This window comes from Ursus maritimus, unplaced genomic scaffold (genome assembly GCF_017311325.1).
Source record: "Ursus maritimus isolate PB19 unplaced genomic scaffold, ASM1731132v1 scaffold_11, whole genome shotgun sequence".
NCBI lineage: Eukaryota > Metazoa > Chordata > Mammalia > Carnivora > Ursidae > Ursus > Ursus maritimus.
The window spans coordinates 15,694,308-15,942,530 of record NW_024423453.1 but is presented as its reverse complement, the minus strand read 5'-3'; the positions used below and the strand labels follow the sequence as shown (position 1 = coordinate 15,942,530).

The 248,223-nt window shown below is 35.2% G+C and overlaps 1 protein-coding gene and 1 pseudogene across 1 annotated transcript; both read right to left on the bottom strand.

Moving 5' to 3' along the window:
* Window positions 1-11,343: 11,343 nt before the first annotated feature.
* KIAA1109 (KIAA1109 ortholog) lies at window positions 11,344-209,513 on the bottom strand. The gene is made up of 86 exons (XM_040626286.1): window positions 209,248-209,513; window positions 207,458-207,542; window positions 191,983-192,112; window positions 188,923-189,039; window positions 187,852-187,930; window positions 186,693-186,757; window positions 174,702-174,888; window positions 171,767-171,848; window positions 171,202-171,395; window positions 168,831-168,910; window positions 167,103-167,253; window positions 163,876-164,032; window positions 163,407-163,485; window positions 161,039-161,130; window positions 159,667-159,784; window positions 152,495-152,650; window positions 152,144-152,241; window positions 149,739-149,917; window positions 149,469-149,575; window positions 148,011-148,219; window positions 141,426-141,653; window positions 140,491-140,628; window positions 137,125-137,304; window positions 134,900-135,028; window positions 131,892-132,011; window positions 130,710-130,990; window positions 120,765-121,015; window positions 117,858-118,116; window positions 115,360-116,197; window positions 113,854-113,924; window positions 111,597-111,770; window positions 111,003-111,123; window positions 109,842-109,988; window positions 109,321-109,448; window positions 108,788-108,987; window positions 106,180-106,377; window positions 105,268-105,479; window positions 102,395-102,546; window positions 101,902-102,052; window positions 101,580-101,732; window positions 99,483-99,723; window positions 98,179-98,321; window positions 95,709-95,928; window positions 95,095-95,253; window positions 93,422-93,597; window positions 90,526-90,701; window positions 85,919-86,625; window positions 85,255-85,500; window positions 84,562-84,655; window positions 79,182-79,388; window positions 77,493-77,731; window positions 72,542-72,786; window positions 69,708-69,813; window positions 63,689-63,786; window positions 62,779-62,964; window positions 61,267-61,435; window positions 59,517-59,728; window positions 57,523-57,721; window positions 53,838-53,897; window positions 51,646-51,872; window positions 50,385-50,515; window positions 48,862-48,985; window positions 46,876-46,985; window positions 46,113-46,203; window positions 45,496-45,558; window positions 42,969-43,222; window positions 42,203-42,418; window positions 40,602-40,782; window positions 39,924-40,125; window positions 38,086-38,247; window positions 36,739-36,878; window positions 35,378-35,579; window positions 30,745-30,945; window positions 29,595-29,774; window positions 27,238-27,375; window positions 26,033-26,290; window positions 24,936-25,086; window positions 24,398-24,555; window positions 24,101-24,293; window positions 23,654-23,871; window positions 20,917-21,168; window positions 20,021-20,224; window positions 18,423-18,617; window positions 17,881-18,015; window positions 14,922-15,087; window positions 11,344-12,233 (listed from the first exon to the last, which is right to left on the bottom strand). Exons 3-86 carry the CDS (start codon window positions 192,077-192,079, stop codon window positions 12,017-12,019), a joined length of 15,030 nt encoding a protein of 5,009 aa, XP_040482220.1. The 5' UTR covers window positions 192,080-192,112; window positions 207,458-207,542; window positions 209,248-209,513; the 3' UTR covers window positions 11,344-12,016.
* An 11,336-nt stretch (window positions 209,514-220,849) lies between these two features.
* LOC103661801 lies at window positions 220,850-221,870 on the bottom strand (annotated as a pseudogene).
* Between the last annotated feature and the right edge of the window lie 26,353 nt (window positions 221,871-248,223).

The window sequence follows — 248,223 nt, the reverse complement described above, 5'->3', positions numbered from 1 at the left end:
AGATCTCTATATGTGGTAGGTCAATCTCGACCTTAGCCCAAATCCAAGGGAGCAATTTTTATTAAACAAAATAACCTCATCACTTACGGGTGTGTAAAGTAAATCACTTCGTAAAGACTCAAGCCCTCCCCTCCTCCTCAAGGAGAATGTTAAAACAAGACCGCACTACACCTATGACTAATTAATTACCTTCTGGCTAATGCCTGGCTCAGTTTCTCTTTAGTAAATTACCGATCAAGTTTGGCTTGTAACCCAGAAGGAATTCAAGGAAGTGAGTGATAGTAGTGTAACAATATATAAATGCCCCCCTCCCTACTTTTTTATATAGATAAGATTTCTCAGGGGTTAAATTGTTTTAAAGGAAAAAGAAAAAGAAAACAATAGAATTGATAGTATTCTACCTCATTAAAGCAAGAAGTAATATCCATGCACAAACACAAATGTTAACTGGAAGAAAAACAGCTTCATTCCTCTCATCAAGTAATGCATTTTCAATAAAAGCTTGCTTTTCTTTAGTGGTTACTGAAATGTATCGATATGTTGCTTTGACCAAATGCCCATTAATAATTGTAATAAAGCAGAATTTTTTCTCCTTAACATTTGGAGATTTTTGTTTACAGGAAATTAAAAAATTCAAATATTGTTGCCAAGAAGTGTGGCAGGGATGATGAATAAGACTTCTGAGTACAGGGAATAGAGGGCAATCTGAAGGGGGAGAAATCAGAGAGGAAGATGAACCATGAGAGACTATGGACCCTGGGAAAATAACTGAAGGTCTCAGGAGGTAGGGGGGTGGGATGAGGGGGTAACAGGGTGATGGGTATTAAGGAGGGCATATGTTATGAGTGCACTGGGTGTTATACCTAACTAGTGAATCATTGAACACTACATCATAAACTAATGATGTACTACACAGTGGCTAACTGAATGTAACAATAAAAAATACAAAAAAAATACAAAAATAAAACCTGAGTACAAAAATATACAATTACATTAGGATCAAATTTGAAGAGGGACGTGTAATGGAAATAGAAGTTCAAGAAGTAAAAGGAATGGGTAAAAATTACTCTTAAAGATAAAGTGGGTATATACACAATGCTTTCTTTTGAAATAATTTTAGATTTACAGAAGAACTGTAAAAATAACACACAAATCTCCCCTATACCCTTCCATCAGTTTTCCCTAATGTTAATATCATACATAACCATTGCACAATTACCAAAACTAAGAAATTGGCATAGTACAACATTACTAACTATACTATACACTTCATTTGGATTTCACCAGTTTTTTAAATTAATGTCCATTTTCTGTTTTATGATTCAGTCCAGGATATAGCATTGCATTTAGTGGCCACGTCTTAGTCATCTGTCTCATATAATAGTTTTTCAGTCTTTCCTAGTGTTCATGACCTTGCCACTTTTGAAGAGTAATGGTTGGATATTTTGTAACATAGCCCTCGGTTTGGGTTTGCCTGATGTTTTCTCATGGTTATACAAGAGTTAAGGGTATTGGGGAGACAACTAACAGATGAAGTATACTTATCTCCCTGCATATCAGGGAGTACGTTATGTCAGCCACTATTGGTAATATTAATCTTGATGACTTGGTTAAGGCTGTCAGGTTTCTCCACTGTAAAGTTACTGGTTTTTTTTTTTTTTCCTTTTCTGTACTGTTTCTGTTAGAAGGATTCCATCCTACACAGAAGGGGAGGGAAATAGAGATCTACCTCCTGGAGAGAGGAGTATCACAGAATTTGTGGACATATATTAAAGCCACCATATTAACAAATATTTTAAGGAAGATAATTTGAGCTTACGCAAACACCCTGCTTCACCCTGGAGTTTCACTAATTTTCATTCATCTTTGAATCTTGCCTGAAACAGTTATTACTGTGCTTTTTTCAAAATATGCTTTCTGAGTTAAATTTCTTTTTTATTGAGATATGACTGACATAAATTAGTTTCAGGTATACAGTGTAGTGATTTGTTAACTGTATATACTGTGAATTGATCATAATAAGTTTAGTTGCGTCTATCCCACAATTTTTTTCTTTTTTGTGATAAAAACTTTGAAGATATACTTTCTTAGCAACTTGTAAATACAGGCATATTTCAGAGGCATTGTGGTTCTAGATCACTACAAGAACGTGAATATCAAAATAAAGCAAGCCAAATGAATTTTTTGATTTCCAGTGCATATAAAAGTAATGTTTGCACTCTAATCTATTAAGTGTGCAATAGCATTATGTCTAAAAACACAATGTACATACCTTAATTTAAAAAATACTTTGTTGCTAAAAAATGCTACCACCCTCTGAGTAATAATCTTTTGGCTGGTGGAGAGTTTTGCCTTAATGTTGATGGCTGCTGACTCAACAGTATGGTGTCACTGAAGGTTGTGTGACTGTGGGAGTTTCTTTAAGGCAACAGTGAAGTTCCTTGCATCAGTACTTTTCCTTTCCCTAATGTTTCTGGAGCACACAGTGCTACTCGAAACCATTTTACTAACACAACTTCTTTCGGGTTTGGAGTCAATTCTCCAAACCTGGGTGCTGCTTCATCAACTTAGTTTATGTAACATTGTAAGTCTTTTGTCGTCATTTCAACACTCTTGACAACATCTTGACTAGGTGTAGGTTCCTTCTCAAGAAAATACTTTCTTTGTTCACCCTTAGGAAGCAACTCCTCATTCATCCAAGCTTTATCAATGAGATTGCAGCAATTCAGTCCCATCTTCAGTCTCCACTTCTAATTCTAATTCTTTTGTTATTTCCACCACATCTGCAATTACTTCTTCCAACTCCTGTTAATATTGATGTTTTGACCTCTTCCCATGAATCATGGATATCCTTAATGACATCTAGAATGGTAAATCCTTTCCAGGGGGGTTTCCATTTATTTTGTCCGGATCCGTCAGAAGAATCTTATCTATGCCAGCTCTAGCCTTACAAATGGATTTCTTAATAAGACTTGAAAGTTGAAATTAATCTTTGATCCATGAGCTGCAAAATGGATGTTGTGTTAGCAAAAATAGCATTAATTTTATTATATATCTCCATCAGAACTCTTGGGTGATCAAATGCATTGTCAATGAGCAGTCCTATTTTGAAAGGATCATCTTTCTGAGCAGTAATTCTTCATAATGAGCTTAAAACATTCAGTAAACCATTTTATAAACAGATGTGCTGTCATCCAGGCTTTGCTGTTCCATTGATAGAGCACAGGCAGAGTAGAGTTGGGACAGTTCTTAAGGGCTCTAGGATTTTCAAAATAACAAATGAGCACTGGTTTCAGTTTAAAGTCACCAGCTGCAGTAGCCCCTAACAAGAGAGTCAGCCTATCCTCTGAAGCTGTGAAGCCAGGCATTGACTTCTCTCTAGCTCTGAAAGTCCTGAATGGCATCTTCTTCCAATAGAAGGCTGTTTTGTTTACAATTGAAAATCTGTTCGGTGTAGCCATCTTCATGAATTATCTGATCTAGATCTCCTGGAAAACTTGCTGTAGCTTCCACATCAGCACTTGCTGCTTCATCTTGTACTTTTATGTGATGAAGATGGCTTCTTTCTTTAAACTTTATGAACCACCTCTGCTGGCTTCAAACTTTTCTTCTGCAGCTTCCTCAATTCTCACAACCTTTGTAAAATCAGAGAATTAGGGTTTTGCTCTGGGTTAGGCTTTGCCTTAAGGGAATGTTGTGGTTTGATTTTCTATCCAGACCACTAAAACTTTCTCCATATCAGCAACAGGCAGTTCTGCTTTCTTAACGTTGGTGTATTCACTGGAATAGCACTTTTAAGTTCCTTCAAGAACTTCTCCTTTGCATTCACAACTTGTGTCTTAAGGTACCAGAAGGTCTAAGGAGAGGGAGAGAGATGGTGGAACGGCTAGTCAATGATGCAGTCAGAATACACACATTTATCAATTAAGTTTGCCATCTTATATGGGTACAGTTTTTGGCACCCTGAAACAATTATAATAGTAACATCAAAGATTGCTGATCAGAGATCACCATGATAAATATAATAATAATGAAAAAGTTTGGAATACTGTGAGAATTATCAAAATGAAATATGAGACACAAAGTGAGCAAATGCTGTTGGAAAAATGGTGCCAATAGACTTGCTTGATGCAGGGTTGCCACAAACCATCAATTTGTAAAAAACACATTATCTGCAAAGCACAATAAAGTGAAGTGCAGTATAATGAAGTATATCTATATCAGAAGTTGGGAAGCATTTTTGGAGTAAGACGCTATTAAAAAGCACAGAAAGAGAGCAAGTGCTATCAAGAGTGACAGCAAGTAGACACTTGCCAGGTCATTAGGCGCATATGCAGTGGTCTGGATATGCGGAGTGATGTCAGGAGGTTGAGGACAACAAAGCTTGGGCTCTCAGAATAAATACAGGTTGACTGGTCAGGTCATCAAGTCAAATGGCAAGTGAAACGGTGTGGGTATGGCGTAGACAAAAATCAGTACACGAATTGTCTTTGATAAGCTCCTTTCCCCCGGCTTCATGTTTCCATTATGAGGAGATTCCACTAGAACAATAACCTTGGTTTTCTCCCAACACTTTGTTTACTTCTCCCCAGAAGCTACTTAACCTGTTTTATGCTCTGGAGACAAGAAAATAAACTCAGCCCCTTCCTCTCTTGTCGCCTTTTGAAGCTAGCCCGCCTGCAAGGAGGATTCAAATCTGATTCCCTCTGTTGTGCATGCTGTGAGGGGAAAGCTGAATCTGTCCAGCTTGCATTAATAGAATAAGCTTGTGTATTTAGGGAGCATTAGCAACCCCATTTGGCCACATCGCTAGCCACATTTTCCCATTTAGATTCTTTTTTTGTTTTTTAAAGATTTTATTTATTCGACAGAGATAGAGACAGCCAGCGAGAGAGGGAACACAAGCAGGGGAAGTGGGAGAGGAAGAAGCAGGCTCATAGCGGAGGAGCCTGATGTGGGGCTTGATCCCATAACGCCGGGATCACACCCTGAGCCTAAGGCAGACGCTTAACCGCTGTGCCACCCAGGCGCCACCCCCCGCCCATTTAGATTCTTTAAGCAATAAAGCTGACTTTTTTTAAACCTCCATATCTCTGATATCTGTGTGTCTCAATGAATTCCAGCCTTTGGAAAGGAGAAAGTAGATATTTATTAATCTTAAGCATCAAACATGAATAATAATAGTTTTCTGTTTAAATATTTTTTCTTTATTATTATGGTCTCCTGTTAACAAAATGAAAATTAACCTACCTTACAATGAAAAAAAGTTGATGCCCATGGGTTTCACTAGTTTTATCACTACCCAGAAGCAGCTGTACTTATACCAGTAGGATAGATTACTGAAGATTCAGTGATTCCTTTTTCCGGGAAAGATAGAGCTGGGGTGTTGCCTATAGGATGTAGTAGATATTCTAAGCTAGTGATCAGTATCTCATACTATACCTCCCATAAACAGAATACATGAGTCCAATAACTGTTCCTGGGTAACAGGTACTATGCTGTTTATCAATTTTCCTCCCAATGAAGTAGATGATAATATGCCTATTTTGCAGATGAAGAAATAAATTGAAACTCAGGGGCCAGGTAACTTGACCAAGGTTAATTTTCATCAGGGCTTAGAAGTAGTCTTCTTAGGTATTCCTTAAATATCTTAGCTGATATTTTAATCCCTTTCTCTATAAATATTATATGTCTCCCTTCTCTGCATTATCATCTTTTTTTTTTCCTTTTTCTTTTAAGCTTTTAAATTCCAGTTAGCACAGTGCAATATTAGTTTCAGTTGTACAATATAGTGATTCAACACTTCCACGTGACACCCGGTGCTCATCACAAGAAGGACACTCCTTAATACCCATCCCCTATTCAAACCATCCTCCCACCTACCTCCCCTCTGGTAACCATCAGTTCTCTCTAGTTAAGAGTTTGTTTCTCGGGGCGCCTGGGTGGCACAGCCGTTAAGCGTCTGCCTTCGGCTCAGGGTGTGATCCTGGCGTTATGGGATCGAGCCCCACATCAGGCTCCTCTGCTATGAGCCTGCTTCTTCCTCTCCCACTCCCTCTGCTTATGTTCCCTCTCTCGCTGGCTGTCTCTATCTCTGTCAAATAAATAAATAAAATCTTAAAAAAAAAAAAGTTTGTTTCTTGCGTTGCCTCGTTTTTCCCCTTTGCTCATTTGTTTCTTAAGCAAACTGATATCCTGTGTATTTGTCTTTCTCTGACTTATTTTGTTTAACATAGTACTCTCTGGCTCCATCCACATTACTGAAAATGGCAAGATTCCATTATTTTTATGGCTGATTAATATTCCATTGTTTGTATATACCACATCTTCTTTATCCATTCATCAGTTGATGGACACGTGGGCTGTTTCTGTAATTTTGCTATTGTGGATAATGTTGCTATAAATATCAGGGTGCATGTATCCCTTTGAATCAGGAATTTTGTATTCTTTGGGTAAACACCTAGTAGTGCAATTGCTGAATCAAAGGATAGCTCTATTTTTAACTTTTTGAAGAACCTCCATACTGTTTTCCACAATGGCTGCACCAGTTTGCATTCCCACCCAACAGTGCAAGAGGGTTCTCCTTTTTCCATATCCTCACTAACATCTGTTGTTTCCTGAGTTGTTCATTTCAACCACTGTGACCAGTGTGAGGTGGTATCTCATTGTGGTTTTGATTTGTATTTCCCTGACGAGTCGTGTTGAGTATTTTTCATGTGTCTGTTAGCCATTTGTATGTCTTCTTTGGAGAAATGTCCGTTCATGTTTTCTGCCCAGGCTCTGATTGGCTAACATCTTGTTGAGATTTTTTTCATCCATGTTCATCAGGGATCTTGGTCTATAATTCTTTTTAGTGGGGTCTTTGTCTGGTTTTGGGATCAAGGTAATGCTGGCCTCATAGAAAGAGTTTGGAAGTTTTCTTTCCATTTCTTTTTGAAACAGTTTAAGAAGAATACCTATTAATTCTTCTTTAAATGTTTGGTAGAATTCTCCTGGGAAGTCATCCAGGCCTAGACTCTTGTTTTTTTGGGAGATTTTTTATTATTGCTTCAATTTTTGATTACTGATTCAATTTTTGATTATTAATTCAGTTTCTTTCCTGGCTATGGGTCTTCCTGTTTCAGTTTTGGTAGTTTATATTTTTCTAGGAATTGATCCATTTCTTTCAGATTGCCTAATTTTTTGGCATATAATTGTTCATAATATTCTCTTATAATTGTATTTCTTTGGTGTTGGTTGTGATCGCTCCTCTTTCAATCATGTTTTTATTTATTTGGTTTTCTTTCTTTCTTTCTTTCTTTCTTTCTTTCTTTCTTTCTTTCTTTTTCTTTCTTCTTTCTATCTTTCTTTCTTTCTTGTCTGGCTAGGGGTTTATTAATCTTGTTAATTCTTTCAAAGAACCAGCTCCTAGTTTCATTGGTCTGTTCTACTACTGTTTTTTTTTTTTTAATTTTTATATCATTGATTTCTGCTCTAATCTTTATTATTTCCCTTCTCCTGTTGGATTTAGGCTTATTTGCTTTTCTTTTTCCACCTCCTTTAGGTGTAAGGTTAGGTTGTGTATTTGAGACTTTTCTTGCTTCTTTAGAAAGGCCTGTATTGCAATATACTTCCCTGTATACTTCCCTGACTGCCTTCACTGCATCCCAAAAGTTTTGGACTGTCAGGTTTTGATTTCATTTGCTTCCATGTTTTGGTTTTTTTTTTTTAATTCTTTAATTTCCTGGTTTACCCAGTCATTCTTTAGTAGGATGTTTTTTAACCTCCATGTATTTGTGGTCCTTCCAAATTTTTTCTAGTGATTGACTTCAGGATTCATAGCACTGTGGTCTGAAAATATGCATGGCATGATCTAAGTCTTTTTTTCTTTTTTTTTTTTGCCAGATGAGACATGATTTGTGACCCAGTATGTGATCTATTCTGGAGAATGTTCCATGTGCACTCGAGAAGAATGTGTATTCTGCTGCTTTAGGATAAAATGCTCTGAATGTATCTGTTAAGTCCATCTGGTCCAGCGTGTATTTCAAAGTCCTTGTTTTCTTGTTGATCTGCTTAGATGATCTGCCCATTGCTGTGAGTGCAGTGTTAAAGTCCCCTACTATTATTATATTATCAATGAGTTTCTTTAAGTTTGTTATTGATTTATATATTTGGCTGCTCCCAGGTTAGGGGCATAAGTATTTATAACTGTTAAGTCTTCTTGTTGGATACTTTTATTATGATATAGTGTACTTCTTCATCTCTTACTACAGCCTTTGGTTTTAAATCTAGTTTGTCTGATACAAGTATGGTTATTCCAGCTTTCTTTTGATGTCCATTAGCATGACAAATTGTTCTCCAGCCCCCCACTTTCAATCTGGAGGTGACTTAGCATCTAAAATGAGTCTCTTGTAGGCAACGTATCAATGGGTCTTTTTTTCTTTTTAAATCCATTCTGATACCATGTCTTTTGATCGGACCATTTAGTCCATTTACACTGAGTAATTACTGAAAGATATGAATTAAGTTCCATCGTATTATCTGTAAAGTTGCTGTTCCTATAGATTTTCTCTGTTCCTTTCTAGTCTTTATTACTTTTGGTTTTTCTTTCCCACTCAAAGGGACCCCTTTTAATATTTCTTGCAGAGCTGGTGTAGTGTTCACGTACTCCTTTAGTTGTCTTGGAAACTCCTCATTTCTCCTTCTATCCTGAATGACAGCCTTACTGGATAAAGTATTCTTGGTTGCATATTTTTCCCATCTAGCATGCTGAATATATCATGCCAGTCCTTTCTGGCCTGCCAGGTCTCTGTGGACAGGTCTGCTGCCAGCCTTATGTTTCTACCATTGTAGATTAAGGACCTTTTTTCCCTAGCTGCTTTCAGAATTCTTTTATATCTTTGTATTTTGCAAGTTTCACTATGATATGTCATGGTGTTGACCTGTTTTTGTTGATTTTGAGGGAAGTTCTCTGTGCCTCTTGGACTTGAATGTCTGGTTTCCCCTAGATTAGGGAAGTTCTCAACTATAATTTGTTCAAATAAGCCTTCTGCCCCCTTTCCCCACTCTTCTTCGTCCATGACTCCTATGATATGGATATTATTTTTCTTTGTGAAATCACTGAGTTCCCTGAATCTACCTTTGTGATCTAATAGTTTTCTTTCCCTCTTCTTTTCAGCTTCATTATTTTCCATAATTTTATCCTCTATATCACCTATTCTCTGCTCTGCCTCTTCAATCCTCATTGTGATTATATTCAGTGTTTTGCATCTCAGTTATAACACTTCTTATTTCAGCCTAGTTTTTAGGTCTTTTACCTCTGCAACCAGGGTTTCTCTGGTGTCTTCTATGCTTCTTTCAAGCCCAGCTAGTAGCCTTATGACATTTGATCTAAATTCTTCTGCAGATATATTGCTTATATCTGTTTTGAACAAGTTCCTAGCAATGATATCTTCCTAACCTTTCTTTTGGGGAGAATTCCTCCATCTTGTCACTTTGGTTAAGTTTCTTTTGTGTGTTATGAAAGCTTGTTATGTTTCCTGCACCTCAGAGAAATGCTATATTAAAAAGAAGTCCTACACTGTCCAGGGCCTGGCATTTCAGGAGTGTTTCTGGTGTATGCTGTGTGCACTCTGCTATTGGGTTTTGGCTGCTCTTTCCCACTGGTCCGTCCTCTGAATAGTGCCTCCTTGCCTGTAGTGGGGAGTGTTTGGACCTTTATCTAGGTGTGCTTTGATTTGTTTGAAAAGCATGGAAAAAAAGACAGACAAAAAAAAAAAAAAAAAGAGGGGGGGGAAAAAGGCCTGATTCAAAAAGAGAGAGAGAGAGAAGGAAAAAGAACAACAAAAAAAACCAAGCAATAAAAAAAACCAACTATAAGTCTGATTCCAAAGAAAAAGAAAGGAAAAAAAAAAAGAAAAAAAAGAAGCCTGAGAAAGAAGAAAGTAAGAAAGAAAGAAAGAAAGAAAGAAAGAAAGAGAAAAAGGAAAAAACAAAAACCTATAAGCCAGATTCCAAAGGGGGAAAAAAAAAGAGTAAGGAAAAAAAAAAAATACAGCTTAGTGCTATTTTCACCAGAAGCGAAGGGGACACTGTGAGGCACTGTATGATCAGTAGACCCGGTGCAGGCATGTGCTGCCTGTGTTGCTGTCCTGAGGGAGAAGCGCCCTGCACCGGCTGAGTCAATCCTGCCCAGCTGAAAAACCACTTGCCAGGCAAAGGGGGGCAGGGTTTGGTGTAAGCGGTTCCCACCGCTACTGGGGGCTGCAGTGTTGCTCTCTGAGGTCCGTGTAGTAGCAAGGGTAATACGGTGCCACCCCACTCTTACCCACAGACGGGGAATTTTACACCCCCTGCTGTTCAGAAGCCCTCACAGAAAAGTAAAGGCCTTCAGCATGTCTGGTGCCACAACTCTCCTGCCTTTTATCTTCAGTGTGGCTGGGATTCAAAATTCCAAATATTGAAGGAGCCGGCACCACTCGGATCTGCTCCATCGTCTGGATTAGAGTCCTGCTGCTCTCTGACTGGTGCCCTTTCTCCCACAAAGAGTCCCACGCCTGCATGGTGGATGGATTCTATGCTGTGGCACCATGAAAACCAGTGCCTGGATTATCCAGCCTCTTCACGCACCTTCGTCCCCTGCCCATGAAAGGCCATTTGTTGGAGCCTGCAGGATCTTCTGTCCTTTGAGAGGCAATATACCCTCTTTCCAAATGTACTCCAGGAATGGGAATGATCTCTCAGCGGAACCCAGGAGATCCCTGCACCACTTTGTGCATGCTCTGAACCAGGGCTCTCCTCCCCAGGAGTGCAGGCTACGGCTCTGCCTCGGTGAAAGTCACACACTTCCAAAACCTGAGTTTTGCAAAAAAAACCTGTGTACTCAGTTCCCATCTCCCCAGTCTGTGGTCTGAGCTTTCTTCTTGTGTGAACCCAATGCCACACACTCTCAAAACCCCCCCTCCTTTTTTCCCTAGAGGAAAAGTTTCCTTCCCTGCACGTCTCTGAAGTTTTTGTCTCCCCCAATTCACTTCCATGCACCTTGCACCTGCCACACTGTCTCCCTCCAACCACGGAGATCCTATTTTCAATCCTCAGATGGATTTCCTGGATGTTCCAAGTGATCTGATCTCAATACAGCTGTGTTTGAGGGATGGGATGAGGAAAGCCCAGGCTCCGCCTACTTGTCTGTCTTAACTCCACCCCCAAAGATTTTTTAAAAGATTATTTATTTATCTATTTTAGAGACAGAGCGAGTGCAGGGGGGAGGAGGGGAGAGAGGGACATGCAGACTCCATGCTGAGCACAGAGCCTGATATGGGGCTGGATCCCATGACATGAACTGAAATCAAGAGTCTGATGCTTAGCTGACTAAGGCACCCAGGTGCCCCATGATTTATTTTTTGTAAGTATTAATCATCTTCGATGAAAACATTAACAGGACAGGCATCTATTACAAAAATAAGCTATCAGAAAAAGAAAAGACTCAAAAGTAACTACAGAGTGAAACCAATTATTGTGACTTTATTACAATAGTTACAAACAATATTTTAATGGTAATCATATCACAATTACTCAAACTATATACAAATAGGTATTTATACAAGACTACATTTTAAAAAAAGAAAAAGCAATTAATGACAAAAAAAAATCACATTATCAACAAGATTTTTTCTAAAAGTTATGGCCAATAACAAAAATTCACAGTTACTCTGAAAATATTTTAAAGATGCAGGAATCATATTGCACATAATACAGTATAAACCCTACAATTATAAATCCTACTGAGCAGATTTATATATTTGAATCTAGTTTTTCACAAAATGTACATTATCATGCAATACTTCACTGTATACAGAATGGTGGAACTAGAATAAACAGGTTAACTTACAAACTTTCAATATAATGGCCACAAAATTAGAGTTATCTTAAGTTATACTGAAAATAATTTTACTACACAAAAAGAAAAAAAAACCACTCCAGTGTAATAAAACTTAACGGACACAATCATAATTTGTTCACAGATCAAGTTACTTTTTTAGTGTTCTTCTTTGTCTTTTCCTTTCTTTTCCTTTTCATCCTGTAGTGCAGTACCAAGTTTTTTGATAAGAACTGACAGAACCTTGTCAAGTGGGTCCATGACTCCTCTTTGAAGCCATTTAGGAATAGTAGTCCTGGCATGATGAAAGCCCAGTTTTTGAAGGATATAATCAACACCTACTGGATCAATCTTTCTTCCAGTCCAAGAAATTAATCTAAAATTATAAATAATGGTATTAAGGAGTACAGTGCCATAACTCAGTCCTGAAGGCAGGTTCAAGAACATCACTAAGCTTCCATAACATGCTCAAGACAGACTCTTCTCTGGAGGTGCACCTGAATAAGCTACAATTCCTGGGTTTACTATAACGGCATTAAAAAATGTGATTATAAGTATTCATGAGAGCCTACATTCAGCAGTGGAGTTAACTGAATTTCATTTTGATTATTGTATTTTAGGCCTCTTAAAGTTACAGGGTCATCTTGACATTTAAATAACATCTGGTTCATTCTAAAAGACGTTAAGTTGATGGGAGGAATTCTTTTACAATGTGTACATATATCAAATTATGACACCATGCACTTAAAATATCTTACATGTTTTGTCAGTTATACCTCAATAAAGCTGAGAAAAAAAAGAGTTCAACATATATGTGGCATAATGGTGGGGAAAAAAGGCTAAGATTTCCTGAGTGTGCTATGTGCTAAACATGTTTGAAGGAGAACCATTTTCTCCCTATTCCTGGTATTTCCTTCTATACAGAGGAACCGCCATTAGTGCAATACTCTTGGCCTTTCTCTGCTCCTGTGTTAATGTCCTATATTAATGATGTATCTGATTGGCAAGTTAACTGAGGAACTGGGTTGTGCAGTTCAGTATCCTCTTCCCTACCTCCTCTTAAGAGCCACTCATTTTGGTCTATTGCTCCATGTAATAGGTTTCTCAAGGACAGGCGCCTAAGTAAGTTAGCTCCAGACTGTTCATGGCTGCCTGTGGCTAGATGAGTTCACAGGGATGCCGACTGCAGAACTCAAGGTGAGAGAGGGGCTGGCACACAACTCTGGTGTTCTGCGTGATGAAGACCCTGTAGGTAAGTCCAAACCTGGATTTTGCAGTAGAAGGTCACTGTTGCCAGAATCCAAACCACATTCTCTGTTATGAGCTTTATCACTATTATAACTGTCATTTTGATTTCCAGCTGCCTCTCTCCCACTGTTTCAACAATTGCTTCTGAACTTGGGTAGAGAAAAGGGGGTACGAAACACTGATCTGCTAAGACTCTAATGGTTATAAGCATTTTTCATTAATTAACTCATTTAACCATTGTAACAACCCTACAAGGTAGGTAAAACTGTTCACCAAATTTCTTATGAGGCGACAGAGGCAGAAATAGGTTAGGTCCTCTGGCCAAGACCATTTAGTTTACTATGCTATCTAGACCACTGGACTTAGAGCTAGAGCCCTTCAACATGCTCTCACCACTACACCATATTAACTAGTCTCTTGATGGTATGGGGGAGGAGGGAGAGGAAAGGGGGAAGGGGAGGAGGGAGAGGAGGGGGAGGAGGAGAAGAAGAATGGCAAATTAAACTTTCTTCACTCATTTGAAATTAAATGACAATTTCATCACATATTTACAAATACAAAACAAATTTCCTAAGTAGTTTTCTGCATTAGGATCTTTGCAATATTTTAATTTTGTTCTGCACTGACACTGTTTTGTTTTTTAAAGATTTGATTTATTTATTTGAAAGAGACAGTGAGAGAGGGAACACAAACAAGGAGAGTGTGAGAGGGAGAAGCAGGCTTCTCGCTGAGCAGGGAGCCCGATGCGGGGCTCCATCCCAGCACCTGAGCCGAAAGCAGACACTTAACCAACTGAGCCACCCAGGTGCCCCTGAGTATTGACACTGTTAATTCTTCTCATGAGTATATGTACTGTTAATTAATACCAAATTTTATTACATACAAATTATTAACACAAAGTCACTACTTTCTGCTTATATAGGAGTCCACTGTATAACGGATATTTTGTTGCTATGGAATTATTTTGTGGCATGTCTGAAATAATAACCTAAATGAAACCTGTATTGTTCTGCAGAAATGTTGTGCCAGAGTGTGATGGACTTTTTTTTGACACTGTTATTCCATGACTGAGACAGTCAAAAGCAGATGAGAGGAAATGGGGGAATGAAAGGAAGGCTGTGAATAGTAGCAATAAACAAGGACATACAATGCAAGCAAGTACTGCTAGTTACTGCAGCCATTATAAACGTGATTAAGTCGAGAGAATATTTTGAAATTTTAATATGAAAATAAGTTGATATAATTGGGATGAGGACTGTAGTAGAACATGTCTCTATAAACGAACCTGAATCTGACAGCATGAAATTCAACAATTCCGGGATGGTCCTATACCGCTTCGCACGCAGACAGAACCACCCTGTGCCATTGCAGGTTCTATTACACGGTCATGACATAGGTGAGAAGTGTAATGATTTCTTAATGATGATGTATGGCTGTTACTGTATCTTCCCAAACTAAGAAACACAAAAGTTTACTGCAGGTACCTCAAACACCTGAAAATAATATCCTGGTAAAAAAAGATGGTAAAAAAAATAACAGCAATGGTGGAAGCGGGGTTATTCTCGTATTTTAGTGATTAACTGACAGAACGTCACACAGTGGAGAGTGCCGAGCTAGTTGTGGTGTTTGTGCTTCTCCTGCCTTGGCACTAGAAGCACTTAAAAAGGCAGAAAGGAGCAGAAAATACAGCCAGAAGTTAGTGATGTTATAAGTAGCTAATTTCTAAAAAAGGTTTTTGGTAAACCACATTTAATTTGCCACGTTATTTATGACTTTTTTCTCATGATAATCCCAAATATATACACCCGCTACTTACCTGAGAGTGGGTTCTAGATGCCACGTGTTGCACATAAAATCTCTCCAGTCCACAGTAGTATAAGTGATGCCGTCCTCTCTGTCTTTGTCAGAGGAATTGTCATCATGTATAATAATTGGACTTTTCTGTCCTGGTCGAGTAGATAAAATCCGAGGTGGAAAAATGGCTATAATGAAAATGATAGATTAATATTACAAATATATATCTTATAAAGTTATTTTAAATCACCATATGAACAGTATTAATTGGCTCCATTTATCATTTTACTTATGAACCGGCCGAAGCCTCATTTAATTACCTTTCTGAAAAACTAGTATTTTTTTAAAAAAATAAGCCATAAATAACTGCCAGTAACATGTCATTTTTTTTTTGAGGAATAGCATATATTTTACATATATCTGTGTGCTTAAAACTAATGGTAAAGAATGCCAAGATTTATTTGATAGCAAGCATAGGGCACTGAAATTAAGACTTCCTAAAGACTGGCCACAGGTGGACATTTTTTAACAGCTTTATTGAAATACGATTCACATATCATACACTTCACTCACTTAAAGTGTACTGCTCCATAGTTTCAGGATGTCAATGTGTCTCTCCGTATATTTGAACACTGATACTAATTTAGGAGCTTTTTATGTAAGCAGTCTTTCATTCTTTATAGTGAATACTCAAATGTTTTATGAAAGAAATTCTTTTTAAGTTGGTGATCATAATATATATAAAATTAAAATAAAATCTGAGACAAAGGTAGCTTTCATTTGGCAAACTTCAGTATACGTAGCATTTCTCTTAGAGCATAGGTTTTCAAGACACAAACTGGATACAAAATAACTGATAAATTAGGTAAGATGATAGGCATTATGTAACTCTGGTTTTAACTTTATTGTGAATTAGCAGTAGGGATAACATATTGATTGGGAATGAGGCTAGGAATAAACCTGCCCTTACGTTCACAGTACAGAAGAAAATAGATGTCTTCAGTTACTGCCTGTTCACAGTCACTCTGTTTTTATTACTGGTAGTCATTACAGTTCTACAATTTATCTTGATGTTCTAGAAATATGTTGATTCTGGTCTAGCCTTACATGCTATTAAAGATTATTCTCAGGCATGTTTATGCTTATTTTGGTCAAAACTAATTGCTTTTAGTTTTTAATTACAAAATATACTTATAGCTATTAAAATATTTTTATTTATAACTGAAATCCCCAAAAATAATAACACTTGGTTATTGTAAGTCTGATAATCAAGTCCCCATTTCCTTCTTCCCATTGAAAGAATGTTATACAAGTTTGCTTTTCTACTTTTAAATATAATTTATATATATTAAATTAATTTCAGGTGTACAACATAGTCACTTAGCAATTATATATATTTTGAAATGCTTGCCATGGCAAGTGTATTACAACATTACTGACTATATTCCTTATGCTTTACTTTTCACCCCCGTGACTAATTTTATAACTGCAAGTTTGTAGCTCTTCATCCCCTTTATCCAGTTCTCCTATTTTCCCCACTCCTCTCCCCTTTAGCAACCACCACTTTGTTCTCATTGAGTCTGTTTCTTTTTTGTTGTTGCGCAACAATTTGTATTTAAAAAGAAAGTGGTTGTTTTTGTTTTTTTTTAACATGCACGGGTCATGGCGACCAAGACCAACACAGTATTTCATAAGATGACAAAGATTTCACATAATAACTACAAGAAAGAAATCTGGCAGGCTTTTATATAGACATAGACTAGAAAAGAATTTTCTGAACTTCACAGGTTTACTTAGAGGCTGGTTTTTTTCCACATTAAGTTTAAATATTAAGGCAGAGAGAAAAACAAGAGGATTACCAGGAACTGGTATATGTTGGTGCTCTAAGTGAAGACTGGATCTACTTATATATAATATTTCCTATTATACGGTTTCGGTCATTTAAGTTTCAACTGATGTCTCCTAAATTTCTTCCAGCCATCATTACTGATTTTACTCTCACTGCATTTTTGGCACATCTGGATTGAATAGTAATGGAGCAGCAATTCGATCTATGCTATGCTACTTTTGCATTGTTTTTTGATTGTCTGTTGAAATACCTGCTAGATAAATTTTATGTTTGCTCATTAGGAAAATGAAGTATTATAGGGTGACCTAAACAAATAGCATGTATTCCAAGCAATTAAAAAAAATCACATCTGTCATTTTACTACTACATATTCATATGTTTGTGCAATAAATACTTATTGGGTAAATAAAGACCATATATTTGGAGACCATTCCATATCATTATATTTCTGACCACCTCATTCTTTTAAACAGCTACAGAGTATTCCATTCCACTATATGGACACCATAATATAGTCAACCAATTCTATATGGATATTAAGGTCACCATATGTTTCCTAATGGACAAACATGTAACTTTCCAGGGGGTTAAACCAATGTTAGCTAGCTCATAAAAACAAAACACCACCACTGAAGTCTAAATTATTTATTTATAAAAAGATAATGTTCTCTGCATTCTAAACAGATTTATCTACTTATTTGATTAAGTTTTCCTAACAATGTATATAATTCATACTATTTTATTATGTAGTTGTTTCTTTAGCTATTTCACTTTGACTAGCAGTATTTTCTCAAAGAGATTTTCTTTCTCTTCCTCCTTTGTGAGATTCTCCTACAAGGCCTGATAATGTACATAACATATATGGAAGCATTTGTAAAGTATAAAACACCATTCAGTGTGAGGTATGTTTAGAAAAAGTGTCATGGACCGAGGAGATACTCAGAAAGTCTGTCACGTAGTTTTACTAATATATTATTTATATTAATTTCATTGATTGATATTTACAACTCAAAGGAAGGAGACACATTCCACTCATTTTATCATTAGACCAGACCATAAAAATCCATATAAATGGCACTGACAACTGCCTTTTCCGAAATTGGAAAGGAAAAAAAAAGAATATGCTACCCACCTTTTTCTTTTTCTTTAAGATAAGCTGACACTAAATCATGAAGAAACATGATGAGCTCAGCATCCATAGTCACACAAATGTGGTCAGTGAACTCTGTCACCACACTACATTCTACCTTCGGCTTCAGGCTGGCATCTGCAATGGCAAAGTTCTATAGTAAAAGATTTAATGAGATAAGTCCCTTTCTCTTCCTGGTAATAAGGGATTTACATGGGTTCATGCAAATGCATCCATTTAAATGCAACTATAGAGAACTGAGTGGTTTCTGTATGTGACTTACAAAAGATGTACAAAAGTACATGCCATTTATTCCTCATAAAAACCCTCTGAATGAAATCCTATTATTGTCCCCCATTTTACTGAGGAGAAAGAGGCACAAATGGATTAAATTATTTACCAGAAGTCAAATAGTTGGGAAGAAAATTTAGCAAATCAATTTCATCAGACTATATTACTATTACACAAATAACTTGTGAGAAAACAGCAATTCGAAGTTCCTTTAGAATTTTCTTAGTAACTTTGGGAACTGTTTTTCCACATACCCTGTAATGAAGGTTCCTGCGGTTCTTGAACATGAATGGATTTAAATTCAAGCTGCATCCTTGGTAATGCAAAGATAGTCTCTGTTTCATGATTATAGCTAGAACCTCCTCTGAATCCACTCAACAAACTAGAATTCTTCACTGTAGTGCTATTCTCAGTGTTATTAGCGTCAACATTACGAAGTAGGTTTAGCTCTATATGGAAAATAATAAAGACAAGAAGAATCAAATTAAACCAATAGGCATTGATAAGCTATAGCTTTCATGACACTATCATACACAGAAGTTTTATCATTTTAGAAGCTGAAAAATAATGACTCACATTTTTTAAAACAGAGCCATATAAAACTTTGGTCTTGAGAATAGTTACCTATATATATTTATCTATTTATATATGTTTATAAATAAATATAGTGATACATTTACATATATATGTAGTGTTTTACTTATATATATAGTGATGTATATCACTATTCTCAAGACTGAAGCTTTAAAACATGATTTTGGATAAATCTAATACATTTTGCTTTTCTTCCTCAAACTTTAAAATGAATACTATTTTTAACTAAATTTATGTCTAAATTTAAGAGTTTCATTTGGCTCAGAGTTCTCCGTAGATTGAAAACTTTACTCTTATATAGAATTTACAATTAAATATGTTCCTGACTTTGAAATAACGTAGAAGTCCTGATTTTCCCCAACATAAGTGCTATGGTTTTATTATAAAAATTAGTAGTTTTCAGGTACATGGGTAGCAGTGCAGTGTGCTAAGAGCCCTTCCATGGTATCCCAGCCAAAAAGAACCCCTCCTCTAAAATCTCTCTTTGGATGGTAGAATAGTCAGTACAGAATAGTCAATACATGCATAATCTTCTAATTTACTTCCTTATCCTCCTTTGTTCTTAGTACATTTTTAACAGTCTCTAATCCCTGGTGTTGCCTATGCCATAGTAACTATGTTTTCAGTGGGGCCCAAGTCATCTTTCCCATTTTGAAAGGTGGTTAGTTTTAAGTAAAACATTCAAGTCTTAGCAGGTCTCAATGTAGTCACCTTTCCAATACAGATGACATGATTGGTAAAATCAGTAGTATAAACTTGAACACAAAAAGAGCCACAAAATAAGAATTTCCCTGGCCACATTAATACAAGACTGGTGATTCTAATCAAATGGAAAAACTCATCAAAAGCACTCTTTTTAAACTTATTTCATAGGAATATTATTTAGTTTCATTTTATCCCAACCACCCCAAACCTTAAAGTTTGTGGCATTCTATTACTTAGTTGTGTAGTAACTTTACCAAACTTCTCATGTTTAGCATCACTACACAATGACTCTTTCTAACTATAATAAACTTCACTTATTTAAATCAACTTTATTTTCAATGTTTTCAGTTACATCTAAAATAACTCTTGGTCTATGAGATGTTGCACTACCAGGGTGGTGAATCAGGTACTAATATTGTTATTTATGTCATCATGAGTAAAATGAAATAGTTTAATTAAAGAAATGAAAATTCTCCCTCCACTTAAATTCTAAACACAGGCAACAGAGCCCCAAATACAGAAAACAAATCTCTCCAAAGAAATAAACTTTAACCTTCATTCCTTGTGGCTGTCACATAGTTGAACCATTCTTTTACACTCGCTACTCCATGGGGTGGGTTTTCATGGCGACGCCTTGTTATCTTGGTTATTGTTGCCATAGGACTTTCCAAAGCACCACATGGTTTGGTAACCATGGTATTATGGCCCAGATGAAAATCCAACGTTTGTACAATATACGTAGAATGATCACTAGAGCCTAGAAGAAAAAAAAGTTTATCGATGTTAACAAACTATATTTAGATGCAAGAAAATAGTTGCGGCTCTAGAGCAATGGACTTAGTTAACTCATACATAGATAAGGGAGGGTGTAAAAAAAGTGAGAAGAAAAAATTAAAAAATAGTTTTTCTTTTAGTTTTAACTGCATTTATCCCTGGTGATGAGCATCTTCATTTTTTAAGATGATGAGCATCAGCCATTTTTTTCCTTCATCATTAAGCAACCACAGATTAGGAAATTATAACTAAAAGGAAGGAGGTTCATCACTGTAAATAGAGGTAAAAGCACAGCCTTACTGATAAAACATTTTATAATTTAATCTTGACTATTTCCTTAAACTACCACCATGGGTCTTTTATGTTTTTATAATATTTATAATAACGATTATTATGACTGTGGCCAGCCACAGCAGCAGAAACTTTCATCGCCTAAGTAAGGAACAGAATAAGACGGGAGTTCAGAACTCAGTCTTTTAACATGGTCCAGACTTTATAGATACTGACTTACTGGCAATGAACTCCCTGACATGTCAAGTACATGAGAACAAATAGAGTTGGACTTCAGAAATATAACAGAAACATACAAAAGATACGAGAAAGGAAAATTACTCTGTCATTTATAATCACATCAGAAGATAAGAAAAGGTAAAAGTTACAAATGTGTCCATTTACCGTCTTCCCAGATTTTCTGAGCTTCAGTCCAAAAAGCAATATTTGGTTCTTCCAAGTGAAAAAGGGCCCAGGATTTTGAACGGAAATTTGGACCATGAAAACAAGCTAGTGTCATATGATTTCCATGTAAGCTCATTGATCCTCCAAACTGCATTCCATTTTCTGGTAATGGGATCTGAAATAAGGATATGTGGCATCCTGATACCACCTTCAGTACTCCTGGCCAATGTCGATGATGAGCTGCATCGAGCACTGCAAGAAAACCAGAACCACTTATCCTCAAGCGCCTCACAAACACCCTGAAGGGCCAGTAGGAAGGCAGCACGTGGCTATTTTCTGTAGCTGAAGTGATGTAGGTAAGGGATGAAAACAATTCAATACCTGCTTAACATTAAGCAGAAGCTAATAAAAATAGTCTGGGAAAAGATGCTGTGTAAGGACGGATAGAATTAATGAAAGTAGTAACTTGCTAATAATAATAATTACAACCAACACTTCTGTAATGATTCATGATTTACAAAGTGCTTGCATGAAATTTTACACAATTCTCACAATATTTCTGTAAATTAGGGATTTGATCTAGATTCCTTTCAGGTGAAACAGAAGAGGGGTTAAATGAACCAGTGACTTAAAGATCTAGAAATCAAATGGAGATCTCCTGGGTTGTTGTGGTTTTTTTTTTGGTTTTTTTGTTTTTTTACTCACTTATACCCTTGCTACTGAAAAGTGAAGTCTGAGGACCAGCAGCAGCATCACCTGGCAGCTTGGTAGACAGAAAGAGAGACTCTTAAGTCCACCCTATACCTACTGTATCAGAATCTGCATTTTAATGAGATCTCCACGTGTTTCAGATACACATTAAAATTTCAGAAGCACTAATCAGATGTACGATTCATATTTATACTTCTCACTTATCCCAATAATGTCCTTTTTGGCTGTTTTCCACAACTCTTATTCCAGATCCAACCAAGGATCACACATTATATTTAATTAGCATGTCTCTTTACTTTCTTTTAATCTAAAACAGTTCCCTAAGCCTGGTTTGTTTTTCAAGACAAGGCCTTTTTTTAAGAATCTAGGCCAGGAGTTTTGGGGAACATCTCTCTAATTTGTATACACCTGACACCAATTCTAGTTTAAAGGAAATATAGCAACTAGAGGAACAAGATAAATGAACCTACAAGCAAACAACAGAAAAAGAAAGTTTAGAAGGTAGGACATTCTGCAAGTCAATTGTCTAAGTCTCTTCAACAAGTCAGGTCATTAAAAAAAGGACTATGCTGAATTAAAAGAGAGTAAAAGAACATTGCCAGATTTAACCTGTGATCTTGAATCTGGTATATTGGTTTGGACAAACCAGTTGTAAGAATAATCTTAGGTCAATTGTAGAATGTGACCAGAAGGCCAGAGGAGATAAATACTTAGCAAAATGGAAAACTGGATACTGTTCACTAGAAAAGGTTACGAAACAGTATGAACAATATTTTGGTAAAAAGTACATGGTTATATAGGTTTACAGAAAATTATCTGAAAGTGTATACTCTAAATTGTTCAGAGTGATGATTTCTGGGGTAATGTGTTATTTCTATTTTTGCTTATATGTATTTTCTAGGCTTTTCCAATGCACATGTACTGCCTCTGTGATTATAAAGAGTTATTTAAAATGATCCTGATTCTGACTACTTTTCACCACTTTTACCTCTCTCTGGTTAAAGCTGCCATCATTTGCTGCCTGGACTCTTCCNNNNCTCCTTACTATAACTATGTGAGCAACAAAAGTAATCGAAATTACTGCAGCAGTCTCTACTTCCACCCTTCACCACTTGTAGTCTATTCTTCACACAGCAGCCAGAGTGATGCTTCAAAAAGGAGTACTTTAAGAAAAAGTAAATCAAACATGAAACCTGTTCAGAACTCTCAAACACCTAGCCATTATATTCAAAATCTTATCTGTGCCCATTCATGTCCAGCACTTTCCTACTTGCTCACTCTGTTCCACCAAAGTAGCCACCTTAATGATTCTCAAATAAGCCAAGTTTCTTCTACTAGAGGAGCTTTGCACTTTTCAATAGGCCCCTATACCCAGAACTCTCTTCCCCAGTAGAGATCTTTCTAGCCTAGAACTTTAAAAGGCTTCTCTGACACCTTTTCTGAACTAGCTAGCCTCACACACTATTATTCTTATCTCCTTTCCCTGCCTTTTTTGCACGTCCTTCTATCTGAAATTATCTGACATATTTAGTTAGTAAATTAATTATGGTCTATCTCTCCCATTAGAACAAAGGTTTTTGTAGGTACGAACTTTGTCTACTAGTAGATCTCCTATGCCTAAAACAGTGCTTAAGAATATAGTTGGTTTGCTGATTGAATTACTGAGTGAAATTAATAATCTGCCTAATATGACACAGCTGATAAATCCAAACTCAGACATTCTGATTCCACAGCCCATGCTCTAAGCCAGAACATGACATTGTCATAATTAGTATTCAAGAGCATGGAGTGAGTATGGTTAAAGGTGAGTTATGGCAGGGGAAGGAGGTAATACACAATGACTTCCCAAATGATGGCCTTTAATTCCAGTGGTGGGTAGGAAATCAGGTACTTTGCTGAGTGAATAGAATAAAGAGCATGTGGTTTACTTTGTAAGTATGGTACATAGATATTATTTTAAATGAAGACTGTAACAAACATTTAGTGAAAGATAAAGTATATATAAAGGCTTAGTTCTAATTCTTACATTGTTCTTGTGAACTTCTCTCTAGGTTATTAGTCATTGTCTTAGGTGGAAGATATGGAACAGGTCCCCAGGTAGACAGAGCTCGTTTGCTGGTGTCAAACTGTTGTGTGAAAAATTCCTGGAGCTTCATTCCTATTTTTATCAGGTCTGGTGTTGTTGATCTTGATATCATTACTTGGAAAATATCCCACTTCAAATCTCCATGGACAAATATTTCACTAAAGCATAAAACAGAGTTATCATCTATTTTATAGAAGATAGCTTAAAACAACAACAACAACAACAAGGAAAATTCCCTTCTCCACCCAGCTTTTTTATTCGTATTAGTTGCATAATATAAAATCTTTTGCAAGAAAAATGAATCATTTGTGTTTTCTCACTGTATGAGAGAAAACATATTAAGAGCAATCATACAAAGTATCCAGAAAGTAACATTTTACTAAATACCTTTTATCAGTCATGCTTGAATCCAGTGTATTATACAGATTTACTTTCCATTCATCCTGAAGCTTGAGATCAGCATTACTGAAGATACCCATGAGGATACTCGAGCCCATGTAATCAACACGGGCTTCAGTAGAACCCATAGTAATCTGAATTTTGTGACTAGGTTGCTGATTTGGATGTTCAGAAATATGAGCTAAAATAGAAAAAATAATTACTTTTCATAGAAATGCCTAATGGGGAAAACTTATCAAAATTAATTTTCAAATACTTGTTTTCAGGTATAAAATTTCAACATACCAACCATCTCCAAAGCATTGACATCTATGGTCCCTCCAACTACTCCTCCTTTAGAATCCAACTGGGATCTTCCCAGACCAACGGACATGCTTATCTCTCGATCTCGATTACTTCCTACCGACAGACGGCCTTGGCTCTTCAAACCACTAGTTGTCCAACTGGAGAAAAAAAAAAAAGTGCTGTTAATTAGACATATAGCTTTCAATGTCATGAATTAAAACAGGAGTTAGAGGATTTTTAGAAAGTCTGACAAAACAATACATTTCTTAAAAAGCTGTGGTAAATGTTTGAATATTGATAATAAAAGCTTTCTACTTAGCTAGCAAATTACACTGTTTTCCTTATAATCTTCTCTTTTTCGAGTACATATTCCATGTTGTTTTATATTTAGGATAAAACCATTTTCAAGAGAAAGCAATTTATAGCTTTTTTCTACGGTCTCAAACATTTCAGTATTAAAAAGGTTTTAAATTGCTTTACTACAATATAAGAAAAATTACAACTAATGATTAATTTTCCTTGTATCTGAATAGCTTACGTTGTATTTCCCATTACATTACTCATATTCATTTGAACATTTAATTGCTTCAAGTTGATGGCAAACACGACCAATGTTTCCCATGGGGTCCCTTGTTGGCTTGCTGCTTTGTTCGATTTGTTAAAAGGAGTTGATGTTTTTGAAAGTGAATCTAAAAACAAAAAAATCAAATGCACATTCACTCACAAAGATGTTCAGACAATGAAAAGTTACCACTCTTAACACTATAGTCCCAAAAGTAAAAAGATGGTATTCTTAATTAAAGCCTAATATTTGATAGCTGTCATATTGCCTCTAAAATACTAGCTACCCTTTACTGAATGTTCAGTAAGGGCTGGCAGTCTTCTTGTAAGCTCATAAAGTTCTGTATGATCTCCATTTTGTGTGAGGAAATTCTGGTGTGCGTGGGGTACAGCGGCACAGATCATCACTCTGGGACTTTCTTAACAAATGAGAGAACCATAAGTCGCTGCTGCCGAATAGGTTTGATTTTGAAAAAGTTAATCTTTTTTTTTTTTTTTCTGAATGTCAGACTCATTTATGAAAAAGTTAATCTTTGGTATTTATCCATTCAGTCATTCTTTTATTCAGCCAGTGTTTTCTGAACTCTTTTATGTGCTCAGCACTCTACTTGTATCTGAACATATAAAAATGATATAGTTTGTATCACAAGCTGAGAGTATAATGAGTAAATGCAAGATTCAAGATACACGCTGAGCCCACAGGAACGCGGTAGACGGGTGCCTCAGCCGGCGTCTGCATTTCAGAACCGTCCCTACCTTCAAAATCAAACATCTTTCACAACATCGTAGGTTTGTTTTACTTCTAAAAATAACTACCATTTGGCACAAAGTAATAATACGCTCATTCCTCTCTTCTTTTCCCTTTTTCAAAGCTACTAGCCATCCAGCTATCTCTTCTGGCAAATACTTTGAAGCGTTTGTTGTTTGGTTTGGGGTACTCCCACCCTCCTATCTTCCATAAAAATCTGCAAGAGTATATTGCCCTACAGCTGAGGCAGAAACTGGGAGTAACTAATTAAGATTTTTATCTTGGGGGCATTGGAAGGATACTGATAACAAAGAGAGCAGTGTTACCTCTTCGGGGAACTGAAGAATCAGACACACTCCTTGATCTTATGGAAGCTGGGGATTTTAGGCTCTGTGCTGCTGTCCCTGGTGACATGGTGCTGTTTGTCATATGCTCATTGAATACATTAGGTGACTGAGGCATGTGGGTGAAAGAGGCTGACTGACTAGGCTGCTCCCAGGTCCTGCAGTAAGCTTTTCTTGACGATTCAGGGGAAAGATGCTGGCTTACCCCTTCAATGGAATCAGGTGTCCCTGGGCCAGATGCTATTAGAAAAGTAGAAACAAGATTAACAGAAACAAAATTAATCAGGGTACAATCTCCATGTTACAAAATAATAAATTTCAGCACTCCACCTTTTCTAATCATAGATTCCTTCTAGTTCTCTATTTGAGAACTGTACAGCAATTTATGGTTTGCAAAGAACATTCCAGCATGTTATTTTATTTAATTCTCATGGGAATTCATGAGTAGGGCAATACACGTGCTCGTTTTCCATTTTACAAATAAGGGAATAGAGGGGCGCCTAGCTGGCTCAGTCGGTTAAGCATATGACTCTTGAAATTGGCTCAGGTCATGATCTCAGGGTTGTGAATCCGGCCCTGTGTCAGCATCCAAGTTGGGTGGGAGCCTGCTTGGGATTCTCTCTCTTCCTCTCCCTCTGCCCCTCCCGCCCCCCCCCCAACCAGGCCTTGCAAGTGTGCACTCTCACTCTCTCAAAAAGAAAAAAAAAAGAGAGAGACAGACTCAAACCTGGATTTCTAATATTTTCTACTGTATCATGTTATCTCTTTCACTTACACAGTATACTACTACAACATCTAAGTCCAGGAGAAAAAATGCAGGCAATGTGATAGCATATCCCCAACATTTTCTGTTTTTCATGCTTAATTAACCATGATTAACTTGGATGATTAGATGGTATTTCTGCATTTCCAGATTTTGTAGATTACAGAATCATCAATACAGAATATAAACCAGCTGAATGTAATCTCTAAGAGGGCAGGCTTTTTGTAATCTCCAATACTAATGTATCCCCCAGTGGTTAGCATGTTAGAGGCACTCAGCAGACATTTGCTGAATGAGTGAATGAATTACATGCTACAACTTACCAAGTAAGACAAAGTTTGTGGTATCAATCATTGATTCCTATTACTACTATAACCAAAATTAAAAGCAACCTAATATAATTACAATTACACAACAAACTTACTCGGCAAATTTATAGTTTGGTCTCCAAGGAATAGACGTCTTGCAATACTTCTCCTATACCAGGCTCTTGGAAATGCCAGAATTTCACTGAGTCGACGCATATCATATTTAAAGGAGGCAGACCCTATATCACATACAGCTGATACACAAATAAATCATATCTGTTAGAACAGATTTCCAAAACCTTTAATATTGTCACATGGTAGGTATGACACACACACAACTGAATTATAATAATGTTATAATTAATGAAATATCGAAATAAGTTACATGGTATGATTACTAAGTAATAATATTGGTTTCTTCCACAAATGATAAAAATGGCATATTTTTACACTATTCCCATTTCCTTTTTTGAGGTGAGGGCAACTTGGAATTCTGTTGTCATGAAATTCTGAGAGGTTCTAAAGATCAGACTTACTGACAGCTTTCAACTTTAACATACGGCTCTTCTCAAACATAGAAACTGAACAATCAGGATGGGCAGGACACAAACTTCTCAAAAGTAGTTGCAAACCAAATAGTGTGTGGCAAGAGCTACTATTTTCCTTTTAGACAGACAGCGGGGACTTGTCAGTCTGAAGGCATTGTGATGGCCACTTCTGGGGTTCTGCCCTGCTTTACATGCTCTTCTGTTCCTCCACCAGAGCTTCTGTAAGGAATCACACACCAGTGTACCCCAAATCTAACATTTCTGTTTCAGCCTGAGTCCATACCCACATAGCCCATCAGCCAATTATCTATCTACCAGACTCTCCCACCTAAGCACCCTATTAGGCACTTCCTTATTTTCGATCTAAGTTAATGACGGTCCACTGTCCCTTCAGTCACCTAAGCTAAAAATGTGAGGCATCCTTGTTTCCTCTACTCCTTACGCAGCTTGTCCTCAAGCTTGTGGGTTCTATTTCTCTTAAAACCATCCTTTTTTGTTGTCACAGCTCAGGGCTTCACTCCCTATTGCCTGGTCTATTTCAATAGGCTTTTCAAGCATCTCTCCCATTTTACATGCTGCCATCAACTCTTTCTAAAACACCAATCTGAAATATCATCCCATTTCTTTTTTTTTTTAATGCAAACATGTTATTTTATAATCCAATACAAATTTATTGTGTGTGGTAAGAACACTTATGATGAGATTACTATCTTCATAGGGTTTTTTTTTGTTTTTGTTTTTTTATGTCTTCACAGATTTTAAAGTGTAGAATACAGTACTGTCATCTTTAAGCACAGTGCTGTCATCACATTTCTTAAAAACCTCTAATGGCTTTTCACTGACCAAAGGATCAGAACTCTGTTCTTTAGCCTAGCATAAAAGTCTCCCAACAATCTAGTCCTGGTCTGTTTTACCAGCTTTGCCTCTAGCCATTTCCTCTCTCCCCTGGGACATTTAACTATACAACCAGTTAAATGTTCAGTTATACCTATGCTTTGCTTCAGTGAACCGAAGTATGATCCAAAAGCAGACTTTTTGATGCTTCTGTACCATTAAAGACCATGTTGCTATAGCCAAGAATTTTTTTACGTAGTTCTGAAGATCTGGTCCAAATATCATTTCTTTTGTGAAGCCTTCCCTGATATCTTGAATAAAACAATTTGTTTCTTCCTCTTTATATAAACCTCCATTACAGCGTTAATCCCACTGCATTGTCATTTATTTGTCTACTCGTTAAGACCTTGCCTTATTCATGCTGGCACCCTGAATTATCTAGCAGAGTGTTGGCACAAGTTCACCATAAAATATAGGCTCAGTGTATGTTTGCTGAATATTAGCTTTAAGTGTACTTACTATATTTGTGCAACTAATAACTTTAAAAGTTTTCACTTCCATAGTACTCCAAATTCTTCAAAATGTTCCATATGCATTTAATTTTAAACAGTCAAGTCGCAACATAAAGAAAATGAGCAAGTGATTTGCCCATAGGTACATGGCTAGTTACAAAGCTAGTAATACACATGTACACAGCTTAAGATCTTATGACACTAAGTAAAAAATTTTTAACCATCATCCCTCATTAGTGTTTTAAGAATTTACAATTAGTAAACTAAGCTAATGAAAAATCAGAAATTTTACAAATTCATGGTAGAGAAGCAAAGAAGCAGTTTTCAGTGATTTAACTAGGCATATTTTGGCCTTTGGATGACATTTCTAAGCATTTATCTAGAAATCATATTCCTAACATTGCTTACTTCGACTGAGATACTACATTGGCCTAGACTGTTATTCCTCTCATTTAAATCATTCATCACTAAAAGCTTAATATTATTAAATGTATTTAATATTTAAACACTGTTAAAAAGGAAGCCCTTAATTAATTCTGAAAAACAGCATTTTAATTAAGAAACTATACGATTAAGTACCAGATATATTGATTAGTGTAGTGTCCATTTTGCTTGCAGACTTGCTTACAGACTGACTTTCAAAAAATGAGGCACCTCCTGAGCGCCTTATCCGAGACAAACTCACTTTTACAAATTCAAGGTTTATACTGAGTGAGTCTTTTCGACCAGTGACTGAAGTGGGTTCTTCATCCACATTCCCTTTAAAACAGAAACAAAAACAAAAACACAACACACATACACACACACATATATATATACATGTATGCATATATACATACATATATGCAACTAAGTTACATGAAATTATCTAATACACTGGAATATGCCATCAATTATAATCACTTCAAGTGAGGTTAAAAACTTAAGAAGAATGATCTAATGAGCATTAGCATTCTTAACAATAGTTTAATAGTTTCAAGCCCATAAACAATAGTAATGATTTTCACAACACTTCTCCAACAAAAACTAGCACTGACATGGAGTATTTGTTTTTGTTACTTCTCTAAGTAAATCAAGAGACATTCACTAATACCAACATCTCATACATTTTTAGTGGTAAATCTGCATTTTAAAATGACAGTGTGGGGCGCCTCGGTGGCACAGCGGTTGGCTGTCTGCCTTGGGCTCAGGGCGTGATCCCCTATCCTATCTCTGTCGAATAAATAAATAAAATCTTTAAAAAAATAAAATAAAATAAAATAAAATAAAATAAAATAAAATAAAATAAAATGACAGTGAAATTTAAGTTGGTGAAATAATGACAAGAAGGAGAAGTAGTAGCAGCAGCAGAAGGTGGTTTCATTTTAAATTGACAAATGTGATGCACAAACTTTAAAAATTTACTACTTGTAGAATACAATTTCTTATACAAATAATGATTTGGTAGAATATTTAAACCTTTAAGTATCATAAATATCCTTTTAAATCCAAAGATTATTGTGCTGCATATGTCACTTGTAAAATACTGTTTTAAAAGTCTTCTATAATTAATTCACCTGAATTACTTATTTCATATTTCTACTTATGTAGAGACAGAATATTGTTAAGAAGAAAAATAAAGTTTCTAATCTTGTTTTATATCCATCATTAAAGGTATTATGATTTCTGAAAAGATCAAAACTTGAAAAGGTGCTATAAATTCAAAAAGACGGAAACACTTTAAGTATACCTAGTCCTCCTGATCCAGGTGTGAGCCCAGAAACAGCAGTTTTTTGTTTCCCTGCTCCATATGGATGAAACACATAAAGGGAAAAGTCAGACATGCATGCAGTGAAGCTCAAACCAGATGAACTGCTGCTAGAACTCGTCAGATCCGACTGACTGCTACTATGTCGACTTCTGCCAAGAGGGCTGCCTAGGCCTGATGAACCTACAGTGGACACAAGAAATCCAAAATATTCATAAGTCACAGAAAATTTTAAAAGCCTGTCACTTAATACATTCTTAAGAATGGAAATACTCAAACATTAACTGATCAATAGATTTAAAACCTTGGAATCAAAATAAAGACTTAGATGTACTTTTCAATTAATTTATTCTCTTAACTAGGGTTGAACACCCTGTTCATCTTTGAAACAATTATTTAAACATATGACTGGGAAACTCCATGGTTTCCTGTTTCTTTTCTCCTTTGCTCCACTGGAAGCAGGCAGTGGAAGAGACATGAAACAGCTGCGGCTTAGTCAAAGGGGGAGAACAAACTATAAAAAATCCAAATCATATAACTGGAGTTCACATTTCAGTAGCAAGCACTGGCAATAGAGCAAGGTACACAAATGCAGAAAGTTAAAGATCTCTTTCTCTGAGAAGAAACAAATGTCTCCATTGGCAACACTTACCACAGGTGTATAGGCTGATTCAAAATATGCTTTAAATGTAAAAAATATGAATAAAGCATTCAATAGAACATTACATGATTTTGCAGATAATTCCAAAATATGTATATCCAAAAAACATAGACCTTCTTTGGATTCATATTGCAACTGGTTACTTGACATCCTACTAGAATGTTTCACAAGCATTTAAAGCTTGCCTGGTCCAAAACTGAACTCTTTATCTTTACCCTCAATCTGTTTTTCTTCCAGTGTTTCCCATCTCCAGTGAGTCAACATTTCCAAGTAAATAGCTCAGCCAGAAACTTGGGAGTTATTTGTCATCCTTCCTACTTCTAATCTCTATCATGCAATTTATCACTATATCATTTCAACGTCTAAGAACATATATGAAATCTGTCCATTTTCCTGGTCTCACTGTTGTTACTCTAGTCTAAGCAATTACCAATTCTGGGCTGCTGAAATGGCCAACTGTTCTCCCTGCTTCCTTCTACTCTTGTTCTCTTCCTTTTTTTTTTTTTTCCATAATAATATTTTTATTATATTATGTTATTCACCATACGGTACATCCCTGGTTTTTGATGTAAAGTTCGATGATTCATTAGTTGCGTATAACACCCAGTGCACCGTGCAATACGTGCCCTCCTTACTTCCCATCACCGGTCTATCCCATTCCCCCACCCCCCTCCCCTCTGAGGCCCTCAGTTTGTTTCTCATAGTCCATAGTCTCTCATGGTTCATTCCCCCTTCTGATTACCCCCCCATCTTTATCCCTTTCTTCTCCTACCAATCTTCCTAGTTCTTATGTTCCATGTTTCTCTCTAGTGAGAGAAACCATATGATAATTGTCTTTCTCTGCTTGACTTATTTCACTTAGCATTATCTCCTCCAGTGCCATCCATGTTGCAGCAAACGTTAAGAAATCATTCTTTTTTTTTTTTTTTTAAGATTTTATTTATTTATTTGACAGAGATAGAGACAGCCAGCGAGAGAGGGAACACAAGCAGGGGGAGTGGGAGAGGAAGAAGCAGGCTCATAGCGGAGGAGCCTGACATGGGGCTCAATCCCATAACGCCGGGATCACGCCCTGAGCCAAAGGCAGATGCTTAACCGCTGTGCCACCCAGGCGCCCCTAAGAAATCATTCTTTTTGATAGCTGAGTAATATTCCATTGTATATATGGACCACATACTCTTGTTCTCTTCCAATCAACTACCACACCGCAGCTGGACTGGTGGTGTTCTAAAGGTGTAAATCAGAATCTCACATTTACCTTCCCGTTTATCCTTCAGTGGCTTCCCCACATAATCTCTTTCCCATCTCTCTAAATCTTTTTCATACCAATCTACCTTCTGTTTGCCACATTCCACTTAAACTAGTTCTCTGTTTTTGTTTAAACTTGCCAAATTCTTTCTTGCTTCATGGATTTTTATATTCTTTTTTTTTTTTTTAAAGATTTTTTAATTTATTTATTCAACAGAGATAGAGACAGCCAGCGAGAGAGGGAACACAAGCAGGGGGAGTGGGAGAGGAAGAAGCAGGCTCCTAGCGGAGGAGCCTGATGTGGGGCTCGATCCCATAACGCCGGGATCACGCCCTGAGCCAAAGGCAGACGCTTAACCGCTGTGCCACCCAGGCACCCCGGATTTTTATATTCTATACCTAGGGCGTTCATCATCCCAACTCTCTGCTTGGCTAACTCATACTTGCCTACTTCACATTTCCACTTAAAATATGCTTGTTTGCTTATTATCTGTTTTTCCAAATTCAACTTAGGTTCCACATATTAGGGACACATCTGCTAGCTAGGTTCACTACCATCTATTCAATCCCTGGCACTGACCTGGACCCCAGTAAAGTTCAATAAAGATCCTTTGAAAGAATGGATACTGTTGGAGCATGTGGGTGGCTTAGTCGGTTAAGTGTCTGCCTTCAGCTCAGGTCATGATTTCAGGATCCTAGGATTGAGCCCCAAGTCTGGCTCCCTGCTTAGCTTCTCCCTTTCCCTCTGCCCCTCCCCCTACTTGTGCTGTCTCTCAAATAAATATTCTTAAAAAAAAATAATGGATACCATTATAACCTATACTTCTTATACATTTATTCTCATTATTCTTCCTGCATGTTTTATGATGATTAAAATGAGGGATGCTATATCATTTTTTTTATTTTCTAAAGAATCAAAATGTGGACATAAAAAATAGTCACTGATTTCATATTCCTTTCACTACATATACTTAGTATGGTACATATATACACTACTATAATAATTTAAGTGTCAGTAATTTGTGGCATTTTGTCATTAAGAAAAAATGTGAATATCCCAACACAGAAATGGACATGGGCATATTTATCTCTCTCCCTCATTAGCCAATGAAGTAATAACACATAAAATAAAACCCCATTTTAGCCCATTACATTAATAATGATTAAAAATAAATTTAAAGCATAATGTTGAGAAGAATACAGTGAACCTGGTGTCTACATACACTGTGGTGAGGATGCAGAAATCTTAGATTTACTAGAAGAGTAAAACATATAAAACAGTTTAAAAATGTTCACTCTCTCTGACTCAGGAATTCCACTTTTAAGAATTTATCCTAAGGATGTTGATTTATATACAAAGATATTCATCTCAATATTATTTACAAAATAGAAAACAAAAAGCCCAGGGAGTCTCAAATGTAGGATCAAAATGATGGAATCTCATGCAATCATTAAAGTAATTTTAGAGATGAATACTTAATAATTTGGGGAAAACTTATATTTTAAGTTTTTAAAAGATACATAGCAGAAGAGATTAAATTGTGCCTGGGAAGAAGGCTGTATCTACAAAAGTGCTAGAGAGTAGAAAGGAAGTGATAATACTGGTTATCCATGATAAAAGGATATTATTTTCATTTTCAGTACTCATGTTTTCCATATTCTCTCTAATGAACAACGAGGTAATTTTACAATAAAAAAACAGGTTCCCCAAACCTGACACTACCACTCCAATACTTTATAGACTACAACACAATTCCAACAGCAATATTTTGGAGCTAAGTGTGAGAGGCAACTGCATTAGCAAAAATTTATTTCTAAAATATCGACTTTTTGTTTTCCTATTTTACAATGAAAACTTTCAAAGATTCACACAGCAAAGCAATATTTTACTTTAGCCATTTTTTCAGTGTCTTCTGACATTGAAAAATATACCTGGGGGCTTTTTTTACCCCTGGTTATGAACCACTGTTTTAATAATAGTTCTCTTATTAATAATTATCAATTTTCATTCATTCTAGTCTCTTTAAGAATGGTCAATAAAATCTTTATCATTTGCATATGCTATCTTTCTATTATTTTTAGGGCAGAAATGACACTGAGATTTAATATAGTGAACAGTGACTATCTCACTAGGAAATCATCAGTTGTGTGTTAAAAACAAAATCTTTCATGAAATGGACATTTGAGTTATAAATATATATATCCCTATATCCCTATATCTATCTATCTATCTATCTATCTATCTATCTATCTATCTATCTATCTATCCATCCTACGATTAAATACACACACACATACATCTCTACTACCCCTCATACAATTTTAATTCACTGTGATAAATTCTTGCAAGATAATACTATATCTTTCATTTTCCATTTGCAACACTGTTACTCTTAAATGTAAAAATAGAGAATAAAATAAAACATTCAAAGTACTTAAACATGTAATATGACAATTACTTCATAGTGCTTGTAGTGTGTACATTCAAGACAACCAAAAAATGCTATCCAACTGCCATTCATTTGTACCGAAATATACTTGAAAAATTCTGATCTCTATATATTTTTCTATAAATACTCTAATTCTCAAATATTCTCTCCTTTTCCAAATTTATTTTTTTAGAAATATGTACTAATTACTATTAAAATATTTATTTGAAAATAGTACTTGGCTTTCTACCAGCGGAATAAGAGAGTATTTCTATACCCGGTATTCCAGTTTTGCTTGCAGAGGTCTTTGTTGCACTCTGAGTAGCATTAGCTCCAGGGGATAAAGTCTCTGTGGGATACGTAGTCCCTAAAGTCTCCAGTTCGCCTCGATTTGAAGAAAACACCAAGTCCAGGGATGGCAGCTTTAGCATGCATTCTACTCTTGATACTGGTAAACAGCTAAACTTGATCTGTGAGGGCTAAAAAGTGCAGAAAGCCAAAAAAAAATTAAAAATAAAAAAAAAAAGTTTCTAGGTACTAGTTAAAAAATTTCACACTGGATTCCAAAAAATACAATTAATTTCCATTCCAATCCATATATAGCAAATTATTTGACACTTTAAAGGACTTTGTGTTTCATGTCCCAGCTTTTTCAAACAGATATTTATTAATCAAATATTTATTATTAATATTAATATTTATTATTAATCTGATTTATTAATCAGATATTTATTAATCAAAATTTATTAACAAAATGGTATTTTAGGAATCACCTGAAACATATTTAGACATTTAGATAATTCAGAACATTAACAATGTCTATGTTCATATCATACTTGTTCATAATCAAGTTTTTAAAGGAAATAATTCCTCTATACTAAAATTTTTAAAAAGCTATTATAATAATAGAAGTTTTATAAACTCTCAAGCCCTCCCCCATTAATGTGATCATCATATCTTCAAACGGCTAATGCAAAACTCCATCCTGAAGCCCTTTTGGCCAAACTGCTACTGTAGAAAATAGTTTGAACAGATGACCATTAGTGTTTCTTTTATTCTTGAGATTATCAGATTTTAGTTGAAGGTAAACTGAAACCTGAAGTTTGGTTACAGGTAGTTTTCAAATATTCTTTAATAAATGGACTCAATCAGATGCTAATACACTCCCAAAGGGCTATGGATAAGGCTGCATTTTACAATAAATATTAAATAAAAATTCCATAACTTAGCAAAAATCTAACAAAGGTACTGTGTGATTTACATCTCAATAACATTTTATATTTGCCCAAAAAAGATCTTAATGGCAAGAAATATAGGTGCCATAATAAAAAACGGCATAAAATTCTAAAAAAAAGGGGGGGGGTTTAACTTACACATTTTTATTTTTGCCAAAAAAGTATAGGATCTAAATTTTGAAAGCCCAAGGATCTACGAACCTCCTCAGCAGAAAAGTAAATACACACATAAAATTGTACATATACTTCCCAAAGGTTCAGGTGATCTCTAAGCCATTATAGTTATACTAAAGGTTCATGAATCCAAGGTTAAAGAAACTTTAAGGGAAATAATGTTGGAAATACTCAAACCTAAGAAAAACATTTTTCTTTAAAACAAAAAGTTAAAAATGAAGTATATCACCTGAACTCGTACATAAACCACAACATCTACAGGGAAGGAAGAGTAAGCAGATGTTGAAGATGATACTAATGATGTTGTAGATTCCTCCATAGGATCTGGTATTTCAAAATGTCCCATATCTTCATCTTGTGAACTGACGGCTGTTAAAATATTTAGTTTTATTATTAGGGCAAGGGCAAAATATTTATTTGTCCCATATCTTCATCTTGTGAACTGACAGTTGTCAAAATAGTTTTATTATTAGGGCAAGGGCAAACTATTTATTTTTTTAGATTTATTTATTTATTTGAGAGAGAGAGAAAGAGAGGACGTGCATATGGGAACACATGATGGGGGAGGGGCAGAGAGAGAGAGAATCTTAAGCAGACTCCACCATCAGTGTGGAGCCCAATGGGAGACTCCATATCATGACTCTGAGATCATGACCTGAGCCAAAATCAATACTTGGACGCTTAACCAACTGCCGGACATTCTGGGCAATCCTTTCTTGGGGCACCTGGGTGGCTCAGTCGGTTAAGCGTCTGCTTTCGGCCTCAGGTCATAGTCCCAGGGGCCTGGGATCAAGTCCCACACTGGGCTCCCTGCTCAGGGGGAGCCTGCTTCTCCCTCTCCCTCTGCCATTCCCCCTGCTTGTGCTCTCTGGCTCTCTCTCCATCAAATAAATAAATAAAATCTTAAAAAGAAAAAAAAGATCCTTTCTCTTATGCTAGTACTAAGATCAGGGATATGAACACACAAAAACGTGCTTCTGTAGCCCATCATTCTACACAACTTTTCCTATTCAAACTTCTTGCTCACTTCTCCAAATTCCAATTCCCCTCCTATTATAACAAACACTGTACAAAGAAAATTAAGCTTTTCCCTCAAGAAGTTTCCAGTCTAGGAGGGAAGTTAATGTAGGAATTAAGGATGTTAATTTTGTCATTAACTAGCTGTGGCCATGGGAAAATTGTATGACCTCACCAAGACTTAATTTATTTGTAAATGAGGACTAGATGATTTCTCAAGTTCTTTTTCAGTTCTATAATTCTTGATCACTGAGTATATTATATAATAATATATAACAGTATTAAAAATCCTTCTAAGTAATAGAATTTCAAAATATTTGTCATGCAGGGGCACCTGGATGGCTCAGTCAGTTGAGCATCTGACTCTTGATTTTGGATCAGTTCATGATCTCAGGATCCTGAGATCAAGCTCCACACTGGGTTCTAGGCTGGGCATGGAGCCTGCTTAAGGTTCTCTCTCCCATTCCCTCGGCAAGCCCCCTCCCCAACTCTGTGCTTGTGCTCTAAAAAGAAAAAAAAAATTGTGATGGGGAAGTAAATATATAAGGAGGATACTTACTTGTATAATTCCTTTCAATTGGTGTAATTGGGATAGTTTCCAGGGCTTTTTCCAGAAAATCTAATAGGCAGGGACTAATTACCATTTCTTCTGGCAATGACTGAAGTGCTACCCAGGCATATAATTTGGCTGTTTTTACTCCTCCACTTCCTTTTCCTTTGGCTAGAACATTTACAAATGTGAGGTGAATTTATAGTTCCCATACAACATATAATAATTTTGTGAGAAATTAGAACTATATATGACACTTTAATCAGGACACTTATACTTAAACCATACAACAATGCAATAAAAATAGCAGATTGATAGAAATGATATATTAATATTAGAATATAAAGATAATTAATGATACATATAATAGTTATTCCTACTTGCTCTAAGTCGCAAATGTTGCTTCAATTTTTCAAGTTTATAATTTGCTTAGCATCTCATTTAGCATTATTTTGTCTACTTAAGGAGATAGAAATTTTACTAACAATATTTTGTGTTAAGTGAGGAAAAATATTTTCAGGCTTTCCTATGTTCCTGCTGTTCTTAGCTTGTAGATCTTTATAATGCCTCCCTACATGGACTGCCATCCCTCTTTCTTTCTACATAACAAATATTTCTGTGTGAGTAGAATGAATATAATAGCTAAGACTTAGCTAACTTTGGCTTAGGTTTCCACCCCCAACATATATTAGCTTTGTAAACCTAGTAAAGCAGCTCAACTTCTATGAGCCTGAACTTTCCTCATGTATAAAATGGGGATAATAATATCTGTCCAGCACTTAATGGGCATAGACGTCAATTCAAAAGTGATATAAAAATATTATGCATTATTATCACATTTATTAGCTATTTTAAAAGATTTATATATCAAATTCCATCTCTCAAATGAAACATTTTAACTAATTCTTGTCCAGTCTGATATTCCCTTTTTTTGGAAATTCTACTATATATATAAGGTATCATTCATGTGGTGTGGTAGCCAGATTCCAAAATAGCTTCCAGTGGCCCTTGGTATTCATGCCCTTGTGTAGTTTTCTCCTGCACTGAATAGAGCTGACCTGTATGCTCACTAAGATATTGTGGAAGTGATGGTTTGTGACTTCTGAGGCTAAGCCGTAAGAGATACTGCAACTTCAGCTATGTTCTCTTTTGGATCACTCCTTTTGAGGGAAGTCAGCTTCCTTGTTATGAGAACATTCAAGGAGCCCAGTGGACAGGCCCACGTGGGGAGGAACTAAAGCATCAGTTTGCCCACCATGTGAACGGGATGTGATGGAAGTAGATTATCCAGACCCAGTTGAGCATTCTGATGACTGCAGCGTTAGTCAACATCTTGACTACAATGTCATGAGAGACTGTCAAGTTAGATTCACTAGCCAAACTGCTCCTGAATTTCTGATCCACACAAACTGTGTTTGAGGTTATAAGCCACCAGGTTTGGAATCACTTGTTATGCAATAATAGATAATTAATAAATGTGGTTAAGACCAATGCACTTTGTCTTGAAAGCGTAAGTTTGATGTTTCCATCTAGATCATAAGCTCCCAAATATGAACTACATAAAAATTTTCCAAAATATATACAGATTTAAAAAGTTAAGTAAATAAACTATCTAGCATATTAAGTTTCTTTTCACACTGACATTCTAAGGTAGTATCAGTTTGAAAAATAGCAAAAAGTCAGTCCACACTTCCATATGCTATTTTTATACAGTTGTTATTGACACGTCTATGTGATTTTTTTCTTTAACATATGAATTTGCAAGAAATTCTCAATAGAGCAAGTAGGTGATGACTAATAAGTTAACAAAAAATAAATTAAAAATAAAGTATATTTTCCTGAAATACCTGAGGGAATAGGTGGGGGTTGGGGAGGAAGTAAGGTGTTAGTCTTGCTCTGGACAGTGCAAGGTAAAGGAGGAGAAGGAGGAGATGGTGCACTATCTTTCATACCATACAGCTTGGACTCTTTAGAGAGGGTTCTTGGCAAGGAAGATCCTCTGGAGGCATTGGGTGATTCGGTCTTTAGTGTCTTGGAATTGTAATGCAGCTGTATTAAGACAAATAAACTTCCAAAATTAAAATAATGAAGATGAGAAAAACATATGTAGAAAAGTGTGAAAGAAAGTACACCAATCCAGGAGTCAGAAGACCCAGTTTCAGTTTTTACAAGTTAATGCTGTGATGCTAGCAAGATTCTTCAGTCATCCCAGATAATAAGTTCCTTCTAGCTTTAATTCTAAAATCTAAAAAATAGGCGTTTAATTAAGTTGGACTAGGAAAGGTTCGGGAAATGTAATGAGTATCAACGCAAAAAAAAGTAACTTCTTACTGACAAATTTTAATGGAAAAGCTGTATAAAAGAAGTGGCACTTGCAATTTGGATATTCTTATGTTCAGAATATAGCTGTATCAGAGAAAACTGTTGGAACATCTCACTTTAATATAATCAGTAAAGGAAGAACATGTATGATAGAAAATAAACACTGCTAAGAATAATCTAATCCTAGACTTTAAGGTTTTTACCTTTACATCAACTCCAGGAATGTAAAATACTGTGGTTTCTAAGTCACTAGACTTTGTCTGTAGAGATGATGGCACTTTCTTGCCAGTCATTAAATGGGTGGTAGAAGCATAATTAGTTTGAAACTTCTTCTTTTTTGAAGGAGAATCTTGGTCTAAACTCCTGGAACTTCTATCATAACTCCTATAAATAGAAAAATGATTTTTATCTTTTTTAAAAAAAGGCATTTATCTCCTTTTGTTTAAAATCAAACTTTTACTTATACAGTAAGCGGAAAGTAAGCCTTCATTAATCAAGTTGAAAAAGGAAAGCTCATTAGTGCCTGGAGCTACACTGGCTAACACCATGCAGGATGATGTTCATGTTGTATGCTCTGTAACTACAGAGAGCAGCCACCTTTAATCTTTCCTGAGGTCGCAGGTGTTTCACATGAACATATTAGGTTGAGCCAAATGAATTTGCCTTTTACACATAGGTAAAACCAGCTGAATATCAGCAATTTATTGTAATGAATTAACATGCTTTTTTTATTATTATTATGTTATGTTAGTCACCATACAGTATATCATTAGTTTTTGATGTAGTGTTCCATGATTCATTGTTTGCATATAACACCCAGTGCTCCATGCAATAGGTGCCCTCCTTAATACCCTTCACCCGGCTGGCCCATCCCCCCTACCCCTCTTCCCCTCTAATCCTTACTACTACACTTGTAGGAATTTAACTGTTTAAGTGCCTTTTTATCTTCTCATTTTATAACATCCCCCTTAGACAAAAAGACCATTTAAAAATCGTTTTTTTTCTTAAATGTAATTTCTATACCCAACACTGGGCTCGAACTCACAACCCTGAGGATCAAGAGTTGCATGATTTACCGACTGAGCCTGCTAGGTGCCCGTAAAAGTCTTTTATTATGAAAGATTTCAAACATGCAAAAAGTAAACAGAACGATGAACTGTGAACCCCAACGGCTCCATCTCCCAGATTCAACAACTGTCAGCATTCTGTCCCTTTTTTTTAATCGACATTTCCGCCCACTCCCCATCTATCCGATCTATCAATTATTATTTTCTTTAGCTCTTTTTTAGATTAGGAAAGAAAAGCAAAAATTCAAAGAAAAAATAATCTAATCTTAAGCCTATTTATACCACCACTTTTTCAATGCTGGAGACAAATGCTAAAGCTGCAGGGTGTCCTGAACCGCGTTCTGGTAACACTGAGACCTCTGTCCCCTGTCTCCCAATCTTGCTTTTTCTCTGAATTCATCAAAACTCTGAATAACCAAGATATCTTTGAGTACTGCACTGTTCTTTAAAACAGAAATGTGCACAATACAAGAACAGAGACTGAGAAATTCAGGCTTATTTAAAGGGGAATTACAAAGATACAACTCTTTTAATTAAATTGCTATAATCTAAAGCAGAAATGCATTTCTAGTTGCCAGAAAATTTTATACACTTGTTTAAAGAAATAGTATGTTATACAAAAAACCACTCAAACTTATTTGGGACATGGGTGAAAAAGCTGTTTGTAATTCAGTGATACATCAGTAGTATTTCTAACAAATGAAGTTATATGTACCCTTTTCTGACCAATTTCTTACCTTCTTAAGCTTATATCGTCATGTTCTTGTAGAAGGGTAGTTGGGTGAAGCACACATTTTCCACTATCAATTTCCACCCGTATATCAAGTTCAAAGTCAATGTTTCTCTCTGTAGCTGTGCCACTAAGACTTCGGTTGACTGGAGCTGTGGGCCAGCGTTCTGTAAATAGCTGATGAACAGCAGCAAAGCCTGTTGCTTTTTTACGAGATGTGTGTCTAGAGAAAGAACAACTGATCGTTACATTGTATTAAATTGGAAGAATTTTCAACAAATTATTTCCCAATATGTTATGAGCAATAGTCTGTAAATAAATTTTACTGTTTTATAAATTCATACATATGACTCAACTAGCTCATACTAATTGAAGCTTTTCCTAAGTTTGATGGAGTCACATTTTATCCAACAACCATGCATTCAGTAACTACTGTATGCCAGGCAACATGCTAGGTGCTGAGGACACAGGCATAATCACTGCTATTAAGGAGTCTCAGTATCAGTGTATGAACCATATTCCATTTGAGGAGATTCCATTTCTGCAAAAAGTAAAATGCTATTTTCCTGATCTTATTAAAGGGAAAGAAAAAAATAATGTCATATGGAGCTAAATTACATTAGTAAACCATGGCTATGCCTCTTAGTGTGACTCTGGCCAGGCACATTAAAATTTTTTTCTGTAAAATTTAATAGTTACACATAGTGCTTTAACGGTCAGTGCTAGACTCTGAAATACTACCTATGGGTCTCAAAACAAAAAAGGCCACTTACGAGGGTTTCCTGTAAATATAAAATCTTTCCCTCTCATGGTCTTCATCCTTTTCATCCTTCTCAGAATCTTCACTAGTAGAAGACAAACTGTCATCCCGTCGGCCCTCTTCAGGTTGGAAAGGAATGCCTGATGAATACCCTCCTGGAGTTTTGGGAGAACTGAACACGGAATATGATCCTTCACTATTTGAGGAGTAATGGGATGGACCTTCAATGGTTACTGACAAAAGGTCCAGTTCTGTCTCTTCTGGAAACTGAATGTAAAAAGAGAAGACATGAATCAGGTTCATATTATATGTCTCTTCTTAATTAAAAAAAAAAAAGAAAAAATATATGTTTAAACATTTAAAGTTCTCTCAGAGTTGAATTTCCTCACTCTGAACTGAAAGAAAGTCATATGAAATGGCACACCAAGGAAGGAAGCAGGTCTTACCACAGACAGTCACACTACTGACATATTAAAAATCAGAATGAAATTTTATGTTACATAAGCTTATATCATCCTGCTAATTAGTACATATTGTGTAATTCCATAAGCATAAGTTAAACATGCTGTGGAGACAAAGCAAACAGTGTGATCAACTGTAAATCAGAAGGGAAAAGAGCAATTAGCGACGGAAGAGCATGCAGTGTCGGTACAGAAAGTACTTCATGGTTCTAGATGCTTTTTATAGATAGCTTTTAAAAATGAGTCCTAGATCGATGTGCCAGTCATTATGTAATTAAAGATGTCAATCAAACTTAAGAATACTATTTTTTAAGGTGAATGGTTTATTCACCTTATTCACAGTTTATTATAAACACTGTGTCACTGAGAATTGCACCAGGAGACCACTGTATTGAAAGTAGATCAAAAAAACAAAACAAAACAAAACAACAAAACTTCCTATGATCTAATTTGTATTCTTAATTTTAAGAGTTGCTGAAATATCCTTTGAAAATGTGATAAGCCTTTGTAAAGTGTTATGTGCAAGGTAATGTAACTTATTGATGCTATTAGATACAACAAACTCAGATACACGAAAATAGAGTACTATAATAAAAATTTCAAACATGCAGAATTCTGCTTTCCTCACTTTTTATATTATACATGTTATTTAGTAAATAAGTAAAACAGATTTTACCAGAACATCTTCAATTTTTAAAAGAATCTGTGTAAATATCCCTTTGTTTTATATTTATTTTACATTTAACCATGCCTTAATGATCTATTTTATAATTTGTGATTTTTATATACTATTTTTTACAAATAGCATACACTACTATTTAAAAATAGGACTTGAACCAATTCAAATATTAATGCCTTTAAGAATTACTTAATCATTTCAAAATATACACATAAATCAAATCATTAGTTTTACATCTGAAACTGATATAATGTTATATGTCTCAAAAAAAAATTGGATGGGGAAAAATCAATTAGGAGAACCCCTCAATTCAATTCTGTAAATGATTATTTCCAAATTCATTTTTAGAAAAAAAGGACATGTTTATCAAGCTCCCTATAATCTCATAGTTGTAAAACAAAATTCAGGGGCGCCTGGGTGGCACAGTGGTTAAGCGTCTGCCTTCGGCTCAGGGCGTGATCCTGGCGTTATGGGATCGAGCCCCACATCAGGCTCCTCCGCTATGAGCCTGCTTCTTCCTCCCCCACTCCCTCTGCTTGTGTTCCCTCTCTCGCTGGCTGTCTCTATCTCTGTCAAATAAATAAATAAAATCTTTAAAAAATAAAAAAAAATAAAAAAAAAATAAAACAAAATTCAGTTTGACTAAATTCAGTGTAACTACAGGATACGTACTAAAACTATAGCTTAAGAGGGCAGGGAAACAAAATATATGTGGAGTAAGTGCCAGTTTTTAATGTAACTTGACAGAAAATTCCTAGACAAAGATTTATATACCTAGTGTACAGATATACTTTTAAAATTTAATTTTACTTTCATGACTTACATTTAGGGAAAATTAAGGTTCATAAAAATGTTAAATTAACTTGTAAGTCCTTGTGTAGCACATTTTCCATACTGTTTTGAATATAATTTTTAAATGGATTGTTTTTATAAATGTATGCTTTTTATGCATATACGGAGACTCCAAAGAAATAACATTCATTGATTAATTTGTTGTTCTGAGAGAAGTTTGATTCTAGTTTCAATTAGTTAAAAATTTTTTTAAAGAAATGATTCATTTTGTGGTTGAATGTAGTGAAAAGAGATTCACTTAGGGATTAGCAAAGAACTAATAAATAGCAGCTTTTGATTTACGATTTGGTTAATTTGGTAAGCTGATTTAGTCTTTAATTTTGGAGATTCAGTAATTAATATTATACAAAGAAATACAAAACTAAAATATATTCATGCAAGATCTTATAAAACATACATGATGAAAAAGAATTCAAACAATCTTAGAGCTTTATGTAAAATATTTTTGAGGTCTGAGTTTAGTATAAAATGAGAGGAAGACGTTTTGAAAGCAGATTTTCAGGGTGGTTTATTAGTTTTAAAGCAAAATTTATGTTGTTCTTAAGTACCTGAAAATACCCTTCCCCAGGACAGCTGGATTGTGGCGTACTTCCCCATATTGTTTTTTTCAACTTAATTAAAATAATAAGAAAATATATAAAAACTCATGAAAAATAATAAAACAATGGTTTAAAAGCAAACATTCAAAAAACAAAAAAAACATGTTAACATAAATTTTAATACATATAAAATTAAATACAACTTTTAAAGCTGACCTTCTGACTTCTAGGTTTCTGCTATTACCTCTATATATTCTGAACTAAAATACATAATGAGATAAATACATAGAGTATAAACATTTCACATTTACACTTGTGTAAAAGACCTAGTTTAATGTGGATTTCAACTTGAAAGTAAAATTATTCAACAAAGTCTTTCTACCTAAGAGCAAGCAGTATGGAATCTTTATTCTAGGTGCAAAACACTAACATAAGCAGCATGGCTCTCAAACAATAGCACAGAGGCAGTGCCCTGCTGTCTAGTAAAGACACTTCATCCATCACAATCCACACTTTCAAAATTGTAGGTAGGAATTCATATTTTGAAACTGTGTAACTACTATAATTTCGTAATTACTAAAAATTATTTGGCACTGTGTATCTCTACCAAATACTATTTCTCTTACTGTATCTTGGATATTGAAAGTTACTCTGGGTCCAGGAGAGGCTGCATCCACACGGATTTCAGGGAGCTCCTCAGTTTCTCCTATTCGAGAACTGGAAGTAAAATATAAAGTTACAAAACATTAATATTCTTTTTTTAATAAGTCCCTGGACTTTATAAAAGTCTAACAAATGACAGTAACATTTTAAATATTTCTAAATATTTACCTTATCCAAGGATTAAATTTTTGGTATCCCATTTCTTAATCCTTAGCATCCCATAAAAAAAAAACAACACTGCATGTTTTGATTAACATGAGATTTTCTGAAACTGAATCATATAAAAAATTTATACTTCTTACTTTAAGTGCTCATTCATTAGTAAGACAGTATTTTTCTTTAATATGTAGAATTTTCATTTTTTTCGTATGCTAAATATGTATGTAGTCACACCTTTTATAAAATGGCCAACATGCGGCAGCAGCTACTAATCTGCACATACCCATTTCTTTGAATAGTCTGTAAGTTTATCCATAAGCTTGTCTAAATAACAATGTATTTCTTTACTAAAAAGCACACAGTGATTGCGGTATAAATACAATAGAGGAATTCCTCAAACTTTTTAGTTTGACAGTATCCATTATTACTGGTATTTGCCTAATAAGGTTCATTTTTGCTCCCTTAATTATGTAATTTCCCCAATGAGAACATAATAAATTAGTAGTGGACCTTCGTAAAGGAGTCAGCAATTTTATTACTGGTTTCAGTGGTGGAAATATATATTACCTTGCCCTTTCCATTCGTTTAAGAGGAGGTCTTCCAGAAGCAGAAATGCTTTTTGAACGGCTATAACTTGGTTTGTAACCCAAACCCCACTTATCCTTTAGAGAAGCAGCCTAATGAAATGGGAGAGGAAGAGTAACTTTAGACAGTTGCTTATTGTCATAATATCTGACTACAGATAAAATATTCTATTTAACAAAATAGTATGTTTCCCCCAGGTCAATCACATGTTACTTTAAATTTGACTTTAAATGTCACTCAACAGTATAGATGGATCAAAGCAGAGTAGGACTCAGCTACTCTTTAGGCCTAATGTCAATTAGAACAGCTGTACAACGGAAATATGATTTACCATCTGGCCTGAGAAAAGAAAAAGATTGGGAGCAGGCATGAGGGGGTACAGAAATAAGGTGAGAAGAAACAATTAAAAAGAAGAGAAAGGCAAAAGAAAATGAGAATAAAAGGAAAGATTCTGGAAGAAAGCTGGGTGGGGGGAGGAGATGAAAGGGAGATCAGAGGAGAGCAGAAGGGGAGAGACAGAGAGGCTGGGGAGGCGGGACCATCAATCATCTCAAGGAGCACCCACGGGCACTCCTGCCATGGCAATCCATTATAGGAAAGAAAAGAAAGGGATGACCTCAACACTTTACTTGTCTCCAAATCCCTCTTCTCCAAATGTGTAGTTGGGGGCTAGATATTGAAAAGATGCCAAGACAACGGAGATGTGGAATGCAAGAGGACTGAGGAGGAAGTGAGGTGAGATACATACTAAGAACACTGCTAAAACTTTGAGAATTTCCCCAATTTTCTCTACCTAGTTTTATATTTAACAGTCAATTACCAAGTATAAACTACCTTATAAATAGTACATAAGCAGTATTTTAATTCTATTGTATGACTGTTAGGTATATAGAAGCAAAAATTTTAAACACAGACTTATGCATTACAGATTATCACTATCCATTTTTTGCCATCAGAAGACAGTGATGAATAGCTTAAATTGGATTTTATCTGCAATTTGAATAAACAATTTAGAACAGTATTCAAACTAGGGTGTCTGGGAGTTTGGGCTGATCAAGAAAGTTCAAGCCAATGAACCCTGGATCCCTGCAACCTTTCCCCACTTCCTCTGGCCCTAGAAGCTCTGATTTAATGTTTTTTATGTATTAGGGTGCCACCAAAAAAGTAGAGGGTTCTGCTGATTATTTAAAAAAAAAAAAAAAGTTAAGAACCTACCTTTTTTTAAAAAATTAGTTTTTCCACTAACAAGACCACCTTGAACCAAGGCAACCTACCTCCATTTGAATACATTTGAGAACTTTATTTCCTTAGAACTATATGTGTATAGTATATCTATCCACATATTTATTTCACTTGTTCAGCAATTGGACTAAATCCCAAAAAATGTGGTAGGACATGGGGTCAAAGATAAATAACTTGTTGTTTCAGAGACTCAAATTCTAGTTAGGACAACCAAACGTGCAAAGAAAAGAGAATGAAGTGCTGAGAGTACGTAGTGGCTGAGAGGTAAAGTCAGCTGTGGAAAATGGGACAGGAGTAGAATGGACATCTCAAAAGACTCATATTTGAGTTAGAGACTAAAAAGAAAGTATGGTTTTATGAAAGGGGGACAAAAGATGGTGTCTAAGGACAGACTGTAGAGTTCCACTGTTTGGGTTTAATATTGGCTCCACCGAGATTAATGGCTATATAACCTTGGTCAAATTTCTTGACTTCTCTCTGTCTCAGTTTCCTCATTTTTAAAATGGGGAAAATAATACAAGCTACCTTATATGGCTATTGTAAAGATTTAATGGGTTGTTAAATGTAAAGTGCTTTAAACAGTGTCTAGTACATAGTACATATGAGATGTATAAATCAAGTAAATGGAGAAAGAAAGAACTTAAGCATGGTCACAAAGTTTCATAAAGTAAAAAATAAAAGAATGGTCTACTCGAATAATAAAATTCTTTTTAAATGTTTACTCACTCGCATACTGGACCTCCGTAATTTCTTACGAACGTCTCTTCGAATATCATTCACTGCAACAGATTCTAACTGTTGATAACGTTGAATTTCCTGGTTTATGGTTCCTTCACTTGCACCTAATTTTCTGGATGCAAAACAAATATGACTATTAGTGTAAAGAGGTAACAGAGTAAGACTGAGTTTTATTTGCTCCTTTTTTCATTCTTTCACTTATTAGAATATCAAAGATTATATATGGATAGGCCAAAATCCTCCATAAAGTTAACACTCATACCTAGTAAACCATAAAAAAAAGCTCTCTAATATTTTAGGAAATGTCTCTTTCCCACTTCTGCATTAAAAGCCTCTATGACAATCTCATGAAACCTATAGACCCACTCTACAGAATAATGTCTACATGTAAAATTCTACATAAATTTAAGCCTCAGGTAAAATTTAAAGGGAAGAAGTATATTTTGCTTCAAGTCATTTTTAACCTGAGAGCAAAACTCAAACTGTAATGTAAGTCAACAGGAAAATGTGAATCACTGTACTATAATTAATTTACAGACCAATTTTTAGACAATACTTTTCACTGTACAAAATGCACATACTTGTCTAGAGTCCCCGAATGCAAAAACCACACACACAGGTGGTGTATGAAGATTAGAAAAGATGAGGCATGACTATCACCTTTTGGGAAAACAAAAATTTCAAAGTTTGACAAGAAGGATATTTAGTCTTCTAGAGCAAGTATTATTTAATCTATGCAGCAGCAAAAGAAAAAAATTACCACCACCTGCTGCCCCCTCTCTACTCACCCTGTATGCATTTAGTTCTAGAGAACTGCTAATACAAGCAGGCAAAAAAAAGCATGAACTTTGAATTCAAACACACCCAAGTTCAAATTCCACTTTTTTAATCTCCTGAGCCAGTTTTCTCATCTATGAAGTTTGGATAATACCATCTAATCTCACAGAAATCTTGTGAGGATTACACTGAAATAACATGTCAGATTCACAATTGGTACTTAACAAGTGCTAAATTTGTTTCCTGCCTTAAAAATCTACATTTCACACATGTGTTGTAATGAGCACTGGGTGTTATACGCAACTAATGAATCGTTGAACATTACATCAAAAACTAATGATGTACTATATGTTGGCTAACTGAACAACAAAAAAATTACATTCCAGAAATATCAATGTTAGCATTGTTAACATACATTAACTCATATGTTAACATACACATGTGAAGGTATGTGTAGGTGTATATACACGTGCAGAGATATGTATATGTGATACACAGTAAGTCATAAACTGCCCAGAAATGGGGAATTGTGATGAGTGCTGGACCAGAACTTCATGCCTAACTTCATCACTAATGGATGTATGATCTCAGGAAAGTTATCAAACTTTATTGGACCTTGGTGATCTCACTTATAAATTAAAGAGGTTGTACTGGCCCAAATCCAGTTTTCTCCATATTTAAAATTCTATGATTCTATTATTTAAAAATATTACATTAAAAATCATTACACATACTTAAGATCATCTATTACTTTGGCCTGTTCATTCAGTTCTCTGATATCCACTATACGCTTCATAATTTTTCTTCCTCTAAGTTCTCCTGGCTGGCTGCAAGATGCTCCTTGTCTTCGATAATCTACAGCTTCCTGAAAAATCAAAAGCATGTCTGTCAATACCACCCTCAGGTCACACAGCAAATCTATACTATCACAAAAATAACACCTTAAATCAAAGGAAGCATGCAAGAATCAAAGCCATCTATATCAAGTAAGATGATTGGAATTCTCTAGTGATTCAAATCCCTTCATTTTCACAAGGAATCTACATGGTTGCTACCTACGTTTCCCCATGAGTGAGCTCTGCATGCTTTCAAATGGGACTGGCTAGACTCAGGGGAGCCCCACATCTCTGGGTCACAAAGATACTCTGCAGGAACAGAATAGCGCTGATTTGGGGGCGTCAGGCCTAGCAGGTGATTTACAAGTCGCTGCCCAAAGGTGAGCTTGTGGCCATCTCCACTTACTGAACTTCCATCTGAACTCTAAATGATAAACAGTAACATTAATTTTTTGAAAATTTCTTTTCAAGAACAAGACTATTTCATGAAACGATAGTTAAAAGATACTTTAAAATTTTTAAACCAATACCAGAACAAAAGCAGACCTACCAAATAATTTATACTATAAAATATACAATATAGAGGGAAACACATCTTTTTAAATGTATACTTTATTTTGTGCGCATGCACTTTGCTTTTGAGATGCATTTTTTAACACCTTTATTGAGATCTAATCCATCCGCCATAAAATTCACCCATTTAAAATGTACAATTCAATGGTTTTGAGAATATTCACAAAGTTGTACGACTGTCACCACAATCTGTTTAGAACGTTTTCACCACTCCCCACACCCAAATGAAACCTCATAACTAACATCAGTCTCTCTCCATTCCCCATCCCCAACTCTTCCAGCCCTCAGCAACCACTAATATACTGTCGGTCTCTACAGGTTTGCTGGCACTTTGCTTTTAACATTAGTACATTACCTGTAGGTTAAGGTGCAAATTTGTTGACAGTTATTATGAAAACTATCAATGATAAAGACAATATTATAAAATTAAAAAACAACATCATAAAATATAGACACAGGGAACCACCACTCTCTTCCTTCCTCTACAATTATCAACTACAATATAATAAATAACGTTAAGTCAATCTTTTTCCCTGTCTCAGGGTAAAGGCCAGTCCAGGAAAGTCTAACAGTTGAGTTTACTTACAGTGTGGATAGTGGGAGACATAGTATCAACTTCATCCTCATCTGACAGGTCAGCTATGTTCACTGAATTTAGATCGGCAATGTCATCTATGTCCTCCTCTCCTGTCAGTGTCGTAAGGGTATTGCCCAGAGCATTAAGTCTTTTGCCAATGTTAGGATCCATGTGGACATCGATCCCACACATTTTCCACAAAACATTGAGTGTCCATGTTCCAGCACTACTACTTTCTGTTTAAATAAAGAAGTGGCATTTTTGGTAAGTCTTGAGTACAGAAATTTAAATCAATCTATATTTAAGGAATAAAAAGAATGATGATGGCCTTGTGTAACAACTAATCTCTCTCACAGCTAGGTCTGGGATTGATTTCCCTTTGCAGAGTGTGCATCTCTTGTTTCCTCTGTGCAGCACCCTTCTTTCTCCTGTGTACTATGGATTCCCTCTTCTCCCCACTCCCAAATTCCCATGGCTGTAGTGAGAATTGCCATGACCCTCACTCATTAGCCAGAATCAGATAAGTAGGCCAGGTTAGGGTCAAAGTTCGAAAACTAAAAACCTTCCCTGGACTTCAGAAAATAATGGTCCCTCTCTAATGACTGAGGGTGAGGGAATGAGGCTCATGAGCTGTTGGCAGCCGTATTTCCTGCCATGTGTAAGGAGGAGGTCAGCAGTATGAAGAAAATGAAGCAGCCAGAGAGGAGCAAAGAAAAAAGCCCTGATGGTGGCTGAAATCCTGGATCCAGGAGTTTCTGAGGGCCCCTGAATTGACGTGGTTCCTTAACTTCACTGAGCTAGCCATTCCTAAGTTTAACTGTGATCTGCATATATCCTTTTAATAAACTCCCCCTTTTGGTTTTGAGTGCGTTGTCGTCACTTATAAACCAAAGTCCTGACAAAGACTTTTATGTGACCTTTCTCCAAATATGTATGTTTACTTAACTCAGTCATCACCCTTTCCTTCTAACATTACTCCTGGAAATTTCCTAACCTTTTCAGTTCTCTGTCAGTCGGACCAATGGCCTTGCTACTTTCTGAGACAATTTACTTAGGATGAGCACCAAGGCTAGGCTTGGGGAGGGTAACAGGAAATAGTAAGGAGAGAAAGGAAATCTACTAACTTTAATCAGCCTCTACTCCCACTGACATTTTAAGAGCCCTTAAATAAATATCTCCCTTTAGCTTACCCTTACTTTATACCAAGTAAAATCAATGAAAATTTACATTGTGCTATCATCTTAGTTAAGACAGGTTATTATAACTTTTAGAGTTATCTTGTAACCAGTTTCCTAAGACTTTTATCCTCACTAATCCTTGACTTTCTTGCTCACAAAAATTCAATGGCTTTCCCACTGTCCACCAAATTAAGTCCAGACTCCTTAATTTGAGATTTAATATTTTTCCCATATTATTTTTCACATAACTCTGTTCCACCCAGTCTGGACAATTTTAACTAGACACTGTTTTCATAGATAACTAATATTCTGTCTGCCCAAATTTTCTGACACATACCCATCCAGTTTTTGCTTCAAAAACAATTTTATCTGTCAAGTCCCTGTTCAAATGCTTGTTAAATATTAAAAGAAGCTATCTCAGAGGCACCTGGGTGGCTCAGTCGGTTAAGCATCTGCCTTTGGCTCAGGTCCTGATCCCGGGGTCCTGGGATTGAGACCACCATCGGCTCCCTGCTCTGCGGGGAGCCTGCTTCTCCCTCTGCCTCTCTCTCTTTCATGAATAAATAAATACAGTCTTTAAAAAAAAAAAAAAAGAAGCTTTCTCTGATCCTAGTATCCCTCCAAATTTGAAATTTTCTTCTCCCCTCAGATTTAAGTAGCAATCAGAATTTTATATTTTATTGAACTTACCACTTATTATAGCTGAGTCATACTATAGAGCCTTAACTACTTTAGAGTTTAAATAAATACAGAAAGTATATCTTATTTGTCTTTGTCTTTCCCAAAACTTTTTGCAGTATATCAGCAGGTGTCTAATAAATAATTGTTAAATGAATAAAAATATGCTAATATTATTACAAAAATAGTTTTTAAAATCAGGGAATACCAGAATTAAAGACTCTCTTAATGTTAACATAAAGCTTATACATATGTGTGCATATACATGTATTTATATATGTATGTATAAAAAGGCAGAATTCTAATTCATATATGTAAAAAAGGTAATATTAGTCACGAACTTACCAGCAGCTGCTTGTCCTGTAGTCCTAGAACATACTTCATAGGTGCCATCTGGAACTACACCTGCACAAAAATCACCCCAAAAATAGTTTTCAATAAAATTATGCTTGTGATTAAATACTGTACTATAATGTTTCACCCAAAGATTATTATCTAAATGTAAATAGAATCACTAGCCTCTTTAGGCTTCACTCCCTAATCTGCAGAATGAAATAGCTACCTTAGATGACTAGTAATATTCCATATCTCAACATTTTCTATTTTATGCTTTTAAAAATTTAACTGCAGCTTCACCTTTACATTCCTCCCATGACAATACCTGGCCAACTCTGAAACTAGTTTCTCGATGTGATGACAATTTGTGCCACCATGTGAATGGCACTTTGAGAATGCATATGATTTAAAAATAATTTTCTGTTAATAAGAACTTTCTCATTTAGGTGACAGACATGATTTATCAGCCCTGTCTTTTCATGGATCATTTTATGAGAAAAAAAATGACTGACTGCTATGATGTCAGTCTCATACAATTCATCTCCCAAGGTCATGGACCTATCCCTAGAACATATCTAACTTTGATTCTGAAATACTTAGTACCACTTAATTTTAATCTGCTAACTTCAACTTCAAAGAAAGAGGTGAACTAAATCAACAATTTTAAACAGTAAAGGGACATACCATCTTTGAAACAACTTTTCAAAAAGTAAAGTCTAATGATGTGATTAAGAACTTTCTCAGTAATCCTTCATAGAAACCAAATTTCAATCTAAACCTGACAGTACATGAATCTTAAATGAAATGTCCTTTTGCAATTCATTCTGTATCCTAGGTTGGTAGTCAAATGTTACTCCAACCTGAGTTGCAGAAATACTTTAACTTATTTTAGGAGAAAGAGTCTAGTAAGTGACAATATGGTTATGTGGTTTTTAAAAGATAATGCCAATAACTTCAAAATCTAAATTATATTTTTGAACCATATGGTACCTGTGCTTCACATAGAAATTACAGAACATGAGAGAACTGGATCTTGTCTTAGGGTAGAAGATTGCCCAATTCACCTTTACAGTCATGGTTATAAATCAGAACAAAAGGAACTTAGATAACTCTTTCAAATCTAAGAATGCTAGAATGAAAAGCCCTGGGTGTTATACGTAACTAATGAACCACTGAACACTACATCAAAAACTAATGATGTACTATACAGTGGCTAACTGAACATAATAAAAAAAAATGTGAAAGTCTAAAAAAGAAAAGAAAAGAAAACCCTCTGAAATTTGAGTAACATAATGGAGGCCAAACGAAAGCTAGTAAATAAAAAAAAAAGGATAGAAAATTTTTAGGACTTTTAATCCCAAGAAGTGTCAGAGAATTTTTAAAAATTAAGCTTAAAAATTATATAAATTCATATATTACAGAGCCATGATAAATTAAAAAGGAATATTAAGATTTTTAGGAGTAGATCCAAATCCTCCAAGTGAGGAGAAGGGAATCAACCAGGCTCTTCCCTGTTGTGCCTATGGTCTCTGAGTCAGAAACAGAAGGCTGAGTTGGATCAACTGTTAGTCTGAACCCAGGACAGCAATTTTCCTGCTCTTTTGACCTAATGTTACCCACGTGTTAACAGAGAGCTTGGAGGCTTTCAAACTTCTCCTTCTTCTTTTTTTTCCCCCTTGCTACATTTTCAAGCTTTTAATGGTTTATATAATTTTTACAAATAAATGTTAGTAAAGAGTCTGATCTTTTCTATCTACTTATATGGTCCTTTGAATTCTACTTACAGATTGTCCTTTCTAATTTTCACTGCATTTCCTAGAAAACATTATCACCCTATAGAGGCAATTCCACTGGGCCATCTTTTTTCTAGGGCCTGATTTTAAAATGATCTGTAAAAAAAAAAAAAAATCCTAGAGCATAACTCTACTGTTCCTTGTTTCTCTACCCTAATTCAAACCTTTTTGTCAAAAACATTTAATGTCATTTATATTCTATTTATTATTACTAATAAAAACTAATCTGCCCCTGTTATAATTTAGAATTCTTATATCAATAAAACAACTATTCAACTCCTCTGCTTCCTTTTCAAGACACGAAACAAAAAGCATGTCCTAAAAACAAGTCGTTTAGTGTCCTACAAAACCTAAAATAAACCATGATTAGCACGATTATCAGCATGTTAGTATTCTACTTAGTTGGAATAATATACACTGAGGTGCTGAGTTATTGTTCATATATATATATTTTTAAGATTTTATTTATTCATTCGACAGAGAGAGAGACAGCCAGCGGGAGAGGGAAAACAAGCAGGGGGAGTGGGAGAGGAAGAAGCAGGCTCCCAGTGGAAGAACCTGACGTGGGGCTCGATCCCAGAGCACTGGGATCACGCCCTGAGCCGAAGGCAGACGCTTAACGACTGCGCCACCCAGGCGCCCCTGTTCATATATTTTTAATATATGTTTTGATTTTGATTCAGAGGCATATTTCTCATGCATTTTCCCTTTATAATAAACTGTTAAAGAAATGGTATTCTCCCTTTGCTTCCAAGTATATTTATCCATTTTAATGATAATAAAAAAGGCAAAGATGTCATCTTACTACAAATTAGTAGATTGAAATTTATTTTAAGAAAAAAACAGACAAAAGAGTTATAATGACTTTTAAAAATATATATAACAATAGTATAAAAGATTGTTTGTAAAGATTTCTGATGAAGGCTATTTTTGCTCTTGTGGATATTAGGCATAAGTACTTTGATATCAAGTCTTCTTAGTAACCCGAAGTATTTCACAGAAATCCCAGTATTTTACCTATGAATTATCTAAATGAGAAGCAGTCAAAACCAGAATTTCACCTATAATCTTATCTAAGTTTTAATCAAAATGGAATGCCAAAACTTCAATTTTTGATATAAAAATAATGAAAAGTTTTCTTGTTCTTTAAAGAAGACCCAGAATTGGAAAGAAGATTTTCTTCCAGTGGAGAAGGGAAAAAACTGCTTAAACAACAGCATACCACCTTTTGTAAAGTAAGTATTAATTTTGGTTTAGAGATTGGCTGAGGAATTTTAGCTCAAAACCTTTAATTCCACAAATATAGTTTTCCTTTATCAGAAGATTAATGATGATTTACTAACTCTGCTATAATATTTAATATATTAAAATAAAAATAAACCCATATACCTTCAAAACTGTATATAAACAGAGCTTTAGTTACGCCCAACCTTGAGTATTATAGAATCAGAGGAATTCACACAAGTTACACACTGTAACTTATAAATTTAGATACGTGAATATATTCATATCAATATTATTTTTTGGCTGGAATTCCTGTTCCTGGTTGTTCTGTCATACGATGAACTGGATCTTGCACATTTATTTCTTTGAAGATCCCCACAGAGCAAAGATGCTTTATCTGGTCATTCAGGAATCAATTACAGGAAAAAAATCAGGTAGTAAACGAATCTTCAACTGTTATACTATCAAGAAGAATGCCTACTTGGTTCACTTACCCAAACTATTAAAAGCTGCAGTTTTCCACAAATGTGACCTACCTTTAACTAGAAATAGCCCTTATTTCACAAATTCCAATAACATTCCTACAGCTAAGCATCCTTTGATTTTACAAATGAAGACACCTTTTTTTTTTAATTAAAAAACTTCTAAACCTCATGAAGAAAATAAAAGACACTCACAGGCATTCATCACCAGATCACCACGAATTTCTGGTTTCCAGTCATCCCACGACGTCTCAAAGCCATCAGCAAAACGAATACAAAAGTTTTTGAAATGCCCTTTACTAACCAGAGATTCTGAAGAACAAGCAGTGATGAGAGTACTTTCAATGGTCAATACTAAAGCAGAACCAATGTCAAGGTCTCCAGTGTGATTAGACTGCAAAATATATTAAAAATAAGACAAAAGATAGAACGTTTTAAATTTGGAAATTCTCACAGGATGCATAGGAACAAAAATTTAGAAAAAGTCAAGACTAGAAATCATTAAAAAGCAGCTTAGAAAGATGCCTACTTTTAAAAATTAAATTGTTGAAGTGAATACATTTGCCATGTTCGTCTTTTTTTTTTGTTATATTCAATTAGCCAACATATAGTACATCATCAGTTTTTGATGTAGTGTTCAACGATTCATTAGTTGTGTATAATACCCAGTGCTTACCACAACACATGCCCTCCTTAATACCCATCACCCCCCTCCCTTCCGTAACCCTCAGTTTGTTTCCCAGAGTCCAGTTTGTCTCCCTCTCTGATTTCTTCCCATTCAGTTTTCCCTCCCTTCCCCTGTGGTCCTCTGCACTATTCCTTATGTTCCATATATGAGTGAAACCATATGATAATTGTCTTCATCTTTTCTTTTTTAACTCACAAAAGGTAGGGGTGCCTGGGTGGCTGAATCGTTTAAGTGTCCGACTCTTGATTCCGGCGCAGGTCATGATCTCAGGGTCGTGGGATCGAGCCCCAGATGGAGCTCGGAGCTCAGTGGGGAGTGTGCTTGAGTTTCTCTTCCTCTCCCTTTGCTCCTTCCCGATGCATCTGCATGTGTTCTCTCTCTCAAATAAATAAATCTTGAAAAAAGCCCACAAAAGGTTAATTATCTAGTTTTTGGGGGGTTTTTTGTTTGTTTTGTTTTTAGAGAGAGAGAGAGCATGAGCAGGTGAGGTGGAGAGGGAGAGAATCTTAAGTGGGCTCTCCATTCAGTGTAGAGGCCCGGCAGGGATCCATATGAGGCTCCATGTGGGGTTTGATCTCACTACCCTGAGATCATGACCTTAGCTGAAAGCAACAGTCAGACACTTAACTGACTGAGCCACCCAGGTGCCCCTCATTATCTAGTTTTCTATCTCAAGCTTCTGTTTTAGCGGTGGCGAACATTCTCATTATGACAATCACCTATGATGTACATGGTTTTCCTAAGCTCTGTCCATAATGCCATTAAAAAATTACCATTCTTCAACTCCTGAGGCATAAATATACTACATGTTGGCAATCCTTGGCCCAGAGCTTTTCCTCACAATGTCTTGCTAAACAAATACCAAAAGATAAATTCATTTGACAACTGGTTACAGGTTAAGGTAAATTTTAACAGTAAAATAGACCCCTGCATTTGATATAATTGTAACTTCTTAGGCCTGATAGGGGTTTAGAGCCCTTTTTTGTCTCATACGCATGTTCATAAATTATGAAAATTCTTGCTTTATCTGGTATACATAACTTGGAAGTTTCATTACCATCAAATATTGCAGCTTAAATGCATTTTGAAATTCCCTACCCTATTTTAGATGAGGTTACTAAACATTATTAAACAGTATTCTTAAATGTTCTTTTGCTTCTATTTTGTTAAGTGTATGCCAAAGACTTACTTGCTAAAAAACAAAACAATAAGATTCTGAAAACTAAGCTGCTTATTTTTCAAGGTAGAAATAAATACTTATCAGATGGGTATCAATCTCAACACAATTCTGCAGCAGAGTGCTTCAGAGTAAAGTCTCATGAGATTCATATGTAATACACTGTGGATGAATAATGGCTGAAGGAATCCAATCTTACTTGCTGTTTACTAAACTCAAGTTATAAACTGTTAATCTGAAAAAATATTATATTCTATATACACAGAAATGGTTAGTAGAATGTTGTGCTCTTGATCTTGGACTATGATCTGATTTTTTTTGTACCTGTGCTGTATTTGTGATGGGCAGGCATATTCCCAGATCATTCACAGTGAGCTGGAGGAAGAGAGTCCCAAAGGCCTGGGCTGATGTTTGCTGGATACCCGGTAGCATATCTACTACTTCCTTTGTAGCCATATGAATATCTTTATGTAAAGCCATTCGTTGTTCATTCCAGTTGTCATAGGCAGCCTTATAATTCAGCCAAAACAGCACAGCTTTTTATAATTAAGGCGGGGTGGAAAGAAAATTAAAATCAAAGCTGTAAAGCTAGAAGGCAAGTAAAACTCAGTAGCTGCAAAATCTGGTTGATTAATAAAAATTACTCCCACGAGAAAATAATAGCATTAGAATTAGAAAGGGTCTAAGAGGATATAGTCGATTTGACAAATGAAAGCAGGCAACTGCATAATGGCTGAAAGAAGGAAATAATCCAGGTCCATTTGTTCATTTAACAAATTATTTGTGAAATGTCTATTAGATGCTATGCACTAAGATTCAATAGAAATGAAATGAAAACAGAACATGGTTCCTGACCTTATACAGCTTACTGTTACTACTGTTAAAAATTCTTGAAGGAGAGGTACCTAACAGTAGGAGTATACACTAAAAAGATATGACCTAAAAGAGAAGCCAAGACATCTGAGTCTGTAACAAGAATGGAACCTTAAGGAAAACCTTCATTTAAAGCAGTGTACAGAAGAGGAGCCTAAAGAGGAGATAAAGATGACAGGCCTAGGGAAACAGAAGGAAAAGCAAGTGTCATTGACACAAAGAGTAGAAAGTACTTTAAGGAGCTGTTGAAAGCTGATGAGAGGTTAGTAAGACATGAAATGAAAAAAGTGCACAGAATTTAGCAAAAAAAAAAAAGAAACCCACGTTATTCATAACACTGCCAAAAGAATAGTTTTCTAACGGACTTATCACCAGCCAATGCCTACCACCAATTTAAATCTTAAATGGCTTCATAAATGGTTCTTCATTACTTCTACAATTCCAACATATATGTCCAATATACATTAATTAGACCCTATCTATCTGTTCAGCCTTATTTCCCATTATTTTCTTTTATGAAAGCTGCTACATGTTTTAGACCTCTGCGTTAATATATATTGATTCATATTCTCTCTCATTTGGTAATTATTTATTTAGTTCTTACTATAACCTAGGGACTGTTCCAGACCTTCAGGCACAAGGGTAAATAAGACTAGCCTCATTTCCTTGTCTCCCTGGTGAACTCTCAACTCCAAGTCAAATCTGAAGAATTAGTTTCGCCTCTAAGAAGCACAGGCGAAGTTAGAAGGTTCCTTCAGATATGAGAACAGGTATCTCTAGCTCCTCTCTGTCGTGTACTTTGCTTTCTCCCACTGGACTGAGAGGTCCTTGAGCGCAGGGATCCTGTTTCCTATATTTGTATTCCACTTCCAGATGGTAAATGTTTATAGAATAAATGCATAAAGACAGTGTCAAAACAAATGGGTGCAGTAGTTTTTGAAACCAAAAATTTAGTATTAGAATTAAAATTCTGAATCAGACATTCTATATATCCACGTAGAAAGCAAATGACTTTAAAAAGTAAAGTAACTTTAAAAACTGAAAGGAATAAGCAAAACACTATTCTTGGATGCTCACATTTCAGATTTAGGAGACATTTAGCTGTCAAGCACTTACACTGGTAAACTAGAGATGATTTTTATCCAACATTGCCAAAACATTTCTAAATCCAACAAGATAGTGTTGATGCACTTTATCTTACCTCTATCAAAGGCCACAGGCTGTGCATAAACAATTGGTCTATTCAAGGTAATAAGTACAGCTTCCCTATCTGAAGAACCACTGATTTCTTCTCGGAGGGCATTTCTTAATCCGATTCTGGTTTTAAAATAGGCAACTTGATGAAAATCAGAACCAGCTTCCTCATAAACCTAAAATAGAATTAAAAGCTCAATAAAATCAGGGGCGCCTGGGTGGCACAGCGGTTAAGCATCTGCCTTCGGCTCAGGGCGTGATCCCGGCATTATGGGATCGAGCCCCACATCAGGCTCCTCCGAAATGAGCCTGCTTCTTCCTCTCCCACTCCCCCTGCTTGTGTTCCCTCTCTCGCTGGCTGTCTCTATCTCTGTCGAATAAATAAATAAAATATCTTAAAAAAAAAAGCTTAATAAAATCAAATAATGGAAAATGTCTTGATAAAAAACCTAAAAGTTTTAACCCCATTAATGGTATTATTCACCAAAAGAACTACCGTATATTTTTCTCAATTTTATTTGTCAATGATATATTCCTTATATTCTATACCATAAACACCTGAAATCAATATATAACATGAATGGGTAAACAGGAAGTAAATATGAAGTCATATGTAAAGTCTGTAGAAAAGCTAGGATGAGGTTCATATTCTTAATGTCAACATATTAACTGTTTCAAGATAGTTAGATTCTTTCTCTTCTCAACATGTGTTTCCATGTGGAAAAAATTACTGTTTTTTTAAAGATGGCAAGAAACTTTCCCTCATTTATTCCCCCATGTAACATTTAATATAGCCATTCTATTTAGAAAGTATGACTGGTATTCCTTTAATCAGTTCTTGAAATAAAGGAAGGAAAAAGGTTAAAATTTACATAATAATTTCTAGCAAAATAAAAACAATAACAAAAAATGCCCCAATGAGCTGTGAAAATTATATTTTTATAAAATAGAATCTGATTTATTGCTGTGTGTATAGATGTGTATATATGTGTAAAACTTTCTATACATATATTTATGTATAGACACATATACTTATAGACATATATACACATACACATATATATGTGTAACATATACACACACATGTAAAACCTGACATATGTAAAACTTTCCATGTTTAACATTACGGTATGCAAAACTTGCCAATATTAAACAGGACAGCTAAGAAACTTAGTTAACATTGTAAGAACTGACCAATGTTAGTACAGAGTACTGAAATAAAAAATAATTCTAAACAAAATCAAGAGCAATTATAAACAAGTATTTATGAAGATGCTGAATTAAGCTTCATGTGATTGCATTTGTACTAAACTATAGCAATATACCACCCAAAAACACTCAATGAAATGCCAAACTAAAATTGTAAAGCCCTTCTTAAATGAGGTTTCACTCTAATTTACAATTAGAAATTTTAGGAATGTTAAAATACTTTTTAAAGTATAGTAATATTTAAAGTAGTTTAAATTGATATACAAAATTTAAAAGCCAAAATTCTAATATCAGCATATTCTGTACTCACTTGATGTTTGACAATTTGTCCCAATGCCAGATTTAAATCCACTTGGCATTTACCAAACAGTTTCAGATAGCTGCTACTCCCTGGTGAAGCTTTGGTTTGAAGTCGGTTTGAAAGTTCCAGCTCTATCAATCCAGTTTCAAATCTCACAGCTCTCATTGATGGAGTAGTGGCTGTTACTTGAATACCCTAGCAGATTATACGTTAGAAGGAAAAAAACAATCTTAAATCGAAAATACACACTCACTCAAATGAAATCTTTCAATATGATAAAATAGCCATGTTTTAAAACACATATTGGCTAATCAGCTGATAAAACTGGCAACATTCTTTAATTTCTCATATTAGTAGGGAATTTTTTAGCTATTAAATTTCATTTTAATATTTTGTACTTACCATCTGAACTGTTCATGAGTTAAATACATTAATTATAATTAGTTGCTTGGTAATAGTATTTTTAACACTGAAATCTTAAGTACTGGAAATATTAAGGTTTCTATTAAGGTATTATTGTTAATTGGACAAATGTACAAAATATTTCTTACAGAGTAATTTACAACATAATAATTAGAAAAAAAATCAAAATATTTACCAGAAGGGGGTAGTTAAATAAATTGTTACAACTGTATAATAAATATTACAGCTATTAAGGAAGATAAAGTTGATTTATATGCTCTGACATGGAAAGGTATCCAAGGCTTTTAAAATGCATAAATATATGCATATATAAAAATACAAATAGAAAAAAGTCCTAAAGGACATTCGATTGCTAAAGCTTTTTCTCGAGTGGATGGGGTCATACTTCATTTTTATTTTCTACTTGCATATTTATGTATGATATAAATTTTCTATAACTAGAATACATTAAATACTTAGAAAAATACTTTGAAAAATGTAATTACTTATACGTTACCTTAAACTGCAAGTTCAGGGAATAGAGTAGAATTTTAGGCTTATCTCCATCTGCTGTTCCATCATGTTCATTCCAAAGAGGAATAGGCTGCTCCCCACCTAAAGAGATTAAATAATTAAGGGTCTGGGGCAATCACTTTAAGAGGAAAATAATAATTATTTTGTGCATTTAAAAAAAATAAAAGTTATTTTCTTTTTTCTGATCATTAACTCAATCTTTAATAGGGAACTGTAGCCATGTCACATTTCACTGACACAGATATATATATTAGGGATAACACTGCATATATAGGCATTTATTAAGAACATTTTATAAGGACTAAAAACATTATGTATATAATTAACCACATGTAATTATATATCTCAGAAAACGTATTTGATGGGGAAAAAAGCAAACTGGATTAATTTCTTCAATCAAAAATGTGAACTTTGTTGTTTACATTTAGATGTGCTACAAACAAAAAAGAATAAAAGAAAAAATAAAAGGTGGTTAAATTTTAAAAATGAGGTAAAAGGTGCTAATAATAAAGAGTGTGACAGCAAAGGTTTGTCCTACAAATTAAAAAAATGGGGTAGGGGACCTGGGGTAGAGTCCTACATTTATTGCCCAGGCAATGCGGCATCCATGAAATAATATTCTAATATTTTAATGTGTAACTTTTATTTCTACTTTTTGTCCCCTTGATGAAAAAAATTTATCTTTTAAATTTTCCATCTTAAAATGATTAATCTTTTTGTATGTATGTTGAGTTTAGCATCATCCCAGGAAGCATATATACATGGGATGGGAAGTTTCCTCCTATTAGGGAACCAAATTAATGCAATCCATCACAATCCTTGTGAAAATCACATGATCCTATCAAGAGATTAAAAAAAAAAAGGGGGCACCTGGATGGTTCAGTTGGAAGAGCATGTAACTGTTGATCTTGGGGTGGTGAGTCTGTGACCCACGTTGGGTGTAGAGATTACTTAAATAAAAGATAGACTTAAAAAAAAAAAGAAAGAGGGGCTCCTGGGTGGCACAGCGGTTAAGCGTCTGCCTTCAGCTCAGGGCGTGATCCCAGCATTGTGGGATCGAGCCCCACATCAGGCTCCTCCGCTATGAGCCTGCTTCTTCCTCTCCCACTCCCCCTGCTTGTGTTCCCTCTCTCGCTGGCTGTCTCTATCTCTGTTGAATAAATAAATAAAATCTTTAAAAAAAAAAAAAAAAAGAAAGAGATGCAGAAAAATCATTTCACAAAATCCAACACCCATTCATAATAAAAACTCTCAGTAAAAAGGAATAGAGGAAAATTTCCTCAATTTGATAATATCTACAAATCTGCAGTTAAAATCATATGGTCAATGGTGAAAAGCTTGAAACTTTCCTACTTGGATAATAAAGTACACGGCAAGGAGGACTCCTCTTACCATTCCTGTTCAACATCATATGGGAAGTCCTAGCTAATGCAATAATACAAGAAAAGGAAATAAAAGTGATAGAAATTGGGAATGAGAAAATAAAATTGTCTTTGCTAACAAATGACAAGATTATGTATGTGGAAAATCTGAAAGAACTAACAAAAAAACTGCTGGAACCAATAAGGGATTATTGCAAGATTGCAGGATGCAAGGTTAATAATATATAAAGGTCAATCACTTTCCTATATACCAGCAATGAAGAGTGGAATTTGAAATTAAAAACATAATGCCATTTACATTAGCACCACAAAAAATTAAGTTAATCGGGTATAAATTAACAATATATGTACAAGATCTACATGAGGAAAACTACAAAATTCTGAGGAAAGAATCAAAGAAGAACTAAATAAATGGAGAGGTATCTCATGTTCATAGACAGGAAAACTCAATATTGTCAAGATATCAGTTCTTCCCAATTTCAGTTTTTAAAAAATTTTTTTTTAATTTTTAATTTTTTAATAAAGATTTTATTTATTTGACAGAGAGAGAGACAGCAAGAGATGGAACACAAGCAGGGGGAGTGGGAGAGGGAGAAGCAGGCTTCCCTCTGAGCAGGGAGCCCGATGCGGGGCTTGATCCCAGGACCCTGGCATCATGACCTGAGCTGAAGGCAGACGCTTAATGACTGAGCCACCCAGGCGCCCCCCAATTTCAGTTTTAAATTCAATGCAATCCCAATCAAAATCCTGGCAAGTTATTTTGTGGCTATCAACAAAGTGATTCTAAAGTGTGTATGGAGAGACAAAAGATCCAGAATAGCCAACATAGTATTGAAGGAGAAGAACAAAGCTAGAGCACTGACACTATCTGACTTCAAGACTACAGGCTACAGTAATCAAGGCAGTGTGGGACTGGTGAAAGAACAGACAAATAATACATCACTGGAACAAAATGGAAAGCCCAGAAATAGACCCATTCAGTGAACTGATCTTTTGACAAAAAACAAAGGCAATACAATAAAGGAAAGAGTCTTTTCGATAGATGGTACTGGAATAACAGGATATCCACATGCAAAAAAAATAAATCAAGACATAGACCTTATACCCTTCACAAAAATTAACTCAAAATGGATCACAGACCTACATGTAAAATGCAAAACTATAAAAATCCTATAAAACAACATGGGAGAAAACCTAAATAACCTGCCATATGGTGATGACTTTTTAGATACAACACCAAAGGCATGATCCATAAAGAAAGAATTGAAAAACTGTACTTAACCAAAATTAAGAACTTCTGCTCTGCAAAAGACAACGTCAAGAGAATGAGAAGACAAGCCATAACTGAGAGAAAACATTTCCAAAAGATACATTTGATAAAGGACTGTTGTCTAAAATATGCGAAGAGCTCTTAAAACTCAACAAGAAAACAAACAACCTGATTAAAAAATGGGCCAAAGACCTTAACAGACATCTCACCAAAGAAGATACACAGATGGCAAATAAGTACAAGATAAGATCCTTTACAGAGTATCATCATATCATCAGGAAATGAAAATTAAAACAATACTAAGACACCACTACGAACCCATTAGAATAGCCTAAATTTGGAACACTGACAACACCAAATGCTGATGAGGATACAGAGCAGCAAGATTCCTCATCCATTCCTGGTGAGAATGCAAAATGGTACAGTCACTTTGGAAGACTTTTTGTAGTTTCCTATGAAATTAAACACATTCTTACCATATAATAATCCAGCAATCATACTCCTTGGTTATGATCCAAAGGAGATGAAAATGTAGGGTCCACACAAAAACCTGCATACAGATGTTTACAGCAGCTTTATTCATAATTGCCAAAATGTGGAAGCGACCAAGGGAGGGATAATTAGGTGGAGCACTGAGAAGTTTTAGGGCAGTGAAACTACTCTGTAGGATACTACAATGGTAGGTACATGTCATTGTACATCTGTCTAAACCCACAGAGTGTACAACACCAAGAGTGAGCCCTAATGTAAACAACGGACTTTGGGTGATAATGCTGTGCCAATGCAGATTCATTAGTTGTAACTCATGTGCCACTCTGATGGGGGACATTGATTATGGGGGAGGCTATACAGAACTGGGGGCAGGAGATATTTGGGAAATCTCTGTAACTTTCCCTCAATTTGCTGTGGACCAAAAATTGCTCTAATAAGTTTATTTTTTAAAAAGCCTATTTGTTTTGTTGATCTATCATTGCCTTGAATATCTTTTATCTAGTCATAGAAAATTTTTTTCTTAAAATTTAAAAGAGCTCTGCCTCTTACAAATTATACTAAACAATTTAAGCTTATAGAAATATCAGAGACACTATTAGTCATATTAACTCTGCAGTTTTTTTACCTCATTATGAATTAAATATATAACTGGCCCAATTCGCAGAAGGTAACTTCCTTATATGTTTCTAAGATGGCTGTCCATATTCAAAACTAAATCTCTTCTGTTTACTAGGTCAATGCATACCTACATCTTTCTAAAACCCAGGGAGTCCAAGGAAAATAAGATTATAAGAATTGATTCCTCAAAAAAATAATTTTACTAACAACTTAATGATTGCTGTAAATGAGTATTTCTATACAATAGAAAATGTCCTAGAGCTAAACGTAATATTAAGGAAAAGCATGAGGAAAAGTTGTAAGAAATAAAGAAAAAGGACAATAACTATGAAGATTATGGGAGAGTAGGGAAGCAATACAGAGATTAGAATACTAAGAAACTTGGCTACAAGGTTTCAAAGTATTCCCTCTCAATAAAATGTTACATTCTCTGGTTTTGTAAAATCTCTGCTCCATGAGGTCCTGGGGCTAGCTAGATGATAAATGACTTACTTCCAGCTATTTTCCTAGAGTTCACTCTATAGTCATGAAGGAATGGTTCAGGGATCAGACCTAGCCACTAAATGACTTTAGTATCAGAATTCTGCCTCTGAATTCTTCACAGTGATTAGGAAATCTTCATGGTTAGAATATTAATTTCTAGTCTTCTTTTCCAGTTCATTCTTCATAGACCTAGGGATATACGTGGTACTCCTCACTGACTGCAATTTGACGATTAAGAAAAGCCTTTCTTTCTCTTTCATCAAAACCACTTTAAGGGCAACTTACAGTGCGAGTCTGATACTAGAACTCTACAATGCTAGCTTTTTAACCATGAAAGATACAAAATTAGTTACTTTAAGAGTCTACATATTTTTTCATTATACACATTCAGCAATAACAGACTTGAAAATATACTTTAGAACTCATAAAAATTTACCAGCTTAAAATATTCTTTACTTCCGTATCTTAATGTTCTAATGTGATTTTGATGTGGTCCCGATAAATGGGCCACATCAAAACTTCTGTATATTCCCCAAACAGAGGCACCTTCAGTGGCAGAAAGGGCTTTGCTATTTATTTTTTTTCTTCCTTAATGGTTTGTCATCAACCATTTTCAGAAAAATTCCAAGGCTACCAATTGATCTGATTTTTTACAACCTAACTTGTGAAATTCTATAGCTCTACTGAGCTTCAGTATAATCACTTAGTAGTTTCCTGACTTCAGATAAAATCAGAAGCAGCCCATGAGAATCAGGAAAATCTGTTGTTCATATGTGTACTACATAACTTAATTCCCTACTGCAATAAGTTTTGTCCCCCTCTGGGACCTTATTGAATACTTGTCCATAAGCTCTGCCTGCATCTTCTCTACCTCTCCTTTCTTGCCAAACAGATTTCATTTATGAGGTTTTGGGAATATGGCTTCCTCTGTATAGCCTTTTCTGATTTCTTAAACTAGATTAGCGTCTCCTCTGACACCGACACAGCACCTTGTTCTTATCATTCACAGAATTCATTAAAATTATAATTGAATACCCAGACACTTACTCAGTAAATCAGTTAAATGAATGAATTTATTCATCAACATGGAGGAATCTCCTCTTGATGGCAACTTACAGATGTGGTTTCAGTATTATTTTAACATGATTACATCCATACTGGAAATATTTAGCCTTGAGAATTCTTATGCAGAGTCAACTTATTTTCCATCCTAATACCTCTTAATACTTTATCTTGTGAATTAAAGGTCAGTTAAACATTTTTTAAATCAAACATATATTTCCTGTTTAAATGTAAAACTGTGATTAAAACGCTCATTTATAATCTACTCTTGGTGCATAGCAAAAACATGATAAGGGTTGCTACAGATGATTTACCAGAGAGCAAGCAGAGTCACCATATGGTATAAAGTCAAAATCTTATATTGATCTAAATCTTGTTCCCAAATGAGTAAGATTAGTTTGGCTAATAGACATACACTATTGGCTCTTTTCGTGGGGGTGGGGGAGGAAGCATAAAGGAGCTTTGTGAAGTTTATAAATCATGAATGTATATATTACACATGACAAAGTAATAAGCAAAAGAATCTGTAGGTGGAAAAGCCAGAAAAGGAATGCAGAGTTTTTAGGGAATTACTCAACAACTATATCTAAATGATAGGATCAATATTCATACCACAGATAAATGGAACATCATGTAGCCGATGAGAATAAAAATCTGCTATATATTCTATATTACAAGGTACCAGATTATCTTACCAGAAACTTTCTGTATTACTTCATTAACTTCCTTCATGAACACTTTCTGTACAAATACCAAGTGGTTTAGAAGATCGGTTGTGAGATTATGTTCAAAGGAACCAACCTGCCAAACAAAGTCAGCATATTAGATTAACAATACTGACTGTATTTGTTGTAAATACATCTTTTGCTCACATAGGTCATCCAAAAGTCTGAAGAAAAACAATGAATTATCTACATATTATTTGAAAAAAGGTTAGAAAATATTCAGATTGCCCAACATTTACTGGTCTGACATTACTATGGGCCATTTTTTAATTTTTTTTAATAACAGTAGCCAATAAGTATCTTTTTTTTTTTAAAAGATTTTATTTATTTATTTGACAGAGATAGAGACAGCCAGCGAGAGAGGGAACACAAGCAGGGGGAGTGGGAGAGGAAGAAGCAGGCTCATAGCGGAGGAGCCTGATGTGGGGTCGATCCCACAACGCCAGGATCACGCCCTGAGCCAAAGGCAGATGCTTAACCGCTGTGCCACCCAGGCACCCCAATAAGTATCTTTTTTCTATCTTTCAATGAAATTTATACTTTATATAACCGGTTAACTTCAAAACTGTAATTTTGTCTAGAGTAGTATTTATTTTCAATGACTACTATCGTAGTGTTAGAACCATGGACAAATATCATTACATATGAAAGTAAACTTATTTGCACATTCAAATATTTATTGACCATCTACGTTGGGTACTAATTAGATGCTAAGGATATAGCTGTGGATAAAAACAAAATCATGACTCTCATGAGGATTACTTCGCATGAAACAGCAAATCAGATATACTCAATCAGCTCTAATAAATGCCCTATAATTAGTATAAAGCATAAGATTTCTGGGAAGAATAGATTAAATAGAAAGCAGCCCCTAATTGAAGTTGAGTATTATAGTATAGACAGACTGAAACACACTTACGAGTAAGGCAAATGCTTCAAAATTGCCACTTTGTTAGCATTCATATTTTGATCAAAAATTAAGAGAGCAAAATAGATTTATGAGAAATCACATAAAGTCTAAGTTGCACCGGCCACTTTTTATTTTGTATAGAGTAGTACAGAATGGGCTAAGATGATTTTCATGTGTATTTATTTCAAGCCATAGTAAAATAGGCAACTGTCTGAGGAATGCAACCTTAGATTCTTTCAAGAGTTTGTAATTAACTGCATTCTTAGCAAATCTGGGATTGTGTTCTTCCCCAATTACCAACTTTATACCTTTCTAATAGCTAATATTAGTAAGGAATTATGCAATATACTACATCAGATTTGTTTTATTTTCTGCCAAATGAGACATTAAGAATAGTATTGCTAAACTAGAGTTTGAAGCACTTCTTTTTAAGAATAGAAAGCACAGGGGTGCCTGGGTGGCACAGCGGTTAAGCGTCTGCCTTCGGCTCAGGGCATGATCCCGGCGTTATGGGATCGAGCCCCACATCGGGCTCCTCCGCTATGAGCCTGCTTCTTCCTCTCCCACTCCCCCTGCTTGTGTTCCCTCTCTCGCTGGCTGTCTCTATCTCTGTCGAATAAATAAATAAAATCTTAAAAAAAAAAAAAAAAGGAATAGAAAGCACAAATGAAATATGCTTTATAATCTACCTTTTAAATAAATATCTGACTTCTAGAATCATGTACACTTTTTTTTGTATACTCATTTTCACATAAAGAAATCTCAACTTTTAGAAAGGTGCTAGGGTAAGCGAGGTCAAAAGAAGGTAAACCAGACTTAAATATCTCCCATAGCTGTAATATTTCTAGCAAAGAACTCAAAGAGCATTCTCATAGATGCTTCACATTCTAGAGAATAAAACTGATAAAATAAATAGTTAGAAAACTGCTTTTTGATAAAGTTTCAATTGTTTCTGACAAACTGACAAAGTAAGCTGAGAGACAGCGCTGTGTATGAATCCACGTTGCACACCTGATAGTGGAAAGATTTAGGAAAAGTTATTTAATTTCTCTCAGCTTCAATTTTCTACGGTATTAAATTAGTATAACAACAGATGACCTGCTTAACACAAATCAAGTAAAAAATATACATTAGAAGGTTTTTTAAACTTATGACAGTTGTACCAATATAAAGTGAAAAAATGATAGAATCAGGTATGCTGGTTTTCAACTTTCCTTAGTAAAGAAGTTAGTCTGAATTTAACTGTAATTATTTTATTTGTATGACCTTTAGATTGTTAATAATTATGTATTCCTGATGAATCATGTAACCAACTTCCTGAAGGTTCAGTTTTTTCACTTACAAAATGAGAACAAATATACCAGCCTCTTAGGACTGATTTAAGTATTATACAAGTCAAGGCATATAAAGGCTACCAGCTTTTTTATAATCAAATGAACCATAAAGTATTAAAGAGATGGATATGAAACCTAATGTAAGAAATACAAATTCAAAGATAACTAATTTTAAAAAAGCATATTTCAATGAAACTATAGAGCTTACAAAATGAGAACAAATATACCAGCCTCTTAGGACTGATTTAAGTATTATACAAGTCAAGGCATATAAAGGCTACCAGCTTTTTTATAATCAAATGAACCATAAAGTATTAAAGAGATGGATATGAAACCTAATGTAAGAAATACAAATTCAAAGATAACTAATTTTAAAAAAGCATATTTCAATGAAACTATAGAGAGACAGATATATACATACACACGTACATACACACACCCCAGATTTGGTATAAAATTCTGTAAGAATAAATGATTTAATGATTTGTTTAAAAGTTTGGTACACCTAAAGCTTAAAGACTCCTAAATGACAACATAAGAAAATTAAAAAGTAGACTTACTTCTGCCACACAACGTAGATAATTTCCCTGTAAATAGTACCCTTGTTTAGAAGGTAGTTCGTCAATACTCCACACCTGATCTGAGTAACTATCATGTTCTTCCATTATATATTTCCCTGACATAGTAACGGGAGGAAGGTTGAGACTGGCAGAAGGAGGAATGGTTGACATATCCGTGGCAGAAACTTTCGAAGTAAAACGTAATCTATGATTTGGCAGCTCAAATGTAAACCTGGTCTGTGCACCTGTAAGAAATAAGAAATATTACTGTTTGTTTGTTCAGGTGCTCATTACTCCTTTGTTGAAAAAATGGTTTCTAAAAAAAATGCATACATATCCCAAATAAAATATATCCTTATAAATATATATGGGTACTATAAAGAGTGAGTCAGTATTATGAAGCCAGCAAGTATTATTTATTAAGCCTACTAGGTGCCAGAGAAACACCTACAAATGTTCTTTATTTCACAGAAAGAACAGAAAGAAACTGCCTTTATCACAGACTTATAACAAGAGAAATTAAGTGTAAAAAATTATATTCCATATTCACATTCATTCTGCTTTATTAACAGAGAAGTGAGCACCCAACAACTAGCCACCTGATCCTGATTTAGAATGGAAGGACATAGTGAAAATTGTCAAATCATTGTACTCACTGAAAACATTCATCAGGTATAAAATTATAAAAACACATGAATTTTTGACCTTAACAATAATTTTTAATGGGACCATATACCAAATAAGGATATGGCATGAGTTTTAGTTTACTAAAACTACTCGTGGTTCTAAACACTTATATCAACAATTTGGCATGCAGTTGTTCGAACAATTATAAATATACAACCTTTAATGTTATTCAAGCCATATTTCTCCAGCTATTTATGAAGGCATTAAAGACTAGAAGAAACCTTATTAAAATCAAGATCTATTATTGCCCATTGTATATACTGTGTAATGTATACACGTGCACTCCTTTCCAACCAAGTCTTAGACTGTTCTGTACATTACCAATTCTCTCCATTCAAACATCATTAAATAGCCTATTTTGCCTACATGCATATTATAATTTAATAAATATTCCAAGTGTTCTCAATTGTGCCAGAAATAATTCCCTTTTTTCAAAATACTAGTAAAAGATCACTCCTGTATGTTACGTTCGCTATATTCACTAATTATACAATAATGTTTATACTTGGAATGAGTTAGGCATAAATAGAAAAAAAAAAGCTCTTTCACCAAGCGCTGTGTGCAACTGTGAATGGCCAGAAAGATCATGACTGCTCTGATCTTCTCTTCCTAACGCCAATCAGGCAGACTCAGGGACCATCAGTTGCAGGATGCCAAGGGTGGGGGCTACCACAGTAATTACCATTTCTACTACTACCACCAGCATTACCAAATAAAAACATCAAGACTAAAGTAATCCTAGGCCTCAGGTCAATCCATATCACTGGTACAGTCATTCTTTTACTATTTTTGTCCCTTTCCTTCATTCCAAGAACTATGTGTTCTTATCTGTCTAGATAATTGATAGTACATTTACTTTGCTCCTAAATATTCCTATCTTCCCAGTTCCAGACTGCCTATTTGGCTTTTGACTTACTGTCTCTGTTGAGTCTTATATTTCGTAGATGCCCTGAATAAATGGCCAAGATGAGTCTAATTTCTTGTCAGGCCAATATCTGAAGGCCTAATACTTCTGAGACTGCCAAATCTGGAAACTCCCTTCATAGTGCTTCTCTTTCTAGTAATAAAAAGATCTAGATGTTCAGAAAAATCCCTCTCGGGGCTCAGTCGTTAAGCGGCTGCCTTCGGCTCAGGGCATGATACCGGCGTTGTGGAATCGAGCCCTACATCAGACTCCTCCTCTATGAGCCTGCTTCTTCCTCTCCCACTCCCCCTGCTTGTGTTCCCTCTCTCGCTGGCTGTCTCTCTCTCTGTCAAATGAATAAATAAAAATCTTTAAAAAAAAAAAGAAAAGAAAAATCCCTCTCGATAAAGAAAACTCAAAATGCTAGGCGTAGGAATAGACATACATGTAAATATATATAAATACACATGTGTATATTTATATATGTGTATGTATGCACATTTTTAAACTAGTAATACAACGTATATTAATGGCATAAAGGAGAATAACCATTTTAATTTCAATAGATGTAGAAAAAAGCATCTGGTAATATTCACCAATTTTTCTTCATGGAAACTCTGCACACTAGGAATAGAAGTCAATTTTCTTAACCTGATAAAGGTATCTAGCAAATCCTTACAGCAAACATCACATTCACTGATGAAATATTCTCTTAAGAAATAAGAGTAAGACAAGGATGCCCACAGTACCCCCTTTTCTGAACTTTGTAGCAGAAGCACACTAAAAAAAAGAAATAAAAATTCTTAAGGACTGGAAAGGAAACAAAAGTATCATTTGTACATGGTACAAGTATTTACTTAGGAAACTCCAAAGAATCTTATTAGCAATAAAAAAAAGTTTACTATGGTGGTGAGTATAAAATTAACATAAAAGGATTAAGCCCATTTGTACATCTCACCACCAGTTTAGAAAATGCCATTTTACGAAATATCCCATTTGTAGTAACTAAACAACAACAACAGCATAAGGTACCTAGGAATCTATACAAATAAATACGTTTTGTAACAGAGGCACAAAAACCTTAGGTTGAAAGATTTTAAACCTTATAGAAAAACATTGAGGAAGACCTAAAGAGACAAAGAAGTACATATGCAAGAATAGAAGGGTTAAATGTTGCATTAATCAATATTGTCAATTTTCTGCCTTGGTGGCTCAGTTGGTTAAGCATCTTGCCTTTGGCTCAGGTCATGATCCCAGCATACTGGGATCAAGCCCCACATCGGGCTCCCTGCTCAGCAGGGAGCCTGTTTCTCTCTCTCTCTCTGCCTGCCGCTCCCCCTGCTTGTGCTCTCTCTCTCTCTCTGCCAAGTAAATAAACAAAATCTTTTAAAAAAATAAAAACAAAAACACAAAAAAATATTGTAAATTCTCCCCAAGTAAATCTACAGGTTTAATTAAATTTGTCTAAGAATCCAAATAGGCTTTTTCAGAGAACTTGACAGCTGATTTCTAAAATGCATATGAAGGAGCGAGTAATTAAGAATAACCAAGATAACTCCTTAAAAAGGAAATGTCAGGTAGCAACAGACTGTAAATAGGTGGTGCAAATAGGTCAATGAAGCATAATAAAGAACTCTGAAACAGACCCCACATATATCAGCACTTAAGAAATGACAAAAGTGGACTATGTATCAACTGAAAAAAAGTACAGATCAGTCAGTAAGTAATGCTGCAGTAAATGATTAGACAAATCCACACTAAAGAAAAAAATAATTCCATATAGATTAAGAACTTAAAAAGCAAAATTTAAAAACACTTAACAGAAAATGTAAGAGAAGATAAAGATTTAAGATATAAAAATACACATCACATAAGAAAATACTGGTAAATTCAGTTACTTTAAAATTAAGAACATCTGTTGTGAAAAGACAACAAAGTGAAATAAACCTCTAATGAGAAGACAAGGTATGTTAAACTTATAATATTAAAAGCTTAACATATAAAACATATTGAGAATTCCTATGAACAAAAAAAATACAAATAACTCAATGGTAAAATGGGCAAAAAACAATAAACATCAAGAGGCACTTCATATAAGAAAACATAGAAAGGATATCTTAATAACAAAAAAAAAATTAGCTCAATTACAGAAATATAAATTAACACCACAGTGAGATACCATTCCACATTTACCAGACAAAGCAAAAATTTAAAAGTCAGAATATACCAAATGTTGACAAGGATGTGGAATAATGGGAAATCTCATCTAATACTGGAGGGACAGTAAATACTGGTGAACACAAGTACTTTGGAAAAAAGTTTTGTACTTTCTAATAAAACTGAAGATGCATTTACCCTACAGTCTAGCTGTATCACTCCTAAGTAAATATCCTTGAGAAACTCGTGCACATGTGCACCAAGAGATGTGCGTGAGAACAACTGTAATAGCAAAAATATAAAATGAGCCAAAGGTCCATCGATTATAGAGTAGATAAACTGTAATATAATCACTTAATGGACTATTAGGTCTCACTGAAAAATGAATGAACCACAGATACATGAATGAAAAGATGAATCTCAGACAAATGTACAGCAAAAAATTTTCCCATTAAAAAATACAGTAGTGGGAGTCCATACAAATAAAGTTAAAAATATAAGCCATTTATGAGTATATACACATGTGGTAAAACTATAATGGAAAGCAAAGGACTGGGTAACACAAAATTCATGTTAGTGGTTATTCCATGAGCAGTCATGAAGAAAATCTGGTAGTGATAATTGAAGGAACCTTCACAGTACTGGTAATGTTTTCATTCTTAGTTTGTGTAATAGGCTGGTAAGGTCACAGTTCTTTATTATTCTTGAAACTGTGTGTATATAATTTACACATTTTCGTATATATGATAAGTTTCAGAATAAAAATACAGCAGCAAAAATTTTCTGGAGAGACTAAACAAAGATCCCAATACCTTATAGAAGTAGCTATTTTGAAGAAGACAAATAACCTCTGATTTGTGCTAACTTCACCCAATGAGAAGATAAACCAAGTTACTCAGACTATAAAGAAACTAACAGATGGGGAAATTTGTTTAACTTAAGTTTGATCAGAAATGGCCTCAATAGTTGAACAGCTCTGAAGAGTTCAAATAAAAGCCAGGTGTGGTCATTCAAGGAAGGTATAACTGGTATTTTTTACCTGACTGAAGAACATCATAAATGAAATTTAAAAGTGGTCTGATTAAAATTATTTAAATTTTCATCTAATATCTTCAAAACCAAATGCACTTTTTCATCAAAATATTAGTAATTTCTCAAACCAATCATAAATTTTAAGAGACTGAATTCAAAATTCAATGTTACCTGTCATTCCATGACTTCTCATTCTTCCCATTTTGTATTCTGCTTTCAGAGATGGTAAAAGTGCTGCTCCAATGGCGATACCATCTAACATGGCACTGAATTTAAGAACAATAGGCTTTTTTTCTAAACCTTCAGGTAGCTGAGGAAATTCGTTTGTTTCAATAGGAGTTTGATTAACACTTGTTGGAGTTTTTTCGGAAGGTAGGGGTGTTGCAATATCTTCTTTCATGGGCTGTGGGCTATAAAGCAAAAAAATAACTTAAAAAAGATACAATTAGTACAGCTACCATTTTATTGTAGGAAAGTATTAGAATTCTCAATGAAAAATAGCAAAATTTAACTGTGAACAGAGGTTTTCTAATACCAGACCACTGAAGACTTCCTTAAAAAAGCCATAGAAAAATGATGATCTAAGAAAGTAAATAAGAAGTAATAATACAAACAAATGTTATACTGTCAAGGCCATTCATATCATTAATGTGAAACTAGAGTTAAAACTCATGTTTGTCTGATTCCAAATTCTATGACTTAAGCATTGTACACTCTACTACTGATAGTAATATTACTACTGTTGCCACTACTGTCATTACTACTATTAATAACAACATCAACAATAACAATAATTATTTGAGTATTTACTATGTGCCAGGTAATATTCTTAGTGCTCTGTGTCTTTTATATCATTTATTCATTTATCTCAAAAAAACCTTTGAGTAGGTACGATTATCTGCTTTGCAAATGAGGAAGCATAGCTAGAAAATGGTGAAACCATGATTTTAACTCGCTCTGACAAGTCTGATTTTTTTTAACTATTACATTCTGCTGCCAATACATTATAATAAGGAAAAGTTCCCTAGCATATTTTTAAACTAAGTCTTATGTATACATTTTGGATTCCATATTCCACTGACAGGAGAAACATATTTAAATTATTACTACTTACTCAACCAGAGATGAATATTATGTCAGAATTAAAGATCTATATAGAACAATTAGAAATATCACTGCCTTAGGACACTGTAAAAAGACACTAATGTTTTTCTACCTTATAGGTTAGGCAAGAGGATCATAATAAGACAGCATTTTTACCTTTTATCATATTTTTATTAATTATTCATTAGTTATATAGCTTTAAGGACCAGGAATAACGCTTAACAATGCAGACCCATGAATAAGGGCTATAGACACAGGGAATAGAAGCCAATGTACAAAGGTCTAGTTTTCTGCCCTCTAAAATATTTATGTGGCATGGTCATATCCTGCCTTGAACCATGTACAACAATTTCATAGGACAACACAAAACCATGCAGGGGACATAACTGGCCACTGTAATTTTTAAACCTATGCAGTCATAAATTTCAATGAGTTTCAAGTAAATGAGAATTGATACAGTCCCAGAATTTGTCAATTTGCTTTTTTTTTAGTACCTCTTATGATGCCCACAAATCTCCAGGATCTCTTAAGCTTTATTGATGCAATAGAGAACGATGATAATTGCATTTGTGACAAAGTACTTTATACCCAATATGATTCTCCCACAAACACATGTGGCTACTTTCCACCTGCATCGTAGTTCATATTGGTCAATATCTGGATGAAACCCTCTGTCTTTCTCCGAACTACTGCTAACACACCAAAGACCAATTTAAAGTATTACACAGAACCACAGAACTTGAAGAAATAACTTACGCTGTAGAAGGCTGCCTGATAAGATCTGAGATTTGCTTAGATAGTTGGTGGGAACTTCGAACCATCATGCTATGTAAGGTGGCAGGGTGCTGGGGAATGTTGATGCTGATAGCTCCTACTTTGAACACCGCAGCATTGTTAGTCTTCAACCCTCTCTGGGCGCTGTAGAGGGCTTGTGACTTGGCAATACTACATTTCACTACAGTTCTATTAATAAAGAAGGAGGACCATTAAAATATAGCCAAATAAAGCGGAATGTTGAAAAAGTATTTTAAGAGTAAGACAATGCTTTTAAATCATTCAATGAACTAAATGACTTAAGATTTTTCATGCATTTAAATCACATATTGAGGGAATGTCTTATAAAAACATTGAAATATATTTATTTTACATTGTTTGCACTGAAAATCATTCTATATCTTTAATAGAGTTTATGGAAGAAAACATATATGGGCTAATAAGTAAAAGAATGAACACTGACATATTACATGTGTACAGCACACAAAATTCCATTTTTATTTTTCCTCCATTCAGAACTCCTCTTTTTGCCCCCAGTTTATTTTAGGGATATGTGTAACCACTAAGAAAGCATAAATGCTGAATATACAATTAAATACTCACTATACTTCTTAGAATCTAATCAAAGGAATTCATTAATCATCTAGGTTCGAAGAAATTAACAAGGAAGAAATTTAACTGTTTTCCATTTTTTTAAATTTTCAACAAGTGTCCAAGAAATGATAGAAGTCCAATTCATAATAAGTAACTACTACTTAGTTAAAATTAGTAAGCTTTACTGATACAGACATAAAGCAGATATACTATCTTTTTTGATTTCTTGTTCTCTCTTACGATGCCTACAACAGTACCTTGAGCATGGTAGCACTCACTGAATTTTGTGAAATTAATGAGCAGAAAGAAGTACAGCAGAGGAATGACTCCCAACATTATAGCTGTGGAATTCCACAGATTACATGTGATAAATCATGTATGTAGAAGCCATGATAAAGTAGTTTTGACATTTAGAATGGAGAGGTTCACATCAATGAACTGCACCATTAAAGGCCCAGTTAGTAAAAGAATAGCTTTAAACATAAATACTGTCTTTCAAATGGGCAAAGGATTCTTGACAATAAATAGATTTAGCAAAACAACACATAAAATGCAAATTTCATATTAACTACAGGTAAGTTCACATACATTTATCTCTACTTAGGCTGTAGAGGATTTGCTGAGAATTTATTTACAGTCTCAAGGATCTAAACAATTTATCACATTTAACTTCTATTAAAATAAACCTTGAGAAACAACAATGGCTCTATCAGAGGTGTTGATTATTTACACTGAAATCCAAGTATTATATAAAATGTAAAAAATGATTACTGGACAACTATATGGCTTTCTTCTACAAAGGCAACTATTTTTCAGAGACTATCACTGACTAGGAAAAAAAAGTAATCTATGAAATTGGTCTAGCCAGCATGAGAGTAGATTCTGGGACACTGAGTAGTTACTGAATTTGGAATCTCTTCTTAAATATTATAATAAAGCTACTTTATCATCAATGAAATTTCATTTTAAATTCAATTTCAACATAAGCCAAAACACTCAGATGGTGCTAAAATGCAAATGACTTTCACTTGTGAACAGCATCCATCTACAGAATGAAAATAAACATACAAAGAAGTCTTGTTATCATGACAGTGAAATTCTATACTTCTCTCACTGTTTTTTACCTTTACAATCTATAGAAGTTGGCTTAAATATTACCTGTGATTATATAAGCACGACTACAATACTGGAATTTCACGTATATAGCAAAAGTAAGAATGGAAAGCTAACACGGCTGATAGCTCTCCTATTGTGGATCTTACTATGATAGCTCCAGTGAAAATTCTGATGTTAAGGCCTTCGGGTGCTCTGTGCTGTCCATTCACACTGTAGTCTATGTAAACGATGCCTACCACTACAATGTGAGCGGTGTTCTTCTGAGCTGAACAACATGATAGACCTATCTTGATCAAACTGAGCCAGAAACTACAGAGGATGTCTGATTAACATTAACTCCTGTCAAACTGCGTGTTTTAAAGGCACAAGGAGACCCATAATGAAGAATTAGTTTACAAGCTGCTAGGTGAGTTATCTATTCATAATTTTATTTTAATTCTTGAAGAGAGTTTTCACTTAATCTAGGTCCTACAGTAATATAGTATATATAAGACTTTTACACCAGAAAGAAGTGGTCAAAATCTCTCTGAAGAGAAGACTATAACAACTTGTAGCACCCTAGGCATGCCTCAGGTAAAAAGTTCATGGCAAGTGACCAAACAATCTTGTTAAAGAATTCATTGACAGTGGTGGTCCACCCTCACAAGGTTCTGATAGATCCACTGTGATCGGCTACAATTGCCCACAGTGCCTAATGAGGCAAGTACTTTTTCCCCATCTTCTTTCACTTCCTGAGTCCAGGCTATAGGGTCTTAAATGCAGGCTCCGTCCTTCTCTATCCAACAGGCTGAGTGAATAATTTGAGGATTTACTCTGGGGCTTCATTATCTCTACTCTATCTCCATCCCCATGTAGGACTTAGGTAACGAATACTTAAATATTCGTTAGTATAGCTCACCACCACAAAATATCAGATATACCCGGGTCAAATCAAGCCACTCAAAATATAAAAGCACATACAGTAAAAGCCATACATAAAATCTGTCAACAGATTAGTAAACTCTCCTCATCTTATTTTTTTAACTCTCCTCAACTTAAAAACAAAATTATGAAGTTGAGATGTATCAATGTTTTCATATATTAATGTTTTAATTATCTTTGTAATTAGTGAAAACTCATACACAAGTGAAACTTTTTAGTTTCTATTATCACATCAAACCTTAAGGATTTATGATGATATAAATGTTAACAGTGACATGTCTTAAAAAAGCACAAGCAACACACAACTACAGTGTTAAAATCTTTCAACAACAAAACAAAGTGTGAATTACCAAAAGGTAGCCCTTACCTCTGTGTGTTCCTTGAATGTCAGTAAGCTTTAATCTATAAAAGGATCTACATTAAAGCTACAAAATAACAACTACATACATTCACAGTCATGCAGATATCTAAATATTTCTTTAAAACTACTCAATACTATGTTAATCACAAAGCCCATGGGGAAAAAAAAATATGACATACAGAAACTCTTGTTTGGCTGTGCTTGTAGGAGATGTAGGAAAATCCTCCAGTCTACAGATGAAGATTCAAGAGAAAGCAGGAAAACAAAAAGGAAGCAAATAAACATTCATACATAAATTAGTTACAGTATGACCAATCATCTGGAATGCTTTTCTTATTTCTCACTCTCAAAATTTTCCCTCAAAGAAAATTTTCAACTTTTTTTTAGTTTCATTTCCTTTTAATTGAAATCAGAAATGAAAAACAAAAGAATAAATCCAGAAAGTCTTAACACTACTAGAGTTTGGCAGTGAATAATTAGTAACCTTTATTTTTCAAAAAAAAAAAAAAAAGTTAAGGGATCTTCACTTGTTTTTTTCCAAAGGCAAGAAATATAACTATATAATACTTCTTTAAAAATCTGTTTTATAAATACTGTTTTGCAAGTCTAGAGACTATTTGAAGCCCTTAAGAGATAACAGATAATAGAGATAAAAGGTTCAAGAGGATAGAATAACTGAGACATCTGAGACAACGAAAGAAATTTGTTTCACTTGCTGCATAGGTTAAAGTAGCCATGGTTCTTTCAATTTAGAGCCAGCAAAGAACCATAGAACTGAAGGTCTGTGGTGATGTTTAGCAGAAGCACAGGTTCAGACAACAATTCTGACTGCAGGGTTTTAGGTATTTTAGGCACACGCTTTCATCTTTCTGAATCTCAATTTATTGTTTTGTAAAGTGGGATCAAACACCCCAGTTCACAGGATTCGGATTAGGATTAAATAAAATAATCTATGTGAGGCTCTTGGTTCACAAGTAGGTACTTGTTAAGACTGCAATGACTATATCATAATCCCCCTTCTCCCACATTGAATGATCAGAAAAGATCTTGTCTATCATAACTACTGTAATTTCCTGGTATTTCCAGACTGCTCAGGAAATGTGATCTAGACTACGTAGGCAGCTATAATGAAATATACTCTTTGGTTCTAGGTTTATAGGTCCAAACTACCCCAGAAAGCCTTAACTATCCATTCCAAGGAAATGTTCTCCAAGAGTTATCACATCACCCATGTTTAAAATACGAAATGAACTATCACTAGTCAATATATGATTAATACTTAATTTTTATGCAGCTGAACAAAATCCTCTAGTATTTAGTATAACAGATTCACTATATGATAGAACATTAACTAGTTATGAAACCAGTTAAGAAACAGAAAATTCTCAAAATCTGACTTAAATCATCAAAGCATATTTTGTAGTTACAACATAAAGCTGCTCCAATGAAAGGAAGTTAGGAATTAAGATACATACTTCCAAGCGTATGAACAAAGTCAATGGTTAAATATACTCATAGTAGGTTAATGATCTGAATGTACTGAAAGGTAATTATTATCAGAACAACTCAGAATAGCTCTAAGAGTAGGACTTATAAAGAAGAGGTTAAGAGCAAAGAATCAAAAGAAAAGTGATATGGTACGGTATACTCACTATAAAAAGTTTACCTATTTATCAGAAGAGTCTCATAGGCTTTATTGTTAAATTCTTTAAATGAAAAATGGGAAGATGTTTTAAAACCCAGCATGAATTTAAGTCATGATTACTTAACATAAAATCAAGAGACAGTCTGTATTCTTTGACTAAAATTTTAACTATTTGAATTATGTAAGCTTCTGCATGTTGTACGTTTAACTGAAGTTTGCACTGTAATCATTTTTTCTTGTTCTACAATCTTAACAGTGTACCTAGACTCAGTTTTTTGGAGGTGTTGGGAAGGTAGTAAACCAATTGTAAAAAGGGAAAAAATTATTTTTCTGAAAACATTTTATTTGGTGATACCTTTTTTTTTTTTTTAAGATTTTATTTATTTACTTGAGACAACGAGCAGTGGGGAGGAGCAAAGGGGGGGGGGGAGAGAGAGAGAGAGAGAGAGAGAGAGAAGCAGACTCCCCTGCTGAGCAGGGAGCCCAATGCAGGGCTCGATCCCAGGACCTGGAGATTATGACCTGAGCTGAAGGTAGACACTTAACCAACTGAGCCACCCAGGCGCCCCTGGTGATATTTTTAATGACAGAACTATAGTATCTAGTAACATAATGTATACACATCTCAAAACTCAGCATGTATGGGATTCATCCAGTGAATTTTAAGTTTCCTATAAAACTGTAATGAACAAGCTTAAGAAAATAATAAAAATTGACAGACTTACTGTATATTTGGTGTAATCCCTTCAAGCAGCACAATATTAACCCCACCAATATGAGCAGTGGCACACGTTTCAGTCATCTTTTGATGTAAAACATCTTAAATGTAAGAAAAAAGAATTATACGAAATCTGGAAATAAAATAATTGTACTTTGTATTAAAGTTGCATTTTATCCATAATACATTCATTGACAAAAGATAACTTAAAGTTTTATTTATAATAAAATTTAAATTATTTCAGAACTACTTTAAAAATTTTTTCTTATTTCTATGTATTCTCATATATATACGTATATATACATATGTCAATATATATACATATATATTTTGTATGTCTATATGACACTCTATATGTCAAATATATATATATTATATATCAAAATTGGAATAATACCAAATATACTGTTTAATATGCCATTCATGTATTAAATAGCTTAATAGCATTAAATAGCCTAATGACATTTTAAATCTCAGATTTAAAGTGTGCAGAAGGTGCAGAAACCTTGGAAACCTTCCAAGGTGCAGAAACCTTGGAAAATTTAAAAAAATAGGAAAAGAAACTATATAAAGTGGCACTCTTGATCCATATAAATGGGAAAGTTCATTTTTTGAAGAAAAACTGCCAAGTAGGAATTTTAGAGACATGGCATTGGCTTTTTCAGAAAAGTTGCACTACAGTGTTAGAAAATCATCCCACCTTTCATTTTTTCCTTAAGTGTAAAGCTGCCATGGATCCTCTTCAGTTCTGATTCCATTGTTAGCCCCCCAATGTCTGCCTCCAGGTGTGTGCGGTTCACCATGCCAATCCCAAACACTATTAGAGTAACATGCTGAGGTTCAGAAGTCACCAAGCTACGTTTCCTCTGTGTCTTTGTCAAACTATTACTGTCTTGTTCATTCTCAAATACAACTTTACATGTCGGTTCTGTAGGGCTCCGAACTCCTTTATAACGAAACAAAACAACAAGACACAGAGATTTACATAGGAAATGTGAAATCAGAGGACACTCCAAATGCCATCTTAGCTTTCTTCATATTCCAAACCAGCCTTCTTCCTCACCAAAATGATTTTTTAAGTTTTTCAACATTTTCCCATGATCATACTGACAGTAAATAATAGTCAGATATTTGAAAGTAGGTATGTCTGAATCTTTCAGACCATACTGTGTATGGAAGGACAGGAAATAGGGTGGCAAATTATCTGACTGCCATTACTATTTTCTCTCCATGGGTGACTGGCAATTTTCTTGGCATTTCAATTATCTACTTATAACATTAAGAAAACATGATCGACAACCTGTCTCTTTTAGTATTATTGCTGTTTCAAAAAGAAATTTTTCAAATATAAAGATATCCATTACCTGCTGGTCCAAATGTTTCTGAAGATTTTTCCAATATTCCTGTTGGATCAGAGATAAGTGAATAGAAGTTAAGTAATTTATACATATTCTGCCAGCACTCAGCTGAAGGCTCACTTTGTTCTGACACTGTAATTGAATCAGAGTCATCCATATGAATAGTCATATGGTCCACCACATCTTTTGAACCTTTTCTAGACACTTTTGAAGTTCTTCTTTCAGATCTTCCTAACGAATTTTTGTTTCGAGATTCCTTTTTGTTATTTTCATTGTTGGTCCGTTTGTTCTTTGCGTTGTTTACTCTATTGCCACCATTCAGACTTCCTCTAGAACTGCGGCTAAAATCAGATGAGCGAAAATCCCGATGTTTTCTGGTTTTGAAGGTAGGTGTTGGGGAAGCCGATCCAGCTGTATATCTGCTGAGTTTAATGTCAGTCTGAGTCGCTTTGATGTCATCTATCATTGTACTAAATTGATGAATAAGACGAACCAAAGCCATGTCTACATGCTGGCTTATTGACTGACAAGAAATAGTAAAGTTACAGTGAAAAGTATTATAATACCGTTTGTTGAGATCATGAAAAGAAAGAGCACTGGTAGAGTTCTGAGGGGTGCACACTGACTTTTCCATTACAACAGCACTGATGCTGAAGGTTTCCAACATTAATGCTGGTTTGAACTCAAGTGGAGGAAGATTCACATGACCTTGCCTAAAAATGCAGAAAAAAGAAAATAAGAAGATTTTATTTCCTTTTTTCCAGAACTGCACAATCTTTATTAGTTCATTAGCAAAAAAGGCGAAACATATTATAAACTATTTAGATAGTTTTAAGCAAGAGATTAAGTATAATATGCTTTTTCATGAGGCCAACCTTTTATATGTTGGAAACTAGGCCTTAAATCTTCCCTCTTGATCTTATTCCATAACTGCCTAGTTAAAATCAGATTTATGTCAATTATTTCAGTGAGGTAATAAAACATTTTTTTCTTGCCAATATGGTGGCATACTCCATTGGTAATGGAATTTAAAGTCAATTATAGGTCAATTATGGTACCTCCCTTAACCATCTTCTCCCTCTCTGTTAAATATACTGTTTATATATTTAATCTCATCATATTTATACAATTTGCTATTTGAATTGAAACCCTGCTGGCTTACTTTGCCAAGATGTAAGTGGGGAGGAAGGCAACTGGAAACAAGAAATGAAAAATGCACACCAAAAAACTATGAAAATTATTTGGGCAAATCCTCCTGCTTATCTGAAAACTTTCATGTATGGATATTATAGTCAATTTTAATATTTAAAAGCCAAAACTGTCTCAGATATCTGTAAACCAGCTACCAATAACAATAAACCTCAGGCACCAAAATTGTAAAAAAAAAAAAGGTATTTTTTTCCCTCTTCTTCCATGTACAATATGAATGTGTAGTCATATAGGTCAAAGTTTTCTAATAGAAAAAAGAAACAGAAGCTGCTCTGATGTTCTCAATTTAACTTAAAGATTTTATAGAGAATAATTCTTTAATGAATATTATTTTAAGAAAAACCCCACTTTGGAGTATAATCCATGAAAATGTACAAGCTCATAGTAAGACTACAATCAATGCTAAGTGTGTAGTCAAAGAAGGAAAGACTGGATTTTGAGAAGTAGAATGGACAGGAGAGAGAAGACTCAAAAGAAATTAAAATAATCTGCAAATACAAAAACAAGAATTGAAATCATATAAGGGAGGCAAGAAAGTCTTGAAGAGAGAAGATTTAAGTAAAAGGGGGAAAAACATTGGTATATAATGAAGCAGTCACTTAAGACAAAAGTAGCCAGACAGATAAAGAGCTGGCATGTAGACTGCAAAGCCAAAGTTAAAATTAAATTTTAAAATTATTTAAGTCCCTAATATGTTCAACTATCTTGTCTGGAGACAGCAAAGATATGAGGAAACTAATGTTTATAGGAACTTCTACATGCCAGAACCTATGCTAAATGATTTAATAGCTGTCCTGGATTTACAGGATGGGATATATATGTTTATACAAGAAACTATAACCCAATAATAATGTACAGTAACTAACAGAATGAATAACATTCCAAATGTTGGGAAAAAACCAAACAAACAAACTGAAATTAATGGCCAGAAAAAGTGTACTGTGACAAAGATCTCCAAATTAATAGAGTTTAAGGTGGACTTATAGGAGATCTGAGAAATAAAAGCTAACCATGGGCTAGTAATAAGAATGTAGAGTATTCAGAGATGATGTGATAGTAGGAAAATGAAAAGGAGTGTTAGGTTCAGCTAGATCAAACACAGCTAAGTTCAAAGTCACTCAAAGAACCTCTCTGTGAACATAAGAAAGTATGGTCAGATGAAGGTCTAGTCTGTGGCAGGCAGTATTATATAGCATTTAGTAAGCCAATAAGTAGGCAGTAACTATAATTATTCATATACAGATATAATCTAATTATGAATAACCTAATTATATCTACAGATGATATATACACTGTGTGTGTGTACTGTATGTGTATGTATATATATACATACATATACACACATTATTGCAAATGAAATACAAGTTTAACACAGAGCTTTTAACTGTAATTAGGGAGCGTAAGTTGGTATTAATGCTTTGGTGTCTGAATTTGATGATTCCAATGTGAATGGATTTCAGTTACCATGGTTTAGTTATATAACACCAGTTCCCTAACAACATGGGTAAACTAAAATTTACTGTGAATAACTGCATAGAGTACAAAGTTGCTGCTAGCTCTTCAGTACACAAATCACTATGTAATATAACAGATGTACACCATGATCATTAACCAATCACATTATGTATGTCAGTGACTGGTCAATGTACATTTGTTATTCATTTCATGCACAGACAGTAAAGCACGTAGTTGTGTTGCCTCCTCATGATAAACCCACATGACATTTTACAAAAATCAATAATCTAGAGAGAGCGTTGGACAGCAAAGATAAAAATGCAGTAACAAAACAAAAAAATGATAATGCTGGTGGTGAAATTAAAAGTAAATGGAGTTATAGAAGAAAGAGCTGACTGTAGAAATGTTGATACTCTACTGTTCTAGAAACTATAGATATGCAGCCAATGGAACTCAGTGAAGGCAAACTTACTGGCATAAAGAGGAAAGTGGTTGTAACAAAAAGGATGACAATATCCCAGAGGAAATGATGCTGGCAAAAAACTTCATAGTAACAGGAACTCGTGATGGTATTTCATGACATTAAAAGTGCAAGGGAAAAGTGTTGGAACCTCATCAATACTTGCAATGGAGTATAGCATTATGCCAAGGTACGGAATAGATGCTCTTTCGTATTGCAAGTTTGTATTGCAAGTTATATGATGATAAGATGGCAAGGGCTATTCAAACTATAATGGGATTTTTAGAATGAAGTGAGATACTTTAATTCTCAGTGTTTCTAATGTTTTAAAGTATAATGTACTAAATATTAGTTTTACTATACTTTTCATTTCCCTACACATTTATAATAAACAGTAATAGAGTTTTTAATGTTTTAACAAACATTTTTTTCCAGGTCACAAAACAAAGGTAATTTTCCTCACTAATCTTGATAATCATTAAGGTCACTTTGTGGTGCTTCGGCTTGTCAGTCATTTTTATGGTATGATACTACTGTGAAAAGCAGTGACTGTCTTATATTTAATAGAAAAGACAATGCAATTTCAATGTTCCTGTCTCATTAGAAAAATCCTCAGAAATCTAGACTTGAAACAAAATTTGAGAAAGCTGTATTTTTCTATTAATAATTGCCATAAAAATGTTTAAACTGATTTTGTCAAATCATTTAAATTTTTAAATAGAATATTTCAAATGGAAAACATATTTCACCTAGTTATATGTGTGATATGTGTGCATTTTGCTTTTACTCTACCACCTTGCAAAAACATAAATTGGATGAAACCAAGAATGTTGCAAAACCTCTTGTCATAACTGCCATCTATATCCATATTCTACTATTCCTATCTACATCAGCAAGACCCATGCAAAATAAATTTAATGTTCACAAAAAGATTAATCAAATATTATTAGTGGGCATAATATTTCCTATTCAAGCAGTAAAGAAACTAAAGAACTATCCCTGATAATAATGACAGTAAAAGGTGGTTCTTAACTTTCACCATGCTACATTTAGCATTCCTATGTACTTGTTTCTCATGGCCATACTCTCAATATGACTTCTACCCTGTCTCTAATAGAAAACACTGCAAGTCAACTCAGAAAGGAAGTTAGGAATAATTCTAAGTAAAATATATAAAATTACAATGCATAAGATCATAAAAATTCAGCTACTGCAACAGTAAACAAATTCTGAGGATACAGACAACAAATGTACTTTGGCTAACGCACATACACATGCTAAAATGGCACAAAACGAAGCCTCAGCATAGACCTCATCACCTATAAAATTAACAAGTTATTAAAAAGAGGTTATTTTTGATAAATGGAAGTTACCTTCTGATTAAGATATTAAAATTACTCTCATTAGCATTAGAGGAAAACAAAGCTAAAAAAAGATATTATAACCTGTGTACAACATTTTACACAAAAAGAACAGAAACACAAGACACCTTCTTGCTCTTTTGCCTTTTCTCTCTTTGGCTGTGTCTGAATCCACAATATCTGCTCTAAGGCAGTCCAAAGTCCCTGAAAATGAAAGGTGTTCTCCAAAGTACATTCGGTAGCAGAGTGGCATTGCATCCTGTGACTGAATCCCTGTATGACTGAGAAGAGGTTTGAAAACAACCTAAAAGACATAACACATTCATTAATTAGCTTAACTTATGATTCATCATTTACTATGGCTTTTTTCTTACCCTACCTCAATACATATATCAATACTGTAGTGTGACGAAAAACAAAAAGGACTTGTGTAATAAATATCACTCTAATTTTACTTAAAACTTAACAGTATTTTTCAGCACCTACTATGTGCCACTCATCTTCAAATTAATCACAAGGACAAAGATTCCTCCATCCTTCCTGAGTGTCTGAAACTACAAGCAAAATAAAACAGTGAACTAATTTAAATCATTGTACTTGCTTTTAAAAAGGGCATGAATATATACTGTGCTTCCATAAAAATTTGGTATATTAGAATAGTTTATCACCTTCCTATGTTAATATAAAAACATTTCATATGTAATACTATGAATATCTGACTTTTTAAATGGTATCACTTGGTTGTAACAGTCATTTAACATTTATTTTGTGACAAAAATACTTCCTTTACATTTTAAGTATCATACAAGCTTACGGAAATACAACACCATGGTTACATCTCTTACTAACTGATTTTGTAGTCATGAAGAGCTAACCCAAACAGAAGCAACCATGTGTTCAGTAGTTGATCACTATAATCACTCTGCTTATTCTTTGCTGCATGGTTCCTTTTCCTCCTTCCACATCCAAAATATAGGTGCTATCCAGTACTTTCCATGGCCCTCTTGTAACCCTTTCGCTGTACATCTTCCTTAGTGATCTCTTCCTGAAAGCTAAATGATACTATTAAAATGGACAAGAGCCATTTATGTATTAAGACCTAAGTCTACATGTTCAATTATCTTTAGGTCATCTCCTTTATTTGTGCTTGGGCAAACAGGCTACTCTTGTGAAGGTCTAAAGGCCTACAACAGAGAATTCCAACAATTGTACACTAGACTGGAACCTTGGGGAGAAATTCCCTCTCCCTTATATACTTGCTTGGGATATTCTTTCTTGGGTTTTAACTCTTTCATTCTAATGGAAAAACTCTTCCCTCTTCAAGGTTCGAATCCTCCTCCTTCTTTTCTAACGTTTGTCATTTATTTATCCCCTACCTTGTTAATCCTCCATACCTATCAGAAACTTTGATTCCTGATTTACTTTCCTCTTTTTCTTTTCAATCCCAATTTATCATCCTGAATGACTTCTCTGACCATAACTCAACCAACACTTCAGTTCCAAAGTTATATGACTTCTTCCCCCATAATCTTGGCTTAAACTCCATTTCCGCAACTTCCTAGATTGTTTATATCTTTCACCTCATTTTTCTTGCTACATCTGCTTTGGATCAATCCTCTTATACTCCTATAGCTGAGCTGCTAGGAATAATGAAAGGAAATAATATAATTGCATTCATTGGTACCCCAACACTAACCTAAACTCTTACTAGGCCCTCAGCACTATTTGGCAATCCTTTTAGGGAGTCTATGGTAAGCTCTCTTTCATATTTGCTCCAACCTGTACACATATCTAAATCACCTTACAGAGTTTTTTTACTGTATTAATATTCATGTTTCTAGTGGACTTTAGAATCTTATATGTAAAACAGTATAACTATCCTTAAAAATATGTGTTGAATGCTAATAAATACAATTAACGTATTTTGTAGGCCAAAACAACAACAAAGGTTATTTATTTTCCCACTCCCCTTTAATAAAAAAAATGAAGTCCCTAAAAACTATGCTAATGAATTGGAGAAGTAAATCTCAAGAAAATTTAAAAGTGCCTGACACATTTCTTAACATAAATTACCTTCTATTATAAGAGAAAATTGAAGCTACCAATTTGCAAACTTAACCTGTATAATTGTGAACTATCCTTATTCCTTTCTTAGTTCCTCAGAGGAAAAAAGTAATTTTTTATGTCTAAAACATCTCTATTGAATGACTCTAAATTCCAACACTCCTCATCCCTCTCTGAATCTTGCTCTATCATTTTACCCTTCTTTTTTCTTTTTCTGATCTGGACCTTCCTCATTCCTCCTAAGTATGTATGCTGGAGTCTCTCTCACCCTGAAAAAATAACACCTCTCAATACCACTGGTCCCGCTCACCCACTTGCCTTTTGATCATTCAGACTAAAATACACATTTCAAAGGATTTTGCTCTCCACTCTTATATTTGATCAATTGAATAAGACCTCCACATTATTTTGCCTTTACTTTCTCAAAGCCACAACCATCTAAGTTGTGTCATTTAGCACTTACATGAACTATTACAATAACTCATCTTTTCATCTACTGTGTCTCTACTTCAATCCATTTAACACATTGCTACCCATATAATATTTCTACATGTATCGTTCTAGTTAGGTAATTCCTCTGCTCTAAAATCTTCAGGGCCTCCCAACTGCTCACTCAGTAAAGTCTTAACACAGCGTTCTAAAGGACAGGATTAAATTTAGCTTTCTAGTTATGTTATTTAGCCAATTTGTATCTCCACATAACAAAAATGTTACTATAGAGACAACTAACTATATACCACTCTTCTGTTTAATGCATATCTACAAATGCTACATTTGCATTTGTAATTAACCCATGTACTTTTAAAAGGCTCCTCCATTTTTGCATGAAGACTTTAGACAGACAAGAACAGAAAAAAGATTTTCGCTAGAATTCCAAGGTGCATATGACTGGATGGTTCCAACTGCTAAGAATTACCTAATGAGGGGTAACTATTATTATGGAAAAACAGACTGGCTTACCTGTGCATCAGCAAGCTGCACAGCAGGAAACCCTTGGTTGGCTTCTTCTACACCTGCCACATCATCCTGACTAGTGCTATGCTGAGAATGTGTTCCATCCAAAGTATTCTGGTCACTAGATAAGACGGTGTTGAAATCTGAGGCTGAGGGTATTGTAGGAAGATTGGGTGCAACACCTAAGAGAGTAAATGTTCAAGAGTAAAATCTGTATTATGAGGAAATAAAAACAACATAAAAGGGCACAGCAAAGTAAACTTACAAAGCCCACATTACAGCAGTATTACCAGACCATTTCAAATGAATGAAGGAAAAAAACCCACCACCAGCATTTTTTGGTCATTTTACAGACACGATTTAATAATAAAAATGAAATTAAACTAAAACTTCAGGAAATATCAGTCATCCTCATACATGAAGTCTGTATTACAGAGCCAGTAGGTCCAAAATATAGAATTTTATGGCTGGAAGATCTTTGAAAAGCATCTGATATCCCCTCAGCTTTGCACTGAGGAGCAGAGTTACAGACAGCAGCAGGGCAAAAGCCACAGATGTCACAGAGTCCCACATATAAATTTCTTCCCAAATATGCTTTCCCAAGGCAGAATAAAAGTAAAATGGCGCTATTTCTTTCCTCTGTATTCCCTTTATCCTCTAACTCCCCAGGCAAAGGATCCATGATAAAGAGGAAATGTTCTTTTCTGGTTTTCTCGAAATTTAAACTGTGTAGTAGTGAGAACAATGCTAGAACAGTGCTGAAGCTGGCAGAAACACTGTCCTTCTATCTTCTTCAACTAAGAGCCAATGCTAAGAATGGTAATGTAGTCATAATTAGAATCAGTTCCAGACTCAAGAGTGATCCACATACCAGCAAAACAAAGGACTGAGTGAGTAGTCACTTATCAACCACATTTCATAGTATCATATTTTTTATATGACTAGAATTTGCTAGCAATGCAAATAGCTGTTACATGGATTAATTTCAGCTGCCTGCAGTACCTAAGATCAAAGTCTACTTCACATATTCTTTAAAAAAAAAATTTTTTTTACAAGAATACATGCATCTAATAAATTTGGAAAAATACCCCAAAAAAGAAAAAATAGAAAATGAAGGATGGTGCCACTTATGCTTCTGGAGATAGCCACCAACATTTCTTGGTGAATTCCCTGCTAGCATTCTTTATACGTATTCTTTTAAAATTAATAAATTGTCCTCATTTCCTCCTCAAAAGCAAAATCTTATTCTATTCTCTCCTCTTAGTACCCCTTTAGGTTTAATTATTTAAGTAACTTTAAAAGAATGTTAGCTAGTATTTCTCAGAGGAACCCGAATAAATTAAAGTATTTTCTGTATCATAGGTACATTGTGCCATATTCTTTGCATTTTTTCATTTACCTCCTTTTGGTATTTTGAAAATTAAACCGGCCACATTAATTGGACGTTTTAAACTCTTTAAATTATATATGATCTCACATTTGACATATTTGTCTTCCCACAAGAACACCAACTGATTGCTTACAATTCTCTCAATTCAGTTTTAACAAAGGCATTTCATAAATAGGTGAATTTCAACTAAACAGTATTAAACATGTGAGATTCTGTGAAAAATAGAATTTTGTTAAAATTTACATATGTCCCTTAGGCAGTTAAGCAAAATAACATGATAACTCAATACCTGATGGAAGACTATTCTGTGCAGATTTTGTTACAGGAGATTCTTGTACCACACTTCCACGATTACCCACAGCATTTGACATCCAATTATAGAAACTCACAGATGATGGCTCAGATAGCAAGGGATGTTCAGATAATATATCAGTGGCCATTGTATTTCCTGAAAATAAAATTTTATTGAGTATAGTATTACTTATGTAATAAGCAGAAAATGTGATTTATGTAATTATTTTTTAAAAGTCAGACTAAATTGTCTTTTGTAGATGTTTTCAAACTCACTGCATGATATTGGTATTTGGATATTAAGGTACTAACAAATAACTTATTTTTAATATAACAAGAAGAAATTCACTGTTGGATGGTTTAGACATCATCCCATACCATGACTAGGTTGATAGTAATATCAAATGCTGCAATTTAGAAATGCAAACTAAGGGCATGAACACCAAGTTACAAACGGAACAGTTTCCCAAAATACTTTTTCAAAGATAAGGTGTAATACATAGATTAGTTATGCAACCAAAGTATAAAGCAAAATAAACTTAAGTCCTGTTTGTTTGTTTTTTTAATTCTCACATAGAAGTAAACTTGTAATTGTCAAAACCAGGGATGTACCCGTTCTCGTTAGGGAGCTGCTTTTTACAGCTGCACTACTTCTTTGAGGAGTCCCTTCTAGGAGATTGTGCAAGCTTGGGAAGCTTCCAGTCAGGTAGCTGAGTAGGCTCTCCTTCCTTGGACTCTCCTTAACTGGCATCCCAGCACGTCCAACATGCACCGGAGAATCTGTGGCAGTGTCTCCACTGGTATAGCTCAAAGAATGATAAGGGTGAATACCCTACAAAAGAAACAAAACAGGGGTCTTTTTATGCATATAAAAATGACTGCTAAAAACTACCACTACTATTACTGTTGCTAGTTACTATTCACCAAAACAGATTGTGCCTACTAGGATTGTGGTGAATCTCAAATGTACATAAAAATGTTTTAAAACTTACAGTACAATACAAAGGACAGCATTTATTATCATTCACTTATTTTAACAATGAATTATTAATTCCCTTTGAAATCTGAAGAGTGTGTCTGGTGGCAAGATTTCTATCCCAAAATTCTTAATACTATACTACTCTCGTTGGTACCCTGATAATGAAAATCTGTAAGAGATTCTCTGTAGAGTTCTAATATGCCAAAAACAATTTCCAGCAATTCTCTGAGGAAAATTAAAAAATTACAGAATTGCCCATCTCTAACTGTTCCGTCACATCTAAGGTTAGAATTTCAGATCAGTTTAAAATAGCACAAGAAAAGACTATACAGACAGAAAGATCCTAAAAAGAAGAGATCTGAAACAAAGCATTGCAATTCAATTTTTTGGAGGACTTTTATAATCCATAAACAAAGGAATGTTTGTGGGGTTAGGAAAAACCATCAAACAGGAAAAAAATCTGAGACTGATTAAGGAGTTGAGAATTTAAAAGTATCCTGGCTTCAAACCATACTATAGAAAAAGAATAAGCCTAATAGTTCAAACTTTTAAAAAATGTATATTAAACTATCATTGAATGTTTTAATTAAAAGAGCAATACTTACACAGAATAAAAACTTTAAAAGCACAAAGACAATTCAATAAATCATATCCCCTGAGCTCCAGTCTACTAGATCCCTTCCCCCAGAAGTACTCTTAACTGTTTCTTATCCTCCTTAAATAATTTATAACTATATAAGCACATGTACATATTTATCCTTTTTTAACACACAGATACTTATTGTCCCATATTTTGTTTTTACTTTAATCCAGGCACTTTGGTGACCATTCCATATCCACTTAGAGATCTACTTCATCTTTCTGTAGTCTTCACGGTATGCTCTCTGAATCAGGGTACACTAGTTTATTAGTCCTCAAATGGTTAGTCATTTATGTTCCTTCCATTATTTTCCTATTATAAACAGTGTTGTGAAGAACATTATTGCACATGTGTCTTTAAGCATTTATAAGCATTCATTTCTTTAGAATGAATTCCTGGACATGAACATACTGGGTGAAAGAATATTTTAAATTTTGATACAAACTGCCAAACTGGTCTTCAAAGAGTTTGTGCCAATTTACACTCCCACCGGTACTATATGAGAGTGTCTGTTTTCCCTTATCTTTACCAACATACACCATTCAAATATATTAGTGTTTTCAATCTGATTGGTGGAAATGGAAATTTTATTTTAACTTACATTTCTTTAATTATAAGAGGATACATTTTCATATTTGTGTATGTAATTCTCTGTGAACTGCCCATTAACAATTTTCTATTTGATTGTGTTCTTCTTCTTAGTTATTACAAAAAGATCTTTATATATGAGGAAATTAGCACTTTGTCATATGTCTTTCTATTTTGCTTATAATACATTATTTTTTCTGTGTAGAAATTTTATATTTTAATATGGTAAAATTGTTAGTAATTTACCTTATGGATTCTGAGTATTAAAGTAAGTCTACCCAAACTTTCAAAGAAAGTTAAAATACTGTCATTTTCATTGCTCAGAAAAGGAAACTAACAAAACATAAATAACCCATGACAACAACAAATAACTTACATGCTTATTATGTGCCAGGTATTGTTCTAGGCATTTTTCATGTACTAACATTAATTTCTTAACATCCGCATTGTGAAAAAGTTATTACCGTAATCTCCATCTTACAGATAAGGAAACTGACACACAGCACAATTAAACATTTGTTCAGTCACAAAACAACTAAGTGGCAGAGGCAGAACTGAAACCAAGGCTCTCTGGCTCCCAAGGTGGTAGTCAACCACCTTGGTATATACATGTCTTACCAAGCACTGGTTAAGTTTCTTAAAACAGTGTAATTAAAATCATAAAACAGCCTAACTCAAACTGCATATCAAGTTGCTAATCATGTTCATGTTCAACATCAAAGTATTTATTATTACTCAATTATTAAATTAATAATTCTTGAATATAAAATACTCCTTGAATATTTAAATTTAAATACCTAATATTTGAATTTCAGATATCAGAAATTTAGGTCTTCTCTGGAAGTCTACTATAAACAGGAACAGCAACAATGTACCTTTATTTTTAATGCAGAGTCACTATGCGTATGAGTCTTAGAAAGTTTCCTCATTATCTCAGCTCCTGTTACAGGTCCAGAGCTACCAGGTGGAGGACGGTTGGCTGTTCCTTCTAGTAGCATTGTGTGTTCACTGACCGTGGCTGAAACAGTTCAAAAGAATAAGTGGGCTATAGATTATCATTTGCTTGAAACATCAATCCCAGTGTTCCTGATGGTGTAACTACGCTCAACTTTACATATTCCTTGAGTAAATAAAGTAAATTAATTAAATTTCCTTGAAATTAATTGTGGAATCTGCTGTAATATCATTTTTTGTCTTTCTTTTACTCTCTCAACCCCAATATTCTCACTCAGTCTCAAGAAAGGAACAAACAGCTTGTATTCAGTTCTTCCACATCCCAGCCAAAAGGTTTAGAGAGAAAAAAAACCAAGTAAGCTCAAAGTACAGAACTTTCAGATTAACCCAGGAATTTGAAGATAGCTAATTAGAAGGGAGCCAACATGGGGCCTGATATTACAACCCTAAGACAGGACCTGAGCTGAAATCAGGAGTCAGATGCTTAAGCAACTGAACCCAGGCACCCTTCCTCATAGCATATTCACTTTTAAGTATCAAGTTTTTTTTAAAAGACGATTAAAAAAAACCTGGGTAAAGTATTATATATCAGTGTTTTGAAAGCTCTAATTTTAAGGCTACTGTCCTTTTTCATGGTACTTTTAACACTTTTTTCCAAAATATCATAATTCAATATTATTAAATATTACATGTTGTGATAACAAAAGTTTACCTCTGAAAAAGCATTAAAATTTGCACATATATTTCTGAAATGCATATTTACTGTCTGTGTTCTGTGTTCTGGCACAGTCATGATGCTGACAGAATTACAGGATGAATGCATGACTCTAAACATTAGGTAAATGCAGAATGAACCAGGCACCAGGTAAAATTCAAAGACTCCTTTAAGTGGCTTAGGAAAGATGATGAACAAATATAAATATGAATTTTATTTTTTTCAAATGTAAATGTTAAAGTTAACATGCTTCACTCAAATATTCTAGCTATGCAAAGATGTCTGTTATTGTACAAGACAGACTCAAAGAAGTCTACCATATTTCATGAAATTAAATGTAAAAATCAAAAGTCAGTATAAAGATTCCAACATTATTATCATTTATTTGGATGAATACAAGTCATACTTGTATAATTAAGCCACAACGTTTTCAAATCTGGGACACAAATGATTAAAATGATCACATATGTTACCAAGGTATAATATTTGACTAAAATATTTACAAATTACCTGCATCAAATTCAAATTCTGCTCCATCAGCACTGGTGTCACTTTGAAGACCACCTCCATTGTCTAGCCCAAGTCCGTCTTCATGTTCATGGTCCACAGCTGATTGAGGTTTCAGTGGCTGAGCTGGTCTGTGTAAGCTAACTCCTTTAAAGGCTGGTGTCACCACAATAAACTTCATCCACTGTCTTGCCAGTGCAACTAAACCTTTCTTTAAAGTTACCAAAGCAGGAAGTCCATCACTCTGTAACAACAATGATTAGTAATGTTACTATTTAAAGTGCTTTGCATACATTTATTTATTTAAATCTTATAATCCCCATTTAGAGATGAAGAAACTAGAATTTATGTGTTATAATTTGTCCAAGGTCACAAAAGAGAGTATTTCAAGCTGATAATAGAACTCAATCTCTAAACACAACATTGCGTCTTTCTGTCATAAACAATGCAGTACCAGGTGAATAAGAGGCTAAACATGGGGTGAAAAATTGGGATTCTCCTCAAGAAGCATTCAATCCACTTTACCTTTTTTGTTCTAGTGAGGAAATCAAATGTATTTTGAGTTACCAAGAATATTCATTAAACAAAGAGGAAATGAAATTACTCCCTTCAAAGATTAGGTAACCACCATTATCTTAAAATTAGAAAAAATAAATTACTATGATTAAATGCTGGACACAGATGGATTTGAAAGTTAAATGTATTATCAGTAACAATTACATAATTTAGAATATACTTTATTCCACGTGGTGATGATTATAAGAAAGAAAATTTGGCTATTTTTCCAACTGGAGCCTTAGCCTAGAAGGAAAATATCCAGTTCCTCTCCATCCCCTTTCCTATAATTCCTTGTGTTAAGAGAAATGGCTCTAATTGAAGAGAGCCATTTATTAAATAGCAGAAATCACCTCATTCACTTTCTGAGGAACATCAGCTCCCTTAGAGCCTGTCCTTTCATTCTTAGACTCAAGAGCCATCTTGTGTTTCTTCCTCTTACATGAAAAGCTTATCTCAGCAGAGCATCCATCCATGGGAAATGCCTGCCATTCTTTCTGTTTCTGAGTCTCTGCCTAGGACTAGATAGGCAAGTTAGCCTTGCACTGTGGACCTCCAGTCTTCGTGTCACAGGGTCGGAGTAGAAAGCACTACAGTAGTCTCAGGTCTAAGTACTTTTTTCAAATCCACCATTTCCTCTTATTGGAGGTTATCAGAAGTTTGGCCATTAATAATACTGATACATACTGATCCCTAATTTGGCTAAACCCCTTATATATTTTCTATTGACCAAAAGCTTGGAGAGAAGAGAAATTCTCAAGTTCTAAATCCCTAATGATGAAGTGTTATCTTCTATAGTGCTTTTCTAGAGGCAGACATATATTGTATGCATTTTGTATTATTAAATATTCTCCCCTCAACCATTAATTAGCCCTTATTAAACATTTCTGTGAAATTTCATGCTGGTGACTTTTGCTTGAAATTCTTTATACTTTTGGCTTCTAAGACATTTTTTCCTGATTCTCCTACCTCTTCTTTTCCCTACTCAGCATTCTGTGTAGCTCTACCTACCTTCTTTTCACCCTCCCCCCTTTAATTTTGGTGTTCTTCAGATATCCACTCTCGACCAGTTTCTCCCTCAACACACCATCATTCCTAGAAGTCTCATCCATATCCACAGCTTCTAATACCTTCATGTTGGCAATTCCCCAATCATTCATCTGAGCCCATTGCTGTCTATAAGCTTGTATTTTTAACCATATTTTTCCTTTGGACTTCCCATCTGCATCTCAAACCCTGCAGGCCGATAAATGGCTCCTCAAAAGGACAAGAGCTTCTTTTTTTTTTTTTTTTTTTTAAGATTTATTTATTTATTTTAGAGAAAGAGAGAGATTGTGACCATGAGCAGAGGGAGGGACAGAGAGAGGGGGGATGGAAAATATCCCAAGCAGACTCCACATGGAGCCCAACACAGGGCTTGATCTCACAACCCTGAGATCATGATCTGAGCTGAAACCAAGAGTGGGACACTTAACCAACTGAGCCACCCAGGCATCCCAAGAATAGGGGCTTCTTTAAAGCTAACATACAGTTTCAATAACTCACCATTGTAGCATCATCAATGATGGAGTAATTTGCCTGGTGCAGGTAGTGATGTAGTATATTGCACAGTAAACATGAAGGATTTTCTTGGAGAAAACGGGCAACTTTTGTAAGTCTGTTGTATTTACTTCTTAAGGGAAAATGTACACTTTTATTCTGAAAGCAGAAACAACATTTTAGAATGATGTGTCAAAGACACTGCAAATAGAAGATCTCCAGTAATCAAGAACTTTGCAGGTCTGATGTTTTCCAACAATGATGAACAATTAGAGATTATGTTCAACAATAAACTAGGTAGGATACCCTGTATTGTTGCTAGACATACCTCTAATGCTTCCGTCATTATGCATCCCATAACAGCACAAATTCTCAGGGTGCCCTCAGTTTCTAATTTGTTTAAGGATGATTTGAGTTGATCGATGGGAACAAGCCATGCACCAACAGCTGGAGTTGCAGTGCTTAAAAGGTTCAGCTGCCTACTTAGTGGCTATTTTACTTAGGTAAAATTACTTTTCATTTTAGCTACCAGATAAATTATGAACATATAAGTAGAAAATGATAGAATAGATAATAGAAAAGAAGGAAAAATATTAAAACCTATTAGAGGTAAGGGTAAGAAGTTCATGGCAGGGTGACATAATAGTAAAACAGGAAAGAAAAAGAGTCAAACAAGGTAAGAATGTCTACAGAAGAAAGATGGTAAGAAGGTGGCAACCCTAATGCTAGATAGATCCGAAGAGTAATTTAAAAAACAGAATTGTATGTTATTTAAATGAAGAACAATCAAAGAACAGTATTACATGTTTCAAACTTTTTACCTAGAAAATGCATGTGTAGGAGATCTCACATTGGTGGGAGCTGCAAAACTAAACCAAATTTCCTTGATGGTCAACTTCATGCTACATGAATCTGGAGGTGGAGGCATTAGAGGTAGATCTTTTTTCAAATCATCAGATTCAACTCCTTCATCCTACATAAAATAAAAAACCAAAAACTTATAATGTATAGCTGCTTAAAACCACTAGTGCCAAGGTTAATGTTTTAAGCACAAAATCATCCCATCAAATCAAGTTCTACAGATGACACCTTTATATGAACAGGTAACACAACCGTGCTCAGCCTAACCCTGATTCTGAGAAATACCTATAGATCCTTGAAGCTCCAAGGAGCACCGTCTGAAAAACCAGCGCATTGTAGTAAGCCATAAATCACAGATCTTAGAACTGAATGTTTTTCCTGATCACATCATTCAGTTACATTTGTTTAGGGATGTTTAAGCATTACTTTTTCCAGATGAAGAAAGTGAGAGAAAGAGGTTTTGTGACTTGTCCAAGGTCATACAACTATTAAGGAGAATGAGTGATAGAATCAGTCTTCTGCTTCTTACTACAATCTGGTTTCCATTCCATTTTAACAACATATTTCAAATTCCCAAAAAAAGTGCCATAAAAATACTAGTGTAGTCCATGTTCAAAGAAATAACACTCTACAATAAAAAAATTATTAGTTATATTATTATACTAGCAATCTGAATCAGTATTAAGAAATAGTATTTTTTTTTTAATGTATAATCACCACTCTAGAATGCAGGGAGGTAAGCATAATATTAAAGAAACAAAGAAAAAAGTCTACTGCCTGTTATGTCTCCTCACAGCTCTCTAATTCACTTTTAGCTATTACTGGTCAAGATGAAGAAAAGACTGGCATTTTCTTGTGGGATGATTAAGGAATGAAGAGTATCCACAAAACAGCTTTGAATCCTAAGTGCTACAAAACAATGTGAACTATAGGCAATAGGAATTTCGAAGCTAGCAGATACCAACTGTAAGTCCACATTCTTTATCTGCAGCTCTAAACTCAGAACATTCTGAGAACTCTAAATATTTTTGTGTACATGTGGCATTAAAACCTGATCTGAATTTGATGAGAGGCTATTTATTCCACTCGGAATTTTTATGAATGTTGTGCTGCAAAAGTATTTAAATATTTCAAGATGGAGCGCTGTCTCAGATTCCACTAGGAGTTTATGTAACATACAAAACACACACCATATTACCTTTCTGTTAGAGGTAAAATCTGCATTCTCAAATACATATGACCTGTGGGTTTCAGACAAAGCTGTGAGCTAGGCACTAAGGTATATAAAAGACAGAGAAGACAGTCTTTAAGAACTCAAAATTTTAAAGAGAGAAGGGGGCTTATAGATAATAAGCAACTAATTATAATAATATATGAAGCAAAGCAATAATAAAGTTGGATTTAGGTTGACTGAATTTTTGGTACCTATGGCACGTGTAAATGATGATAGCTAAAAGGCCACTCACTGCATACACTTCTGGACCTCAGTTGAAATGTTGGTGTTAAAAACATAACTGATGGGAAAGAGTTAGTGTCATCAAATTATGGAGGACTATAAAATGACAAAATCAAATAAATCAGGGAGTGGACATACAGCAAAAAAAAAAAGAAAGAAAAGAAAAGAAGGTAGCCAAGAACAGAACATGGAGGGAACACCCACATTTAAGGACAAAGAACTGAATTAGGACATGGACCAGGAAAAGTCAGAGAATCCAAGGAAAGCAATGTTACAAAATTAAGGGACATTCAGCAAAAACAGGAGGATCAGAGAGATCAAGGAAGACACCTGAGTTTCTGTCAAGTATTTCAGGGGGATAGAAGGAGAAAGAAACAACAGCTGGGCTTTTCCCAGCTCTTTTGGTGAGTAGCTACTGTATTTTTTAATTTCCTTAATTAAAGTGCTAATCCCCAACCACCACTCAAATACATCCGAAGACCTCACAAGAAAATTGTGATTAAACTCTTGAACTATACGTCAAACAAAAATAAATATTTCAAAAAATAAATTACCAGAAACCTGAAGTTCAGAGGTGATTATGCCAATGAATGGTGGATATCGATGACATTTCTTAATTAAAAGAAAGATGGTCTTCAATTGGTCTAATTTCCAAATGATCAGAAGTGTATGTATGTGTTTAAAAACAACATTTACCAAATTCTTACTATGTGCTAGACACTGAGTTAAGCCTTTCAGATGTATTATCTCCTTCAACCCTCATAAGTCTAGAAGGTCAGTATCCTTATAATGCTATTATAGACAAAGAAACTTTGAAGAAGAAAAAACTTGCACCCATCAGTTAGTGGTACAACTCTTCCGTAATCTAGAATTCTGAATATTCTTATTATTGCTATTTATTAATCATCATGACATTCTACCATAATAAAGATAATAAATGAGTTACATATAAGGTATCCTTCAGGACTCTAGCTGAAATGGGTGAATATTGACAAAAACATCTAGAACTTACATGAAATACTACCAGTGACAAAACTAAGTATTTACATGAATTCTGCTATACTCCTTGAAACAACATAAAACAATGCCTACTTTTCTGAAATTCTATTAATTAATTCAACAAATATTATTAAGTGCCCAATATGAGCAAGGTGTTAAAGCAAGGTACCATGATAGATATAAATATATCTATGGTATGGTACCTATGCTTCAGAAATTATATTCTAGTAATAGTATAATCACCAAAATATCTTGACTACGATTTAAGTAAAATTCCAAATATTGAAAGAAGCAAATATATTCCAGAAATTAACTTTGAACTGTGTATGTAGTTTTGTTATTTTTTCAAAGCACTATTATCATTAAAAATTCACCAACTTGTTCATCTGAAACAGAATTTCCATTTAAGTCTGAAGAAGGGCTTATTCTATCACAAGGAAGATTATCATCAGAGACATCAGTATTATAGCCACTGCCAGTTGGAGAATCAGAAGAATTGTTGGATGTCAGCACTCCACCTCTTTCTGTGACACTAGCTTTACCCATATTTCCAAAAGTATTATATAAAACAGCACCAGACTGTCTTCCTCCTATAAGAATGAAAGAATATATTTATTAAAAACAGTAGGTACCTCAAAACTGTACTCACGGTACCCATAAAGATAAAAAATAAAAATAAAAATTCATAAAGATCTTTTTTTCTCATCAAAACTTGGCCCTTATCAATGAAAGTTATGTCAGAATGGATTATCAGGTAAAGAATCACAGACATACTCAATTACTATTATATATATGACTAAACCTAAAAGTCTTATATACACCTCAGCCTTCCTTTTTTTAATATATTAATAATGTAAAAGAAAACTGTATATAACTGTAAGTTAGACAACTGTAAGTCAGTTTGTCTCACTGAATAAAGGATTTACGGTATTTTCATCCTGCAAAGCTCTACTAATCAAAAATCCAGTTTCCAAAGACACAAACTTTCAAAAGCTGGGTGGCTCTATATTTTATTCAAAATTTTTTTTCTGAACCACAGATTTTTTTGTTCAGGCAGTGATGTTTTGTATATCTATATGCTCTGTTAGTTTTGAATCACACATTGAAGGGAAAGTCCCACTCACACAATTGGGATGGGGCATCCACCCTGGTAAATAATCCCAGGTCCCAACTTTCTGCTTAAATATGCTGATTCAGGTTATTCAAAGTCACAATTATTCAAAACATTTCAGCAACATGGGGCCAATTCATCCCTCACTTAAGCAGAAATGAAAAAAAAAAAATGCTTACCTTTTATGGTTAAATTTTCAAGTCCACATTCAAACATTATCCAACCCCATTTTTCTTGGCTGGGACCTATTCGAGTTACATCTGGAACAGCTTGCTGATCAGTTTCATCCACAAAAGTAAACTCATCCAACTCTTCAAGAGTAAATAAAACTTTGGACTTCTCAAAAGGAATAGCAGTGATGGCACAGGTACCAATATCTATTATCGAAAGAGAAGAAAATGACCATTTTTAAAGACAGAGAGGTTTCTGTTTAAAAAAAAAAGAGAGAAAGTAAACATTTGGCACAGTGTCTGTCTTAAAAAGATAACTTAATACTCTGTCAAAAAGAAAAGTAAATGAAGCAACCAATTTCTAAAATAATGCCTAAAGTCCAACAATTTAAAAAGTGCCAGAATCACATTGACATAAAAGGGAGAAAAAAAAGATTCCAAAATTAAGAAATAATTGCTCAGAGGCAGAATCAATTCATTTCTGAAAGATTATAGGGTACTCTAAAAATCTAAAGTAAAAAAAGCTCCTGAATAATTCAGCTTCATGGTAAACTATTTTTAAATACTTTCTCATCATCTTACAAAATAAAAAATCATTTTAATTAATTACCCAGCTACAGGAAAAACATTAGAAAATAAGAAAATTATAGCTTTTACTAAAGGATTGCTTTATGCTAACACATTTTATATAATTACAATTCATAGCAGACATTGCCATAACTCCACCACTTACAACATGCAATATGGAAACTAACATCCTGCATGTCTGAAAAGTTTGTATTTTATTTACTTTTTTTCATTTCTTTCTCTGATTTCAGCTAATAAATACAGAAAAGCAAAAAAAAGATTTAAAAAAATGTAAATTTACCACCCAGAGATAACTTGTTTACATTCAAATTAAATTTCCTTCTAGCTTTTTAGAGATTATTTTACAAACAAACCAGCTTTGGTTCCCATATTTCAAGAAACAGTAAACCATGATAATTTCCTGAGGGCATTAAAAATTCTTCAAAGATATTAAGTTTTATAATACACCATCATATGAAAATACTATATTTCACATTTATGATTAAAAAATCTTCCTGATCAGAGAGTAAATATTCACTTACATTTTTCTATGATTTTCTCATTATTTATTTTTTATATTTGCCTTTAATTCCATGAACTTATTCTGATGTATGATATAAGGTGAGGATTAAACTTAAATTTTTTTTTTTTTTAAGATTTTATTTATTTGACAGAGATAGAGACAGCCAGCGAGAGAGGGAGCACAAGCAGGGGGAGTGGGAGAGGAAGAAGCAGGCTCATAGCGGAGGAGCCTGATGTGGGGCTCGATCCCATAACGCCGGGATCACGCCCTGAGCCGAAGGCAGACGCTTAACCGCTGTGCCACCCAGGCGCCCCTAAACTTAAATTTTATTTGAACTTTTTGATTAAGTAATACACCTGCATAGATCAAAGATCCAAAATGTGTGAAAGGTATACAATGAAAAGCCTCTGACACCACACCCAGGAATCCACTTCCTCTCCCTATAGGTAACAAACGTCATTAGATTGAGAATCCTTTCACAGACAGCTTATGAACATATAAGCAAAGATAATTACATATTTCCCTGCATTTTTATACAATGTTTTGTCTTTGATGACTTTTTTCTGCTTGGTGTGCCTTTCAAAATTTTATTTAGTTACTTCTTATGCTCTTATGCAAGTGCAAACTGGTTACCAGTGCAAACTACAGAGCTGAGAAAAGTCTTTTTATATTCAAGCCACTGTATTTTATACCAGCTTTAGGACGATAATCTCAGGTAGCCAAGAAAAGTCTCTTTATTTGGAATCCTCAAGTCAAATGCTTTGCTCTCAAACACAAGGATGGTAAAATAAGCTTTGAGAAAGCCACGACAGTTATACAGACCCAGAATACAGACAAGAATCATGGAATCTTCAGAGCCTACAGGATACAATGAGCAAATTCAAGGTAATCATTTGTTCATTCAGGATTGGTCACCTGTCCCACATGTAGATTTTAGCATAGCAATTGTCTCAAATAAGACTAACGAACTCAATGTTTTCTAGATTGAATTTCTGACAGTCTGAGATCATTTAAGCTTCTAAATGCACTGAATTACATCAAAAATATTGAAAGGATATGTGACATCTCTAGTTTTCTCTTTCACCTCACCAGGGACTTTTAAGAGGCATAGCCGGATCTATCATTCTAACTGCTACTACATTTTGGAGACTTGACTATCTGCTTTTGATACTGCAATTAATTCTTTTTAATGAAGTTGTGCCAACAGAACAATTTTAAAAAGCAAGAAAGACAATAAAGATCATACTCTCTCTTCTATAATAAGCAAGCAGATACCACAAAGAAAACTGGAGATAGAAGCAGTTCCTAATTTGGGCCATACCACTTACTTTCCTCCCAAAGTTTACCTTCCATTCTCATAGAATGTGAGTAAATAAATAAATACCATGTGTTCAATATATGAAAAAATACCTTTCTCTTATGAAATACTCAAATTGCAGCAATACTTGAAAAAAAAATGTTTCCTTTTGCAAAATCCTCTTACATTTATCCATGTCAAAGAAAAAAATATTTGTTGTAGAATCCTACCTGTTGTATCAAGACCCCTAAGTTGCCCATGAACTCGATGAATATTTAACTTGGCTGCAATTTCTTTGCCTTTTTCTGCTCCAGCATTCGATCTGAGAGATCCAGATGACTGAGGCTGCATCTTAGTGGCATGGACATACCTATCAAAATTTGATGTTCTACCAGGTTCTGTATTATTTGAAGTCTCTTCAACCACACCTCTTTATGAAAAAGAAAAAAAAAAAGTATGATGGTTAACATTTAAATAATATAGTTCAGTAAAAACATTTAATAAGCAGTTTTATTAAAAAATTCCACTGTTTAAATTAAACCAATATTAATAAATTTTTCAGTGTTTACTGAAAAATGGTATGAGTAAAAACAGTACAAACTTTTAAAAACCTACTTTGTTAATATTCTATAGCGATATTTGAAATTCCAATACCAATTTTGAGTTTTAACATTAGAATTTTCAGAAATGTATTTAAATGGTTATGGCTTGCTTTTACATCCAACAAGAAAATTATGGTTCAAATTAATAAAATCCTTCTTACCTGTTCATACGAACTTGCGTAGCAATTCTGTCAAAACACAATGCGACTAGAGACACATGAGTCACGCTTTTACTAGGAGCTGTACTTGGAGATTCTTCCACTGAGGCTTGTAACAAACATAAGTTTACCTAACACACAAAACATCATAAATTTCAGAGATAAAAAGTGAAATATTATCACTTAAACATAAGATATACAGGAAAATGAAAAACTACTGTTAGGAATGGTATATCTAAGTGTCTAAGAGTAATAAAGATAAAGCTTATAAACATAGACTCATAAAGTAATCGTAATTCAATTGTTACCGGATGGATGTGGAATATTTTACTAAATACTACCTAATATTCTACTTATATATACTATTTATATTACTTTTTACATTAGATCATCAAAGGAATAAGATTTATACTTTTGATATTATAATCTATTCTACCTCCATTCAGTTTAGTAAATACAAAGGATAAAAACCCCCAAAATGTTCTCCTCTGTCAAGAAAACTTTTTAAAATATTAAATTGTTACCTTTGGTATGCTAACATTAGCCTGAAGACCTTTAATTGTTACATTATCCTGCTTCATTACAAGATTTGTCTGTGCTTGTCCTTGGTTAGTCGTTCCTATGGTAGCATGTTCAGTTTTTGTTCCTCTGACATCTTGTTTGGAAGATAGCTGAAGAGATTAAAGCTGAATTGTTATTTCACAGAACTTTCATAATTTCCACATCATCCAACAGCAACTTGCTTATTCACTGTGCTCCCTTATGCCCATCTATATGCCTGCTGCCATCCAGTTTAGCACCCAGACTCTTCAAGTCCAAACCTTGAAAAGCTAGGAAAAATTCAGGGCTGAGAGAAGTGATATAAAATAAAGTGAAACCAGTCTATAGAGAAACAGAAAAAAATGGCAATAGGTATTATTTTAGAATCACTAAAATATATTTATTTGACGGCATATTTTGGATTTGATAATTGGCTCCTTGTTGACTGGGAATATTTTCAAACTTCTTTTGATGTGTACTCATCTACCTTGGCTAGCTATATCACATGAAATGCCAATGTTTTGAATAGTTGGATCATTAAAAATAGTCAGCCTAACTTTACCTTGCCTCTGGTCTCTAGCCCAAACATGACCCAGATAAATTTCAAAGTCAAATGGAGAATCACCAGAAGAGCACCAGGGTATGATTGCTAAGAAACCGGCTCCATAGCTAGAACTACAGCATAAGTAGACTATCACACACCAGGAGATGGTGACTTGATTCATTGAGATGAACAAAAATAATCTCAAAAATATTAAGATACAAATTATCTAATCACAGAGAAAAGTCAAAATAATATGCAGCTTTGCTTTCTTAGAAAATGAATGTACCAGCCTGAAGAATGCTCATTCATTTAGGACCAAAGCTCTTTAGGAAATGCTTACAATTAAGCAACTTATGAAATAAAAGAAAAAAAATAAAGCTATAAATTTAATAAATATTTTATTGCTATTTAATCCATAGTATAGTTATACATGGTATCTCTTAAGGAGCCAATAACATATAAAGACTATTTAGAAATGTCCATGTATTCCAATTTAAATGGCTAATAAAATTTTAATACCTCAGTATTTTTTCAAGTTCAGATATCATGTATACATGAAGAGTACTCAATTTGCTAAACTCATTGAATAAAAAGTTCTTACATTTTCTGAGAAGGTAGTCTTGCTATTTTGGACAGCCTCCCTGAGAACTTTGGCATGGAGATCATCTACAATTGCAGCTGGATGGCGAGTACTAGCACAATGAACCATTGCTTCAATATACCTGAGGGAAGAAAAACAGTAAATGAAAAACTTCAGTATCACTTAATACTATGGCTTAGTTTATCTAAACTGTTCGGTTATGTTCCATTCTAGATTTCATTCATGGTAGTTTTGTCTCCCTTGCAGGACAGAAAAATCTATTATTTCCCCTTTATTCCTTCATTAAGTAGTAGTAAGAATATCAAAAATAATAATTAGTTCCTGGGTATTTGATCATTTTATGCTCATCAGCCCAAAGCAAAAAATGGAAAATATAATGCAATATAATTATTATAATATTGCAATTATTTATCCTGAAAAAGTAACAAATGATAACAGGCCTTTTTAAACATACTTTCATCTTTGTTCAACCAAAAGAGCCATCATCAACCTTCTTCTTCATGAACACATATCACATACACTAATCATATCACATATACTGAATCATTTTATAAAATCGTAGTTACAAACCATATTTTTCAACAAAATTAATACCTGTCTAACGCTTCAGCCACCAGGGGAGTCAGAACAATATCAACAGTCCCTTTTACTTCAACTATGGCTGTGGTCCTGGTCTGAGAGACTGGCTGATCCAGGGTCCACTCTTCTGTCAATGTTTCATCATCTGTGTTATCAACAGTTTTCTTTTCCAGAGGAGTATATGGTGTACTATAAAATTGAATAAGCAAAATCCATATTAAAAAGACCATGAAGAAGACCAGAAGTTAGAGTTTCCTTGAGATGAATGACCAAACATTTATTTCAGCTAAAATTTTCATGAAATCAGACTAGATATTTTATGTCCCAAATCCTTTGCAGAGACAAATGAGTTGCAAAAATGCAAGCTGATCGAAGATGGTTAATACAAGTAAGGAAAGTAAGAAAAGAAAAAAGTAAGAAAAAAAAAGTTGATATATTTACTTGATGGGGCTTTTCCAAAATATGAAAACTACAATACTGGATTCATGTTAGTTCCCAATTTCAATATGCCAAGCTATGGTTTGCACGTTATGTCCAACAGAAATGCTAGTGGCTGCTTATGAATGTTGGCAAAACCATGACAGACAACAGAGTTGAATTATTTATGGTAATTATTTCATTTTTTAAAGATGTTCCAGGGTACTTGGGTGGCTCAGTGGGTTGAGCGTCTGCCCTTGGCTCAGGTCATGATCCCAGGGACTGAGGCCCGTATCAAGCTCCCTGCTCGGTGCAGAGCCTGTTTCTCCCTCTCCCTCTGCCAGCCGCACCCCCTGCTTGTGTGCTCCCGCACTGTCAAATAAATAAATAAAATCTTTAAAAAAAAAAAGTGTTCCAGAACTAATCTTATTTTTCTTTCATTTTCCCAAGGCCCTAGACAATTCTTGCCACACGAGGGCCAATGAAATATTATTTGTTGGGGCGCCTGGGTGGCTCAGTCATTAAGCGTCTGTCTTCGGCTCAGGGCGTGATCCCAGAGTCCTAGGATCGAGCCCCACATCAGCCTCCTCTGCTGGGAGCCTGCTTCTTCCTCTCCCACTCCCCCTGCTTGTGTTCCCTCTCTCTCTGGCTGTCTCTCTCTCTGTCAAATAAACAAATTTTAAAAATCTTAAAAAAAAAAAAAAAGAAATGTTATTTGTTAAGAATGAATAAATAAAAATGAGAAGCTGTAAGAAAAAAAAGTGAAATAAAATGCAAAGCCAACTAGTTACTGTTTATAAGAAATGCATTTAAAGTGTAAATATTATAGACAGGTTGAAAGTAAAAATAATAAATAATAATGGAAAAAGATACTCCATGAATACATATGTATCACTAAGCCTAAGGAAGCTGAAGTGGCTAGATATCAAAGTGGACGTAAAAGAATTACGACATGAGCTAAAGAGCAAATCTGAGTAATGATAAAAGGATATAAGCAGACACAACATTGTGTAAAAACCACTAAGAGTTTCAAAATATGTTAAGAAAAACTGATAGGGGCACCTGGGTGGCTCAGTTGGTTAAGCATCTGCCTTCAGCTCAAGTCCCTGATCCCTGGGTCCTGGGATCGAGCCCCACATTGGTTCCCTGTTCAGTGGGGAGTCTGCTTCTCCCTCTCCCTCTGACCCTCCACCCTGCTCATGCTCTTTCTCTCTCTAATGAACAAATTTAAAAATCTTTTTAAAAAAATTTTTAAAAACCTGATAGAACTGAAGCCAGAAATAGATAAATTAACAACTTCAATTAAACTTAACTACTTTCCCAGCAACTGATAGAAATGGTGAACAACAAACCAGTAAGCTTAGGGGAGATTTGATAACACCACCCACCAACTCTGCCATGTGTAGAACACTATTCCATCCAACAACTGCAGGAAACACTTTCCTTTCTCCTGCTCGTGGAACACTCACCAATACCAACTACAAGCTGGGGTACAAAACAAGTCTCAACAAATGTAAAGATCAAAATCATAAAGAACATACTATGTGATTACAAAATGAAATTATAAATTAGAAACAAATGATAACTTTTAAAATTCTCAAATATGGGGAAATTAAATACTGCATTTCTAAATAAGCCATGGGTCAAAGAATTAAATTAGAAGGGAAAATTTTTAAATAAATAAATAATAAAGTTTATAGTCAAGTAAAGAATGGTTATTTCTCAGAATAAACTCTACATACCTAATAATCAAGAAAGACTGACTTTAAATTTCAAAAGTGTATCAAAAACTAATGATGTGTTGTATGGTGACTAACATAACATTAAAAAAAAAAAGTATGTAACTTCTACTTACTTTGAAGTTGATCCTGAAAGTTGCATTCCTCTGTCTAGTAAAGAATTAGCTGTGAGCCCCTGTTTGATAACCTAAAATAATATAAAACATTACAGTCTAGAATCTTAATGTTATTTGTTCTCTAATTTTATGCTATCAACTGGTATTTGTGAATATCCAGATTACCTTGTTAATATGACTTTGATATGTACAATAAAAATACTCAAAAGATAGAGGTGCCTGGGTGGCTCAATTAGTTGAGTGCCCAACTCTGGTTTCAGCTCAGGTCATGACAGCTCAATTCTACTCGGTAGCCAAAGTACATGAGATCACATTTCCTTAAAGCTCTCACAAGTTTCCTAATGAAATTTCAACGAAATTTTAACTATTGATACCATGGTCTGTAAGTCCTTAATGATCTGGCCCTTATTTAGGTCTCTAGCCTCAAAATGAGCAGTCTCCCTGCTAACTTACTTATGTGCACTGACTTCTTTCCCACCTTAGAATTTTAGCAAGGCTCCTGCTTGTACCTAGGTCTTCCCATCATCAATTTCTTCTCATACTTTAAGTTTCAGTTTAAATATTACCTCCTCAGATAGACCTTTCTTATCAATACAAATAGGTAGCTCCACCCCTCATTATTCTCTATCCTAGCATCTTTGGATTATCTTCCTAAGACTCTTCTCAACTTGTAATCATATACTTATCTGTTTTACCTATTAACTGTCTGTCTCCCACACCTAAACTCTAAATCCTATGTCCGTTTTCCTCATCACTGTATATCAAATGCCTGGCACACAATAGTATATAATAAATATCTGAATTAAGAATGAATAAATTAACATTTAAGACACTTTAAATAAGTGTGTATGTTTAAGTAAGGATATACCATATAAGATTCCCACACACAGTTATTCAGTTCCATAAGATTTTACCTGCTTAATTTTGTTCTTTAAAATCATAAAAAATTCTCTTATAAATGTATAATTTTATAAAAATAGCTTTCGTATTTAGGCTATTATCACTAAATTTATTTTGATGTATTTTCAGTTTTCCTTTAAAAAGCTATTTACAGAATTCATTACAGAAATGGACAATAACCAATTCCTGCTAAATTATAAGATCTCAAATGTCAAGTGCATGAAATTGGATTTGCACAGTAGCAGTTACAGATTAAGAAGAAAGAACACCAGCTACTAAAAACAATTTCAAAATTTTATTTTTAAGACACACAAAAATTTGAATTCAGAGACTGGACCTTAATCTTAGAGCATAATGTAGACAGAGACTATATGTTAATTGATTAACACTGTGACACTCAAGTCTGAAACTATTCCTCAATTTGAGATGTTTAAATATAATACTCATTAATAACCCTGAGATTTATTGTCACACAAGAAGGTATAACTTCAGAAATTCTTTCTTTCAGAGGTAGTTAAAATGACTGAGAGAATAATTTTGGAAACATCTTAAAAATGGATTTATCTAAGTAAACATGTCAGTGGAAACTAATGATTTGGTTTATACCTTAAAAGTTGGAACAGAAAGCTGTTCAAATGATGATGAACTTTCTTCACTGGTTGGAGTATCCAGATCCAGGGGACGATGCAATGAGGACTTAGAGGTTCTTTTGTTAGTAGGGTGCTTCACTGACCAATTAATTACCTGGAACTGAGTAAGGTAAGTCTGATAACAATTCATCACAGGTTGTTGAGAAGTAATCTGTTCACTCTCTACTGTTTTCTCAACCTCTACAACATATGGATGTTCTATAACGTCATCTTCTCCACCTAATGCAGAAACGAATGAAGCCTGGGAAGGATGAGTTTTGAATGGCAGAGTTCGGGGATCCTGAATGCTTTCTCCATGGCCAGTAAGTGGTCCCTCCACACTGTGATATATGGAACCCCTACTGTAGTCAATCTGCTGTGCTTGCTTTTTCTTCTTTTTTCTACCTGGATAAGTTCCAGGACCTTCATCACTGCTAATGGGCTCAAATTCTTCAGCTGCAGAAAAGTAGGCTTCACTATCAGCCATTGACATGCTGGAATCCATTGACCGATATTGATGAAATGAATTGGAGTCTGCTGATGGTGTGTATGGGAATGAACCAAAACTTCTTCTCTGCTTTGGTGAGTCTAATACATTCTCATCACTTCGGGAGACATCACTACTAAACTGGACTCCAACTGTAACAGGCTGCTTGTCTCCATAAAAAGCAGCAGTAAGGCTCTTGGTACTCCCAAGTCGAGTAGAACATACAGAGGCTTGTCGTTTCAAGGGAGATCTCAAAGGAGATTGACCTACTGACTTTTCCTGAGTATTAGGAGACACGGGGCTGTTTCCTGAAATTTCTGTGGGAATACTAAAATGGAAAGCAAAGTTATTACCATTTACTGTACACCGTATAATTTAAGCATAAATAGAAGTACTTATAAAATCTTTATAGTTTTAATCATTTATTTCACAAAGGAAAAATCTAAATTTTACAATGAAATATCTAAACAAAGTAACAAAACTGCACAATATGTGTTCATACCCCATGTAGTTCCAAAAAAAATTAAGGAAGTTTACAACATAATAAAAACTGAAACCCAAAGTATAATCTTCTGTCCATAATTTGTGGACACTAATGTATTTATAACTTTTTTTTTTATATCCTTTAAAAGTTTGTCCAACAAAATATACCAGGGCATTGATCAAATGAGAGGGATTGAAGGAGAGGAAGAAGTTATAGATAGCCCCACTATCATGACCTTCAGCAACTGATGCTAGTGCCATTTACTGAAGCAGAACAAGTTGAGCATGAGAGGTACAAGGTCACTATTTATAGGCTGAGTTTGAGGTCTCCATGAAACATACAAGTAGAAATATCAAAAAGGTAGCTGCCTATAGGGATGAAAGTTTTGGCTAGAGTTTTACATTTAAAAGATGTTGCCTACAGATCATAATTGAAGCCAAACAGTTATTGAGATTGTCTAGGGAAACAGTAGAGAGTAAGTGGGGATAAAGGTACAGAACAGAGTCCTGAGCATCCAGAACATCTAACAAATAGCAGGCTGTAAGAGGAAGAAAAAGAAGAAATGGACCCCAAAGATACAGACGTAGTGAAGAAAAGGGCCATATGCACCCCAATGTTCATAGCAGCATTGTCCACAATAGCTAAATCATGGAAGGAGCCGAGATGCCCTTCAACAGATGACTGGATTAAGAAGTTGTGGTCCATATATACAATGGAATATTACTCAGCTATCAGAAAGAACGAGTTCTCAACATTTGCTGCAACATGGACGGCACTGGAGGAGATAATGCTAAGTGAAATAAGTCAAGCAGAGAAAGACAGCTATCATATGATTTCTCTCATCTATGGAACGTAAGAACTAGGATGATCAGTAGGGGAAGAAAGGGATAAAGAAAGGGGGGGTAATCAGAAGGGGGAATGAAACATGAGAGACTATGGACTATGAGAAACAAACTGAGGGCCTCAGAGGGGAGGGGGGGGGGGGAATGGGATAGGCTGGTGATGGGTAGTAAGGAGGGCACGTATTGCATGGTGCACTGGGTGTTATACACAACTAATGAATCATCGAGCCTTACATCGGAAACTGGGGATGTACTGTATGGTGACTAACATAATATAATAAAAAATCATTAAAAAAAAAAAAAAGGAAAAAGAAGAAATGGAGGGAAGAAAATGGAGGGCATGGAAATAAGGAATAAGAAGGAACAGCCAAGGAGGTTGGAGGAAAATCTAAAATTTTCGTATCTGTGGGATGGCAAGAAATATTTATTTTCACTATATTTTTCTGTATTTTCTTATTTCTGGAACGAATATATATGTGTTAATTTTGTAATTAGCAAGACAACAGCAAATGGACATTTAAAAATATGTTCAGGAGGAGAAAAGAATTTTCTATAGTGGGTGAGTTGAGAGGAAAAAGGTTTTTTTACCAAAATTTTAAGTAATTATAATCTTATTATAATTTCTAATCTAATCTAGTTTCTAAATGTAATTGAATACTGACCTTACTTGGCCATCATCTCGTTTTGCACTATGCAAGAATTCTTTTTGTACCAAATGGTCATCAGCAACAGAAGAGGGACTTTCCTTCTCTCCGGCCAATAAAGGCTGTGCCGCACTAGAACTACTGTTCTCTTCTGAGGAAGAGGATGAGCTATGAGATCGTAATGGTACTTGAAGACTAAGGTGCTGAGTTTTTCTTTCTACTTCTATTCCCACTGATTTGTTTTCCCATTCTTTCCTCTTCATGCCATTCGCATTACCTGAATAAACAAACAAAAAAGTAGGTTACATGAACATAATAATTTCAAAAGCAATTTATCAAAAATAAGAGCACTTAATCCAATTCCCTATTTTTATAAATATAATCATTTTCTAAAAGCACAAATATCCAATTTCACATAGCAATATGCCAAACACTATAGAAAGATATCTACATTACGTATGAATCCAGAGTCCATAGACAGGGAATTTTTTCTTATTTTTTTAAACTTCATTTCAAAATTTTCAAACTTACAGAAAACTTTAAAGAATAATACAAAGCCACCATATATCTTTTACTTAGAATTACCTATTTTAAACATTTTGCCACATTTGCTCTAATATGTATAATATATACATATTATTTTTTGAATTGAGAGTAATTTGCAGACATAGTGACCTTTTATCCTAGATCATTAAGTGTTTATTTCTGAAGAATAATATATAATCACTATATAATTATCGACCTGGTAAATTTAGTATTTATACAAAACTGTTATCCAATCTACCATGTGCTTTCCAATTTCCTCAATTGACCCAATAATGTCCTTTAAAGCACCTGTGCCCCTTCCAGTACAAGATTCAATCTAGGATCATATATTATTGCATTCAGTTGTCATATATTCTTCAACGTGGAACATTACCTTAGCCTTTTATAAGAGCCCTATGACATGTTATATAAATTGGGGGTGAGGAAAATGACAGTCTTAAATTGCTTAGATTTAAAAGAACAAACAAACAAACAAACAAAACTCCTGCTCAGTTTCTATTCTCCTCCAGACATCACTGTGTTACCCAAGAAAGAGGAACCTGTTAGTAGGAGAAAACACCTCTCCGAGCAGATTGCAGTTCTAGATGGAATTTAAGTGGTAAGAAGACTTAAGAACTTACAATATAAGTAATATTATTCGCTTCTATTACTACAAATGGAAAAATCAGAACAATAAATGTCAGAAGAAAAATGGGTTTCATTCACATCTAAGTGGTAGGAAACCAGTAGTCACTGACCTTCCAAGGAAATCCTGTGTTCTACCATGTGCTCTCCTTGATTCTATTCTAACGCTGTGTAACTATACTTGGCTCCTAGAAACCTCAACAATCAGAAGTCAGATACTTATATAGGGGTTAATTCTATAGCAAACTCATAGTGATTTGGGAATTACAGCTCACTCCTGAAAGAATCAATACAAGATACAATCTCTATTATATATTATAAGAGTTATAAAGAGCTTTGCTTTGTTCAGTTAGAGAATTTGCTCTCTTCCCTCTTTTACACCATGTGTAAATTCCCTGTAGATTTTCTTCCTTCCCTTTGTGATGGTTAAACTTTGATCTGCAGATCAGAAAATCGAGCAGTGTTTATAATTAGTGCCAGCTGTAGTACAGTAGAAAGAACACTGAAGTGGCTCTGATGGCCCTGACTCTAGCTTCTGCTTAGCCATCTGATTTTGTGCAACTCCATCTCAGTGATGAGCCTCACTTTCTTCACTATAAACAAGGAAAATATAGAACTCACATGGTAGCTTAAAGATTAAATGAGAAAATGCCTGTGAAAACCTTTAAAAATAAACTTATTCAAATGTAAGCGTAATATTGTAAGAAAAATGATCAATTTTATTTAGCATCTTTCCTATCCTTTAAAACTCAAGAACTTTTGATGTTTGCAGATTTTATAGGATAATCTGCTCTTATTCTAGGCAAAACTGCTGAAGTCAAACAACCTTAAATAAGATTTACATACTTATGTATTAATATTTAGTGAAAAATCATTAAAGCAAGAATTTGGTATATGTAGTCCAGCTCTTTCTTCTAAGAGCTCCTTACACATGGGAAATCAATGAACTTTTAAAGTTAAAACTTCTTCTTTCCTCCCTTTTTGTCTATGGACAAAAGGCAGTGTTATTAATGTTTTCGAATAGATCAAGGGAAAAAGGCTAACATTAGTAAAATATCAAGACTTTTCCACATTTCACTTCTTGACAGCATGACAACTTCAGCAGTAAATGCTGCACTTAATTGTAGGACCATACAACTAAAAAACCCAAAGGAAAATACACTTCTGAATCTTCAGAGAAAAGACACTAGAAAATCTAAATCTAGTATACTTAAAGCCACCATTTACTGCTCATACCACACTTGTGTATAGCAAAGTTATCCTACAGGGTCTAAGGAAAGGTAACATTTCTCTTCTTGAATGTTCAATTTTAGTGATAAGAATATCCTGCAAAATAGTTGGTAATACGAGGGCCAACAGTATAAATATTACTATTGATAAGTTTTCCTATAAAAGTAAACTGGTAAAACAACTGTTACCTTGAAGCATAGCTATTCTTAAGTAAATCTCTGGAAGCTGAGGTCTAGGAAAATAAAGATATATAAAGAAATCTCAGAATAAGCTTGGCTAGGAAAATCACCAATGTCAATAGATCTGAAGGATAGACCTGCTTTTGCCTTGTGTAACTGTAAAAAACTCACTAGTCTTCTCTGGCTTTAGTTAAATCACCTGCAAAACAAAGGAAGATTATACTGAATCCTACCTATGAGTCCGCTCAAAAAATTGAGTTGAACAAAGTTAACACTGAACTTCTCTCACAATGGCATAAGAATAAAGACAAAAAAGATTAGTACAAGTAACAAAATAACACATTACCATCTACAATTTTGGGAATTTCTTTAGTAATAATCCATTCTCCAGGCTGGAGCAGAGACTGTCCATAATACATATCAGACTCTGCACTCGTGCTTGAAAATGCAGAACTACTGGAAGGTGTCAACTCTTCAAGTTTGAAGAAATCTAGGCCAGTTACTGTGCCACCAAAGAATCTGCAGCCACCGAGACAACCACACTTGTTCCTACACCTCTTATTCTTCAGGGTATCATCTGGCCACAAAAACCACAACCTAAACAGAACCCAAAACAAAACAAAAGCAACAACATAACAAAAACTCATTAGGAAATAAACTTTTTGGCAGGTAATTAATTAAAAATAAGTTAATTGTTAATATTTTTAAAAGACAACGTAAACACAAAAGCTTATTTTACTGTGGAATGTCTAACCATTTTGTGTTTCTTAAAAAAAAATAGTCTCACCATGGTGAGATGAAAATAAGTAGGAATAGAGAGAGAGATACAGCATACATAAAAAAAAAAGAACTAAAAAGCAGCAAATATAAAGATCAGGCATTTAAATCCGATTTAAAAACAGTAATAAACATTCTCAAAAGGACTAAAAATTTTAAACATTAATGTAAAAAATGGATAAAACTATTGGTACAGATACTAAATAGATAATTTATCACCGTTAGCATTTGAGAGCCTATTTCATATGGCAAATGCACCAAAATACTATAAATGTGGCGCGAATAAGAAATTTATTTCTCAATAAAACGAAAATAATGCATTCTATATATATTAGAGGAAAAAACTGTAATAATTTTGTAATAAGGACTCTGAACGAAGTATTAAGAATTAGGACAATGGGAGAAAATGTGTGTAAAATTCTTTAGGTTCTGTGAATGATCCACACAAAAGCCTGTCAGTATATATTTACTCTCCTACTTTCTTAAAAAAATATTATATAATACAAATATGGGAGATATGTCTTTATTCCTCTTTTTTTAACCTTAAATAATAAAATCACCTTCTATTAATAGTATGTTTTTCTAAGTATTTTTACATGCATTATCTCATTGGATCCTTAGGGCCCCCAAGGAAAACAGAACAGGTATTATCATTTTCATTTTACATTCACTCATTTATATTTCTTACATATATTTATATGTGCCTATTATTGTGCTAGGTGAAACCAACAGACATAGTCTTATCCATATGAAGTTCAGAGTACAGAGGCAAAGACAAGCCACAAACAAAATATCTAATGATAGATTATACAGAGTGCTATGATGTAAAAACAAAACAAAACAAAAGAAAAAAATCAAGGTGTTGTGACAAGGGAAACAGAAGGAATCTTTCAAAAAGTAATATTTGAGATGTGAAAGATGAGATGAAATGTATCAAGGCAGAAGTGAAACATCAGTCTAGAGAACAAAAGGAAAAATATGTGAGAAAACCTTAGGATTAGTGAGAATCTGACATATTATTTCAGTTAAATGTTATCAAATTCAAATCACTTCTCTATTTTAAAGTATTCAGATTCAGTCACTCAGCAAACTATTGTAAGCGCGATCAAAATAAAAGACCTTGTACATTCCACACGCTTTTTTAGCTCATTTGTGTAGCAAAAAGCTTAGTAAAATGCATGGGCTTGCATTCATCTAGACATGGGTTCAAATTCCAGCTGTGCCACTTAATAACTCTAGGACCCTGGTCAAGTTAGTTAACATTTCTGAGCTTCAGTTTCCTCAACTGTAAAAGTGCTCTGATAAACCTACTAAGACTGTTTTGAAGATTAAATGTAAAGCACCTGATATAAAATCTAGAATATAGAAGTTGTACAACAAATGTAAGCTCCCTTCCCTACCTTCATTACAATCCAATGCACTAGTTCTCAACTTTAGCTTGCATTAGAATCACCTAGAGGGCTTATTACACTATGGAGAGCAGGGCTGCACCCCCAGAGCTTCTGACTGAGGTCTAGTAAGACCTGACTATGTAAATTTCTAACAAGTTCCAAGGAGGGTGGAAAAAAACTCACCACTGGTGGTGGTGGTTTGGGAACCATACTTTTCAAAAACACTAATCTAAAGAAACTAATGACCTGTGTGTCCAGTAACTTTTCCAGTTATATATATATAAACTCCTGGGAATCAAATATGCACAAAGGCAACCAAAGCTAAAGGTCAATGAGTTCCCACATTGGGAGAGGCAATTCCCAATATGCCCTAAACATCCCTACCTGTTCTTGCTGGGTGTGCCAAGAATGCAAAGTCCTGACCAGGCCACTGCTTGGGATTGTATTGGCAGTAAACAACCTAAAGAGACGAGGTAATGTCTCACCCTGGAAAAGCGTAGGTTTGCTTCCACTTACTCTAAAAGTGGTAGGATCCTTAAGTTCAATATTCCTCTTCTATAATGCATCCCACTGTGCGTAGACATCCCTTCGTGGACTTTTTGTGTCACCTCCAAAGGATTCATGAATAGGGGTACCAGATATAGCAAATAAAAATAAGTTTGTCCTATGCAATGTATGGGACAATATGACACACCTATACTAGAAAGTTATTTGTTGTTTATCTGAAATTTAAATTTAACTAGGCATCCTATATTGCATCTGGCAACCCTACTTGGAGGGCACAGGGAACCAATACAAACACATATGACTCTGGTTTGTGCTTTTGTTGTAATAAAGTCCCTTGTCTTTATTGGAGTCTTGTGTCTTCCAGCAGCACCCATGAAACTGTGGCAGGCTAACTTGTTAGCTTGCAAGTAGGATAAAATCCCACTCTTCACAATTATTAACAAAACGGAGCACTGAAACCAATCTAAATGTTTGGATTTACTTGAACACCTGGAACTTGAATCATGTGGTGCCATTTCCTTCACTTCATTAGCACCTTGTTCTACCATCTGACCAATTAACTGGACCCAGACACTTTGTTCATAGTAACTGGCTTCCTGAACAATAATTAACAAAGAAACCAAAGTTTTTTTTAAAACATCATTCTCCACACACCCGCTTCCATACTCAGATTTACAAGATGTCAGGATCTTAAAGTAACTTAAAAGATTAATGTAATCTCAGTAAAAAAAACTCAGAATTTTTAAAAACTAGAATAATAGTTCTTTTGGGAAATTAACAGATAAAAATACCTGAACGTTTGTGATGAAATGGAAAAATAAATGTGTATTAGGTACAAATTTTTACCTCTGTATTTGAATACATATTTGCAAAAAATCTATTTACACGTTTGGCTGGATTTATACAAACACACTATACAAAATCCAGATAGTGGGGCACCTGGGTGGCTCAATCGGTTAAGCATCCGACTCTTGATTTCAGCTTAGGTCACGATCTTAGGGTCATAAGATCAAGCTCCCCATTGGGCTCTGTGCTGAGCATGGAGCCTGCTTAAGATTCTCTGCCCCTGCCCCCCCCCATGTGTGCACATGCATGCACTCTCTCGTTCTCTCTCTAAAAAACCATAAAAAAACAAAAAAGCAAGAGTTTTATGTAAAGAAAAAAAAGGGAATAGAAAAAGAAATAAGAAAATACAGATGCTATGTGATTACTACCAAAAGAAATATTTTCTCACTTAGTACAAGAAATTACAAAGGTTAAAAACTGATATATTTGAATACACAAAAATTAAAGTCTGTACATAAGACTAAAAAAAATTTAAAAATGAAACAAATTGTAAAATATTAGCAACAGGGACTACTAAAAGGATGTAATCTATATAGAGCTCTTAAGAATTGGTAAGAAATACACCAATATGCCAATAAATAAATATACATAGAATAATAATATGCAAATTACAAATGAGGAAATAAAAACCACCAGTAAATACATGAAAAAAACTATTAATCCCAGAAATAAAGAAATGCAAAATAAAACAGAAATATCATCTTTCAGTTATATAAAACACATAAAGGGTAGCAAAGATGCAGTGAGACACAGACTCTCCTAAAAAGCCATTGGGCATATAAAGTGAAATAATGTTTCTGGGAATTTGGGAATGCATATCAAAAGGCTCAGTTTTTAGCACAGTCACACCCCCCCCTTCTAAGGAAACTACTTAAAGGGAATTTAAAGAACATGTAGGAAAAGATTTTCTGTGCAAAAAATGTTCCTCTTCCATTACTTATAATGAGAAATTTAGAAACACTTATCTACGTGTTTAATACATAAGGGCAATGGCTAAATAAAGTAAAATATCTCTTTTTGATGGTGTATTATCATTTGTTTGAAAGGAACTTTATAAAATTTTCAGTCATATGGGCAGATGCTTAGGATATTAAGTTTAACACAAACATGCAGAATTTATAAATACACAATGATTTCAAGTATAAGAAAGATACATTAAAAATATGGGGAAGAAATATGACAAATTCAGTGTGGTAAGGTTATGGTAATTATTTTCCTTTATTTCATAATAGTTTTCTCTACTTTTAAAATAAGCTCATATTTACTTTATAATGGGGTAGATGGGGATGGAAAAAGTATACTGGCATTTTAAAAGGACATGATTCAGTAAGAGGCTTTGGCAACTTTTTAAATGGCAGATACAATTATTTCTTAATGATCGTTTCTTGAGGATTAGATTCCCTTAGTTTCCCCTGCAGTTGTAAGAGCCCACAAAAGGAAGAGTTTTGTAGAGTACATGGTGATAGCAATGATGTTTTCTAGAAATGATGAAATGGAAGTAGAAGGCTCTGGTGAGAGAGAAAGGGGGTAGTGCTCCATAAAATGTTATTTGGGATCTAGTAATTTAAACTCATTTCACTGCTAATACACATTGTATGGGCTTAGAAACACATTAAAAAACAGTGTTATTTCCATCAACCACACCATTACCAGAGATGAGATAAACAACATATTTACTTAAATATCAGGTTCTTATACAGTCACGGAGGTGTACCTAACACAATCATATTTAGTCTTTATGTAAAACGTTCCTATTCCTAACAGTAGAATTTCTTCTATAATAAAAGGTAATTTTCATCTGAACTTGGGACTATTAACTTCCTTAAATTTCACTTACCTCTTAGTTCTGACATCATGAGTTTCTAAGAAATGTCTTTGAGCCTCATGTTTAGAATGATGATCAGCAGCTAATGCAATATCAACAGTAATGAGTCCTAAGTTGGCTGACCCTGCCTCAAGCCAATAGGCCCTCCGTAGTACTGCAGGCTGAAGTCCAACTCTGGAATTATTTAATTGTTCAATGTACTGTCTCACTTGAAAATCCTGAATTGCAGCACTTATTCCTTCCCCAACCGACTGATTGTGGAGATTACAGTTTGCAACTCGAACTGCACCCATCTAAATAGAATGAAGAAAAGGAAATAAAACTGTAGTTTCTGTATTCTTAAGCAACTTAAATTAAACGACAGAATAGATATTTATTTCAAATTGCATGAAAGAAGAAGGGAAAAGAGAAAAAAGGGAAATAGAAAAGATAAATGCAACAGAATAAAAGTAGACATTCAATTAATAAAAAAGAGGATAAAAGGAAAAGAACACAAGTCGAAAAGAAAACAAGAGGAGGAGGAAAGAAATGATGGTAGTAAGTAATAAAATCACAGACTCTTAACAAGGCTTAATTTTAAGCAGTAACCCACAAAGCACAGGTGGCAAACAAATGTTTTCAGGAGCCAGGCAGGATATAAATGTACAAAACCTAAAGGCATTCACAATCAAATCTTTTAAGAACACTACCAATTTAATCCCTGCCATAAAAGCAACCTCCAAGTTTACATCCCTGCCATAAAGCAAAGTTAATGATAATTCACTTAGAGTAAAATAGTAGTGAAAGCATGCCTTAAGAAACAGACTAGAAGACAACATGGCCGAGCCAAAAACAGAAAGCCATCTCCTGGAATTCTGTAATATTCTGTGAGATAGCAAACTATAAATGTGTGTTCTATCTCAAGAAATGGAGGTTTTGGGGCGCCTGGATGGCTCAGTCAGTTAAGCAAATGACTCTTGATTTCAGCTCAGGTCATGATCTCAGAGTCCTGAGACAGAGCTCCATGTCTGGCTCCATGCTCAGCGGGGAGTCTGCTTCTCTCCTGCTCTCCCTCTGCCCCTCCCCCCTGTCCCGGCTCACGGTGGTCTCTCTAAAATAAATAAATCTTAAAAAAAAGAGAAAGAAAGAAATGGAAGTTTGGTGTGGTAGAAAGGAAAAAGAACTACACTGGCCAAGAAACAGACAAAAGTGTACCTTTAGATTTGTAGCACAGCCATGCTCCACAATATAAATATCTGCTCCATCTACTGCTAAACGAGTCATAGTATATTTCAAATCATCTGAAGTTGGACAAGGCCCAGGAATACAACTCAACTAAAAAGAAAAATAATTGAACATTTAATTCCTCACCATCAATTCACCATTTTGATACTTAACGTCTGCTGATTTAAATACAAATTTGGTTACATGCGTGTTTTTTTAAAAAGCCAATTTAATCTCATTTTTTATAATGAAAAATGAAATTATCAGTAAATGAAGTCTTCCTGATTAGAAACTAATCATAAGTAAGGATGTACCATTTTCATTCAAAAGGGGAAAGAAGCAAGTCTAAATTGATAGAATATATAACTTGTTACTAAAACTCACAAAGAATAGTCAAAGTAAACTGGTAAGTAAAGAGTGTCACAGGATTATTAGGAACTATACAGGAGTTTAAAGTTGTAAGATTTTCTTATGAGTACTCTATAATACACAAACACACACACTTGTTTTTACAAATATAGCAACTATAAATTTTATCATGATAGCTAAGGACAATCCATACAAATTTAATATTGTTTTATTCCTGAAACAGATTTGGTTATGGTTAGGTTGGAAGAAAACACACTTCACCTACTTCGATGAACTTCTTGGGGAAATGGCAGCCCTGAGTATAAATTATTGGCTCAATAGCATGCAATTGTTCATTAGTGGCGCAGCCAGGACTAGACACAGGTGTCTTGCATTATACTCAGTGTTCTATAATAATAGGCATACCATGGAGATATTGCGGGTTCCATTCCAGACCACCCGCAATAAACCAAATATCACAATAAAGCAAGTCAAAAGAATTTTTTCTGGCTAAAATCCAAAACACAAGAAACAAGAAGTGTTGGTGAGGATGTGGAAAAAAAGGAACCCTTGTGTACTGTTGATGGGAATGCAAACTGGTGGGGCCATGGTGGAAGACAGTAAGGAGGTTGCTGAAAAAAAATTAGAAATAGAACTACCCTATGATCCAGTAATTGGACTACTGGGTATTTGCCCAAAGAATATGAAAACGCTAATTCAAAAGAATATATATACTTCTATGTTTACTGCAGCATTATTTACAATAGCCAAATTATGAAAGCAGCCCAAGTGTCCCTTGATAGGAAAGACACATATATACACAATGGAATATTACTCAGCCATAAAAAAGAACGAAATCTTGCCATCTCTGACAACATTCATGGATCTAGAGACTATGATGCTATGCAAAATAAGCCAAAGAAAGACAAATACCATATATCTCACTCATATGTGGAATTTAAGAAACAAATGAACAAAGGGAAAAAAGAGAGACAAATCAAAAAATAGATCTTTAATTATAGAGAGCAGATGGTTACTATAGGGAAGTGGGCTGGGGGATGGGTGAATCTTCCAGCAGCACCCATGAAACTGTGGCAGGCTAACTTGTTAGCTTGCAAGTAGGATAAAATCCCACTCTTCACAATTATTAACAAAACGGAGCACTGAAACCAATCTAAATGTTTGGATTTACTTGAACACCTGGAACTTGAATCATGTGGTGCCATTTCCTTCACTTCATTAGCACCTTGTTCTACCATCTGACCAATTAACTGGACCCAGACACTTTGTTCATAGTAACTGGCTTCCTGAACAATAATTAACAAAGAAACCAAAGTTTTTTTTAAAACATCATTCTCCACACACCCGCTTCCATACTCAGATTTACAAGATGTCAGGATCTTAAAGTAACTTAAAAGATTAATGTAATCTCAGTAAAAAAAACTCAGAATTTTTAAAAACTAGAATAATAGTTCTTTTGGGAAATTAACAGATAAAAATACCTGAACGTTTGTGATGAAATGGAAAAATAAATGTGTATTAGGTACAAATTTTTACCTCTGTATTTGAATACATATTTGCAAAAAATCTATTTACACGTTTGGCTGGATTTATACAAACACACTATACAAAATCCAGATAGTGGGGCACCTGGGTGGCTCAATCGGTTAAGCATCCGACTCTTGATTTCAGCTTAGGTCACGATCTTAGGGTCATAAGATCAAGCTCCCCATTGGGCTCTGTGCTGAGCATGGAGCCTGCTTAAGATTCTCTGCCCCTGCCCCCCCCCATGTGTGCACATGCATGCACTCTCTCGTTCTCTCTCTAAAAAACCATAAAAAAACAAAAAAGCAAGAGTTTTATGTAAAGAAAAAAAAGGGAATAGAAAAAGAAATAAGAAAATACAGATGCTATGTGATTACTACCAAAAGAAATATTTTCTCACTTAGTACAAGAAATTACAAAGGTTAAAAACTGATATATTTGAATACACAAAAATTAAAGTCTGTACATAAGACTAAAAAAAATTTAAAAATGAAACAAATTGTAAAATATTAGCAACAGGGACTACTAAAAGGATGTAATCTATATAGAGCTCTTAAGAATTGGTAAGAAATACACCAATATGCCAATAAATAAATATACATAGAATAATAATATGCAAATTACAAATGAGGAAATAAAAACCACCAGTAAATACATGAAAAAAACTATTAATCCCAGAAATAAAGAAATGCAAAATAAAACAGAAATATCATCTTTCAGTTATATAAAACACATAAAGGGTAGCAAAGATGCAGTGAGACACAGACTCTCCTAAAAAGCCATTGGGCATATAAAGTGAAATAATGTTTCTGGGAATTTGGGAATGCATATCAAAAGGCTCAGTTTTTAGCACAGTCACACCCCCCCCTTCTAAGGAAACTACTTAAAGGGAATTTAAAGAACATGTAGGAAAAGATTTTCTGTGCAAAAAATGTTCCTCTTCCATTACTTATAATGAGAAATTTAGAAACACTTATCTACGTGTTTAATACATAAGGGCAATGGCTAAATAAAGTAAAATATCTCTTTTTGATGGTGTATTATCATTTGTTTGAAAGGAACTTTATAAAATTTTCAGTCATATGGGCAGATGCTTAGGATATTAAGTTTAACACAAACATGCAGAATTTATAAATACACAATGATTTCAAGTATAAGAAAGATACATTAAAAATATGGGGAAGAAATATGACAAATTCAGTGTGGTAAGGTTATGGTAATTATTTTCCTTTATTTCATAATAGTTTTCTCTACTTTTAAAATAAGCTCATATTTACTTTATAATGGGGTAGATGGGGATGGAAAAAGTATACTGGCATTTTAAAAGGACATGATTCAGTAAGAGGCTTTGGCAACTTTTTAAATGGCAGATACAATTATTTCTTAATGATCGTTTCTTGAGGATTAGATTCCCTTAGTTTCCCCTGCAGTTGTAAGAGCCCACAAAAGGAAGAGTTTTGTAGAGTACATGGTGATAGCAATGATGTTTTCTAGAAATGATGAAATGGAAGTAGAAGGCTCTGGTGAGAGAGAAAGGGGGTAGTGCTCCATAAAATGTTATTTGGGATCTAGTAATTTAAACTCATTTCACTGCTAATACACATTGTATGGGCTTAGAAACACATTAAAAAACAGTGTTATTTCCATCAACCACACCATTACCAGAGATGAGATAAACAACATATTTACTTAAATATCAGGTTCTTATACAGTCACGGAGGTGTACCTAACACAATCATATTTAGTCTTTATGTAAAACGTTCCTATTCCTAACAGTAGAATTTCTTCTATAATAAAAGGTAATTTTCATCTGAACTTGGGACTATTAACTTCCTTAAATTTCACTTACCTCTTAGTTCTGACATCATGAGTTTCTAAGAAATGTCTTTGAGCCTCATGTTTAGAATGATGATCAGCAGCTAATGCAATATCAACAGTAATGAGTCCTAAGTTGGCTGACCCTGCCTCAAGCCAATAGGCCCTCCGTAGTACTGCAGGCTGAAGTCCAACTCTGGAATTATTTAATTGTTCAATGTACTGTCTCACTTGAAAATCCTGAATTGCAGCACTTATTCCTTCCCCAACCGACTGATTGTGGAGATTACAGTTTGCAACTCGAACTGCACCCATCTAAATAGAATGAAGAAAAGGAAATAAAACTGTAGTTTCTGTATTCTTAAGCAACTTAAATTAAACGACAGAATAGATATTTATTTCAAATTGCATGAAAGAAGAAGGGAAAAGAGAAAAAAGGGAAATAGAAAAGATAAATGCAACAGAATAAAAGTAGACATTCAATTAATAAAAAAGAGGATAAAAGGAAAAGAACACAAGTCGAAAAGAAAACAAGAGGAGGAGGAAAGAAATGATGGTAGTAAGTAATAAAATCACAGACTCTTAACAAGGCTTAATTTTAAGCAGTAACCCACAAAGCACAGGTGGCAAACAAATGTTTTCAGGAGCCAGGCAGGATATAAATGTACAAAACCTAAAGGCATTCACAATCAAATCTTTTAAGAACACTACCAATTTAATCCCTGCCATAAAAGCAACCTCCAAGTTTACATCCCTGCCATAAAGCAAAGTTAATGATAATTCACTTAGAGTAAAATAGTAGTGAAAGCATGCCTTAAGAAACAGACTAGAAGACAACATGGCCGAGCCAAAAACAGAAAGCCATCTCCTGGAATTCTGTAATATTCTGTGAGATAGCAAACTATAAATGTGTGTTCTATCTCAAGAAATGGAGGTTTTGGGGCGCCTGGATGGCTCAGTCAGTTAAGCAAATGACTCTTGATTTCAGCTCAGGTCATGATCTCAGAGTCCTGAGACAGAGCTCCATGTCTGGCTCCATGCTCAGCGGGGAGTCTGCTTCTCTCCTGCTCTCCCTCTGCCCCTCCCCCCTGTCCCGGCTCACGGTGGTCTCTCTAAAATAAATAAATCTTAAAAAAAAGAGAAAGAAAGAAATGGAAGTTTGGTGTGGTAGAAAGGAAAAAGAACTACACTGGCCAAGAAACAGACAAAAGTGTACCTTTAGATTTGTAGCACAGCCATGCTCCACAATATAAATATCTGCTCCATCTACTGCTAAACGAGTCATAGTATATTTCAAATCATCTGAAGTTGGACAAGGCCCAGGAATACAACTCAACTAAAAAGAAAAATAATTGAACATTTAATTCCTCACCATCAATTCACCATTTTGATACTTAACGTCTGCTGATTTAAATACAAATTTGGTTACATGCGTGTTTTTTTAAAAAGCCAATTTAATCTCATTTTTTATAATGAAAAATGAAATTATCAGTAAATGAAGTCTTCCTGATTAGAAACTAATCATAAGTAAGGATGTACCATTTTCATTCAAAAGGGGAAAGAAGCAAGTCTAAATTGATAGAATATATAACTTGTTACTAAAACTCACAAAGAATAGTCAAAGTAAACTGGTAAGTAAAGAGTGTCACAGGATTATTAGGAACTATACAGGAGTTTAAAGTTGTAAGATTTTCTTATGAGTACTCTATAATACACAAACACACACACTTGTTTTTACAAATATAGCAACTATAAATTTTATCATGATAGCTAAGGACAATCCATACAAATTTAATATTGTTTTATTCCTGAAACAGATTTGGTTATGGTTAGGTTGGAAGAAAACACACTTCACCTACTTCGATGAACTTCTTGGGGAAATGGCAGCCCTGAGTATAAATTATTGGCTCAATAGCATGCAATTGTTCATTAGTGGCGCAGCCAGGACTAGACACAGGTGTCTTGCATTATACTCAGTGTTCTATAATAATAGGCATACCATGGAGATATTGCGGGTTCCATTCCAGACCACCCGCAATAAACCAAATATCACAATAAAGCAAGTCAAAAGAATTTTTTCTGGCTAAAATCCAAAACACAAGAAACAAGAAGTGTTGGTGAGGATGTGGAAAAAAAGGAACCCTTGTGTACTGTTGATGGGAATGCAAACTGGTGGGGCCATGGTGGAAGACAGTAAGGAGGTTGCTGAAAAAAAATTAGAAATAGAACTACCCTATGATCCAGTAATTGGACTACTGGGTATTTGCCCAAAGAATATGAAAACGCTAATTCAAAAGAATATATATACTTCTATGTTTACTGCAGCATTATTTACAATAGCCAAATTATGAAAGCAGCCCAAGTGTCCCTTGATAGGTGAATGGATAAAGATGTAGTGTGTGTGTGTGTGTGTGTGTATACACACATACACATATATACACAATGGAATATTACTCAGCCATAAAAAAGAACGAAATCTTGCCATCTCTGACAACATTCATGGATCTAGAGACTATGATGCTATGCAAAATAAGCCAAAGAAAGACAAATACCATATATCTCACTCATATGTGGAATTTAAGAAACAAATGAACAAAGGGAAAAAAGAGAGACAAATCAAAAAATAGATCTTTAATTATAGAGAGCAGATGGTTACTATAGGGAAGTGGGCTGGGGGATGGGTGAAATAGGTGAAAGGGATTAAAAGTACACTTGATAAGCACAGAGTAATACATGGAATTTTTGAATCATTACATTGTACACCTGAAATTAACATAATACTATATGTCAACTACACTGGAATTAAAATAAAAATTAAATAAAAAATAAAGAAATACTGTTAAAGATGAAAAAATGAATTTTTTAGTTTCTCAGTGCATATAAAAGTTATGTTTACACTTTATACTATAAGTGTGCAACAGCATATGTCTAGGAAAAATGTATATGCCTTTATTGCTAAAAAATGCTAACCATCATCTGAGCTTTCAGCAAGTCATAATCACTATTCATAGATCATTATAACAAATTATAATAATGACCAAGTTTGAAATATTGCAAGAATTACCAAATGTGACATAGAGACATAAAGTAAGCAAATGCTGTTGGAAAAATGGTGCTGATAGATTTGTTTGATGCAGCGTTGCCACAACCTCCAACTTGTTAAAAAACAAACAAAAAACCCCACAGTATCTGAAAAGTACAATAAGACAAGGTATGTCTGTGTATTTCCCCCACACAAAAGAGACCTAAAAAACCCTGATCTAAAATGACAGAGGCACCTCAATGATTGAACTTCATGAATGGCTGACTGCAAAGGGACACAAAGTAATTTTCTAAGGTGATAAAAGTGTTCAATTTTTAAAAATTTTAATACAACATAAACTTTGAATCTTTAAAAAAAAAAAAAAAGGAAGGAGGAGACACCTACAAGTGTGTGTGAATTATCCATAAGGAACTAATTGGTTGACATATAACTAAGGATTCCCTAGACCCTGGCGATATGTTTATAACAAGAAAGAAATAATTTTATCACTAATTATAGCGGTTTCCTTTATTGTCAGTAAATAAGCAGAGATTTTGGACATAAAATTAAAAGTAGGATGAATTGTTTCCAATTCACACTAATGTAATAGCAAATAAACATAGTATGTACAAAAGAAAAAAAAAGGAAAAACACATATAGGGAAGAAATTAGAAAGAAAAACTAAACAATTAACAATGGTTATCTCTGTTATAGAATTAGGATAAAAAATTTTTTTTAAACTGCCATGTTTTCTTGGCAAATGCCAACTTTACTAACCACATTATAAAAGAACAGGTATGTTCCAGGGAGGTCTAAAAACAATGTCATGTAAGGAATTTAACCTTCCTCTTGCTTCAGTTTCTATATCTTCTACATAAATATATAGCCATATCCGAAAGAATGTTAGTAACACAAGAAAACATGAGAGTTAACAGTAAATATGTAAGCGGTAAGATATAATCTTTATAATATCTCCATTTATTTGTGAATCTGTGTTTTAATAATTACCTCATATGTTAGATACTTGCAACTAAAATAATAACTGGCTAAAAATCTGCAAAATAATTTTATTAATTGAGAAAACTGAACTATAATGTTTACTTCATGGCTATGTGTATTTGATTTAAAGCTGATATCTCAATCTTTCATTTTTAAAAAATCCATAAATGTTTATAATACTGCTAACATATCTGTTAACATACCTTGGATTCACAGAACCGACGGTCAAATCCATGCTGACATATTATTACTGATTTAGGTCTTTCCAGTTCGTACTCCCGACATACCACATGAAAAACAAATGTCTGTCCCCACTCCAAGAGACAAGCTAGCTACAAATAAGCAATGACAGGTTGAGAACAGTGTTAGCATTCTAAACACGTGTTCAGAGTTCAAAAGCTTATCAAGAATATTAATACAGTTTGAAAGAACCCAAATGCTATCTTATACCTGATGCTACATAATCCACTTGTTAGCCAGAATCATGATTTTTCTACCTTGACATCATTTATAACCTTACATTATTTTTCATTTGTGAATGACAAAATGCATGACAACTGAAAAATTCAACTTCAGCAACTTAGAAAGTAAGTACTTTCCTTCAAGGTTATATCTTCCTTCTTATATAACTAACTGGAATCCTCTCCACAGAAAAGCACCTAAAATTCTCTACCTAATAATAAACAAAGCTTGGATGTGAAATTACTCTCTAATTATCATAGTGAGCTACAATTTTGGAAAATCAGATATTTTAAGATTATAGCACTTTTGTTTACGTAAATAGAAACTTAAGTATATATCAATTCTTCATCAAATCGTCAGTTTACAAAAAACCTTCACTTTATAATTGATTAGAGTTGTCAACAATAAACACTGAAATATGGGTATACATGATATTATTCCCTTAAAAAAGTACAAATTTAGAGCCCCACGTCAGGCTCTTCCGCTGGGAGCCTGCTTCTTTCTCTCCCACTCCTCCTGCTTGTGTTCCCTCTCACTGGCTGTCTCTCTCTCTGTCAAATGAATAAATAAAATCTTAAAAAAAAAAAAGTACAAATTTAAACTATCAGAAAACAAGAATTTCATTTTTAAAACATACAAAGAATGGAATAAACATTAAAAGCACCTATGGATTCCTGAAACACTCACTAGAAACAGTGATGCCAAGATTCTAGTGCAAAAGAAAGAGAAATGTTTCATCTTCCAGTAAGGGCAACTCATAAACACATGAGATTCTAGCGATTGTTAATGGAATCGTGTCCAGTTTTGCATAATTGGCATGGCTTTATTCTATGTTTATTAAGGAACAAACTTTTTTTTAGATATTTCAGTCTTTACTTGTACGTTAGAGAAAAGAGATGGTAGATAAGAAGGAGAGGACAGTCATCAGGCCAGTGAGCACTGAATATTTCTTTCCATCCATTTTTTTACATTCTGTTATATATTTTACTTTTACATAAAATATCCCTTTTCAATTCCATTTTCTTATTTCTAGAATCTTAATTTTTGCTGCCTTCTAAAAATTTCTTGAAGATATGCAAGGTATATAGTCTTTACCCACCTTCTTGTTGCTATTTCCTACCTATAAATATTTCATACACATTCTGTAATTTTTATTAAAATTGAGTATGTTCATTTCACAGATTTAAGACCACATTCCAGTCTTTTTAAATGCCAAGATAAGTATGTATATTATCATAAGTATATGGATCAACAGGTGAAATGTTACAGTAATAGGGCTATTCGGCTAAGTTTCAATGGTCCATTTCTAGAACTAAATGATCCTTATGACCTCTGAGTCTTCTAAAGATTAAAGGGGACAAGAAGAAGAGGGGGATTTTATCCAGAAGGATCACAACTCACACTCTAGACCAGGTTTACTTACCAGCAAATTTGTTTTTATTTTTTTTAATCCACATCATTAACAGCAGATAGAAATGATGTTATCTTGCTTTGAGACATGACAAAAACCAAGTTACCTAATCCTGAACACCATAAACGATATTTTCAAATCCTACTTAAGAAATACACAAGAAAGCAAAATTCTTAAAAAATTATTCCATATACTGGGGAAAAAAAGAATTTTTCAACAGCGGAGAGACAACTAATATAATTTTAATAATGTGTAACTTTTCCAGACCGGTTCTCATACTGAGTTTTTCCCAAAGTCTCGATCTTGAAAGTGTTATGCAGAACTATAAAACATTATACCCTTCAATTTTATGTGACTCAGAAAAATGAAACTTGTTTCTGACTCATCTATTGCTCAGAAAATTCTGAATAGCAAGAATGACTCCCATCCAAAAGCAGAGTTGTCTGGCCATCAGAATGCCATTAGTGAAGATGCAATTAACATTCAAACAGGCATACAACTTACTTGGCAAAGTGGGTGAACAAAGGAAAAAGAAAGTAAGTCAGAGAATCATACCTGTGGTGCTGTGACCTTAGCTGTAAGACTTCCAGCTTGCACATCAATTAACCATGCATATTCTAAGGAATCACTTCCCAAAGGAAGACCCTCTGCTGAGAACATAGCATGTGCTCTCAGCTGGAGACCTGACAAATTGATGTGACCCTCCCTGAGTACTTCATCCACAGGGGGCCGCTGCTAAAAACAATAAAAAGAAGACTGTTAGAAGTACAAGAAAATCAGCATTATTGTTTCTAGTTTTCTTCAGAGACTAACAGTAAAAACATGCTATCTGGAAAATAAGACTCAAGGATCCATAAGATCCTAACACAACCTTGTACCATAAAGAGTTTCAGTTAAGCTTCTTTAGTGACAATATCTGCAAGAGTACAACTGCAAAGCAAGATAGCAAAGTCCTAGAAAGAATGAGAACTGTCTGATACAAATGAATGGCTCAATGAATAAAAAGAAATTAGTACTCTGACTCACAGGGAATGTAAGAGACTAATCTTTGGTGGGAAGGCAGGAATAATGAAATTAAAATACTAAAAAGAAAAAAATAAAATAACAGGGAAGAACAAAGACCACTGTGACCATAAAATGAAGAACTAGGGAAGAAAGCCAGCTTTCATACAGATTTTGAGAACTACATAAATATAAAAAGGATAGATCTATCTTACATTAATTATATACTTAACTACTAAAAAGCAACAAATCTTACAGCAATTACACACTTACTACTAAAAAGCAGCAAATATTTCAAAGAGAAAAGTTCTGGGACTTACTCACAAAGCTATGTCCTAAAATAGGGTATTCCATGGAACACTAGTTTCACAGAATAGTGTTAGTAATATAGAAGAATCATATTTGGCAATGCCCTACCCATTAGTAACCAATTTCTGAGGCCCTGCATTAAGACTAATGCTATCAGGAATAAGCAGCTAAATCCTGGAGAACTCACCTGTACCAAAGGTTTCAAATTTGCCAGATTCACCAGAGGAATCACTATGGCAGCTACATTCTTACAACAACACATATTTCTTAAATAATAAGACTTAAAAGTAGAATGACTCTGATACATGGGCTCCAAAATGGACCTTGTGTTAATCGGGCATGAAAACAACACTAATCTCAGGGTACATCTCCATCAGCGCTATTGGGTGACCAGGCGCATTGTCAATGAGCAGTCATATTTTGAAAGGACTCTCTTTTTCTGAGCAGTAGGTCTCAAAAGTGAGCTTAAAATATTCAGTAAACAATGTTGTAAAGAGATAGACTGTCATCCAGGCTTTGTTGCTCCACTGATAGCACAGGCAGAGCAGATTTAGCATAACTCTTAGGGACCCTAGAATTTTCAAGCATTAGCTTCAACTTAAAGTCACCAGCTGTGTTAGCCTGTAAGTAGAACGTCAGCCTGTCCTTTGAAGTTTTGAAACCAGGCACTGATTTCTCCTCTCTAGCTATGAAAGTCCTAGATGGCATCTTCAACTAGAAGGCTGTTTCATCTACTCACAAATCTGTTGTTTAGTACAGCCACCTTCATGAATTAACTTGGCTAGATCTCCTAGATAACTTGCTGCTTTATCTTGCACTTTGGTGTTATGGAGACGGCTTCCTTCTTTAAACTATGAACCCACTTCTGCTAGCTTCAAACTTTTCTTCTGCAGCTTCCTCACCTCTCTCAGCCTTCACAGAATTGAAGAGAGTGAGGGCCTTGCTCTGGATTAGGCTTTGGCTTAAGGGAATGCTGTGGCTGATTTGATCTTCAATCCAGACCACTGAAACTTTCTCTGTATTAGCAATAGGCTGCTTTGCTTCTAGCTTTGCTTTCTTCACTGGTGTATTTATTGGAGTAGCACTTCTGATTTCCTTGAAGAACTTTTCCTTTGCATTCACAACTGGGCTAACTGGTGCAAGAGGCCTAGTTTTCAGCTTAGCTTGGGTTTTGACATGACTTCCTCACTAAGCTTAATCATTTCTACCTTCTGATTTAAAGTGAGAGACATGCAATTCTGCTTTCCACTTGAACACTTAGAGGCCATTGCAGGGTTGTTAGCCAGCCTAATTTTAACACTTTTTTTTTTTGTTTTAGAGAATAGGGAAGCCCAAGAAAAGGGAAAGAACAGGGGAACAGCCGGTTGGTGAAAGAGAACACATGCAACATTTATCACTTCAGTTTGCCATCTTATATGGGCATAGTTTGTGGCACCCCAAAACAATTACAATAGTAACATTAAAGATCAGTGAACACAAATCACCATAACAAATATAATAATGAAAAAGTTTAAAATACTGTGAGAATTATCAAAATGTGACAGAGACATGAAGTGTGCAAATGCTGCTGGAAAAATGGCTTTGATAAACTTGCTTGATGCAGAGCTGCCACAAACGTTCAATTTGTAAAAAATGCAATGTTTGCAAAGTGCAATAAAGCAACATGCAATAAAATGAGGTACGCCTACTATTTCAAAAGTCTGATAAAGGAAACACATTCTGTGGCAAAAATAAGCACATACTAGGTGTTAAGTTTCAGCTACTGAGGTCAGCCGTGTCGAATATATACACATATGAAAAAATTAAATTCTATGTAGAAAAATATGGTCAATTATGCAGAAGAGTTGTAAAGGGGGTAGGCTATTTTATATAAATGATCAGTTACTACACAGAATCCATAGTAAGTTACCATCTGTTGTGATTTTGGGGTATCAGATTCATCCTCCCATTTATAATTTTACTTTGCCTTATATTAAAATCTATTTATTCTTCTAAAGCTCACAACTTGACTAAAAGTAGAGAAGAGCCCTAAAGTAGTGTTAAATGAAAAGTGAAGCCATTTGGCATTAAAAAATAATAACAACAAAGTGATAATCTACCCAAGAATGTAAATTATTCCCATTTGCTGAATATCATTGGTTCCCTTCCAAAAGAGCCCTGGGGATATCTTAAGGGGATTAATAAAGTGTCTTGTAAGTTGGTTAGGTAAAAAGAATAATCCATGTGGATATGTATGTTTTGCAGATTTATAGTACTGGTTAATATGAATATTGAGGTTATAATTTTCAACAGAATCCACCAAAACTGTATACATTTTCCTTCCATAATTATATGAAAAAGTTATTAAGTATTTCTTTCCATTTCTAAAAATAATAGATATAGAATATAATTATATGGTACCACACAAATAGGGAACAGAAAAAAAGAAAAAGAAAACTGAGATCCTTGAAAAACTCACGTGTATATACAAAACTTCTTAATATGGTTAAATTAAAAGCCTCTAATTTAAAGAGCTATATATTCCACGCACAGAAGCTAACACACTGTTTCAGCCCCAGAAACAATAATAATACATCTCTAAGTCTCTACCATAACTCATTTTCACATTACCTGATAGTTATCACTGACAAACACATTTAGCGGTGACAGGACAAGTTGCAGCATGGTTTCCCGAAATCCTTTTTTCATTTCAAAACACAGTCTTTCCAAGAATGCTGTAGGGCACTCAGGGCCATCAGTGGTTCCATGCTAAAGTCAAACAAAATACCATATTAAGATATAGAAAAAATAAGACCAAGGAAGTACAGGAAAATAAAAATTACATTTATATAATTAAGAGATTTTGATTCTTAAAAAGGAGAAACAGTGCTTACTGATAAAATTAACTATTCTGTACCCCAGTAAGAACATTAGATTCACTAAGCACCAGAGGCGACTCCTCTGCTGTGCAACCCTAGGTGCATGGTATGCAGCCAGTCGGCAGGACAATGCTCTAGGGTCTCACCCTCCCTATCTGGCCTCACTCCAATGACCCTGAGTTCTCTGGGTAATATAATCTCATTCCAAGTCAGCCCAGTCCATTGGTCAACCTTAGACTTGAACTAGGATTCTGTGCTGGATCTGAACCCCTGAAAACAAATCAACGTGCAGGGCCAAGCTGAATCTTGATTTTGTAGTAGGTTCACCATAAGGCCCCCAAATGGTCTAGAGTTGGATAAAGGATAAGAAAATGTAAATCCTACGGTATCCGGCAGGCAAACTATAAACCCAGCAACTCAACGTTGTGACAAAATATTCTATAGTTACACAGAACAGCAAGAAGAAACTAAAGTGAAAGAAGAAAAGCAGAAAATTATAATGATCAAGTAATCACATTATGAAGAAAATAATAAACTAGCTTTGTAAAGGTAAAAGGATAAATTTTAAAGTTTTCAAATCTGGTTTTTTTTTATTAGTGTGTGCATGTGTGTACACACACCTACAGTTTTCTAAGTTGGGTAAATTTCATAATATACTCCAGACTATTTTGATACATAGACACTTACAACAGGAAGACGCCCATGAACTTTGTACAAATTAACAAGTACAGTAATGTCCCAAGGACGTAAGGTAAGCGGATGAATTGACTTGGCTGAACTTTCATTTTCCTTTTTGTCATTTTCCATTCCAACAGCAGTCCACCCAGAGCTGGATGATGTTGACAGTGACAGAACAGGACTTGAAATAATCTCTTCAAAATCCATATACATGTCATCTTCCCCAAAGTAGTTTTCCTATAAATATTAAGAACAAACTTCTACCAAAGAGATATGTAACAACTCTTCAACTTAGAGCCTGAATTTTGTAAACCAAGCATCTCCCTAAACTATTTTATTTAGTTAAAAGAATATGGTCTGCTTCCTTGAAATGAAAAACAACAACAACAAAAAGATACATATGCTTAAGACAGACTTACTTGGCTACTTAGCAAATAAACATTCTGTAGCAAAAAAAAAAAAAAAAACATAAAAAATTATGTAAGTTTATTGTAAAGCTTCATGACAACACCACCTCCAATTATAGCAAAAACTTGCAATTTAGGTCCTAGAAGAAAACTTTGAAAATCTGTGATGTTCAACAGTTTTCAATCTTTCTCAGAGTTCTCGAGCAATAATACCCGGAGACATCCTTTAAGGGAAGATCAATTCACTGAAAATCAATTTGACTAAATCCAATTAGCTAACTACTACAATTCATATATTCTGGGTGAAATATTTATCAATATTTAACAACTTAAATAAGAATCTTCAAATTTAGTCACTCATGATAAAAAATGTGTTATCAACAGTTACCAAAACATCCTTTCATATAATTCACCCTGGTTTCTTATGCAAAGTATTTTAACTATTAATATTCTGGTTCCTTTTGTATCAGAATTTAAATCTATTATTATTTTTTTCTTTTTTTAAGGTTTTTATTTAAATTCCAGTTAGTTAACATACAGTGTATTATTAGTTTCACGAGTAGGATTTAGTGATTCATCACTTACATACAACACCCAGTGCTCATCACAAGCTCCCTCCTTAATCCCCATCACCTATTTCACCCATCCCCCACCCCCTCTCCTCCGGTTACCATCAGTTTGTTCTCAATAGTTAAGAGTTCTCAATAGTTAAGAGTCTGTCTCTTTTTTTTCCCCTATGCTCATTTGTTTCTTAAATTCCACGTATGAGTGAAATCATATGGTATTTGTCTTTCTCTGACTTACTTTAAATGAAATTCTTTTTTCTTCCCATTATTCTGAATTTAAATTTTATCTATTTGATCTGTCAACAGTAATCAAAAGTTGTTCAAATATTCCTGTTAACACGGTCAACAGTATTTGTTCAATATTAGAAATCAAGTCAGTATTTTGATAAATTCTGCATTTTACTTATTGACACATTTATTTTCTGGCTAGAATTCTAGTCAATTAATCAGGCGATTTAAATATCTTTTCAGAGGAAAGGATGTTGAAGAGTTTACAGTCATTTGGTTAATTAGTGGTAGGACTAATAATAAAATCCCAAATCTATGGACTCACAAAACTGATGCTTTTTCCTCATTCTCTATTATTATCTGGCTCTAATAATACAGGTCTTACTTAGAACCTGTTTGACATCTTTTTTTTTTTTTTAAGATTTTATTTATTTATTTGACAGAGAGAGACAGCGAGAGAGGGAACACATGCAGGGGGAGTGGGAGTAGGAGAAGCAGGCTTCCTGCTGAGCAGGGAGCCCAATGCAGGGCTCGATGTGGGGCTCGATCCCAGGATCCTGGGATCATGACCAGAGCCAAAGGCAGACGCTTAATGACTGAGCCACCCAGGCGCCTCCCCCACCCCACTTGACATCTTGATAACTGCCTTTATTATTTAACTCTGAAGCATGGACAAATTGAAGCACAAATACAAACATAAATAAACATTAGTTTTTATCCTAAATTCTAACTAAATTTCTAAAACTTAAAAATATCTAATTGATTTCAATCAATATTAAAGATCTAGAAGTATTCAAAGCAGCAGTCCTCAGATCATTTGAGAAACCTTTTCAAAATACACATGCCATTCCATTCCTGGAGACAGTTCAATAGGTTTGCAAGGTGCATGCATTTCAGAGACAGAAGAAAAGTAAAATACTTCCTTCAGTGATTTTATCTACAAATGGCCTCCAGACCCAATCGCTTCTACTCCATCCTTCCTCCATACAACTGATCAATGAAATCAGTGTACAATGTTCACGTTTATTAGCTTTTGACATACTAAGAGCTACCAACAAATCAATAAGTTATACTCATTTTAGCCAATTTTTAATAATCCTATACTATAAATCTCTCATTTTTAAAAATTTCCTTAGAAGTCTCTTACAGTCTCTGGCAATTTTTAACCTTAAAAACAGAAGAGATTCGTGTAGATTATTAAAAATCAAAAGAAAAATATTCTCTTGGGCCTAATGTTCAATTTTTATTTATTTTTTATTTCGCATTTATTTATTTATTTATTTATTTATTTATTTTAAAGATTTTATTTATTTATTAGAGAGAGAGACAGCCAGCGAGAGAGGGAACACAAGCAGGGGAGTGGGAGAGGAAGAAGCAGGCTCCCAGCGCTCCTGTGGAGCAGGGAGCCTGATGCAGGGCTGGATTCCAGGACCCTGGGATCACACCCTGAGCCGAAGGCAGCCGCTTAACTACTGAGCCACTCAGGCGCCCCTAATGTCCAGTTTTTAAAAAAACAATCTCCATTTAATTATCTGAAACAGAAATAACTCATAGCAAATTCTTTAGGGAATACTGAATCCCCAACATAGAAGAGAACATTTGCTAATTTTTATTAAATGTGTCAATGACTGTTTTTAAAGAGTTATAAAACTCTAGGAGTCTTTTATGAGTTATCATACTAGTACATATTGAATATTATCAACAAAATGTACTTTTAAAATTATAACTCCCTTAAAACATTAGCCTCACGTTAAATGTTTGATGTTGAGTGTGTAATTTAAGTTTTGTGTGTGTTTGTTTTAGTTTTGTTTTGTTCTTTTAGTACGTGAACTCCACCTATAAAGATTAATTTCTTAAGGATTCACTAAAAAACATTACCAAAAGGTTGGCCAAAATATAAGGTAAATAGTAATATATTATGGCAAACTTCTATGGTATTTTAAGATTAATAAATGTACACAAATATTTACAAATACAAATAAAAGTTCCATTTCCATGTTATGGTAGATAGTATGCGAAACTGAACTATCTCTAAAACAAATTCCAAACAACACTAGAAAAAAGCAGTAACTTACATAACTGAAAAAAATGTGTTCTTTTGTCAAGTTTGCAGCATGAATTTAAAAAATGACAAAACAAGCTGTATTTTCAATCTACTTAAGAGCCCTATGAAATTTTATTTTCCTAGAGATATTTTATTATGAGTGTCAAGTAATTACTTCAAGTAACAGGACACTACCATTTTTTTCCCCGGCCTACTTATGCAATAATGCTCATTTCTCAAAAAAGAAGAAAAAGAACTATCACTATAGTTAAAAGACAGCTAATAAATTCAGAGAAGGGGGGCGGGAAACAACCTAGAGGTAGTCTGTTTCCAATATTAAATTTTTTTTAATGGAAACTTGATAGCCACGCTTCTGTTCAAGACTATTAAAACTGTTTTTTTTCTAATAAAGAAAACATATATGCCATATATACTCACCCTTAATCCACAGTTTCTACTGACTACTACTGACATGCTATCACTATGTAGATTCAGATTTCCCTTCTTCCATTAAGAAAAAATATAATAAGACAATTCAGAAGATGTAAACATTTCCATAAACTATTCTCACAAATTTTAATGCATGTTAGTATAGATTCCTCTCAGAGTTCCTGGTAATAATAATGGTAACCCTAGTTTCTTTTGTGGATTTTGGAAATCAGTTTTTCATAAACAAACAAATATGATTCTTTTTTTTTTTTTTTTCCTAGCCTATCCTTCAGAATTTCTTGGTATTTCTGGTAACTCAGGAAAATACAATCTTGATTACATGAATTTTCACATTCTCTTTGTTTTCTTTTATATAGACATACATATATTCTAACACTAAGTAGAACATAAGTTATACATTAATACAAATGAAAAAAATTGAAAGAAATATTTAAGATAGAATACATCTCCATGTTAGCATGACACTAAGCTTTCTGGTAGGCAGAAAGAAAAAAAGAAGAAAAGGGAAAAAGACTTAAAGAGTTACTTATATTCCTAATAAAAGGAAGCATAGCGTTCATTGGCCTAGAAAAATTATTTGTTTGTCATGCTTTAGATACATATTTTTAAAAATATTTCAAAACTTCAAAAAATTTAAATTTAGTAGATACTTCATACAAGTTCTATGTTAATTTGATGAATGCAAATACTAATACAAACTTTAGTACAACACTACTAAACAGTTGTTATAAAATCTTAATGCATGGAAGAGACTGCATCAAAACAAACTATCAAGAGAGGTTACATTTATGGAGAATTTGTAAAGAAATCTTTAAAAGAAGGCATTTACTCCTTTCTCTTTATTCTTCTTTGTTATAGTCCTCTTAATTTTGATGAAAATGTATTATTACGGAATTTTTAAAAGAAAAAATTGAGGTATATGAGTATACATCCAGTAATGCAAAAAAACAGTGACAATACCTCTTTAATAGTATTCAAAGCTGGTATTATAGCAATCTAACCATCCTCATTTGCTAACTAAATCATTACTCACATTTAAATTAAAATACAGTTCATCCTCTTCAGGGAAATTATAACTTGAAAATTGCATTTTAAATCCTTTATAGTTATTCATAAGCAATCCCAAGAAAATAAGATACTGGGAGAAATAGTTGAAGAATACTTTAGGTCAAACAATGGTCACATGAAAGAAAGAAAAAAAAATGTGTGTGTGTGTATTTGTGTGTGTATTTCTCCCCTTCGAATATCTGAAGAATCACTCCTTCAGGAATCTCTCCTAAAAGCAAACCAAAACTTTAGATTTCCACAGATATTAAATACATTGTCCCTTGTGTCTTTTATCTTAAATTATGTCATCTGATGCCTTATGGTAGTTTATAGTAAATAAAAGACAGTAAATCAAATATAAAAAATTTTTAAATATAAAAACCTATTCAGCTAGCACTTCTTCCAGAGAACCTTTATTAATAAACCTTGACTGTCTTTCCCTAATCAACCCTGATCATCCTAGACCCTTTCCACAATTAATTACTCCTGTCACTGTACATTATGGGATTGCCTATTACCTAAGCATTCAATATCCAAACCTCCACAGTTGTGAAAGTACAGAAGGAAGAAAACAAGTAAACACTGACAAAATCAGACTCACACAAAAACCTATCCCACAAGTACTGCTCATGATTGCTAATGTTTGGACAATTTGTCTCCCTTTGTTTATCAGATGTAGTAAAGCATCCAATAGTATGATGAAAATCTAAAGCAAAGTGAATTAGCAAAATCCTGAAAAAAATGCAAAATTTCATGAAGTTGCTAAAAATGATATTGGATAACCACTCAAATCACAGGGAAAGCTATCAGGGATAAGTGAGGATCTGGAAGGGTTAGAGCGGTTACCTATAAAAAAGAGTAAATAAGAGTTATTGATGACTTGCTGGTGACTTTTTTACAGTATGACTTGAATTATCAAAAGAATAAAAGTGATGTGTAGAAAACTTACAAAGTGCTCACATATTTTTCTTAAAATAGCCTCTCTTCTTGATCATGCTTGATCAACCTTCAAGAGCTGTCATTCTATGCATTCATATAATGTCAATGGAAAAATTAGACTAAAATGAATCAACACCCGATTTGGTCTTTATTCAAAGAAGGCATACTTCTTTAGAACCTAAAGTTATCATACTCTGAAATAAACTTATTTTCATATATTTGCTTCAGGTTTTAACATAGTGCTCCAAACAAATCTTTGCTTATTATTTAGCATGAAATAAAGTTTTCCGATTTTACTGAATTCACTTGAAGTCGACTCTTCCTGGTTTTACTTTATTATTCTCAGATGACAAGGTTCTCTTGTATTTCTTTTGCTGTGTTATATTACAATGTGTTGGGGCACCTGGGTGGCTCAGTTGGTTAAGCGTCTGCCTTCAGCTTAGGTCATGATCACAGAGCCCTGGGATCCAGACCTACATCAGGCTCCCTGCCCAGTGGGGAGTCTGCTTCTCTGCCCCTCTACCCCCTCCCTTCTTGTACTCTCTCTAATAAATAAATAAAATCTTTAAAAAAAAAAACCCAATGTGTTAAAATTTGTCCCTATATATGTCTATCCCATTATATTCTCTAGCTTATTTCCTTGAGAACAGATGCCATATCATCTCTACGCCCAGCAATTAGCACAATTCCTATAATATATTAAATGCTACAAATACGAAACAAAAACTCAACTGAGAAGTACACCATTTTTAATAAATAAGTTTGTAATTGAGTCTAGCACCAGAAGTCTAGTCAACATATATATCTTCAACAACTTTAAACCACCGAACTATCTCAAATGGTCTCAATTTCAATTAGATATTAACTATTTTGCCTATGCTTAAAAATGTGTAAGATCTTTTAAAAATCATACCTTTATACATAAGAAGGCATTTAATAGTGGTCCATAGAGAGTTATTTGAGAATCTGGGGAAAGTTCCATTTCTACATGAAGTTTATCAGGTGGAAGTTCTGAGGGATCGATAGGTGGGCGTGAAGAAGTAGAAGGAGAAGAAACAACTCTTTCTGATGTTTTCTGGGATGGCCTTAATACAGATAGCATTGTTTCTTCCATTTCTGATACTGAAAGAAATTAAGGAAAAAAATGTATGGCGGTAATTTCTCAGAAGTTCTTTCAGGAACCATTCACTAAGAAATTCTATTTTGTAATTTTTCATGAAAGCAACGCTCTCTGATACAGTATAGTACATGATGAAAACAGACCTACAAGTCTAATATTTAAGAATGCCAAATAAAACAGACTTCATTGAATAGATGTAGAAATACATAAACCAGATGGTATAGAATCAAGGAAAATTTCCTATTATCATTCTCAAGTCCCTGCAATATAAATTCAGGCTTTATCTATAATTGGGCATTAAAGTACAAAGTTGTTTTCACATAAACAGCTATTCAAATACAGTGTACATTATCAGTGTAAAGTCACAATTAGGCTTTATCTATAATTGGGCATTAAAGTACAAAGTTGTTTTCACATAAACAGCTATTCAAATACAGTGTACATTATCAGTGTAAAGTCACAATTAGGCTTTATCTGTAATTGGGCATTAAAGCACAAAGTTGTTTTCACATAAACAGCTATTCAAATACAGTGTACATTACAGTGTACACAATTAGGCTTTATCTATAATTGGGCATTAAAGTACAAAGTTGTTTTCACATAAACAGCTATTCAAATACAGTGTACATTCAAATACAGTGTACTCCAAACATAAGAACAATTATGAAAACTATTCTTTTAACACTTAACTTACTAGAAAAATACAAAGAAAATATCACTTGACTCTAATTTCATTTTGGACCCTGGTAATAAGGTACATAAGCATCAGGGAAACTGATATGATAGTCTGAAAATGCATTAAAAAAACTAACATTTCATGAAACCAAGTGCTTTGAATATATATATATACACACACATATATATATGTGTATATATATATATTCATACACCTTATTTGATATTCTAGCTCTTCCATTTCTAGCTTGGCAGAACTTGAAAAAATTATTTACTTTCTCTGTACATATTTGTTCAAATCTACAATAACAACATTTATCTCACAGAGTTGTTGTAAGGATTAAATGAGATAATGTAAACCAGTAAACAGCTTGGTCTAGTATTTGATACACAGTAAATGCTCAATGAAAGTTGGTTATAATTATGCCAAAAATCCTTAAAAGATTTTTAAATGTATATAATTATGTCAAATGAATAGATACATTTCCAAATTTAAAAATTTTTTTCTTATACTTTTAATGGTTATCAATCATAAAACCAGATGTTTTGAAGTGCAAATTATATAAAAACACCTACATGATTGTTTTAGCTGCTCATCTGCTTTTTGTGGATAAATTGGATGCCATGTATAATCGATTGTAAGCATGACACTTGGGACAGTCCAGCATTCAACCCAACCGGCTCTTTGAAGAACAAAAAATAAAATTCTGGTCAGTTACTTAATTCACTGAATTGTATACAAACACCAGTTACAAATAATCTACTTTTCTTTTATTCTTTGAAAGAATCAGAATCTTCTCCACATATAAACACAAAATACTTAAATCACTAATTTTATATACTCACTTTTCTTGAGTAACATTCCGCCATTTTGGTTTAACTGTTTTCTGACCACTTTGACACTCAGCAGGAATACCGGTATCATGAGTCATTTTATTTGGGTGACAATTCTTTACCAGCATAAATAATGAATATTTACTAGGGTGGCAATCTGGTAGAAATAAATGAAGATCAACATCTTCTCCCTAAAAAATAATTTATAATAACCCAAAAAAATAAAACAGGTACATAAATATGTTTGGTTTCTATTTACAGCCAAACCTATGTATAATAATCTTGAGACTAAATTAAAAAAAAATTCAAAAGGCAGATTTTATAATGAACAGTAAGTTATATAACTGGAATAAGAGTTTATATTGTCTAAAACTAAATTCTAATTAGAAAGTTAAGAAAAAAATTAAGGAAATAAAAAGCATAGTTTATATGTAAGACAGTAAAAAAAAAAAATAAAAATCATCTCACTGAGGAATGCCTGGGTGGCTCAGTTGATTAAGCATCTGCCTTCAGCTCAGGTCATGATTTCAGGGATGTGAGATCAAGCCCTGTGTTGGGCTCTCTGCTCAGCACAGAGTCTGCTTGAGTTTCTCTCTCCTTCTGCTCCTCCTCCTTTTCCTCTGCTCATGCTCTCTCTCTCAAATAAATAAAATCTTTAAATAAATAAATAAAAATCACCTCACTGATAAGTTCAGGTGGAATATGTTCTGCATTTTATTAATTTTTTTTAAACATTTATTTGAGAGACAGAGAAAGAGAGGGAAAGAGCACGGGGGGGAGGAGCAGAGGGAGAAGGAGACTCCGTGCTGAGCATGGAGCCCAATGCGGGGCTGGATCTCATGACCCTGAGATTACAACCTGAGCCTAAAACAACAGTCAAACACTAAACCGACTACACCACCCAGTTTCCCCTACTAATTTTTAAAATATGATTGTCTCTTGATTCTAGCAAGTCTTGGATTATCAACTGGCTTTTAAGAATTCTGAACTGATACATTTTCATTTGGCTTTACTTTTTTCCTTACAGGTCGGTGCCCTAATCTTGTTCATCATGAAGCCTAATTTTTGTTTTTTTTAGATTTTATTATCACAGAATTTTATTTTGTTTCAAGTTTTTATTTAAATTCCAGTTAGTTAACATACAGTATAATATTAGTTTCAGGAGTACAATTCAGTGATTCATCACTTCCATGTAACACCCAGTGCTTTTACAAGTGCCCTTAACTTTAATACCCATCACCCATTTAGCCTATCCCCCTGTCTACCTTCTTTCCAGCAGCCCTCAGTTCTCTATAGTTGAGTCTATTTTATGGTTTGCATCTCACTTTTTTCTGCAATGTTCATCTGTTTTCTTAAATTCCACATATGAGTGAAATCATACGGTATTTGTCTTTCTCTCACTTATTTCACTTAGCATAATACACTCTAGTTCTATCCACTTCGTGGTAAATGGCAAGATTTCATTCTTTTTGATGGCTGAGTAATATTCCATTGTGTATATATAGCACAACCTCTTTACCCATTTATTAGTCAATGCACATTTGGGCTTTTTATAATTTGGTGATTGTTGATTATACTACAAACATTGGGGTGCCGTGATTCCTGATTTCTGAACAGGAAGCATAGCAGAGGTGTTAAGAGAATGATGCCTAACCTATAACACCTGGGTTCAAATTCCAATTCAGCCACTCACAGTCACATGATAAAGTTACATAAATTCAGCTTCTCAGTTTCCTATTTCATAAACGCAGATAACAACTACCTCAAGCAAATTGTTCTGAGAATGAATGAGCTAATACACATAAAGCACTTAGAATAGTGTATAGCACATGGTAAAGAGAACATGTTTAATAGGTATTAGCAGCTCTACTGTTGCTATTTTTTACCACCATAACCTCCATCAATACTACAACTACTTCTGATTGTCCATACCCTAAAATGAGGTATTTCACAAAATTGTGAACTCATTAGAGCAGCCCTTCAGAGAAAAGGAAGAGAGGTATTTGTGGCTATCCCTTGAATTCATGTTTACAATTAGTAACGAAATAAAGGAAAGTATAAAATCTAGTACATAAACTGTAAACATTAGAGCTAGAAGGGGTTTCAAAAAAACATGTAGGTTAGCCAAAAAAGGTTAAAAATGAGCTGGTTAGGAAAATAATCAACTCAGGGAATTCTCTTTTTATTGCCCAACTCCTCAGGAGAAGTTGAGGAACTTAGGGGAATGCCAGAACATTACTGTTAACTACAAAAAAGAAGCTACAGCATGTCTGTGACACTGAAGACCATGAACAATGGTGGAGAGCGAACATACTCAGGATAGCAATGGGGTAGGCAGGGAAAAGTAAAGATAAGCTTTGGGAAATCAAACGTACTAATAAACCTGTGGAATAAAGAATGCAAGCAATTATACATACTCTTAAAGAGAACTTGGTGTTACACGTAGCTGGAACAAAGTCCGTAAAAGGCAAAGAGAAATCAATGTTTAGTGTTTCCCCACAGGCTGCCAGATACACTACAAGAAGAGGAAAAAGAGAAAATTTATTTTCAACTTCAGTAAAACTTTAAATAAAAATTGCCTTATACCTAAGAAAATGAAAAATAATATGCTTAGTCCAATAAAAGCTCTGAAGTAGTTCTCTGAGAGTATTATAAGACAATGGAAAAAAGATCAATTCTAGTATCTATTAAAATTACAAAATCAACATCAATATCCATTTTTGTTATACCTTAATGAACAAAAAACTTAATTTTTAAGAAGTTCTTACCATTTTCCTGTTGTTTAGTGGAACAGTCAATCCAATTGTGTTGATTAGCAGCCCAAATCATTTCAAATTGATGAAACATGATTTTAAAATTCCATGTGTATGGCACAAATGAAAAAATGTCTGGAGCACTATCACTAGACCAGTCTTGAATTAAATCTAAAATTACAGGAGTGGGAGACAGCAAAAATTAATTGAAATTCAGAAAACAAAATACAAATATTCTAACACCAGTCAAAAATCAATTTTTCTTTTGCAACTAAAAAGAACTTTTATACTGAAATATTAAAAGAAGATTAAGATATAGGTAAGTGATTTAATAGCAAACCAATGTTTACCCACTAATCACAGTTCCAAATAAGAGAAATTTTATGCATTTTATATACTTATTATTTTTTATTTTTTATACCTATTATTTTTTAAAGAAACTTTAGAAGATGAAAGAGCAAAAAAATATCACCTGATAATCCACTACTCGAATATCCAGCATTGTGGATATGTTTCCTTCTAGTTTTCTTTTCTATATAGATTTTTATACTATTCTAGATGTACATATTTTATATATTGCTTTTTCTCATTGAACTCAAAATTTTTCCATGTTATTTCATACACATTAACAAAAATTTTAATGAGAGTTCATTAAAGAGATTTGCCAGGATTTACTTAACTATTTCGTAATCTTGGATATTTAGACTCTTTCCAAATTTTTGTGCTATATATAATTTTATGTATATTTTCATGCAAGATATTTTACATATTCAGGATTACTTTGTCAGTATAGATTCCAGAAGTAAAATGGCTAGGTCAAAGTTTATAAATTTTTTCAAAGCTATTATAAATTACAGAATTGCTTTCTGAGAATACTGAAACCATTTATACTCCTTCCAGAAATATATGCTAGACTATCTATTTCACTGTACCCTCTCCTGCGTTATACTTCTTTCTACCTTTCCCTCCCCCAGTCCCTCCCCCTTTCTCTTTGTCTCTGGGGGTGGTGGGAGAATGTAGCTTGGTAATTAATTGATCATTGAAAACTGTTATCTCACTTTAGCTGAATTTCCTAATTACAAGTAGGGATGAACATTTTTTCATGTTGTTTTACTCATTAAACAAATACCTACAGAGTGTCTATTGTATGCCAGACTCTGTTCTAGACTCTGGGAATATAATGGTGAACACAAATTTGGCCCTGTTAGTATTTACAGTCATTAATCTCTAACTTCTGATTTGTTGTACTGCTGATTTGTATGGTTTTAAGTGCTGCTTTTTAAAACTATCCATTTACTTAGTCTGCTTACCCTCTGGTACCTTTTTTTTTTTTTTGAATCTCGATAGGCAAAAACTCTTTATTAAACTATTAGCACTAACCTAAAACAGTGGTTTTACTTTTTCTTCAGGCATTCACATCGCTTACTTGCCTATACTCCCAGCAATCATATCTTTCAGTGCATGGTCTCCTCCTAAAGGTGTCAAGCTCATCTCTGTATACTCATAGTATATAATACAGTGCTATGCATGTAAAATTAGAACTTTGTATATATGAGAGAGAGAATTGACTAGAAGCAGTACTATAGCACACTTTGACAGCAGACAGTCCTGGGATTAAATTCTGGCTTTACCATTTTACTAGCAATGCAATCTTAAACAAATAATGTAAATGCTATCAGTTTTCTCTCTTACAAAATGAGGACAACTTCACAGACTTATGATAAGAACTGAAATTATATGGGTCAAGTTTTAGCACAGTAACTACCACAGGGTAAGCACTCTCCGTATGGAAGCATTTATTATTAAAGATATTCTGAAGAAAATAATAGGTAAAAATAATTTAATATTTAAAGTAGTTTCTTTGGATTTTAAATGAGGTCTTTATTTTTTTTTTTTAAAGATTTTATTTATTTATTCGACAGAGATAGAGACAGCCAGCGAGAGAGGGAACACAAGCAGGGGGAGTGGGAGAGGAAGAAGCAGGCTCATAGCGGAGGAGCCTGATGTGGGGCTCGATCCCAGAACGCCGGGATCACGCCCTGAGCCGAAGGCAGACGCCCAACCGCTGTGCCACCCAGGCGCCCCTAAATGAGGTCTTTAAACTGAAAGATATGATATGTAATGAAATCAGAAGTCAAATTTCTCTTACATAATATCATATGAACTCATTTAAAATTTAGCTGCAATGAACAAAAGCTTGTGCACATTAAAAAATCCCTCTCTTAAAATGGCAAAATAATACATTTAATATCAAATGTCAATAATTTAAATTAATATTAATAAGATGCAGAGTTTCATATCAATCAATTGAATAGGGTAATTAACCTGTTCTATGAATAAAGGAAGACTCCACTTGACAATTTTACTTGAAATTACTTCCATTTCACTAAACAAGCAATCACAGTGGTTCATCTTACTGTATAGTATCTATGCTTACTTCTAAACTTTTACTTCCACATCCCATCCTACCTAACGTGACTCCATGCCAACTTTCTAACTTTATTGTTTGGCACAATGGCTAGTGATCAGATCCCAAAAGTCATCTCTGGAATTAACCATTTCTACAGTATAAACTTATCATTCGTCAATCTAATTTTCTCACTTTTCTTCTTCATCAACATTTTTAGTTCTGTACTTTTACTCAAACTATTCATCCTATCTAAAATAAGTACACTCTTTGGTATCCTCTCTGCTAAAGGAAACTCTAACCATCTTTAACAACAACATGATACTACAGAGAAAGCACAGGATCCACCGTCAAAAAAATGTTCTTAAATATCTCTTCCACTTACTAGCCTCATTGAATCTGACCATGTCATTGGATGTTTCCCTGCTTCAAATCCTCTTGTTAACTCAGGGATAGCAGTAACCGCTATCTCTTTTCAGAGTCATGAAGGTAATATAAATGAACACGCTTTGGAATGTTCTATGGAGACAAACTATGCAAATATCAGTTAATATTACTGAGTTCATTGGCAAAGACCATTTTAGATCTTATGGTCTTTCCCCTACCTTCTCCGATTACCTTCAAGTCACAGCCATTTCCTCTGTATTCAGGTCTTACATGCATTTGTTAGTTTCAGTTCATGCTAGTAATCAATATATACACTGTTCTGTATTGCTTCATTTGTTTAAGTCTAGGGCACATGCCAATATACTTGAGACTGATAACTAATACAAAACAAGAAATGCCCATAAAGTGACATGGCCATAAGTTCTCTGTGGGTTGAGATCATGGTTTAAATTTGTTTTGAATCATTATTAATAAGAGACTTTCAGCTTACATCAGTTGCATTTATCTATTTTACACTCTTAGTTAAAAGACTGAGATATAATTGCTAGTAAAATAAACACAAATTTAAATAATCCAATAGTCATCTCAGGAAACCAATGTAATTTTATAAAGTTATTAGCCAATTTCTATTTTAACAAGTCTTATTAGTTTTTCTACCGTATTTTATTTGAAATTTGAAGATATTCTGCAATATAGTTTCCTTACCATCTTGTACAATATCTTTACTGATAAATATTTTAAAATATGGTAAAATATTTTTACTTGACTCAATAACTATATCTAATATGTATTTCTCTTTAAACCAAAAGCTGCTCTCATTGGCAAATGGTCTTACCAAAAAATTTAAAAAAGGAAGTACTTTCTTGATGACTGCCGTACTCATTTAGACAACAAATTTTTTAAAGTTATTAAGTTGTGATGAGCACTGCATGTTGTATGGATGTGCTGAATCACTATATTGTATGCCTGAAACTAATATTATTACACTGTATGTTAACTAACTGGAATTTAAATAAAAACTTAAAAAAAATAAAGTTATTAAGTTGGTAATCATCTGGAAAAAACTCATCTACAACTCACTTTATAATTACATTGTTAGGCAAATACCCTATAAAATGTCAGTCAATTGTACTGGAGCTTTGCAATATTGTTAGCATTGTCTTCTTCTCCCCCTTATCAGAGTAAATCTAAGTCAATTTCGATATTAGCAGAAGAGACTTCACTTCAGCCTTTGTTTTACATCTTTTATTCCTGAGACTCTTTTTTATATTTATCATGAAGCTGTCTTTGCCCCACACTAAAATCTCTTAACAACTTGATCGGGGCTCAGTCGGTTAAGCGTCTGTCTGCCTTTGGCTCAGGTCATGATCCCAGGGTCCTAGGATGGAGTCCCGCATCAGGCTCCTTGCTCAGTGGGGAGTCTGCTTCTCCATCTCCCAGCTACTCCCCCTGCTTGTGCTCTCCCTTTCTCTCATTATCTCTTTCTCTCTCTGTCAAAATAAAAATAAAATAAAATAAAATAACTTTATCTAATAATTTGTGTAAGAATGGCCACTGAGGGATATTACGCATATCCACACACCAAATTAGATCATTTGTTTTCTGCAGAATTCTGTCAATGGGGAAATAGAAAACTGAGAACAGAAAAAGCAATTCAAACACTATGACCAAGTATATTCATCCCTAGGCTAAACGTGTTACTCTCTAATAGCCATCCTTTTTAAAGAATAAATAAGTTTTTAAAGGATTCTAAAAAGCAATAGAAGAAACATGAGTAAAAGTTATAGCTGTAAAAACAGGGCTATGAGAACTTAAGTTTTGTACCTTTCTATTTTCTTTATATTTCTCCAAATAAATTTTAGGGGGAAAAAAACAAAAAAGTGAATTGCAATACATATAAGCTTAGAGATGAGAAATAAAGAAAATAGGGAAAAAAAAGAAGATAATTTAGGGAAGACATGTTTGTAACTTGGGAAATGCATACTTGGCTATTTGAAAGTGACTAACAATGCTCAGCCTACATTAGTGTTACTACAAAATTAAAAATTTTAAATCTTGGGGAATTATCTACTCCAACTATTCTTAGCACTGCTATAGTCTAAGAATGTGAAATGTCTGCAGTGAAAACAATGTGAAGGATTAAATGCCTGAAAATAGGAACCTATTTTAAAAGGTTAGCAAAGTTATAAAATACAAAACCTTAAGTGAGAGAGTAATGGCTAGTGCCGAAGAAACTAAATATAACAGATTCTCGAGCCAGACGACTTGGGTTGGAACACTAGCTTGACAGACTTACTAGTTGTGTGACCCTGGACAAACTGCTTGACCACTCTGTAACTTACTTTCCTCATCTGTAAAACAAGGATAACAATAATATCGATCTCAGGAATTATTATAAGGATTCAACAATTCAATATGTGCAAATTGAACAGAGACAGATATATAATACACACTGTGAGTTTTAGCTATTTTTTTAATAAATCTGAATTGAGCAGTACTTACTCAATGTTCAGCTTCACTGACAAAAGTTTTAACTTGCCAGGGATTTTGTTACAACTTCTACTACTGGGACCCTGACTCAAGCCTTGAAGAATTATATAACTCCAAGAATACAGAAGCTTTCTATCTAGTCCCCATGATAAAGTTCCCAATCAAACTAGAAAACAAATATAAAAAACTTACTATTGAACATATTGTAGTAATGGCATTATACAATGCCCAAACTCTAACAATAGCAAAATTAGGGTAGAAATTATTATCTCTATTTCACAGATAAGGAAACAGAAGGTAAAATAATTAGATAATTTGGCCAACATCATATTGCTAGTAAGTAATGTGAGGGCAGGACTATCTACCTGACTACCACTACATCCCCAAATATCTAATAGTACTCAGCACAGATCAGATGCTTGTAAATGACTGGTGAATACCGGGAAGGATGGAGGGAGGGAGGGAGGGAGGGATGGATGGATAAATGTAGCAATCAGTAAAGCAAATATTAGGTGCTCTGGGGTAGCCACTGACCCTGGCAAATCAGACCAACTCTATTTAGCTAAACTTTTTATGAAAGTTTCTATAAATGCAACTTATTTTTATGTAGTAATATTTATGTTAGAGACCAAGACTATATGTTCCTAAACCCATGAAATATGAGTAGCTGTCGTAATATGCTTCAAGAAATAAAGAAATGTTTTCCAACTAATGATAACATCAACTCAATATCCACGCCAATGGAAAGAAGTAGGAGCTCCAAATATAAAAATAACATACCCTCGTGCACTGTTGGTGGGAATGTAAATTGGTACAGCCACACTGTGGAAAACAGTATGGAAGTTCCTCAAAAACTTAAAAATAGAAATACCATATGATCCAATAATTCCACTACTGGGTATTTACCCAAAGAAAATGAAAACACTAATTTGAAAAAATGTATGCACCCCTATGTTTACTGCAGCATTATTTACAATAGCCAAGATATGAAAGCAAACTAAATGTCCACAATAGATGAATAAAGAAGATGTGGTGTGTGTCGACATATAAACACACACACACAGAGAGAGAGAGAGAGAGAGAGAGAGAGAGAGAGAGGAATATTAAGCAGCCATAAAAAAGAATAAAATTGTGCCATCTGCAACAACATTTCACTTACATGTGGAATCTAACAAACAAAACAAATAAACCAAAAGCAGAAAAAGACCCATAAATACAGAAAACAAACTGATGGTTGCCAGAGAGGAGGAGGGTAAAGAGATGAGAAAAAGAGGTGAAGGGGACTAGGAGGTACAGGCTTCCAGTTATGGACTGAGTAAGTCACTGGAATAAAAGGCATGGCATAGGGAACAAAGTTAATGGTATTGTAGTAGTATTATATGGTGACAGACGGCAGCTATACTTGTGATGAGCACAGCATAATATATAGAGTTGCTTGATTACTATGTTGTATAACCAAAACTAACGTAATGTGTCAACTACAATTCAATAAAATAAAAAAATAACATACTTGACTATTTGAATATACTGTTTGTGGATTACAATAACTGAAACAAAATAATGAAACCATGCCGATGCCTAATTCAGGCAAAGAAAGAAACTGATTCATCCTCCCCAAATTATCCCCCACTAGGATGACACAAAGCACCAGCCTAAGATGAGTTCTTTCATTTTTTTTTGTAAGCCCAATTTTGTGTTGATATTTTCCTTGTTTGTGGTAAAAGAGAACACAAAATACCTATATTTAAATTTTCCCTTTTATAATCTTAGCCTAAAAAGAAGTGTAAAAAAAGTATGAACTCTATCATCAAATCCCTATGTTGACTCTAAAAGCAAAACTTACTGAATGTAAACAAGTTAACTGTGATAAATCTCATTGTATTTACATTTATTAGAAAATTACCAGTGAAGAAGTTCTTCTGTGCAAAGATGAAGTGGTAGGTGGCTTTATAAACCTCTAATTCACACTGCCAAGTCTGTGGCATGTTCCATGTTCGGGGATAACTGGCATTGATGTGGAACTGCAAGTGAAATAGTAAGGAAAAATGTTAGAGTTTAAAATGTGACACTGTGTGAAGAACATTAGAAATAAATTCACACACACACTAGTAGAGTAATAAAAACTTATTTTCCCACTGAGCTGAACAGAAGGTCCCCGTTGAGATTTTAATATTACTGTGGCTAAAGGTCAGGATCTATGATTATATCCAGCTCCTTGAAATACTAAGCCATAAAAACTTTAAGAACAACAAAGCAGACTACAGTTGTGATACTGTACTCTAGCTAAACTAACAGAGTAACAACCAGTGTCCTTAATTCCTCTTTAAACCTAATCTGTTATGTGAGAGGCTCAGGGTTTGGCCACCAGTGCCTCCCAGGTTCCCATTTGGCACTTTGGTAATGGTGCTTTATCATGTATTCCATCTACCAAAGTTTGGAGATTCTGCTAAAGGCAAGAGCTGCCTGACCAGGAATAGCATTATTGCACAGCACCATTTATCAGCAGTAGCTCAGGAATTCATTAAAATGCTGAATATGCCAGTTAATATACATTTATAGTATTCAATATATTCTTGGTAATTGCAAATTTTTCCTCTTAATTTACATATATACATGTAAAAATGCTTTTTTTTAGACAATTAAGACCTAATAATACCATCTTAGAAAAGAATTCTTTCTGAGTATCAGCCATTCTACATAGTGGCTTTTGTTATTTTTTATTATTGTTATTTTCCCTGATAAGGAATAATCTGCCTGATAATGAAAGGAATCCCCAATCTGCAATTTTAATCATAAGCATTTCCATATTTTTTCTAATATGGGGCAATCTGCAGTATCAATAAGACTTTCTCCTTTTTACCTCATTCATTAAGTAAAACACAAAATGATTTATTAAGCCATGAAAAGGAATCCAATGGGGCCAGAACATATAGTGAAAAATTATCTCATTTATAACATAGGAGTTAGTCTAGTCATAAAATTTAAAAATAACATTATAACAACTTTTCACATTTTTAAAGACCAAAAATCATGCTAGCACTGCCTTATATTCACTTTGCCCATAACTAGAAGCAAAGCGAAAGAGAAACGCCAGAGTCCACAGCACTGGGAACCTACTCCTCTTCACGAAAATAAGGCCAAGAGTACCTGGTAGTTCTTGAATGAGAAGATTAACTATTTAATGACTTTCTGGTCATTAAAATTTTATATTAAAAAATTAAAACCAAATTCAAATTTTATGTATGTATACATATCATTGTATACTCTAGACTTACTGCTAACATTTCTGCTTCTAAAAGGGTCCGGTATTGCATGCTGGTAGTGGCATCAACATGTAAGAGCTGTCCTTTAATTGCAGGAGTATAACCTAGTAAGTGAAAACATAAAAATTAAGAACCTAAAAAATATATGCATGACTTAAAATTTTGTACTGGAAACAACTCCCATCACCACCCAAAGAAGGAATCCCTGAAAAATGGTGATCAGACACTACACAAATACATCCCAGTGATGGGGAGCTTGTGATCTAATAGGCGATCTTTCTCATTTTGGACAGCTCTAAAGGAATAAAGTTCCATTTTCATAGAATGTCCTCCTGATGTTGCTTTCCAGTGCGAAACTGTAAGTCTACCCTCTAAATGACAGTTTTCAACTATTAAAGATAGCTCCCATGTCTCTTCTTCTCCCACTGACTCAAGGGAAGTTGTTTTCATCATTTTCAACTGTTCCTTATATAATGAGTTTCTAAACGACAGCTATTCCTTATGTAATTAATGACAGTTAGCAAACAACATAGCTCCATTCTGAACAAAAGCAGAAAACTGCAGAGTACTGCACTTCTTTTCTTGAAGGGCTGCCCTTCCATGAACACTAATGCTATGGTCATTAGTATATGGCTAGTTCAACATGCATCCTGCCCTGGACATTTTTTTTCAAACACCTGAAACTCTGAAAAAAGTTTTAAATGTATTTGAATTATATTTTGTTAATGTCTATGACTTAATCTATTTTTCCCCTCAGATAGTCATCTTAAATGACTCCTAACCTTTCTCAAGAAGCTGACTAGGCTTTCCTTAGACCTGTAACTCACTCAGAGTTCCACAACCAGTGTGCTGTGGCACTGGCCATGAAATCATAATAAGTATGCTCCAGATACTGATTCCCTCAGCCCTCAGTGGTTCCCTTACCCCAGTGCATCAATAATTGTACTAAAGAAAGGTGTACAAATATTTCCTAAGTGCAATATCAGTTTAAAAATTGTAGAAGCACTCCGTTAATCGAATCATTCTCAGTTTTACCCAACCCTCAACTGTCTTTTTCCTCCTGCTATGTATCTGAACCACCCAGTCCTAGAGAATCTCAAGCATCTGCTTCAAGACTTAGTATGACCACTCTTTTACAACCAGCAAAGGTCAGGTTTAACTCTTCATTAAAAGAGCCTCAAAGCTACAGGGAAAAGATACACTATGCCATTCTCAGTTACTGTTTCACAACTGATTATCTAAGTAGGTAGACCCGACTGCTACATTTTTATACAAGCTAATGAATGTAGTCAACCCGCTACCTGCTTTCTTCTTATACCAGCAACAAGAAAAGGTGACAGAAACAAGTAAAGAGAGCCAAGAGTGATATAAAAATTACTCTAAGTACAGGGTGCCTGGGTGGCTCAGTCGTTAAGCGTCTGCCTTCGGCTCAGTCATGATCCCATCGTCCTGGGATTGAGCCCTGCGTAGGGCTCCCTGATCGGCGGGAAGCCTGCTTCTCCATCTCCCACCCCCCTGCTTGTGTTCCCTCTCTCACTGCCTCTCTCTCTGTCAAATAAATAAATAAAAGCTTTAAAAAAATTAATTATACTTAGCCATAGTAATATTGTTGGTTAGTGATTTAAAAATATGGGTAAGTTGCTATTCTCTGTACTCTCAAGAAGTGAATAAATAAAGCAGAATTTCATTTTAATTGTTCTCAGTTACAAATATAATAAGAGGATAGGAAGAAGGAAAATGAAGAAGGCTATATAATATTTTGATAAATTTAACAAAATGTATTTAATCATTATTGATTAACTTGTATCAGAATCCAAATTTCAAATGCATAACGAATTTAGATTAGCTCAGATGTAACTATAGCAGAGTATTATTTAATATTTTTAATATGAAATGTTCTGCTTTATTAAAGTTATATTTTTCAAAGTCCCAGGCTTACTCCCTGACAAAATCTATTAACAATATAACCTAAAACAAAGCCTATCAGTCATTCCATCACATACTGCTCATATACCATGTGCCAGGTACTGGGTTCAGCACCAAGTTTACATCAGTTTAAAAAAAACACAGCACCTGCTCTTACAGAGCAACAGACTAATAGGAAAAATATTTTAAACAAATTATGCTCAGTCTTACAAAAAAGAAGTATAGAGTATAACGAAAGCATAAGACCTAACTCGATTTAAAAATTTTTCCCTTCTCTCCAGGTGCACAAATAATTTAATTATGTAATTAATATGTACTGTTATGTAAATATAATAGAAAGCTGAAAAAGAAAACCTCATTACTGTTGGTCTAGATGGGATAACAAACTATTATTTATAGATTAATTATTCACCTATTAAACATTTAAAATAGGAAAGTACTCATTGCAGCTTACCATTTTCCTCAACTGTCATTGGAATATTAATTTCTAAATATGAGCCAGCTCCTACATTTACATGTACAGCATTTGTTTCCTACCAAAAGAAAAAAATTAAACCATATAAAACAATTCTTTTCTCACTAGTTAATCATACTCCCATCTTTACTTTTCAGTTATTATCACAGACAAAATATAATCATCAATGATATGAAATGGGTATTAAAAGTTCCTAAGAACAAAAGTTCAAAGTTTTACTAAAAATACACTAAAACAATCTGGCCAATAAAGAAGAAAAGGAACCAAACTATAGAATTAAGGTTTATTATTAACTTTTCCTACTTTTGATACTTAATGAGAGCAACATAGGGTGGTAGGGAGCTCATAGAAATGAATCTAAGTATAGAACTAGTTACCAGAAAAATACTCTGGAAAATAATGTTCAAATTTTAAACACTATTTTCTACTATATTATTTCAATAATTACCCTGTTTTTGGTAAACAGCAAATCAATTGTAGCATCTGCAATAATATTCATTCGCAGTTCAAAAGCAAGGATCTGTCGTGGTCTCCCAGGCAGTGCAATTTCAGAAACTTTCAGAACTTGATAATCAGGTGGGAAGAAAAACTTCCATAAACAATCTCTATATAAGGAGGTATAATGGATAACTTGTTATTCAAACAAAATTACATCTATAAGGGAGCAAAATCAGTATTCTAACTTTGTACTATCGCTGCTATCTCATTTAACAATTGGACATGAAATAGAAAAAAATTTAAGTCACAAAATAACAGCTACTCGAACTTCCTTTCAGTAAAACAAAAGACTCTTTTCTCCAATGTTTTATACTTCCAAAGATCAACAAGCTTTGAGTATTTTTTTAAAGATTTATTTTTTTGAGAGAGAGAGCATGTGCAGGCCTGTATACACACACACACACACACACACACACACACACACACACACACACAAGAGTGGAGAGGGGCAGAGGGAGAGAATCTTCACACAGACTCCCTCACTGAGCACAGAACCCAATGTGGGGCTTGATCTCACAACCCATTACTTATCTTGCCCAAATCACTGAACCTCTCTGCATCTCCATTTTCTCACAGATATAATAAGTTTACCATACCAGCCCTATGTATCTCACTGGGTTATGAGAATCAAGTGTGAAAATATAAATAAAAGCACTTATGTGAAAGCAGTAAAAGGCTAGACAAATGTTGAAAATGTTTACATTATTGTAATTACCATCTATTTAAAGATTAAGTACAAATCTCATAAAGTCTGTACTTCAACTGTGACATGAAAACTCCCAGAAAGAAAATATCATGAAGGAAAAGCTGGATATCTTAAAGATTCAGAAAAATCATGTAAGGTGGTAGAATGAAATCAAAATTCATAAGTTAACAAGTCATTCTATATCAAAGATCACAATCTCTTCCCAAAACTGAATGAACTATGCAATAGCAAAACAGTTGAGATTTCTTCCTAAATTTCTTGTATCTTAGTGGATGCTATGAAAACTGACCTTACTATTCATTTCTGGTTACAATTCATATTTGTATAGAAACTCAAAATGGGGAAGAAGAAAAGGAAATGGCTACAGAGAGGAAATGCACTGTTTGTACATGTAAGTGAAGAGCAAAGTATTGTTAGTAAACTAAGCCCATGTGAAAATAAGTTTCTCAGGGCGCCTAGGTGGTCAGTCGGTTAAACATCTGCCTTTGGCTCAGGGCATGATCCCAGAACCCTGGGATCTAGCCCCGCATCAGGCTCCCTGCTCGGTGGGGAGTCTGCTTACCTTCTCCCTCCCCCCCTTTATTCAAGACTTTATTCAAGTCTTAGAAATGCAAAACTACTGTATGTGTCTGTGTTGAAGCGTTGTTTTAATTTTTTCCTTTCAAATATAATAATGTATAAATGAAACTGTTACTTAATAGGATGTAAAAACCCTCATTTTCAACTATCCCATAGTAAATACAGCATGGCTTACTGTAGGAAAAATTTTACCACAAAAGGAAAATATAAATCCAGTAATTTGAAAAGCATCTGTTTCCTAACCAGAAATTTTAAGCTGTTCACTTTCAAGTCTAATAAATAACCTAATCCAGAACTCAACAAAGTATTGTATTAGCATATTGCAAGAATTTTCAAATGAAACTTACTTATTAATTTATCATACAATTGTTAAATAGCTACGTTTGATGGGGCAGGTATTCCCATATACTAGAGATACAAAGATTAATAGAACATGCTACTTAACAAAGTATATAATTCTTCTAGCAATGCTAGGTACAAAGCACTTTTTAAAACAAGTATAAAAAGAGTCAGTATATCACGTCAGTATCAGCACTCTTCATTAGTCCATCAACAGCCCAATAATATCTGCTTTGGTGAATGATTTGGCTTGAATTTCTCCATTCAAGCTTGTTTATGAGCAGAAAAACTAAACTGACTTTAGACAGTGTCTATTTACATAAAAATCTAGATGTTTCCTCATAATTAGTGGTAAATGTCCCCTTCTTTGCTTAAAATTCTTCAGTACATAGAAATGTGGTCAGAATATATTAAAATAAGAATTACTTCAAAATCAATAGAATGACAAAAAAAAAAAAAAAAAAAACAACCTTTCAGACACTGTCTTTGACCTCCAGTATAAAATCTGTTTCTTAATTACCTACAAATCTCCTAACAACCTGTACAAACTGTAAGACAAATCTCCATTGTCATCATGCATTTGCAGAACTCTTCTTTTGCCTCAAGTATTTGTCTTCCTCTTCCTTCATTGGCTAACTCCTACTTCGGTTTCAAAATTCACCTTACATGTTAACTCTACTAAAAAGCCTTCCCCAATTCTTCTCTTAGTTATGAGAGTTACGTACCTGTTATGGGAAGAATTGTGTCCCCCTAAAAATTTGTATATTGAAGTCCTAACCTTGAGTACCTGAGAATTTGATGTTTGGAGATAGGATCTTTAGAGAGGTAATTAAGTTAAAATGGGGTCGTTAGGGTGGGCCCTAATCCAATATGCCTAGTGTTCTTGTAAGACAAGGAAATGTGAACACAGAGGCCTACAAGACACACAAAAGGGAAGATGATGGGAAGATCAGAGAAAAGATGACCATCTACAAGCCAAGAAGAGAAGTCTTGAATACACCCTTCCTTCACAGCCCTCAGAAGGAACCAAACCTACCAACACCTTGATCACAGAATTCTAACCTCCAGAACCATGAAAAATTTCCATTGAACCACCACAGTCTGTGGTATTTTGTTATGGCAGTCTTAGCAAACTAGTACAGTACCTTTCTAAGTGTTTCATCAAGACTATTTACTTACCTCTACAGCACTTAATAAGATTCTTTTGTTTCTTGTCCCTCACTAAAACTGAACTATGTGTCTTTTGTCTCTGAATCTCCACAGCCAACAATCCCTGGCAAATTCATTGATTAAACACAAAAGAAAAAACAAGAAACAAATAAATATGCTCCTCATTCACCACTTTTCTAATGAATTAGCCCCTCCTTCAGAGTGAACTTGCTTATACTGATTTCTCTACAAACAACTTATAATTTGAATTAAAATGCTAAGTGATATCTTACCCTGCCATAATAAAATAGCTTATAAAAATATTAAGCTACTTTTTAAATAAAATTTGTATCATTATCTTCATACATTAAAAGACTTACTAGAAATATAATTTACTCAAGTACCTTTGCCTATCGGCCCATGGCCCATAGTTGAAATCTGTTCCTTTACCACAAACTATATCCAGTCCCCAACACGGAGGCAAATCTTGTAATTTGCAATCCTCACTGCTCATTTCTCCTTCAATATTTTCTTCTGTTTCTTCTGGAACAAGTCCTATATTGCAGAATATACAATAGAAAGGCACTTACTTAAAATTACTGTTTAAAGATTCCCTAGATTAGGAGTTCTAAAAATGTTTTGCTCTCGGTAATCCTTTACACTCTTAAAAATCACAGAGGATGCACAGTGGGATTTTTTGGTATTATCTCAATCATAATTTACTGTACTAAAAATTGAAATTGAGCAATTTAAAAAATTTTTATTTTTAAAGTAACAACTCATTGCATGTTGATGTAATGAATGGTTAATAAAATCGAACTCATTACATTTAATAAAATTTAATGAAAATATATGAAAAAACTTATAAAAATTACATGAAATTTTAATTCCATTTTTAATGAAAATACTTTTTAATGAAAAATAACCACATTTTCTAAAACAAATTCTAGAAATAAGCGCTGGCATTGTTTTTACTTAAGCAAATCTCTTTAACGTCTAGCTTAATAGAAAATAAGCAAATTCTCCCAGCTGCTTCTGCATTTAATCTGTTGTTTAAGGATGTGAAGAAAACCCAGCCTCAAACAAATAGCTATATAGAAAAGGGAGGAGTATTTTAATAGCTTTTTCAGATAATTTTGGATATTCTTCTCTAACACTATACCAAAATTCAACAAGTGGTAGTTTCTTAAAAGTTAGTTGCAATGTGGAATCTGAAACTCTATACTGAATTTTTCATAGTCTGATACATTAAAATTTGCTGATCTCTCTTACCTTTGAATATATCTTTTACCCACGCATAACTTTGTAACATCATGCATTTGGAAAATATTGGTATGCAGCAGAAGTATATTATGTGTACTTGCCATTTTATCACACTGAATATTAAAAAGTTTATTCAAGGGTCAAGATATGACAAAAACTATTTTTACTGCTTAATCTAAGTTTTTAAAACTGATACTGGCATTTGTTTTACTGTAAATGTGTGGCAGTGAAAAAGACAGTGATTACTAGTATAGTTTGGAACCACTGCCTTAGTTCATGCTAAAGCACCAACACTTTCACCCCCCATTGCTCATGGACCAGCAGTGCAAATGTCAATATGGCGAAAAAGGCAAGTAACGTCCTACTTTTACTCCGAAAATACTCTGACCTCATAAACGCCATGAAAGGCATAAAAAGCCAGAAGTAAGAAAAAAGGGCTAAAAATCCGATGATGAGCTACTTTTATAAAATTCAAGCCACCTGTGAAGCACTCTAACCAGCTAGATTTCAATCCTTAAAACTTCAAGCCTCAAAGGATTTTTTTCTTAAGCTAGCATGAACTACCTTAACTGTCACCACATTCTCTATAGGTTTTCACACCAGGTTACTTGCATTCACAATTTTTGAGGTATACTTCTGAAAATAGAATTGAACAAAAGATTCCTATATTGCTCTTTTGGTCTGAAATAGTAATACTCAATTTTTGATAAATGACACAGACATTTTTTAGGTAGGCACTCTTCAATCCACGTCTATGATTTACTGATGTTTGCTTTATCCTAACTAGGAGACTTAAAATATTATTAAATATCAACATTTCATAGAATAGAAGTGTAGCTATGAAACACACTTTCAAAGACTAATAATACCTGGCTCATCCATGTAGTAGTAGATGTCAACATCATTTGACTGCATCACCACAAACCCTTCTCCCATTAATCTTGGTGGTCTATAAGAAGGAGGGGGGATGGCAAACTAAGTACATCTCCACAATAAAAAATGTTCTGTATTCTAATTATGGTAGTAATAATTGAGAACAAAAAGAGAAAAAAAATCTAAAGAGCAATCAAGTGTAGCATACTGAAAAGGGAAAACAAAACAACTTTTACATAGACAATGAAGTTTTGCATAGCTGTATTCTATATTAGACTAAATAATAAATTGGTACTGAAAAATTTTTAGTCAATATATTAGTTTCAAAAAAAAACGAAAAAAGAAAATTTGCTTTACATTTTTCATTTTAAGTTTTAAATGAGAGAAATCGGTTTAAAGCAAAGTTTAATTAAATACAATGGAAGAACACTGATCACTGGAATAATCATATTCTGCATTTGCAACAAAAACTTAAAAGTAAGCTTAAAATTCAACCATTTTACATTAATACTTGATAACTTAATAAGCAATATTTTATATAACTGCAAAATAAGGTTTAATCTTTCAGAAACATTAAATAAGAAAAATATTAAGTCATTTTTATTTTTAACAATTTTATATTATCTATTTCCAAGAGTATTTAGTTGATCAACTTGAAAAAATTCTGGAATGAATGTTTCTCTATAATCGCTTTCCCACAAACTATTAATCTTTACTTGCTTTGATTCAACAACTTTTCTCTTTTTCATTCATATGCTACATCTTCCTTCTATATCAAAATTAACTTCTCAATCATTAGATAATATATACAAACTCAACAATCTTCTTCTAAATATGTATTAAATGACACAGGTTAATGTCTAATATCATCATTTAATTTCCACACTTACTTTGAAGAGTGAAAAACACAATTTTACATCTTGTTATAAAAATTAATAAGAAAACACCTTTTTATCTTACTCTAGTAAATTTCACAAAGTCCAGATTTATTCAGTATTATAACTTTAACCCATAATATATAGAATGTGTGCACAGCCCACATTCTACAAGATGCTTAGCAAAGTCTGTGATTATGAAGAATGAGATGAGGTAAACCCACAGCCTCCCTGCTACTCACATAGGGAAAACTTCTCCATCATTCTAATGATGGAGAAACCTAATAAGCAAGCTAGCCAAAAGTTGGAACTAAGAAGGAATAATTATGCTTCTCATAACCTCATAAACTTTATACTGCCTGCACACAAAGATAGAAGCTGGGACAGTTTAAAACTGTATTATCCTAACTTCACCAAGATTCAATTTTCAAGTTTAAATTAACTTAAAATGGTATTCCACTATACTGCATTTGTTTTTTGTTTGCTTGTTTTAAAGATTGTATTTATTTATTTGACAGAGAGAGAGAGAGAGCATAAGCAGGGGTAGCGGCAGGCAGAGGGAGAGGGAGAAGCAGACTCCCTGCTGAGCAGAGAGCCTGATGCGGGACTCCATCCCAGGTCTCTGCGATCATGACCTGAGCCGAAGGTAGTCGCTTTAACCGACTGAGCCACCCAGGCACCCCAATATACTGCATTTGTTGAATGTACTATTAATCCATCCCTTCTGGAAATAAAAACCCACCTATAATTTATATTTTCTAATCTACAAACATCAGGGCTTAAATGCCCAAAATAAGTTTCCTAAGTATAGTGAGAAGAAGAAAAGTGTAGAAAAATTATAATCTTATAGGAAAATATTTAAAATTAGAGTTCATCAATGGATAATATCTCCATTTATAATTATAAAGAAAGACTACACTGTAAACTGATTTAATAGAGAAATATACCCAATTATTGCCCAACTTAGAGCAAAAAAAAAAAAAAATAGAGATGCCAAAGATTCTGATATCTATATTAGATATAAAGAAATTGTTATTTTTATGACTTTTTTAATTATTATGTTCAGTCAGCCAACATATAGTATATCATTAGCTTCTGATGTAGTGTTCAACAATTCATTAGCTGCATATAATACCCACTGTTATCGCACCATGTGCCCTCCTTAATACCCATAACCTGGTTACCCCATCCCCCCACCCCCCTCCTTTCTCTAACCCTCAGTTTGTTTCCCGGAGTCCAGAGTCTCTTATGGTTTGTCTCCCTCTCTGATTTCTTCCTGTTGGTCCACAACAGCCAAACTATGGAAGGAGCCAAGATGTCCTTCAACAGATGAATGGATAAAGAAGATGTGGTTCATACATACAATGGAATATTACTCAGCCATCAGAAAGGATGAATACCTACCATGTGCATCAACATGGATGGAACTGGAGTGAATTATGCTAAATGAAATAAGTTAATCAGAAAAAGGCAATTTATAAGACTATCTTACTCGTCATTTTGAAGACCAACATATCTTGGACTAGGAACAAGCATGACTCGAACATTTTCAAGCTTTCCTTTCACAATATGCATGAATTGGTCGAGATGACTAGAAGGTGGTTTTGTAGTATAAGTTAAGAAAGCATCGTCAAAGTTGATACATAGAGTTTGAGGTTGGTAATGATTTCCAAAAGCCAAACGTCCCTAAAAAATAGATAAGAGAAATTATGCTGTAATATACAGACCATATATTTTTCCTCAGTTGACCTAATAACAAACATTTTAAAGCAACAACTAAACAATTCCACTTTAGCACCATACTACCCAAATTACTCCACTGATCAATTTAGACCAGTTTTTAAAGAAATCTATGAACTTGTGAATAAGTAGTCCTTAAGACCTAATAAATGTGTGCTAAGATGGTATTGGTGTTAAAATAATTCTTCCACACTTTTATGAACTTTGGAACCAAAACAACTCTACAAAATCATTTTCTTAAGTGAAAATTTTATTTGCAAAAATAAGAGTTTCTATTATTAACACACCAAACATTAACTATAGCAGAATTTACTTACTGTGCTCACATTGACCTTTATGACTGGAATAAGTGATCTCCATGAAGATGTGGGGTCTTGAGATTCTGTTTTTACTTTAACTCTGAGAAAAATAAAAATAAAAATAGACATATATAAGAAAAGCTTAAATAGCTGAGAATACAGTTGACTTCTTCACAATACACAGTCATACCAGCTGTAACTTTCCAAATACATCTAATGATTGCTACAGTAAACAAAATAATGACAGCATCTAACAGAATACTAATTATCTCTCAAATATCTCTTGGAATGCACTCATATATCAATTTTTAGATTGGCAAGGTATAATAACAAAATTATGTTTTTAGAGTAGTAAGTTTTAATGACAAAAGTATAAATTATGATATGCTGTCATTACATTCACAATGACATTCATTATAATGTGACATTCTATAAGACAACCTAAATTACTAAAATAACAAATGACCAAGGTACAAGTCACACTGATATTTTCTACTGTTTTAAGTACTTTTGACACCTCGGCTGATCCTCTCCTTTCCTTACCCCCATCCCATCACTTTGTGACAGAATAATTTCCTCTCAATAAAATGAAAATGATAGGCCAAGAATAAGAAAAAAGAAATTGGCTACACACAAAGTACACAAAATTTAAGATATGAAAATTTCACAGCAAATCACTAAAGATTTCAGATGAGAACTCAAGGCATATCTTTTCAATAACCCAGTAACTCCTAAATCATATTTCTGAGGCCATCTCCACTTACTAAGGTAGCCCTCAGTGCTTAAAACTAAATTTGAAACTAACCTATCTCCCCTCTAACCTGCTCTTTTTCTAAGATTCCATGAGCATGACCACTAATTAAATTAGAAACTGGATTCATTATTGACTCATCCTTCTTACTCATTCTCCACACCTAATCTATCAACTGTCTTATGGATTCATTTGCCTAAGTACATCTGGAATCCATCTACTTCTCTCCCTTTTTGTTAACCAACCCAATTGATGATCACCTCTTCCCTGAACTGTCACAACATCTTTCTTCCTTCTCAATCTGTATAACTTTTATTTCCTTTTGTCTTATTGCAATAGGTAGTACTTCTAGTACAAAGTTTAAAAGGAGTGGTGTAAGGGGACATCCTTGCTTTGTACCTGATCTTAGTGAGAAAGCTTCTAGTTTCTCACCATTTAGTATATTGTTAACTATAGGGTTTCTGTAGATATTCTTTATCAAATCAAAGAAGTTCTCCTTTATTCCTAGTTTACTGTGAGATTTTAATCATGAGTGAGTGTTGGATTTTGTCAAATACTTATTTTGAATCTACTGATATTATCATTTGGTTTTTCATTTTTAGAGTGTTAACTGATTTTTGAATGTTGAACTAGTCTTGTTTACCTAATAGTTTTTTAAGTAGATGATGAGGACATTTATTCTCAATTAAATATTTCATGGGTATTATGTCCAAGGCACTGTGCTGAGGTATTGGGGATACTGAGAATATGGCAACTGTTCTGTTTTGAGGGTATCTGTACCCTAGAATGGGAATAAGAATAGTTATAATAGGCAATTTTAGTGTAAGGAGTGTTACCTTAGGAAAAAGAATAGAATTCTGTGGGCACACACAGAAGGGTCAGGGAGACCTGAAGGGTGAATGAGTTAGGCAAAGAAGATAAGAGTCTTCCATAGAGAAGAAACATCATATACAACAGAGAAGTTGTTTACTGAGGCTAGAGTGGATTAAGGTGGGAAAGGAAGAAATAAGACTTTCTTTGTTTGCAGATGACACAATCATCTGTGTAGACAATCTGAAAGAACTGACAAAAAACTCCTGGAACCAATAAGTGATTATAACAAGGTTGCAGGATTCAAGATTAATAATACACAAAAGTCAATCACTTTCCTCTACACCAAAAATAAAAAAGTGAAACTTGAAATTAAAACCACAATACCATTTACATTAGCACCACAAAAATGAAATACTTAGATAGAAATTTAGCAATATATATATAGAAGATCTACATAAGGAAAACTATAAAACTGTGATGAAAGGTATCAACCAACCAAATAAATGGAGAGATATTCCATGCCCACTGATACAAAGAGTCAACACAATCAAGATGATAGTTTTTCCTAACTCGATCTATAGATGCAATATAATCCAAACTGAAATCCCTACAAGTTGTTTTGGGAATATTGACAAATTGATTCTAAAGTATATATGGAGAAGCAAAAGACCCAGAATGGCCAACATACCGTTGAAGGAAAACAGCACAGTTAGAGGACTGACACTACCTGACTGCACGACTTACTGTAAAACTACAGTAATCAAAATAGTGCAGTACTGGTGAAAAATAGACACATAACTCAATGTAACAGAAACAATGTAGAGAGCCCAGAAACAAACAAAAGAAAATCATATATTTGTATATGTATCTTAACTATGTATATATGTGTATCTATTTATGTCCATGCACTCAAAAGGAACAAACACAAATACATAACGATAGTTATCAATATGGAGGAAAGTAAGACTAGTAAGCAGAACAAGACTGCTTCTTTTTACATTATATAATTCTGTATTATTTGAATTTTTAAAGGAATTATATAATTTACGTGAATGTAAGTTTTGCTCAAACTACAAAGATTAGGCTGTATTTAGGTGAGTAGCATCAACGATATTCTAATAAAAGTAAATGTTAAATGCTGGGGATTAATAAAATTCAAGAGTGACTATGAGGGGCGCCTGGGTAACACAGCGGTTAAGCGCCTGCCTTCGGCTCAGAGCATGATCCCGGCGTTATGGGATCGAGCCCCACATCAGGCTCTTCAGTTATGAGCCTGCTTCTTCCTCTCCCACTCCCCCTGCTTGTGTTCCCTCTCTCGCTGGCTGTCTCTATCTCTATCAAATAAATAAATAAAATCTTTAAAAAAAAACAAAAAGAGTGACTATGAACCTTTCAATTTTGGACTGGGTTCTTGTTCTTCCGTCTTCCCGTGTTTTATCATCCTCTTTCTTGGGTGGAATTATTGTTGGCTCCAAACCGAACAATTCTTGAAGACGTCCATAAAGATCCGAACGATTATAGACATGAAATTCAAAGTCATTGACTGTGATGTATAATCTGGTTTCTGCCTTTGGATCTAAAGATACCAATTACAAAAAAAAAAAAAGTTTTTAGTCAACTTTTTAAAAACTTCACTCAGTTTTTAGTCAAATCTTTTCTCACAGCTAAAGTAACTCTTTTAAAACATAAATCTATGATAAAAAGAATTTCAAAAACTTAAAAATAATTTATATAATAAATATAACTTACAAATATACAAAATACATATTTTATTTTTTAAAAAATTAAAAAAAATAAAACTACACAATACTAAAACCAAGATCTTAAAAACTGTAGACTTCAAACAATAATCTTCTCAAATGAAAGACATGATTACCTTAAATATAAGTAACAATAGTAATTATTAAATCTGACAACAAAATGATAGATGGGGTACTTGTTTCTATTGAGGAAAAAACCTAAGACAGAGTATCACACGTCAACCAAAGAGCGTCAGAAAAAAGGTACCATAGTGCTTTCTTTAGTGTGTTCTTTTCTTATGTTATACATGGGGGGTTTTTTGAGATGGCTTTTTTTTTTTTTAACCTTTATTCATTTTTCTCCGTATCAAATTCAACTGAAGGACAATTAAAATTAGATATGATCGGGGCGCCTGGGTGGCACAGCGGTTAAGCGTCTGCCTTCGGCTCAGGGCGTGATCCCGGTGTTATGGGATCCAGCCCCACATCAGGCTCTTCCACTATGAGCCTGCTTCTTCCTCTCCCACTCCCCCTGCTTGTGTTCCCTCTCTCGCTGGCTGTCTCTATCTCTGTCGAATAAATAAACAAAATCTTTAAAAAAAAATTAGATATGATCAGTTAGAAGGGGTTATTTTTTTAAAATGGCTATGGAGAACTGTTACTAACTTTCATTATAGTAGCTTACGTTGTGTTTAAATATGAAGTATACACCTCTAGTAATATACCAAATTACACCAAAATTAATTTGTTCTCCAGTTACTAGAAAATAAAAAAGTGTAAGAAATGTCAAACACCCTAAAAATAAATTTTAGTTTAAATGAACAAATGAAAAATACTGTCACTCATACTTCAAAAATAAACCATGGAAAATGAATCAGCAAAATTCACTTTTTATACAGTCTAATACTTTTAGTTCTACTCCAACCTAGGTTTTTTCCTCACCACTTCCTAAGATAATTAAGAAAAGAAAAAGATAAGCCTAATCCTTTAAAAAAAAAAAATGCTTAGGAGCTGTAATTTTTCTGGTATTTTTCAAATAGCTATTGACCTATGTTCCCTCTTATTTCTTCTGATTTATCACAGGTCGAAAAACTAAAACAATCCCCTAAACTATTACAATCAAGCGTTTTGCCCCTTTTTCCTGCTGTAGGTCAAATTCTTAAAATTAAAACAAAAAGAGTAGGAAGCACTGTTTTTTAATACATTTAGAGCATTCTAAGACCTGATAGTAAAATATCATCATCCATTTTTAAGTAAGTTATCAAACTCTTTCACTCATTAGGTTTAAACCTTTCCTCAGTAATCATCCACAACCTCTTCCCAAAACGCCAGGGTCAACTATCCAGAAAATCACTCAAATATTTTCAATCTGATACATTAACAGGTATCTCACACTTGACATTTCCAACCAAACATCTGCTTTTCTCACATGACCAAACTTAATCCACAATATTCCCCATCTTATCAATAGTAAGTCAATCTTTCCAATTACTCAAGCCAAAAAAATTGACTGCTCTCTTTCGTGTCCCAGATAGTATCAGCAAATTCTGTCAGATTTCCTTTCAACATATATCCAAAATCCAACCACTTCTCACTACTCTGGCTAAAGTCACCATCAATTTACACCTGTTTTAGTACAAGAGCCTCCTAACTAGTCTCCATGCTTCTGCCCTTATTCCCCTTATGCAGGTGCTTTACATATCTTTACAAAAACCTAACTGAAATCATATTACTCTCTGTTCCCTAACTTCTTGATAGCTTCCCCTCCCACTCCGATTAACATCAAGGTCCTTTAAGCAACCTATAAAATCCTACAGGATCCATACTCTTCTCTCCAGATCTCTCCAAAAAACTGGTCTCCACTTTGGTAAACCAGGAAATGTTCTTCCCCCAGACATTTACAACTCATTTCCTTAGTTGTTTCATGTTTCTACTGAACTATCCCTGAACAATAAAACCTTTCCTGACTTCCCTATGTAAAACAGCGCCCTCCCCACAAACCAGCACTCCCTATTGTACTGAATCTGCTTTTATCTTCCTCAAGGCCATATTTTCCTCACTCATTCCTCAAGGCTATGTATATTTACTTGCTCATTACCTGAATCCCTCCCAACTTGAATGAAGCAAGATCTGTAGGGAGAGACTTGTTTTATCCACTGTTATATCCCTGGTACCTACAATTCCTAGGACAGAAGGGCTCATTTGTATGAAAGAATAAGAGCACGTTACTACAAATCATACTCCTAAGTAAAACAAAAATATCCACAAACAGATCTTAGAATTTTTGAAAACACTACATGTAGAAGCAGAAGCATAATAACTGGAAAGTGGAATATTTTTCTACCCCCTCATTGATCTATACAGGAATTAATTATTATGCAATTCTTCAAGGTCATAAATAACTCAATCAAAATTTACCTCAAAACTCATTTAGGTCATTTGTTTTCAAATTTACTTACAGAATAGTTTACCATGGTCCCTGAATACAAATGCCCTGATCATTAGGACCATGTTATAAAAGCCAGTGGGTGAGCTGCTGAAGCAGCTATGGGGAAAATTAAGAGTCTGGACTAGCCCCTAATGATGAGGGAATGGAAGGCAAGCTGAGGACAAAGCAGAAGCTGACACCCTGCAACCCTCCAGCCCCCATGGGATGTATGTGACATTCCTCAGGCACTCCTGGCTGCCCTAAAGGGCAAAGAAACAGTTAACCTATAGATACCACAATCCTGCAAGACTTAAGTCTCCCTCAGTTTACAAATGTCTTAGCAGTTTACAAGAACAAAGCTATCAGTAACCTAGCTTCCAGAAGGGAATATATGCAGACACAATGAAATTTTCTTACTACCTACAGCCCATTGAGAAGTCCTTGAAACAGGCACAGTGATATTCCTCTAGGAACTCAGCTGCCTAGATGTTAACACTTTGCTAAGGGCAAAAGGCAGTCCTAGCCTGATCCCCCTCCCCTCCACCAAGATCCTGTAAGTCTACTTTAACACATAAAAATTCCTTTGGAAACTTCCTTTATCTCTAACCTCCCCCCCTCCAAGATACATGTTGGCAATCATCCCCCAAGCATATGGCCCACCGATATACATTTGAAGGGTCTCATAACTCAGGTTTTATTAGACAGTAATAAATGACCTTTTCCCAAAAACAGCTAGCCCCCTTAAGGTCCTGGAAACCTTGCTTCCAAAGTTCCTTAGAGACTTATGCTATCCCTAACCCCCTCCCAACTTGAGGGTATATAATGGGCCATTCCTCACAACCCCAGTGCAGCAGCTCTTTCTGCCCATGGGTCCTTCCCCATGCTTTAATAAACCACCATTTTGCACCAAAGACGCCTCAAGAATTCTATCTTGGCTGTCGGCTCCAGACTCCACCCCACTGAACCTCACCTGTATTCCACAACCTCATCACTAATTGGATCAGCAGTGATGAATAAACAAAAAGTGACTGTATAAAACTGGAAATAGGATTCCTCTCGATTTTATCACTAACTTACTGGACACGCACAACTGATTCTCTTCTTTTAGTATAACTGTTATGATTTGAATGTGGCTACATTAACTTAATGAGGACACCAAGGCACAAAGATAAAGGTATTAATCTCTGAAAATATTTTGACAACACTGACAAACACTAAATACTCGATACTAAAATACTGGAAGATCCCCTCAACAATACCTACCCTATCTTCCCAACCTTTTTTGCATTAATATCTATTTATTGTTGCCTCCCTCACTAGAATGCAAACTCCATTAGAGAACAATTTTTCCTGCTGTGTTTACTATTATATCCTTAAAACAATGCCTGGTACAATAGGAGATGCTCAATAAATATGTTAAATCATTCAGGGGCGCCTGGGTGGCACAGCGGTTAAGCGTCTGCCTTCGGCTCAGGGCGTGATCCCGGCGTTATGGAATTGAGCCCCACATCAGGCTCCTCCGCTATGAGCCTGCTTCTTCCTCTCCCACTCCCCCTGCTTGTGTTCCCTCTCTCGCTGGCTGTCTCTATCTCTGTCAAATAAATAAATAAAATCTTAAAAAAAAAATATGTTAAATCATTCAATAGAAATAATAAGTGGGTTTTTCAAAATAAGATTGAACATGGACATTAAGGAGGGTGCATGATGTAATGAGCATTGGGTGTTACGTAAGACTGATGAATCACTGAACTCTACCTCTGAAACTAATCACATTCCATATGTTAATTAATTGAATTTAAATTAAAAAAAGAAAAACAAAAAACAAAACAAAAATAAATAAATAAGATTGAACAAAATGAGACCACTCTTTTCCTTCCAAAAATCACTTTAGAAAAATAATAGCAAATCCACAAGCATTTTAAAAGCATTTATTGATTTCGTTTTAAAAGAGAAAGATTTAGCTGAATTCACAAAGCATTTTTTTATTTGTTCTGTTGTTCTATTTGTTTCACCTGCATTAATACTACTATTCCAGCCAGCAAGCTATGTGCTTAAACAATAAATCAGAACTCCACACCTGGCTTATGTGGCTGTATTCTCTTCAGGGCCTTTGTCCAGGATCTTTACTGCAAATAATCCCAGCTTTCTGTGATCCCCAGGAATATTCTATATAGCAATAGCCTTTCCAGGTCCTTACCCAATCCTAACATAAACACAAAGACACAAAGTACTGGCACACTTACAATCTCACCCTCAAACAGTAAGTTCATACAGAGCCCCACATACAAAGGAACCCCACACACAATGTGCCTGTTGATCTGGAAAGCAATACTCTATTTTAAATAAATACCTCCACTGACAGATGAGCACATTCCCAAAAGACAGACACCTTTTCCAAAGACACGCATCTCCTCTTCCAAGGAATGTGAATGTACACACACACATACATGCACACAGACCTTCTTTAATTAAAAAAAAAAGTTGGGGACTCCTGCATTAGATTCTCCACAAACTGGAGAAAAATAGTAAATAAACAGTAGTAAGACTATAAGATTGGATCCATGTGACATCATTCATTTACTAATGTGACCTAAGGCAAGTACCTTAACCGCTGTGAGCCTTATTTTTTCCATCTATAAAATGAGAATATGGGGCGCCTGGGTGGCTCCGTCAGTTAAGCTTCTGCCTTTGGCTCAGGGCATGATCCCAGGGTCCTAAGATCAAGCCCCGAGTCAGGCTCTCTGCTCACTGGGCAGCCTGCTTCTCTCTCTGCCTGCTGCTTCCCCTGCTTGTGCACACTCTCTCTCTCTGACAAATAAATAAAATCTTCAAAAAAAAAATTTTTAATAAATAAATAAATAAATAAAATGAGAATATTTCTACCTACCTCTAGGATTGTCATACAAAATAAATATTAGTTCCCTAGATTTTGCAGGTCAAATTCTTACTAGTCATATAAATTGTTTTTAAAAATAATCTTTCATTTCATAATATGATACAATGTTCATAATAATAAAAGCAGCTCATCTCTACTGAACATATGCTATGTTCCAGGGACTATTCTAGGCACCTTATTCACCTAATCTCATGTAATCATCACAGCAACCCTGGAAGTTGAAGCCCAAGATTACACAACTAGAAAGTAGTAGATAAGAATACAAGGTTCTAAATACTAGGTCTTGACCACAAAATAAATTACTTACCAATTACATTAATAAATACAATGACGGTTTCAAAAAATGTTACTAATCCCTGAACACAGAAATGTATCAAGAATTCAGTTATTTCTTTGCAATTTTATGAAAAATTGGTCAATACTCAAAGCTTAAATGCAATATTTAAAACTACTAAATTCTTATAACACTAGGTCTCTCAATGACATTTATTTCTCCTGGGAATTTTAAAAGCAGTTTTTAAGTTTCATTCATTCTGATGACACTGAAAGTCAAAGCAAAAAATTTAATTTATATATAATTTAAGAAAGGTATAATCAGTTGACTCTCTCTCTTTTTTTTTTTAAGTAGTCTCCACACCCAGTGTGGAGCCCAACGTGGGGCTTGAACTCACGACCCTGAGATGGAGACCTGAGCTGAAATCAAGAGTTGGACACAACCCACTGAGCCACCCAGGTACCCCAGTTGACTCTTTCAAACCTCATCACTACATTGACATTGTTCTATCCTTGAAGGCAGAAATCTTTTTCTCATATCCTTATCATCTGATATTTACATAATGGACTCCCCAAAAATATTTGTTAATAAATACACAATTAGATAGATATAAATTATAAATATAAAAGGCTCTTCACTTAATAAGTAGTTAATTTATGGAGGAAAAAAAGGTAAATGAATGTTGTAGAAATGCTTAAGTCTCCTGAGCAAACAGCTAATTGAGACTTCTTGTTTTCCAAAGGGAAATTAGGAAAAAGGCACTTATTTAATTATGTAATTGGGACACATGCTATTTGTAGTAAGAAAGCTAAAGTGCAAAGTGCTGCCAAGGCCTTGTAATACTTGGAATCAATACTTAGTACAAAGACAAAATAGTCTACTGACCTTTTAAATTGTTAAGGGATTTTTATTTCCTGTATTTAACAAACAAGATTTAGATGCTACGAATTTAGATTACTAGATTATATTAGGCTAAAACTTCTAAATGACAAAATAACAGAAAGGGACATACTTTACCATCATCCTTTCATTTCTTAGAAATGTAAGAACTTCTCTAGATAAGAAAGATGCATGCCTAGTTATTTAGATTGGTATTCATTTAAACACTGTATCATCACATATTGAGGTAATTGGTCCTGCTACTTATTTTCCAAAAGAATGGCTTAAAATCAACTATCCTAAAAACCAAAATAAACGTTTTTGATGGATATCCTCATTAATTGGTCTCTGGCCAACAATCACCTACAGCAGATCACTAATTTCATGACCTAGGGAATATTTTACAACAAATTCTATGTTAAACAAATTAGATGTTTTTCCTTTTTTTCCCCTAAAGATTAAACTGAACAACTGACAACTCTAAATCTCTCCTGGATTAAATTATCCCAACCAAGCTCAATGGCACAGAATTTGAGCACTTCAACACTCCTCTTTTCTCCTAATAAAATAGTTCTAAAGCTTTCTCATGAAAATCTTAGCCTTACCCCAGACAGACCTTAGCCTATCTCTTTGGATGGCTAGCGGCCATTATCTTTTCAGGCACACGTTCCAATTAGGCTTCCAAATTTTCCAACAAGAAATGTCAACCATCTCCACTTCTTGCTCAGTTAACTGTCAAAGTACACAATCTGGATCTGACCTTAATCAGTAAGAAATAATATCTAGACTGTAAGGTCTCATTAGTGAATGTAATTCACTAAATTAATATATATTCCATAATATTATCCAACTTTTTACCAAAAGCTTAGTTTGCAGACTACTCATTCTTCTATGTGCTATATATTCTAAATTCTACCTCTGAATCATGCTAGACTAATAATGTATTTAGACCAAACCGCTTATTCCTGCATTACTATTTGGCATTTTCTTTCCTTTGGAAAGGTGTGACTGTGAGCATCTTAAGAATGTCATCCTCTGTAACAGAGAATTTCTTTTAAAAGCACATGGAAGAGAAACTTCGTTGGCCCTCGCCAAAGCTGTGCTCTTCTTGATAAGCACATAGATTTAAATGTTAAAATGTAGGAAAAACTATTAGCAAATAAGTAGAATTGCAAATGTGATACTAATAAAGTCTACCAACTTTTAACATCATTGTAAAATGAGGTGTGGAATCTTTTCTATTTCAAGCACTGGCACACAAAAAAATAAGACAAAATAATTTAGATATTCTTATGTATTAAGACATAAAATACCCAAAAATTATATTTCTGTTTTACATCATGGCCAATGACAAACAAAGCTGAGACATGGTAATACGCTAACATTCCCTCCACCTGCTGACAAAATCCTACCCACTGTCATCAGTGATCGGTAAAGTGAATGCAAAATATCTGTTAAATAAGCTAAAGATTTTTATGAAAAGCTACCTCTTTGGGTCAGTTACTCTTTTTTTTTTTTTTAAGATTTTATTTATTTATTTGACAGAGATAGAGACAGCCAGCGAGAGAGGGAACACAAGCAGGGGGAGTGGAAGAGGAAGAAGCAGGCTCATAGCGGAGGAGCCTGATGTAGGGCTCGATCCCATAACGCCGGGATCACGCCCTGAGCCGACGGCAGACGCTTAACCACTGTGCCACCCAGGCGCCCCGGGTCAGTTACTCTTGACCTTATCTATGTATTTTGGTGAAAACCAATCCACTTTAAGAAGATGAAATACTTCATGATAGAATGAAGTAATTATTTTATTAAAAAAAAAAGCCATAAACAATTTTAGATGGTGTGCCTCATGTCTAAGAAAATTCTAAAGTGGGCAATCCAATTAGGATTAACCTTAAAACTTGCAGTTGCCTCTGGATACTGCAAATTATCATATTCCTTCCTCCCATAAGCTGTCATCAGTGTTTATATAAAAGAATTTCCAAGAACCTACTTGGCCACATTTGACAAGCCTGTTTTATATACAAGGAACACTAGACTGGAAGTTTTCACTCTGGCTTTACCATTTACTAATAACAGTAATTTCTGTTTTTCCATCTGCAAATCGAGGATTTTTTAGAACATTAGCTGTTTCCAAATTGATAACAGATTTTGAGAAAATCAGTTGTTTCCTAATTCTTTAGAATCCTGGGGTAAAGAACATGGGGTCAGGGGAAGAGGAATGTTGGGTCAAACGGGCCTCCTCAACTCATATCCCTATAGTTTCATTGGTTCACAAGAACATCTTAAAACACTGAAAAGAATTTAGAATAAAATTTCTAATATAAATATAAATACAAATATACAAAAAGGCATTTTCAAAAATATAAACAAGGAGAACTTCTGTCTCAGCTCTGCTGCAATCTCATTAACAATAAAGCTTAATGTTAACTAAATGTGGGGGGAAAAACTAAACTGAGATTAAGTCAAAAGAGCACATCATCTAATGAATACACTGCAAGATTAACAGTCCTAAAGTAAATTTATCTCTAAGGGACAAACCAAAAGACTTTACAAACCAAATCAGAGGCAGAAATACTGGGCCTGCTCAAAGTTAAGTCAGTGTGTCAAAAGCTGGGACTGAATTCAAAAGAACTTGGCTCTTAAGAATGAGTACTAGCCATCTCTGAAGTACAAGTAGGATATCTTCACTTAAATGCCACCTTTAGGGCATATAGTCAAATAAAATATCAAAAATAATCAGGAATATTATCCCCACAAAATTTAAGGTGGATAATAGTGTAGGAAAGTGACTCAAAATTTTGAATATATTTACATTTGACGAAAGTCAAAACTTAAAAGATTTCCAGTACACTAACATATTGACTATCTAAAGAATATTTTTTTCCTGTGAAAATGCTTACAGCAATTGTTTGAAAAAAGAGGTAAAAAGGCAGTGTGAACAATGGATTTTCTAAAACCATAGACTAGAGACTTAATAACACACAGCTGTTCTGAATCACAGAAGACAGACTGAGAAAAGTCTATTCCAAACTACCAACAGAATACTTTTATCATATGAAATCCCTTAACCTCTGCTCAAAATTATCTGATAAACAACTCCAATTTTTAGAAAACTCTTTCCAGACATGAAATCTGCCCATTCTTTCTAGTCATTCTGATTTCATTAATTCTACAGATGCCAAATTGTCATCAATTTACGCCAGTCTTTTCAAGGAAAAGTACATGATGTATTATGTTAAAGGGGGAAAAGCTATGTGGGAGCAAGGAAATGACAGTTTAAAAAGACTAAATAATAATGAATAGTGAATTCAAAAGTAATTTAGGCTAGCTCAGTCTTGTGGTAAGTTTAAAAACTTTTGGAACTTTAAATCTATTTTCCCATAGAAGCAAAGTTATAAATGACAGCAAGATTCCTAAGTGAATCCACAAAAAAAAAAAAAAAAAAAAAAAAAAAAATTGGAAAGTTCCAAAGTTCTACAGACCCTAACCACCATTTCAGAATTTTAATGTGGGTGCCAGAAACACAGATAGTCCTAATAACTAAGAAAAGGTGGAAGAGTCACATCATTTTCTGACACTACTCTCCAATGCCCCATCTAAAATCTTCTGAAGTGGTAGTTACCAAAGTATGGTCTAGGGACCTTTGCAGGGATCTCAAGATCTGCTTCAGGGACCAAAAGGTCAAAACTATTTTAATACTATTATTATGTGAAGATGTTCAACTTTTTCTCATTCTCCCATGAGTGGACAGTGGAGTTTTTTTTTAAAGGCTGTATGATATATGGTACTTCAAAAGACTGAATATAAAAGCAGAAGTGAGAATCCAAGTATCTTCTATTAAGCCAGACATTAAAAAGATTTGCAAAATATAAAACAATGCCACTCTATTTGGTTTTCTTTTTGCTTTAGAAAAGTTACTTTTCATAAAGTACACTGTTTATTTTAATACATATGGGTTTATTATAGATTTTTTTTTAAAGATTTTATTTATTTATTCAACAGAGATAGAGACAGCCAGCGAGAGAGGGAACACAAGCAGGGGGAGTGGGAGAGGAAGAAGCAGGCTCACAGCGGAGGAGCCTGATGTGGGGCTCTATCCCATAACGCCGGGATCACGCCCTGAGCCGAAGGCAGACGCTTAACCGCTGTGCCACCCAGGCGCCCCTATTATAGATATTTTTAATGAAATAAAAAATATTTCTATAGTTACCAGGCTTAATTTTTTTAAGATTTTATTTATTTATTTGAGAGAGAGTGTGCGAGTGTGCATGGGGGGGCGGGGGGGGGGCAAAAGGAGAGGGAGAGAGAGAATCCCAAGTAGGCTCCACACCCAGTATGGAACCCAACACAGGCTCAGTCCCACGACCTGAGATCATGACCTGAGCTGAAATCAAGAAGTCAGACGCCAAACCAACTGAGCTGCCCAGGCGCCCCCAGGCTTAATTTTGAATGAAGTACATATCAATATAAATTACATAAGTAAAAGCTCTTTGGAGTCTTCAGTAATTTAGAAGAATGTACAGTTCTTGAGATTGAAAAGTTTGAGAACCACTATTCTAGGCAGTAAAGTCAAGGTCTACATTCCTTGAAGTCAGTGGTATGATTAATGTCAAGTAGGAAGGTTAGGGGCACAGGAGCACTTATAGAGTTGTGAAATGAAGACCCTGGGAGAAAATTCTGAGGTGATAAAATTCTGATGATAAAAGCAGAACGGGTAAAGTCTAGAGCCTTCATTTCCTCTCTTCTATTCATCCTTAGCACAGTAGATAAATGACAATTAGTAGCAGTGTCAGGTAGCACTATGAATAAAGGCACAGAAGCTGAAAAGTAAGAAAAGTATCTTAGTAGAATGACTGAAGACTACTAGGAAGTCCATTTTAACCACAGAATGGGTTAGGTCCACAGATGTAATACAAGGTAAGGCTATGGGAGTAAGGGTCATACTGAGAATAAATAATATGCTTAAGTAAATAAATTTAACCAGGCAAGAGGAAAGCTGCTGAAAAATTTTCAGCCAACTGGTGATAAAATCAGAGTTTCTAAATGCCAAAGTTTTAAAAAATATTTTTATCTATTATAAAATGTGAAACATTTTAACATCCATAAATGAAAACACTGATTATATAATTAAAGATTTCAAATACATAAAAACATGAAGACTCACCATGTTGTTTCTGCTTTGGATTATACATTTTCCACCACCGAAAAATTATAAATCCATCCTGAATTCTATGCAAGACAAATTACAAAAATGAAAACTTCAGTAACAATTTATTCATTTAATATTATAAAAAGCAGGCAATTGATAATGAATATGAAAATACAGAAAATTCTCAACAGATCACTGGTATAGATAAATGCTTCATAATCTCCAGTTAAAAAAGGAAAAGAGAATTTACATAGCTCTAAATTAGATTTTTCTACTTAGGTAAAATTTAATACCAGATCACATGTAATAGGAAAATGAAGTGATAACAGAAAAACTTTTTTCTTTTATAAATGATATTTTTTAAATGGTGTAAAAACTCATAAACAAAAAGCCAAATCTTGAAAGGGGGACATTAGGATGCTAACAGAAAGATAACCCCTTCATCTCTGTAATCATATATAACCTCATGCCTCAAAAGGATGAACTTACAGCCCTCACCTTTACTTTTTACTTTTCTTTTCAAAATAATTTTAGACGCACAAAGAAGTTGCCTCTACTGTTTCAAGTGAGGTATGCGTATTACCAAACCCTAGCACCTTTCAACTAATTTAAAACTTTCAAGTTCTAAGTAACAAATGTTAAGATAATCACAAAAATAGAGTAAACTTTTCTTTCAAGGCCTACAGAAGAAAGAACATATCAAACATATTGTCATTTCTATTATACTCAGATTTGTGTTTCTTCCTTACAGTAAAATTAAAGTAGCTAACAGATACTAAAAAATTCTTAAAACTTATTACCTATCATAAGGAGCTAATGGATGAGTTATCAGCATCCCTGATCCTTGTTTTATGTAACAAATGACCACCATGAATTGTACAAGAAAAATGGTCAGGTAATTTAATGGTTCATGTGTTCATCTAGGAATGAAATGAGATTATTCATTTCTTTAAGCTGCTATTTGATAAACTTTGTGCCAGGCTAAACCTTAGTTAAATTAATCTACTGATAAAAATATTTTTAAACATCAATTTGCCAGAATTTATTACAAAAAAATTATTTTTGATTTATGGCTTTATTTGAAAAACCAAATCATATCAAATAAAATATCATCAGAAAAAAATTTTACTATATTTCAAGTTTGTTTGAATTTTTTGTTTTTTGCTTTTTTTACCTAATAGACATGTCTTCTGTAATGTAATAAATTTCACGAACCATGACTTTTCCAGAAAGAACAGAGAAAGAGAAGGACCCTGTTGTAGGGGGGGAAAGAAAAGTGATTAATGGAATTGTTTTGATCCAGAGTGAGCACTTAAAGCTTAAAATAATCTTAGCATTCAATTTATTCAATAATTAAATGTTCTCTCTCGACTCCCTCCTGATACCCTTATAACCTTACTAATTTTCTATTGCTCTTTCCTGGAATATAACAAAAAGTACAATAAGTACCATCACTATGAACTGAGCTACTGAATAACCATATGAAGACACTGAATAGCTGCTTCATATGAATAATTCCCTTAATTATGCAAAACTTTAAATAAAGCCCAAAGCACTGACTAATTCACCACTTTTCTCCATTAATTTCTTTGACTCCAGGAATCAGTCATTGCCTCAAATTAGTGGAAGGTGACTTATGTTTGAGAGAAATTTTATTTATGTTCTCTAAGAAGTACTCTAATGAAGGTTAGAATGGTTCTAGACAGTGACCTCTCACCCCTTTTCCCACTGGTTGAGGGCTTTCCGATGCCTAATGGTTCCAAACAGACCCTCATATCTGCAAACTTCCCACTTAAGAGTAGTTGGAAACTTAAATTAACAATGCAGGCCACAAAATGAAATACACAAAATGATTCTAACTTACAGATTTTTTAAGTATGGTTACTGAAAAAAAAAAAAACAGCAAAAACCTCATTGAGCGTTAGAAACTTCCCTTGGATAGTAGAATCCTGAGAAATTTATATTTCCATATTTTATATGTGCCTATATTTTTCAAATTGTTTTAACGAGCATCTTTTATAAGAAAAAAAAATTCAAAAGTTACTATAGAAACACTTTAAGAAATAAGGTAAAGAACCTAACCAAGTGATAGAGTCAGAGTGCTGAATGAGAGAAATTCCAGTTAGGTTAATGTTCATGAAACAAAGGTAAATTTCTAAAGCTACTATCACTTATAAAAAATAAATTTATAATATATATCTCAAGATTATGCAGAAGAAAAACATTCAGTGTTACACAAACTTACCAATATGGATATAGCCATGTTTGTATAATCTATTAAGAACCAATGTTAAAATAAGACCAACATTTCGAGAATTGTAATATGTGAGATATATAATCCATCCACAGGATAAAATGGTAGCTGTCGGGAGAAAAAAATGCAAAAGAATTTCACTATAAGTTTCCTTTACCATCACCTTAATACTCAGTAAAAATTTGTTAGTAAAAGTTCATTTATTACATTCAGAAATGACAGGATTTACTTCGATATGATAATATGTCCTCTTACAATTTAATACTTAGATTTTTAATACCAAATGTTGATTCTACCTTATCCAACTTTCCTCATTTTTCTTTACTCATTAGCCAGAAAAGCACATATTTCAATCAGATCAATTAAAGAAATACTGCCAGGGGTGCCTGTGTGGCTCAGTCGGTTAAGCATTTCCCTCTTGATTAAGGCTCAGGTCATGATTTCAGGGTCGTGAGATTGAGTCTCACTTTGAACTCTATGATAGACATGGATCCTGCTTAAGATTCTCTCCCTCCCTCTCCCTCTGCTCCTCCTCCCGCTCCCCCCACCCTGATTTTCACACACGAAAGCGCACCCTCTCTCGAAAAAAAGAGAAAGAAAAAAATACTTCTTTTTTTTTCTGTTTCCTTTTTCACTGTTTTGTACTCTTTATTATTAAATGTATATAAAGATGTTCTGGAAGGAGAAAGCCCATGTTTCTGAATATTCTGAAAAATATTCACCTTTATCAGGCTAAAAGCTCATTCCCAAGCTATTTCCTAAAGGTTACAGTCATTTAAAAAGAAATAAAACCAATGATTTTTTAAATCAGAGGAAAGGTAGTTTTTTTAAATCAATAATTTCTACTTTTTAAAAAAAATGGAAAGAAGTGATAATTTTACCCTACTTAACGGCATAGCTATATTAAACAGGCCATTTTATACTATTTTGCTATAATTGATAAGACAATAACCTACTTTTAAAGAATGCCAGTGAATATGCTACAGTAAATATTTCAAATTTGACTCATTTTTCATAAGAAGTGTATAGTCACCTATAGGATTCATAATATTTCCAAAAGAACCTAGTTTATGAATATACAAAAAATAAAACATAAGAAAGCACTTTTTGACAATAAATTTCCTTTTAGTTAAAAGTATAACTATTTTCTAAATTAGGACAAAGTAATGTAAAGCAATTAAATATGTACAATCATTTAGCAACATCACATTAAGTTCTTAATTTTTTAAAAAGTTATTTAATGTGGATAAAACAGTCACTGAGTCAAAATACATTTTCTCAGGGTAGCTTAGATTGACAGTAATAACTCTAATGTAGCAAGTGCTACGATTTGCCCACAAAAATTATTTCTAGAATAATCTTTTGAAAAATTACTTTGATGATATGTCATTATTTTTGTCCTTGTAAACAGTGTTTTGGGGTTTTTTTTTACTGAAGTATAGTTGACACGCAATGTTACATTAGTTTCACGTATACAACATAGTGATTTTAGTATGTCATTACATTTTAAATTTAAAGATATTTTGTGCTAATTTTTACTGTAAATCACTGTATCAAGAGCAGGTTATGGTGTGCCATTCAGAAAGGCAAGAGGCATTTGCTGAGAAAGTATGCTTCTAATATTATACAACCTGAGAATTGTGGCCTTTTCATTGCATCATTTTCCCCAACCCCCTTCATTGTCATAAGGCCACTTAGTAAAACAGCAAGAGTAAACACTCACTCAATGTTTTTCTGGCTGTTGCTGTTGTTTTGTCCTTAAGGAAAGAAGTTATATACAACAGAAAAAAGTCAGAAATTCTAGGTGATAAGAGACTGATAGAAAATAAGGAAGAATTCCACTGTTATTTAAACTAAAAGAGAATTTTCAATGCTGCTTTTATGAAATTCTATTTCATGTTAATGTCTTGCATTTCATCTCACTTTTCTGGGCTTTAGTTAATGATAATTTGTACTAGATCACTTCTGTCAATTAGAAAAAAAAGAGAACTCAAAGTTTAAATGGTAATCCAATCCTACATACAAATCATGAATAATAACATTCCTTCTATACACACTTCACCACTACCCATTTCCTTATCACATATCCTGTGGTGTCATGAAAGAAGCATAAGCATACACTCAGAAAAAAACAGCTATGTTACCTGTATATGTTATTTAATCCTATGGGCCTCAATTCCACAAGTTAAAAGTCTGCTCCCTTCATAAGTTTGCTCTGATCATTGAGACAACATATGCAAAATGCCAATGATATGTGGCACACAGAAGATGTTCAATAAATATCATTACCCTCTCTTTCCCCTCTGAACCCATCTTACCCTTTCTATTTCCTCCTCTACCTTTCTAATTGTTATGCTGAAATTCAAATCAAATACTGTTATTCCACAAAAACTTCCTGGACAATAACAGCCTACAGTATTCTCTCCTTTCCTGATTATTATTTTGTATTTCCCCCTCTTATTTGTTCATATTCATTCATTCACTCGTATTTCCTCCCTTTCTTTGCCACTGATTTATACACTGTTTTGTATTATTTCTATGAACCTAGGAAACTTCTGGAATATTAGACAAAAAAAAAATTGTACTGGCAGAGCCCAATGTTAAGTATGTAAGGAGTAAAGAGATGAGATTAATTAGGCATATACACTCTATTTTGCTATAAAGATATATTTACCATGGGAATTTATCACTTTTAAAATAAAACAAACGTGTGTGTGTGTGTGTGTGTGTGTGTGTGTGTGTGTGTTTATGTCTCAAGATGGGGGGGCAATGAATGAGTGGACTTGAGAGAGGAAAGATAAGCTAAGTGCAATGTCTTTCTTCTCCTCCCACCTCCCCTAAGTCAGACAACGAGGCAGCCTAAGAAAAAGAGCCCTCCAGAGCACTCACCAGAACAAATATTCACAGAAACACAGATTAAAACCTTTTTTGCAAAAAATAAACCAATGGTATTATTAGCATTTCAACTTCAGCTAACTACTGCTTAAAATTTGGCAGTTGTTAATCCATACATAACAAACAATAAAGTATAAGAAAATATATTCTACTTACCAACAAGGAGCCAAACAACATTGGAATTGTGTTCTGTAAGAAAATCTTCTAATTGAGTGATACTAGGAACAATACTCTCATTCTTCCTTTGATCCATTACTGAAGTTTTTCCAGACCAGCATGTAGTGGCCTAAGAGTTCAAAAGTTAAATTTAGAATCAGAGATTTGTTAAACTGCAAGGGAAATTGTATAAGCAGGAAAAAAGGTGAATTTAATAAAAATGAAAGTTCATTAAACCCCATTCCAGTTCCTTCAATAAGAATGAAAAATATACAAACAGCAACAAAGCATGTCCATATTTCTATATAAAATGTAAGACACATTTTTAGTGTCCTGCTTTCACCATTCTAAGAATTGAATAGAGACCTGGGTTCAGTTACCAAACTCTGGTTCCAAATATGAGGGACATAATTACTAAATTTAATCAAAGACATTTATCTCAACAATAGAAGGAAGTATTAATGATCTGTATTAGACAAATTCATCTACACTTGTCTCAAAAGCTGCCACTAAGTGTTGTATTTACGTATTAACTTATATTAGTCCTACTTAACCTCCAACAGCTCTTTTCCCATTGTTCCATGGGGAAACATCTTCCTACTTAGGACTCACTCTGAGTTTGGACAGTAAGCAGATCTCCTCCTATCAGATGGTCAGGATGAATTACAATGATTACATGTCAAATTGTGACCAGACATGTGAAGAATGTATGTGTGTGTGAGTGTGTATATGTATATGCACTTCAGCCGGTTAAGTATGAATATTTAGATGTATTGAGAAAGAGTTAGATAAACTGAAAATGAGTAAAAAGTGAGGAATAAAAGTTCTTATTTTATGATTGAAGGAACAGGAAAATTATCCCTCTGTTAAAAATTATCCCTCATGTCGCGGCACCTGGGTGGCTCAGTCGGTTAAGCGTCTGCCTTCATCTCGAGTCATGATCCCAGGGTCCTGGGATCGAGCCCCGCATCGGGCTCCCTGCTCAATGGGGAGTCTGCTTCTCCCTCTCCTTCTGTGTGTTCTCTCTCTTAAATAAATAAAATCTTTTTTAAAAAATTATCCCTCATGTTAATACAGCATTAACATGACTAACCCAACCTACCTATAAAAAATTATCTTGTGATAAATCAGGAAAAGGTAAAGCAAAACTAAACAACAACAACAACAAACAGCCTTAATCACAAAGAGAGCTACATGGTTAATGATCATTTAAGGCCAAATAATAGGTGATTTTACAGAAAACTAGAAAAACAGATTTTAAAACAGGAAGCATAAGTGAGGACAACTTTCTAGGTGAAATTCAGTACAGTTGACTTGTCAACTTCCTGAAAATGTTCTCACCAGAGAACCTATCTTACTCACCAGAGTCCTATCTTCAGAGGTCACAAAACAGGTTTAAAAAGTGGGTTAGGCAACATTGCCAGATTACAATGTTTCATATTTCTAAATTGTTGAAACGTTATCAATTCAGAGGCAAGTTAAACATCTCTTTAAAAAAAAAAGATAAAGCTCAATAACAAAAGGTTTATTAGTAATAGTGATAGGGAAACCTAAGGGTAAAAGAACTAGGAAAAAAATTTAAATGTTTTCATTTTTCAATAATCTTTCTTTCCCCTACAGTTTAGAAAATGAGTAAAAAATGTTCTCATAGTGAACAGGTTGGTAGTGACCCCGTGGGAGGTAGGGTACAAACTTCCAGCTATGAGATAATAAGTTCTGGGGATATAATGTACATCATGGTGACTACAGTTAACAATACTGTATTATATACTTGAAAGTTGCTAAGAGAATAGATCTTAAAAGTTCTCATCAGAAAAGTTATCACTATGTGAGGTGATGGCAGTTACTGTGGTAATCATTTTGCAATATATATTTATATCAAACCATGTCATGCCTCTTAACTAATATTATATGCTAACTATACCTCAAAACTAGAAAAAAGTGTTCTCATGCTTTTCAAAGCTTTGAAAAATCTGTCAACTGGCAACTTATAATTTGGGGGCTAACTTTACAACATGAGCTTTTCTTTCTTTCTTTTTTGTTTTAAACTAAAAAAAATAAGATAAATACAAATTTTAAAAGGAAGAAAACACTGAAAAGGCTTATATTCAAAACCAAAAATAATAGCTTATCTGCTACAAAGTAACATCTGTGCCTATTTCATATTTATTGTTACGATTTTATAGTACACCCACACACCCCTGCTGATGAAAAGATCACCTACTAACTCCTGGGGATGTTTCATGAGGGATGTATCCTGGCATTCAGGTTTCCATATAAAAAGGTAATCTGTTTTGAGCCAAATCCAAGGGGAAGTGATCTATCCACCAAAAGGACCTAAAGATCTCATCCAAAATTTCTACCACTAACTTCTATAACAACCCACAGCCAAAGAGAATGAGAAAGAGGGTGTTCAGGTTGCAAAGACAGAAAATTGCAGTATCACACAGATTTAACCAACACTTTTCCAATTATTAGTTAATGCAAAACCTTTAAGAGATATCAACAGATAAAGGTTCGATAGTTAAAACATTTAGAGTAAGTACAGAAGTAAAGGCTAAGACTTAATAAAGGCCCTAAGTAAGAAGGAGACATTCTGATGAAAAGGAAATAAGTCAAAGCAGCAATGGACACAGAGAATCCAGACTGAACTAGGGCTATATGCTTAGTCACACTAAGCATGGTACACCATGATACACCATGAATTCCTTAATGGAGAGGAACTAGACACTGATATAAGAACCTACTGCATATTCTTCATGAAGCAAATGATGGAATAACAAATTGGTTGTTTTCTCTTCCTCAGTAGTTCAGTCTAAAATCCATAAGGTAAAGCACAGTGAGGTAAGCATCTGCATTTGGGGAAAAGACAGGAGTCTCAGTGGCATAGGGGGATATCAGAGTCCAATAATATTAAGTATCTATTTATGTGATGAAGAGGCTAGTGAAACACTGGCAGTGTTTCAGGGGATCAAAGCCACAGCAGGATGAGGAGACCATACTTGTAGGGAAGAGGTCAGGCACAGGGTGCTAGAGTCTGAGTGGAAGGAAGACAGCATCAATGGTAGGGGGAAGAGGCTGAAGAAGGAGACCAGCTTAAGGCGTTGGAGCCCGAGCAGGGAGGTTGCCTGATGCGGGGTGTCAGAACCCAAGAGGGAGACATCAGACCCCACAGAGATAAATAGGGCTTCCATGCAGGAGGGCAATCTGGAGTAGTGTGTTGATGTGGGAGCAGGATAAGGAGGACACACACCTAGTAAAACAGCCCTTGCAGGGTACAGGGGAGGGGATCAATTAAGTAAATATATTAAGGATAATAAAAGTCAGTTTTCTCACTGTTGGAGGCTATATAAATGAAGAATATTAGAATTAATCTTGTGGTGTTTGATAAGAACTGGAGGTATAGATTTCAATGTAAGTTAAGATGGGAACAAATATGGCTACAAACACGTGTATGTATGTTAACACATATGCTCACTAATAGGTCTGAGAGCAGCAGCACTGCAATTAAAATGAATAGAGAACTTGCTCTTAAAAACCATTTTCTATCAAGAGGAAACAGGGCTCCTTGAAGAAATGGCTGATTCCACAAATAGAGCAAGGAAAGTCAAGATGAGCCGCGTGTTTTCCAGAATGGAAAGAAATACTTGAATGACGGGAACATGTCAAAAGGACACAGAAACCAGCCTGAAGAGGCTCCCAGTGGCAAAATCTGGGGCAATTTAAGCATCAAAATAAACAGTAATAGATTACAACCCATTTAATAAAAAGAACCTATGAGTCCATACCAATATAAATAATTAAATTTTGATAAGCAACAGGATTCTCATATCATCTCAAAATAACTCCCCTCAAAATAATTATTAATGACAAAGGGGGAAAGAGGAACTTTGTGAATTTTAATTAAGGATCAAAGAAAGTAAACACTATCAATATTAAGATAAATCAGAATTGTGCACTCCTTTTTAAAATTTTTTATTTGATTATAGTTGACACACAATGTCACGTTCACTTCAGGTGTACAACACAGTGGCTCCACTTCTCCAGGGCTTATGCTATGCTCACCACAAATGTAGCTACCATCTTCATAGAAGAACACAGCCTCACTTCTATGATATTACCAGCAAAGATGCATAAACTGAACCTAATCTATGTGCCTCTCTCTTCTGATAAATTATGACCAATAAAGATTGTTTTATTCATCTTTGTATCCACAATACTGGTGACAGTGCCTTGAACACAGCCACTGTTTTCAAGTATTACATCATTTTTAAATAGTATTTTTATCTAGTACATAAGAAAATAACACTGATCTACATGTTTCAACACAAGCCCTCTCAATATTTTCATGATTCATCCATATTCTCTTCATTTTTCCTGAAGTCCATCATTTTTACTTCAAAACTGCTGTCCACATTAGAATAGAAATTGTGGCAATTATTATTTTAGTGATGACATACAAAGAAAAGCATGAAAATGTGAAATAGTTCAAGCAAACATAGCACAAACCAGAGATTTATCAAAGTTCCTAATTAAATGGGCACTCATACATAGTTGATAGGCATAAACTATCTCTGGGAAGAATAATTTATCAGATACTATAAAAATGTGTATGTTTTAACTTGGATATATCAGTTCTAGGACTTTATCAGAAATACTCAGGCACCAAAAGATGTTTTTCAAGAACAATCACTACAGCATTATATAGTATACTGGGGAATTTGAAAAAAATGTCAATTAATAGGAAAACAGTTAAATAAATTATGGTATACTTTACTGGGAAATAATATGCAACCTTTCTAAAAGAATGAGATGGCTCTATATGGGCCGATACAGAGAAATGTCCAGGAAATATGTAATGTTGGCAGGGAAAAAGCGAATTGAGAACCAAAATGTATAGTATTCCACCTATGTTCAAAAGAAAAAAGACTATTATGTATGCTACATGTATACATCCTACATATACACAACATGTATACATGTTCACATACAGGAAGTGTGTGTGTGTCTGTGTAAACTTCTTTTAATTTGCAAAAACACTAGCAAAGCCATGAATGGTTACCTCTAGAGAGAGCAATGAGAAAGATCTGGGGGAAAGGAAAAGAATCAGTGAAGCAGGACTTTCACTTTTATTCTTGATACTTAGGTATTGCTTAAATGTTTTACAATTGGCATATAATACTTCCATAATTTAAAAAGAAAAAGGGAGAGTGGTGGCTGGAAGACAGGAAATGACAGGTTAGAAAGAGGCTCTTCTTACTCAAGCACATATCTCATGGCCTCTCCTTACAAATATGGCCAAGGAATAGGTGTCTCCCAACCCAAAAATAACAACTCAGTCATCTGTCATTCTACCATCATGTCTTTCTTCAGTTTTTAAATGCTTATCTTTTTAAAAAATTTAAATGCAAATACTAAGCAATATCAAACTCAAACTTTACCACATCAGAAAAATCAGTTAACGTCTTTGAAAGAATTACTTGATTTGATAGCCTTGAATGTAAAAATAGAAGGAAGAATAGCTATACTGTTCTAGAAAAGGGCAGCAGGTAAGCTGCCATCAAGGAAGGTAAAGAACACTAAAAGGAAAGAGATTGGGCAAGGGAGAAGGAGGAGACAGTTATCAAAGAAAAACAGTAAAGTCAAAAGAGCCTAGAAAAGGAGCACCTGGGTGGCTCAATCAGTTAAGTGTCTGGCTCTTCACCTTGGCTCAGGTCATGATCTCAGAGTCCTGGGATTGAGCCCCATGTTGGGCTCCACGCTCAGCACAGAGTCTGCTTGTCCCTCTCCCTCTGCTCCCCCCCAGCCCCATTTATGAGCTCACGCTCTCTCTCTTTCTCAAATAAATAAATAAATCTTTTTTAAAAATCCTAAAAAAAAAAAAAAAAAAGTCGGGGGGGCGGGCACCTGGGTGGCTCAGCTGATTAAGCACCCAACTCTTGGTCTCAGCTTAGGTCTTGATCTCAGGGTCATGAGTTGGAGTTCAAGCCCTGTGTTGGGCTCCTTCTGGGCATGGAGCCTACAAAAGAAAAGAAAGGAAAGGAAAGGAAAGGAAAGGAAAGGAAAGGAAAGGAAAGGAAAGGAAAGGAAAGGAAAGGAAAAGAAAAGGAAAGAAAAGAAAAAAGAAATCCTGCTTCAAACTGTATTGTTCCAGAAACAGGCCATTACATGGATTAAGAATAGCTTCTATACTGACCACGTAAGTTAGAACTAACAATTCTAACATTATAGCTGTGTGACCACGGGCAAGTTACCTAACCTCTCTGTGCTCTATTCCCTCATCTGTAAAACAAGAACACTAACAGTACCTACATCATAGAGCTGAATAGTGAGAATTGATGAATTCATATGTGTAAAACATTTAGAATAGCACTCAGCACGTAGTAAATAATGCACTGTATAAACGTCTGTTAATGGCAATCAATGCTTTAGTGTCTTACCCATATACTGTTGGCATTCACCTCTACACAAGAAGACTGCTCATTTTGAACATCTGTAACATCTTACTGAGGACTGCTTTTTGACCGCAGAAACATCTCAGCTTATAATTAGGACAAGCCAGAAATGCCAGAGTTAATGTCAATGATGGCTAGGGAAGTGTTGGATGAACACCTCCAGCTTCCTTGCTCTGAGTTTGGGATAACTCTGAATAGCATTTAATTTGGTCTCTGAGAGTTCACCAATGGTAGTGAGCTCCAGATGCTCACAGTGGTAACTGCTAGGATAATGTTCTTTATTGACTTCAGCCCCTTTCCTTTCTTACTTCCCCATCCCCTACCAGTGTTTGCTACTATCACTTTCCAAATAAACTACCTGTACTTGAATCCTTACCCAAGTTAAACTTGTTTCTGAGGAAATCCAAACTAAGGCACTATTTTTCTTACTTGTTACCAGTCCCATTAAATCTGAGAACAGTTTTCTTTTACATGAAAAAAGATTCTGTACTTTAAAGAGATATGAAATCATATGATTTAAAGGACACAGTACTAAATATTTAGTATTTTTTTTAAAGTTTGCTTTAATTCAGGGCATATATATGCTGGGTTTTGGAACTGGGTTTTGACAGAAAGAGAAAAATTTCCTTCATCTGAACAGGAAGACAGAGGAAAGGAAAGACCCAGATATGGAGAGATTTGGTAACAGAAAGATGAGAGAATCTGATGGCTTCTGTGTATTTTTGAAAAAGTCAAATTCATATTTATCTAAAACCTCTTCTACTCCATTCCATTTTTTTCTTTTTTATTTATTTATTTATTTATTACTCCCAGTTTTTTGGCTCCAATCCCATTACTTCTACAGTTCCTGTTCCTCTTCTATTTTTCTTCGTCTTTAATTTGTGTTTATAACGACTGTCAGAAGAATGGCCCTGGGGTGGTAGGTGAAAGGAAATATGGATGAGAGGGCCTTCTTCACCACAGCTTATCTCACGTCCCCCAACTTCACTCTACCTCAGCAATAATTATTTGATTACCTCAGAAAAGGGGAGTGCGGGAACTGGATGATCTGTGCCCCTGCCCACACCTTCTCAAGAAAACCTCACTGCACTGGTTAACCTTCTTCCAGGGCTGCATGACTCCTCTAAAAGAGGTATCACCCCATAATTTGACAGAGGATTTCAGAAAGAAGGTTTTCCTATATCAGGTTTAAACTGGAATAAGTCTCTATAATATTACCTATGATGTGAGAAGACCTGTGAAGAACCAGAGTTTTCTCTAGAACCGTCATGGTAAGTATATATTTGATTTTGATTTTTTGGAGCAACATACTTAAGACAGTTGCATGGTAATGCAGGCCTATTTTTTTGCTTGTTCATTCAATAAATATTTATTGAGCTTAAAAGTTCTACAATACAGCAGGCACCTGGGTCGCTCAGTAGGTTAAGCATCTGCCTCTGGCTCAGGTCATACCCCAGGGTCCTGGGATCAAGTCCCACATCAGACTCCTTGCTCAGTGGGGAGTCTGCTTCTCCCTCTACCCCTCCCCCCCTGCTCCTGATCTATCTCCCTCTCTCTCTCTCTCCCTCTCACTCTCAAATAAAAATAAAACCTTTGGGGCACCTGGATGGCTCAGTCAGCTGGGTGTCTGCCTTCAGCTCAGGTCATGATCCCGGTGTCCTGGGATTGACCCCCTCATCAGGCTCCCTGATCAGCCAAGAGTCTGCTTCTCCCTCCCATTGCCCCTCCAACCCCCAGCACATGCTCTCTCTCTCTCTCTCTCTCTCTACTATCAAATAAATAAATAAAATCTTTTTTAAAAAATTCCACAATACCTCTAAGGAGTTCTGAGTACTAAGTTTAAGATTTGGAATATTTACAATAATCTTCAGTAGGATATCTGGTAATACAGAAAATGCTAAAGAAAGGCTATTTGAATGACTACCAGTATCTTAGCAGTTATCATATCATATTGTAATTATCACTTTAGAAGTCTGCCCCCCCACTAGACAGCCATTCTTAAGGATGAGTTTGCCCTACTCATTTAAGTGCCATAATCAACCAAGTTCCTGTATATAGCCATCTCTTAATACTCATTTCAGAAATGAAATAAATGCATCATTATAAAAAGTACATAATTATGAACTATTGCCAAAAATAAGTAGGTATTCCCAATGTACCCAGGGCCAAAGAGATTCCAAAATGATCTTTTTCACTCTCAAGAAAATCTGGTTTTCATTTGCTTGAATTTAAGAAGAGGATATTCAACTTTTTAATAACCCAATTCCAAATACAACAAAAATGTGAAAAAAGTTTAATCATTCTCAAATCTCTCACACAACAATGAAGTCACAATTCTTTTGATAAAAGGTGTTCACATATATTTAGACCATTATATTAAAGTTCTTTGGATTTAATTACAGTTCCTTTTCTATAAAAGAAATTTTATGGGTTTTAAGAGTTGGAAAATCGACGTTATAGTTCCCCTTTGAACTTCATCAATATTGATATTCTGTTCATCAAGTAAAATTAAACACCTATTAGAACATAGCAGCACTCTGTATACTAGAAATTCTGTGAAGTATGCACTTTACAATATTTCTGCATTATTTGCCCTTAGGCAAAATTTTACTAATCTACATTAACTGTTGTAGAATATATACTTAGATTTTTCAGCTACTGTTTGGTTTCTACTCATATGTAACAAATTATCTTGAGATACCTTTGTAAAGTTGCCAATTTCAAAATTATTTATGTCCTCCTTACAATTAAGAAGCCGGGTAATTGACCCAAACGTCTCAGTAAATACCAACACAAACGAACTATCTGAACAGACTGCTCATCTCTACTATGGCATAAAGACATCCCAAAACAAAAGTAACGCATAAATCAGATCACAACATTTTTATACAAAATGAAGTTTCAAGAATGATTAGAACATTTGAGCTACTCATTTGGAACACTGACCACTCAGCAATCTAAAGGCAAATGCCCAAATACAAATGACTTTGTGATATTCCTTCCAACTCCATGATGCTAAACAAATGAAGTATATAAATAGAGAAGTACCTACTGCAATTAAACATCTCACATAAACATGTAAATTTTACAAGATAGTAATGGAATATAGTAAAATGATTGTTATTATCCATCACACATATAGTGATTTGGAAAGCCCTCTCTGCCTATAAAGTTTTACCCATCAGGATACAAGGCCTAAAATTCTACCATCCATTCCTTTAAATGGAGTATTAACCAATATACTCTCTTAAAATACAAAGCAAAGTATCCCAGTAATAGCTACCATTAATTATTACCATGTGTTATTAGTGTAAATTAATTCATTGGATGACTTTTCTCACTAACAAGCAGGATCCAGGGATACCCCGAAAGGCCCAAGATTCCTGAAGATGGGGGAAATCTTAAAAAGGAGATGGTGGGCAACAAAAGCAAACTTAATTTCCTTAACAGTTTTGGCCAGGGCAGCAGCTTTGTACACATCAAGCGAAAATATATAATGTCCTACTCTGTTCATTTAAACAAACAAGACAGACAATTATCCTCTTAAGTCAAACCAGGTATATAATCCTTTCTACCTAGAAAAAGTCCCTCCAGGTCCCTTTCAGTACCAGGATTCTATGTGCAACAAACACAATTCATTATTAACTAACTCTAAAACCCAACAGAGTTAAGTGATAAAATAACATTCTATCAGAAATAACAGAAATCATCTGGTATCCTGGAACTAGAATAGGTTTTAAAGCCAGATTTGAAATGGAAAGCTTGCTCTATCCCTTTAATTCCTTTCTTAGCCATGCTATAGCTTGAGCAAGTTACTGCATCTCAGAGGCTGTTTCCACATGGCCATCTCTTCCTTGAAGAGATACTGAAGGCATTAAAAACACAAAGCAAATATAAAACTCACAGTACAGTGCTTGACAAGAAATACATTACAACAGTGGTAGCTAAGCTACTGTTATTAATGTTCTTTACAAAAAAAAAAATCAGTTCAACAAAAAAAGGTGAAAGCTAAAAAAAAACAAAAACAAAAACAAAAAAACGCATACCAGTAAACAATAACTAAAATGCATCTCATTCCTTACAATATATAAGAAAAAAACATATATGTAACTAAGTAACAGAATTTTACAACAAAAAAAAATTAGTTGGCATAAATAATAGTCAAGAAAGTATTACTATGAATAACATAATTCTACAAATACCAGTGAGCATGATTCGTAGAAGCAGATCAAACACCAAAGTACACTAGTCACCAGGCAACTATTGCTAAAGAAATATTCAGATATGGTGAGTGACAATTCAACACTACAAATCTGCAAACTAAACAAATGTACTTTTTAACATCGTAATCTATGCTACAAAAAATGGTTCTTTATAATATGTGTGGAAGAATTTTTAACATCTAAGAAATCATATCATTCAACAAAAATGTTGCACTTTAGGAAACCTGACTTCTATAGCCAGAAATTTATGCTGGCTTACCTAAACACTTATTAAAAAAACAAACCTCTTAAAAATCTGCAGAAAACCTATCTACTAATAGGGTAAAAAGAACTGACTTCGACCTCTCCAAATCTAGAAGAAACCATGATTTTTAAATATAACCCACTTTTAATAGTCCACCAGAACTAATTACCTTCAACATCTCCTTGATATGGTCAGTAATACAAAGAGATAACAGTAACTGCTGAGTGAAAGGTTTAATCCTCCCACTTCTACATCCCATACACTGGTTGTGGGGTTTTGCCTTCGTTTTTTGTACTGACTAGTAACACACCCTGCAAGGTGCCTTTAATTCTTTTCATCAAGAATTCAATATATCACTTTCATTTTGATTAAAAATACACCAGAAGGTAGAACACTAAAAAGCACCAGCAAAGTAAAATTCTATAGGATTTTTGTAATAAAACTATTTCCATTTTCCTATCTGGCTCTTAAGTTTCTATCTTATACCTTATGTCACATCAGTGAGAAAACCCTCCCAAATACATATTCAAACTACTTGCCCAACAAAATAGGGTCTTTGGATGTGGGAAGAAGAAAGAAACTGGCCACATGTGTTTACCAACTCTCATCATATCAAGTACAAAGAAAATGTTTTTTAATAGCATGTCGTTACCCAAAGAGCCCACAAAATCCATTTAATAGCCAATTCCTGTGAGTTGAGAATTGCTACAACTGAAATTGAACTTTCATGTAAATAAAACAACAAAAAAGGCTGCTTCAGGGAATTTTATGAGGATATGATTATATAATACTACTGTTGATATCAGACACAGCATTTTAAATAGATATGGACAGAAAAAAATGGATATAGATAGAAATATACTTTACATATACATAAAAAGTGACAAAGTACAATAAGATCAATAATCTAAAGCTTAAACTTTAAACATTTTGGTCAGAGTTCTACTACTCTTTGAAATGTGCATTCCACGGTATTAATTCACCATTAAAATAATAAAAATACAGCTGCCATAACAATGGCTATAACATTTATTCAATGCTTGCTGTGTGCTAGGCACTGTTCTAAACACTTTATGTGTATTTACTCATCTAATCGTCACAAGTAACTACTCACTTACAATTCCCCATTCTACAGATGCAAAACTATGGCACTGAAAAGCTAAGCACAAACACGGTTAAAACATGGCCTCAGTAATTATCTCTTCGTTCTCAGTTTCTTTATATGAAAAATGAGTTCCTTCCTCCCAGTTCTACGTTTAGAAGCTAATATGAATGCTACCAAAATTCACATTTTGGTATAAAAAATTCACATTTTGCCCACTGTGGAATTTTTTTCTCCTAAAAGGATCCTCCATTAACTCAAAGGTCAACAAGCATTTTTCTTTAAATAACCCTAAGTGGTAACACATCAAATTATGGAGCTTGATATGCAGCAAAGAAGGCCAAATTACAAAGTGAGCCGTATCTGACTTAACCACTTCCCCACTTTTCTAGAACCTCTCTCTCACCTCGTCATAAAGGCTATATTTTTGTACTTTGAAAGAGCTTATTTGACCCTAAAGAACTTGACAATTGATAAAAGATGTATGTCCAAAAATTCTTTAATACTCCTCCCTTCAAGAGGTCGAACTTAATTAATTCCCCTCTCAAGTGTGGACTGGAATTAAGAGACACAGTTCTAAAAGAATATGACAGAAGCAATGGTGTGTAACTAAGTAAAAAATGGCATCACAGCTTCCTCCTTGCTCTCTCTTGGATCATCTGTTCCAGGGGAAACCTGCTGCCTTGTTAGGACACTTAAAAAGCCCTGAAGAGGTTCACATGCTAAGGATTTATAGGCCCCCAGCCAACAGCCATGCGAGTGGGCCATCATGGAAGCAAATCCCTCAGCCACAGTTGAGATGACTGAAGTCACAGCCAACATTTTGGCTGCAACCTCCTGAGAGACCCTAAGACCAAAGGGAACCAGTTTATGCACTCCCAAATCCAGATCCACAGAAACTGAGATACTAAATATTTTAGACCACTAAATTCAGGTATAATTTGTTACTCAGCAATAGATATCTAATACAAAGTAAGAGAAAAGTAATTTTGCAAGATATCTGCAAGTTACCTCTACCCTAATGGTTCATACCTGTCATGTTAAGCTAAACTACTGCACTCTATTCTCCTCCAACTTATCAAAAGATGAGAAGTAATAACACACCAAGATTGCTATCATATGAGTGAATCATTTCCTCTCTCTACTGTAAGTGGGAGTCTCCTGCATGGACTCTGTGGAGCAACCTCTACCCTGCCTCCTACAAAGGAGGATCTGTATCCATAATTATCACCGCCTCCTTACCTTCTGTTTCAGAAGTCTATCTATAGTACCTTTGACCTGCATCCTCATATTCTGTCCTTTCCAGCTTAGTCAGTGATTAATTATTCTCCCTCAATCTTCTGTCTTCAAATTTTATTTCTGATGGTTTTTTATGCTCAGCAAATAAAAATTATAAATCATATTCATATCTTTAGAAAACAAAAACTCTCTCCCAAACTCTTTATCTCTAGCTATCCTCTGTTCCACTTAAAACCAAACTTTCTGAAAGAGTAAATGATATCAGCTATTTCAATTTTCTTATCTCTTCCCCAGTGTGAACTGGCTCCACATATATAATTGTTCTTGTTCAGGTCAACAACTTTTTTTTTTCTTAAAGATTTAATTTATTTATTTGACAGAGAGAGTGAGCACAAGTAGGGGAAGCAGCAGGCAGAGGGAGAGGGAGAAGCAGGCTTCACGCCCAGCAGGGAGCCTGATGCGGGCTCTATCCCAGAATCCTGGGATCATGACCTGAGCCGAAGGCAGATGCTTAACGACTGAGCCATCCAGGCGCCCCATGGTCAACAACTTTTTGACATGTCCAATGGATATTTTTCTTGTCCTCATTTTATTTGATGTCTCAAAGATGCTTAATATTATTCCTTTTCTCCAAACTCAGTTCTTCTATTGACTTCTGTGATTCTCCTGCTTCCTTATCTACTCACTCGTCTCCTTTGAGGTGTGTTTTCCTACCATCTGATTTATTAACATTCACCATCCTCATTTCTCTTCTTCTACTCTACATTTTTTTCCCCCGAGTGATCTCATCCAGTCCCATTGCTTTTAACCAGCACCTATAATCTGAGACTCCAAATTTTATGTCTCCAGCTGCGTGTTCTTAACTAAGATCCATATATATACAACTTCTTAATGACATTTCTTGGAAGTCACAGATGCGTCATAACAACAGCCCCAAACTGATCTCCTCCAACCATGTTCCCGGATCTACTGTTCTTCCTATTCTGCCATAGTAAATGGCCCCAGAATCCACTCAGTTTCCCAAGCCAGATATCATATAATTATCCTTCCAATATTTATTAAACATTAATATGTGCTTGAACATGATAGAGACCAGAAACTTTCGACTCCACTTTCCCTCAAGCCCACTAAATCCTATCCAGCACATCTCCTTTGCATCTATTTAATCCATCTCCATTCATAATTCCCATCTGCATTGCTGTACTTCTGATTCTCAACTGCTACCTGGATTATTACAATAGCCTCTAAATGATCACCACTCTGCCAAGTTCAGCGCTCTCCAATTCATCACCAAACTGTTGCTTGACCATGTCACTTCTATTCGTTATTTACAAATGCCTGAAATTTTCTCAAATTATAGAGTTAATTTTCTTAACCTCTCATGAAATTTTTGAAATTCTATCACCATCATTAACATTAAAAAAGTATGCTAAAATGAAGTCTATAAAAATCCTAGTATCCCACTGTACCTTCAAGTAGCACTAGCAGAGTACCTTCATTTATTAACTAAAATTATGAAAGACTTATTATAAATACCAACATTTACCATATGGGTAGTGGTGTTTTCCTAGTCTTTTACATAAACCAAAAAACATCTTTGCATATAAAACTCAAGAAAAGGTATGGTATTTCACAAAAATATTACCTTCTAGAAAAAATTATCTACTCTAGACCCTCCAGGGCCATGATGACCACTAGTTTAATACTAAAAGCCTGAAATAATGTCTGAAATGGTATATGGTACTCAATAAATATTGATGAAATGAATTAAGTTTTTCTTCACCATGTTTAACCATGTCTTTGACTATGTTCCATAGAACTCATAGTAAAAAATATACTTGAGTTCAATCATACCCAGTATTCTGTGAAGAACAAACCAAAAGTCAACTAATTTTCCTCATTTCTTTTTAAAACCCTTTATAACATGGGCAGATTAATGAGCAAGCAAAAGAAGGGAAAAAGTGTTGATACTTGATCAAGAATCAAGCCAAAGTTTCCCTTGGCTTTCTCCTGCCAATACACAAGCTAAGCACATGACTTAATTGTCAAAAGTCAGGTAAAATGAATGGCAAGTCACGTTATACACCCCCCCAAACCCCCACTCCTTGACCATTTAAGCAGATTAAGACACAACTGAAGCAGAAAGTCAGATTTCCTCTATCTCAGCTTTAATTGGAAATTAGATTTTTTTAAAACTTAGCCAAATATTTACCCAATTTTTTTTCAGAGTCTGCAATGTTGTTTTTCTTCCTCCTTATCTTCAGAAGGTCCACCTGCAGTGTTTCATCTTAACAAACCTGAAAAGAACAAAATTTAACCAATATACAAGATAGTATGGCTTTACCAGCATTTTCACCATTTCTGATTAAATTATTTGATTACATGCATGGGAATGCACACATGTGGAAAGTTTTTAATGTTACTCCAAAAGTGCATTTCCTTCTTTAAAGTTTCCAAACAAGAAATACTTCTAAATCTAGAATAAGACCGCAGTTTCCAAACTACACCATTCTAAAAGGTTTCAAAACCACTATACCTATGATTTGGGAAGTCAGAGGGTTGTAGAGGTCAAATCCTACCTTTAAAACATACTCAAGGGGCACCTGGGTAGTTCAGTCTGTTAAGCATCTCACTCTTGGTTTCAGGTTATGATCTCAGGCTCATGAGATCAGCCCTACCATTGGGCTCCACACTCAAGAATCTGCTTGAGGATTTTCTCTCTCCTCTGCCCCAACGCCTGGGGGCACTCTCTAAATACATACATACATACATACATATATAAAATCTTTAAAAAAAACATAAAGGGTGGTCTTAAAAAAGTTGTTCTCTCAAACTGTTGGGTCTTTGCTGGCAAGAATGATGCCTCAGTTTCCTTCCTAGTCCAAGCACCTGGCACAATTTTTATCAAACGAAATCCACCTGGCAAACTCTTAAGATACTTGGGAGATGATAAAGCATACTGATTAAGGGACTGTAAACTGGAGTCAGATTATCTGGTTTAAATCACATTTCTTGACTTTGGACAAGTTGATTTTTAGGGCTGTGCATTTTATCTATGAAATAATAATAATAGTCCCTACATGATAGGATTATTATGATGACTAAATGAGAGAACATGCATATGAAATATGTACCATTCAACAATTATGTAAGATAAATATTCTGGTTAATTCATCTATTTTTATATTTAATGTTTATGGTTAACTTAGTATAAATCAGCTTCAATGCCATGCAAAGAGTGAAAGCAGCAACCTGAAATCAGTTGAAACTTAACTTACACGCCTGGACAGTCAAAAAAAAAAAAAACCCATGATTTCCTTTTGGAGGAAATTTACAAGAACTCTTTCCATTTAACAAGCATCCCTATCCCTAACTTTCTACTGTCAAAACTAAGGCCAATGGGGATGGGAGTTAGGTGTGGGGGAGTGGGTGGGAGACAATGCAGAAGGAAAATCAACTTCCCTTCACCTTCCTTTGACCAAAAGATAATGTTTCCGCTGAAATGTACTCTTCCATAGTGTGGACTCGGCAAGCACCAATTCAGAGTACAAAACACTCCACGCCTGAATTGGAAAGGGGAATTCTAAGGCTCCACCTCCCTTACTCAATCGATCCTATGTTAAGCAGTTCTGGTCTGCAGCATCCCAGAGCTGCTGGCAAGGCTAAAGCCCGGAGCCTGCAGGTGCACTGACCTTCCCGCCCGCGGAGTCCACACACCAGCAAGTGGGCGCCGCCCACCCGCCTTATCACCATCCACAGAGGCTGCTCCTGTGTCCGCGCCCCCAACAATATGATTACGATGGCCCTTCCAGGCCTTCCCATTGACCTCCGACACCAGGTCTACAGGTCCCGACGCTGTAGAAGAAACTAAGAAATGAGCCGACACCGCAACAGATAGCAGCGATGAAGCCAAACCTCCAGACTCCGACGCGGCTGACTTCCAGAGCTGACGGAAAACTGCTGCTCACCCTAACCCTGCCCAGTCCGACCCAGTCTCCTCACCTGGGCGAGCGCCGGGGCGGCCTGGAACCGCTCCGGCCTCTCTCCGAGGGACGCCAAAGGCCTCGGGCAGCGGCAGCAGCGCCGAGCCGGACCCGGCCCGCGAAGCTCTACCCGTGTCCACACCCTCTAACTCCGCCACCCCGGCCAGCTGCCACAGGTGCGGCCCGGGGCCCCTAGCCACTGACATAGAGGGGCGGAGAAGGATGGGAGGGGTCCCAGCCGGGGCCAGGCGCCACTGCGACTGCGTCAACTGGTAGCGTCACACGTCATGGCGCCGACACGCCACCGAAGCCCTACCCAGGAATCTGCGGCGTCCCACCCCTTTCCTCTCCGCCCCTTTCCCCGCCCCCCGCCCCGGGCTGGGGGTGGAGTCTAGAGCAAAAGGTGGAGGTCAGGGGCGGGCTTGAAAAAATCACCTGCTACTCGTGTAAAGGGAATGTTAATGAAAGGCCTTCCTGAGGACGGAAGACAGAGAAGCACAGAAAAGAACGCAACGCTAACAAAAAGAATCAAACCGGTGCTATGAAGTGAAATGAATCCGCTCAGAATAGAGAGCAATACTTGTATAACCTTATCAATACCGGGAGTTTGATTGTATGAAATGAAACTACATTGAATCAATTGAGTCTCTTACTATATTAATGAAAAGTGGTTTAATGCTCACCATTTTTAAAGAGAAAGACTCTTCATGTTATTTAGCAGGTGAACCAAGGCAAACGACTTTCTGGAGTTCGAGAATTATCTCAGATATATTGCGCACTTTTTATGTACAAATTATAAAAGGAAGAGGAACTTGGAAAGCAGTCTTAGGTCTATGGAAGCTTTGTGATTGCTTGGGACAGATGTGGAATATGTACATAAGACAACTAGAAATGCACACAGTGATATGCAAACAAAAGCAAACAGAGTGTTAAGCATGAGTCAGGCACTGGTCTAAGCACTTTATATTTATTGATTCATTTAATCCTCCCCAAACCCTGGGAGATAGGTACTCTTATCCCTTCTATTCCCATTTCACAAATTAAAAACTAAAGTACAGAGAGGTTAAATAACTTGGAAGGGTAGGGTTTGAACCCAAGCAATGTAGCTCCAAAGTTCATGCTCTTAAGCATTACTGTATACTTTATTCTGCCTAAAGTTCTAAATGCCTAAAACTCTAGTCTGACTTCCTTCCTGAGCTGAAGTACTGTATCTCCTAACGTTTTCAAGTGAGAGTTTCACCCTAAAAGAAACAGATGTGAAACCAAATATAAAACAAAGCCAGAAAAGTTTAAACGTATGATATAACATATTAATCTTTATTGCATATAAGGAAATAAGAGGCCCTGGCAGAAGTGAGTTATGAAAGGATTGGATAAAAGCCAAAAAGAGAAAAACATACGCCTATTTTAGTTACTTCCACCTTCTAGCAGGGCACGCTTACCACCCTTATTTGAATTAGCTCTTTAGAGTTTATTTCTCCACTTCTGCAAAGAAATTGATTTCAAGAGTCTTTTTCAAAATCTGGAAGAATCCCAGTCATTCTCAATCTTTGTTCCCTAGTAAGGCACCAGGACCCCCACATGAATTCAAGTTTGCCACAGCCAAACTACCAACTTTGACCAAGAAGGAAACAGTCTCAGCACAAATTCTCTAGAAATCTACACATTACCCAGATGTTGTTCAGATTCCTCAAATCAAAAACTGAACTGAACTAAATTGCCCTGGAGCTAAGGGAAGGAGGGAAGAGAGGAAAGGAAGAGATTAAATGGAATAAATCTCTAATGGCATAATTTCAGGCACAATGAAAAGCTTATTTAAAGGTAAGAGGGATTACTTGCAAAATAATCCACAAAGGTAGCCACCAATTTAACCAAATTTAGCTGCTTTCTATTTGCATTGATATTTTCACCATGAAAATGTTTTACACTAGAGTAAAATAAAATGTGCTTCAAAAACTAAATATATACTAAGAAAATTTTTAAAATTTAAACATATGCTAAGTGCCAGGCACTTGGCTAACGCCTTATGTGTACTATTTCATTTAACTTGCACAAACTCATAATGTAAATACCAGTTGTGGATGAGGAAGTTTAGAAAAGTTAAATAACTTGCCCGAGGTCACACAAGCTAGAAAATGGAACCAGAACTTGAACTCAAGTGAGTCTAACTCCAACACCTATTATCTTTCACTACTCCATACTAGATCCAAGTCAAAAAAAAAAAAATTCTCAAATTGTAGAACTAAAACACATAAAAATGTAAAGCCACAACTACTTTACAGATAATTTTAAAACAATGTTAAAACAGCATACTATCTGTATTTTAATGCATAAAGGAATTTACTGCCACCAAATTCAAGATGTTAAAGTTTTTTGAATGTTTAATTCAGGTTTTTATTTCTCTATCATCTAATAATTTCTTAAAACCACTATGTCTTGATGTATAAACTTGAGTATTCCTCAAGTTGTTATATACTTTTTATAACACCAGGTTACCAAGTCTGAAGTCATTTCTTACACCAAATCATCATCATCCTCATCATCAGTAATATTAGTAAGTCCATTAAAAAAATCAGTAGTTTTCTGTATTATTTCACAATATACCTACCAACTGAAATTATTTTTCTTTTCACTTACCACTAGCCAATGCAGGCCACAATTCAAGCTTCTGTCATGCCACAAGTATCCCAGGAGCCACCAATGCTAAAACAAACAAATGAGATTTAAATCAACATATTTTAGGAAAACCACAATTACACACTTTGAAGCGATAAAAAGTGAAAGGAGCTGAACATGCATTTGGAAAGAGGAAATTTGTACATCTCTTGATATAATAAAAGAACCCAGTTTTCTAATAATGATTTGAACTTTAAAATAACATGTAATGCCCTACAAATCAACAAGTAGAACCATCAACCCATGAGCAAAAGATATGAACAGACAGCTCACATAAAAAGAAATACAAATGGGCCTTACACAGTAGAAAAGGTGTTCTTCATTCTCATAAAAAGGTAAAAGCCAGTTAAAGCTGCAGTTGAGGTACCACTGCTTTTCTTTTCATGTGACAAATCTCAAAAAAATTTGATAACTATTAGAAACTATTAGAAAAACTGGTTTATTGGGGCACCTGGGTGGCTCAGTCAGTTAAGTGTCTGCCTTCAGCTCAGGTCAGGATCTCAGGGTCCTGTGATGGAGTCCCGCATCCAGCTCCTTGCTCAGTGGGGGAGCCTGCTTCTCTCTCTCCCTCTGCAGCTCTCTCTCTCTCTCAAATAAATAAATAAAATCTTTAAAAAATAATAAAAGAAAGAAAAACTGGTGTAGAGTACCAATGGAAAGGGGAATTAAGTGGATATCCTGGCTCAGGATGAGTTTGTAGAAAGATTTCTTTTTTACTGTATATTTTTCTTATAATTTCTGAATTTTGTAATGGGTGCATGTGTTACCTACAGTAAAATAAAGTATTTCAATGAAATACGACTATCTTTTTCTTTGGCTCTCCCATCAATTTTTATTTTCTTCCTCCAAACCTGAGATGAATTTACACTTTTTATATTAGTTTGCTAAGCTGCCATAACAGAATATCACAGAGTGGGTGGCTTAACCAACAGAAATTCACGTTCTAACAATTCTGGAGACTGCAAGTCTGAGATCAAGGTGTCAGCAGGTTTAGAAGTCTTTTGAGACCTCTCTCCTTGGCTTGTAGATAGATGCCTTCTTGCTGTGTCTTCTCATGATCATTTCTCTGGGCAAGCATGACCGTGGTGGCTCTCAGAGTGTCAAGGACACCAGTCACATTGTATCAGGGCCCACTCTAATAGCCTCATTTTAACTTAATCACCTCTTTAAAGTACATATCTCCAATTACATTCACCTTCTGAGGTACTGCGGGGATTGAGGGGAGGTTAAGGCTTTAACAGATGAATCATGAGGGGACACAATTCAGTCCATAATAGTTGACAAACATGATCTTTTCCTAGAACTGGTCTCTTTTTCATTCTTGTACAATTTTTTGAAGTATACATCCCACATACCTTACTTTAAAACTCTTTTTGGGGCACTTGGGTGGTTCAGTTGGTTAAGCATCTGATCTCAGGTCATGATCTCAGGGTCCTGGGATTGGGTCCCATGTCAGGTTCCCTGGTCAGGGTGGAGTCTGCTTTTCCTTCTCCCTCTGCCCCAACCCCCCACCCCAGCTTTTGGTATCTCTCTCTTTCTCTCTCTCTCTCGAATAAATAAAATCTTTAAAAAAAACAACAAACCTCTTGCTGCCCCTATTTTATATTTTATTATTTTGTTCACTTATTCTTATTATTCTTTTTTAAAAGTGTAAAATTTAAAATTTGTTATAAATTATCATACGATCTTGTGTGTGTTCCAGAAAAGGCTGAAGAAAGGAGATTTTTTTCCCTCGTCCCTTAGTATTGGTCAAACCCTCTCTTGGCATGTGTGCTAGCCTAAGTGCCAATCTTATCTCTCTAATAAACTCTCTTTATTGTCTTTGTAACTACAGTCTTCTGCAATTCATTTATCATTTATCACTATATCTCAGTTCATAATTTTTTCAATGTGAAAAAATTATTTCAAAGTCTTCTTTACTTTGATTTTTCATGTCTCTATTTTTCTTTTTTACTTAAGTCAAGAAATATTTTATATCTATATGCCAGACACTGGACTAAGTTCTGGATATGTGTACATAGTCAAGGTAGACATGGTCCCTGCCCACAAGGAGCTTATAGTCAGTGGCAAAGATAGAGAATAAACCAAAAGTTAAATTCTAATCTATCACCACAGCCTAATAATTCCTGGTTATATTTTCTTCCTCTAACTCATATTAAGATCAAATCCTTTTAATTGTAGGTGATAGAAAACTGATGTAAGTTGGCCTAAGTAAAGGTAATGTCCTGGCCCTCGTGAGATTTAGACACCAGAATTAGATCGACTTCAGGTCAGGCAGGAAATCCCAGGCAATATACATCTCCAGGACCAGTTTGGCTATATCCCTCAGAGAAGCCATTCACTATGTTAGCTTCAATCTCATGTTTCCCATCGTAGCAAGACAATGGCAACCTCCCCATTTTCTAATCTAGTAAGAAAGAGCAAGAGTCTTTTCTCCAGAAATCTTGTGCCTCATTCACTGATCTTGGGTCGCATGCTTACCTCTAAGGGCAATGGGGACTGTGGTAGTGTTGACCGGCCTTGGTCATACACTCAACCCCAGAATCAGAGCTACTACCAACTTCAAGCTACCATCACTTGATCAATAAAGATGTATCACAAAACACAGTGAGAAGACAGCCAACTATAAATAAGGAAGCAACCCCTCTACAGACACTGAATCTACCAGTCTAGGTATTGGATTTGTCAACCTCCACAACTGTGAGAAATAAATGTTTGTTGTATATGCCACCCCTGGACCCCACAAAAGGACTTTTCACAATGTTCACAATGTTTTCCAGGTTTTCTGTTTCTAAATACCTTTTTGTCCTACTACTAGATTGTGAATTTCCTCAGGAATATCTTTGATAGTTTTATATTCAGGCCTAGCATTGAGTCTGGCATAAGGTAAACATTCAACAAATGGTTATTAAATTAATGAAGGAAGGAATGATTAGTTTAAGATAACAGAAATCTAGGTAAAAACAGACATGCCAAAGAGTGTTTAAAAATTAGTAAATATCACACCCTTCATTTGAATGTGAAATACCATTGTACACATTATAACAGAATTTCTATTTACTGAACAATACTTTAAAAATAAAGGTACCATTACGTAGTGTTCCTGGTTGTTGATACCTCTCAATTTGAAATATATTTTTTTAAGATTTTATTTATTTATGTGACAGAGAGAGAGACAGCCAGTGAGAGAGGGAACACAAGCAGGGGGAGTGGGAGAGGAAGAAGCAGGCTCCCAGCGGAGGAGCCCGTTGTGGGACTCAATCCCGGAACGCCGGGATCACGCCCGGAGCCGAAGGCAGACGCTTAATGACTGTGCTATCCAGGCGCCCCTCAATTTGAAATATGATGCAATGATCCAACAGCTATTATGTTTGAAGGACCATACATTTTCTACTAACACTATATATTCAAATTTGCTGAGTGACATCATCATCACAGTTGTTATAGTTAATATACATTGAGGACTTAGCATGTCCCAATATATCTTTCCTAAGCAACTTATACATATTAATTCATTTGTTCCTCCCCCCCCCCCAAAATGGCCATCTAAAATCAGGATATAATAAAGATGAAAACATATATCTTTCAAACAAACATGTGACAGGAGCCAGGATTTTCTTTTAATGTACATTAATCTGTTTGGTCCAAATTGAATCTTTCCTAATCTAAAAATGTATAACATAAAAAGCAATGCAAAACTAACACCTAAATATGCCTTCATATTTAGCTGTTGAAAACTGGTTGAGTCAAGGAGTTTTCATATGAAGCCTTAAATAGAAAATGTTGTAGTGATACAGTCAAATTTATTAAGAAATCCAAAGTGCTGACATTGCATCAAAATTTATGAGAATAAAGATGGAAACAAAAATACCCATCTTTGCAGAGACATTGGAATCTACCGGCAGCAATAAAACTCAAAGCCAGTGGAGTGTCTGGGCAGTTTACTCAGTTAAGCATCTGACTCTTGGTTTTGGCTCAGGTCATGATCTCAGGGTCATGGGATCGAGCCTCACTGCCACTCCATGCTTAGCACGGAGTCCGCTTGATATTCTCTCTCCTTCTCCCTCCGTCCCTCCTGCTCATGCTCTCTCTCTCAAATAAATAAATAAATCTTTAAAAAAAAAAAAAAAACCTCAAAGCCAAAGAGAAACACTATTTTCAATGCAAACTAGAATAATTATCACTTTCATTTCCTTGAAATGTTTTTTTCTTCCCTATCAGTGTCATTTCCTTCTTGTCTGAACAAAGCAGCTTTCCGATACTGTTTCAAAAAGTAGCTACAGGTATCCGATTAAAAAAAAGTGGAGCTGAAAACTATCTGCCTGAAAATATTATCTTACAGAAGTGTGGTACATACTATCTTCATTCTAAAGAACTTTTGCACATATTTAAATCAGTAGCCCAACTAAAAATAATGCTATAGATGGGAGAAAAGAGTTCTCAAAGTATGAATTACTGTGTTTCCTGAGTATCTTCTTGTAGACAAGGAAACTGAGGTTATACATTTCCTTCCCACCACTTAACATTTGACAACAATAAAATGTGGTCAGAAATATTGAATTCTACAATTAATTTTTTTGGCATCTTCAATTGACACATAATATTCTGTATATTTAAAGTGTACAACTTATTGGGGCACTTGGGTGGCACAGTGGTTAGGCGTCTGTCTTCGGCTCAGGGCGTGATCCCGGCATTCTGGGATCAAGCCCCACATCAGGCTCCTCCACTATGAGCCTGCTTCTTCCTCTCCCACTCTCCCTGCTTGTGTTCCCTCTCTCACTGGCTGTCTCTATCTCTGTCGAATAAATAAATAAAATCTTTAAAAAAAATAAATAAAGTATACAACTTATTGATATATATATATATATATATATATATATATATATATGGCAACACAATTACCCCTGTAACTTGAGCTCACATCTCTATCATGTCATACATTTATTATTTCTTTTATGTAGTGAGAACATTTAAGATCTGGTCTCATAGCTATTTGGAAGTATGTAATACAATATCATTGAATATAATCACTATGCTGTCCATTAGATCTCCAGAACTTATTTAACTACCAGTTGCACACAATTAATTGTTACAACATGCTACCCAACTACTAATACACAAATTAACTGTGATATTTGGAATTGGATCTCTACCTACATCCATTCATTTATTGAGTTACTATTTATTAAGCACTTACTGTATTTTTGTTTAACAATTACAGCACTATTGTAAGTGCTGGTTATACAATGCCACACAAATCATTTGCCTTCAGGGGAATTACAACCTAGAAGTGGAGACAGACCACATCCAAGTAAACAAATAAATTAGTTTCAGATAATGTATACAAGATGTGAGTACAATGAAAGAAATCAAATAAGGGAATGTGGTAGAAAATGACTGGTTTAACTTTAAATGGGGTGATCAGAGAGAACAACTAAGCAAACAAAAACTTACAGGTTACTGCATCACTATCAGTTTTCTGATTTTAATAGTATAATACGGTTACGTAAGATGTTGTTAATGGGGAAGTTGGGTAAGAGGTACACAGAACTCTCTGTACTATTTTAGCAACTTCTTACTAGTAAGATTTTTTCAATATAAAAAAGTTTAAAACTAATAAATAACTTACACATTGTGCTAATATCTATGAAGGAAAGAAAGAGGGGACAGTGAGAGTATTAGAGACTTTAGGGAGGGTGATCATGAAAGATAGCTCTGAGGAGGTGATTTTGAGTCTGATGAGAAAGATGAGAATAGTCTGTTGAGAAGGAAAGGAGTAGCATTTCAGGCAGAATTCCTATAGCCTGCAAAGAGGCCCCAAGGCAAGAAAAAGTTGGCTTGCAACAAGAATTGATAGAAGATACATTTGGGGGGAGGCACAGCAAACAAGGGAGAGACTGGGACTGGAGAATAAAGTTGATGGAGTAGAGAAGCACTTGGGTGTTTTGTACTAGCTGGATTTTGTTCTTTCATTTTTAAGCTTCTAATCTACCATGCGTTGGTTTTTTCTAAGCTAAGACAAATACCTTGACTATCACTACATTTTCTAAATTATTCATTTACCATCATGTATGCCAGTGCTCCACATACTTTAACATACATACAAAGTACCTGGGAATCTTTTTAAAATACAGATTCTGAGTCAAGGTATGAGGTAGGATCGTAGATTCTGCATTTTCAACAAAATGCCAGACGATATTGCTGCTGCTGTTTCATGCAACAGACTTGGGTATGCAGGTTGTAGTCTGTGATAAGGAGTTTGGAATGTATGTTAAATTCAATGGCAGGCGATTGAAGGACTTTAAAAGAGACATAATCCATTTGCTTTATACAGTACTTCAAGCTCCATAAGGCTCATTATATTATTGGCTCAGGCTCTTCTCTCTCTTTCAGCAGTTATTTAGTAAGAAAGCTGTTTCAAAGTTCTAAGTCACCTTGCATGATTTGGGTTTCTTCTATGTATTCTCTTTGGGGCTTAAGTCCAGTAAGTGAACTAGGTCAAGTCAGCTAGGTCCAGGTCAGTGGCCTTCAAATGCTCTTGCTCGTGCGTTCCTAAAAGATTTTGTAAGCAATATACCCCTACACACAGTAATATCTTAAATTTTTCATAATAAACTTAGATCATTGCATAGGATGCAATTTTCTATGCTATCACAAATATTGATTTTTATTTTTATTTTTAAAGATTTTATTTATTTATTTATGTGACAGAGAGACAGCCAGAGAGAGAGGGAACACAGCAGGGGGAGTGGGAGAGGAAGAAGCAGGCTCACAGCAGAGGAGCCAGATGTGGGACTCGATCCCGGTACGCCAGGATCACGCCCTGAGCCGAAGGCAGACGCTTTAACGACTGCGCTACCCAGGTGCCCCACAAATATTGATTTTTAAATAAATATTGTCTATACTATTACAAATATTAATTTTTAAATAAAACTTTAATAACACTCTTTTAAATGTATTTAATGGGACCTGAATACTATAGTTATTTATATCCACTATCATTCACTTAAAAACAATAATGGAAAAATTTTTCTTTAATAGTTGCAAATTATGATTTCTTTTTCTTTCTCAATTTGCAATTTCATCATTTTTCCCCTGAAGAATGTTACATAATACGATATATATTTATTGTTTAAAAGTATTTTATGGAGTGTCTCTCTTATCAGCAACAAATTATGTAAATAAATACAAATTTAATTTCTAAAATTTTATGTAACCATAAAGTTTTAATAGTTAATTTTCTCCCCTCTTGAATTGCTCCCATTGAATTATAACTGCAATTATTAATGAAAACCAGTTAACCAAAATATTTATCTTATAAGATATAATAAAGATTATTATATAATAAGCAAAATGCACTGAAAATGTACTTCTTATTGTGAAAAAAATGTGGTCTTTTTTTCCCAATTACTTAATGTATCTGTGGATGAATCCTATTGATTGCTTAAAGGAGGCCCGACTATTCCTATTTGTTCATGTGTATTGACATAGGCTCTGAGAAACCTTGTTCATATAAACAAGGAGCTAGGGATGAAAGGAGTTTTATAACATCAGTGTCACTTAATTCTTTGAACTCCTTTAGAGTTTCATGCCAAAAATCACATTATGATCTATTATCAAAAATTATTTCTTTGATTAGGTCCCTATAATACTAAGAATTAGAAACCAATCAGAAATCTCTTGAGTTATGAAATGATTTATTAATTATTGGTCATTTGTTGTTAAAGGAAATTTACCAAAACTTCTCAAATGATATTAACTATATATTTTTTAACTTCCGTGTTTTAATATCATGAAATATGAGTACAAAACATTGTATGAGTATGTGTTGTACTACATGGAGATGGAATAATACATTTGTGTTTTTTTTTTAAAGATTTTATTTATTTATTTGACAGAGATAGAGACAGCCAGCAAGAGAGGGAACACAAGCAGGGGGAGTGGGAGAGAAAGAAGCAGGCTCATAGCGGAGGAGCCCGATGTGGGGCTGGATCCCACAATGCCAGGATCACGCCCTGAGCTGAAGGCAGACGCTTAACCGCTGTGCCACACAGGCGCCCCTACATTTGTGTTTTTATCAGAATCTCTATCACCTAGTGCTAGCCACTGTACCAACAGCTTTCCATAGGGATTTTTCTATTCTTTCTATGAGGTTTTATCATGAATAAAAAAGCTCACAAATCTTTTCAACCACTGCAGATTTATATTTATTTTAATACTCTTGTTCAGCTGTTTTGGAGAACTGTTAAGAATAAAATTGCCTTAGCCAAGAGTTTTGAGTGGCTAAAGAATGTTGTTATTTCATTTGGCCAAGATCTTCCTTATGTTGGCATTGCAAAGACACTGTGCACTTCTGCAGGGTAAGAAAAAGCATTGCCTCAATAGCTCTCTTACTATTTAGGAAGGCAAATGACCATTTCTCGAACAGTACAGAATATCTTAATAGTTACTGGCTAAGCAGTAATTCAAGAAAATCCATTTATACAAGACAAATAACAGCAACAGAGAGCCATGAGGCCCCATATGTACTAAAGAAAACAAGTTTGGAAATATTTAAACTTACCTGTTTTTCCTACCTCTACACTGGTTTAACCACATCAAGTGAGTAACACCAGCCAATGAAGAAAAGTGTCCAGAATTCAGCTTCCATAGCATACTTAGCCATTTCAGCTAAGGCTTTTTTAATGACAAACAAAAAAAGATAATGAAAGTAGCATTTACTTTGTTGGAAATAAAAATAATAATAAAATCCTGCTAATTTAATAAAATATTTGAAACGAATTTTGTTTTTATAATAAAATGATGTTTATCTTTTTTTTAAAGTTTTAATTATTGTTCTTGCTGTTAAAAAAAATCAGTCAAAGTCATGCCAACTTTAGGGATAAACTTTGGAGTATTTAAAATAACATATTTGGAAAACTGAACCACATTTTTAATTGCCAGCATTATGCTTTGTTCTTGGTAGATTCATCTGTATTTCTTCTCTTGACATCCCTATTCTAAGCCCTGGCCATATTCACTTCTGTCTGTGGTAGTAAACTAATCTCTAAGAAAGTCAAGGTCTTCCTCAAGAGACTTAAGATTCTTCCTGGCAGTTGATAAATTCTTTCCCAACAATGCCTGAGCTTCATCAATATCATATTCAAGCATTACATTAGCCCCCAACCACAGACACACTTTATCAGTAGGAGGAATTGAAGCTTTGCAATACAGGTTATCCGCCAGTAAGAATGTGTTCTCCAGTTGAACTGGTGGACTCTTTTTTCTTCTTCATGTATTTTAGAATTTCTAAAGTCTGCTTAATTTCAGGATTTTGACCTTTCAGGGTCCTTTTCTTTTGAGCAAGGTTGAGTTCCATAAACTTATACTTCTGGTAACTGTTCATCCAGCTACTGTAGCTGCAGTCTCATTCCCAAGCTGTTTCATGAAAGAATCTACATTTTCCACAAACATGGCCTCAGGAATCCCTATGTGGAGCTGCCGCCCATACCCTGCTGCCGCCCATACCCTGCAGCCGCTTCTCCTGAGCCACAACCGTCCTTAGCAGCCACCATCCTGGGGAAGCATTAACTATATATTTTTTTCACTTGAAACCACCTGGTACAGTCACAAGGGAAAATTAAAATATTTCTAATTTCAGCATATTTTCCATACAGTATGTTTGACAAAATGGTTTGTTATGTCATGTGATTTAAATATGCTTTGTCAAAATCTTAGACCTGCAGGTTAAACTTGCTTATTGAAAATGTCCACTTTGAACCTAATTACAAGATTAGGTTTCATTTGTTACCCCAGTTAGCCAAATCAGATTGACTTGCTGTTAAAGAAATAACAAGTCTTACATTTTTAATTCAAATGAATGTGTTCATATGCATTTTGAGGGATAATACCACTGAAAAATAAACCTTAAAGTAGTACTACAAGTAAAGACATTTAAGTCATATAGTCTAATACAATTTTTTTTCATTTTCATAATAATTTTTAAGCCAAGGAATAAGTTTTATGCTAGCTTTAATTATTAAATTTAGAAAAATGTAATGCAATGGTTAACCCAAATTATGTTATTTATAAAGCATGGAGCAAAATTAAAAAAGAGACAGAGAGAGAAACATGGTATATGTTTTATACTGGGTTCCCCCAGAAAGCAGAACCAAAGGCAGAGGCTTAAGAGCAAATGCTGGGTCAGGAAATAAAGAAGAAGAAAAACAGGGATGGAAATGAAAATGATATAAAAGTTGGCTAACCCTGATCAGTTGCTGTAAGAAATGTGTCTTGACCCTGATATTTCTAGCAGCATTATCAACAATAGCCAAAATATGGAAAGAGCCCAAATGTCCACTGACTGATGAATGGATAAAGAAGAAGATGTGATATCTATATAAAATATATGTAATGGAATATTACTCAGCCATAAAAAAAGAAATCTTGTCATTTGCAATGACGTGGATTCAGCTAGAGAGTATAATGTTAACTGAAATAAGTCAGTTAGAGAAAGACAAATACCTTATGATTTCATTCATATGTGGAATTTAAGAAACAAAACAAAAGAACATGGGGGAAAAGAAGAGAGGAAAACCAAGAAACAGACTCTTAACTTAGAGAACAAACTGATGGTTACCAGAGGGGTGGTGAGTTGGGGGATGGGTAAAATAGATGATGGGGATTAAGGAGGGCACTTGTGATGAACATAGGTGTTGTATATAACTGTCGAATCACTAAATTCTACACCTGAAACGAATAAAACACTGTATGTTACCTAACTGGAATTTAAAAACTTGAAAAAGAAAAAAAAAAAAGGAAGAAGGAAATGTGCCTTGGGACCATCCATCTGGAGGAGAAATGGGGAATAATTTCTCTTTCCTTCCAGGTAGTGACAACTAAGATTTTATTGTGGCTCTTCCAGATCCCAGTTTACCACACCAGGTCTCCACCGGTTTAAAAAAAAAAAAATGTGTCTGGGGCAGGATTTTCAGAATGATGAATTAAAGAGCTGAGCAGACCCTCTCCCCAGCCAAACAATGATTTAACTGGTAAAAATTATAAAAATCAATCATTCATAGTCCGGAAATTGTACTAAGGACACAGAGCAAATGAGCAAACATTCAAGAAAATATGGTAAATCTTGGGTCAGAACAATGAGAGGCTGGGACATCTGAACCATGGTCCACTCCTTTACGTACTCCCTCAGTTCCACATTATGGAAGCTCTACCTCTTCTTGGTTGGAATTTGCAAGCAAGAATAAGATTCCTTTCCCCCCAGCTCCAGGTCGGGGGCTATGATGACCACAAGAAGGGTAGGCAGGTGGTATTTCATCTTGCTCAGGCCCGTGCTACAGGAGCTCTATTACTGAAGTGCTAGAATAGCTCTACTTCTGCAGGGGTAGTAGACAGGGTCTCTCTTCCTAGATAGAGCCTCCCTTCAAGACAGAAACCCTACCCCAGGTATGGCAGGCTAAAAAGCCTAAGGCTCCAATTTACCCCATCCCCAGCTAGCTGGAAAGGAGGAGGTTCCAGGCTGGGAGGAGCAAGCTGAGAAGATCAGGGCCTGCCTGGACCCCAGTGAGTAGTCACTGGTAGCGGGTGAAGGCGGAGCAGTTTCCTGCCAGAGATCAAGTGCAGTGGCACATGGGTTCTGTCCAGGAGGAAAGGCAGACCACAAGGATAAAGGTGTCCACAGCTTTGTCTAAGCCTTTATTTGGAAGAGAGAGTGGAGAGCTCTATGCTTAAGGATGTTATTGAAAATAACTAAGATCTCGGTGGAGAACAATTAAGAGAAGGCTGCTTGTTCTCATACAAAATTACATAGCAGCCGGAAGTGTAATGAAAAGAACCAGGGANAGAGGCAGTCAAGAAAGACTTCTTGAGATCATATACGTGTCTGGGGTCAGAAAGATGTGTACATATGCTGGGTTGCACCTACTCAGGAGCAGTCAAAGCAAGACACGCGGCAGACTTGAAATCATTCTCCAAGCTGCACGCAGGCTTATCAACACAGAGCTGATACAGATGCTGGAATTATCAGATGAAATTTTAAATAACTATGATTAATATCTCAAGGGGTCTAATGGAAACAGTAGACAACATTAAAGAAAATATGGGTGGTATAAAGAGAGGAGTGAGAACTCTAAGAAAGAATCAAAAAGAAACTAGAAATCCAGAACACTGTAACAGAAATGTGGAACGATTATGGCAGCATTATTTATAATAGCTAAAATATGTAAGCAACCCAAGTGCTGATCAATAGATGAGTGGATACAGAAGATGTGAAATATGGGTTCTTATATATATATTACTGAGCCATAAAAAAGAGTGAAATCTTGTCATTGCAACAATATGGTGGACCGAGAGAACATTATGCTAAATGAAATAAATCAGACAGAGAAAGACAAATACCATATGATATGACTCATATGTGGAATATAAAAAACCCAACCAAACAAAAACCCCCAAAACAGAAACAGACTTATTTTTATGAGGAAATATGCAAACTAAAATTATAAATCTCCTAAATTTGACTTAAGTGTTCTATCATTTCTTTTTAGCAGAATCAAAATTCTAACTAACCAGGAAGGTAAGCAGCAGCAAAAGGTGCCCAACCTCTTGACTTAACTGACATAGGAAAAATAGATTTCAGTTAATGTACATATACTCAACGTTATTATGCTGGAATTAAAGTTTTTCTCTGTTTCAATCAAGTTTAAATGTTGGACATCCTACCATTGAATTATTGTTCTAAAATTGCTCAAATTTCTCAGCAATAAGTACAATTCTCGGCAGCAATTTTTTTGGCACCTCCTAAATAACGTCGAGGTCACAAATCAAAGTGTCAGCAATTTCATTAGGACAAAATATTATAATTTATTTACCTATTACTTTATACCAAGGATATAATTCTCTAATACACACTTTTATTAAACTCTAATCTTTTCTTTTCCATAAACTCCCACTTCAATAACATGTAAGTGAATTATTTCCCATCATACAGCTATTCTAAGCAGCCCACTGCTACTTTTTTCTCCAAGCTATAATGGTAATTCTTACAAAAAAACAACCAATTACAACATGATTCATCTCAGTTTATATAAGCTAATTGTGTCCCTAGCAGCAGACACAAATATTGGTTGATACTGAAATCAGCTTATGTGCTCTCAGGTCCAAAAATGTCTTGAAAGTCCCTCTCTTTTGAGTTGAGAAAGGAATCAGACTTGAGTAGAATTTGAATAAAAGAAAAACTTTAAAAGTATGTAAATATGGAGGTTACATAAGATTCCATATCATTTTAGTCTCTTTAAAGAGCATGTTTTTAATATTCGGGAAAAGAAAGCTAGAATGGTGAAGCTAGGATGGGGACCCTGAGCAGCGTAGACATGAAGAACAGAACTGGGTAGGGGATTTCCCATGGAACAGACACACGCAATGGGTTTTGGTTTTTTTTTAAGATTGCATTTATTTATTTATTTATTTATTTATTTATTTATTTAAGAGAGAGAAAGAGAAAGCACGCAAATGGAAGAGGGGGAGGAGCAGAGGGAGAAGGAGAGAAGCAGGCTCCACACTCAGCTCAGAGCCCTACACGAGGCTCGATCCCTCGACCCTGAGATCATGACCTGAGCAGAAACCAAAAGTCAGGCGCTCAACCAACTGAGCCAGCCAGGCACCCCCACACACAGTGGTTTTAAAGTGTTTTACAAACATGAACCTACTATAAAAATTAAGTTCCTTTCAAAAGCAGTGATGTTGATTTTTTTTTACAGTGTGTAAATACCATTACATCCCTTCAGTAACCAATTCCAGCTAGAAATATAACAGAAAATAGGACACCATTAACAAAACCAGCAAGAACTAGGAATTAATTAAAGAATGTATAAGCCTTTATGAATAAAATATTTAAGGATATAAAAGATCTGATTAAGTGGAGAGATAGCTGTGCTCATGTTTCAGTTTTGCCTAGTATGAATTATATTAGTTATATAAATTCAAGTCAATAAAATTGAATTCCCTCCCAATAAATTCAATTCAAATAAGAGTAACTCGACAAACTTATAAATTTTATATTGATGAATAGAAGCCTAAATACCTAAATCAATTTAAATAAACAAGAGGAAAGCACAGGGGCATGTCTTACCAGATATGAAGACTAAATCAAAGCTTTACTCGTAAAAACAGTATGAGCCGGAGCAAGAATAAATAAGCCAGTGAAACAGAACAGATAGTGTGTGTGTGTGTGTGTGTGTGTGTGTGTGTGTGTGTGTGTGTGTAAATTAATATATGAAATTCACACCCCAAAACAATGGAAAAGTGAAAGCACTTATTATCAGGGGTATTAGAATAATTGGCTCAGTAGATAAAGAAATATACAACTGTATCCCTCCCTTATCCATATAAATAATAGACTATAAGTAAACAACAGCACTAATGGAAGAAAATATAGGAGAATATATTTGCGATATATGGTTGCGGACAAGCTTCCTAAACAGGATCCTAAAGGCAAACGGTAAGATGAGAAATAGATGTTGACTACACCGAAATTAAAGAAGAAATTAACAATTGCTATTCAGGGTAAGACACCACAGGTAACATTAGTAGACAGGTGACTAAGAAAAGTATTTGCAGTATTTGAAACCAATGAATCATTAATAGCAAAAACAAAACAAAGGGATGTAAAAACAAAGTGAAGGTATAATTGAAATTGGGATATAATTGAAAAAATGGGCATAGGACATGAATAAGCATTCACAACAAAGGAAGCCCAATACATACTAAAAGATTCCCAAATTCACTAGCAACCAGAGAAGTGGAAATTTTAACAATGTCATGTTAAACTATCACGTTACTTAAACTATAAAAATGAAGGAATCCAAGGTTTGGTGAGTCATAGAGCACTGCCGGTAGGAGTTCCATTCTGGAAATTCTATGAACATGCTCAAAATAGTTAGGTTTCGATCACTTAGATCACTAAGATCCAGTGATCCCATCCTGATATATCCTAAAGAGATCTTTTTAAGAATCCGCGATTGGGGGGCGCCTGGGTGGCACAGCGGTTAAGCGTCTGCCTTCGGCTCAGAGCGTAATCCCGGCATTGTGGGATCGAGCCCCACATCAGGCTCCTCCGCTATGAGTCTGCTTCTTCCTCTCCCACTACCCCTGCTTGTGTTCCCTCTCTCGCTGGCTGTCTCTCTCTCTGTCAAATAAATAAATAAAATCTTAAAAAAAAAAAAAAAAGAGTCCGCGATGGGCTATTTTGGAAGATTGTGGCATTGTTAGTGATCAGGGGGAGCTGGAGGCTAGAGGAATGCACATATAAAATACGAGGCACACCTTGTACTAATACACACCAAATAGAAGTTCTATTTATGGGGACGCCTGGGTGGCTTAGTCGGTTAAGCATTTACCTTCAGCTTGGGTCATGATCTCGGAGTCCTGGGATCGAGTCCCGCAAGGGGCTCCTTGCTCAGCGGGGAGCCTGCTTCTCCCCCGTCTGCTGCTCCCCTTGCTTGTGTTCTCTCTCTTTCTCTGTCTCTCTCTCTCTCCGATAAATAAATAAATAAATAAATAAATAAATAAATAAATAAATAAAATCTTAAAAAAGAGAAGTTATATTTATGTACAGCAACTCGATAGGTATCAAAAATAATAAAAAGTTAAGGAAAGAATAGGATTTCTAGCACAATGCATAACACTGCATCTAGTACCACATATTTTACGATGAATACGTAGTCAGGAACTTTTATCCTTGTACTTGTTTTTAACTAGAATGGGAACCTAAGGTAAGAGAAGAATATGACATATCCATAAGGATATGGACAGATACTGATAATGTACTAAGAACTGAGGAGGAAGACTAGCTCAACTCTGTCCTCTAGGCACCTGAAAGGGAAGAAAATTCAATAAATACTACAAATGCACAAGTAGACATAGGAATAGTCCATTCTTATGTGTAAGAGTTACACTGCTCATCTAATAATAATTTCAGGCTGGTCCATGAGCTCTAGCAGGCCTATTACAACAACCAAGCAAGAAAATTACTTCATTTTAAAAATGAAATTTGGCTTCCTAGTACTATTTTTGTAAATACTATCCTAGGTGATTCTTCTCACACTTAGTTGCATAGTTTTCAAAAGAGAATGACAAGGTTTTTGCTCAAGATCTCTGAAAAACAAGCCGCTCTGGTACCATCTTTGCTGGAGGGATTTTAAATCTAGTTCTTGACCCAGTTGAGGGTATTGTGTATGGGTGACATCAACCAGATAAGGATTGCACTGAATGACCTCCAAGGCCCCTGTAACTCTAAACATCTGACACTTTTGCTCTTCCTCCCGTAAGTTTCAGCCTGTACTGTATTGCTTTATGCTCCAGTGAGAAAAATAATAAAATTTTTAAAAAGCTCAATTGGATGTTTTTTCTGAATAGAACTAAAATGTATTGAAATCAGACATCCTTTAGACAGCAATGAAAGAGTTTTCTAAAGCAGTAATTAATATACATGAGTGTGAGACTAAAGTGGTGAATTTTTCAATCCTGAGAACAACTGGAGACCTTATTTTCAAAATCTATTCTTGCTCAATTGTGGCATATTCTTGTTAAAGAAAAATATACAACTTTTATCAACTCCTGTTTTATTTTTAATACCTTCGATAGAACTGCAAACTATGATTCCATTTAGAACCATGCGTTTCAAGAACGATGACATCGAGAACTATAGTAAACAGTTGGAAACATTTGCCTCACAAAACTCTGACTCATCTCTGATTAGAAATGAGATGCCAGAGAGGTGAAAGGAGAGGAAGCAGAAAAAGGAAAGCAAAAGAGAAAAAAGAGGAAGAGCATACGATATTACAACCCTGCAATCCAGCACATAAAAGACCTGTCAATCTATTTTCTCATTTCAATGAGGAGAAGCCCAGCACCCTTTGTCATCCCACGTATGAATAGAAACGTCAGGAAAAGTGCCTCAAGACACGGTCCCAGATCAAATTTGAGAGGAAACTCATCAAAGACAAGGAACGCTGAGCTGTTGGTATTTGCCACATGTATCCCAAAGACCTGACTGATCTTTTTTTCTCTGCAAAGGTGCAGAAAGCTATTACATACAACACCAAAGAAATACGGTTGGACTTAACAGAGCCAGTGTGTAAATATGTAAGAATATTTCTCCCAAGAAAAGCACAGAAAACAAATGAGATAGTTGCTGGGCTGAGTTTTCATTTTCCGAAAAAGGAGTCTGTCCCCTCAGTATGGAACACCAATAGCTGAGTCCATGACTGTCTCCAGAACAGGCAAACACAGGGGCTTACTGTGTTGACTGCACCTTGCTTTGCTGAGAAAGGGACGTTGAGAATGAGAAAATGTTGATGCAACAGGAAGAATGTAACATAGATGCTAAAGGTTTCATACTTTCTTTCTTGTCTGGAGAAAGCTTTACATGCTTCCAAAACTTGATTGCATAGTTATAAGGGCTTATGAAGTGCTGCCTTTCCAATAATTCATCCCCAATCTCCAATTCCTGAACTGCCCGTATTTCAGGGCTTATCTTCAGGGCTCATGAGAGAAAGACCTTGGTACAACTTTATGAAAGAAGGATAATCCTAGATCTTCTGGTGGCAATATGGTTGGAACTGTGACTTACTTAGAGAAAAGCCAAGAGACAAACTGAAGCCCCAAGGTGACCTCAGATTCAGGGCTCTTCCCCAGGGAGCTAGAGCACGTTTATAGGTTTAAAAGTGTCTGTGTATCATTTCCCTGCAATCACATAAACTGGTAGCCGAGCAGAAAATACTGACAGTGATGATGACACAAAACTTCTTTGCTCTGCCTTTTCCTTCCCTCCGCCCTTCCGGAACTTCCACTCTCCTGCCCTAAACTCCACATTCTGCCTGCGAAGATGGTTTAAGTTTCAGGGAGAGTGCTGATAAAATCATTTCTGCGCACCACTTCCCCTCCAGCTGCAGAAAGTTCTATGGCCCCACGTATGCGGCCTCTCCCAGTCTCTCTCTTTATTTCGTTGGAATCCACTGGGATTGTCGTAAGCTTTTCCTCCACATCAATCATATGTTTTTCCGCCTTGTCTATACCATGCACTGCTGTCCCTAATCTATTTTTTGTCTTTTAAAACCATTTTATTTTATGTATCCGTAGCACAAAATCAGTTTTGCCGTGTGTTTGAATATACCACATTACTTTTGAAAGCTTTGTGCCCCGCCCCCCGCCATGGTCTATTTTGAAAAAAATTCAAACCTATGGAAAAGTTGAATAGTAAAGTTAGTACTCATTTATCTTTCAACCTGATTTACCCATTGTTAACATTTTGCCACATTCTCTTTATCTCACAGGACACTTCATTTTAAATACTTCAGTAAGTCCTATGAATAAGTACATTCTGCTATATAATCCTAATACCATTATTCTACCCAAGACACTTAACACTAACATAATATTTTTATCTAATAGGCCGTTCAATATTCAATTTTCTCCAGTTGTCCCCAGAATGTGCCTTCTACTTGTTTTTTGTTTTGTTTTGTTTTTGCTTTTGTTTTTGATCGATCCAATGTCCAACAAGGTCATATACTGCATTTGGTTATCACAACTCTTCAATCATCTTTAATATAGAGTTCCCCAACCTTTTAGTTTGCTTTTAACAACTGGCATTTTGGAAAGCTTATTTTATTGTTGTTTGTCCCATAATCTGGATTTATCTGATTGTTTCCTTGTGTTTAGATTCAGCTTAAACATTCTGGCAAGAGCATAGCACAGGTAATGTCATGTCTTTTTAAGTACATCAAAATTAGATGCAAAAAAATATCTGTTGCATTGTTGATGAGGCCAAGTTTCAACTCTTGGTTATAATGGTGTCCTCCACATTTCTCCATTATAAAACTATATCTTTTTTCTCTCTTTGTAATGAATAATTAATCTGTGGTGTGATATTTGAAAACTGGGTGGATGTCCTGTTTTCTAATAACTTTTTATCTATAGGTTTGAGCATTTGTTAATGATCTCCACCTATGTCAATTGGCTGCAAATGGTGATTTTCCTACTTATCATTTTTGCTGCATTTATTAGCTTGTATTCTCTTAAAGATAAGGGATTTCCCTTTCTTCTCTCCTTTCCTTCCTACTTTTGAGCAAATAATGAATCATGGAACATTGCATCAAAAACTGGGGATGTACTGTATGGTGACTAATATAACAAAATAAAAATTATTTTAGAAAAAGAAAAAAAGAAAGATAATCCCAGAAATCATGTACACCTAAAAAAAAAAAAGACCACCATGCATTTATAACTTTTTATTCAATGTGTCATAATTCTAATATCATTATTTAATTTGATGCCCAGAGAGTCCTGAGTTTAGTGGGAACTCCTTTAAGCTGGATCCTGTCAGCTTTTGAGCACTTTCTTGCTTTGTTAGTAATGAAAATATATTCTAGACTTGCCTTGTACTTTTTCTGTCCCAGATCTGAAATTCATTTCTCCAAGGAGCCCTGCTTCCTTTTAATGGAGTTCGGTATTTTAAAAACCAAGATCTAGGAACTAGATGTACTCATTGCTACTGAAGTATTCTTGCTTCTAGGTCATTTCAGTGGCTAGAGATAGAAAATAAACATACCATACTGACACTTGTGCCTATTGTACCAGTGCTTAGGTGGGCACTGACAAAGCCTGGTTGACATTAACTGGCCAAGTCATTTTGTCTACTTGGTTGTCTCCCATAGTGGACGCTCTCCAGTAGGCATTAAGATGTGATATAAAAATCCTCACACCTTGTGTGCTCTTCCATATGTCCATCCATATGCCTCTATCCCAGGCCTCCTTTTCACTGATCTTGACCAAGCCATTGCCCATGAGACCTTTGCCCATTGAGATAAGCTTTTCCTCAACACTGCCAAGATCACTCCTGAATGAACTATAGTGCAGCTGACTTGCTCGTCAATTTGCACCCACAATATAGAGCTGACCCATCTACAAACCAAGGTCAGACTTTTTCCATCTCCTTCACCTAAGACAGGACACAAATGCAACACTGGTGTATATCATGGGAATCTGGGTTACCTGCCCATGCAGCTTGCTTTGTGCCCTCTGGCCATCATTGTGCCCAAATCTGGATGTATCACTTCTGTCTTATGAGAGATTTTTGCTGGCTATTCAATCTTAGAAGTTTGTGACTTCTCACGAGAAGCAATTCTAGAGGCATGGTGACTTGGTTTCCCCAGGGTTAGGCATTCCATCTTGACAGGGCCCAAGTAGCATGTCAGATACATAATTTTCTGCAATCAGTGGCATAGCCTTGCTGCAGAAGCTCCTGCTCCGATTTCCTTGCTAGGGCTTGCTACGAACTCGACACAGCAGCCTTTCCTACTACTGAAGTACTCACACCACAGGTTCTGTAGATCCTGTGGTCCCAGGGGCAGAACTGCTTCCATAGCAGCTTGGACCTATTGCAGAGCCCTTTTCTTACTCTGGGCTCCATTCAAAGCTGGCAGCCATTCTTCACCCAGTATATGAGCCAGAGATTGTCGCCTCTAGAAACCAAAGCTTACCAACTAATAGACTTCCTTCTTCATGGTAGGGAGTATAAGAGGCAGTAATTTGTCTTTTCCTTTTGAGGGGCTATCCCAACACAACCCTGACTACTGAAACTTGAAGTATTTTACAGATGTAACATGTCCCTGAAACTCTGCGGGGTTTATCTTCCACCCTCTGCAACACATGTGTCTCACTAAGGCCCCCAACACACCAACCAGTTCTTGTTTATGTGGCCTTATCAACATAAGGTCATCAATGTAATGAATTAGCACGATATTCTGTGGAATGTCTAGATGGTCTGGATGGCTTCAAGCTATATTACGACAGAGGATAAGAAAGCTGACAGAGATCTGGGACAAAACTGTTCTGTGCCATCCTTTATCGTGACTGGGATAGAAAGGAATGTATTCACTAAATCAGGGGCTGCATACCACACACCTATTAATTAATCTTCTCTAACAAAGATGCCACATCTGGCATGGTGGCTGTGATCAGGGGTACTCATTGGTTGAGCTTGTTTATGGTTATTCTCCAGGATTCATCCAGTTTCTTCAGGGGCCAGACTAGTGAATGAAATGGATAGAGCCCACCACTGCAGCATCCTTTACAGTTCTAAGAGCAGCACTAATTCCTGCTGCCCCGGGAAGGCATTACTATACTGTATTATCTTGGTGGTTATGTGGGGAGGTAGTTTAGAGGCTTCCATTTGGTCTTGTCTCCTGTTACTTTACTGACCAAGAAGCCAAAGTGAAGGTTATACTAACTGCCAAGTATATCAATCTCAATTCAGGGGCAGGGGAAATAAACAATGGGTATGGAAATGGACTCGGAGAACCCAACGTAAGCCTGGGCGTGACTCACCTAAACACTGGATCCATCAGTCCTTGAACGTCTGGATATTTCCTTTACCTTGATGCATAATTACCCATGTAAGTGGCTGTAAGTCTCTTCGGGGAAGGACTAGGAAAATCACCACCCGTGTTTACTTGTCATGGTGTTGCAGAGTTCTTCCTTCCAGGGATCCTGCCACTTCTTCAGTCAATGAATTTTTCATCTGAAAGCTGGCTCAGGTGCAGAACTGGGCAAGGAATCACAGTGCTTACCCCTCGGTCCTCTATCCTTCATTGCTTCTGCTGATATAAGCTAAATAGTGCCCATGTTGGCTGCCAATCCACTTTACCCCTGGGGAAGTTGTATATCACTAATAATCTCTGTAACTTTGAGTGGTTCTGATCCCCTTAGATTCCCCTCTGATCTTGCTGGTCATTACAATAATTGCTGTCCACTGGCTTCTGGCACTTACATGCCACCCCAAGCCTTCTATTATTTTGGGATTCTATTATTGCCATTTCTATCAGTAAACCAAGTAACAGACTCTCTTCCCATCAGCCCTGACTCCATTTGAAATTTTTATTGATGTTGGTGTCCCTCTCACCAGTTTGTTTTCACAGCCTTAGTAAATGGTATGTCTTCTGGGCCTCCCCATGGAATATAATCATCTGTGGAGTCTTCTCATCATAGTGGTATATCCATTCAACCACACTTCCTTTCCTGAGCTTTTTAATCCCTTCCTCTGCTGTCTACCACAGCAACACTGGTGTTCGGTGTGGGCCATGAGGTGGGCATCAGGTGGGGCAGGCCATTTCCATGCCTTGAGGAGTCATTCTAGGAAGAAGTTCAGACCATCTTCTGGGGTCCTTGCAAGGCTAATAAGTACTTATCTTGGTAGAGCGCTCTCAAGTCAATAAACTCTTCCCTTGATCAGCACCTTCAGAATCCCATCAATGCATATTCCCTCAGCCCCCAGTACCTGTTAACACAGTCTTGTGGTTGCTCTAGGATATGGTTTCTTTCCTCCCTTATCAGGCCTAGCTCATTCCTAGCCATATTGTTTTTGGTTTTGGTTTTTTTTTTTTTCCCCTGGAATTCTGGAATTCTGGCTGTTATTTTGTGATTTAACCCAAATCATATGCCTAAAAAGGCTAGAAGAGAGAGGTGGGGGCAAATCTTGAGGCAGGCATTTGTTGCCTTGTAGGAAAGAGGCCTCTATGATTATCTTCCAGACTGGTTGGAGTACTCACTTCTATTTTTTTTTTAAAGATTTTTTTTATTTATTTGAGAGAGAGCAAGTGATAACAAGCAGGGGGAGATGCAGAGGGAGAGGGAGAAGCAAGCTCCCCTCTGAGCAGAGAGCCTGATGTGGAACTCAATCCCAGGACCCTGGGATCATGACCTGAGCTGAAGGCACTTAACTGACTGAGCCACCCAGGTGCCCTGGAGTCCTCACTTGTAATAGGGAGGAGGGGGACACTGCTACAGGCTAAGAAGTTCAGGGGAATCTGGGGAGTCAAAATGTTTAGAAGCATCAGTCCACCATCTCCATCCCTGAGTCAGTTGCCCAGTTTTTCCCCACCAGAGTGCTGACCTTAGCATAACTGACCTGACATTGTTGCACCTTAACTTTATCCTCAACTTCCTCTGCTCTCCCAGTAAAGGAGATGAGCTTATTTGTATATAAACAAAGAGAGAAGACTTTTGACTTCCAGAAGGCTTTTTTTTTTTTTAAGATTTATTTATTTCTCCCAGCAAGAGAATGAAAGAGAGGTGGGGGGCATAGGGAGAGAATCTCTAGCAGGCTCCACACTCAGTGCAGGCCCCCACGTGGGGCTTGATCCCACAACCTATGAGATCATGACCTGAGCCAAAACCAAGAGTCTGATGCCTAAGCCACTGAGTCACCCAGGCACCCCAAGAAGCCTTTGTAATTGTCTACTAACTGGCCCTCAGCTGTTCACTGTCTTTCTGCAAGGCCTCAGCAGAGTTTGGCAATACTGCCATTTCCTGTACACTTCTCAGACAGGAGATACAGAGCACCAATTAGTGCATTTCCTTGCACTTGTATACCCTTCCAACTCATCACCAGTGAACAATTGGGCCACTACCTTGTGCCAGGGGCTGCTGTGCTCCACCTGCTACCCGTGATTACCTTATTACCAGCCAGGTGATGAGTAATCCAGCTCTTGGCTGCAACTACGGCAGGCTGGCTTCTTCAGAAACACGCCGAGCTGGAGTTTGGGGTGCAAGGTGTTTATTAGAGATCAATATCTGTGAAGAGAAGAGAAACAGGATTTAGGAAAAGGGAGAAGGCAAACTGTGATGCAGGCCAAACAAAGCCTCAGCCAACCTGGTGAGAGCTCTGGAATATTATCCAGCATTGGCCTACAGGCCCCTGCTTCATTCAGTCACAGGATGTGGTCGCCCCAGGAAGGGTGTGACTTTGCAGGAGGCGGTTCATCTGCAGCTGAGGCCAGCCCTCAAGAAGCTGACAGCTGCAGGCTGCCTGCTGCCTGCACTTCCCACAGCTGGGCAGCCCAGGCTTCCTTAACAGAGGAGCCGGGTAGCAGATTTCAATATCTATCCCATCGTTTTAATTTTACGTTTGGTATTATTTAAAATATTCACATAGTATAAATGTCAAAGTTATGTGAAAAGCTATACTCAAGGAAGTCTCATTTCTATCTCTATCTCTTCCACTCCATAGGAAAACATTTTTCTAGTTCCTGCTATTTTTTTGCCTGCATTATTTTTTTGCAAAAACAAGCAAATATGTGCGTGCGTGGATGGGCACGCACACACACACACACAGAATCTTATTTCCCCTTCCTTCTTATTTAGAAATTAGCAATCTATTTATATTATTTCCCCTTGTTTTTTCATTTAACAAAATAATCCCATAAATCATTCCATATCAGTACAAAGAAATTTTCCTTTTTTTTTTTTTTTTTAACAGCTGCTCAGAACTCTACTGTGTGCATATACTTGAGTTTACTAACTGATCTTCTATGGATAAGCCTTAGGATGCTGCCAATATTTTGCTATTACAAATAATGCTACAAAGGAGACTTTTTTGTGTTTTTCATATTTATGAAGGTACCTCTTTTAGGTAAATTCCTTTAATTGAGGCTGCTTGATCAAGCTCCAGAGATATTTGAGAGTGTTTGTTTTCACACAGCCTTACCACAAAGTGCGTTGTCAATTCTTGGAATATTTGCCCATCTGATAGTTAAGAAACCTAATTTTATTTCTAGATCCATAAAAGTTTGTTGTCTTTCCTCACTTAACCTGTTGCTTCTCATCTCTTCTGTGGATTCTTATTTTGTGGAATCTACAAGATCTAAGGTAACCTGGCCACTCCCTACCTTTTTGTCCCCATTGCCTATCACTCTTCCACCAATACCCCCACTCCACTTCCGCTGCGTTCCATGACACTGGCCTTCTTTCTGTTCCCCAAACCCTCTGTATCAGCCAGCGTTCTGTAGAGGAACAGAACCAACAGGATGTATTTCTTGGCAGCAACTATTGTAGGCTGGGTTCTTCAGAAGCAGATATTGAAATAGAGTGTGTGTGTGTGTGTGTGTGTGTGTGTGTGTGTGTATCTCAATCCACGTATATTTTAAGGAATTGGCTCATGCAGGGTGGAGCTGAGACGTCTGAAATCCATAGGGCAGGCGGAGAACTTAAGCAGGAGTTCATACTGCAGTCTTGAGGCAAAATTTTTCCCTCTTCTCCAGGAAACCTGTTTTGGCTCTTAAGATCTTCCAACAGATTGGATGAGGCCCACCCACATTATCTGGGGTAATCTCCTTTTACTTAAAGTCAGCTAATTGTAGATGTTAATTACATCTACCAAATACCTGCACAGGAACAGCTAGGCTAGTTTTGATAAATAACTGGGCATTACAGCCTAGCCAACTGCCACATAACTTACTATCATACCTCTCAATTTCTTCTTGCGTTCCCTGTGTCTTCAGCTTAAAATCTCCACTATCTATTCCTAGAATGCACGGCTTCTTCTTATCATTCAGGTCCATATCTGAAAAACATTTGTCAAATGAGAGAAACCACGAATCCCCCAACTCACTCGTTTCTAGTGCCATGGAAAACAGCAGACTCTGGTGCCAGGCCTGCCCCGGCGGACTCCCCGCGGTGCTGGGTAGGCACTCAAGGCCTCAGGTCTTTTCTCGGGCTTATTGCACCTCCCTCCTTAACCTTCCTTTCACCTATTAAGACGAAATCCATCCTTTAGACTTCACACTACTTCTGGGAGTGGAGACCGGGTTTGGCATCTGACTGTGACTCATCTTATCAGGATCTTCTTGCCTGGAAGCCATTTGTGACATGAGGCTCTTTCCTTTCCCACGTTGGCTTGCTGCTGGGTGAATTTTGAGCTGGTATTCAATGAGAGCGGGGTCTTCTTTGATTGCCGCAGCCCCACAACCTAGCATGGTATCTGTCACATCATTGGAAATTAATATTTGCTGTCTGCCTTAGGCTAATTTTTTAATTCACTTCATTAGACAATAGAGGAAAGAGATTTTGTGATCCTGCTTTGTCCTACCACTTTATCCCTAGATTACTTCTGTAGCAGAAAATGTTATTTTTAAGTCCTAGCAATAACTAGAATCATTTTTTTATACTAAGGGCCAAAATTATTTTTAAATTCATTTCAGGGGCGCCTGGGTGGCACAGCGGTTAAGCCTCTGCCTCTGGCTCAGGGCGTGATCCCGGCGTTATGGGATCGAGCCCCACATCAGTCTCCTCTGCTATGAGCCTGCTTCTTCCTCTCCCACTCCCCCTGCTTGTGTTCCCTCTCTCGCTGGCTGTCTATCTCTGTCGAATAAATAAAAATAAAAATAAATCTTAAAAAAAAATAAATTCATTTCACACCAGAAATTAACCCTATTGTAATACACAAGATAATAATTTGCACACAGTTCTCACAACGTGCTGTAGACGTGATTGAGGAGTCAGACTGACTAATCCCAACTCTGCTGTCTTTCAGCTTTGTGACTATGGGTACGTTACTAGCTTCTCTAAGGCTCAGTGTCATGGTCTGTACCATGCTAAATGAGAATATCTAACTCATGGGGTTATTGGAATGATGAAACTGTTACATAAAGCGCTTTGCATAGAGCAGGGGATCCTTACCTTTCAGCCTGACCTTATAAAGTGCTTCTCAGAATATGTTTTGAGAAACATAAAACAAAACACATAGAACTACAAAGGAAATAAATATATTAAGCATACTTATCAAAATATATTTTAAAAGACAAATTTAGAACATATACGCTTCCTTATTAACACATCAAATAGCAAGATTTAGTAGCAAGGTCAAATAATTACTTTAATTTTATTATAGTAAAATATACATTGTTTTGTAATTTTGTTTTTTCTTATTGTAATTTTAAAGCAGTGATGAATAAATATTATTTGGAGCTACCTATAGCAACTGTAATATAATATAAAAGTATCTGTGATTTCTTTTTTTAAAAAGATTTTATTTATTTATTTGAGAGAGAGAGAGAGAGCACGAGCAGTGAAGAGGGGTAGAAGAAAAGGGAGAAGCAGACTCCCCACTGAGTAGAGAGCCCAATGCCAGATTCGATCCCAGGACCCTGTGATCATGACCTGAGCCAAAGGCAGACGCTTAACCAACTGAGCCACCAAGGCACCCATAGCTGTGATTTCTATTGGAGACAAATTCATATGTACAGTGATGCTTTTCTGGCTTGTTCCCTATATTAATAACTAAAGAAATTAATAAATTTCAGTTAGAGATACTAAAATAAAATGTATTCTTCCCACCCATGTTTATGAATCCCAGATTAAGAATCCCAGTTTGTAGAAGTGATGATTATTATGAGCTTATGCTTCAGGTTTTAGGGTCCCTCACCATCATTATTTTTTAAAAATCTATGAAGAGCCTAATTGTATCTAGTGCTTTGCATGACTGTTTTACATAGACCCATTCCCTTATTTCCTGGAATTAAGAACCTGAGACAGTTAGATATGGACATAGAACAGAATAAAATCATTAAACCAATACATGACTCAGTAAGTCGTCAATCCAAAGACAAGTGCCTTTATAAGGATGGAGTAGGAGGAGTACATGTTAGGGTCGGAGGGGACAGGTTCTCATTCAGACCGGGAAGGGTTCCAGGAAGCAGTTAGGGATGAGAGTAAGGCAGTCAGGCTTATCTAAGAGCAGAGCAAAGTCCTTTCTCTGTCAAAATGAACTGACGGTTGTTGGCAGATAGGACTGAAGAGAATGCAAAAGCATTAATCACCCACCGCCCTTTTCTTAACACATCTGGGTATCTAAGATTCTCTTGGATTTGCACAGTCTTGCCATTTGAGAAGAGAATGGCATCCCCAGAGTGCTGTCATCTAGATACAGCACTCCTCAAGATAGTATCAGAATTCCAGGAACTCTCTTTAGATTTCCCTTCACATCTTTTCTCTGCACAAGATACCTTTCCTGTTTCCTAGAAGCCACAGTGATTCATTCACTGAGTGACTCCTATGTGCCTAGAACTATTCTAGACAATGGGGATTCATCACTGAAGAACCAAAAATGCCTTTGGTAATAGGTGGAGATAGCATAACCGTGAAAAATAGCAAACTAGTGAAAACCAAAAAGATACTGTGCCATTCTGCAGACTAGTGAACATTCGTGATACACAAAGAGTGTTCATTGCCCATATCTCCCGATAAAAGTGCCAAAATCGTGGTGCTGGTCTGAGGCAGATCCGAACTGTAGGTGATTCAGACCTGCACTAAATATGGCCATTCCCATCTTAGCCCAGCTGCTAAGTGCTGAGAATCCTGAGATAGAGCTGATACTGGTTGGTTTGTACTAGCACGGTGAAGGAATGCTAAAAATGTTGAAAAACTTTGGTAAAATGTTGGTAAATAGCTAGCTAATGTCCTGAGCCTCCTGCATGGCCCCTACCCTTGCCCTGGCCGCCCCTGGAATCCTCAGGAGCTCCCCACAGTCCAATGATCAAATAATTAATACCTGGTCTGGCAGGCAGCCTAGACACCCCCACTTGGGCAGTAGGGCTCGGGTCCCTGCTAACTATCAAGTTGTATGCCAGATTAATCATCAAATGTATTTAATATCACCTCAAACCAAAATTATCTGTCAATGGAGGCCACAGGGAAAAGGACAGGCTGAAGTTCAAAGATGTGTTGAAGGAATGGCAACTTTGCTGTGAATCTACTTCTGGTCAGGAGAAAAAGCATCAAGAGGACCTCAGCAGTATTTAGTGGCTCTCTTGTTTTCAGAGATAGAAATTTAGCTTGTAAGTAACTGACCAGTATGAGGTATTAGGTAATTACTATACTGAGGGCATATTTGTAATTATCTAATTGGCTTTCTTGTTGTTAACTTTAAGGGATACCTGAGGTGACCATTGGAAACTCGCCTGTGGGTGGAGTTTAGCTCATGCCTGATTTCATCCTTCACTCTCCTTATCCTTGATTCCTTCTCCTCGAGGTTCTTGGTTTTGTTTCAGCTATAGTATCTGGTTGTTTATGTCTATCCTCCATGAGATGATAGCTGTCTAGGTCTGTTGCATGGCTGTGCCCTGGCATCTTCTTTTACCCTCATCCTAGGAATTCCTCCCAGTGTTCTCCTAATATACATTGTTTTCTATTTCCTATGCTTTCCACTTGCTTGGTTTATTTTCTTTTTTGGTGTAGTACATGCCATAGAGTCTTTCTGAAAAGGGTATAACAAGTGAATGCTTTCTGAGATCTCACATTTCTGAAAATTGCCATTTGAATTTCATAATTACTTTTTTCCTATGGTGAGTGTCCCTCAATTAAAAATTTCTCCTACCTCACCTTAATGTACATAAGATTTCCAAATATAGCATTTCCAAATGCTATATTCCATAAGATTCAATGTTATGTTCACATTGTTCATTCAACTGAATGTTTGTTTCCAGTATTAAAAATAAAAAAAATTAAATCATTTGAACATTAAATCATGTATTCCCCCCTGGAATTCTGATAATCAGCATATATTCCAATACACATAAATTTCATTTTCCCTACCCCATGTTAGCTCACTGATTCTCCAACCCATTCATCCCAACGTCCTGTTTAACTGAATGAAGTGACACTATTCCTCTGTAACACCCACCCATGGCTTCCGTAGTTTTGTTGTTTTGGTTGACCAGCTTCCTAAAATCATTCTTATTTAGGAAGAATCCAACGGCCGGTGAGAAACAGCCTAATTTCTTATTATAAAAACGGATGGAGGGGTAGGTATTTCTCTCTTCATTGTCCTGACAGCCAGAGCCTGGACAGCCGACACAAAAGTGTCTAATTGGATGCTTCTGCCTAGAACTCTGGATCTTAAAGAATTGACTTGAAGGTAGAGGGTCAGTAAAAGAGTTCCGGGTGGTTGCTATGGAGTCTAGAAGCCAGTGTCTGGTGGAAAGTGCTGAGAGGCAGCAGTGTCAGAGGTGAAGTCCCAAGCAGCCATGACTGGGGCTGATCTTGGCTTTGTCTTATCATGTTTAGGACCTGTACGGTCTTGTTGTTCAGCTTTCTTGTTGATACTATGAGCACTTCTTACCTGTTTCAATAATTCTTTTCTGCTGTTCAAGTTAACTGGAGTTGATTTCTGGTGCAATGAAAAATCTTAAGTACAGTCTCTAATTTCAGAGCTTCTCTCAATCTCCACAGACATATTGTGGTTCAAAAGCCTAGGAAGAATAATTGAATGCAAGAAGATATTGACAGTACAATTCTTGAGAAGATTTTTATCACACTGATGTAGAAATAATGTAACAAAACTCTTCTTCAAAGATACAAGTGATATCTGGGACATTCTGCAGTCCATCCAGGTGCAAACTAAGCTGGGATCAGAGCAGAAAGAGAATCTTTATTGGGTTAGTGTACAGCAGCTCCCACTTCTGGAGAAAAAGGAAAATGAAGTCATTAAATTAATGTGATTTTTTTTTCTAATCACAGTGGTAGTTTGTTAAAATAAAAACTGGATTGAAATGATTTTTATATATTGCAAACATGATAGATTGCATCAGACACAGTTGGTTGAGGTATCTATCTATCTATATAACCTCTTCCCCTTCTTTGATTGATATATTTTGGGTGTTGTGGCTGATTAACAGTTATCCTACAATAATGCTTACCTCCTTCTTCCAAGTGGATAGAATTCAGCAGTGCCCTTGGCCACCCAGAATAAAGACTGCATTTCCCAGACTCCTTTGTGTGGCCATGTGACTAAGTTCTGGCCAACTGGATATAAACAAAGAGTTACTTAGAAACTTCCAAGAATGTTCCTTAAAGGACAGCTGGCATGCTGTTCACCCCATCTTCTTTATTTCTTTTTTCAATCTGCAGCCTGGAATGTAGATGTGGTTGTTGATATCTTGGACCAGGAGGACAAGGATCATACCCTGAAAATAGCATACTGTTCCGCTGAAAGGAACAGAGCCACTGCTGTGGTAGATTGGTCTGCAAAAGTGAACCCAACTATTCTACTCCCTGAATCCAGTATCCCTGCAATGTGACTTTGCAGCTATGCTCATCAAGAAATGGAGTGTATTACCTGAAGAAGTTAGAAAAAGAACAACAAACAAAATGCAAAACCAGTAGAAGAAAGGAAATAATAAAGATTAGAACAGAAATTGATGATATATAAACAAAACAAAACAACAAAAACAATAGACCAGATCAATGACACAAATTCTGGTTTTTTGAAAAGATCAACAAAATTGGGGGCACCTGGGTGGCTCAGTCAGTTAAGCATCTGACTGTAGATCTCAGCTCAGGTCTTGATCTCAGGGTAGTGAGTTTAAGTCCCATGTTAAAAAAGAACGAAAGAAAAAAAGAAAAGATCAACAAAATTAATAAACCTCTAGCCAGACTTATGAGAGAGAGAGAGAGAAGACTCAAACAAAATCACCAATGAAAGAGAAAAAATAACCAACACCAGAAAAATATAAACAATTGTAAGAAAATATTATGAAAACTATATGACAACAAATTAAACAACCTAGAAGAAATGGATAAATTCCTAGAAATATATAATTTCCCAAAACTGAAGCAGGAAGAAATAGAAAATTTGAACAAACCAATTACCAGCAAGGATATGGAATTGGTAATCAAAAAACTTCCAACAAACAAAAGTCCAGAACCATATGGCTTCACAGGCAAATTCTACCAAATATTTAAAGAAGAGTTAATACCTATTCTACTAAACTATCCCAAAAAATAGAAGGAAAACTTCCAAGTTCATTCTATGAGGCCAACATTACCCTAATACCAAAACCAGATAAAGATACCATTGAAAAAGAGAACCACAGGCCAATATGTCTGATGAACATAGATGTAAAAATCCTCAACAAAACACTAGCAAACAGAATCCAACAATACGTTAAAAAAAATCATTCACCACAATCAAGTGGGACTTATTCCCAGGATCCAAGGGTGGTTCAATATTTGCAAAGAAATCAACATGATACATCACATCAATAAGAAAAAGGTTAAACCCCATATGATCATCTTAATAGATGCCAATCATTTGACAAAGTACAGCATCCATTCATGATAAAAACCCTCAACAAAGTAGGTTTAAAGGAAACATACCCCAACACAATAAAGGCCATATATGAAAAACCCACAGTGAACATCATATTCAATGAGGAAAAACTGAGAGCTTTTCCCCTAAGGTCAGGAAGAAGACAGGATGTCTACTCTAACCACTTTTATTCAACGTAGTACTGGAAGTCCTGGCCACACCAATCAGACAAGAAAAAAATAACAGGCATCCAAATCAGTAAGAAAGAAGTAAAACTTTCACTATTTGCAGATGACGTGATACTATATATAGAAAACCTGAAAGACTGCACCAAAAAACTACCAGAACTGATGAATGAATTCAGTAAAGTCACAGGATCCAAAAATCAATGTGTAGAAATCTGCTGCATCTCTATACACTAATAATGAAACATCAGAGAGAGAAATTAAGAAAACAATCCCTTTTACAATTGTACCAAACAGAATAAGACACCTAGGAATAAACCTACCCAAAGAGGTGAAAGACCTCTACTATGAAAACTGTAAAACATTGATGAAAGAAATTGAAGATGACACAAAGAAATGTAAAGAATTGCATGTTCATGGATTGGAAGAACAAATATTGTTAAAATGTCTACACTACCCAAAGTAACCAACAGATTAATGCTGTTCCTGTCAAAATACCAATAGCATTTTTCACAGAACTAGAACAAAAAAAATGCTAAAATTTATATGGAACCACAAAAGACCCCGAATAACCAAAGCAACCTTGAAAAAGAAAAACCTGGAGGCACCACAATTCCAGACTTCATGTTATAGTACAAAGCCGTAGTAATCAAAACGGTACAGTACTGGCACAAAAATAGACACATAGATCAATAGAACAGAAATAGGAAACCCAGAAATAAACCCACAATTATATGGTTAATTAATCTTTGACAAAGCAGGAAAGAATATCCAATGGGAAAAAGACAGTCTCTTCAACAAATGGTGTTGGGAAAACCAGACGGAGACATGCAAAAAATGAAACTGGACCATGTTCCTTCACCATACACAAAAATAAATTCAAAATGGATTAAAGACCTAAACGTGAGACCCGAAACCATAAAAATCCTAGAAGAGAGCACAGCAGTAATTTATCTAGCATTGGCAATAGCAACATTTTTCTAGATATGTCTCCTGAGGCAAGGGAAATAAAAGCAAAAATAAACTATTGGGACTACATCAAAATAAAAAGTTCCTGCACAGTGAAGGAAACAATCAACAAAACTAAAAGGCAACCTAGGGCCTGGGAGAAGATACTTGCAAGTGACACATCCAATAAAGGGTTAGTATCCAAAATATAAAAAGAACTTATAAAACTCAACACTCCAAAAACAAATAATCCAGTTAAAAATGGGCAGAAGACATGAACAGATATTTCTTCAAAGAAGACAGACAGATGGCCAACAGACATATGAAAAGGTGCTCAACATCACTCATCATCAGGGAGATGCAAACCAAAACTACAATGATAGCATCTCACACCTGTCGGAATGGCTAAAATAAAAAACACAAGAAACAAGTGTTGGTGAGGTGGAGAAAGGGGAACCCTGCTACATGGTTGGTGGGAATGCAAATCGGTGCTGCCAATGGGGAAAACAGTATGAAGGTTCCTCAAAAAATTAAAAATAGAATTACCATATGATCCAATAATTGCACTACTGGGTATTTACCCAAAGAATGCAAAAACATGAATTCAAAGGGATATGTGCACCTTTATGTTTATAGTATCATTATTTACAATAGCCAAAGTATAGAAGCAGCCCAAGTATCCATCGATAGATGTATGAAAGATGTGAGATATATATAGATACATAGATAGATATAGATATACATATATATATCTATCTATATATATATATATACACATAATGGAATGTATGGATAAAGATGTGATAGAATATCACTCATCCATTAAAAAGAATGAAATCTTGCCATTTGCAATGACATGGATAGAGCTAGAGAGTATATATAATGCTCAATGAAATAAGCCAGAGAAACACAAATACCTCATGATTTATTTATGTGGAATTTAAGAAACAAACAAACAAACAAAAGACCAAGGGGAAAAAAAGAGAGAGGTAAACTAAGAAACAGACTCTTAACTACAGAGAACAACCAGGGGGAGGGGGGTGGGGTGATGGGTAAAATAGGAGATGGGGATTAAGGAGTGCGCTTGTTGTGGTGAGCCCTGGATGATGTATAGAATTGTTGAATCAATATACGGTGCACCTGAAACTAATATAACACTGTTAACTATACTGGAATTTAAAATTAAATTAAATTAAAAAAACAAAAAAGAAGTGGAGTATATTTTCACACACCTTGTATCTGGGCTGGCCTTCTGAGTGGCTCTGGTCAAAAGATTGCAGCAGAAGTGACCATGTGCCAGTTTCATGCCTAGATTTCAAACACCCTTGCATGCTTCTACTTTCTCCCTGGGACCCCTGCTTCCACCATGAGCACAAACTCAGGTTGGCTGCTGGAGGATGAGAGAGAATGTGGAGGAGAGCTAAGGGGTCCCAGGCAACAGCCTTGCAAACTCCAGAAGCAGAGCTACCTAGCCATCACACAGCTGCATGTAAACAGATGAAGGAGCCCAGGTGAGACCAGCCTAAAGTGCTGTTTGCAGGCTCTTAAACTAAGGAAACAGCTGTTGTAAACCATTACATTCTGGGGAGCTTATGCCATAATAGGAAGATACGCATATTTCTGCTTGCTCTCCTGGTCCTTTGCCTGTGCATGGAAACAAGCCTGAACTAGTTCACTTCAGGTTGAGAGACAATGTGGAACAGATCTGAGGCAGCCTAATTGTCACAGTTGAGGTCCCAGACATATAAGGAAACCCATCCACCAACAATAAACCCTACCTGTGGCTGCAATATCCACTGACAACAGATCCCCAAGTCCCGCTGAGACCAGAGAACAAATCAGGCGACCCTCAGAGTCATAGTGAAATGTTTATTGTTTTAAGACACTGGGTGGCAATAGATATTAGTACATAGTCCAGGATTGCTAACCTCTCCATTTTTATGGGGGTGATTTTCTTTCTTTAAGTCTGTTATTGGGCATCTCTGTCACAACCAAACCTATTCTTTTTTTTTTTTTAAAGATTTTATTTATTTATTCGACAGAGACAGCCAGCGAGAGAGGGAACACAAGCAGGGGGAGTGGGAGAGGAAGAAGCAGGCTCCTAGCGGAGGAGCCTGATGTGGGGCTCGATCCCATCACGCCGGGATCACGCCCTGAGCCGAAGGCAGACGCTTAACCGCTGTGCCACCCAGGCGCCCCACAACCAAACCTATTCTTAACCAGTATAGCTGACCATCTTTCCAGCATGAGCCAAAGTCTTAAATTGGGATTAGTCAAAATTAATCACTGGGTTATATTTGTCTTGCCAGTGATTGGTTTAAGATCAGTCATATGACCCAGTTCCTGATGAAAGGAATGTTTTCCATTAATTCTAGCAGAAAGCATCCTAAGTAATACAAAAATTTTCTGCTTATTTAATACTATGCCAGCTGGTGAAGGTCTTTAAATCACTGAACAAAATGTGCAGTCATTGTCCTCCAGGACTTTACAATCTAGACATCATGATTATAAAACAGATTGAGTGTAATAAATTGCTCGTTACCCAATTAGGAGAAGTTATTCCCTCAATATCAAAGGAGTTCTGGGTCACTGTCAGATTTGTTAAATATGACTTTTTAAAAAAAATTTTCCCCCAGAGGAGTGTGATCCTTATGTACAATAATCCCTTTCAGGCATACACAATCTTAAATACTAATAACAGGCTTACACTTTTATTTTCATTCTTTGTTCAGTTCAGAGTAATCTTGCCTTGAGAGGCTACAGTAGGTCTACATTTGAAAAGTAATATAGTGATGATATAATATGATTTATTAATCACCCATAGACATAACAAGTCATAAATTACTCTGAGCTTAAAACACGAGTCTAGAAATAAATGTCTTATTTTAGATTGAGAACTGAATCAGGATTACTCACCTTCCTCATCCAGTTTTATGTACTTAAGTGATCTTGGAATGGACTTGGTAACCTTGGCCAAGCAGTTCTTGGGAATTGATGGAAGCAGGAGGACTTTTGGTTGCACCAAGAGGGATTTATGAGCACCAGGAGATGGGGCAAGTTGCAGCAAAACTTAACTTCAGGATTCAAACTTTCAACTTATTCCACGGATTCACTATTTCAACCCCAGAGGTTTTCGTGTGGCAGTTACACTCTCTGCTCATGAGACATTTCAGTTCTCTGTGGTTTTTAGAAGTTGTTTCTCAAAGACATACTTTTTCTTCCAGTTTTTTTTTTTTTTTTAATAGCCGCTCACATGCTGTGTCCATTGCGT

Bases quoted from the DNA above. Each gene is read 5' to 3' on its own strand.
- KIAA1109 (XM_040626286.1), bottom strand. From the start codon at position 192,079: ATGGATCAAAGGAAGAATGAGAGTATTGTTCCTAGTATCACTCAATTA. The intron at 85,501-85,918 runs GTAATGGATATC...TTCGTTATAAAG, and splicing joins AGAAACATTTGGACCAGCAG to GAGTTCGGAGCCCTACAGAA. The intron at 84,656-85,254 runs GTGGGATGATTT...CTTACATTTAAG, and splicing joins ACTTAAGGAAAAAATGAAAG to ATGTTTTACATCAAAAGATG.